At 46.5% G+C, this 282710-nt stretch overlaps 9 protein-coding genes, 2 non-coding genes and 3 pseudogenes across 52 annotated transcripts in view; 8 read left to right on the top strand and 6 right to left on the bottom strand.

Moving 5' to 3' along the window:
* PHF20 (PHD finger protein 20) overlaps positions 1 to 22680 on the bottom strand; it is a 191270-nt gene extending 168590 nt beyond the window's left edge. For all 3 annotated transcript variants that reach the window (XM_031656713.1, XM_031656714.1, XM_031656715.1), the window contains exon 1: positions 22564 to 22680. The gene's annotated coding sequence lies outside the window, so the exon portion shown is untranslated. The remainder of the gene's footprint in view (positions 1 to 22563) is intronic.
* Positions 22681 to 25114: 2434 nt separating this feature from the next.
* On the top strand, positions 25115 to 25203 carry LOC116270859 (annotated as a pseudogene).
* Positions 25204 to 49229: 24026 nt separating this feature from the next.
* Positions 49230 to 50626, bottom strand: LOC101009790 (annotated as a pseudogene).
* An 11171-nt stretch (positions 50627 to 61797) lies between these two features.
* Positions 61798 to 103139, top strand: RBM39 (RNA binding motif protein 39). Of its 11 annotated transcripts, XM_017944607.2 has the most exons (19): positions 61979 to 62095; positions 63041 to 63104; positions 63330 to 63402; positions 64875 to 64924; positions 71109 to 71180; positions 73251 to 73445; positions 75820 to 75885; positions 75982 to 76035; positions 80030 to 80147; positions 80774 to 80926; positions 83586 to 83723; positions 88479 to 88544; positions 92275 to 92479; positions 93821 to 93898; positions 97541 to 97591; positions 99556 to 99637; positions 101419 to 101524; positions 102003 to 102081; positions 102169 to 103139. In XM_017944607.2, the coding sequence occupies exons 9-19, from the start codon at positions 80085 to 80087 to the stop codon at positions 102267 to 102269; spliced, it is 1122 nt and encodes a 373-aa protein (XP_017800096.1). In that variant the 5' UTR covers positions 61979 to 62095; positions 63041 to 63104; positions 63330 to 63402; positions 64875 to 64924; positions 71109 to 71180; positions 73251 to 73445; positions 75820 to 75885; positions 75982 to 76035; positions 80030 to 80084; the 3' UTR covers positions 102270 to 103139. The 11 variants fall into 11 exon arrangements, with proteins under 11 accessions (XP_009214484.1, XP_009214485.1, XP_009214482.1 ...); XM_017944608.2 differs by lacking the exon at positions 63330 to 63402; XM_017944603.2 differs by lacking the exon at positions 71109 to 71180.
* Positions 88716 to 88815, bottom strand: LOC116270915. The gene has a single exon (XR_004179218.1). It is a non-coding gene; the product is annotated as a small nucleolar RNA U13 (small nucleolar RNA).
* Positions 103140 to 105687: 2548 nt separating the features above from the next.
* On the bottom strand, positions 105688 to 107327 carry ROMO1 (reactive oxygen species modulator 1). 2 transcript variants are annotated; one of them, XM_021921102.2, is made up of 3 exons: positions 107210 to 107327; positions 106904 to 107034; positions 105688 to 105870 (listed from the first exon to the last, which is right to left on the bottom strand). In XM_021921102.2, the coding sequence occupies exons 2-3, from the start codon at positions 107032 to 107034 to the stop codon at positions 105762 to 105764; spliced, it is 240 nt and encodes a 79-aa protein (XP_021776794.1). In that variant the 5' UTR covers positions 107210 to 107327; the 3' UTR covers positions 105688 to 105761. The 2 variants fall into 2 exon arrangements, with proteins under 2 accessions (XP_021776794.1, XP_021776793.1); XM_021921101.1 differs by having other exon boundaries at positions 107219 to 107327.
* Positions 107300 to 131511, top strand: NFS1 (NFS1 cysteine desulfurase). Of its 5 annotated transcripts, none has more exons than XM_009216217.3 (13): positions 107300 to 107356; positions 108078 to 108187; positions 108869 to 108985; positions 110209 to 110292; positions 116077 to 116229; positions 117244 to 117337; positions 118342 to 118476; positions 124145 to 124302; positions 124730 to 124835; positions 124916 to 124997; positions 125661 to 125744; positions 126806 to 126895; positions 130795 to 131511. In XM_009216217.3, exons 2-13 carry the CDS (start codon positions 108161 to 108163, stop codon positions 130856 to 130858), a joined length of 1194 nt encoding a protein of 397 aa, XP_009214481.1. In that variant the 5' UTR covers positions 107300 to 107356; positions 108078 to 108160; the 3' UTR covers positions 130859 to 131511. The 5 variants fall into 5 exon arrangements, with proteins under 5 accessions (XP_009214481.1, XP_009214480.1, XP_009214479.1 ...); XM_009216216.2 differs by having other exon boundaries at positions 107306 to 107474; XM_009216215.4 differs by having other exon boundaries at positions 107352 to 107501.
* Positions 131512 to 135231: 3720 nt separating this feature from the next.
* CPNE1 (copine 1) lies at positions 135232 to 173442 on the top strand. 17 transcript variants are annotated; one of them, XM_021944131.1, is made up of 18 exons: positions 135256 to 135381; positions 141163 to 141247; positions 145102 to 145244; positions 166939 to 167067; positions 167166 to 167345; positions 167476 to 167550; positions 167628 to 167699; positions 167837 to 167917; positions 168088 to 168177; positions 168287 to 168373; positions 168512 to 168598; positions 168693 to 168752; positions 168832 to 168965; positions 169071 to 169125; positions 169380 to 169431; positions 172094 to 172227; positions 172684 to 172920; positions 173103 to 173442. In XM_021944131.1, the coding sequence occupies exons 4-18, from the start codon at positions 166939 to 166941 to the stop codon at positions 173241 to 173243; spliced, it is 1614 nt and encodes a 537-aa protein (XP_021799823.1). In that variant the 5' UTR covers positions 135256 to 135381; positions 141163 to 141247; positions 145102 to 145244; the 3' UTR covers positions 173244 to 173442. The 17 variants fall into 17 exon arrangements, 16 of the variants coding, with proteins under 16 accessions (XP_009214475.1, XP_021799821.1, XP_021799820.1 ...); XM_021944130.1 differs by having other exon boundaries at positions 135276 to 135423; XM_021944132.2 differs by having other exon boundaries at positions 135282 to 135423; positions 141195 to 141247.
* LOC116270944 lies at positions 153033 to 153135 on the top strand. Its single transcript, XR_004179239.1, has one exon. It is a non-coding gene; the product is annotated as a U6 spliceosomal RNA (small nuclear RNA).
* Positions 173443 to 177240: 3798 nt separating the features above from the next.
* Positions 177241 to 184394, bottom strand: SPAG4 (sperm associated antigen 4). 5 transcript variants are annotated; one of them, XM_021944124.2, is made up of 12 exons: positions 183539 to 184391; positions 182290 to 182394; positions 181940 to 182006; positions 181686 to 181747; positions 181393 to 181436; positions 181051 to 181076; positions 180806 to 180914; positions 180528 to 180603; positions 180231 to 180346; positions 179718 to 179908; positions 178723 to 178812; positions 177241 to 178620 (listed from the first exon to the last, which is right to left on the bottom strand). In XM_021944124.2, exons 1-12 carry the CDS (start codon positions 184083 to 184085, stop codon positions 178590 to 178592), a joined length of 1464 nt encoding a protein of 487 aa, XP_021799816.1. In that variant the 5' UTR covers positions 184086 to 184391; the 3' UTR covers positions 177241 to 178589. The 5 variants fall into 5 exon arrangements, with proteins under 5 accessions (XP_021799816.1, XP_021799817.1, XP_009214470.1 ...); XM_021944125.2 differs by having other exon boundaries at positions 178448 to 178620; positions 179741 to 179908; positions 183671 to 184385; XM_009216206.2 differs by having other exon boundaries at positions 178448 to 178620; positions 179741 to 179908; positions 183558 to 183962.
* A 43261-nt stretch (positions 184395 to 227655) lies between these two features.
* BB_R333_JSM7053BR (Fer-1-like 4) lies at positions 227656 to 241149 on the top strand. The gene is given in 6 exon segments (NM_001169010.1): positions 227656 to 227677; positions 227767 to 227867; positions 227945 to 228082; positions 228180 to 228296; positions 240636 to 240763; positions 240945 to 241149. Coding segments are annotated over 6 exon segments (711 nt in total).
* Positions 241150 to 248487: 7338 nt separating this feature from the next.
* On the bottom strand, positions 248488 to 264479 carry ERGIC3 (ERGIC and golgi 3). Of its 4 annotated transcripts, none has more exons than XM_009216229.2 (14): positions 264314 to 264479; positions 264106 to 264176; positions 263899 to 263986; positions 263558 to 263677; positions 259025 to 259118; positions 257858 to 258023; positions 257667 to 257724; positions 251882 to 251896; positions 251203 to 251234; positions 249997 to 250093; positions 249855 to 249919; positions 249010 to 249164; positions 248870 to 248925; positions 248488 to 248694 (listed from the first exon to the last, which is right to left on the bottom strand). In XM_009216229.2, the coding sequence occupies exons 1-14, from the start codon at positions 264399 to 264401 to the stop codon at positions 248615 to 248617; spliced, it is 1185 nt and encodes a 394-aa protein (XP_009214493.1). In that variant the 5' UTR covers positions 264402 to 264479; the 3' UTR covers positions 248488 to 248614. The 4 variants fall into 4 exon arrangements, with proteins under 4 accessions (XP_009214493.1, XP_009214494.1, XP_009214495.1 ...); NM_001169094.1 differs by having other exon boundaries at positions 248615 to 248694; positions 249010 to 249146; positions 264314 to 264401; XM_009216230.2 differs by lacking the exon at positions 251882 to 251896.
* On the top strand, positions 261703 to 262141 carry LOC101014089 (annotated as a pseudogene).
* Positions 264480 to 276949: 12470 nt separating the features above from the next.
* Positions 276950 to 279595, top strand: LOC101013364 (uncharacterized protein C20orf173). Of its 2 annotated transcripts, none has more exons than XM_003904807.5 (6): positions 276950 to 277043; positions 277178 to 277537; positions 277723 to 277901; positions 278058 to 278151; positions 278321 to 278372; positions 279311 to 279595. In XM_003904807.5, exons 2-5 carry the CDS (start codon positions 277229 to 277231, stop codon positions 278345 to 278347), a joined length of 609 nt encoding a protein of 202 aa, XP_003904856.1. In that variant the 5' UTR covers positions 276950 to 277043; positions 277178 to 277228; the 3' UTR covers positions 278348 to 278372; positions 279311 to 279595. The 2 variants fall into 2 exon arrangements, with proteins under 2 accessions (XP_003904856.1, XP_009214496.1); XM_009216232.4 differs by having other exon boundaries at positions 276956 to 277043; positions 277178 to 277482; positions 277695 to 277901.
* Positions 279596 to 282710: the final 3115 nt, after the last annotated feature.

Below are 282710 nucleotides of genomic sequence, written 5' to 3'. Positions count from 1 at the left end.
AAAGGACTATTTTAGATACGGCTGTTAGAAAGGACTCTCCGAAGATGGGTGCAGTGGCTCACACCTGTAATTCCAGCACTTTGGGAGGCCGAGGCGGGCGGATCACCTGAGGTCAGGAGTTCGAGACCAGCCTAGCCAATATGGTGAAACCCCATCTCTACTAAAATTACAAAAATTAGCCAGGCACGGTGGCAGGCGCCTGTAGTCCCAGATACTCAGGAGGCTGAGGCAGGAGAATTACTTGAACCCAGGAGGTGGAGGTTACAGTGAGCCAAGATCGTGCCACCACACTCCAGTCTGGGTGACAAACCAAGACTCTGTCTAAAAAAAAAAGAAAGAAAGAAAAGAAGTAAAGAAAAAGAAAGAAAAGGACTCTGCGAGGAACTGAGGTCTAAGCAGAGACCTAGGTGACAAGAAGGAGACAGCCATGTGATGATCTAAGGAAAGTGACTTCTAAGCAAAGGGAACTACTAGAGGCAAAGAGCCTCCGGCAGAAACGAGCTTTTCCCACACACAGCCTGAGCCTAGAAGGTTGAGACTTCCCGCAGCCCCTGCTGCTGTCCCAGGAAAACATAAACAATTTTAGCCGGTCCAGTGATACCTGGGTCTCCCAGGAAGAAGCCTTCAAGAGGACTTTCTGCCAAAGTTCTGCCTTGGAGAAGGCCAGGGAGTGCCTAGGGATGGGTGCACAGACAGGTTTTAGACTCACATTTTGATCAATGGTGGCTCCAGTCATGGTTAGCTGAGAAACAACAAGAAAAATCACTGGGCATGTTTGCCCAGATATCAAATGGGATCAACGGCCCCAATTTCCTAGCGTTGTGAAGAATAAGTGAGCTAATGGATGTCAAGTGCTTAGCACAGCAAACTCTAAATGGTACTGGTGATGGCAATGGTGATATACTAGCAAAAAAGACATCAGACACAAAGAATTATAGTCAATATTATTAAAAATTAACACACAGTATCCAATATATTAAAGTGCATAAAGAGCACATCTTTAGTCCTAGGGAAGTGACAAATTGGTTCAAGTAGGACCTCTTCCCACGTCACACTAGAAGAAAGGGAATTAGTTCCTTTTACTTGACAAGGTAGGGAAGGAGGGAGGAAAGGCAGAAGAGGTAAGGAGGAAGAAAAATAAAGGAAGGAAGGAAGGAAGGAAGGTAAGGCAAGAATGAAAAGAGGGAAGACGCCAGGCACGATGGCTCACGCCTGTAATCCCAGCACTTTGGGAGGTCGAGGAGGGCAGATCACCAGAGTTCAGTAGTTTGAAACCAGTCTGGCCAACATGGTGAAACCCCATCTGTACTAAAAATACAAAAAATTAGCCAGGCATGGTGGCATGTGCCTGTAATCCCAGTTACTCAAGAGGCTGAGGCAGGAGAATTGCTTGAGCCCAGGAGATGGAGGTTGCAGTGAGCCAAGATCGAGCCACTGCACTCCAGCTCAGCGACAGAGCAAGACTCTGTCTCAAAATAAAAGAGTGAAGAAAGAAATAGGCCTCAAAACTTCCCCACTGTCTTCCCAGGTACTTGAAATGTTTTCTCCAAGAGTCAAGCATTTCCTTCCATAATTAAAATGCAAAGAGACAGCAAACATGAGTTGAGTTTACTCATTCCAAACTACTGAGAATGAGTTGATTAAATCAGTGGATTTTCCCAGTAGCAATGGAAAGGGCCTGGGCCAGGGTTGGCCCTAAAATGTATCTGTTGTATGACCTTTGGCATATTACTCAATTTCACTGAGCTAATCATCTTACCCTTACAAGTTCCTTCTCCTTTTGTCCCCATCAAAGTTTAAGGCCTTAAGATTGGCAAGTGTGCCAAACTAGAAACATGGGCACTTCCCTTACCTCCTTCTCCCTCTCACACTTGGACACCATTTTGTTGGACCTGCTTCTAAGTCTCGCCCATTGCCAAGTGGATGCCCAGTATCAGCCCTGCATCAGTTCTAATCTTGATTACTCCAACAGCTCTTGACAGAGCTCCAAGCCGCCAGCTACACCTTCCCCAGATCCAAATCAATACTGTCTCATGAGATGACATCTTCTCAGTGGTTATTTTATGACAAATACTATTCTAAGAGATATATACACACACACACACACACACACACACACATATACACATACTATTCTAAGATATATACTACTCTAAGATATGTATGTATATACTAAGATATATATACTACTCTGATATATATATATATATATATATATATATATATAAAACTATATCAGCCCATTTAGTGTCTACCTCTTAGGTTTGTAATGAGCATTATTCCCATTTTACGGATGAGAAAACTCAGGTTCACAAAGTAAGTTTCCCAAATACCAAAGCTAGCCAGGTATTGGGACAAGGAATTGAACCGAGGTAAGGCTGACTCCAGTTAACTACACTGCTGCTAATCTTCATCACTGCTACTACAGTGATATTTCTAAAATCTAAGTCTGATCTTAAGACTTCTATTTTAAAACAGTTCAGGCCGGGCACGGTGGCTCACGCCTGCAATCCCAGCACTTTGGGACGCCAAGGCAGGTGGATCTCAAGGTCAGGAGTTCAACACCAGCCTGGCCAACATGGTGAAACCTAACCTCTACTAAAAATACAAAAATTAGTTGGGCATGGTGGCTCAAGCCTGTAATCCCAGCACTTTGGGAGGCCGAGACGGGCGGATCACGAGGTCAGGAGATCGAGACCATCCTGGCTAACACGGTGAAACCCCATCTCTACTAAAAAATACAAAAAAAAAAAGCTAGCCGGGCGAGGTGGCGGGCGCCTGTAGTCCCAGCTACTCGGGAGGCTGAGGCAGGAGAATGGCGTAAACCAGGGAGGCTGAGCCTGCAGTGAGCTGAGATCCGGCTACTGCACTCCAGCCTGGGTGACAGAGCGAGACTCCATCTCAAAAAAAAAAAAAAATTACAAAAATTAGCCAGGCATGGTGGCCCATGCCTGTAATTCCAGCTACTCAGGAGACCGAGGCAGAAGAATCGCTCAAACCCAGGAGGCAGAGTTGCAGTGAGCCGAGATCACGCCACTGCAGTCCAGCCTGGGCAACAGAGCAAGGCTTCATCTCAAAAAAAAACAAAAACAAAAAACAAAAAAAACAGTTCAGTGGCTCCCCTACAGAACCATAATCAAGGTACTCAGTGCAGCATTCGGGCTGTTAGTGAGTTAGCCATTATAACCAAGCCAAAAGAAACTCTAAAGATGGGAGCTTAAAAGGACAGAAGCAGGCAAGCTTTAGCAGACAGGCTGTGGGACACACTGGTTATGAGCCAGAACGCTGAAATAAGAGTGCCTGAGTTTGGACCCCAGCCCCACCACTTTCCAGATAAACTTGCACAAGTCATGTCCTCTCTGAGCTTCCCCATCTGTAAAATGAGGATATCATTAGCACCCACTTCAAACCATCATACAGGTGTTGTGAAGATAAAAGTTACTTAGTACAGACCAGGCCTGGGGGCTCACACCTGTAATCCCAGCACTTTGGGAGGCCAAGGCAGGCTGATCACCTGAGGTCAAAAGTTTGAGATCAGCCTTGTCAACATGATGAAATCCCGCCTTTACTAAAAATACAAAAATTAGCCAGGCGTGGTGGCATGCACCTGTAATCCCACCTACAGGGGAGGCTGAGGAAGGAGAATCGCTTGAACCCGAAAGGCAGAGGTTGCAGTGAGCCGGGATTACACCATTGCAGTCCAGCCAGGATGACAGAGCAAGACTCCGTCAAAAAAAAAAAAAAAAAAAAAAGTTATTTAGCAGAGCCTGGCACACAATAAGCTGGCAAGGTTATTACTGTTCTTGCTGGGCATGGTGGCTTAAACCTGTAATTCTAGCATTTTGGGAGGCAGAGGCGGGCGGATCATCTGAGGTCAGGAATTTGAGACCAGCCTGGCCAATGTGATGAAAACCCATCTCTACTAAACAAACAAAAAATTAGCTAAGCATGGTGGCAGATGCCTGTAATCCCAGCTACTCAGGAGGCTGAGGCAGGAGAATTGCCTGAACCCAGGAGGCGGAGTTTGCAGTGAGCTGAGATCGATCCACTGCACTTCAGACTGGGCAACAAGAGCAAAACTGTGCATATATTAAAAAAAAAAAAAGAAAAAAAAAGTTGGGGGATGCTGGGCACCGTGGCTCATGCCTGTAATCTCACCACTTTGGGAGGCAGAGGTGGGTGGTTCATGAGGTCAGGAGTTCGAGACCAGCCTAGCCAACATGGTGAAACCCTGTCTCAACTAAAAACACAAAAAATTAGCCGGGCATGTTGGTGCATGCCTGTAGTTCTAGCTGCTCAGTTGGCTGCAGCAGAATTGCTTGAACCCGGCAGGTGGAGGTTGCAGTGAGCCGAGATCCCACCACTGCACTCCAGCCTGGGCGACAGAGTGAGACTGTGTCACCAAAAAAAAAAAAAAAAACACGAAAAAGAAAAAGAAAAAAAGGTTATTACTGTTCTTACTACCCATACTCCTGCCACATCCAAACTCCCTGCAGTTCTGACCTCCAGGGCCTTTGTATAAACAAGCTGCTTTTTTTTTTTTTTTTTTTTTTTTTACAGTCTTACACTGTCACCCAGGCTGCAGTGCAATGGCACGATCTTGGCTCACTGCAACTTCTGTCTCCCAGGTTCAAGCGATTCTCCTGCCTCAGCCTCCTGAGTAGCTTGGATTACAGGAGCGCACCACCATACCTGGCTAATTTTTATATTTTTACTAGTGACGGGGTTTCACCATGTTGGCCAGGGTGGTCTCGAACTCCTGACCTCAGGTGATCTACCCGCCTCCGCCTCCCAAAGTGCTGGGATTACAGGCATGAGCCACTGCACCCAGCCAAATAAGCTGCTTTCTCTTCCTGGTCCTTCATGACCAGGCTTAGCCATTGGCACCTCCCTGAAGGACTTCCCTCACACCTGCATTCTCTCATGGCAACCTAACTTACCCTATGGGTCACAGCATTCATCACTCTGCACTGAAACTGCCTATCTAAGTAGATTTCTCTCAGAAGGCAATGAACTCCTCATAGGCATCCCCAGCATCTAACAAGCAGTGCCCTTAATATGGTGGTCAAATGCTTATTAAATGATATAACCTGGCCAGGCGCGGCGGCTCACACTAGTAATCCCAGCACTTTGGGAGGCCGAGGTGGGTAGATCACCCGAGGTCAATTCAAGAACACCCTGGCCAAAATGGCAAAACCCCACCTCTAGTAAAAATACAAAAATTAGCCAGGCGTGGTGGTGTGCACTGGTAATCCCAGCTACTCAGGAGGCTGAGGCAGGAGAAAGGCTTCAACACGGGAGGTGGAGGTGGCAGTGAGCTGAGATTGTGCCATTGCACTCTAACCTGGGCAACAGAGAGAGACTACATCTCAAAAAAAAAAAAAAAAAAAAAAGAAAAGAGGCCGGGCGCGGTGGCTCAAGCCTGTAATCCCAGCACTTTGGGAGGCCGAGACGGGCGGATCACGAGGTCAGGAGATCGAGACCATCCTGGCTAACACGGCGAAACCCCGTCTCTACTAAAAAATACAAAAACCTAGCCGGGCGAGGTGGCGGGCGCCTGTAGTCCCAGCTACTCGGGAGGCTGAGGCAGGAGAATGGCGTAAACCCGGGAGGCGGAGCTTGCAGTGAGCTGAGATCCGGCCACTGCACTCCAGCCTGGGCGACAGAGCAAGACTCTGTCTCAAGAAAAAAAAAAAAAGAGATAACCTCAGCCTTCTCACTGGCAAAATGGAAATAAAAACAGAAAAGAGGCCAGGTGCAATGGCTCACACCTGTAATCCCAGTACTTTGGAAGGCCAAGGTGAGAGGATCATTTGAGTGAGGCCAGGAGTTTGAAGCCAGCCTGGCCAACATAGTGAGATCTCATCTCTACAAAAAATAAAAATATGGAGCTGCGCTAGGTAGCTCACACCTGTAATCCCAGCACTTTGGGAGGCCAAGGCAGGTGGATCACTTAAGGCCAGGAGTTCGAGACCAGCCTGGCCAAAATGATGAAACCCTGTCTCTACTAAAAATACAAAAATTAGCTGGGTATGATGGCAAGCACCTGTAATCCCAGCTACTAGGGAGGCTGAGGCAGGAGAATCACTTGAACCCAGGCAGAGGTTGCAGTGAGCAGAGATTGCACCACTGCACTCCAGCCAGGGAGACAGAGCAAAACTCTCTCTCAAAAAGTAAAAATAAAAATACAAAAATAGGCTGGGTGCGGTGGCTCACAGCTGTAATCCTAGCATTTTGACAGGCTGAGGCAGGCAGATCACCTGAGATCGGGAGTTAGAGACCAGCCTGACCAACATGGTGAAACCTCATCTAGACTAAAAATACAAAATTAACTGGGCATGGTGGTACATCCCTGTAATCCCAGCTGCTCCAGAGGCTGAGGCAAGAGAATCGCTTGAACCTGGGAGGCAGAAGTTGCAGTGAGCTGAGATCGCGTCATTGGACTCCAGCCTGGGCAACAAGAGTGAAACTCCGTCTCAAATAAATAAATAAATAAATACCCAGGCACGGTGATACACACCTGTGGTCCTAGCTACTCAGGACGCTGAGGCAGGAGAATCACTTGAGCCCAGGGGTTCAAGGCTGCAGTGAACTATGACTGCACCACTATACTCCAGCTTGGGCAACAGAGCAAGAGACCCTGTCTCAAAAAAAAAAAAAAAAAAAAAAAGAAACAGGAAAGAGATCAATATCATCCATCTCAAAGGGTGTAGAGATTCAAGGAGATAATCATATGGAGGTTCTTTGAAGAGTGTTATCCACAGGTAAACATAGAAACTATTACTACTCCTTTGCAGAGGTAGGCAAAGCACGTGGAATGAAGCAACTGAAGACAGACCACAATTTTATCCCTGGGGCTTAAGAAAAGCTGTATCCATTTCTTTAGGCACTGAGGGCTCCAATTTATCAATACTCTGTACTCTCTGAGTGATATAGTCTATAGCTCTGGAGTGAGTTTTGAGACGGAGTCTTGCTCTGTCGCCAAGCTAGAGGGCAGTGGCTCAATTTCGGCTCACTGCAACCTCCACCTCCCTGGTTCAAGCAATTATCCTGCCTCAGCCTCCCAAGTAGCTGAAACTACAGGCGTGCGGCACCACACTGGGCTAATTTTTTGTATTTTAGTAGAGACGGGGTTTCACCATGTTGGCCAGCATAGTCTCGATCTCCTGGCCTTGTGATCCACCCACCTCAGCCTCCCAAAGTGCTGGGATTACAGGCGTGAGCCACTGCGCACAGCTGAGGGGAAGTCTTATTTATTTATTGAGACGGAGTCGTGCGCTGTCACCAGGCTGGAATGCAGTGGCGCAATCTTGGCTCACTGGAACCTCTGACTCCCTAGTTCAAGCGATGATTCTCCTGCCTCAGCCTCCCGAGTAGCTGCAATTACAGGCATGCGCCACCATGCTCTGCTAATTTTTTTTTGTATTTTTAGTAGAGACAGGGTTCTACCATGTTGGCCAGGATGGTCTTGATCTCCTGACCTCATGATCCACCCACCTCGGCCTCCCAAAGTGCTGGGATTACAAGCTTGAGCCACTGTGACCGGCTGGGAAATCTTTCTTTAAACACACCTGAGTAGCTATCCTTACAAGATTTCTTTTTTTTTTTTTTTTTTTTGAGATGGAGTCACACTGTGTCGCCCAGGCTGGAGTGCAGTGGTGCAATCTCAGCTCACTGCAACGTCTACCTCCTGGGTTCAAGTAATTCTCCTGCCTCAGCCTCCTAAGTAGCTGGGACGAAAGGCACCTGCCACCATGCCCAGCTAATTTAGTAGAGACGGAATTTCACTGTGTTGGCCAGGCTGGTGGTCTCAGTCTCCCAAAGTGCTGGGATTACAAGTGTGAGCCACCATGCCCAGCCTATTCTTACAGACTTTCTTAATTGAAATATCACCATATTACGAAGGAAAACAACTTGGAGATGAAATCATTACTCAATAGGGCCTCGAGAGACATTTTCACGCCTATGGAGTTTTAAATACCTAAGTTATTTATGAGACAATTCGTTAGTTCCCTTATCCTGGCAGGGCATGGTGGCTAACGCCTGTAATCCCAGCACATTGGGAGGCTGAGGTGGGAGGATCACCTGAGGTCAGGAGTTCAAGACCAGCCTGGCCAACATGGTGAAACCCCATCTCTACTGAAAATACAAAAATTAACCAGGCATGGTCACAGGAGTCCGTAGTACCAGCTACTCAGGAGGCTAAGGCAGGACAATCGCTTGAACCCAGGAGGCAAAAGTTGCAGTGAGCCAAGATCGCACCACTGCACTCCAGCCTGGGTGACAAGAGCAAAACTCCGTCTCAAAAATAAATAAATAAATAAATAAATAAATAAATAAATAAATAAAATTCCCTTATCCTTTAAATATTAACTTTTATTCCTAGCCTTTATTATTAATACCAGGAAATACTTAATATTTACTGATTTATTACCACATGCTAAATCCTTGACAAACATCTCACTCCCAACAATGTAGAGAAGTCAGCAGTATTATTCCATTTTACGAAGGAGGATTAAGAGGCTTAAAGCAATAAACAACTTGCCCAAAGTCACCTGGCTAGATAGAAGAGCTGGGACTTCAGAAGCAAGACTTCCTTCCTCCAAAACCCACTACCCTGTTTTTTGTTTTTTGTTTTTTTTAAGAGTGTCTGGCTCTGCGGCCCAGGTTGGAGTGCAGTGGCATGATCCTGGCTCACCGCAACCTCTGCCTCCCAGGCTCAAACCATCCTCCCCACCTCAGCTCCCCCAGTGCTGGAACTACAGGAACGTGCCACCACACCTTGCTCATTTTTGTACTTTTTATAGAGGCGGGGTTTGCCATGTTGCCGAGGCTAGTCTCGAACTCCTCAGCTCAAGTGATCTGCCCACCTAAGCTTCCCAAAGTGCTGGAATTACAGGTGTGAGCCACCGCGCCCGGCCCCCACTAACCTTTATTACTTTTAAAAACAAGGGGCTGAGTGCAGTGGCTCATGCCTGTAATCCCAATACTTTGGGATGCTGAGGTGGGCAGACCACCTGAGGTCAGGAGTTCAAGACCAGCCTGGCCAACATGGTGAAACCCCGTCTCTGTTAAAAACATAAAAATTAGCTGGGCATAGTGGCACGCATCTGTATTCCCAGCTACTCGGCAGGCTGACGCAGGACAATCTCTTGAGCCCGGAAGGCGGAGGTTGCAGTGAGCAGAGATCATGCCACTACACTCCAGCCTGGTAGACATAGTGAGACTCCATTTCAAAAAAAAAACAAAAAACAAACAAACAAAAAAACCCCAAAGTCTTTGGGATATTTCAACATTAATAATATTAAGAGATTACTGTTAGTTTTGTGTGTGTGAAAATGAGGGGAAAAAAAAATGTGGCCAGGCGCAGTGGCTCACGCCTGTAATCCCAACACTTTGGGAGGCTGAGGCAGGCGGATCACAAGGTCAGGAGTTCAAGACCAGCCTGGCCAATATGGTGAAACCCCATCTCTACTAAAAATACAAAAATTAGCCAGGCGTGGTGGCAGGCACCTGTAGTCACAGCTACTCAGGAGGCTGAGGCAGAAGAATCAGGAGAATCGCTTGAACCCTGGAAGCAGAGATTGTAGTGAGCCGAGATCTTGCCACTGCACTCCAGCCTTGCAGACAGAGCGATACTTTGTCTCAAAAAAAAAAGTAAGGGTGGGACAGTGGCTCATGCCTATAATCCCAGTACTTTGGTTTGGTTTTGTTTTGAGACAGAGTTTCACTCTTGTTGCCCAGGCTAGAGTGCAATGGCAGGATCTCAGCTCACCGCAACCTCCACCTCCTGGGTTCAGGCGATTCTCCTGCCTCAGCCTCCCAAGAGTAGCTGAGATTACAGGCATGTGCCACCATGCCCAGCTAATTTTTTGTATTTTTAGTAGAGATGGGGTTTCTCCATGTTGGTCAGGCTGGTCTCGAAGTTCTGACCTCAAGTGATCCGCCTGCCTAGGCCTCACAAAATGCTGGGATTACAGGCATGAGCCACCATGACTGGCCAATCCCAGTACTTTGGAAGGCCGAGGCAGGAGAATCACTTGAGCCCAAGAGTTTGAGACCAGTCTGTCTCTACAAATAATAATAATTTTAAAAAAATTAGCCAAGCATGGTGGCATACACCTGTAGTCCCAACTACTCAGGAGGATGAGGCAGGAGGATCCCTTGAACCCAGGAGGTTGAAGCTGCAAGAGAGCTGTGATTGTGCCACCGCACTCCAGCCTGGGCAACAGAGTGAGACTCCACAAAGAAAAAAAAAATGCAAGAGTCTTTTTCTTTGGCATACACTATTGATAAAGTTATAGGTGAAATACAAACTAACAAGGCCCACTGAAGGGCCCATGGAGGAATTTTACACACATTTTCTGAGAGGAATAAAACAAAAGTAATAATGGTAACATACACTCAACTCTTCATAGATCATCCAGCCAGGAAAACTCTATAAACTATGCTTTCTTTTTCTTTTCTTTTCTTTCTTTTTTTTTTTTTTTTTTAAACATAGGCTCTCACTGTAACCCATGCTGGAGTACAGTGGCAGGATCATAGCTCACTGCAGCCTTGCACTCCTGGGTTCAAGCAATCCTTCCACCTCAGCTTCCCAAGGAGCTGGGACTACAAGGTGTGCACCACCATGTCAGACTAATATTTTTTTTAATCTTTTTTTTAGAGATGAGGTTTCACTCTGTGGCCAGGACTGGTCTCAAACTCCTGGCTTCAAGCAATCCTCCTGCCTTGGCCTCCCAAAGTGCTGGGATTACAGGCATGAACCACTGTGCCCAGTCAAACCAGGTTTCTTTAATTTCCTTTATAGATTAGGAAATGGAGAGAAAGGATAACATGTACTGATATTTCCCAATGACTGATGTCAGACAGTTATGATAACACTTAGGTGAGGAAACAGGCTCATATAGGTTAAGTAACTTGCTAGGCTGGAAAGTTCTGCCTCCAATGTGCATAACACAATGAAAGGTTCAAGAGGTTTAAGTCATATGCCCAAATTACATGTGGCCCCAAGAGAGTGGCAAATACAGGCACTCAAACTCAGACATTCCACCTCCAAATCCTGCAATCTCACCACCACATACCATGCAGCCTGGACATGAAAATCAGCCTCTTGGTCAGGCGCAGTGGCCTGTAATCCTAGCACTTTGGGAGGCCGAGGAGGGTGGATCACTTGAGGTCAGGAGTTCAAGACCAGCTTGGCCAATACAGTGAAAATCCATCTCTTCCAAAACTACAAAAATTAGCCGGGCATGGTAGCACGCGCCTGTAATGCTAGCTACTCGGGAGACTGAGGCAGGAGAATCGCATGAACCCAGGAGGCAGAGGTTGCAGTCAGCCCTGAGATCATGTCACTGCATTCCAGCCTGGACAACAGAGTGAGAATGCCTCAAAAAGAAAAGAAAAAAAAAAAAAAAAAAACAAGAAAAAGAAAAGTGGCCTCTTTAATTACCTTGCCTTTAAAAATTGCAGATGTCTAATTATCATATAGGTCACAGCATGACCAATTTTCTACTCATCAAAGCACATTAGACAGAATTCGATACTCCATGGAACCAAGGGACAGTCAAGCAACCCAAATCAGTCATGCCCAGGAACCTCAAAAAAGGCAGAAAAGTATTCAAAAACATGGAGACAGAAAGTAGAATGGTGGCTGCCGGGGCTGGGAGGAGGTTCATGAAAGAGGGAGTCAGTGTTTAATGGGTACAGAATTACAATTTTTATTTATTTATTTATTTATTTATTTGAGTTGGAGTCTTGCTCTGTCACCTAGGTTAGAGAGTAGTGCAGCAATCCTGACTCAGTGCAACCTCTACCTGCCCTCCGGGTTCAAACAATTCTCCTGCTTCAGGCTCCCTAGTGGCTGGGATTACAGGCATGTGCTACCATGCCCAGCTAATTTTTGTATTTTTAGTAGAGATGGGGTTTTGCCATGTTGGCCAGGCTGGCCTCGAACTCCTGACCTCAAGTGATCTACCCGTCTCAGCCTCCCAAAGTGCTGGGATTACAGGCATGAGCCATTGGACCTGGCCCAGAGTTTCAATTTTTAAGAGTTATGGAGATGGATAGTGGTGATGGTTGCACAACATTATATATATTACCAATAATCTATATATTTAAAAATGGTTAAGATGGCAAATTTTATATTATGTGTATCTGACCACAACAACAACAACAAAAATTGAAGAAGAAAGAAAAATGTAGAGAGGCAGCCTGAGCTGGGAGAACTGGGCTTCTACAATTAAAGGATGTTTTGCATTGTCAAGAATGAAGGCCAGGCATGGTGGCTCACGCCTGTAATCCCAGCACTTTGGGAGGCCAAAGCAGGCAGAGACCAACCTGGCCAATATGGTGAAACCCATCTTTATTAAAAACATGCGGCCGGGCGCGGTAGCTCACGCCTGTAATCCCAGCACTTTGGGAGGCCAAGGCGGGCGGATCACAAGGTCAGGAGATCGAGACCATGGTGAAACCCCGTCTCTACTAAAAATACAAAAAATGAGCCGGGCGCGGTGGCGGGCGCCTGTAGTTCCAGCTACTCGGGAGGCTGAGGCAGGAGAATGGCGTGAACCCAGGAGGCGGAGCTTGCAGTGAGCCAGGATCGCGCCACTGCACTCCAGCTTGGGCGACAGAGCGAGACTCCATCCCAAAAAAAAAAAAAAAACATGCAAATGAGCCAGACGTGGTGGCACACACCTATAATCCCAGCTACTCAGGAGGCTGAGGCATGAGAATTGCTTGAACCCCAGAGGAGGAGGTTGCAGTGAGCCGAGATCGCACCACTGCACTCCGGCCTGGGCGACAGAGCAAGACGTCTCAAAAAAAAAAAAAAAAGAAGAAGAAGGAGGAGGAAAAAAGGAGGAGGAGAGAAGGAGGATGGGGGGAGAAGGAGAAGGAGAGAAGAAGAAGGAGAAGGAGAGGAGGAGAAGGAGAGGAGGAGGAGGAGGAGGAAGAGGAGGAGGAGGAGAAGAAGGAGGAGGAGAAGGAGGAGGAGGAGAAGAAGGAGGAGGAGAAGAAGGAGGAGGAGAAGAAGAAGAAGGAGAAGAAGAAGAAGAAAATCTTGCTCACACCTGTAATCCCAGCACTTTAGGAGGCCGAGGTGGGTGGAGGAGCTGAGGTCAGGAGATCGAGATCAGACTGACCAACATGGTAAAACACCATCTCTACTAACAACAGAAAATAAGACAGGCGTGTTGGCACATGCCTGTAATCCCAGCTACTTGGGAGGCTGAGGCAGGAGAATCACTTGAACTTGGGAGGGGGAGGTTGCAGTGAGCCAATATCGAGCCATTGCACTCCACCGTGGGTTACAAAGCGAAACTCCATCTCAAAAAAAAAAAAAAAGGCCAGGCGCCAGTGACTCATGTCTGTAATCCCAACACTTTGGGAGGCCGAGGCTGGTGGATCACCTGAGGTCAGGAGTTCAAGACCAGCCTGGGCAACATGGTAAAATCCCGTCTCTACTAAAAATATGAAAGATTAGCCTGGTGTGGTAGTGCTTGCCTGTAATCCCAGCTACTCACGAGGCTGAAGCAGGAGAATCACTTGGAGGCAGGAGAATCACTTGAACCCAGGAGGCGGAGACTGCAGTGAGCCAAGATCATGTCACAGAATTCCAGCCTGGGAGACAGAGTTAGACTCTGTCTCAAAAAAAAAAAAAAAAAGTGCTGGGCATGGTGACTCATGCCTCTAATCCCAACACTTTGAGGGCAGAGGTGGGTGGACCACGAGGTCAGGAGATCGAGACCATCCTGGCTAACATGGTGAAATCCCATCTCTACTAAAACGACAAAAAATTAGCCAGGCGTCGTGGAGGGCACCTGTAGTCCCAGCTACTCGGGAGGCTGAGGCAGGAGAATGGTGTGAACCCGGGAGGAGGAGCTTGCAGTGAGCTGAGATTGCACCACTGCACTCCAGCCTGGGCGACAGTGCAAGACTCTGTCTCAAAAAAAAAAAAAAAAAAAAGAATGAAATCTCGGATGAGGGTGGCAAAGGGCAGACTGCCACCTGTTTGATTTGTAGTTAAAATGACTCATTCAAATTTCTAGGGGGAAAAGCACGATAGCTACAGAGAGAGGGATGTAAGAGCACTGGGACAGGAGGCAAAGAAACCCGGACTCCCGGCCGGGCGCGGTGGCTCACGCCTGTAATCCCAGCACTTTGGGAGGCTGAGGCGGGCGGATCATGAGGTCAGGAGACCGAGACCATCCTGGCGAACACGGTGAAACCCCATCTCTACTGAAAATATAAAAAAAACTAGCCGAGCGAGGTGGCAGGCGCCTGTAGTCCCAGCTACGTGGGAGGCTGAGGCAGGAGAATGGCGTTAACGCAGGAGGCAGAGCTTGCAGTGAGCTGAGATCCGGCCACTGCACTCCAGCCTGGGCGACAGAGCGAGACTCTGTCTCAAAAAAAAAAAAAAAGAAAGAAACCCGGACTCCAATCCAGGCCCTGCTTATCAGCCAAATGACCTTGGACAAATTACTCATCTCAGTTTCCTCCTCTGTTAGGAGAGGATGGCAGGTCAGATGTAAGGATTCAATGACATTTAAGAGAGTGTTCCAAAAATGCTAGCAATAGTTATCATTATTGTAAGATGCCCACATTTCCATACCAAGTTTCCACAACCTAGAAATCCCAACACCTGTGCGCCTGTAGAAACAAGAAAGGCATTGGCCAGGCATGGTGGCTTACGCCTGTAATCCCAGCACTTTGGGAGGCCGAGGCAAGTGCATCACTTGAGGTCAGGAGTTCAAGACTAGCCTGGCGAATGTGGTGAAACTCGATCTCTATTAAAAATACAAAAAATTAGTCAGGCATGGTGGTGGGCACCTGTAATCCCAGCTACTCAGGAGGCTGAGGCAGGAGAATTGCTTGAACCCAGGAGGCGGAGGTTGCAGTGAGCCGAGATTGCACCACTGCACTCCTGGGCAACAGAGCTAGACTTTGTCTCAACAACAAAAGAAAAGAAAGAAAGGAATGTCAATCAACCAGCCATGGACTTTTTTCATATGAGAAAGAGACCTCTTGAGAATCAGGTCTCTACTAGGACAGAGACCCCAAATACCCATCTAAGATTCCTGGAAGTCAGCCTTTAAAATCCTAGAATTATGCTCCTGACATGGAATAAACTGTCATTGAATAAAAAGCTTGGTTTAGGCCAGGCGCAGTGGCTCACACCTGTAATCCCAGCACTTTCGGAGTCCCTGGTGGGCAGATCACGAGGTCGGGAGTTCGAGACCAGCCTGGCCAATATGGTGAAAGCCCATCTCTACTAAAAATATAAAAAATTAGCCAGGTGAGGTGGCACACACCTGTAGTCCCAGCTACTCGGAAGGCTGAGGCAGGAGAATGACTTGTACCTGGGAGGCAGAGGTTGCAGTGAGCCGAGATTGTGCCATTATTGCACTCCAGCCTGGGCAACAAAGTGAGACTCCACTTCAAAAAAAAAAAAAACCCTTTGTTGAAATCCCAAGCCCCTCCTCTTGCTCCTTCCCCAAAGTGCACTGATTCAAGCTCCACCACTCTTTCCTAAAACCACCCTATTTACATTTAGTCACTCATATTAGGCTTCTAAAATTGTATAGGATTTCTGCCAGCTCATTAGTTCCATTGTTTGGCAAAAGAGAGCAAGGTCCAGGGAGGACCTAGCCCAAGATCTAGCAAAATTGTCAAAGCATTATTACAAATTATTACATTATAATAATAAATATTATAATAATTATACAATATTATATATAATATATAATATATATAATTATTACATTATAATGATAAATAATTATTATAATAATAAATAATAAGGCATTATTACAAAGGTTTCAATTTTTTTTTTTTTTCTTTTTGAGACACAGTTTCACTCGTTACCCAGGCTGGAGTGCAGTGGCGTGATCTTGGCTCACTGCAACCGCTGCCTCCCAGGTTCAAGTCATTCTCCTGCCTCAGCCTCCCGAGTAGCTGGGATGACAGGCACCTGCCACACGCCTGGCTAATTTTTTGTATTTTTAGTAGAGACAGAGTTTCATCATGTCTTGGCCAGGCTGGTCTTGAACTCCTGACCTCAGGTGATCCATCCAACTTAGCCACCCAAAGTGCTGGGATTACAGGCGTGAGCCACAGCGCCCGTCTCAATTTTCATTAGGTTACTCTACGGTCGATAGCCTGTAACGGGCAGTCACTGACAAAGACGGATAAGACAAAGACATCACCCTCCTTTTCTCTAAGCTCATAATCCAATCAAGGAGCTTGACTAAGCATACATTTTGGTTTAAAGAATGTTTATCAAGAAAAATGTCCCAGCTTGCCCAGCGCGGTGGCTCAAGCCTGTAATCCCAGCACTCTGGGAGGCCGAGACGGGCGGATCACGAGGTCAGAAGATCGAGACCATTCTGGCTAACCCAGTGAAACCCCGTCTCTACTAAAAAATACAAAAAACTAGCCAGGCGAGGTGGCGGGCGCCTGTAGTCCCAGCTACTTGGGAGGCTGAGGCAGGAGAATGGCGTAAACCCGGGAGGCGGAGCTTGCAGTGAGCTGAGATCCGGCCACTGCACTCCAGCCTGGACGACAGAACGAGACTCTGTCTCAAAAAAAAAAAAAAAAGAAAAAAAAAGAAAAATGTCCCAGCTTAACCAACATAGTGAAACCCTGTCTCTATTAAAACTACAAAAAATTAGTTGGGCATGGTGGTGCACACCTATAATCCCAGCTACTCAGGAGGCTAAGGCACAAGAATCGCTTGAATTCAGGATGCAGAGGTTACAGTGAGCTGAGACTGTGCCACTACACTCCAGCTTGGGCGACACAGCAAGACCCTGTCTCAAAATAAATAAATAAATAAAATTAATAAAAAGACTGTTTATCAAGAAAAATGTAAACATCCTCCCTATTATTTCTTAGGAAGATGATGAAGGAAGAAAACTCCAAAGGTTAAATATACCTTTAAATTCTGACTTCCAAGCCCCCTCAGCACCTGTCTTTGGCAATAATCAGGTGCACTCAAAGTACTGTTAGTTTTATTCATTTGTTAAGTTATTTGAAATACAGATTTCTTATCATTATCCTTAACAATTCTTTGTCTGGGTTTTGTGGCTGTGTGTTCCTAGAAGAGCACTTGGAAGCAACGGGGTCTCACGCTGTCACCCAACTGTAGTGCAGTGGTACAATCCTAGCTCACTGCAGCCTCTGAACTCCCAGGTCAGCCTCCCAAGGAGCTGGGACTACAAGCACGCAACACCATGCCTGACTACTTTTTTTTTTTTTTTTTTTTTTTGGTAGAGACAGGAATCTCACTTCGTTGCCCAGGCTGGTCTTGAACTCCTGGATTCAAGCAATCCTCCCACTTTGGCCTCCCAAAGTGTTGGGATTACAGGCGTAAGCCATTGCACCCACCCAACCACAAGTAATTGTCAAATGGTATTTGCACTTAGGATACACTTTCAAACTTCAGAAAGGGAGTTTAAGTACCTTTACAATCCAGGAAGATGTACCAGGCAACTGATTCCCACAGATACAGGAGATCTTGGGGACTAAAAACATTACATCTCACTTTCCCCAAATCCCAGCCAAAGGCAAACAACCTGCTTGCTTCCTCTTTAAATTTCATGCCACTTGCCCTGCTAATTCAAACCAAAAAACAAAGCTGTGGTATGGAGGAAATGAAGTCCCTTTTTAGGTATACATTAGATAAGAGAACTGACAAGTAAATACGGGGCATATAAGGTATAGACTCCATCTTGGTAAGGCAGGGAAGTCACTAACATGGAATGGAGAACTCAGGAAGATTTCTTTGAGGATTTCAGGTAATTCTGAATGAAATACAGCATGGAACTGGAAGAAGACATGGAGGCAAGAAGAATGCTGAAGTTGGGTTAAGAACAAGCTGGCTGCCTCAGCTAGAAAAAAGATAGTGGCAGAAGTGACTCGGACAAGGGACTAACTGGCAGGCTGCCCAAGGGAACACATGAAAGAAATCAGATCTGCTGCAACAAGCTTCCACAGGCAACTGGGTTTCTAAGCGAGGTAGCGACGAAGATTCAGCCAGATGGACATTGCAGATCATCATCCCCTCATTTTACAAATGGGAGAAGCAGGCCCATAGCATTAAGTGACTTGCCTGAGGTCTCACAGTGAGTGGAAGAGCTGGAACTTGAGCCAAATCCAGATCAAATCCGTTACTGAACAGGATCTGACATTCATGTGAGGAATAGGGGTTGGGAGAGGACAGGGACACAAAACAGTCGAGTCATTCAGGTTTGCCCTGATTAGGGCTGGCAACAGGATCATGTGGAAGAGGGCCAGACAGGTGACAGCCAGGGAAATAGGTACAGATGATCCAACACACTTAGAAACGAAAAACGCTTTCAGAGGTAGTCTTTGTCTCCAAAAAAAAATTTTTTTGAAAAAAGGAAAAATCCACTTGAGACTTAGAATAGATTAGACATGTGGGTACAAAAGGAGAAAGATCATCATAAAGCATGATCACCATCAAAGAATATCATCTTCTCCCCAGCATTTGCCTTTCTAGAGCACCCATTTAGAGAAAGCCAGAAGCTTCCACTCAAGATTGGGGCACCTACCTTTATCCCGGCTTTTCCTGGCCCATTTCCAGAACCCAGAAAACCAAGAAGGACTCCTTGGAAATTCCAACACCTGTGACCCTGCTGATCTAGGGTGTCACAGACTCTCTACTCATCATAGGATGAAAGGTAAGGAACCAGAGAGACAAGCTGGCTATGCAGCATTTATTAGAATGATTCTATATCAATAATAATGTTCACGTTCAAGTAAGAAATACGTAACCATTTAAATCTGGCAATAGCCAGGAATGGCAGCTCACACCTATAATCCCAACACATTGGGAGGCTAAGGTGGAGGACTGCTTGATCCCACAAGTTCAAGACCAACCTGGGCAAAATGGCAAGATCTCGTCTCTACAAAACATTTAAAATTAGCCAGGTGTGGTGGCACAGGCCTGTGGTCTCTGAAACTCAAGAGGCTGAGGGGAGGATCGCTTGAGCACAGAAGGTTGAGGCTGCAGTAAGCTGTGATCATACCACTGCACTCCAGTTTGGGTGACAGAATGAGACCCTGTCCCCCCCCCCCTTCCCCCCACCCAAAAAATATATATTTATATACAGAAACAAAACTCCCGGAGAAGTTTCAGCCTTTTTTTTTTTTTTTTGAGACAGAATCTCGCTCTGTGGCCCAGGATAGAGTGCAGTGGTATGATCCTGGCTCACTGCAACCTCCACCTCCCGGGTTCAAGCTAGTCTTCTGCCTCAGCCTCCCATGTAGCTGGGATTACAGGCACCTGCCACCACGCCCAGCTAATTTTTGTATTTTTTGTAGAGACGGGGTTTCACTGTGTTGGCCAGACTGGTCTCGAACTCCTGAACTCATGATCTGCCCGCCTCAGCTCCCAAAGTGCTGGAATTACAGGCATGAGCCACTGTACCCAGCCAGTTTTGGCCATTAGTTAAAAAGCTATGTGCTAGAATAACTAATTGAGTATAACTAATAGAGGGGACTATGGCCTTGTACAAACTTTTAAGGGATGTGTATCTGGATAAAGATAAAATAAAAATATATATATAAGGCTAACCACCACCTTCCTATTTTCACAGAGAAATCTTTGTCTTTGTGTATGAAACCTCACTACTAAAAGTGTAGTTCAGTAACATCAGCATCACCTGCAAATCAGAAATGCATCCAGGTCCCATCCTAGATCTACCAAATCAGAATCAGCATTTCAACAAGACCCCTGGGTGACTTATGTGCACATTCAAGTTTGAGAAGCACTGGTGTAGAATACTTTAAGGGTGCACTGTACAGCAGTACACAGATAAAGTATCAAACAGTCAAAGAAAGAGACAAAGTACCTGTTCACTTTCAATATACTATATTTTATTAGCTACTGCTCAGACAGACCTCCAGTGTTTTTTATAAATTTGGTACTTACTAATGGTCACATGATCTAACTGTGGGATCTATTTCATTTCTGGAAATAACACAACTTAGTTCTAGGGCTTTCATGCACATGAAATATAAAAGTTTAGTTGTTCTGTAAACATGATAATGGTTAATTTTATTCAAGTCCCAACACTGAGTTCAGAGCACTTCTCCATAGGCCCCATTAATCTCTCCAGGTTTCTGGGAATATGATTAAATCCCTCGGCATCCTTAAGAAGCAGGTGCTTAGCAAACATCCAGTTTCCAAATGAGAGTCAGAGGGGCTTGATCCTGAAAGTGTAGTATTTTCCTGCCTTGTCCTACTGGTATAGCTTCTTGGACCTAAAAATCTCTCTCCTGCTGAGGCCTCATGCAGTTGCACACTCAAGTACTTCCCAAAAGGAAGAAAGGTCAGAGGTATCATTATCCCCAAGCACTTGGAATTCCAGCTGTGGAGAAATTAATCTGGTTGGGGGTTCAGGCTGAGAAGCCCTGAATAAGATCTGTAAAGGCAGAGGGAAACACAAAAGAAAGAACTATTGAGGCTCTTAAGAGACAGGAGGTCCCAGATATTTGCAGATTTTAAAGTCAGGATTGGGGGTGAAGACTGACAAGAGGATGACTGGGAGAGAAAAATATCCATTTCCCCACCGACACCCTAGGGACAAGAACAAAAAGAGTATCCAAGGAATTCCTCCAAATGACATATTCTCTTCATAAAAGATAGTAATAAAGCCAATGTAGGGAAGAAGCTTATAGGCTAGAAGCAGTGCTGGAGAAATCTGAGAGTTTTGTTTGTTTTTGTTTTCCAGCACAAGGAGATAAAAGCAAAGGAGAAAACAGTATGCACCCAAACAGAATCTTAGGTGTTCTATGAAGTAAACCACCAGGAGGATTCAGAGTCCTGTGATTAACCAAAGAAATGGTTTCCACTTTGAATCCAGCCCTGGGGGCTGAGGCACTCCTAGACTTGAGGCCACCTCCAGCACAAGGAAAATCTGTATAGCCACTACATAAACAGAACAGTTCCGGAGAAAGACAGAAACCAGAAAAATGTTTGGGGATTGGGCAAGCCAAAAGAGAAGAGATCCTGTTAGCGGAAAGATAAAAGACAGGCCTATGAAAAACAATGTGCAGGTAGCCCTTTAGGAGAGGAATCCTTCCCTGGAGGGAGAGGAGAATTCAGGAGGCGTGACTCTGGGAAGTGTGCTCTGAAAAAAAGGCCGCAGGAGCAGAGAGAAAAGTGCCGTGCTGAACAAAGATACGCACTCGCCAGAGGAGGGAAGAGGAAATGGGTACGCTGACCAGACTGGGAGAGCACCTCAAGGGGAATGTGGCTCCAAAAATGGAAGGAAACTGAGGAATGAAAATGTCTTGGATGACAGAAAAGCTAAAAAGGGTAGGAAGCCATGCTCAAAACCACAGACCATTCGCCACCTGGAAATGAGAGGACTCAGAAAAAGGTGTGCCCCCCAAATTTAAGAAGCATCTGGAAAGTGGCTGCACTCTGAGAGTTGTAGAACTAAAAGGGGTTCACCTCGTACATTTGAGGGGCACAAGAAATAAATATACTCCCAGATATGAAAATGAGTCTCCCTCAGGAAATAAGGTAGTTTGATTTGGGGAACACGTGAAAAGTGTGTAACCCCAAGAATACAGTCTCGGGAGAAGGCAGTGGATTCCCTTATTTGTGAAACTGGAAATAAGTACTCATAAACTTCAGAATTTGGACATCGTTTTCGGCCCAACCTCAGATTTGAAGGGCTGAGGAAAGGAAGTGGCCCCTAAATGTAATAAATTCCTGAAGGCATGCTGTCAGATTTGGGACCTGGAAAAGGGGGATTCTTCTTTGGAGTGGTGGGGATACAAGAAAGTATCCCAAAACTTTGGCTAATGGACCCCAGATCTGAAGACCCGATAACAGGGTGAACCTCTAAATTGGAACGGAAATGCAGAATCAGATTGGAGGCCCGAAAAAAGGAGTGTGCTTCCACTTTGGGGGCTGAGGGAAGAGGGTACACCTTCAATTCGCGGGGGGCTTTAGAAATTTAGATAAAATTCCAGAGCTAGAGCTTAAGAAAGGGGGTGTGCCGCCCAGTTTTCAAAACTATAGAGAAAAGGGACACTCCCATATTTGGGGTCTTGAGAAAGGAATGTGCTCCCCGGAATAGCATAAAAAAGCCAATTTTAAAAAAACGTATCACAAAGCACAGGGCAACAGCAGAGGCTGCTGATGAGGCTCTAGGGGCCCACCCAGCTCAGGCTCGGTCCCTAGCGCTCACCCGCACCCCCAACACGGCCCGCTCCGCGCCCCGGGCCCGCACCCCACGGCCCAGCCCCCTCGGGCGGCGCTGATTGGCGGCAGCCGCCGTCACTCTTGAGGGTAGCCCCGGGGATTGGGCACCGCTCGCACGCCCGCCACGCTCTCAGCAGCAGTCCCAGGGCCTCCCTCCAGGCTGGGCGAGCGGGGCCAGGCGGGGAGCGGGGCCGGGCAGGGGACCGGAGCAGCAGTGGCGTCCGTCGCCGTCCCCGCCCGCACGGCGCGCGCGCAGCGCGGGCCCGGCCCGACCCGGCCCCGGCCAGCCGGCTTCGCCTCGCCGAGCCTCGCCGCGAGCTCACCTCACGGCCCCACTCCGGCTGCGCCGCTCCAGGACCAACCGACAGAAGGACTCTGCGTGCTCTACACCACGTGACCCCCGGGACGCGCCCAGCGTATCCCCCGCCCCCCACACAGACGCATCATCGCCACCACCGAGTGACGTAAGGTCCCAGCGGCCCCGCCCCCTGCCCTGTCCGCCCGATCACCGTGGTAACCGCCTGCGCAGGCCACGCCCACTGCCCTGACGCGCGGGAAACAGGCCCGCGCCCTATCAGAAACACGAAGCCCCTACTCACTCGTAATCACTGAGATCTCGGAAGCCGGGGAATGGACGCTATCCATCACCCGTTAATTTTGCCACCTAAATGTGTCTCAAAGCTTCCCACTTCTCCATCGAAGCGACCACCATCTCTCCAAGATGACGGTGGTCTCCACCCTATTACTCTTCGCCGTTCTAATCCATTCTTCCTACACAGGCAGAGAGGTCTTTTCAAAACGCCATCCCCTGCTCAAAGCCCGTTTCCCTTCCTACTCCTAATTAAGATCTAACTCTTCACCTAGAGTATCTACCAGGCTCTTCAAAGTCTGGACCTGACCTGCCGCTTTCTTGTCCTCACACATCCAGCTCCCCCACATTCTCAGCGTCCTTCAACTCCGCCAACAATCCAGGTTCTTCTCACCTCAGAGCCTTTGCACTCTTTTTCTCCCCCACTTTATCATTAACACCTAGAAAGGTTTCCAATTGCTGCTAAGGATAAGGAGCTATATTTTGCCTGAGGACGAAGGTCGGAGTTGAAGACATCCCGAAAGAATATGAGGCCAGGAGCAGTGGCTCAAGCCTGTAATTCCAACACTTTGAGAGGCTGAGATGGGTAGATCACTTGAGCTCACGAGTTCAAGTCCAGCCTGAGCAACATAGCCAGACCCCCCCCCCCCCACCTCTCTCCAAGAAATACAACAATTAGCCAGGCGTGAACGTGCGCACTTGTGGCCCCAGCTCAACCTTCTGAGTAGCTGGGACTGCAGGCCCATGCCACCATGCCTGGCTAATTTTTTTTTTTTTTTTTTAGACACGGTCTCAGTGTGTCACCCAAGCTGGAGTGCAGTGGCTCAGTCTCGGCTCATCATAACCTCCACCTCCTAGGCCCAAGCAATTCTCCCACCTCAGTCTCCCTAATAGCTGGGACCACAGGTGTGCACCACCAAGCCTGGCTAATTTTTGCATTTTTTTGTAGAGATGCAGTTTCACCATGTTGCCCAGGCTGGTCTTGAATTCCTGCGCTCAAGCAGTCCACCCACCTTAGCCTACTAGAGTGCTGGAATTAACATCGTGCTCAGCCAATTTTTTTTTTTTTTTTTGAGACGGAGTCTCACTCTGTAGCCCAGTCTGTGCAGTGGTGCAATCTTGGCTTACTGCAACCTCCGCCTCCCGGGTTCAAGCAATTCTCTGCCTCAGCCTCAGGAGTAGCTGGAATTACAGGTGCACGCCGCCACACCCAGCTAATTTTTTGTATTTTTTTTTTTTAGTAGAGACGGGGTTTCACCATCTTGATGAGGCTGGTCTTGAACTCCTGCCCTCATAATCTGCCCACCTCAGCCTCCTAAAGTGCTGGGATTACAGGCGTGAGCCACTGCGCCCGACCCAGCGGTTTTTTTTTTTTTTTTTTTTTTGAGGCGGAGTCCTGCTCTGTCACCCAGGCTGGAGTGCAGTGGCCGGATCTCAGCTCACTGCAAGCTCCGCCTCCCGGGTTTACGCCATTCTCCTGCCTCAGCCTCCCGAGTAGCTGGGACTACAGGCGCCCGCCACCTCGCCCGGCTAAGTTTTTGTATTTTTAGTAGAGACGGGGTTTCACTGTGTTAGCCAGGATGGTCTCGATCTCCTGACCTCGTGATCCGCCCGTCTCGGCCTCCCAAAGTGCTGGGATTACAGGCTTGAGCCACCGCGCCCGGCCCCGACCCAGTTTTTTGTTTTTGTTTTTGTTTTTGTTTTAGAGACAGGGTTTCACTTTGTTGCCCAGGCTGGTCTCAAACTCCTTGGCTCAAGTGATCCTCCTGCCTCAGCCTCCAGAAATGCTGGAATTACAGGCCTCAGCCAGCAAATCCAGCTTGAGAAGTGCTTTTTAAACCAGGGCTGGAGACTAAGGAGGGTATTGCCTCAGTGGAGGTAGTCAGGGCAAAGAGCAGCCCTTAGGTAGAGATACTGTGGAACCAGGGACAAAAGCTTCAGCTATACTTGCTTGGGCAGTACATGTCTTCTATTAAAATTGTAACATGGCTGGGCATGGTGGCTCACGCCTGCAATTCCAGCACTTTGGGAGGCCAAGATGGGCAGATTACCTGAGGTCAGGAGTTCGAGACCAGCCTGGCCAACATGGTGAAACCCTCTCTCTACTAAAAATACAAAAATTAGCCAGGCGTGGTGTTGCATGCCTGTAGTCCTGGCTACTTGAGAGGCTGAGGCAGGAGAATGACTTGAACCCTGGAGGCAGAGGTTGCAGTGAGCCGAGATAGCACCACTGCACTCTAGCCTGGGCAACAGAACAAGATTCCAGCTCAAAAAATAATAATAAAATAAAATAAAATTGCAACAATACAGAAAAGATTCACATGACCCCTGCACAAGGATAAGCATGCAAATTCATGATACATTTCATACTTTTTTAAAAATCAGCAATTTGAGAATCAGTGCCACTCAGTCAAGTAAGTGCTCACATACAGGAAGGGCCTTCCCAAGATCCTCTGGGTTTATGTTTATTAATATGAAATTGCTCAGATGTCAGTGGCTATGGTAGCACACAAAGAACTTTTTGCCCCACAACCACAATAATGCCAAGAACTCCAGACTCTGTAGCCCCGTATAAATATAGCATGTTTCTTTACTTATTCAACCAGCATTTACTTTAGAGTCAAATTCAAGATGGGCAGCAAACACTCAGAGCACAATAAGACTTAGGCCCTGCTCTCAAGGAGCTCACAGACTAGTGAAGTAATCATGGCAAGCAAAAGAGAAATACGTTACAAGGGCCCCTGAGCTACAACAGGAGTGCAGGCTTGGAAAACAGACAGGCACAAGGACAGCTCCACCAAGAAAGAGCGACAGCTGCTGCCCCCAGCAGCACTGCACACCACTGCTATGATTCAATCTTAGTATCCCTTTGTGTTTGAGTCACTCGCTCAAGAGGCAAAGTCTTGGCCAGCAGCCACTGTCGATTGGCCAATCTCAGGTCACATGGATGAGTCCAGCCTGCCAGGGAAAGAAGAGAGGAATGATCTGCTCCTAAGGGTACTCCCCAAGATGGGAAGTGGGGGTTGGAAGGAGACTGACACTGATCAGGGAAAAATAACTGAATACAGATATGAAAAAAGTACCTTGGGAGTTAAGCTCTTTCTGATGGAAAAACTTTCAGAAATTTGACTTACCAGCTTCTTCTGAACTGAATATTAATGGAATGCTAGCCAAAGAGCTCCAGTTTACAAGATTTTGGTCTAAAGTTCACTGACTCCTTAGTAGCATCTACCTTCTGCCTTAAGATCCTCCCCAGCATCTTACTAGTACTGTATTTCAAAACTGTAGTCCCAACCCATAAACTGAGAGCTCCACAATGAAACCCTGTGTGCATCCATACGAAGTATAGGGTAGCACCAAAAGCATCCATCTGTGTGGAAGAGTTGTCACTCTCCATAGGCATCACTTTTCTTCAATATTCACTTTTTTCACTCAATGGGATAATGTATATCTACCAACACAGAATTGTCACGTTTAAGTTCAATAATATGTGAGAAAATGTACTAAACTACAAAGTTCTATACAAATTCATTTCTACTTTCTTTCTTACTAGGTTCAGCATATTCAAAATGTTCCTAGAGAAAGAGAAGCAGAATTAAAGATCCAACATAAGATAAAATATTCAATTAGGAAACTGATCTTTCTCAACCTCTACCCAGCAAACCTCTATACTCTATCGTTATGCAACCCTCAAGCACTTACAGTGAGTCTGTTAAGGGAAAAGAGGGAAACTAAAACAGAAAAGTAAGCCCTCTAAATCTCACAGACCCCATGTACTGAGTTATCACCAAACTAGAGCATGTCAGTCCCCAAAAGCAGGAACTGGGGTGTCATCTCTGCAGCACCAAGCTGAGTGTGAGAACTCAGGAAGCCGGAAACCACAGTCACAGTAGCATCTAAAAGGTCCAAGACCTCAACAAGGCACCAGAGGCCCAAGGGAAGCAGGTTGTCTTGGCCCTGGCCTGAGGTCTCTCCAGTCTGGGCTCCATGGAAAGTTGCTGAACTCCCCAGGCCTTAACTGCTCTCCAGGTGAGGGGGAGAAGAATTAACTAGGAATTCCAAATTACTTCTGGCATTTTGCAAGATTACAAGGAGAGAGGGAGCAGTAGGAAGGAGAGGAAAGCATTTTGTATTCTTGTCCTAGTCACTAAAAAGGCCGATAAGGCCAGGCACAGAAGCTCACGCCTGTAATCCCAGCACTCTGAGAGGCCAAGGCAGGTGGATCACTTGAGGGCAGGAGTTCGAGACCAGCCTGGCCAAAACGGTGGAACCCCATCTCTACTTAAATACAAAAATTAGCTGGGCGTGGTGGTACATGCCTGTAATCCCAGCTACTAGGGAGGCTGAGGCAGGAGAATTGCTTGAACCCGGGAGGAAGCGGTTGCAGTGAACTGAGATCATCATGCCACTGCACTCTAGCTTGGGCGACAGAGCCAGGCTCTGTCTCAAAAAAAAAAAAAAAGGGTCAGGCTTGGTGGCTTACTCCTGTACTCTCAGCACTTTGGGAGGCCGAGGCCGGCAGATCACCTGAGGATAGGAGTTCGAGACCAGCCTGGGCAACATGGTGAAACCCTATCTCTACTAAAATACAAAAATTGCCAGGCGTGGTGGCACATCCTGTAATCCCAGCGACTCAGGAGGCTGAGGCAGGAGAATCGCTTGAACCCAGGAGGCAGAAGTTGCAATGAGCTGGGATCGCGCCATTGCACTCCAGTCACTGTTACCTGTAACTTAAACATACCTAATAAATATTTCTTGTGGGTTAAAATTCTTACAAGCCTAGAGATAAAGGGAAAGGGGGAGGAATTTAGCCTCCGGGACTAAAGGAATGGAGGTTATAAAGAGGTAAATTAAACAAACAGTCTTGGAATATCCAGGTAATCCACTTCAGTCTCCAAACTTCTTGTAATTTAATTTTAAACAGTTAATGCTGTCACGTGGTTCAAATACTGGAAATTACATAAACGTTGTACAATACAAAGTCTCCCTGAAATTCTTGTCCCTCATTGGTCCAGTTCCAATTGGTAAACATGACACTTACTTTTTTAATGAATCCTTTGTGTCAGGATCTTGCTCTGTTGCCCAGGCTGGAGTGCAGTGGGGCAATCTCGGCTCACTGCAAAGCTCCACCTCCCAGGTTCACGCCATTCTCCTGCCTCAGCCTCCCAAGTAGCTGGGACTACAGCTGCACACCATCAGTATTTCTTTACATATATATAAGCAAACTTCAATACAGTTCTTATATTGATCCTTTAACACAAAAGCAACATTTATTCATGTTGTTGTTCACCTTACTTTTTTCATTAAACAAAACTTTTCTTTTTTTTTTTAGAGACAAAGTCTCGCTGTGTCGCCCAGGCTGGAGTGCAGTGGGGTGATCCGCCTCCCGGGTTCACGCCATTCTTCTGGCTCAGCCTCCCAAGTAGCTGGGACTACAGGCGCCCACCACCACGCCCAGCTAATTTTTGTATTTTTAGTAGAGACGGGGTTTCACTGTATTAGCTGGGATGGTCTCGATCTCCTGACCTCGTGATCTGCCTGCCTCAGCCTCCCAAAGTGCTGGGATTACAGGCGTGCGCCACTGCGCCTGTCCTCATTGGACAAAACTTTTAAGGTACTCTAAGCTGGGCACGGTGGCTCACACCTGTAATCCCAGTGCTTTGGGAGGCCAAGGTGGGCAGATCAACTGAGGTTGGGAGTTCAAGACTAGCCTGACCAACATGGAAAAACCTCATCTCTACTAAAAATACAAAATTAGCTGGGCATGGTGGTGCATACCTGTAATCCCAGCTACTCCACAGGCTGAGGCAGAAGAATCGCTGGAATCGGAGAGGTGGAGGTTGCTGTGAGCCGAGGTCACGCCATTGAACTCCAGCCTGGGCAACAGGAAAGAAACTCTGTCTCAAAAGAAAAAAGAAAAAAAAGATACTCTACATTTTCTTATATTTATTTAGTTACTTACTTAGTTATTTTGAGACAGTCTGGCTCTGTCACCCAGTGGAGTGCAGTGGCACAATCATGGCTCACTGCAGCCTCAAACTCCTGGACTCAAGCAATTCTCCCACCTCAGCTTCCCAAGTAGTTGGGACTACAGGCACTTGCCATCACACCTGGCTACTTCATAAATTTTTGTTTGTTTGTTTGTTTTTTGAGGCAGAGTCTTGCTCTCTTGCTGAAACCAGAGTGTACTGGCATGATCTCAGCTCACTGCAAACTCTGGATCCTGGGTTCAGGTGATTCTCCTGCTTTAGCCTCCTGAGTAGCTGGGATTACAGGTGTGCGCCACCATGCCCAGCTAATATTTTTTTGTATTTTTTAAGTAGAGACGGGGTTTTACCATGTTGGCCAGGCTGGTCTCGAACCCCTGACCACCTGCCTCGGCCTCCCAAAGTGCTGGAATTACAGGCATGAGACATCATGCCCAGTGCAACAATATATTTTATACAATGGAATAAAGATAATGTCCTTTTTATTTTTATTTATGTTTTATTTATTTTACTGCTGCATAGTATTCCTTGTGTGGACATACTATAATTTGCTTAATCCGTCCCCTATTGATGGCCATGTGGGTGATTTTCAATTTTCTGCCTATGAGCTCAGCAGTTTGGGAAGCCGAGGCTGGAGGATCACTTGAGCCCAGGAGTTCAAGACCAGCATGGGCAACATGTTGAGACCCTGTCTCTACAAAAAAAATTTAAAAGGCCAGGTGTGGCGGCTCATGCCTATAATCCCAGCACTTTGGGAGGCTGAGGCAGGCAGATCACTAGAGCCCAGCAGTTCAAGATCAGCCTGGGCAACATGGTGAAACTCCCTGTCCACAAAAAAAATACAAAAATTAGCCAGATGTGGTGGCTTACACCTGTAGTCCCAGCTACTTGAGAGGCTTAGATGGGAGGATCTCTTGAACCCAGGAGATGGAGGTTGCAGTGAGCCAAGATCACACCACAGCACTCCAGTCTGAGCAACAAAGCAAGACTCCACCTCAAAAAAATATGTAAATAAATAAAAATTTTAAATAATAAAAATAATTTAAAAATTAAAGTTAGCCAGGCATATTGGTGTGCATCTGTAGTTCCAGTCACTCGGGAGGCTGAGGTGGGAGGATGGCTTGGGCAGGAAAGGTCGAGGCTGCAGTGAGTTATGATCGTGCCACTGCACTCCAGCCAGGGCTAAAAAGCCAGACTTTGTCTTTTAAATAAATACATAAAATAAAAAGAGAAGTCTTGGAAATTATCGTGATGATCTTGTGTGGAAAATATTCTGAACACATAAAAAGGACAAGACGTTAAAGAAAATATTATAAATTCAAGTACATGAAATATTTATATTTATTCATGGATATACATATACACATAGGTAGTCTCAGAAGTGATAGGGAAATGAGACAGAATGGAAGCTAAGGAAGAGTAACAGGCTGGGCATGGTGACTCACGCCTGTAATCCCAGCACTTTGGGAGGCCGAGGCAGGAGGATCACAAGGTCAACAGATCTAGGCCATCCTGGCCAATATGGTGAAACCCTGTGTCTATACAAAAATTAGCTGCGCATGGTGGCACTCGCCTGTACTTCCAGCTACTCAGGAGGCTGAGATAGGAGGGAGGCGGAGGTTGCAGTGAGCCAAGATTACGCCACTGCACTCCAGCCTGGTGAAACAGTGAGACTCTGTTTAAAAAATAAAAAAAAAATTAGCCTGGCATGGTGAAATGTGCCTGTAGTCCCAGCTACTAGGGAGGCTGAGGCAGGATGCCACTGCACTCCAGCCTGGGCAACAGAGAGAGGCTCCCTCTTAAAAAAAAAAGAAAGAGTAACAAAGAAGAGCCACTCGTTTACTTTGTTTCCAATGTTTATAAACAATGTTGCAATAAATAATTCCCCTACTGATGGTCAATCACAACCTTTTCATTGTTATAAACCATGCTTCAGTAAACATCTTTTTATATTCAAAAAACAAGACAAAAACCAAAAAGAAAGGAAAAAAGAAAAAGTGGGGCTGTTTCTGGCTTAGTGGGAATTGGGTGCCAAGAAACAAAAGCATGATTGAGTGTATCTGTGTAATTATGTGCATTTGAGGTTTTAAAAAGGGGACAGTAGAAATGTTGATAATTGCCGGGCGCAATGGCTCACGCCTGTAATCCCAGCACTTTGGGAAGCCGAGGCAGGTGGATCACCTGAGGTCGAAAGTTTGAGACCAGCCTGACCAACATGGAGAAGCCCTGTCTCTAGTAAAAATATAAAATTAGCTGGGCGTGGTGGCGCATGCTTGTAATTCCAGCTACTTGGGAGGCTGAGGCAGGACAATCGCTTAAAACTGGGAGGTGGAGGTTGCGGTGAGCTGAGATAGTGCCATTGCACTCCAGCCTAAAAAAAAAAAAAAAAAAAAAAAAGGAACTGTTGATAATTAATGCTCTGCCACCTGGACCTCTGCGAATCCCTTCTTGTCTGCTTACTGACTCACCAAGACCCTAAGGCTCTCTCTCCCTTCACTGTCACCCTACAGGTTTGAAATCTTCTTCTTTCATTTCACCCTCCCCAGCCTAGCCCATACTTTCCTTGGGCCTAAAAATGTATCTGAAGTCCAATCTGAATTCCAAATTCCATACTCTAAATAGCACCACTAAAGAAAGTCATTGGAGGAACAATTATGGAAAAACAGGCACTGACAGGTACTGTCATGCCTTATTCAATTTTCCCTGCTTTCCTTGACTATGTCGTTGTCCCGTCCCCTCACCCCAACCCACGACTACTTCACAAGCACCAAACACTTTTCAGCCTTCATTCTTTTTTTTTTTTTTGAGACAGAGTCTTGCACTGTCACCCAGGCTGGAGTGCAATGGCGACATCTCGGCTCACTGCAACCTCCACCTCCTGGGTTCAAGCAGAGGCTCCTGACTGTGCCTTCCGAGTAGCTGGAATTACAGGCATGCACCACCACCACCACGCCCGGCTAATTTTTTGTATCTTTAGTAGAGATGGGGTTTCACCACGTTGGCCAAGCTGGTCTCAAACTCCTGACCTCGTGATCCATTTGCCTTGTCCTCCCAAAGTGCTGGGATTAGAACCATGAGCCACTGCGTTCAGCCTTCATCCTTTATTCTTTTCAGAGTTATTTATCCTACAAGCTACATCATTGTCCCTCCTCCTCCTCCCTATCTCCTTTCATTTTCAGGGGAGCCTATTTATTAGAGGAAGTAAACCAGAGGCAGAAATCTTCAAATACCTGGCTAAAATAAAAATTAAAGGTACTGCCTGGTGCAGTGGCTCACACCTGTAATCCCAGCACTTTGGGACACCAAGGCAGGCAGATCACCTGAGATCAGGAGTCCAGACTAGCCTGGCCAACATGGTGAAACCCCACCTCTACTAAAAATACAAAAATTAGCCAGATGTGGTAGTGCATGCTTGTAATCCCAGCTACTCCAGAGGAGGAGGCAGGAGAATCACATGAACCCGGGAGACGGAGGTTGCAGTGAGCCAAGATCGCAGCACTGCACTCCAGCCTAGGCAACAGAGTGAGACTCCATCTCAAAAATAAATAAATAAATAAATAAAATGTTATTTAAAAAACACCAAAACCCTACTTTTTTTTTTTTTTTTTTTTGACAGAGTCTCACTCTATCCACCAAGAGATAAGGTGCAGTGGCATATTCAGCTCACTGCAACCTCCGCCTCAGGGACAAGTGATTCTCCTGCCTCAGCTCCCTGAAGTAGCTGGGACCTGGCAGCCACCACACCCAGCCAGTTTTGTGACTTTAGTAGAGCAGATTTCACCATGTTAGCCAGATCGTCTCCATCTCTTGACTTGTGATCCTCCTTACCGGCCTCCCCAAAGTGCTGGGATTATGAGCGAACCACCGTGCCCAGCCAACATTTCTTTAAAAAAAAAAAAAAAAAACACTGCGGTCGAGCAGTGGCTCATGCCTGTAATTCCAGCACTTTGGGAAGCTGAGGCAGGTGGATCACCTGAGGTGAGGAGTTCAAGACCAGCCTGACCAATGTGGAAAAACCACATCTCTACTAAAAATACAAAATTATCCGGGCGTGGTGGCACACGCCTGTAATCCCAGCTACTCCGGAGGCTGAGGCAGGGAAATTGCTTGAACCCAGGAGGCGGAGGTTGTGGTGAGCCAAGATCACACCATTGCACTCCAGCCTGGGCAACAAGAGAGAAACTGTGTCTCAAATAAAATAAAATAAAATAAAATAATTTAAAAATTAGCCAGGTGTTGTAGCAGGTGCCTATAATCCCAGCTACTTCGGAGGCTGAGTCAGGAGAATCACTTGAACCAGGCAGGCACAGGTTGCAGTGAGCCGAGGTCATGCCATTGCACTCCAGCTTGGGCAAAAAGAGCGAAACTTTGTGTCAAAAAAAAAAAAAAAAAAAATCCTTTCATCATGTCCTTTCACAGATTAGCTCTTATCTGCCATTTTTGTTTTCCTTTTTTTTTTCTTTTTTTGAGACAGAGTCCCGCTCTGTCCCACAGGCTGGGATGCAGTGACACGATCTCGGCTTGCCACAACCTCTGCCTCCAGGGTTCAAGCCATTCTCCTGCCTCAGTCTCCTGAGTACCTGGGATTACAGGCATCCACCACCACACCAGGCTAATATTTGTACTTTTAGTAGACATGGGGTTTCACCATGTTAGCCAGGCTAGTCTCAAACTCCTGACCTCATGATTCGTCCACGTCAGTCTCCCAAAGTGCTGGGATTACAGGCGTGAGCCACCATACCCGGCCACGCCCAACTAATTTTTGTATTTGAGTAAAGATGGGATTTCACCATGTTGGCCCGGCTGGTCTGGAGCTCCTGACCTCAATGATCCACCCACCTCAGCCTCCCAAAGTGCTGGGATTACAGGTGTCAGTCACCGTGCCCGGCCTCTTATCTGCCATGCTAATGGAATCTGCTCAACTCTCTACCCCACCCATGCAACCCACTTTCATACAGAATTCCTGTGTGCATGAAAACATGCCCAGCCGGGCGCGGTGGCTCATAAGACTGAGGCCAACAGGTCTCTTGAAACCAGTCTGGTCAAAATGGTGAAACCCTGACTCTACTAAAACTATGAAAATTAGCCAGGTGTGGTGGTGCACACCGGTAATCCCAGCTACTCAGGAGGCTGAGGCAGGAGAATTGCTTGACCTGGGAGGCAGAAGTTGCTGTGACCTGAGACCTCGCCACTGTACTCCAGCCTGGGCAATAGAGTGAGACTCCGTCTCAAAAATAAAATAAAATAAAAATAAACAAACAAAATGCCCTTGGTTGGGTATGGTGGTTCACACCTATAATCCCAGCACTTTGGGAGGCCGAGGCAGGAGAACTGCTTGAGCCCAGGAGTTTGAGATCAGTCTGGGCCACATAGCGAGACCCCGTCTCTATGTTAAAAAAAAAAAAAAAAAAGGAAAATAGAAAAAAAAAGCATGCTCCTGTCTATATTTTATTTTCACCGAGTAACGTGCTCTATTTCTGGAAATACTTTCATCCTTCCTTCCTCTGGCTCTCCACTGATGCATCTCCAGAGCAACTCCAATCAATTCAACAAATAGTTGTTAAACAACCAGCACATTCTAGGCAAAATGCTAGGAGCTGGGGGGATCGAGATAAACAAGAAGCAGTTCATGTTCCCAGAGAAGTTCACAATCTGATGGTAATAGCAAATACAGTTGTCTAAGAAAATAAATCAAATTAGGCAGTGGCTCACGCCTGTAACTGCAGCACTTTGGGAGGCCAAGGTGGGCGCATCACCAGGTCAGGAGCTCAAGACCATCCTGGCTAACATGGTGAAACCCCATCTCTACTAAAAATGCAAAAAGTTGGTTGGGCTTGGTGGCAGGCGCCTGTAGTCCCAGCTACTCAGGAGGCTGAGGCAGGAGAATGGCATGAACTCAGGAGGGGGAGCTTGCAGTGAGCTGAGATTGTGCCACTGCACTCCAGCCTGGATGACAGAGCGAGACTCCATCTCAAAAAAAAAAAAAAAGAAGTCAAATTATAGTCTAGCAAGAGCAATAATGAGAGACTGATTGAGTATAACAAGGTGAGCAGGATCAAGGTTGACTTCCCAGAGGAAGTAAAACATAAACATCTTTAAGGATAATATTCTTTAGACAGGAAGATCAGAGGCAGTTTGAGACGTCTGGAATGGAATACGAAATTTGGGTGGGAAGCCTGGCGCAGTGACTCACACCTGTAATCCCAGCAACTTTTGCGGGGCTGAGGTGGTAGAATCATTTGAGGCCCGAAGTTTTCTTGAAGCCAGGAGTTTGAGAACAGCCTGGGGCAACACGGCAAGACTGTCTCTTAAAAAAAAAAAAAAAAAAAAAAAAAAAAAACTTAGGCATGTTTCTGTGTTCCCAGCTACTTGGGAGGCTATGGCAGGAGGATCACTTGGGTCCAAGATTTTGAGGCTGCAGTTAGCTATGATTACACGACACCAGTGCACTCCAGCCTGGGTGACAAACTGAGACCTTGAGTGTAAAAAAAGAAATAGGAAGGAAGGGAGGGAGGGAGGGATGATAAAGCTTTCTGACTCCTGGAATGGAGATATTGTCTTCTCTGTGTTAGCAAAATCCACACTAGGAAACTCTATTGTATTCCATTATAGCAAAATCTTCAATGGGTAAGTGGTCAAATCTATGACTAGATAATGAACACGGTGGAAATACGTCAGTATCTTGAGAAATGTCTGGATAGGTACGGTGGCGGCTCACACCTGTAATTCTAGCACTTTGAGAAGATGTGGTTGGAAGATCACTTGAGCCCAGGAGTTTGAGCCCAGCCTTGGCAACATAGTGAGACCCCATTTCTATTAAAAATAAAAATATTAGCCAGGAATGGTGCTGTATACCTGTGGTCCTAGCTGCTTGGGAGGAAGAGGTAAAAGGATCACTTGAGCCCAGGAGGTTGAGGCTGCAGTGAGCTGTGAACACACCGCTGCACTTCAGCCTAAGTGACAAGACCAGACCCTGTCTCAAAAAGAGAAAAATGTTTGCCAAAATTTTATACCTCTTGATTATCAGAAAATCATGACCAACAAACTAAGTATTCTGTTGATTGATCAAACAATTCTGCAATGAACTTGATAGGCCTATTTCAATCAGTACAAACACTGGAATATGTAGCAAAAATAATTGGTAATAATATTTGTAGAATATGAAGAAAAGTACGAAGTATACACAATATATAAATACAATTAAAATACATATAATAAAACACTATCTGTCAGCCTTTGATTTATGTGCTTTTCTTGTATTAACTCGTTTGACTTCTGCCACAATTTTGTAAAATAGATTCTATTATTATTTATTTTCTTTATTGAGACAGAGTCTCACTCTGTCACCCAGATGGAGTGCAGTGGTACAAACATGGCTCACTGCAGCCTCAACTTCCCAGGCTCAAGCCATCCTCCCAAGTCAGCACCCCCGCCAAGTAGCTGGGACTGAAAGGTGTGTGCTTCCACACCCAGCAATTTTTTTTTTAAGTTTATTGTCGAGATGGGGCTCTCACTGTGTTACCCAAGCTGGTCTCGATCTCCTGTGCTCAAGTGATCTTGCTGCCTCTGCTTTCCAAAGTGTTGGGATTACAAACATGCGCCACTATCATGAATCATAAATGTTCTCAAAGGCATACAGAACGGTGAATTCTTTCCAGAAGGTTTTCAATTTACTTTGCCTAGATCCATCAGAGAGATCACTATCTAGGGCTTAGCGCAGCTAAAGCCTTTTGAAAACCCTCCCCTCCCCTCCCCTCCCTTCCCCTCTTCTCTTTTGAGACACAGTCTCTTATCACTGGGGCTGGAGTGCAGTGGAATGATCATGGCTCACTGCAGTATCTACCTCCAGGGCTCAAGAGATCCTCCCACCACAGCTTCCTGAGTAGCCGGGACTACAGGTGCATTCTGCCATACCTAAATAATTACAAAAATATATTTTGGCCAGGCATGGTGGCTCACGCATGTAATCCCAGCACTTTGGGAGGCCAAGGTGGGCAGATCACCTCAGGTCAGGAGTTCAAGACCAGCCTGGCCAACGTGGTGAAACCCCGTCTCTACTAAAAATACAAAAATTAGCCCGGCATAGTGGTGGACGCCTGTAATCCCAGCTACTTGGGAGGCTGCACAGGAGAATCGATAGAATCCAGGAGGCAGAGGTTATAGTGAGCCGAGATTGCTCCACTGCACTCCAGCCTGTACCACAAGAACAAAACTCCATCTCAAAAAAAAATTTAAAAAAATCGGCCAGGCGCGGTGGCTCATGCCTGTAATCCCAGCACTTTGGGAGGCCAAGGCAGGTGGATCACGAGGTCGGGAGTTCGGGACCAGCCTGGCCAACACAGTGAAACCTCGTCTCTACCAATAATACAAAAATTTACTGGGCGTGGCAGTGTGTGCCTGTAGTCCCAGCTACTTGGGAGACTGAGGCAGGAGAATTGCTTGAACCCAGGGGGCGGAGGTTGGAGTGAGCTGAGATTGCTCCCTTGCACTCCAGCCTGGGCAGCACAGCCAGACCCCTTCTCAAATAAATAAATAAATAAATACTCCTTGCCTCAAGTGATGCTCCCACTTTGGCCTCCTAAAGTGCTTGGATTACCAGTGTGAGCCTCTGGGCTCAGGCAGATTCCTCTCCTCTTCCCTCCCCTCCCCTCCCCTACCCTTCCCTCCCCTCCCTCCCCTCCCCTCCCCTCTCCTCTCTCTTTTCTTTTCTGAGTCTTGGCCAGGCACAGTGGCTCATGCTTGTAATTCCAGCGCTGCTGAGGCCAGGTTCCAGGCAGATCCGCGAGGTCAGGATACGAGACCATCCTGGTTAGCTGCAGTTGAAACCCGTCTCTACTAAAAAATACAAAAAGGCCGGTGATTGGCTCAAGCCTGTAATCCCAGCACTTTTGGGAGGCGAGGCAGGCTGAGGATCCACGAGGTCAGGAGGTCAGAGACCATCCTGGCTAACGGTGGGAAACGTCTCTACTAAAAACACAAAAACTTGGGAGTGGCGGGCCTGTAGTCCCAGCTACTCGGGAGGCTGAGGCAGGAGAATGGCGAGGGGAACCCGGGGCCGGAGCTTGCAGTGAGCTGAGATCCCGCCAGTGCACTCAGCCTGGGGACAGAGCCAGACTCCGTCTCAAAAAAAAAAAAAAAAAATACAAAAGAATTTGCCCAAGCGTGGTGGCGAGCGCCTAGTAGTCCCAGCTACTCGGGAGGCTGAGGCAGGAGAATGGCGTGAACCCGGGAGGCGGAGGTTGCAGTGAGCCGAGATTGCGCCACTGCACTCCAGCCTGGGCGACAGAATGAGATCTGTCACAAAAAAATAAAATAAAATAAAATAAAAGAGTCAGAGTCTCGCTCTTGTTGCCCATGCCCATGCTGCATTGCTGCATACTGGAGTGCAATAGGGTGATCTCGGCTCACTGCATCCTCCGCCTCCCGGGTTCAAGCAATTTTCCTGCCTCAGCATCCCTAGTAGGTGGGATTAACAGGTGTGTGTGACGACTCCCACCTAATTTTTTTTTTTTTTTTGAGTTGGAGTCTTGCTCTGTGGCCCAGGCTGGAGTGCAGTGGCGTGATCTTGGCTCACTGCAAGCTCTGCCTCCTGGGTTCACACCTTTCTCCTGCCTCAGCCTCCCGAGTAGCTGGGACTACAGGCGCTCGCCACCAGGACTGGCTAATTTTTTTTTATTCTTAGTAGACACGGGGTTTCACCATGTTGCACAGGCTGGTCTTGAACTCCTGACCTTGTGATCTGCCTGCCTCGGCCTCCCAAAGCACTGTGATTACAGGTGTGAGCCACTGCGCCCAGCCCCTATTTTTCTGTTTTTAGTAGAGAGGAGGTTTCACCATGTTGGCCAGGTTGATCTCAAACTCCTGACCTCAGGTGATCCACCCGCCTCAGAGTGCTGGGATTACAGCGCACCTGGCCAGATCTTTCTTTCTTTCGTCCTTCCTTTTTTTTTGGATGGAATTTTGCTCTTGTTGCCCAGGCTGGTGTGCAGTGGCATGATCTTGGCTCACTGCAACCTCCTTCTCCCAGGTTCAAACAATTCTTCTGCCTAGCCTACTGAGTAGCTGGGATTACAGGCGCCTGCCACCACACCCAGCTAATTTTTGTATTTTTACTAGAGACGTTTTACCATGTTGGCCAGCCTCGTCTTGAACTCCTGATCTCAGGTGATTCACCTGCCTCTGCCTCCCAAAGTGCTGGGATTACAGGCGTGATCCACCAGGCCTGGCCCCGGCCAGGTATTTCTTAAATAATAAGATTTGAAAGTCAGGCTGGGCATGGTGGCTCACATTTTGGGAGGCTAAAGCAGGAGAAACGCTTGAGCCCAGGTGTTCCAGACAAGCCTAAACAACATAGTGGGACCCGATCTCTATATAAAAATCTCTAAGGAATAAAACCTAAAGGCCGAGTATAGTGACTCACGCCTGTAATCCCAGCACTTTATTGAGGCTGAGGTAGTCGGATCACTTGAGGTCAGGAGTTCAAGACCAGCCTGACCAACATGGTGAATTTCCATCTCTACTAAAGAAATACAAAAATTAGCTGGGCGTGGTGGTGAGTGCCTGTAATCCCAGCTACTCAGGAGGCCAAGACAGGAGAATTGCTTGAACCCGGGAGGCAGAGATCAGTGAGCGAGATCGAGCCACTGCACTCTAGCCTGGGCAACAGAGTGAGATTATTTCTCAAAAATTAATAAATAAATAAATAGAAATAAAAACAAAAAATTTAAAATTTAAAAAATAAAAATAAAGACATGGAAGTCAAAATTATTCCTTCATTCATGGGCTGCAGAATGAATGTTGTTTCGGCATGTATATCTTGTGTATCTCCCCGAGAGCTTTTGGGTGACCAGGTGGATTGTCAGTGAGCCATAATATTTTGAAAGGAATGTTTTTTTTTTTTTTTTTTTCTGAGCAGTAGGTCTCAACAGTGGGCTTGAAATATTCAATAAACTATGTTGTAAACAGATGTGCTGTCATCCAGGCTTTGTTTTTCCATTTATAGAACATAGGCAGAGAAGACTCAGCATAATTCTTTTTCGTTTTGTTTTTTTTTTTTTTTTTTTTTGAGGGCGGAGTCTGGCTCTGTCGCCCGGGCTGGAGTGCAGTGGCGGATCTCAGCTCACTGCAAGCTCCGCCTCGGGTTCCATTCTCCTGCCTCAGCCTCCCGGTAGCTTCTGGGACTACAGCCGCCACCTCGCCCGGCTAATTTATTTTTATTTTTAGTAGAGACGGGGTTTCACCGTGTTAGCCAGGATGGTCTCGATCTCCTGACCTCGTGATCCGCCCGTCTCGGCCTCCCAAAGTGCTGGGATTACAGGCTTGAGCCACCGCGCCCGGCCTTTTGTTTTGTTTTGTTTTGAGATGCAGTCTTGCTTTGTCGCCCAGGCTGGAGTTCTGTGGCAATTATCTTGGCTCACTGCAACTTCCTCCTCCCAAGTTCAAACAATTCTCCTGCCTCAGCCTCCCGAGTAGCTGAGATTACATGTGCCTGCCTCCATGCCTGGCTAATTTTTGTATTTTTAGTAGAGACGGGTTTCACCATGTTGGCCAGGCTGGTCTCGAACTCCTGACCTCAAATGATCCACCCACCTTGGCCTCCCAAAGTGTTGAGATTACCGCACTTTTATATTATGAAAATGGCTTATTTCATTAAGCCTCATAAATCAACCTCTGCTAGCTTCAAACTTTTCTCCTCCATCTTCCTCTCCTCTCTCAGTCTTCATAGAATTACAGAGAGTTAGGGACATGCTCTGGTTTAGGCTTTGGTTTAGGAAATGCTCTGGCCGTTTCGATTTTCTATCTAGACCAGACTTTCTCCATATCAGCAATAAGTCTGTTTCACTTTCTTATAATTTGTGTGTTTACTGAAGTAGTACATTTAATTTCCTTCAGGAACTTCTCCTTTGTGTTCATAAAAAGAGGCCTACCTTTAGGCATATCTCGGCTTTCAACATGACTTCCTCACTAAGCTTAATCACTTACAGCTTTTGATTTAAAGTGAGAGAGATGTTAACACTTCCTTTCACTTGAACTCTTGGAGGCCATTGTAGGATTATTAATTGGCCTACTTTATTTTCTTTCTTTCTTTCTTTCTTTCTTTCTTTCTTTCTTTCTTTCTTTCTTTCGTTTGTTCGTTCGTTCTTTCTCTCTCTCTTTCTTTCTTTCTTTTCTTGCAGCAAGATTTATTATGAAGAGCGAAAGAACAAAGCTTCTACAGTGTGGAAGGGGGCCCGAGCGGGTTGCCCTATTTCTTTATTTTTTTGTTTGTTTGTTTTAAGAGATAGGGTCTTGGGCCGGGAGCGGTGGCTCTCGCTTGTAATCCCAGCACTTTGGGAGGCTGAGGCAGGTGGATCATGAGGTTAGGAGATCGAGATCATCCTGGCTAACATGGTGAAATCCCATCTCTACTAAAAATGCAAAAAATTAGCCAGTCATGGTGGCACGCACCTGTAATCCCAGCTATTCAGGAGGCTGAGTCAGGAGAATCGCTAAAACCCGTGAGGCAGAGGTTGCAGTAAGCGGAGATCACCCCACTGCACTCCAGCCTGGGCGATAGAGCCAGAGTCCATCTCAATAAATAAATAAATAAATAAAATAAAAATGCAAAAATGGGCCGGGCACGGTGGCTCAAGCCTGTAATCCCAGCACTTTGGGAGGCCGAGAGGGGTGGATCACGAGGTCAGGAGATCAAGACTATCCTGGCTAACACGGTGAAACCCCATCTCTACTAAAAAATACAAAAAAAACTAGCCGGGCATGGTGGCGGGCGCCTCTAGTCCCAGCTACTCGGGAGGCTGAGGCGGGAGAATGGCGTAAACCTGGGAGGCGGAGCTTGCAATGAACTGAGATCCGGCGACAGCACTCCAGCCTGTAATCCCAGCACTTTGGGAGGCCGAGGCGGGCGGATCACAAGGTCAGGAGATCGAGACCACGGTGAAACCCCGTCTCTACTAAAAATACAAAAAAATTAGCCGGGCGCGGTAGTGGGCGCCTGTAGTCCCAGCTACTCAGGAGGCTGAGGCAGGAGAATGGCGTGAACCCGGGAGGCGAAGCTCGCAGTGAGCCGAGATCGCGCCACTGCACTCCAGCGTCGGGGACACAGCGAGACTCCGTCTCAAAAAAAATAAATAAATAAAAAAAGCAAAAATTAGCTGGGCATGGTGGCATGAGCCTGGAATCTCAGCTACTCAGGAGGCTGAGGCAGGAGAATCACTTGAAACTGGGAGGTGGAGGTTGTGGTGAGCCAAGATCGTGCCACTGCACTCCAGCCTAGGCAACAGAGCAAGACTCCATCTCAATAAATAAGTAAATAAATAAATAAATAAAGGTATCCCTGCAACTTTATTTTATTTTATTTTTTTAAATTTTATTTATTTATTTATTTTGAGACAGAGTCTCACTCTGTCGCCAGGCTGGAGTGCAGTGGCATGATGCTAAGATTATGGGCCTGAAATTTATTTCATTATTACTCTTGCTCTGTTGCCCAGGCTAGAGTGCAGTGGAGCCATCATAGCTCACTGTAATCTGAAACACCTGGGCTTATGTAATTCCTCTTCCTTAGTCACCAGAGTAGCTGTGACTACAGGTGTGAACCACTATGCCTGGCTACGTTTTACTTTTAATTTATTTATTTATTTATTTTTTTTTTTTTGAGACAGAGTCTTGCTCTGTCGCCCAGGCTGGAGTGCAGTGGCACAATCCCGGCTCACTGCAAGCTCCGCCTCCCGGGTTCACGCCATTCTCCTGCCTCAGCCTCCCGAGTAGCTGGGACTACAGGCGCCCGCCACTGCGCCCGGCTAATTTTTTCTATTTTTAGTAGAGACGGGGTTTCACCATGGTCTCGATCTCCTGACCTTGTGATCCGCCCGCCTCGGCCTCCCAAAGTGCTGGGATTACAGGCGTGAGCCACCGCGCCCGGCCCCTACTTTTAATTTATTTTATTTTATTTTATTTTTTTGAGATGGAGTCTCACTCTGTTGCCCAGGCTGGAGTGCAGTGGCACAATCTCCACTCACTGCAACCTCTACCTCTGGTTTTAAGTGATTTCTCCTGCCTTAGCCTCCCGAGTAGATGGGATTACAGGGGTGTGCCACCACACCCGGCTAACTTTTGTATTTTTAGTAGAGATGGGGTTTCACTATGTTGTGCATAGTGGTCTCAAACTCCTGAGCTCAGGAAATTTGCCTGTCTCAGCCTCGCAAAGTGCTGGGATTACAGGCGTGAGCCACTGCACCCGGCCGGCACTTTCTTATTTTTAAAAAGTATGTTTGGCCGGGCGCGGTGGCTCACGCCTGTAATCCCAGCACTTTGGGAGGCCGAGACGGGCGGATCACGAGGTCAGGAGATCGAGACCAACCTGGCTAACGTTGAAACCCCGTCTCTACTAAAAAAAAATACAAAAAACTAGCCAGGCGAGGTGGTGGGCGCCTGGAGTCCCAGCTACTCGGGAGGCTGAGGCAGAAGAATGGCGTAGACCCGGGAGGCGGAGCTTGCAGTGAGCTGAGATCCGGCCACTGCACTCCAGTCTGGGCGACAGAGCGAGACTCCGTCTCAAAAAAAAAAAAAAAAAAAAAAAAAAGTATGTTATTGGCCAGGTGTGGTGGTTCACGCCCGTAATCCCAACACTTCAGGAGGCCAAGGCAGGTGGATCACCTGAGGTCAGGAATTTGAGACCAGGCTGGCCAACACAGTGAAACCCTGTCTCTACTAAAAATACAAATATTAGCCTGCATGGTGGCACTCACCTGTAGTCCCAGCTACTCAGGAGGAGAGGCAAGAGAATCGCTTGAATCAAGGAGGAGGAGGTTGCAGTGAGCGGAGATCGTGCAACTGCACTCCAACCTGGGTGACGGAGTGAGACTCCGTCTCAAAAAAAAAAAAAAAAAAAGGCTTTAGCTGCCCTAAAAAAAAAGAAAAAAAAATGCTTTCTTGGTACACATTACTGGATAAATTGTAAACTAATAGCAAAAATAATAGTTCGTTTATTTATTTATTTATTTTTGAGACAGAGTCTCGCTCTGTCATCCAGGCTGAAGTGCAGTGGCATGATCTCAGCTCACTGCAACCTCCGCCTCCAGGGTTCAAGTGATTCTCCTGCCTCAGCCTCCCTAGTAGCCGGGATTACAATGCCACCATGCTCAGCTAATTTTTATATTTTTAGTAGGGAAGGGGTTTCACCGTGTTGGCCAGGCTGGTCTGGAATGCCTGACTTTGTGATCTACCTGCCTCAGCCTCCCAAAGTGCTGGGATTACAGGCATGAGCCACCACGTCCGGCCAATAGTTTATATTTATTGAATACTTGGGGCAGTAGACAGGCACTGTGGTAAATGCTTCACATATATTATCTTACTTAATCCTTTCAATATTTATTCTACTTAATCCTCAGAGCGGTCTGTGAGGCTAGAAAAACAAATTTAACTGAGAGTTTAAGTAAATTGTGCAGAATTACAATATGTAATTGAATGGATTAGAACCCATGTTTGTTCCTTCTTGCTCTATACCTACTCTTCTCTATTATAATTTGTAGGCAATTTTTTTGGATCAGAGTTAATTTGAGTAAAGAAGTTTCAGTATAACTGTAAGACAACAAAGAGATGTGAGTAGGCATATGATTGTGACTGGGCATGTAATTATAAAAACAAACCCCTATTGGCTTTTCAAGAAAGACATTATGAATTAACTGGATGGATAATTTTAACTGAAGATAATAGAAAAGACACATTACAAGGTAGCATTTGAACTGGACCTTGAAGGGTAAATAACAATCCTTATATATTAGTCAAGGTCCTGTAAGGAGGTAGAAATCACATGGCATTTGGACAGAGACAGTGTAACATAGTGGGTTTTTAACTGAGTAACTGAAGAAGTAAAAGGTGAAATCTAAAGTACCATGGTGGTAGTAACTGTAGGAACAGCTACCATCCCTAGGGCTGAGGGAACAAAAGGAAGAGGTTGGAGTTATTAAAACATAGAAATTTAGAAGGGGAAGGGTCAAACACAGCACACACCCAGACCTCCATTGACAGGTGCTCGTGTCTCTGAACTCAGAGGAAGAACCCCAAGGGGTAGAAACCAGACTTGTGAGTATGGGGCATTGGGCAGCCAGGTGCTGGTATCTCTGAAGAAGAGGCCATGAGACTAGTTCTGTAAGTGTTGAAAAAACTGCTGGGCATGAAGGTTTGTATCTGTAATCTCAGCACTTTGGGAGGCCAAGGTGGGAGGATAGCTTGAGCCCAGGAGTCCATGACCAGGCTGGGCAACAAAGTGAGGCCCCAGCTCTATAAAAATAAAAATTAGGCCAGGCGCGGTGGCTCATGCCTGTAATCCCAACACTATGGGAGGCTGAGGCGGGGGGATCGCGAGGTCAGGAGTTCAAGACCAGCCTGACCAATATAGGAAAACCCCATTTCTACTAAAAATACAAAAATTAGCTGGGTGTGGTGGTGTGCCTGAAATCCCAGCTACTTGGGGGGCTGAGGCAGGAGAATCACTTGAACCCAGGGGGCAAATGTTGCAGTGAGCTGAGATCTAACCACTGCACTCCAACCAGGGCGACAGAGTGAGACTCCGTCTAAAAACAACAACAAACCAGACTCATCTTCCCTGGCTTAGAAGGTATTACATGGTTGGGCTGTTCCTAAACATCTTTGCTATAGCCACGTGGTCTTCCTGCAGTCCTTAAAGACACCATGCTTCATTCTGCTACAAGGCCATTGCACAGTCTATTATTTGTCAGGAATATTCTTTACCTGTTATACACTGCTCCTCAAATCTTACTCTTTTTTGTTTGTTTGTTTGTTTGTTTTTTGAGATCAGCCCATCTAAGCCTCCCGAAGTGCTGGGATTACCGGTGTGAGCCACCCAGCTTGGCCCAAATCTTCCTCTTATTTGCTCTTATGGCACCATAAATCTTTCTTATAGCAATTGTCACAGTTGTGCATCTTCATTTATTTATATGGCCTTTATTTGTTTATTTTTTTTTTTTTTAGTATCGCTCTGTCTACAAGGCTGGAGTGCAGTGGTGTGATCTCAGCTCACTGCAACCTCCACCACGTGGATTCAAGGGATTCTCCTTCCTCAGCTTCCTGAGTAGCTGGGAATATAGGCATGTGTCACCATGCTCAGCTAATTTTTTTGTATTTTTAGTGGAGACAGGTTTTTGCCATGTTGGCCAGGCTGGTCTTGAACTCCTGACCTCAGGTGATCCACCCAGCTCATCCTTCCAAAGTGTTGGGATTACAGGCCTGAGCCACTGCGCTTGGCCCTATTTATATAGTCTTTTGATCAACGTCTGCCTCTTCCAACAAGGTTTGTAAGCTCCAGGAGGGCAGGGGCCGTGACTGTTTTTTGCACTCCGTTGTTTGTTTTACCAGTGCCTAATTTAGTGACTGCCACATAGTAGACTGCCACATATATAAATATAGAATACATGGCTGGGCGCGGTGGCTCATGCCTGTGATCCCAGCACTTTGGGAGGCGGAGGCGGGTGGATCACGAGGTCAGGCATTGAAGATCAGGCTGGCCAAGATGGTGAAACCCTGTTTCTACCAAAAATACAAAAAAATCAGCTGGGCGTGGTGGCCATGGTTTGTAATCTCCGCTACTCAGGAGACTGAGGCAGAGAATTGCTTGAACCCAGGAGGTGGAGGCTGCAGTGAGCTGAGATCGCGCCACTGCACTTCAGCCTGGGCGACAGATTGAGACTCTGTCTCAATTAAAAAAATAAAAAAAACAAGGCCGGGCGCGGTGGCTCAAGCCTGTAATCCCAGCACTTTGGGAGGCCGAGACAGGCGGATCACGAGGTCAGGAGATCGAGACCATCCTGGCTAACCTGGTGAAACACCGTCTCTACTAAAAAATACAAAAAACTAGCCGGGCGAGGTGGCAGGCGCCTGTAGTGCCAGCTACTCGGGAGGCTGAGGCAGGAGAATGGCGCAAACCCGGGAGGCGGAGCTTGCAGTGAGCTGAGATCCGGCCACTGCACTCCAGCCTGGGCGACAGAGTGAGACTCCGTCTCAAAAAAAAAAATATATATATATATATACACACACACACACACACACACAAAATATATATGTAGTAAATATACATATATTCATTTTATGTATATGCATATATATATATGGAATTACTTCAATAGTCTGCAAGTGCAGAATGTAGCCTTGACATGAGAAGAGGTGGGTATTTGAAAGCAGAGATTTGGCCGGGCACAGTGGCTCATGCCTGTAATCCCAGCACTTTGGGAGGCCGAGGTGGGTGGATCACTTGAGGTCAGGAGTTCGAGACCAGCCTGGCCAACATGGTGAAACCTGTCTCTACTAAAAATAGAAAACAGGCCAGGCGCTGTGGCTCACGCCTGTAATCCCAGCACTTTGGGAGGCCAAGGCGGGCGGATCACGAGGTCAGGAAATCGAGACCATCCTGGCTAACACGGTGAAACCCCGTCTCTACTAAAAATACAAAAAATTAGCTGGGCGAGGTGGCGGGCGCCTGTAATCCCAGCTACTCAGGAGGCTGAGGCGGGACAATGGCGTGAACCTGGGAGGCAGAGCTTGCAGTGAGCGGAGATTGCACCACTGCACTCCAGCCTGGGCGACACAGCAAGACTCTGTCTCAAAAAATAAATAAATAAATAAAAATAGAAAGCAATTAGCTGAGCGTGGTGACATGTGCCTGTAATCCCAGCTACTCTGGATGCTAAGGCAGAAGAACAGCTTGAGCCCAGAATGCGGGGGTTGCAGTGAGCCGAGATCGCTCCACTGCACTCCAGCTTGGGTGACAAAGCAAGGCTCCATCTCAAAAAAAAAAAAGGAAGAAAGCAAGGATTTGAGTGTTTGAGATGGAGTCTTGCTCTGTCACCTAGGCTGGAGTGCAGTGGCATGATCTCGGCTCACTGTGACCTCTGCCTCTAGGGTTCAAGGGATTTCTTGTCTCAGCCTCCCGAGTAGCTGGGACTACAAGTACGAGCCACCACGCCTGGCTAATTTTTATTTTTAGTAAAGACGGGGTTTCACCATACCGGCCAGGCTGGTCTCAAACTCCTGACCTCATGATCTGCCCACCTCTGCCTCCCCAAGTGTTTGGATGACAGGTGTGAGCTACCGCGACTGGCCGAGAGTTTTCATTTCATTCATCATGCAGCATCTCGCTCTTGATTCTAGAGGTTCTGAGGAGGTCCCTTGTTTTTTTTCCTTTTTCTAAAATCTCTTTCTTTTTTTCATTAAGAGACAGGGTCTTAATCTGCTGCCCAGGATGGAGTGCAGCAGTGCCATCATAGCTCACCGATACCTCAAACTTTTGGGTTCAAGCAATCCTCCCACTTCACCCTCCTATGTAGCTGGGACTACAGGTGCATGCCCACCATGCCCTGCCAGTTTTTTTTTTTTGTTTTTTTTAGTAGAGACGGGGTTTCACCGTGTTAGCCAGGATGGTCTCGATCTCCTGACTTCGTGATCCGCCCATCTCGGCCTCCCAAAGTGCTGGGATTACAGGCGTGAGCCACCGCGCCCGGCCTTCTTTTTTTTTTTTAAGATAGGGTCAAGGCCAGGTGAGGTGGCTTACTCCTGTAATCCTAGCACTTCAGGAGGCCAAGGTAGGCAGGCTGTTTGAGCCCAGGAGTTTGAGACCAGCCTTGGCAACACAGAAAAACCCTATCTCTACCAAAAAAGATATGAAGATTAGCTGGGCATGATGGCATACACCTGTCATCCCAGCCACTCCTGGGAGGATCACTTGTACCCAGGAGGCAGAGTTGTAGTGAGATCAATCACACCACGCCACTACACTCTAGCCTGGGTGACAGAACAAGAAAACAACAACAACAGCAAGAAGATAGGGTTCCTCTCTGTTGCTCAGGCTGGTCTTGAGAACTCCTAATCTCAAGCAATCTTCCCGCCTTGGCCTCCCAAAGTACCGGGATTACAGGCATGAACTACTGCACCCAGTTTATTCTCTTTTTATTGAGATAAGATTCGCGTAAAATAAAATTAACCATTAATCATATTAAAGTGTTCAATTCTTGGCATTTACTTCCACAGTGTTGTGCAACCTTCTCCAATGTTTAGTTCTGGTAAATTCTTTTTTTTCCCCCCATCATTTCTTTTAAATTCTTTTTTTTTTTTTTTTTTTTTTTGAGACGGAGTCTCGCTCTGTTGCCCAGGCTGGAGTGCAGTGGCTGGATCTCAGCTCACTGCAAGCTCCGCCTCCCGGGTTCACGCCATTCTCCGGCCTCAGCCTCCCGAGTAGCTGGGACTACAGGTGCCCGCCACCTCGCCCGGCTATTTTTTGTATTTCTTAGTAGAGACGGGGTTTCACCGTGTTAGCCAGGATGGTCTCGATCTCCTGACCTCGTGATCCGCCCATCTCGGCCTCCCAAAGTGCTGGGATTACAGGCTTGAGCCACCGCGCCCGGCCTTAAATTCTTTTTTACTTTTTCTCCTGGTCTTCTGTTATCCTTTCTGCAGGTCGCTTCTTCAACCCCTTCATTTTCCTGGTTTGTAGTTTGCTTAGGTCTTGCTTCTACGTATGAATCCTTCCACAAGTTGTACCAAAAGTATCATTGGAGATAGTTTTCTTCTTCTTTGGTTTGGGAGGTTTTGGCATTTTCAAAGATAATTTATAAAAGTCATCTGATGCCAGGTGTGTCCTCCTCAGAACCAGATCTAATGAGGGTCCCATTTCTTCCAATTCAATCTGTGGTGTTCTGCAACCAGATTTCTTCAACAGCAACTTATAGCTTCAAAAGTAATCTTCCCATTCAGTGCAGTGAAGTGCAGAACATACTCTAATCCAGCCAGGCAGATATTTGATACCGTGGGGCCTCAAATCAACAAGAAGACTTTTTAGTCTTCTATAATCTTCTGTTACATTGAAATCATCACCAGTAAATATTAGCATGGGTTTTGTTCCCTCAGGACATTTACTGTTCTTAATGTATTTTAGAGAGACAAAATTCTCAATACCTAATTCAATCACATCCAGCACCTGGTAGTCATACATACGACCTATTACTAGATTATATGGCTGCTTCTCTTTTTTTTTGAGACAGAGTCTCACTCTGTCATCCCGGCTGGAGTGCAGTGGTGCTATCTGAGCTCACTGCCAGCTCTGCCTCCCGAGTTCATGCCATTATCCTGCCTCAGCCTCCTGAGTAACTGGGACTACAGGCACCTGCCATCACACCCGACTAATTTTTTTGTATTTTTAGTAGAGATCGGGTTTCACCACGTTAGCCAGGAGGGTCTCTATCTCCTGACCTTGTGATCCGCCTGTCTTAGCCTCCCAAAGTGCTGGGATTACAGGCATGAGCCACCACGTCCGGCCTGGCTGCTTCTTATTACAGGAGCCAAACATGAAAAAAGAACAATCTGACTTATTTGAAAAGAATTCCAGTGACGTCTGATCCTCAAAAGGTCTTCTAATATTTTTCTTTTTATACAGTACACCGTATGGTTTTTTCAGTGCACACACATCTTTAAGTACTTGTGTCACTGTTACATTTGCATTTCCCCCTTTAATCAGCATGGCATTTTAAATATTTTCATTGAGTTTTGGTTCTCTTTTCTCAAGGAATCTCTTGGCTGTTTTCCTTTTGGGCTTTACAACTCGATCCAGAGCGTCCATCGCTACCACTACCTGCAACTCTTAACTAGGTGGATCTAGTTCTGGTAAATTCTTGTTATCCCAACAGGAAACCTTATAGCCATTAAGTAGTCACCCCACATTCCTCCTTCCTCCCAGCTCCTGGCAAATACCAAACTGGTTCCTTTCTTTCTTTCTTTCTTTTTTTGAGACGGAGTCTCCCTCTGTCACCCAGACTGGAGTGCAGTTGCGCTACGTTGGCTCACTGTAACCTCCCCCTCCTGGGTTCAAGCGATTCTTCTGCCTCAGCCTCCTGAGTAGCTGGGATTACACGCACCTGCCACCACGCCCGACTAATTTTTTGTAATTTTAGAAGGGATGGGATTTCACCGTGTTAACCAGGATGGTCTCGATCTCCTGACCTCGTGATCTGCCCGCCTCAGCCCCCCAGAGTGCTGGGATTACAGGCATGAGCCACTGCACTCGGCCCACCAATCTGATTTCTGTCTCTATGGATTTATCTATTCTGGATGTTTCATATAAATGGTTTCATACAGTATGTGACCTTTTGTGTCTGGCTTCTTTCACTTAACACAGCGTTTTCAAGGTTCATCTACATTATAGCATGTATCAGTATTTCGTTTTTATGGCAGAATAATATTCCATTGTCTGAATATACTACATTTTGTTTATCCATTCATCAGTTGATAGGCATTTGGGTTGTTTTCATTTTTTGGCTATGGTGAGCAATGCGGCTATGAACATTTGTGTATGAGTAATTATTTGACTGTCTGTTTTTTTGTTTTGAGATGGAGTCTTGCTCTGTCTCCCAGACTGGAGTGCAGTGGTGTGATCTTGGCTCACTGCAACCTCCACCTCCTAGGTTCAAGTGATCCTCCCACCTCAGCCTCCGAAGTAGCTAGGATTATAGGTGCCACCATGCCTGGCTAATGTTTGTATTTTTGGTAGAGACAGGGTTTCACCATGTTGATCAGGCTGGTCTCGAACTCCTCTCAAGTGATCTGCCCGCCTCAGCCTCCCAAAGTGCTGGGATTACAGGTGTGAACCACTGCGCCCAGCCGAATGTCTGTTTTAAATTATTTTGTTATGCCTAGGAGTGTATTTGCTGGGTAATAGGGTAACTCTATGTTTAACTTTTTGAGTAACTGCCAAAACTGTTCTCTATAGCAGCTACATCATCCATCGATACCACTAAACTATAAGGGTTCCAATTTCTCCACGTTCTTACCAAAATCCCATGTTGGTTTTTGGTGTTTGTTGTTTTTTTTTTTTGTTTTTTTTTTTTTTTTTGAGACAGAGTCTCGCTCTGTGCCCAGGCTGAAGTGCAGTGGCCGGATCTCAGCTCACTGCAAGCTCCACCTCCCGGGTTCACGCCATTCTCCTGCCTCAGCCTCCCGAGTAGCTGGGACTACAGGCGCCCGCCGCCCCGCCCGGCTAGTTTTTTGTATTTTTTTTTTTTTAGTAGAGACGGGGTTTCACCGTGTTAGCCAGGATGGTCTCGATCTCCTGACCTCGTGATCCGCCCGTCTCGGCCTCCCAAAGTGCTGGGATTACAGGCTTGAGCCACCGCGCCCGGCCTGGTGTTTGTTTAGTCTAGAGTGGAGTGGCGCAATCTCCACCCACTGCAACCTCCACCTCTTGGGTTCAAGCAGTTCTCCTGCCTCAGCTTCCCGAGTAGCTGGGATTACGGGTGCGCAACACCTTGCCTGGCTAATTTTTGTATTTTTGGTAGAGACAGGGTTTCACCATGTTGGTCAGGCTGGTCTCGAACTCCTGACCTCATGATCCGCCACCTCAGCCTCCCAAAGCCTGGCATCCCTTGCTTCTTTTACAACAATAGCATATAATTAATGTCTATGATGCATATATTCCAACTCTGATGTTTCATTTATATATTGAGACGGGAACTGGTTATTTATTTCACTTATTTTAGAGATGGAGTCTCACTGTGTTTCCCAGGCTGTACATGAATTCCGGGGCTCAAGAAGTCCTCCCACCTCAGCCTCCTGAGTAGCTGAGATTACAGGTTTTACTGCCACCTAGATAGGCTAGGGAGCTGGTTATTTAGAGATGTTTGGGCAAGATGTATGTCTGTAGACCTCTCACAGAAAATGACTGTTAAGAAACTAATTTTTTCAGACCCCAAAAGAATGAGTCTATTAGCTACATCCTTTCAGAGATGCTGTGTCTTTCTGGGCTATTTATTGTACAAGGTCATTCACTCATATCATGAAATCACAGGCCTTTCATTCAAAACCGCTGTTGAGTTGATGCTTCTTTTGTTTGCCATCCTTCATTTTCAAGGTATATCTCCATCCTGTGATGCCTTGTCAGCAGAATCTTCCTCTCTATTGCTAGATTTGCTTAATTCCTAAATCTTTTGCAATGCTGTGCCCGATTGCATTATTTTTGCTTCTGTTAGCAGATGTTTTTAAACAATACTCTGCCTCCTAATTTGCAATGGTTTATCCATTTCTCAGGTTGTCAAATCAGGATATTTTGGGACAAAATATGCTGCTTTCTCTGACCCTCTGTGCCTGTGTCTGACATTTCTTTACTTAATAAAGTTAACAGAACATTACCCGATTTGTAAGCATTTGTCAGAACTAATCTATTGGTACATTTAAGATTTGTGCATTTTGCCATATGTAAATATTATGCCATTTGAAAACATTGTGAACACTATTAAACTGTAGTTAAGATTATGCAATGCTGAAGTGTTTAGAAATAAAGTATACTGATGTCTGCAATTTGCTTTGAAAAGCATACAAAAATTAAGTTGGATGAATGGATGGACAAAGGGATAGATGAATATGTGATATAGCAGACATTGAAAAATGTTAAATGTAAAATAGATGGTGGGCATTTGTACTATTTTCTCAACCTCTGTTTGAGAATATTCATAATAAAATGTTGGAAAAAAAATCTCCCTAACTGCTCTAATAAAATACATAAATCAGCTACTTTTGGAAGCAGATTCCGTGATCACTTCCATTATAGTCTGATCATTTCAATGTATTTCATTCAAGGAAATAAACAAGACTGGGAGCAGTGGCTCATGCCTGTAATCCCAGCACTTTGAGAGGCTGAGGCAGGCGGATCACCTGAGACCAGGAGTTCGAGACCAGCCTGACCAACATGGTGAAACCCAGTCTCTACTAAAAATACATAAATTAGCCAGGCGTGATGGCATGTGCCTGTAATCCCAACTATTTGGGAGGCTGAGGCAGAAGAATTGTTTGAACCCAGGAGGTTGCAGTGAGTGGAGATTGCACCACTGCACTCCAGCCTCGGGGGAAGAGCGAAACTCTGGCTCAAAAAAAAAAAAAAAAAAAAAAGGAAATAAACTGATTTAGAGGAATAAATGGGATTTTATATAGAAAAAACTTTATAATGTGTGAAGTGCTATGTAAATATTTTATTATTAATACTATTAGCCAGGTTAGGTGGCTCACACCTATAATCCTGGCATTTTAGGAGACTGAGGTGGGAGGATTGCTTCAGACCAGGAATTCAAAACCAGACTGGGCAACACAGAGAGATCCTGTCTCTATGACAAAAAAAAAAAAAAAAAGAAAAAAATAGCCAGGTGTAGTGGCATATGCCTGTAGTCCTAGCTACTTGGTAGGTTAAGGCGGGATAATCTCTTGAGCCCAGGTGTTTGAGGTTGCAATGAGCTATGATCATGCCACTAAACAATGCCTGCTGGGAGACACTGCCAGACTCCATCTTTTTTCTCAGACAGGGTCTTGCTATGATGACCACGGTGGTCTCAAACTCCTGGGTTCGAGTGATCCTCTGCCTTGGCCTCCCAAAGTGGTGGCATTATAGGTGTGAGCCACCATGACTGGCTGAGATCCTGACTTTTGATGTTTAAAGCATTGAGCTTATGCAAAATCTTATTAGTACAATGCAAAACAGTATATCTTGAATATGGTTTTATGTTCCTTCAGGTGCTCTCAATAAACTGGAAACTCTTGAAGGAAAAAGGATTATCCTTTTGATTAGTTTTGTGCTCACAAATTGTCTTTTTTTTTTTTTGAGTTGGAGTCTCACACCGTCACCTGGGCTGGAGTGCAGTGATGCAATGTTAGCTCACTGCAACCTCTGCCTCCGAGGTTCAAGCGATTCAGCCTCCTAAGCAGCTGGGATTACAGGTGCCTGCCACCATGCCAAGCTAATTTTTTGTATTTTTAGTAGAGATGGGTTTTCACTATGTTGGCCAGGCTGGTCTTGAACGCCTGACCTCGTGATCCACCTGCCTCGGTCTCCCAAAGTGCTGGGATTACAGGCATGAGCCACTGCGCCCAGCTGCAAATTGTCTTAATGAGTATTTCGCCTACCAAATGTACTAAACACTTATTGAATGAATCAGTAAACAGTATATTTCATTGATACGCTCTAAATGAGTGTTGTAAATTACATTTTATGTTACCATGTATTGAATCTTTTTGCTTTTATTTTCAATCTAAAGTAGCGTTTTGGGCAATCCTTTTGGCCATGGAATGGATACATCGGCTATTATAAGTGCCCCTTAACTTTCTTCATTGCCATAACTATGATGAGTTCAAAACATTTTACTTTTTTGACCAAAGATGAAACTCTGACAGAAAGCATCAGTTATTTCCCTATCTGGTTCACATAGGAGCTAACGAAATTATCTTGAGTTTGAGGACAGGATTCTTTGACAGTGATCCCAAGCAAAGTTAATGTGGTATCACCCTCAAGGAAGTAGCCAGGGATGTACCCTTGAAAGATTTCTTCTTGGCTGGGCGCGGGGGCTCAAGCCTGTAATCCCAGCACTTTGGGAGGCCGAGACGGGCGGATCATGAAGTCAGGAGATAGAGACCATCCTGGCTAACATGGTGAAACCCCGTCTCTACTAAAAAATACAAAAAATTAGCCGGGCGAGGTGGCGGGTGCCTGTAGTCCCAGCTACTCGGGAGGCTGAGGCAGGAGAATGGCGTGAACCCGGGAAGCAGAGCTTGCAGTGAGCTGAGATCCGGTGCACTCCAGCCTGGACGACAGAGCGAGACTCTGTCTCCCACTGTCGCCCAAGCTGGAGTGCAATGGCGTGATCTCAGCTCACTGCAGCCTCTGCCTCCCAGGTTCAAGTGATTCTCCTGCCTCAGCCTCCTGAGTAGCTGGGATTACAGTTGCCGGCCACCACACCTGGCTAATTTTTTGTATTTTTGGTAGAGACAGGATTTCACTATGTTGGTCAGGCTGGTCTCAAACTCCCTACCTCAGGTGATCTGCCTACCTTGGCTTCCCAAAGTGCTGGGATTGCAGGCTTGAGCCACCGCGCCCAGCCTATATTTCTTCTTCAAAACTAATCACTCTGCGAGGCATGGCGACTCACACCTGTAATCCCAGCACTTTAGGAGGCCAAGGAGGGCCGATCACTTGAGGCCAGGAGTTTGAGACCAGCTGGGTCGACATGACGAAACCCCCATATGTACTAACAATACAAAAATTAGCTGGGCCCACTTGGTTGAAATCCACTTGGTTGAAAGCTACTCAGGAGGCTGAGACATGAGAATTGCTTGAACCCAGGAGGTGGAGGTTGCAGTGAGCTGAGATCTTGCCACTGCACTGCAGCCTGGGCAACAGAGTGAGACTGTCTCAAAGACACAAACAAAAAAACCAGGCTGGGTGTAGTGGCTCACGCCTGTAATCCCAGCACTTTGGGAGGCCAACATGGGCCGATCACCTGCGGTCAGGAGTTCAAGATCAGCCTGGTCAACATGGTGAAATCCTGTCTCTACTAAAAATACAAATATTAGCCAGGCATGGTGGTGCATACCTATGGTCCCAGCTGCTTTGGAAGGCTGAGGCAGGAGAATCACTTGACCTAGGAGGAGGAGATTGAAATGAGCTGAGATCAAGCCACTGCACTCCAGCTTGGGTGACTACATCTAAAAAAAAACAAACGACAGGCTGGGCATGGTGGCTCATGCCCATAATCCCAGCACTTTGGGAGGCCAAGGCGGGCGGATCACCTGAGGTCAGGAGTTCGAAACCAGCCTGGCCAACATGGTGAAACCCCATCTCTACAAAAAAATCAGCCGGGCATGGTGGCAGGTGCCCGTAATCCCAGCTTTTTAGGAGGCTGAGGCAGGAGACTCGCTTGAACCCAGGAGGTGGAGGTTGCAGTGAGCCACGGTTGCACTACAGCCTGGGCAACAGAGCAAGACTCTGTCTCAAACAAAACAAAACAAACAAAAAAAGACCCTAATAATTCACTTTGGGAAGCTAAGCCCAAGAGTTTGAGCCTGCATGTAAACCATGTAAACCATAACTAAGTCTCTGCACTCCAAGCAGCCTGGGAGACAGTGCAAGACCGTTTCAAAAAACATGATCCACAAATTTAGGTTAAAACCTTGGCTATGTCACTAGAATACCCTTGACATTGTGGCCAATAGACAAGCATGTATTTAAAAGAATTCATTTAGTCAGGAGATTGATTAGATAATCAAGTGCAGAAGGAACCTGGGTGGAGAGATACAATTTCATCTGCCTAAATCAGGCAAAGGTCACATGAGTGTTAAAATTAATTACATCTGGGCTGGGCGCGGTGGCTCACGCCTGTAATCCCTGCACTTTGGGAGGCCAAGGCGGGCGGATCATGAGGTCAGGAGATCAAGACCATCCTGGCCAACACAGTGAAACCCCGTCTCTACTAAAAATACAAAAAACTAGCCGGGCGCGGTGGTGGGCACCTGTAGCCCCAGCTATTCGGGAGGCTGAGCCAGGAGAATGGCGTGAACCCGGGAGGCGAGGCGGAGCTTGCAGTGAGCCAAGATCGCACCACTGCACTCCAGCCTGGGCGACAGTGTGAGACTCCGCCTCAAAAAAAAAAATTAATTACATCTGTATGAAATGGGCTTAAGTTTCCCATTGTCCTAGTGATATGGGGGGAAAAAAAAGGGCCAGGCACGCTGGCTCACGCCTGTAATCCCAGCACTTAGGGAGGCATACAGGAGAGGATCCCTTGAGTCAGGAGTTGGGGACCAGCCTGGACAACATGGCAAAAACCCAACTCTACAAAAAATACTAAAATTAGCTGGGCCTGGTGGCATGTGCCTGTAGTCCTAGCTACTCAGGAGGCTGAGATGGGAGGATCTCTTGAGCTCAGAAGGTCAAGGCTGCAGTGAGCTGTGATTGTGCCACTGCACTCTAGCATGGGTGACAAAGTGAGACTGTTTCAAGAAAGAAATAGCCCGGGCAAGGTGGCTCATGCCTGTAATCCCAGCACTTTGGGAGGCCGAGGCAGGCAATTCACTTGCGGTCAGGAGTTCAAGACCAGCCTGGGCAACATGGTGAAATCCTATCTCTACCAAAAATATAAAAAATTAGCTGGGTGTGGTGGTGTCCTCCTGTAATCCCAGCTACTCGGGAGGCTGAGGCAGGAGAATTGCTTGAACCTGGGAGGCGGAGGTTGCAGCGAGCCTGATTGTGCCATTGCACTCCAACTTGGGCGACAGAGTGAGACTCCATCTCAAAAAAAAATACATATATATATATACACATACACACACACATGCACACACACATATACACATACATATATATAGAGAGAGAGAGTGCCGAGAACGCGCCATTGTACTCCAGCCTGGGCAACAAGAGTGAAACTCTGTCTCAAACAAACAAACAAAAAAATGGAAATGATAAATGCTTGAGGTGCTGGATTACCCCAATTACTCTGATTTGATTATTACAGATAACATGCCTTTATCAAAACATCACATTTGAAGCCCCAATCTCTACAAAAAAAAAAAATTTTTTTTTTTTTGAGATGGAGTTTTGCTCTTGCTGGAGTGCAATGGCGCCATCTCGGCTCACCACAACCTCCGCCTCCTGGGTTCAAGCGATTTTCCTGCCTCAGCCTCCCAAATAGATGGGATTACAGGCATGCGCCACCATGCCTAGCTAATTTTGTATTTTTAGTAGAGATGGGGTTTCTCTATGTTGGTCAGGCTGGTCACGAACTCCCAATCTCAGGTGATCCGTCCATCTTGGCCTCCCAAAGTGCTGGGATTATAGGCGTGAGTCACCACACCCAGCCCCCAATTTTTTTTTTTAAATTTAGCTGGGCATGGTGATGTGCACCTGTATTTCTAGCTACTTGGGAGGCTGAGCTGGGAAGATTGCTTGAGCCCAGGACTGCAAGGTTACAGTAAGCTATGATGATGCCACTGCACTTCAGCCTGTGGGACAGCATGAGATCCTGTCTCAATTAAAAAACCAAACAATTCTACTTGCTGTAGATTTTTGGGGACAAAAAACAAAACCAAACCACATGTATCTGATAAACATAGACATTTAAAATATATCCTTTTTTTTTTTTTTTTTTTTTGAGACGGAGTCTCGCTCTGTCGCCCAGGCTGGAGTGCAGTGGCGCGATCTCGGCTCACTGCAAGCTCCGCCTCCCGGGCTTACGCCATTCTCCTGCCTCAGCCTCCCGAGTAGCTGGGACCACAGGCGCCTGCCACCTCGCCCGGCTAGTTTTTTGTATTTTTTAGTAGAGACGGGGTTTCACCGTGTTAGCCAGGATGGTCTCGATCTCCTGACCTCGTGATCCGCCCGTCTCGGCCTCCCAAAGTGCTGGGATTACAGGCTTGAGCCACCGCGCCCGGCTAAAATATATCCTTAATAATTAAAAATCCACATTGGTAAAATGCATTCAGTTTTCAGTTTAATTTTCTAAGTATATTCATTACCTTTTTGGCTCTATTTCAGGCTCTATTCCTCTATCCTTTGAGAGCAAAATGATGAAAGGGGAATTCATTTACATAGAAAGTTCATGAACCAGAGTTAGTGAAGTTTTGTAAAGTGAATGAAAAGCATATTATGTTCGTGATATTTTCTTTTGTGTTAAGAGATAGGGTCTTGCTCTGTTGCCCAGGCTCGGGTGAAGTGGCACATGATTCTAGCTGACTGCAGTCTTGAACTCCTGGGCTCAAGCTATCCTCTCATCTCAGCCTCCTGAGTAGTTGGAACTACAGACATGCATCACCACGTCTGGCTAATTTTTAAATTTTTTTTTAGAGACAGGGTCTTGCTATATTGCCCAGGCTGGTCTCAAACTCCTGGACTCAAGCAATCCTCCTGCCTTGGCCTCCCAAAGTGCTGGGATTAGAGGTCATGAGCCACCATGCGTGGGGATATTTCCTTTTAAACATAAAAAATACTCATTTCAGGAACTTGATTTCTCCAAACGGTGTTTTTTGATGATCTGCTAAGTTGCCATATTGCCTCTGATGGTCCTTGAGCAGAAAACTATTTGAGGGATCTTAAATTATCAAGTGACTTAGAGCTTAAATTCTTTCTCTTTCCAAACAAGAAGTCTAGAGGTTAAGGTCAAATTCTGTCATGTCATGTTCCTAAACAAACGAGAAAAACCAAGTGTCACTTTCATGCTTTCATTTTGCACAACAAGAAGTCATAATACTGGAATTACCGGGGTGCAGGAAGAGACAGCAGAGGTTAGCTTGCTTTTTTTCTGACATATTATGCTTCAATTTTCTGTGATGATTTTTTCTGTTTTTGAGATGGAGTCTTGATCTGTCACCCAGGCTAGAGTGCAATGGCATGATCTCAGCTCACTACAATCTCCGCCTCCCGGGTTCAAGCGATTCTCCTGCCTCAGCCTCCCGAGTAGCTGGGATTGCAGGCGCCTGCCACCATGCCTGGCTAGTTTTTTAATTTTTAGTAGAGACAGGGTTTCGCCATGTTGGTTAGGCTGGTCTTGAACTCCTGACCTCAGGCAGTCCACTCCCGCCGGCCTCCCAAAGTGCTGGGATTAGAGGCATAAGCCACTCCGCCCGGCCTCCAGAGCGAGACTCCGTCTCAGAAATAAAATAAAATAAAAAGAGGATCTGAATTTTCAGGAAAAGGACTAAGAGAGTATTCTAACTACGAAATAACTGTTATTAATAATCCTCTAAGATAAACCCTAACCCGTCTGTAAAGTTAACCTGAGAGGCAAAACCACTTAACATCTATATTTTCTCTAAATAATTTTGTTTAGCAAGAAGTTAGCTCTTTTGAAGATTAAATATTTGCCAGGCGTTTTACAGACGTTATATCGTTTAATCTTCACTATAGCCCTACTGAGCCTTCATTCATCAATTTACTTAGGGTCCACTTGGGCAGACATGCCCTGCTAACCTCTAAAAATTCAGTAGTGAGCATTATCTGCCTTCCTCAGGCTCAAGTAGCTTAGACTAGCTACTAAGTATGTCCTCTTTTAAATCAGGAAATGAAAAATCTGCTCTGAGAGGTTAATTTGCTTGTTCAAGGTCACACAGTGTTGAAGCAGCTAGCTACACTAATCAAGGCGTCTCATTTCGAATCTTTTCTGCTCTCAATCATTAGACTGTTAAGATTAGACGGTAAGATTTTTTGCTTTGAAGAGTTCTTTCCAATTTTTTTCCACCATCTAGGAGAAAACCTCTCACAGTACTGACCAAAGAACAGTGACTAATTCATGCTCTAATTACCAGGCATCTGGAAGACTTCAGGGGAGAGGAGCCAGGTCCCTGGGGGAAGGGGGACTTTTTTTAGTGGGGTGTGTTTTTTTCCCCCAAATTCTTCAGTAATATTCAGGAAGGGGAACTTTTTTGAAGGAACGGTAGCAACCCTGACACAAGAGGTGATTAAATTCGGGGCACAAAGCTGGTCCCATGCCAAGGGAAGCAAAGTTTATCTTCTCCACCTTTTCTTTGCTTTCCTCCACTATTTCCAAGGTTGTTTCAAAGATCGACAGTGCAGACCGCGCCATTGGCTCCAAATGACTAGGAAACCTATTTTTATTATCTCCCCCTCTCCCCTACCCCTAAAGGTCTCTTCTGGCCTTCTGATACACTTTTCCACTTCGTCTCCACCCTTAGCGGATAATCTGAAGATCGCCGTTTTATCCTATCGCCATAACGACTAGGTTGCCTTATGGCGACCTTGACAGCCATCCGGGAGGCCGGAGGGGGCGGTCGGCTGTGCTGGGGGAATCTTCAGATGGCCGTGAAGAGGCGCCACGAGGGGGAGGCGACCGCGGAGCTCCACTCAGCGAGGAGTTCTCTGAAAGATTGACAGGTAGCCTACCAACTGTCTTTACCCTAGAAACCCACTCTGTCTCGCGAGATTTAGGTGCTTACGCGAAGTGGGAGTGAAAGGCGCCTCTCTGAATGGGGGATGGGACTGTCTATGGCGCAATCATTGCGCGAGATTGGGCTACAGTCGCTGGAGCTATACTTAGATCTCGCGATACTTCGGCCTCTCCGATTTGCTGCTTGGGGCAGCTTCTCGCGAGAGCCCGTGCTGAGGGCTCTGTGAGGCCCCGTGTGTTTGTGTGTGTGTATGTGTGCTGGTGAATGTGAGTACAGGGAAGCAGCGGCCGCCATTTCGGGGAGCTTGCCGTCACTGTCGCAGGGGTGGATCCTGAGCTGCCGAAGCCGCCGTCCTGCTCTCCCGCGTGGGCTTCTCTAATTCCATTGTTTTTTTTAGATTCGCTCGGGCCTAGCCGTCCTCGGAGCCCGATATTCGGGCTGGGCGGTTCCGCGGCCTGGGCCTAGGGGCTTAACAGTAGCAACAGAAGCGGCGGCGGCGGCGGCGGCGGCAGCAGCAGCAGAAGTCTCTTCCCGAAGACGAGCACCACAGGCGTCCGAAAGCCGGAGCAGGTACAGGGGCGTTGCGGACCCGCGTATTATCCCAGCTTTCTCGAGGTTTGGCTCCCTTTTGGGCTGAGGGGCGCTCTTGGCGGTCTTTAGCGACCGGGGTGAGGGGTGGTTTTCGAGAAATCGGCCCTGTTTCAGTGACCGCGCCCTTATTTTCCGGTCGGGTAGAGTCTGGATTCTTGGGGTGGCAGGGACCTCTGAGAGGCCTCTGTAGATAGGTGACCTGTCTCCTTCGAGGCCTGGGCAGGCCGCGACCTCCCAACATGGCGCCAGTTGAACGCTGCCTTGGCTCATAACCCCTCCCAATGGAGGGAGTTTCCCTTTGCCCCTAAAATGGCAGCGCGGGTTTTTGCGCGGAAAGAGGCGCTCTCGTTCGGGTCTCCCAGTTTCTGTTTTTGGAGTTGATCGCAGGGTGTTAAATATTGGACATTGAAGTCTTCATTTTCGTGTCTTTGGTGTAAGAGGCGTTTTGGATTTACTTACATAAGCCAAACCTGGTTAAAGTGCGTGTCAGTTTAGTCATTCATTGTAGGGCTTTTGGAGGTTTTTCTTAAGTTTTCCAGTGTGTCGGCTGAGAAAATTCAGTCGATTTGAAAAGCGTTTACCAGGCCGGCCGCGGTGGCTCACGCCTGTAATCGCAGCACTTTGGGAGGTAGAGGCAGGCGGATCACTTGAGGTCAGGAGTTCGAGACCAACCTCATCAAAATGGTGAAACCCCGTCTCTATTAAAAATACAAAAATTAGCCGGGTGTGGTGGCAGGCGCCTGTGATCCCAGCTATTCGGGAGGTGAGGTAGGAGGATCGCTTGAACCCGGGAGGCGGAGCTTGCAGTGAGCCGAGATCGCGCCACTGCACTTCAGCCTGGGCAAGTAGAGCGAAACTCCGTATCAAAAAAAAAAAAGACAAATAAAAATGTTTACTCACCGAATGGTCTTGTTCTTTTCCTAGGCGTTTAGAGAAAATGGCAGACGATATTGATATTGAAGCAATGCTTGAGGCTCCTTACAAGAAGGTGAGAAAAAACATGTCGGTGAGGTTTATAATTTCTTAATTTAGCATTATTCACGAAACTACTGCTGAAATGTAAACTAACCTCCCCGGAGCCCTCTTGATTTATCTTATCAGAGATGCATTACGTGTAACTTACAAAAGTAAATATATGCTATTGATGTAATAATATTGTGCAGTAGTTTCACTTCAGCGTGATGAATAAATGCCCATCTATCTCTCTTTGTAGACTTGCCTAACGATATCTCACCTCTACTCCCATGAATTCACCTTTGATTCCAGTGTGAACTGTCAATCATAAGGTAGTAATTGAGTGACTTATCGCTGTACCGTGGTCCCCTAGGTAAAATGACTCAACTAAGAATTACCAGCTCCAGTTTGGTATAGCAAAAAGGTGAATGTAGTGGTTTGGGAAAAAGCAGGGGTCCAAGAATAAGAAAGCATAACCAGTCTGTGGCAAGTTAAATCTTCTAATAGTCTTATAAGAAGAAATGGGTGAGATTTTAAAATTTATATATCTATGTAAGACTGGTGATAGTAAATCTTAAACAGTCCAGTGGCAATCTGCTACTCAGTTAATAATTACTAAAATTCTTGGATCCCTGAATAGAAATTAAAAAAAAAAAAAAATACAAGAGGCAGTATCACAGCTTAGAGTCACTTGATAACTGTTTTACTGTTCTCCATATTGTTTTATTTTTAATTAGGCCCTGCCATATAGTATTTCACACTAAAAACAAAGGAATTATTTTGGCTAATATAGTCTTTGACTCATTTCGGTATCGCAGTAAAAGTAAACTGTCTTTTCATTGTTTCACCAGTTGGTGGTGAAAATAGCAGTATGCATGCATTATCACTGGTGTCACAAACTGTAAGCTTTGTAAGTTAGCACTTTACTCCTATAGCTGATGTAATCAAACTTTAAAATAAACATTTTGCTAAACCTTTTAAAAATAATACATTTGTTTTGGATTGTATAGCACGACCATGTGGTACCAATTTGGATGAATTCTTGATAGATTTAAATAGTGTATGTAATTTTGTAATGCTTAGACTCTTGAAGAGCTACTTTCTGTTTTAATGTTAAGATTCTTGTGTCTTAGTTTTTTAACATGGATGTAATTCCATGTAAACAGGTATGGAAGTAGGAAATGTTTAGGCTGGACTTGGTGGATTATTAATTGACTTTCTTGGGTTCTTGGGAGTCAACATTACTAAAGCAGTGTGAATCCCTGTTTGCTTCAGGGCGAGATGTGTGACAGAGGTGGCATCAAGCTCTTACAGTCCCAACCCTCCAACGGAAATGGGCGAAGATCTCAGGAATGGCATCGGTCACAGGAAATCGATAGTGGCTGGCTGCTAGCATGGCCACTTGGGGCTTAGGCAGAAATAGAGCCATGGTACTGACCAAAGGGACCATAGCACATGGAATAAAACTCAAAACAGGACTTCATGTTTTATGGAAATTATATTTAACCACTTCAACATTGTAAATCTGGATAACTTAATATCTAAACTATATAAGAAAGTAAATTTTAACATGTTAATATGGAAAGATTTTTTTATTTTTGTATCTTGATGACTTAAATGTAAGCAACAAAGTGGTTAAACACATACCCATCTAAATTTTTTTATAGCCTTCCATGTTAAACTTTAAATAAATAATTAGTTTTAAAATTGTTTTGTATTTTCTTATTCCTGTTCCCTTTACCCTTTGACAACTTGAAATGTTACCACTTCGTCCTCATGATGTTCTTCTATCAACCCTGCTTAGGATGAGAACAAGTTGAGCAGTGCCAACGGCCATGAAGAACGTAGCAAAAAGTAAGTTTTAAGAGGGGGCCTGGGGGAGGGTGGTGAACTTTTTTGTGGTTTTAGACCTTAAGTTGTGTTCCTGTGGCTGAAATATACAAAGTTCTCTTCTGAAACTTTTTTTTGCTGCTTTTAGAGAATTGGTTCTTTGTCTTTTGGGATAAACTCTTGGAGGAACTGTGGATTTTTGCTTAGATTTCAGAATATAGTTTGAGATACCTTCCCCTCCAAGTCCATCATGACAATCTGGTGACAAGTTCTGTAGTAGAGGTTGTCTTGTGTTAAATTTGTTAACTTTGGTTTAATATTTGGTTATCTTACTGATAAAACTATTATATCCATTGATCTTAAAAGGGAGAGTTAAATTAGGTGATAACTAGGCCATGGAAAGTATTGTTTGCCCTAAATTGCCAAAGGAGTCAAAGCTGTGAATTATTTCTGCACCTTGCTGCTCAAAGGCCCTTTTGGAAGTGATGCAACAGAATACTTAAGTACTTCTTAAGGTGGCTTTCATTATCTTAGGCCTTTCAAACTCCAGACTTAACAGGGTGGGGTTTTTGGAAATTATGAATATATCTGTATACTTTATTTGGGTAAGATGAGTGACTGTAGAACTTACTATAGTACAGAAAACTGTACGAAAAGTCTTAAGTAACAGATATGACGAGATCCACTTTTTTTTTTTTTTTCTTTTGAGACGGAGTCTTGCTCTGTAGCCCAGGCTGGAGTACAGTGGCACAATTTGGGCTCACTGCAACCTCCGCCTCTTGGGTTCAAGTGATTCTTTGATTTTTTTTTTTTTTCTTTTGAGATGGAGTCTCTCAGTGTCACCCATGCTGGAGTGCAGTGGTGTGATCTCACACTGCGGCCACTGCCCTCCCTCGGATTCAAGCTGGCCCCTCTCACCAGCCTCCTCATTGGGACTACGGTGCACGCCATCACGCCTCCTGCCCTTTTTAGAGCTATTTTTAGAGCTGGGTTTGCACCATGTTAGCCAGGGTGGTCTCACCCTGACCTCATGATCCTCCTCCTCTGTAGCCTCCCAGTGCTGGGATTGATTTCAATCATGCTTAGCCATTCTTTTTTTTTTTTTTCCTCACGATCTCAGCCCACAAGTGCGCAAGCTTTGCCCGGTTCGGCCATTCCCACCTCACTGAAAGAAGGGACTATAGGGCCTGACCACGCCTGGCTACTTTTGTGACATTTTTGGCTTGAACCGCTTGGTTGGAGTGTAGTGGCTTGATCTTCACTGTAAGTTTGCTCTGGTTCTTATTCTCCGGCCTCAGTCAGCCTCGAGAAGGACTACAGGCGCCCGCCACTCGGCCTGCTGCTTTTTATTTCTATTGAGACGGGTTTCACTGCAGCACAGGGATGAGCCATCTCCTGACCTCGGATTGCCTGCCTCGCCTCCCAAAGTGCTGATTATGGCTTGACGCCACCATACCGCCATTTTTTTTTTTTTTTGTATTTTCTTTAGTAGAGACGTGAAGCTTCACTCATAGCTAGGATGGTTCCTCACATCTCCTGATTCTCTGTTGATCCCCACTTCCCTCGGGCCTCCCAGTGTTGGAATTAGACGTGAGCCTTTTTTTTTTTAAAAAAAAGACATAATCTCGCTCTATTGCCCGGCTGTGCAGATCGGACTCACAATCTCCGGCTTCCCACCAAGGTTTGGTGCTGTTTTTCTGCCTCAGCTTCCCAAGTGCTGGGACTGAGGGGCTGCAGTTACCATGCTCTGAAGGCTGAGTTTTCATTTTTAGTGAGACTGCTTCACTCTGTTGGCCAGGCTGGTCTCGAACTCTTGACCTCATGATCCGCCTGCTTCAACCTCCCAAAGTGCTGGGATTACAGGGGTGAGCCATCACACCTGATGCAAGGGATTCTTCTGCCTCAGCCTCCCAAGTAGCTGGGAATACAGGCACGCGCCACCATGCCTGGCTAGTTTTTGTATTTTCAGTAAGAACGGGGTTTCACCATATTGCCCAGGCTGGTCTTGAACTCCTGACTTGGTTACCTGCCTGCCTCGGCTTCCCAGCGTGCTGGGGTTACAGGTGTGAGCCACCCGTGCCCGGCCAAGAGATCCACTTTATAAGGTTGGGTTTTATCAGATTTTGAAGTTTCCTTTTAGCTCTGAGGTTAGTGATTCTAAATATGTGGTCATGTTGCAAACATTAAATTGTTTCATTAGTCTATGGTGCTATTTTAAAACATTTTATCCGCCAAGCTGTGGTGGCTCATGGCTGTAATCCCAGCATGTTGGGATGCCGAGGCAGGCAAGATCACTTGAGGCCAGGAGTTTGAGACCAGCCTGGCCAACGTGGTGAGACCCTGTCTCTACTGAAAATATAAAAAGTAGCTAAATTGTGGAGGCTCGTGCCTGTAGTCCTGGCTCCCCAGGAGGCTGTGGCAGGATAATTGCTTGAACCCAAGAGGCAGAGGTTGCAATGAGCCAAGGTTGCACCACTGCACTCCAGCCTAGGCCACAGAGTGAGACTCTTTTTTTTTTTGAGACAGAGTCTTGCTCTGTCTCCCAGGCTGGAGTGCAGTGGCGCAGTGTCAGCTCACTGCAAGCTCTGCCTCCCGGGTTCACGCCATTCTCCTGCCTCAGCCTCCCCAGTAACTGGGACTAGGGGGGCCTGCTACCATGCCCGGCTAATTTTTTTTGTATTTTTTTAGTAGAGACGGGATTTCACCGTGTTAGCCAGAATGGTCTTGATCTCCTGACCTCGTGATCCGCCCGCCTCAGCCTCCTGAGCCGCTGGGATTACAGGTGCCTGCTACCGTACCTGGCTAATTTTTGTAGTTTTAGTAGAGATGGGGTTTCACCATCCTGGCCAGGCTGGTCTTCAACTCCTGACCTCGTGATCTACCCTCCTCGGCCTGCCAAAGTGCTGGGATCACAGACATGAGCCACCATGCCCAGCCAAGTTTTGTATTTTTAGTAGAGACAGGGTTTCACCATGTTGGCTAGGCTGGTCTTGAACTCCTGACCTCAGTTGATCTACCCACCTCGGCCTCCCAAAGTGCTGGAATTACAGGCGTGAGCCATGGATCCAGCTGAGACTCCGTCTTAAAAAAAAAAATCTGGGCTGGGCGCAATGACTCACACATGTAATCCCAGCACTTTGGGAGGCCGAGGCGGGCGGATCACAACGTCAAGAGATCGAGACCATCCTGGCCAACATGGCAAAACCCCGTCTTTACTGCCTATGGGATCGTACTTGGCTGTCCTCCACGTAGAAGAAGCTAGACCCAGCACTTTGGAATGCTGAGGCAAGGAGATCACCTGAGGTCAGGAATTCGAGACCAGGCTGACCAAAATGGTGAAACCCTGTCTTACTAAAAATACAAAAATTAGCTGAGCATCGTGGTGCACACCTGTAGTCCCAGCTACTTGGGAGGCTGAGGCAGGAGAGTCACTTGAACCTGAGAGGCGGAGGTTGCAGTGAGCCGAGATCGTGCCATTGCACTCCAGCCTGGAGACAGAGCGAGACTTCGTCTCAAACATAAAAATCTGTTATATACTTATGACCTTACATAAATGAAAAATGAGAGAAAAATAGCCACTTGATTTCTTTTTGGCTCTTTTCCTCCTAAAATCCCTAAATGCTTCATAGTAAATGCCTCATTCGTTCTCACTACATTGTGTTAGGTAGGTTGATAAAATTTCATAAAATAGATGAGAAAATTTTATATAAGTTTATTCAGTGCTTGCTAAGCCAATATGTTTTTTTGTAGTTCCCCTAAAATAATGTGGTAATAGGTTAAAAATGATGTAATTTGTAGAAGACGTCGTCCTCTTTTCTGGTGTAAGCTTGGATGGGAGTCATTTATAGTTCTTCACCAAACACAAGAAATTGTGGGGATCAGATTGGGTTTAGTCTTCATGTGGTCTGAGGCAACCAACCAGAGGCATGGTTTATGTCGTCTGGTTTTAGACCTTCTGCCACAGTAATGGTTTCCTAATGTTTCTATTTTGCAATTCTCTAATCAAAAGAAAACCCAGGAAGATGTATCCATATAAATTGACATAAATTATCCAATCTAGGTGTCAGGCCTAGTGGCTGAAGATTTCACTTCAAATGCCAGAAGGATAAAAACATAGACTTTTGGGTACAGACCTTCGTTATTGTACCATTGTCTCGTGTCACCCTTTGCCACTAAGGTCACCTCTGGTTTCTACTTGTTTTTATTCTGTATATGAGTTGATTAAGGCTACAAGCTTTTATAAGGAAGCTGAGCATCAGGTTCTCCATGTGTGATATTCGGTGGCCTTTATCTAATGTGGAGTCCCACAGGACTAAATAGAAGAATGGACAATTTCTTTTTTTTTTTTTTGAGACGGAGTCTCACTGTGTCTCCCAGGCTGGAGTGCAGTGGCGCGATCTCGGCTCACTGCAAGCTCCGCCCCCCGGGTTCACGCCATTCTCCCGCCTCAGCCTCCCAAGTAGCTGGGACTACAGGCGCCCGCTACCGCGCCCGGCTAGTTTTTTGTATTTTTAGTAGAGACGGGGTTTCACCATGTTAGCCAGGATAGTCTCGATCTCCTGACCTTGTGATCCACCCGCCTCGGCCTCCCAAAGTGCTGGGATTACAGGCTTGAGCCACCGCGCCCGGCCGACAATTTCTTTAACCATGAGATTGTCTAAGGGAAGATCCTTTCAAAACACTTCGGTTATCTTAAAATACTTTCCAGTCAGACTTCTCGTCAGTTATAGTTGATAAGTAAATGGCTCCTTTGTTCAATCAGGACTCTTAATTTCTGAAGGAACTTTGTTTCAAATTAATTTTAAAGTTACCTGGAAGAAAATTTTTGTATTTAGATATAGATATAAAACATTCTGTCTTTGCTTTAACCTTTAACTAAATTAAATTTCTTAACCAAAGGAAAGTGCCACGTTGCATTTTTCATTCTAAAACTTCATTGTCTTAAGCCACATTGAGGTATAGTTTGTTAGGTAGTAGAAAAATGGCGTGTACTGAGAAACAGTTGACTGAGTATAAATTTTTTTTTAATTGTGTAATTTTGATTCTCAACATACACTTCATTGTATCCTAGAATAGGAACAAAGTTTATTGTGACACAAACTGGTTGTCAACCTATTTTTTGAAGAGCTATAAACCTGAGTTTTTGCATACGTCAAGGTATGCATCTTAAGTGCTTGAGCTTGCTCTCATGGGAATATTATTTGTTAGAGTAACCAGTTTTGCAAACTCTAAATCAGTGTCCATTCCGTTAAGCTCTTTAGAGAATTACTCAATAAAATTTAACATTGAAGTGAACACAGTTGAAATATATTGGCTACTGTGGTGTGGATTATCTATAAATTTTGGAATAAATGACTTCTATTTTTTTTTTTTTTCCAGAATACTTTGCATTTAAAATTTAGATCTTCTTACATGGAAGAGGTCAAATCCAGTTATAGCAAAACACCTTTACTGCAGAGGCCATATAACCAAAAAGTCCAAAGGCCCAGCCCAGTGGACCATTTACTTCAATGATGTTCAGTACAAAATTTCACTGCCATTAAAGACTTTGGAAAGTCCCTTTTAAGTTGTAACAGGATTTGACTATTAGTGTGGATTTCGATAACCCTTCTTTAGTTCATGTAATAAATGCCCTTTGAAACTGGAAGTATACTGGTTTCTTGCACCCATATAGCTTTCTCTGGGCTTTTATGCAAAAGATTGTATTTTCTGAATGTCTTAATATGTTGCTGTCTTCTTACCTGCCTGGGGTTGCCTTCAGATGTGGTTGAGGACTTGTTTATACAAAAAGTCCTAGAAGACCTTAAGTTAAAATTAGCTCTCCAATTTTCAAGTATTTTCTTTTGGCAGAATAAGTTTTGGGTCCTATGAGAGGTAAATAGGTTGGTTGCCTCTCTTGCTATAGCCCATCTATGAGCAGAACAAAAACTTTGTTTTTGAGGGGGATGGAGTTACTTTTTACCTTGTTCCCTAATGGATTATATTTAGGACTTCAGGTTTTAGAAATCTCACAGAATTCTGTAGTTAGAATAGTATCACAGAGATAGTGTTAGGTTTTTCAGGCAACAAAATTGGAGTGTTACCTGTTGCCCATCTGGGCGTGGCTTTGATGAGTTCTATATAAATGACGAGTGTAGCCTAATTTTCTGTCATGTGCTACCTAGCATATACATTTCTGACAGTCAGGTGGATTATCTTGAAATTTTAGACAAACTTTCTGCCTCCTTGGAAAGCTCTACATCTCCTTGTGATTGGAGTGTGGGTTTCAAGATTCCAGAAGGTGGGTGTCTTCATTTTCTATTTTCAATGCACTCTAAAGATGACCTGCTTACAGGTTCTCTGAGGCAGACCTCAGTTGCTCTTATGATATGTAACTTTGCTTTGAAAAGGAGTAAACAATTACATATCCAAATACAGAATTGTCAAAATGTTTAATCATTAAGCCACTACAAATTGACATTTTAGTGAAATAAATTGATTTTGAAATGTTTTTCAGTTTATATTGAAATATCTGAAGGCACCTCTAAAATTTGTGTGATGACACAGGTATAGATTAAAAGATTTAATTATGAATGGGTAGTATACTGTGAAGACTACAGAAGTGAACAGAAAGATATGACTGGTTGTTTTGGTTTTTAGTTTGAGATTTTAAAAAGATCTGTGAAGGTCAAGTTGATCATTAGTTTTGATTGCATCCCACAGGCTTCTATAAACTGGCTTAAAAATGGCATACTCCATTTTCTGGTATATTCATTGTAACTTCAGGAAGTATTGAAATGGTCATATTCAAGTCTGGGAATGTCAAAATGTATTTTAATGCATTAGTTCTTTTTCTTTTTGTTTTTGGAGACAGTTTTGCTCTGTTGCCCAGGCTGGAGTACAGTGGTGTGATACCGGTTCGCTCCAACCTCTGCCTCCCAGGTTCAGGCAATTCTCCTGCCTCAGCCTACGCAGTAGCTGGGACTACAGGCCTATGCCACCACGACCCGCTACTTTTTGCATTTTTTTAGTAGAGATGGGGTTTCACCATGTTGACCAGGCTGGTCTTGAACTCCTGACCTCAGGTGATCTCTACCTCAACCTCCCAAAGTGTTGAGATTACAGGTGTGAGCCACTGCACTTGGGTTTTTTTTGTTTTTTTTGTTTTTTCAAATGGAGTTTTGCTCTTTTTTGCCCAGGCTGGAGTGCAATGGCGTGGTCTCAGCTCACTGCAACTTCCATCTCCTGGGTTCAAGCGATTCTCCTGCCTCAGCCTCCCAAGTAGCTGTGATTACCAGCATGTACCACCAGGCCCGGCTAATTTTTATATTTTTGGTTGAGAGGGGATTTCACCATGTTGGCTGGGCTGGTCTCAAACTCCTGACCTCAAGTGATCTGTCTGCCTTGGCCTCCCAAAGGGTTGGGATTACAAGTGTGAGCCACTGCACCGGCCTGCATTAATTCTTACTGTCCTTTGTCATTACGATTTTGCCCATGAAAACCAAAATGTTGCTGTCTATGTGACCCTTTGAACGTATTAAATATTTCCATATGTAAATGGGGGCAAAATGGACTTAATGGTAAATTACTATACTTGATGAAAATTTTCATAAATGAACCAGTAGTAGTACTTAAATGTGAACATATTGTATTGTAAGTTTGTTTTATTAATGTATCTTGCGGATTACAGTAATGCTTTTGTTGGCCTTTTATATGACAAACTATATTTAAAGGTTCACATTTTGATTTGTATTGCCAACAAGCCCTTTTCCTTGTTAAAGCTGTAGCTAACTCAGGAGATCATTGCAGTTCCTAGTCGTAGAGGATGGTGTCTTTCAAGTAATGTCTTGTCTGCTGATTTTCAGTAATGTTAATATAAGGCAAAAGGGATATTGTTTACCATACATAGCAATTTTTTTTTTTTTTTGGACAGAGTCTTACTCTGTCGCCCAGGCTGGAGTGCAGTGGCAGAATCTTGGCTCATTGCAACCTCCGCCTCCCGGGTTCGAGCAGTTCTCCTGCCTTAGCCTCCCAGTTCTCCTGCCTTAGCCTCCTTAGTAGCTGGGACTCAGGCGCACGGTACCATGCCCGGCTAATTTTTATATTTTTGTTAGGGACAGAGTTTCACCACATTGGCCAGGCTGGTCTTCAGCTCCTGACCTTGTGATCCACCTGCCTTGGCCTACCAGGGTGCTGGGATTACAGATTTTTTTTTTTTTTTTTTTTTAGTGTAATTATGTAGCATTGTATCATAGTAAAACTAGCCAAAAAAATTTATGAAAGGATAAAAATATGATTCTGACCATAAAAGGTAGTATATTATGGTGGGTTCTTAAGCAAGCATGATAATGGCGAATTTGTTACTTCTCAGGAGGAAAAAAAGCAAGAGCAGAAGTCGTAGTCATGAACGAAAGAGAAGCAAAAGTAAGGAACGGAAGCGAAGTAGAGATAGAGAAAGGAAAAAGAGTAAAAGCCGTGAAAGAAAGCGAAGTAGAAGCAAAGAGAGGCGACGGAGCCGCTCAAGAAGTCGAGATCGAAGATTTAGAGGCCGCTACAGAAGTCCTTAGTATGTAACTATAGTTACGATTTTGGTTTGAGGGTTATTCTCTGGGTATTCATATAGCAATTAACTTCAGTGATTTGAATTGTGAAATTTTTTTTAATGATTGGTTAAAAAGTATTGAATTAAGGATATTGGCATTGAATGCTAGTAAAGTGAAAAATACAGTGCATAGACAAGTAAAAATTTGCTTTTACTAGTCATACCAATTATTTTCTGTTAAACTATCAAAGTTTCTAAATTGTATGCCAATCAGCGCAAACTGGATAAAAGCACTAGAGTGCTTGAAAAGGATGACATTGTAGTGCCCAAATACTTGAGAAAGCTTAACAGTGTCTGGGCTGTTACAGTATTTGCTAAATACATATTTACTTAAAATTGTAGAGTTCTGATGAATACAAAGTTACACATGTATAGTTAACAGTAAGTAAAAAATCTTGTCACTGTGGCTGTTTTTAGCTGAAATGTCAGGCCAGTTGTGAATTTGTTGTGTATGCTCCTTGATAAAGATTCTTTTTTGGGCTCATCTGTATTTAAGGTTTGTTAATAGTAAAAGGTATTCTAAATTAAAAATGTTTTGAAGATTAGGTCACTAGAAATTTGGATGTGGATATTTAAAGTTGGAAATAAATTTATTACGGTTATTAAATATATTAATCACCTACAATTCTAAGGATTGAATAGCAATCTTTAATGCTTTGTGAGGTTAATTCATCTTAATAAACACACTGCTGTAAACTCTGGGATATATTATAAATAACCCTTCTAACTTTAAGATTTGAATGGTTAAGGATGGAATTCAAAGACAGACAGACTTGAATCACTTGGGCAAGGTACTTAACCCCCTAAGCTAAGCATTTGTTTTCTAACGTTTTAAGGAGATAACAAGTTTCAGATAAGCTATTAATGAGTAATGAATGAGAAGAAAATGAAAGTGCTCAGAGGACTTAATGGATTCATGAAATGTTTTGGCATTACATGAATTCTGATTCTGGCTCTTTTATCTTTAAAATAAAAAGAATTAAACTGCATGATGCTGGATTCCTCTAAGCTGCTTATTTCATTAACTTTTTAATAGCCGAAAATGGGACCACAATGCATTTTAATTCTGAATGCTGTGCAGCATTAGGAAATTCTCTGCTTTTGTCCCGTTTATCAAGATTCTGAGCATTCTTAAAATGGGATTATGTTAAATCTTTTTACCTGGATGAACTAAATGAGGGAAAAGGAATTAGCTTAATTCCTTTTGAGGTATGAATACTTTGTTTACTGGGATCCTGGCCTAACTTTAATAGAAAATTACTTAGTTCTTATGTTGGGTTTGAGGCTGTAACTGAGAATATTTTATAATTAAAGGGAAAAGAAAATAGCTTATAACTAATTACTTGAGAACTTTAATACATCCAGTAAATGATTCTCAGTCATCACCATTAGTCTGAATTGCAAAGGACCAATTTAATATAAAGTGTTTTATTTGGAAATACTTGCATGTTGTAGGTAGGCATAGTGTTCATGAAAACTAATTCAAATGTGTGGATCACAGGCCACTACATACTTATTTATTTCGCTGTTCTTCTGGAATAAGATAGCAGGATGAGCACTAAGGGACAACTGGCTAGTCCCTTTAAGTTAGCCTGGTCTTTAAAGAGTCACAAAAACTGTTATTACAGAATAATTACCTTTGTGATCTTTTTGAAAACACTCTGTTAGTCATGACAAGTCCTCAAAATTTTTCAATAGAATTCGTAAATTACCTTCAGATCTTCACGATGGAATATTTTGCAACAAGCAACTGAAGTATAGTGTGTTAAATGGTGTCATGCTGTCTAAGAGTTACTGGTGAATGGGAGAATACCTAGGTTGCGTGACTAAAGAATTCACTTTAGTTTTTAAAAGCCTTTCAAAAAGAAGACTTGTATGAAAATTGTGTATATACATGTACACACATACATTCCCAGGAGAGGATACACACCAAATTGTTAACCATAGTTACTGCTGGTATGAGGAAAGTTCAGAGGGATTTATTTTTTATATGTGTGTGTGTTTTTTGTTTTTTTTAAATTCTCAAGACTGTATATATATATATATAGCTTACAAAGATATCTATAGTCTGAGAATGGGTGTGTTCATTTTCAGAATCTAAAAATTTTGAGGCTGTAACCTTTGGTCTTGGCACCTCTCAGTGGTCCAGGATGGATAAATACAAGGGCAGCTTGCCTGGGATAAAGTTAAGAGACATCTAAGTATTTTTGTTTCCTCTTCATAACTGAGGTGGAAAAGCAGCAGCCTAACCAATGTTAGTCTTGCTGGAGAGCGCATGAATGCGATCTTAGCAAGACCCTAAACCTGTAACTAGTGTAATTTTGTGTTTCCTTTTTAGCTCCGGACCAAAATTTAACAGTGCCATCCGAGGAAAGATTGGGTTGCCTCATAGCATCAAATTAAGGTTTTTAAACATACTTCTGAATTGTTTAAATTGTTTTTCAAGGAACTAATGTGCTGTACTTGTTTGGATAACTTCTGAAACTTTTTAACTTTGCAGTAGACGACGTTCCCGAAGCAAAAGTCCATTCAGAAAAGACAAGAGCCCTGTGAGGTAGTTTTCTTCTTTAAAGCCTTTAGCTCTTAAAAAGCTTTTGCAGCTTATGGTACTGTTAACTTTGATGATATTTAGTAATTTGGACCATATTAAATCTTGCTTTTGCTTCCTTTTACAGTTCTAGTACTTTAAAGTCAAGTGAATTTCTACTGAGTTTTCAGTAGTTTTCACTTTAATTTCATATAATTAAAAAGAAGCAAAAGTTATTTATTTATTTATTTATTTATTTATTTTGAGACAAGAGTCTCACTCAGTCACCCAGACTGGAGTGCAGTAGTGCAATCTTGGCTTACGGCAACCTCTGCCTCCTGGGTTCAAGTGATTCTCCTGCCTCAGCCTACCAAGTGTACCTGGGATTATACAGGCATGTGCCACCATGCCCGGCAAATTTTTGTGTTTTTAGTAGAGACAGGGTTTCACCATGTTGGTCAGGCTAGTGTTGAACGCCTGACCTCATGATCTGCCTGCCTCAGCCTCCCAAAGTGCTGGGATTACAAGTAGGAGCCACCACGTCCAACCTAAAGTTTTTTTTTTTTTTTTTTTTTTTTTGAGACGGAGTCTCACTCTGTTGCCCAGGCTGGAGTGCAGTGGCCGGATCTCAGCTCACTGCAAGCTCCGCCTCCCGGGTTCACGCCATTCTCCTGCCTCAGCCTCCCGAGTAGCTGGGACTACAGGCGCCCGCCACCTCGCCCGGCTAGTTTTTTGTATTTTTTAGTAGAGACGGGGGTTTCACCGTGTTAGCCAGGATGGTCTCGATCTCCTGACCTCGTGATCCGCCTGTCTCGGCCTCCCAAAGTGCTGGGATTACAGGCTTGAGCCACCGCGCCCGGCCAAGTTATTTTAATGTGATCTTATTTTCCTATTTTAATTAAAATAAGCTTTTTTTGCATTTCTTATTTTTAATGTGGATATTTATGGGATATTCATGGGATACAGTTATGTTTTGATTGGGATATTTATGGGATACAGTTATGTTTTGATACATGTATGCAGTGTAATGATCAAATCTGGGTAATTAGCATATTCGTGTCATACATTTCTTTGTGTTGGCAACGTAGCAGTTACAGAAAACTACACTTATTTATCTTTGGTATTAATAAATAATAAGTTATTTGAAATACCTCATGTGGAGAAGTAGTTGTAACACTAAGTTTTACTGTTTGGCTGTCCTGAGGAAAACTGTTTCATCTCTAAAGTCTTAGTGATTTGAATTGTTACTCCTAGGTTCTTAAATGTTTACATGGATTATTTTACTCTTTAAAAATAAGAATTGTAGGCTGAGCATGGTGGCTCACGCCTGTAATCCCAGCCCTTTGGGAGGCTGAGGTGGGTGGATCACACGGGGTCAGGAGATCGAGACCAGTCTGGCCAACATGGTGAAATCCTGTCTCTACTAAAAATACAAAATTTAGCTGGGCATGGTGGTGCACACCTGTAGTCCCAGCTACTTGGGATGCTGAAGCGAGAGAATCACTTGAACCTGGGAGGTGAAGGTGCAGTGAACTGAGATCGCGCCACTGCACTCTAGCCTGGTGACAGAGCGAGACTTGTATTTGTTCAGTCTACCATTTTGGTTCAAGGAATATTTTGTCAGGTGGTAGCATTGTGGTTATTTGTTTGTTCTTTTTTGAGACGCCCGGCCAAAAAGCTTTTGCTTTTTTTTTTTGAGGCGGGATTTCACTTTGTCACCCAGGCTAGAGTGCAGTGACGAAATCATGGCTCACTGCAGTTTCTAACGGCCGGTCATAAGCTATCCCACCCAACTTAGCCCTCCGAGTAGCTGGGACTATACAGGTGCAGCCACCATGCCCTGCTAATTTTCCTTTTTTTTTTTTTTTTTTGAAGAGACAAGGTTTTGCCATGTTGTTCAGTTTGGTCTGAAATCCAGGGCCAAGCAATCTGCACACTACTCCCGGCCTTAAAAGCTTTGTGCCTGGCGTGGTGGCTCATACCTATAGCAATAAGGTCAGGATATCGAAACCAGCCTGACGAACATGGTGAAACCCCATCTCTACTAAAAGTACAAAAATTAGCCAGATGTGGTGGTGCGTGCCTGTAATCCCAGTTACTCGGGAGGAGAGGCAGGAGAATTGCTTGAATCCAGGAGCTGGAGGTTGCAATGAGCCAAGATCACACCACTACACTCCAGCCTGGGTGACAGAGTGAGACTGCGTCTCAAAAAGCTTTTGTGACAAATCTTACAGGTGAAGTGACCACCCCTCATCCTCCATACATCCTGAGAGTGTCCAAAAAATGGAAAAGAGCATGTTGAGGCTTACATCTTAAAGGATTGACTTAAAATATTAATTGATATTTTGCAACAGAGATGATGTTAATAGACACTGTATCTGAATTTGTAAAGTAGAATTCTTAGAATCATTGAGGGTTTCACTTCGTTTGCCATTTGTGATTGTCAAACTTAATTTCACTTTACAGTTACATGGTTTTGTTGTAAATAATCATCCATTACACTGATTTTGGATCAGTCTGGCATTTGTGATTGGTCTGGTGATATGTTTTATGACTGTGGTTAAACTGTCAGGCTTCTGGTTGACCCTTGCTTTAGAAAAATTACCCCTTTTGGGCCAGGCGTGGTGGCTGCAGCCTGCAATCCCAGTACTTTGGGAGGCTGAGGTGGGCAGATCATCAAGGTCAGGAGATCGAGACCATCCTAGCTAACACATTGAAATCCTATCTCTACCAAAAATACAGAAGATTAGCCAGGCTTGGTGGCACATGCCTGTAGTGCCAGCTACTTGGGAGTCTGAGGCAGGAGAATTGCTCGAACCCTGGAGGTAGAGGTTGCAGTTAGCCGAGATTGCGCCACTGCACTCCAGCCTGGGCGACAGTGAGACTCCATTTCAAAAAGAAAAAAAGAAAAGAAAAATTTTACCCTTAGTGAGATTGTAAGGCCAGTAGACTTCTGTACTAATTCCATGTAAGATGTGATTACAAGAAACAGTAAACCTTATTCTTTAGAAGGATTTGAGTTACATTGAGTAGCTTTATGGACGTTTTTGGTCAATAGATCTTACTGCAAATGGGCTTGGGCTGACTGGGTGCGGTGCCTCACGCCTGTAATCCCAGTACTTTGGGAGGCTGAGGCGGGCAGATCACCTGAGGTCAGAAGTTTGAAACCAGCCTGGCCAACATGGTGTCTTCATCTGGAAAAAATAAAAGAAAAGAAAGGAAAATGTTCTTGGGTATATGACAAACTAGTTTCATAGCCTATTCTGTTTTTTTTTTTTTTTTTTTGAGACGGAGTCTCGCACTGTTGCCCAGGCTGGGGTGCAGTGGTTGGATCTCAGCTCACTGCAAGCTCCGCCTCCTGGGTTTACGCCATTCTCCTGCCTCAGCCTCCCGAGTAGCTGGGACTCCAGGCGCCCGCCACCTCACCCGGCTAGTTTTTTGTATTTTTTTAGTAGAGACGGGGTTTCACCCTGTTAGCCAGGATGATCTCGATCTCCTGACCTCGTGATCCGCCCGTCTCGGCCTCCCAAAGTGCTGGGATTACAGGCTTGAGCCGCTGCGCCCGGCCAGCTTATTCTGTTTGCTGAACATGTTTGAGAATTATTTTAGACCAGGCGTGGTGGCTCACACCTGTTATCCCACCACTTTGGGAGGCCAAGGCAGGTGGATAATCTGAGGTCAGGAGTTTGAGATCAGCCTAGCAAACGTGGTGAAACCCTGTCTCTATGGGGGTGTTTAGGACAACAGGATTGCTTGAGCTCAGTAGTTCAAGATCAACCTGTGCAACATAGTAAGACCTGATTTCTAAAGATGAAAATATTGGTGTGGGGTTGGGAAAGGAGTTGAGGGTACAGTGTATACTGCTCAGGTGACAGGTACACTCAGAATTTACCACTAAAGAACTCATCTATGTAACCAAAAACCACCTGAAAAACTGTTGAACTATGTGAAGAAATAAAAAAGACAAAAATTATTTTAAAATCTGTTACGAAGTTAATTTTATATTTTTTACTTCTATTAGGGAACCTATTGATAATTTAACTCCTGAGGAAAGAGATGCAAGGACAGTCTTCTGTATGCAGCTGGCGGCAAGAATTCGACCAAGGGATTTGGAAGAGTTTTTCTCTACAGTAGGAAAGGTAATCTTAACCTGTTTAGGGAGGTCAAGTAGGTAGAAATTGCAAGAGAAAACATCTAAACATCAAATATTTCATTTGATTTAGTACCAGTATTTGTTTGTGGTAATGTTTCCACAAACAAATTTTGCATCTTATAGTATTGGAGTTGATAAATGTTACTACAAATTGGTTCAAAGATAGGATATAGGAATTGTCCCACAGATTTACTTTTTCAATTAATTTTTTTTTTTTTTTGAGACAGAGTCTTGCTTTGTCGCCCAGGCTGGAGTGCAGTGGCACCATCTCGGCTCACTGCAAGCTCCGCCTCCTGGGTTCACACCATTCTCCTGCCTCAGCCTCCGAGTAGCTGGGACTACAGGCACGCACCACCACGCCCAGCTAATTTTTTGTATTTTTAGTAGAGACGGGGTTTCACTGTGTTAGCCAGGATGGTCTCGATCTCCTGACCTCGTGATCCGCCCGCCTCGGCCTCCCAAAGTGCTGGGATTACAGGCGTGAGCCACAGCGCCTGGCCTCAATTAAATTTTTAAAAATGCCTTCATCCTTCAACATTAATGTCTCCTTGAAATATATCTACATGGCTTACAGTGGATGGTTGCACAAACAGAAGTGTGTTTTCTTCGTAGGTTCGAGATGTGAGAATGATATCTGACAGAAATTCAAGACGTTCCAAAGGAATTGCTTATGTGGAGTTCGTTGATGTTAGCTCAGTGCCTCTAGCAATAGGATTAACTGGCCAACGAGTTTTAGGAGTGCCAATCATAGTACAGGCATCACAGGTAATTTTTTTCTTGGTTAAGAGTTTGATTATTGATGGTGTTTAAAGCCTCTTGTTGCATGGCATACTGCTGTTGTGTTCTGTGACTGCTACTCATTACGTTGAGTCAGATGTTCTCAGGACCTTTTTTTTAACTTTGCCTTCATTAACATTGATATAGTTTTCTCAAGACTGTCATCCTATCTTTTCTCCTTGTGCTTGAAATGTGATGATTTTGCCTTTTGTTTTGTTTTGTTTTTGAGATGGAGTCTCTGTCACCAGGCTGGAGTGCAATGGCATGATCTTGGCTCACTGCAGCCTCCACCTCTCAGGTTCAAGTGATTCTCCTGCCTCAGCCTCCTGAGTAGCTGGGATTACAGGAGCCTGCCACCACACTGAACTACTTTTTATATTTTTGGTAGAGATGGGGTTTCATCATGTCGGCCAGGCTAGTCTTGAACTCCTGACCTCAGGTGATCCTCCTACCTCAGCCTTCCAAAGTGCTGAGATTACAGTCATGAACCACCACACCCGGCCTTGTTTTTGAGATAAGGTCTCACTCTGTTGCCAGGGCTGGAGTGCAGTGAGATAATCACAGCTCACTGTAGCCTTGACCTGCTGTGCTCAAGCAGTCTTTTCTCCCCAGTTTCCTGAGTAGCTAGGACTACAGGTGCATGCCACCACTCCCAGCTAATTTTTAAATTTTTTGAAGAAACAGGGTCTTGCCATGTTGCTCAGGCTGGTTTCAAACTTTTGGGCTCAAGTGATCCTCTGGCCTGGGCCTCCTGAAGTGTTTGGATCATTTGAACCACACTGCACTTTGACAGCATTTCATATTTTACTTTTTTGGCCGGGCGCGATGGCTCACGCCTGTAATCCCAGCACTTTGGGAGGTTGAGGTCAGCGGATCACCTGAGGTCAGGAGTTCGAGACCAGCCTGGCCAACATGGTGAAACCTTGTCGCTACTAAAATAAAAAAATTAGCTGGGCATGGTGGCAGGCGCCTATAATCCCAGCTTCTTGGAACGCTGAGGCAGGAGAATTGCTTGAACCTAGGAGGCAGAGGTTGCAGTGAGCCGAGATCACGCCATTGCACCACAGCCTGGGCGACAAGAACAAGACTCTGTCTCAAAAAAAAGAAAAAAGAAAAAAAAATTACTCAAATTATTTCCTATGTTGGAAGACAAACTTAGTAGCTGGGTGTGGATTGGCCGGACCCAGGGCTGAGAAGTAGCATATTAAATGAAGTTTTTAATATGCTCTATAACAAGTTGTTACCTGTTGTAGAGCAGTACTACCCAATGTACTCTAGTTTGTTACAAGAGAAGCCTGTGTTAGAATGCAAATGGACAACTTTTTTTTTTTTTTTTTTTTTGAGATCTTGGTTATGGAGGGATGACAGCTGACTCAAAATGTTAGCTTGGTGATACAGTTTACGTTATGGCATATGCCCCTTATTTTATCACAAACAGCTGTACGCTTGGTTATACCAATCTCAAGAGTATTTTAACGAATATTGATTGTGTCTAACAATTCCAGGAAGCATTCTTCTCTGTGTTTGGTATGTGTGATATCAGAATGCATCTTAAGATTGTTGTCAGAATGTAGGTTCATGATTCATTTTAGGTGTTAAATGAATCATGAACTGGCATATGCCCTGAAAACATTCTAAAATAAGCAGGGTGTGATGGGGTGTACTGGTAGTCCCTGGCAGTCTCTAGTGGCTGAGAAGGAAGGATGATCACTTAAGTTTAGGAGTTCAAGACCAGCCTGGGAAACATAGTGTGAGACTCTTGTCTCAAAAAAAAAAAACTCTAAATAAAATTATTTTCATTGTGGTTTTATACACACACATTTGGCGTTTCAACCATTTTTTTTAACCATTTTTAAAGTGTACAGTTCAGTGCTATTAATTACATTTATAATGATGGAGTAATCGTCCCCACTAATCATTTCCAGAAGTATTCATTGTCTCATACAGAAACTGGGGGGGAGGGATTGCATTGGGAGTTATACCTGATGTAAATGACGAGTTGATGGGTGCTGACGAGTTGATGGGTGCAGCACGCCAACATGGCACAAGAATACATATGTAACAAACCTGCACGTTATGCACATGTACCCTAGAACTTAAAGTATAATAATAATTAAAAAAAAAGAAACTGTACTCTGAGATGGACTCTCGCTCAGTTGCCCAGGCTGGAGTGCAGTGGCGCAGTCTCGGCTCACTGCAAGCTCTGCCTCCTGGGTTCATGCCATTCTCCTGCCTCAGCCTACCAAGTAGCTGGGACTATAGGCGCCCGCTACCATGCCTGGCTAATTTTTTGTATGTTTAGTGGCGGGGTTTCACCATGTTAGCCAAGATGGTCTCAATCTCCTAACTTTGTGATCTGCCCACCTCGACCTCCCAAAGTGCTGGGATTACAGGCATGAGCCACTGCGCCCAGCCAGAAACTGTACTCTTGAAGGTGTAACCCCCTAATTTCCTGCAGGCCCTTGGTAAAATGTAATCTACTTCCTCTCTATGAATTTTGCATATCCTAGATGCCTCCTATTAAGTTGATCCTTGTGTAGGGTGGTATTTTTATCACTCTAAACTTTGACGTTAGTTATGCAAATGGAAGGCGTGTGTCTTTAAACTGCTGTGTATTAGCTCTGTGACATGCATGTTTGTCTTCTAGGCAGAGAAAAACAGAGCTGCAGCAATGGCAAACAATTTACAAAAGGGAAGTGCTGGACCTATGAGGCTTTATGTGGGCTCATTACACTTCAACATAACTGAAGATATGCTTCGTGGGATCTTTGAGCCTTTTGGAAGGGTAAGTCCACAGTCTTCAATGAATCTTCAGTAGGTTGTTGATCTGAGTATAACTACATACTTTCTGTATGTCCTTCTTGTGTCTGGTATTGTGGTCTTGAGCTCAGTTCAGAGCAGCTTGGATTTTGTTCTGGAGGACTTGTCTGTGCTATATACCTAAACCAAGAGTGTCTAACTAGTTTTGTGTTAAGGAGATACAGTTTCCAAGACTGTTCTGTCACTGTGAGCAATGAACCTTTTCCACTCAGTAATTTTAGCAAAAGGCATAAATTTAAAAGGAGCTAGATAGAACAAATAAAATTTAACTTTTAAAAATGGATTCGGCCGGGCGCGGTGGCTCAAGCCTGTAATCCCAGCACTTTGGGAGGCCGAGACGGGCGGATCACGAGGTCAGGAGATCGAGACCATCCTGGCTAACATGGTGAAAGCCCGTCTCTACTAAAAATTACAAAAAACTAGCCGGGCGAGGTGGCGGGCGCCTGTAGTCCCAGCTACTCGGGAGGCTGAGGCAGGAGAATGGCGTGAACCTGGGAGGCGGAGCTTGCAGTGAGCCGAGATCTGGCCACTGCACTCCAGCCTGGGTGACAGAGCGAGACTCCGCCTCAAAAAAAAAAAAAAAAAAAAATGGATTCACCGGCCGGGTGCAGTGGCTTACACCTGTAATCCCATCTATTTGGGAGGCCGAGGCAGGTGGATTGCTTGAGGTCAGGAGTTTGAGACCAGCTTGGCCAGTGTGGTGAAACCTTGTCTATACTAAAAATACAAAAAGAAAGAAAAGAAAAAGAATAATCATAGATATTTGAGAAATCTACGTACCATATAAAAATGAACATCAGGGCCTGGCGCGGTGGCTCACGTCTGTAATCCCAGCACTTTGGGAGACCGGGGCGGGTGGATCAAGAGGTCAGGAGATTGAGACCATCCTGGCGAACACAGTGAAACCCCATCTCTACTAAAAAAAATACAAAAAAATTAGCCAGGCGTGGTGGTGGGTGCCTGTAGTACCAGCTGCTCAGGAGGCTGAGGCAGGAGAATGGCGTGAGCCTGGGAGGCAGAGGTTGCAGTGAGTCGAGATCGCGCCACTGCACTCCAGCCTGGGTGACAGAGCGAGACTCCATCTCAAAAAAAAAATAAATAAATAACATCAGGGAACAGTTGATACTTAAATTAGTTACTTTAGAGTATGATTTGTCAAACTGTTGCTTAAATTTTGAGATGGGAGTTTCACTCCTTTCCCCTAGACTGGAGTGCAATGGCGCAATCTCGGCTCACTGCAACCTCTGCCTCCCGGGTTCAATTGATTCTCCTGCCTCAGCCTCCTGAGTAGCTGGGATTACAGGCTCTGACCACCACACCCAGCTAATTTTTGGTATTTTTAGTAGAGACTGGGTTTCTCCATGTTGGTCAGGTTGGTCTCGAACTCCTGACCTTAGGTGATCTACCCGCCTCGGTCTCCTGAAGTGTTGTGATTACAGGCGTGAGCCGCTGCGCCCAGACCCATTTTAGGTTGTCAGTGCCATATGGACTTGTTGCAAGTACTCAACTCTCCTCCAAACAGCTGTAAGCTGTTAAGAAAATGAGTATGGGCAGGGCACAGTGACTCATGCCTGTGATCCCAGCACTTTGGGGGGCTGAGTTGGGTGGATCACTTGAGGTCAGGAATTCGAGACCAGCCTGGGCAACATGGTGAAACCTGGTCTCTGCTAAAAATGCAAAAATTAGCCGGGCTTGGTGGCATATGCCTGTAGTTCCATGTTACTACTCTGGAGGCTCAGACAGGAGAAACATTTATAAAACAAGTCAAGCTGGAGTTGGTCCATAGGGTATATGTAGTTTGCTTACCTTTGCCCTAGAACAATTAGTCTGTATTAAGTGCCCAACTCCATTAAACATTAAACATTATGTAGAAACTTTAATAAGAAGCCCTTTTTAGGCCGGGCGCGGTGGCTCAAGCCTGTAATCCCAGCACTTTGGGAGGCCGAGACGGGCGGATCACGAGGTCAGGAGATCGAGACCATCCTGGCTAACACAGTGAAACCCCGTCTCTACTAAAAATACAAAAACTTAGCCGGGCGAGGTGGCGGGCGCCTGTAGTCTCAGCTTCTAGGGAGGCTGAGGCAGGAGAATGGCGTAAACCCGGGAGGCGGAGCTTGCAGTGAGCTGAGATCCGGCCACTGCACTCCAGCCTGGGTGACAGAGCGAGACTCCGTCTCAAAAAAAAAAAAAAAAAAAAAAAAAGAAGCCCTTTTTAAAGGTTTAATTTTTTGGAGTCTGAGTCTTCCGCTGTCGCCCAGGCTGGAGTGCAGTAGCACACTCTTGGTTCACTGCAGCCTCTGCCTCCCAGGTTCTAGTGATTCTTCTACAGCTTCCCTAGCAGCTGGAATTATAGGTGCATGCCGCCACACCTGGCTTTTTTTTTTTTTTTTTTTTTTTTGAGACGGCGTATCACTTTTGTTTCCCAGGCTGGAGTGCAATGGCGTGACCTCAGCTCTCCGCAACTCTCGTCTCCCGGGTTCAAGCGATTCTCCTGCCTCAGCCTCCCAAGTAGCTGGGATTACAGACATTCGCCTCCACGCCCTGCTCATTTTGTATTTTTAATAGAGACAGGGTTTCTCCATGTTCGTCAGGCTGGTCTCAACTCCTGGCCTCTGGTGATTTGCCCTCCTCAGCCTCCTGAAATGGTGGGATTACAGGCGTGAGCCACCGAGCCCGACCTTATTTTTTGTGTTTTAGTAGAGACGGGGTTTCACTGTGGTGCCCAGGCTGGTCTTGAACTCCTGAGCTCAGGCAGTCTGCCTACATCAGCCTCCCAAAGTGCTGGGATTACAGGTGTGAGCCACCAAGCCCAGTCTAAATGTTTATATTGTTTATTTTTTGCTGACTAATGCTCCTAGAATATCTTATCCGTATCATAGCCTCACTTCATACACGACTACCCCTTTTCTAGAGGCAACCCTTATCTGTTTTTTTTTTAAACATCCTTCCATAGACATTCTGTGGCTTAGCAAATACTAGCAAATAAACTTCTTTTTTTTTTATAATTTTGGTAAAATATACTTAACATTAAAAGGTCCTTCCTTATTTGAGACAGAGTCTCCGTCTGTGACTCTGACTGGAGTGCAACAGCATAATGCAAGCTCACTGTGTAGCGTCCACCTCCTCAACATGCGATCCTCCTGTCTCCCAGAGTGCTGGGATTATAGACCTGAGCCAACCCACCTGGCTGGATGCTCTGTTTTAATTTTTCACTCCTTTTTTTTTTAATGGACAGCTTAATTGGGAGATTGTGTTACAATTCACTGATTGAAAGTAAACTTAATGGTTTTTAGTTAGTACCGTTCACAGAATTGTGCAGTTAACGCCCAATTCATTGTATATCGCCAAATTCATTGGAATAACTTTTAGTTACTCCATTTTTACAATTCTGCCTGATATAATTGGAAATTACTACTTGGTGTTATTAGCATAGTGGGAAGGAAACATCGATTTTGTTTCTACCTTCTAATGGTAATTTACAATGGATTTCTGGTTTTCATGGTTTAGTATTGATGTAAAAGATAATCTTAGGCCGGGCGCGGTGGCTCAAGCCTGTAATCCCAGCACTTTGGGAGGCCAAGACGGGCGGATCACGAGGTCAGGAGATCGAGACCATCCTGGTTAATATGGTGAAACCCCGTCTCTACTAAAAAGTACAAAAAAAAAAAAAAAACTAGCCGGGCAAGGTGGCGGGCGCCTGTAGTCCCAGCTACTTGGGAGGCTGAGGCAGGAGAATGGCGTGAACCCGGGAGGCAGAGCTTGTAGTGAGCTGAGATCTGGCCACTGCACTCAGCCTGGGAAGTGATGGCTGAGAACTCAGTCTCAAAAAAAAAAAAAAAAGATGTCTTGGGTTAAAAATCATGCGGGTGCGGTGGCTCAAGCCTGTAATCCCAGCACTTTGGGAGCCGGGCAGGATCACGAGGTCAGGGAGATGAGACCATCCTGGCTAACACGGTGAAACCCGTCTCTCTACTAAAAATACAAAAACTAGCCGGGTGAGGTGGCCGAGCCTGTAGTCCCAGCTACCGGGGAGGCTGAGGCAGGAGAATGGCATAAACCCAGGAGGCAGAGCTTGCAGTGAGCTGAGATCCGGCCACTGCACTCCAGCCTGGGCCACAAAGCGAGACTCCGTCTCAAAAAAATAAATAAATAAAATAAAATAAAATCATGGTTTCTTTTCCTACTCCCTCTGCTCCCCAATGCATAATTTCTTGCTTGGGAAGTTTCTAGAGTTTGTTTTTTTTTTGAGACCAAGTCTCACTCTGTTGCCCAATCTGGAGTACAGTGGCATGCTCTGGGCTTGTTGCAGCCTCTGCCTCTCGGGTTCAAGCGATTCTCCTGCTTCAGCATTCTGAGTAGCTGGGCGTACAGGCATGCGCCACTAAGCCCAGACAATTTTTGTATTTTTGTTGGAGACCTGATTTCGCCATGTTGGTGGAGACATGTTTCACCTGGTCCCAAACTCCTGACCTCAGGTGATTCGCCTCCTTCAGCCTCCCAAAATGCTGGGATTACAGGTGCCAGCCACCATGCTCAGCCTAATTTTTTTCATTTTATAAATATAAAATTATAGTTTCTAGACTTCAAAAAGACTTCTTGGTGATGAGGTTTTGTGATGAGGATGAGGAGACTGGTAGATTTTTAAAACCATGTTTCAGGGAATAAAGTAGTTTTGTACTCTGCTTTTGAGTTAAATAGTAATTGTGCTTTTCAATTATAGATTGAAAGTATCCAGCTGATGATGGACAGTGAAACTGGTCGATCCAAGGGATATGGATTTATTACAGTAAGTATTTACCATAATTACATTACTTAGGTTTTTTTTTTCTTTTAACTGTATTTGCTGTGTTGCTCAGATCAGTCTCTAGTTCCTGGCCTTAAGTGATGTCCTACCTTAGCCTTCCAAATTGCTGGGATTTACAGGACTGAGCCTCTGTGTCTGATCAAAAAAATTTTTTTTCACAGCAAAGTTTAATATGCCCTTGTAACAAAAGGCAGGCACAGCTCACACATGAATGTGAAAACCAAATTATCACACTTAGGAACTCCTAAAATTTTTTGATCTAAGTTGCATAGTAAAAGTACAATAAAAGTACAATAATAGTTAATAATGGTGGGGAAGGCAGCATGTTTAATATTTTCAAGTGATTTAAATTAGTTTTTGTGGCTGGTCGCGGTGGCTCACACCTGTAATCCCAGCACTTTGGGAGGCCGAGGCGGGTGGATCACCTGAGGTTAGAAGTTCGAGACCAGCATGGCCAGCATGGCAAAACCCTATCTCTACTAAAAAGTACAAAAAGTAGCCAGACATGGTGATGGGTGCCTGTAATCCCAGCTACTTAGGAGGCTGAGGCAGGAGAGTCACTTGAATCTGGGAGGCGGAAGTTGCAGTGAGCCGAGATCGCACCACTGCACTCCAGCCTGGAGGACAAGAGTGAGACTCCGTCTCAAAAGAAATTTTCGCACAGTTGCTACTTTTTAGTAAGCAGCGGTTACCATTTATTATATAATGAAAGTTTTTTAAACGATGTGTTAGTCCATTGTGTGTTCCTATAAAGTAATACTCAAGACTGGATAATTTATAAAGAAAAATTATAAAGACAGGTCTCACTATGTTGGTTAGGTTGGTGTCAAAACTCCTGGGCTTAAGTGTTCTCCCACTTTAGCCTCTCAAAGTGCTGGAATTATATGCATGAAGCTCTGCTTCTGGCTTTAATTTTTAATTAATTAACTTGTTTTTTCATGAGCTAGAGTCTCGCTTTGTTGCCTAGGCTGTAGTGCAGTTGAGACCAGCCTGGCCAACATGGCGAAACCCCATCTCTACTAAAAATACAAAAATTAGCTGGGCATGGTGGTGCTTGACTGTAATCCCAGCTACTCGTGAGGCAAGGCAGGAGAATTGCTTAAACTCAGGATGTGGAGATTGCAGTGAGCCAAGATTGTGCTATTGTGCTCCAGCGCTCCAGCCTGGGCAACAGAGTAAGACTATGCCTCGAAAGAAAATAAAACTAAAAATAAATAAATATAAAATAATTTAAGAAAATAGGTTTATTACGTCCTGCAGGCCATATAAACATGACACTAAGAGCTGCTCAGATTCTGTGGTGGCCTCAGGAAGCTGTTAATCGTGCTTCACAAAGCCTTTACTTGTGGTTATAGCTTGGAGGAGCAGGTGTGTCACTTGGAGAAAGGGAGGAGGAGAGAGGAAGACGTCCTGTGAAAAGTAACAGAGCAAGAACCCTTGCCCATTAGCAGGGGGAGTGCACCAAGCCATTCATGAGGGATCTGCCTTTTCATACTTTTTGTCAAGTCACACCTTCCACAGTGGGCATCCCATTTCAACATGAGATTTAGAGGGGACAAGGATCCAAACTATATTACTGTGTTCCTATTATCCTTTACTATATCCTATATATACATATATATAGGATGTATATATATGGTCAGCCAGATAGTAATGTAGTTGAATGTTTTATACTTTCATCTTTGATAACCTTTTGAAACATTGTTAACAGTTAAATAAACGAAGGTCTGTTAACAATTCTTTTTTACTTAAGATCCTTTTTTTAATGTACATACCTCACAACCAAGACTAGAATTGTCTTATCAAAAATGATTTTGGGCTGTGTGTGGTGGCTCATGCCTGTAATCCCAGCACTTTGGGAGGCCAAGGGGGTGGATCACCTGAGGTCAGGAGATTGAGACCATCCTGGCCAACATGGTGCAACCCAGTCTCTACTAAAAATACAAAAAATTAGCTGGGCATGGTGGTGGGTGCCTGTAATCCTAGCAACTAGGGAGGGTGAGGAAGAATTGCCTAAATCCGGGAGGCAGAGGTTGCAGTGTGCTGAGATGGCGCCACTGCCCTCCAGCCTGGGTGACAGAGCAAGAATCTTGTCTCAAAAATTTTTTTTAAAAAAGTGTTTTTGGCTAGCCATGGCTGCCCTGTCTTAGTAGGGTTATGAGGTGACGGTTGAAGTAATTGTAAGAAGATTTAAGAAGATATGCCTTTTACTTTTAAAAGCGAAGTGTTTTTGTGTATTAACATCTCATTATGAAACTCATACATGATGGTACTTTTTTCAGATGTGTGAGCTCTGTAATCTTTTAAGGTCCTGGAAACAGTGTTTTTTGGTTTTTTTTTTTTTTTTTTGAGACGGAGTATCACTCAGTCGCCCAGGCTGGAGTGCAGTGGCGTGATCTCGGCTCACTGCAAGCTCCGCCTCCTGGGTTCATGCCATTCTCCTGCCTCAGCCTCCCAAGGAGCTGGGACTACAGGCGCCCGCCGCCTTGCCTGGCTAATTTTTTGCATTTTTAGTAGAGACGGGGTTTCACCATGTTAGCCAGGATGGTCTCGATCTCCTGACCTCGTGATCCACCCGCCTTGGCCTCCCGAAGTGCTGGTATTACAGGCGTGAGCCACCGCGTCCGGCCTGGAAACAGTATTTTTTAAAGTACATTATATATCTCTGTTAGGAAATTAAAAGTGTTGACTTATATCTACATTTCAATAAAATGTAAGCCTGTTCTGTGTTGATAGCAAATCTGTTTAACTTGTCATTGGGCTGTTACCTACCTCAGTGAACTGGTGAAAGGAGAAAATTATGAAACATAGCTCACCAATTTTATTTTTTTATTCTAGTAACTTTAGTGTGGATATTTTCCACCTTTTTTCCTCCAAATAAGCCATTGTGGGTATATGTGTAAATCAGAATTTTATATATATGTAATTTACATCAAGTTATGTATTTAATTGCTTATATAAAAGTAGTGTTTTATATGTGAGGATTATATTGACTTTCGTCAGTGGGCACATTTTTATTAGAAAAGTACTAAATTCTACCTCAGGTGTTCTGCCTGCCTCGGCCTCCCAAAGTGCTGAGATTACAGGTGGGAGCCACTGCACCCAGCCAGTTTTCACATTTTCTTTTTTTTTTTTTTTTTTTTTTTTTTTTGAGACTGAGTCTGGCTCTGTCCCCCAGGCTGGAGTGCAGTGGCCGGATCTCAGCTCACTGCAAGCTCCGCCTCCCGGGTTTACGCCATTCTCCTGCCTCAGCCTCCGGAGTAGCTAGGACCACAGGCGCCCGCCACCTCGCCCGGCTAGTTTTTTGTATTTTTTAGTAGAGACGGGGTTTCACCGTGTTAGCCAGGATGGTCTCGATCTCCTGACCTTGTGATCCGCCCGTCTCAGCCTCCCAAAGTGCTGGGATTACAGGCTTGAGCCACCGCGCCCGGCTCCAGTTTTCACATTTTCTAACCATGATCCCATGTTCTCAAATATAAAGCTGTCATTACTGGTAATATCTTCTATGTAAACTACCGCATCAACAAGCCTAATTTAATTTGCTTGTGTCGTCTTCATGTGTGTTATGTTTGCTACTTACCAGTTGAAAATTCTACCTTCGTATTCAGGAGTAATTATTGAATATACTAAAAATAAATTTGTATTTTAAAGTATAGTTTATATTTTAAAAACTAAAACACTGTCTCCTGTCCCCGCCTTCCCCATCGTATAGTTTTCTGATTCAGAATGTGCCAAAAAGGCTTTGGAACAACTTAATGGATTTGAACTAGCAGGAAGGCCAATGAAAGTTGGTCATGTTACTGAACGTACTGATGCTTCGAGTGCTAGTTCATTTTTGGACAGTGATGAACTGGAAAGGACTGGAATTGATTTGGGAACAACTGGTCGTCTTCAGTTAATGGCAAGACTTGCAGAGGGTAAGTGTTCCTTGCTACTACGAATGATTTACTGTAGGTATTGTAATGGAAAAGAAAGGTAGCCATGCAAACTAAGAAGTGGAAAAAGATTTTATCTTATTTTGTAGTTGGCATTATCCTTGGGCACACTGCATGTTATTTTATAGATGATGTGCCTTGTATTAATGTGTGGAAATCTATATTAACGTGTTTTGAACGCCACAGCATAATTTGCAAGACTTCCTTTATGTAGTGTTTACATGTCATACTTAGGATATTACAAGTTTTTCTTTTTGTAATTTCTTATTTTTTGATGCAAGGTCTAGCTCTGTTGCCCAATTTGGAGTGCAGTTGTGCGATTCTGGCTCACTGCAACCTCTGCCTCTTTGGCTGAAGTCCTCCCACCCTAACCTCTAAATAGCTGGGACTAACAGTAGTAAACCACCACCACCGTGCCTGGCTAATTTCTGTTTTGTTGTTGTTGTTGTTGTTGTTGTGGCTAATTTCTGTTTTTTGTTGTTGTTGTTGTTTTTTTTTTTTTTTTGAGACAGTCTCGCTGTGTCGCCCAGGCTGGAGTGCAGTGGCGCGATCACGGCTCACTGCAAGCTCCGCCTCCCGGATTCATGCCATTCTCCTGCCTCAGCCTCCTGAGTAGCTGGGACTACGGGCACCCGCCACCGCGCCCGGCTAATTTTTTGTATTTTTAGTAGAGACGGGGTTTCACCGTGGTCTCGATCTCCTGACCTTGTGATCCGCCCGCTTCGGCCTCCCAAAGTGCTGGGATTACAGGCGTGAGCCACTGCGCCCGGCCTCGTTGGTTGTTTTTAAGACATGGGGTTTCTGCCGGGTGCAGTGGCTCACAACTGTAATCCCAGCATTTTGCGAGGCCGTGGCAGGTGGATTGCCTGAGGTCAGGAGTTTGAGACCAGCCTGACCAGCATGGAGAAACCCTGTCTCTACTAAAAATACAAAATTAAGTGGGCATGGTGGCGCATGCCTGTAATCTCAGCTACTCAGGAGCCTGAGGCAGGAGAATCACTTGAACCTGGGAGGGGGAGGTTGCAGTGAGCTGGGACTGCGCCATTGCACTCCAGCCTGTGCAACAAGAGTGATAGTCCATCTCAAAAAATATATATATAGAGAGAGAGAGAGATGGAGTTTCACAGTTGTTGCCCAGGTTGATCTCTATCTCTGTCTAAGTGAACCACCTCCCTGAGTGCTAGCTAAGATAACAGGCATAAACCACCACACTCGGCCCTCCTTGCAGTTTGTTTTAGTGAAGTGATCATGATATTAACCACCCAGGAAACTTCGTTTCTCTGCTCTCAACATAGTAAGAACTTTAAGACTATTCTTTTACAGGTACAGGTTTGCAGATTCCACCAGCAGCACAGCAAGCGCTACAGATGAGTGGCTCTTTGGCATTTGGTGCTGTGGCAGGTAGGAATTGAATCTTTTCTAATTTTAAATCATTGTTTTTTCATCTAATTCGAAAATTTTCCAAATTTTTACATTCAAAAGGACTTACTGAGAATTCAATTCATCAAGTACTTATAACCTGTTAGTTTCTAGTCTTCTATTTAAGGAAGTGGAGATGTAGGCTAGAATTAACCATGCATCAAAATGAGCTGTCAGGACAATTTTAAACCCTGCACCCCAGTTTTTAGTTGAAACTCATTGACATAATATATTTTAAATTAGATTAAGTGATATATTTTAAAATATATCACTTTTGTTGAATACTACAAGGTCTATATTGTTTGATCGAAAAAATATTTGTTGTAATATTCGAATTCAGAAAATACCAGAGGCATTTAAAAAAGCTTTACTTAAAACTATTGTAGTAGTAAGATTGTAAAGACAGTTATTTTTCTTAATAGTACATACAAATTTAAGATCATGAATTGGGAGATGGAGGTTTTGGACACAACAGGAAAAGAAGGGTGAATTGACATTTTTATAATTGTGTAAAAAGAGATTTAGTTTATAAAACACTCATTCCCCCGCGCGCCTCTTCCCACCTTTTTAAATTTATTTTTTATTATTTTTTTTTATGACAGTTGACTTGCTCTGTTGCCCAGGCTGGAGTGCAGTGGTGCAGTCTCGGCTCACTGCAACCTCCACCTCTTGGGTTCAAGCAATTCTTGTGCCTCAGCCTCCCGAGTAGCAGGGATATTTTTAGTAGAGATGGGGTTTCACCACGTTGTCCAGGCTGGTCTTGAACGCCTTACCTCAAGTGATCTGCCCGCCTTGGCCTCCCAAAGTGCTGGGATTACAGATGTGAGCCACTGCGTTGGGCCCTCATGCCTTAATTACCTGTAACTTCTACATTGACCCAAATCTAGGAGATAGGATAGGATTTAAGTTTGAAATGTCAAAGACATGCCTTTAGAACATTATAAGAGGAACCTTGTAGTGTAGAGACCCGCCTGCCTCAGCCTCCAAAATCCTGGGCTACAGGCATGAGCAGCCTTACCTGGCTGGTCTTTTGACCTTATATACGAAGTGAGACTGTAACTCAGAAGATACATTTTAGACCCTGGTAGTACTGCATCTGAATGTATGGAGAGGTCCTGTGGTTGCTTCATGACTTTCTTCAAAATTGAAGGCTCAATATTCAATTAAAGTAGAAGATCATTTCTGTTTTTACATTTATTTTTTCACTGCTTTGCCTTCTTAGTGGATGTTCTTAAGTGTGTGAGTACCTTTAGAAAACCTGCCTTTGGTTTCATTTCCTTTCTATCAAATTGTATGACTTATCTTGAAATTTGACAAGCAGTTACTCCCTAGAATTTCTGACAACGATGCCAGTTTATACTTATAAGAAGAATCAACCAGTAAGGCATTTGTGTATTTAGCAGTCATTTGATCCCTCCTTAAGTTATTCCATTGGATTAATACATATTTTCAGTTTATAGTGTTAGCTATTTGATCCTTTATAGTGAATAATTGTCGATTGCTACTTGCTCTAATTGATACTAAATTCATTACTTAGAGAATTATACCCTATTATTGCAGTTTAAAAGTTTTTTTTTTTTTTTTTTAAACCAGAAAACTGTTTACCTATTTTGCTTCCCGTTGTTCATATTGTTCTTTGACAATTCAGAAAATTTTTAGTTCCTGTTCTAGGTATTCCACTAAAGGGTGGTGAAAGATTTGTTCCAGCCTTCAGGGAATTGATACAGTGACAAAAAGGGGTCATTTATAGACAATTACTGTTACACCCTGGATGCTGTATCAGATACCTTCATTTGCTCTGAATATCTTCAGTTAACTGAAGATTATCCTCTGTTAAATACCAGTTCTACCGTCAGCCATTATTTTATTATGTATGACTGTACCTCTCGGGTTCTTTCTTATCATGTAGTTTATATTAAGATTGTTTGAATGTAGGCAGCTAAAATCCTAAAACTCCATATGGATTCCTGATAATAGTCCCTACCCTTCGTCTATGTATCTTGTTATATTCTCTTTTTTAGTGCTGGTGGTAGAGATGATTTTAAACATCATTCTGTTTTATTAGACTTACTATAAATTTCTTCTGCATTAAATAACACTCATGTTTTAGGTGAATATCTGTGTAACTGGATGTTTTTCTCCAGATGGTGGTCATTAAAATACTACATATAACCTGTTGAAATAAAATTGTTGAGTGTTCACTGTGTTTGAGGCCCTTGTCCCCTAAGTCTTTTAAAGCTATTGGGTGAAACCAGGGGTGGATCATCACTATATCCACATTATTTTATTCTGCCAGTTTGATAGGCCCTTTCTAAGATAGGTTAGAGTCTTTATCTTTATGAAACCCATGCTTTATTTTTTACTTTGTCCAAATGATATGACAAATCATTTTTGAAATTAAGATTGGGTTGATAGACAAAATAGCATGGATTTCTGATATCTATACATTTTTTCCCATTTTAGGAAAAAAAAGACAAATTGTGTTATTATTTAAAGTTTACTGACACTGTTCACATGGTCATGTCTTCAAGTTCCTTCAGTATACACCAGTTACATTTCTTCAGCTCCCTGAGATGCCAATTTTGAGCACCTGGGACCCAGGTATTTTATCCTGATACAACTTGGGCTGCACATCCCGGTACTTTTTTGCCCATGTTTTATGATCGTTTTCTCTCCCCAGCAAGAAACCCGTATATGTGGTAATAAAGTGTTGAAATTGAATCAGATTTTATTGAAAATTAGGTTACTGAATCAAAATTTTAATGTTGTATATTTCTATCAAAAGAACTTCAGGAGAGCATTATAGCACTGTGGCAGACTTAATCTTCAGACTTGCCACTGTTGCACTCTGTAGCAGCTTTAAGATGGCGTCCACTGTAGAAATCTAACGATTATATGAGAAAATATATTGGTCACATCCCTCTTATTTTTAATACTGATTGATTTTCCTAAACTTCATAGCTTGTAAGAAAACTCCAGAAATTTTTATGCCTGCCTTGCTAAATTTTTACACTAGGCCAGGAAATCATTAATAAAGTTGACCCATTATGGGCTAGATTTGACAAGTTAAATCTTTGAAAAGTCCTTAAAAAATAATATATACATACTTTTGGAATGGTATGTTTCCCAATGGTGATGTTCTTCCTAAATTGGGAAATAATTGAAACTGTTACAGCTTTTTTATGTGCACTATTTACAATTTTACAATATCCTTTTAAAGTGTTAAGTACTATGGCCTCTAAAAATATAAATACTTGTATTTCCCAAGTACTTGGAATTGAATTCTCAAGATCAGGGTTTTTCAGTCATTTTCTGACCGGTGTGCTTCCCTTTCCCCATTTCCCATTATTCCCAGCTGTATAGTAGTGTAGTGGAATTCACTTGAGATATGGAAGAGTAGTTTAGTCTAGGAAGAGAGAGGGAAAAGTAAGTTTCCCAGGATAATAGGGGGAAAAAAAAAGGCCCCAAAGCCTTGTCAATGAGGAATGGGGAAGGAGGTTTTGCTGCCAGGTTTTACTAAGTACATTTCAATAAACCCTGCTGTTGTAGTCCTCTTTTATTAATGCTTTCCTGACATTTACCCTGTTAGTTGAGGCTCTTCATTGTTCCTGCACTGAGCTGTAGAATTCTCTTTTGTTATAGATTTGCAAACAAGACTTTCCCAGCAGACTGAAGGTGAGTTGAGGTGTTTCTATTTTTTATTTTTGTCTTTGAAATAGAATTAAATGTAGTAAGACAGTTTTCTGTATTTATTGTCATATTTTTATACCAGTAATTTGGACTGAATTTTGACACAATGGTACATAGTGGTATATTCATAGTAATCTGTCTATATTTCAGAAGACCTAACCCAAATTAATGGACTTTAAAAAAAATCAAAATAACAAATTTTTTTTTTTTTTGCTTTAGTTTGCTTAAAATTTTCAGCTTTGTTTTTGTTTTATTCCTGTGTGTTCTGAGTGTTGATAAGTTGCATATAGAAGTCAGGAAATAAAGTATTTTCTTGTTAACGAGTAGGCAAGTATTTTAGAACGTGGAATCTGGAAGTTGTCTCAGTATAAAATTACGAATCATGCTATAAAACTCACCTTTTTTTGCTTAAGACATAGTACTCAGTGATTTATTTAAGCCAGTACCAAGCAATAAGAGGTTTATCCAAACTTAAATTACAAGCATATTTCAGAGAAACCATTCATTAAGTAGGCTATGATTTCTTGTTTTTAGTTATCACTAAATCTCTGTTGCTTGACATGAGCATTTGGCTGTTAATGTAAGTTCTGTATCTTTTGTAGGAGTATGCTTAATGTTTAGGGAAATGATTATGAGAAAGATATGTCATGTTCCATCATAGACAATAATTAAATTTTTTCACAAACAAGATGCTTCTACTCAGTGCTGTTTTGTTAAGAGATTTTAAAAAGATTTTCCCAGATTTACTGTGTTCTGCATTGATCTAGGTTGAACGTGAATATTTGTATAGTACATTTTCTTAATATTTTTTAGTATTCATGGTATATAATCATACTAAACTTGAGAAACTGGAAGAATCAAGTCTTCCTCAGTTGTGTTTAGACTTTCTAGTTTTTTCAGGGATACTTCCATATCTTCTGTAAGCTATTCAGTGATTTTCATTTTTGCATAGTTATAATACACTCTTGAATCTAACTTTTCCAGTAGAATTTGATGTTACATTAAAATTTTGTTTAAAATAAAACTTTATAAAAGAAAAAAATACTTGTATATTACAGAGAAGCTAAAGTACTTGTAATGCTACCAGAAAGTCATCATTTTATGATATATTTTATGCACAGCCCTAATTTCTCGGTGTAATAGTTCTGATACTTTAAGTGATCGTTTATTTTAATTACCGTAATTTCTAATGCACTGTTTTATCCTTAGCTTTGTTGTTATTATGTTTTGGAATGAAATTTGGTCAGATAATATGATTACGGTGAGTTCTGTAACAGCTACTGGTAATATTTTTGTAAATCACGTGAAAGCATTGGAGCAACTGTCTTGGAAAATGCTCTTTAAACTTCAAACCCCAGTATGTTTTGGTAGTAGTGGATATTACACATATATGCTGCTCTTTTCAGTGTTCTTCTATTGTGCTAAAGCATCATTTTTAAAACATTTATTAATAGGATTTATTTTTCTTAATAGGATTGTTATAATAGGATTTATTTTTCTAGGACATTGTCTTTAAACACTTGGATGATTTTTATATGTCTTTTAATTCTTTTATAATTACAGTTTGTAGATTTAAAAAACTTCATGGGCAGAAAGCTGAGAGATAGGAAAGGATATAGATTTATTTGGCATTTCACAAGGATTTTGTTTTATCCCTTCTTATTCGGGTATTGAGATTTTGTCTAATCAAATTGATTTTGATAACACGTAAAGTTTAATTTCCCTGTTAAAAATAGGATTCTGAATGTCTGTTTCAAGTATTAGGTTACCTCAGTTTTCTGGCACCTAAAAGCTACTGATACATACTTTAGTAGCAGTATTAAATAAAGTAAAATACTCCAATGACATCCTAGTTACATGCTTGGGGTGGGTTTTTGGTTTCCTTTAAGTATTTGAGGGATACTTTCATGCATTTTCCATGAAACTAATTTTTCTCTCTCTTTTTTTAGCTTCAGCTTTAGCTGCAGCTGCCTCTGTTCAGCCACTTGCAACACAATGTTTTCAACTCTCTAACATGTTTAACCCTCAAACGTAAGTAATGGACTTTATTCTTGATATTTCCTATCAAAGTGTTAATAGAGTTGTTTTGAAAAGATATTTTCCATATATTTCTCTCTTTTTTTTTTTTTTTTAAGATGTAGTTTCGCTCTTGTTGCCCAGGCAGGAGTGCAGTGGCACGATCTTGGCTTACTGCAACCTCCGCCTCCCGGGTTCAAGCAGTTCTCCTGCCTCAGCCTCCCGAGTGGCTGGGATTACAGGCATGCGCCACGACACCCGGCTAATTTTGTAGTTTTAGTAGAGACGGGGTTTCACCATGTTGGTCAGACCAGTCTCAAACTCCCAACCTGATGTGATCCGCCCACCTCAGTCTCCCAAAGTGCTGGGATTACAGGCGTGAGTCACTGTGCCCGGCCTGGTATTTCCATATTTCATTTGAAACTGCATAGTTTTGATCCTTTTAAAATAATTTTTCAGACAGGCGTGGAAACTATGCCTAGCTAGTGATTAGGATACTAATAACTGTTAGCATTAGAATGCTAGTAACTATGCCCAGCTAGTGATTAGAATGCTATTTTTTAACTCTTCTCATTGGTTTTAAATATCGTATTTATATTATAGTACATCCAATCAAAATGTAGATTTGTTTCGATTTCGATAAGTTACATTTCCTATAATGACAGTTGTATGACTGTTTCATTCAAAGAGTCTTGAATTCTTTTGTTTTCCCAGTACCAAATTTATCTGTAAAATGGTGATAAACTTTTGTAGTAAGTATCGTTTAATAGATAGCATTGAAGTATTTAACTTTTTTTGTTGGAGCCATAGTCTCACTCCAGGTTGGAGTGCAGTGGCGCCACCGGCTTTATCTCAGCTCAGTGCAACCTCCATCTCCCAGGTTCAAACAATTCTCATGCCTTCCAAGTAGCTGGGATTACAGGTGCACACCACCACGCCCAACTACTTTTGTGTTTTCAGTAGAGACAGGGTTTTCCCATGTCGGCCAGGCTGGTCTCGAACTCCTGACCTTAAGTGATCTGCTCGCTTCAGCCTCTGAAAGTGCTGGGATTACAGGCATGTGTCATGATGCCTGACTGATTTTTATATCTTTATAGTAGAGATAGGGTTTTGCCATGTTGGCCAGGCTGGTCTTGAACTCCTGACCTCAAGTGATATGCCAGCCTCAGCCTCCCAAAGTGCTGGAATTACAGGCATGAGCTGCTGTGCCTGGCCCATTTAACTATTTAAAAGTCACTTGCAGGTTATGCGGAGTCATAAAATTAGGTTGGGATCAATGTTTTCTATCTTATTTGGCTTTGATTTTCCCCAGAGCCCTATACCTTTTAACTTTTTTTGTTTTTTGAGACGGAGTCACCTAGGCTGGAGTGCAGGGATTTGATACTGGCTCACTGCAACCTCTGCCTCCTGGGCTCAACCGATTATCCTGCCTCAGCCTCCAGAATAGCAGGGATTACAGGCACCTGCTACCACTCCTGGCTAATTTTTGTATTTTCAGTAGAGACTGGATTTCTCCATGATGGCCAGGCTGGTCTCAAACTCCTGACCTCTGGTGATCTGCCCACCTTGGCCTCCCAAAGTGCTGGGATTACAGGCACGAGTCACCATGCCCGGCCTCATTGAAAATTTATTTTTCAATACCAGACTGCAGTATTCTTTGGGAAAGAGACATTCTGTCAGTGTGCTTTTTTTCCAAAGTATTTTTTAAATTCATAGAATATTTAATTTTTTGGATACATTTGTAAATATATAGTTTGTTTCAATAGTATTTAAGAGTCCTTAATACTTTCTTACAGAGAAGAAGAAGTTGGATGGGATACAGAGATTAAGGATGATGTGATTGAAGAATGTAATAAACATGGAGGAGTTATTCATATTTATGTTGACAAAAATTCAGCTCAGGTATTTTCATCTTTATAAATGATGTTAGGTTGTTTGTCTCTACTTAGTCTTCACACATGTAGTGCATGCTATGGTCACTGTCTTCCATTATAGTTTTTGCGTATGTGTACCTGAAAGTAGCTTTAATATAGTGGCTAAATAAACCCTCCAAAATAAAAGAAAATCAGTAACAGTTTGATCAGGGTATGAGAGGAGTTTCTAGTAATGCTCAAAGCTTGCTGTGAAATCTTGGCATCTTGATTCATTCTTAGGCTGCATATAAATCATAGAGAAAAGATAAAACAGGGCAAGTTTGGGAGCATAAGTCATTTTTCAATAAAATTCTGCGTGTACTTACTAGCCAGTGGAACAATTATGGTAAACCATTTTGTGGTTATAGAGCACTAAGTTTCTACAGGCAACTTGAATAAACTTAACTTGGGTCTATTTTGTATACAGCAACATCTTTACCTTTTTTTCATTTTTTTCTGTGTTTTAGGGCAATGTGTATGTGAAGTGCCCATCAATTGCTGCAGCTATTGCTGCTGTCAATGCATTGCATGGCAGGTGGTTTGCTGGTGAGTGTGAATTTATTTTTTTTATTCATTGTTATTAGGACTCTAAAATGAAGACGTTAAACCCAACATGTCTGTTTCTTTCAATAGGTAAAATGATAACAGCAGCGTATGTACCTCTTCCAACTTACCACAACCTGTTTCCTGATTCTATGACAGCAACACAACTACTGGTTCCAAGTAGACGATGAAGGAAGATATAGTCCCTTATGTATATAGCTTTTTTTCTTTCTTGAGAATTCATCTTGAGTTATCTTTTATTTAGATAAAAATAAAGAGGCAAGGATCTACTGTCATTTGTATACAATTTCCTGTTACCTTGAAAAAATAAAAATGTTAACAGGAATGCAGTGTGCTCATTCTCCCTAAATAGTAAATCCCACTGTATACAAAACTGTTCTCTTGTTCTGCCTTTTAAAATGTTCATGTAGAAAATTAATGAACTATAGGAATAGCTCTAGGAGAACAAATGTGCTTTCTGTAAAAAGGCAGACCAGGGATGTAATGTTTTTACTGTTTCAGAAGCCTAACTTTTTACACAGCAGTTACATTTCACATTTCATTAATGTTGATATTTGGCTGATGGTTGAGCAGGTTTCTGAAATACACATCTAGTGTATGGAAATACAAGACAGCTAAAGGGCTGTTTGGTAGCATCTCATTTTGCATTCTGATTAATTGCCAAGAAAGGGAGATTTCAAAATTACAATATTTCTTGATGGTATCTTTTCAATTAATGTATCTGTAAAAGTTTCTTTGTAAATACTATGTGTTCTGGTGTGTCTTAAAATTCCAAACAAAATGATCCCTGCATTTCCTGAAGATGTTTAGTGAGAGTCTGGTAAGCAAAGCAGTCTGAGAAAGAAATAGGAAATGCAGAAATAGGTTTTGTCTGGTTGCATATAATCTTTGCTCTTTTTAAGCTCTGTGAGCTCTGAAATATATTTTTGGGTTACTTCAGTGTGTTTGACAAGACAGCTTGATATTTCTATCAAACAAATGACTTTCATATTGCAACAATCTTTGTAAGAACCACTCAAATAAAAGTCTCTTAAAAAGGCCACAAGAAATCTTCATTTTTCAAATGTTTTAAAGTTACAGAAATTTGAGAATAGAGTATTAGGTTCTTTTAGTTGCAATTCATTACTTGCCATTTGGGAAAATGTGCCAAGTCTGCGGAAACTTGCCCTCACGTTGCCCCCCATGAATTCCTTTATGCCATTATAGTCTAGCCCTGTGTATTTTAGAAGAATGTATCAAAACTGAGGGGTTTACAAAAAAGAAAAGCCAACAGCCGGGCCTTAAAACCTGGGCATTCTTGGTCTCCTGCATTGGGCATATTTGTGAAGAAAAGTTTCACTATTTACAATACATACTTAACAAAATGGCTTAACTTCAAACTGGTTTCCCAAATTGATATATCTGCATATATTACTGCATTAAGGGGTTTTCAGCTTTCATACTAGGTGGAAAGTAAGCCATCACCATTTATACTCAATTCTCTTCAACTGTTTGTATCCTGTTAAATCTTATGAGTAGGCAATGCTGCTCCTAATTTACCTTCAAATACTGATTTCCTTACCTCATTTGTTCAACTTTTTTTTTTTGTTGGCATTGAAGCACAAGTTTTACAGACTTAAGTTTATTTAAAGAGCTTGAGTTTGGGGGAGCATCATAATTTCATACGAGTCATTTTGTTTGACATTCCATTGTTTTGGTGATTTAATTTGAATGGAAACTCCCAAAGTTCAATTTCTTTTTGAGACGGAGTCTTCCTCTTTGGCCCAGGTTGGAGTGCAGTGATGTGATCTCGGCTCCATCTCCCAGGTTCAAGCAATTCTCCCGCCTCAGTCGCCTGAATAGCTGGGACAGGTGTGCACCATTGTGCCCAGCTAATTTTTGTATTTTTAGCAGAGACGGTTTTTGCCATGTTAGCCAGGCTGGTCTCAAACTGATCTCAAGTGATCCACCTGTCCTGGCCTCCCAAAGTGCTGGGATTACAGGCATGAGCCACCGTGCATGGCCTCATTGAAAATTTCTCAATACTAGACCGCAGTGTTCTTTGGGGCAGAGACATTCTGTCAGTGTGCTCTTTTTCCAAAGTATCCCCTGCTATCAATTTTTTCCTTGAACCAAGTCTTGACAGGAAACAAATCTGCTGTGTCATTGCTTTCTAGAGAACCGGACCAGCAAACATGGCCTTTAGTGGTTAATCTCATCTGTGCCAAAATTTAGTCACTACCACAGAATGAAATTTGGTGTTTAAATAACGTTCAGAGGAAATGTGGTTGGAGTGTAGTAACTTGAATAGTGTTGTGCATGGAAAACGGGTCATTTTGGGTGAAACTTGATGTCCAGTCAGTTCCTGAGTCAGCATCCCACTGGTTTGAAAATCTGTAGCTAATCTGGTAATGTCCTTAATTTCCTCCTGCCTGTCAGTATTCCAAAGTGTTCATTTAGTTTCTTTTATCTTTATAATAACAGTGACTACCATCTTTGAAAGTTCTGTTTAAGAAATGCTTAATGGGCAATGCAGGTTAGTAACTCCAAGGTCTGCGTGGCCTAGGCAGGTGAGATGGACAGTTGCCTCACTACAGAAGCTTTTTATCATCAAACTCTAGTAAGTTTTGTGGATGGCAAGCTATAGAGATGGTTGATGACTGGTTAGAAAATCATCTGGAATTTAGCCAGTTGAGAAGCTACAGAAGTGGCTGGTGTTTCTAATTTTTTTCACAGTGGAAAAATTGTTTTGCTTTTTCTGATAAAGCCACTAAGTATATCTAAAGAACAACCTCGAGCCGGACATGGTGTCTTAGGCCTGTAATCCCAACACTGGGAGACAGAGGCGGGTGGATCACAAGGTCAAGAGTTCGAGACCAGCCTGGCCAACACAGTGAAACCCCATCTTTACTAAGAATACAAATTTTTTTGTTTTGAGATGGACTCTCGCTCTGTCTCTCAGGCTGGAGTGCAGTGGCTCGATCACAGCTCCCTGCAACCTCTACCTCCTGGGTTCAAGCGATTTTCCTGCCTCAGCCTCCCGAGTAGCTGGGACTACAGACATGTGCCACCACACCTGGCTAAGTTTTTGTATTTTTAGTAGAGATGGAGTGTCACTGTGTTAGCCTGGATGGTCTCCATCTCCTGACCTTGTGATCCGCCCGCCTCGGCCCCCCAAAGTGCTGGGATTACAGGTGTGAGCCACCGCACCCGGCCCAAGAATACAAAATGTAGCTGGGCATGGTGGCGTGTGCCTGTTATCACAGCTACTCAGGAGGCTGAGGGAGGAGAATCGCTTGAATGCAGGAGGCAGAAGTTGCGGTGAGCTGAGATCATGGCACTGCACTCCAGCCTGGGCGACCAAGCAACCAACCAACCTCAGGATGAACAATGCTTTGGAAATAATGCAATGTGTGACCTTGAGGAAATTTTGGCTTATAAATCCGTTTTTTAAAGTAGTTTTTCTCCTTTAAAATGGTGATCGTGGTAAGAAGCACAGAGTTGTACTGAGTAATTAGTTGACTAGTGTCTATGGAAAGTACTAGACACTCCCAAGTTTTCCAATTCTGGATTAAGAGAGGCAGGCCTTATGAAAGAGAAAACACTGACTACTCAAAGACTTTCTTTTATTAGTACGTGGGCTGGGATGGATGGGAAGGGATAGATGTAGTGGGCAACCATGGTTAGCATCGGATGCCCATCCCAATGGCCATGAATGTGCCAAACGTGCCGCCACTCTGCATCATGGTTTTCCCAATGCCGCCCATCAGCTCTCGACCCCGCATTCCGATCCTGAGGAGGAAACCAAGATGGGGCTATTTGGTAACAAAAATACCAGAAAGAGTATTAACTGCTCCTTTCCAATTTTTTGCTAACACTAGTCTAGCAACCCCTACATCTCATTTTCCACTTACTGGATATTACCTCTTACTACCTGGGGTAGGTAATGAGAAGGAAAAAGATCCATCTGGGTCTCCAGGGAATTCTGGTGGATGTCGTATTAACTGCCTTCAGTTTGTGGAAGGCAGCAGATGCAATGTAAAATACATAGGCAGAGAAACCAGTTTTTTGGACTGGTGTTGCCTGCAGGTTAAATAAGACCCAATAAAGACATCTATCTTTTAGTTTCTTAATGATTTTGGAGTAAGGTTGGGGTTCAAGAGCCACCTCTGCAATTTACACGTAGTGTGAAGTGTAAAATGGGCATCTCATTATTTACAGGATTTTGAAAACTACAGGATTTAGCACAGTGCTTAACATAGAGTAAGTGCTCGGTAAATGGTAATTTACAATCTGGAGATAGAGCAATAACAGCTCCTAAATGTGAAAATGACTTTCAGAGTGTAAAGTTTGACTGCTTTATCTCTGTTGTATCCTGTATCCAGAATAGTAAAACCGCTGAACAAGTTTCTTTCCTCATGCGCAATTGGAAATAAAAATAAAAGCAACAGTAGTAACCAGTTACTGAGCACTTAATATGTGCCAGATTCTGTGCAAAGTGTGCTGATCGAATTTTTAGAACTCTATAAGGTAGACGCTGTCTTCATTCTACACTTAAGGAAACCCAGTCTCCAACTTGCCTAAAGTCACCGAACCAGTAAGAAAAGGGCCAGAAAGCAGTTTGACTCTAAAGCTCAAATTCTTAAGCATTGACCCTTCCAACCTGACCTTTCAAATTGAAGGTGGTTTGGAATGAGTCTGGCTCGCGATAGGACAGAGAGGGAAGTCTAAAGGATTAGGAGGCTGTGTTCAGGCTCCAGGCCGAATGGGGTAGGGCCGGAAGATCTGGTTGTCCTACCCAGAGATCACCGCCCGCGCCCCTCACCTGAGACAGGAAAAGGTGCCGAAGAGCGCCCCGGCCGCCATGCCCACGGCGCAACCCATCACGAAGCCCATCTTGACGCGGTCGAAGCAGCTTGGCTGGGACTGTCCGTAGGGACCCACGGCCACCGGCATCTGCGGGGGATAGGAAAGTGTGGGCCCAGGCGCTGGCCCAAGAGTCGGGCGGGGACGGAGGCGGCAGGCGGGAAGTGGGCCCAAGGGCTCGGGGGAAGTCAGGGAAGGAAAATCCATGGGTAGCCCGACTCCAACACCCTCTTCGCGTTCCGGCCCCGCGTCGCCCTGCGCCTACCTCACCTACCTCGCGGCCTCGGTCGCTCAGCTCTACGTCTCTCCCGGAAAACGACGGGGAGGGCGCTCGAGGCCCGATGAATCGCTTCCGGATCGCGGGGAAGCACTTCCGGGAGCCTGGGGCCCGGGACCGCAGCCGCTTTGGAAGGTGGGCTCTGCCAGCGGGACCATGCTGCTCCGAGCCGCTTGGAGGCGGGCGGCAGTGGCGGTGACAGCGGCTCCAGGGCCGAAGCCCGCGGCGCCCACTCGGGGGCTGCGCCTGCGCGGTACGCTCGGGTCCCGCTCTCCGGGAGGTGCGGACCTGTCCCCTCCGCGCGGCGACGCAACTGAATATTCCGGAGCCTTCCTGTCCACCCTGCTCCCCAGACTCTCTGACCCTTTCTCTCAAACGACACATCCCTCAGACTTTCTTAGGCGGGTCCCCGAACGGTTGACCCCGGCGCACCACCCCTAGCACCCTGCGCGACAGGCCCCCAGAGCCGTGGAGGCGCGTCATTCAGACCGCTCCTGGCCAAGTTACAGATGCTGCTCTGGGCTCCCGTGCAGACCGTTAGCTTCGGTCAGAAGGGGCTGCACCTACTCTGGCTCCACGTTCCTTCTAAATGGCTTGGCCCTTTACAGTCTTCCTCCCTAGAAGGCCATTTGAATATCACCTCAACAGCCCCTCCAGGAACCCTCTCTCACTTTCCTTTACCTCCTTTTTTCAGCGTGTCAGGTATCTTCTGCTGTTTTCTTTCCATTGAGATTCGACCCCAGCATCCCTTACACTTATCTCACCCCTAGCCAGATTTTTCCTTCTGCCCTTTGGATGCCATGCGTTCATAGTTGCCTTCGGTCTTACTTGGCCACTCCATTCCATTTTTTGTCAGTTGGAGATCATGCTTCTCAGTCTGCTGTTCCCGCAGATACAACCGCTGCCCCGGAGGCGGGGCCAGTGCTGCGACCTCTCTATATGGATGTACAAGCTACAACTCCTCTGGTAAGGATGGAGCTTTTCCCAAGGCTGTTTATTAGGAAGTAAATGATGGGCGTGACCACGCAAAGCAATGGCTGAATCCCTGGAGAAGTGAGAGCCATGAAGGTGTGCTGGAAAAAGCACTGAGCCAGGAGTCAGGAGGCTTAAATTTGAGGCCACTGGCAGTGGCTTTACTACTCACCAGCGATTGACCTTGGTCAAATCACTTCAGCGCAGGCTCTATCGTAGTAGTTGAAAGCATGGGCTCTGGAATGAGCAGAACCACCACTTAGTAACTGTGTGAACTTGGACAAGTTTTAAATGGGTTAAAAGACTAATGCAAGTTTTCACCAGTGTGTGACAAGGGGTATTTGCCTAGGCCCTGTCCTGTCCCAGCCCCTTGTAGATCACATTGCCTGGCGGGAATGGAAACACCAGCAGAAACAGATGTCGGAACAAGGCAGTGTTTGTAGACTACCTGAGGGGAGGCAGAACGATCTGAGTTGGGATGGGTTGTGAGTGGGAGTGTATTAGGTTGATAGTTGGTGGGTAGTTTTGTGGGAACAAAAGAATGTTTGAGGCCTCCTCTAGGCAGTGCCTGAGGGGTTCAGAGTGTCTTGAGGCAGGGTGGGCAGGTCTGAGGGGTGGAGTGGGACCTGAATTGACTATGGTCTCAAGGAAAATGATCTGTTCTGTTGTGCTCAGGACCCCCGAGTGCTTGATGCCATGCTCCCTTACCTAATCAACTACTATGGGAACCCACACTCCCGGACACATGCATATGGCTGGGAGAGTGAGGCAGCCATGGAACGTGCTCGCCAGGTTAGTACACAGGAGTCTGGGAAGTTCTAAGGTCAGACGGGGCAGTGGCCTGTGGGAGGCATTTCCTTCTTGGTAGGTGTGCATGGATGTAGAAGTGGTTTTGGATTCTTTCTGGAAGAGATTCAGAGAGCAGCCTTGGAGTTTGACTGCAGGCATTTGATTAGTTCCCATATTTCCTGGCTAAATGACTTGGGCAAGTTATCTAATTTCTCTAAGCCTTATTTTCCTCACATTTAAAATGGAGATTCTACTCTGTAGGGTTACTGGGTGGGTTAAATAAGACCATGTTGGTAAAGTGTTTATTAACACAACACTGATAAGTAAGAAGTACTATAAGTAGTAAGAGCTCAATAGTTCTTTTTTTTTTTTTCTTTTAAGAGGTGGAATTTTCACATGTGTTGCCCAGGTTGTAGTGCAGTGGTGCGCAATCTTGGCTCACTGCAACCTCTGCCTCCCAGGTTCAAGTGATTCTCCTGCCTCAGCCTCCCAAGTAATAGGTATTACAGGCACATGCCACCACGCCTAGCTAATATTTTTGTATTTTTATTTTTGTATTTTTTTTTATTATTATTTTTTGAGACAGAGTTTTGCTCTTGTTGCCCAGGCTGCAGTGCAGTGGCACAATCTTGGCTCACTGCAACCTCCGCCTCCCAGGTTCAAGCAGTTCTCCTACCTCAGCCTTCCAAGTAGCTGGGATTACAGGCGTGCGCCACTACACCTGGGGAATTTTGTATTTTTAGTAGAGATGGGGTTTCTCCATGTTGGTCAGGCTGGTCTTGAACTCCTGACCTCAGGTGATCCACCCATCTCGGCCTCCCAGAGTGCTGGGATTACAGGCGTGAGCCACCGTGCCCGGCCTAATATTTTTGTGTTCTTAGTAGAAATGGAGTTTCACCATGTTGACCAGGTTGGTCTCGAACTCCTGACCTCAGGTGATCTTTCCACCTTGGCTTCCCAAAGTGCTGGGGTTACAGGGGTGACCCACCACACCTGGCCAATAGTTAATTAAAAAAAAAAAAAATTATTAGTTTGCATTGGGCTGGAAAAGAGCCTGGGATCTGGGATATAACTAGAATTTGATTCTAGTAGGTGCAGAGCTTCATCCAGGGCAATTTGGTGAATGCAGTGGAGCTCTTCTTGCTCCAGGGCTGTCCCACCTGTGTCTGCAGCTCTATTTCTGCCTGGGGAACTGATGTTATATATCTCTGTTTCTTGACTTGCAGCAAGTAGCATCTCTGATTGGAGCGGATCCTCGTGAGATCATTTTTACTAGTGGTGCTACTGAATCCAACAACATAGCAATTAAGGTAAGAGAAGGGAACCAGAGGGCATATGTGGGCTTTCCTGACCTGGGAGATAGTGTCCGTCCACATCATTTGGACTCGAATATGTATTTCACAGCCACCCATCCCCACCCTATTGTGAAGAGATGGCTTACACTCTTTCTGATTTGTTGCTTCCTTTAACTCTTTGCAGTCTACTCTTAAGTCTTTCCTCCTGTTGGTCTGAGTTGAGTGAGGTAATTGGATGGCAAAGGAGGTGGCCCTCAGGCCATTAACCATTTGTCTGGCAGTTACTTCAGAGAGTGGATAATGGTGATTGAACCTTTTCTCCATTCTTTTTTTTTTTTTTTCTTTTTTTTTTTTGAGAGAGAGTCTCACTCTTGCCAGGCTGGAGTGCAGTGGCACAACCTCGGCTCACTGCAACCTCCGCCTCCCAGGTTCAAGTGATTCTCCTGCCTCAGCCTCCCGAGTAGCTGGCACTACAGGCGCCCGCCACCATGCCCAACTAATTTTTGTATTTTTAGTAGAGACGGGGTTTCGCCATGTTGGCCAGGATGGTCTCAATCTCTTGACCTCATGATCCGCCTGTCTTGGCCTCCCAAAGTGCTGGGATTACAGGTGTGAGCCTCCATGCCCAGCCTTTCTCCATTCTTTTTATCTAGTAACAACAAGTTATATGTGTGATTTCAAGGCTGCCCTCCTCTCAGCCTTACTTTTTCTTTCTAATCAGATCTATTTGCAAGAAGTTCCTCCTGTTTCTTTAGATATCTCCATTTTGAAGTGCTTGTCTTTGTGGTGCCCTCCGCAGGCATTCACATGGTCTCCCATTCTGGGATCAGTCATTTTGTCCTTGGTACATAAAAGATCTTTGGTGCTAATGCAAGGAAAATGATACTTTTAGTAGTCATGTTGGTGTTTCATAGAACATAATCACATTTCACTGGGCCTGGTTGCCAGGATTACTTGAGTAAATGCCAAGGCTCTGATAAATTGTGGCCTGCTGTAGTTTGAACTCTGGCTCCACTCAGTCTCATCTTTGTCTTTGAACTGTGCTTCCAGCATTGGTTTCTTTGACCTTGGCCTGAATGTAGGAGGCCTAGGACGGGCTTCAGGGTCATCAGCACTCTGCCTGATCACGTTAGCAGGAAGACGTCTTTCCTTGGGACTGCAGAGACCACAGAGTCAGGGTGAAGGTTCCTCCAAAGGTGGAGATGGTTTCTGATGGAGAGCATTTTCAAAACTTTGAAAATATTTTCTTTGGAAGTCTCCACAGATTCCAAACCTATAGGTCAAGGATCGCTAAGAGTACCTGTCATGGTGTTTCCTTTAATCTCCATATTTGATAGAGTAAAATAATCTGTAAGTTATTAAAGAAATCTACATCATGGATAACTGAGATAAAATAAGGTGTGTGGGTGGTGAAATGTCATCTAAATGAAATTTTTTAAACAACTGTAACATTTTGAACTACCATCACCATCCCACAACCTTTTTTTTTTTTTTTTTAGACAGAGTCTTGCTCTGTCGCCCAGGCTGGAGTGCAGGGGCATGATCTCAGCTCACTGCAAGCTCTGCCTCTTGGGTTCACGCCATTCTCCTGCCTTAGCCTCCTGAGTAGCTGGGACTACAGGCGCCTGCCACCACGCCCGGCTAATTTTTTGTATTTTTAGTAGAGATGGGGTTTCACCATGTTAACCAGGATGGTCTCGATCTCCTGACCTCATGATCCTCTCGCCTTGGCCTCCCAAAGTGCCCCGCAACCATTTTTACATTACTGATGTAAATACTTTTTGGGATAAAATAGAGTATAAATCAATTATACATGTTTCTCATTTATGTTCTTTGTCCTCATGCACAGACCATTTTTACAAAGTTATAATTTTGGCCTATATGTTTTAATATTCTGCTTTTATTTTATTTATTTTTTTTTAACAAGCCAGAGTCTCGGCCGGGCCCAGTGGCTCACACCTATGATCAGAGCACTTTGGGAGGCTGAGATGGGCAGATCACCTGAGGTCAGGAGTTCGAGACAGGCCTGACCAACATGGTAAAACCCCATCTCTACTAAAAATGCAAAAACTAGCCAGGCGTGATGGCACACGCCTGTAATTCCAGCTACTTGTGAGGCTGCGCAGGAAAATCCCTTGAACCCAGAAGGCGGAGGTTGCAGTGGGCTGAGATGGCGCCATTGTACTGTAGCCTGGGCAACAAGAGTGAAAAGAAAAAAAAGACACGGTCTTACTCTGTCACCTAGGCTGGGGTGCAGTGGCACAATCGCAGCTCACTGGAGCCTTGAAATCCTGGACTCAAGCGATCCTCTCATCTTAGCCTCACAAGTAGCTAGGCTTACAGGCATGTAGTTGCGTGCCTGGCTAATTTTGTTATTTTAATTTTTGTAGAGATGGAGGTCTCACTATGTTGCCCAGGCTGGTCTTGAACTCCTGGTCTCATATGATCCTCCTGCCTTTGCCTCCCAAAGTTCTGAGATTACTTCCTTGAGCCACTGCACCTGGCTTTGTGTTCTGCTGTTAAAGGTAATGTTCTTTTATAAGCTCTGGGGGGAGATGCACATTTTCTTTTAAGTTTTTAGTTTTTGAAAAATAACTCTGTCACGTGGTGTGTTTTTTTAAAACCAATGGAAAAATTTTAAATGAAGTGTAGGCATTCGGTCACACCTGTAATCCTAGCACTTTGGGAGGCCGAGGCAGGCAGGTTGTCTGAGCTCTGGAGTTCGAGACCACCCTGGGCAACATGGGAAAACCCCATCTCTACTAAAAAATACAAAAAATTAGCCAGGCATGGTGGCCATAATCCCAGCTACTTGGGAGGCTGAGACATGAGAATTGCTTGAACTCGAGAGGCAGAAGATGCAGTGAGCTGAGATCACACCACCGCACTCCAGCCTGGGTGACAGAATGAGACCGTCTCAAAAAAATAAATAAAAATAAAATAAAATAAAATGAAGTGTAAATCTTCCTCTCCTTCCCCGAGGACCCCGCTCCCTGATCCTGTTTTACAAAGTTGATACTATTAATTCTTTTTTTTTCTTTTTCTTTTTTTTTTGTTTTTTTTTTTTTCAAGGGAGAGTCTCACTGTGGCACCCAGGCTGGAGTGCAGTGACGTAATCTTGGCTCACTGCAACTTCTGCCTCCAGGGTTCAAGTGATTATCCTGCTTTATCCTCCCAAGTAGCTGGGATTACAGGAGCCTGCTACCACGCCCAGCTAATTTTTGCATTTTTAGTAGAGACAGGGTTTCACCATGTTGACCAGGCTGGTCTCGAACTTCTGACCTCAGGTGATCCACCTGCCTCAGTCTCCCAAAGTGCTGGGATTACAGGTGTGAACCACCGCTCCTAGCCCTTTTTTTTTTTCTTTCCTTTTTTCTGTTTTTTAAGACAGTCTTGATCTCACCCAGGCTGGAGTGCAGTAGCCAGGTCTCAGCTCATGGCAGCCTTGACCTCCTTGGCTCAGGTGATCCTCCTGAGTAGCTGGGACTACATGCCAGGCTTTTTTTTTTTTTTTTTTTTTTTAGTATAAATTAAGTCTCACTATGTTGCCCAGGCTGGTCTTGAACTCCTGAGCTCAAGTGATCCTCCTGCCTTAGCCTCCCAAAGTGGTGGGATTACAGGCATTGACTACCACTACATTCAGCCCCTTTTTTTTCTTCTTTTTTTTTTTTTTGAGACAGAATCTCGCTCTGTCGTCCAGGCTTGAGTGCAGTGGCTCGATCTCGGCTCACTGCAAGCTCCACCTCCCGGGTTCACGCCATTCTCTTGCCTCAGCCTCCCAAGTAGCTGGGACTACAGGCGCCCACCACCATGCCTGGCTAATTTTTTGTATTTTTAGTAGAGATGGGTTTCACTGTGTTAGCCAGGATGGTCTCGATCTCCTGACCTTGCGATCTGCCCGCCTCGGCCTCCCAAAGTGCTGGGATTACGGGCATGAGCCACCGCGCCCAGTCTCTATTTTCTTTTTTCTAAATTAATTAATTAATTTATTTTGAGACAGAGTCTCACTCTGTCGCCCAGGTTGGAGTGCAGGGGTGTGCTCTCGGCTCACTACAACCTCTGCCTCCCAGGTTCAAGCGATTCTCCTGCCTCAGCCTCCTGAGTAGCTGGGATTACAGGTGCGTGCCACCACACCTCGCTAATTTTTGTATTTTTATTTTTATTTATTTATTTATTTTTTGAGAAAGAGTTTTACTCTTGTTGCCCAGGCTGAAGTACAATGGCGCAACCTCGGCTCACTGCAGCCTCCGACTCCTGGGTACAAGCGATTCTCCTGCCTCAGACTCCAGAGTATCTGGGATTACAGGCATTTACTACCACACCTGGCTAATTTTTGTATTTTTTTTAAGTAGAGACAGGGTTTCTCCATGTTGATCAGGCTGGTTTCGAACTCCCAACCTCAGGTAATCTGCCCTTCTCAGCCTCCCAAAGTGCTGGGATTTACAGGTGTGAGCCACTGCACCCGGCCATTTTTGTATTTTTAGTAGAGACGGGGTTCCACCATGTTCATCAGGCTGGTCTCAAACTCCTGATCTCGTGATTGATTGCCTGCCTCAGCCTCCCAAAGTTGTGAGATTATAGGCATGAGCCACTGCACCTGGCGTCCTATTTTTTTTTTTTTCTTTTTGAGACGGAGTCTCACTCCGTTGCCCAGGCTGGAGTGCAATAGCACTCTTCACTCACTGCAACCTCCGCCTCCTGGTTTCAAGTGATTCCCCTCCCTCAGCCTCCTGAGGAGTTGGGATTATAGGTGCGTGCCACTGGGCCTGGCTTATTTTTTTATTTTTAGTAGAGATGGGGTTTCTACATGTTGGCCAGGCTGGTCTCAAACTGGTGATCTCCTGACCTTAGGTGATCCGCCCGTCTCGGCCTCCCAAAGTGCTGGGATTACAGGCGTGAGGCACTGCACCTGGCCACTGTTTTTTTTTCTTAAATTAGATAAATGGTTTTTTTAATTTCTTATAATAGTTGAAATTCCAGAAATTTTTTAATGTACCTTTATTGTTTCTTCTGATATTAACAGTAATACCTACTCATGACTTTGTTTACTGTTATATCACTGGCACCTAGAAAATTACTTGGGATACTGGAGGTGCTAAATATTGGTTGAATGAATGAATCATAAATTCCAATAATATAGAGAACTCTAAACACATTTTCACTGCTAATTTGCTGTATATTTCTCCAGATTTTTAAATACCTACATTAATCTGTATACTATTATCATTTTAATAATTTTATTTTTTATAGCAGTTTTAGGTTCACAGCAAAATTGAAGGTACAGAAATTTCCTATATATGCCCACCCCCAGGTATGCACAGCCTTCTGCCATTATTAGCATCTTCCATCAAGTGGTACATTTGTTCCAATTGACGACCTGGTATGGATACATCATTATCACCCAAAGTCCATAGCTTATATTAGGAATCACTGGTGTTGTACATTCTGTGGGTTTGGACAAATGTGATGTATTCTAGTGAATTACTGAACTTGAGCGGGCTTCGGGAAGCCCTGAATTTGTATTTGACTGGGCAGAAGTATGGGTAGCTTGAGACCCCTGGGACTTATGTCTGGTATCTGAACTAGGGGCAGTCTTATGTGATTGAGCCCTTAATCCATGGGGTTTTCACTAAGTCTGCAGAGTTAGCCTCAGAATTGAATTATAGGATACTCAGTTGGTATGAAAGAACTGGTGTTGGAGCATACTGTTCTTGCCCATTTTTCCTTTACAAATGATGTTGAAGTCATTGCTGTCTCTCTCAGTATGTTCTCCTTCCATCTATCACCACCAATTTCTAGGGGGTGGCCCGATTCTACAGGTCACGGAAAAAGCACTTGATCACCACCCAGACAGAACACAAATGTGTCTTGGACTCCTGCCGTTCACTGGAAGCTGAGGGCTTTCAGGTCACCTACCTCCCAGTGCAGAAGAGTGGGATCATTGACCTAAAGGTAGGAGTGGCTATTGGCAGGAAGAGCAAAAATGGAGGAACTTGGCTTCAGCTTGTAAATTTCTCTTTTGGGCCCTAGCTGGAGCTTGAAGGAATAGATCTAACAGGATGAAGTTTAGAGAAATGGGCCTGGCAGAGAATGAGATCATGTTCCCCTTGAGTGTGTACTGTCCTCCTTTTCTCTGGAGGACTTGTTTCTTTTTCTTTTTCTTTTTTTTTTTTTTTGAGATGGAGTCTCGCTCTTTTGCCCAGGCTAGAGTGCAGCTCACTACAAGCTCCACCTCCTGGGTTCACACCATTCTCCTGCCTCAGCCTCCCAAGTAGCTGGGATTGCAGGCGCCCACCGCCACGCCCAGCTAATTTTTTGTATTTTTAGTAGAGACGGGGTTTCACCGTGGTAGCCAGGATGGTCTCGATCTCCTGACCTGGTGATCCACCCGCCTCAGCCTCCCAAAGTGCTGGGATTACAGGCGTGAGCCATTGCGCCCAGCCTTGATTAGCTTTTTTCACTAATCATAAGTCTTTGGGAATTCATTCCTTGCTGCATGTGCCAGTAGTTTGTTCCTTTTGATTGATTAGTAGTCCATGTTATGGATGTACCAAAATCATCTGTTGAAGGACATCTGGGTAGTTTCTAGGTTTTTGCTATTATGAATAAAGTTACTGTGAACATTTGTGTAAGATGTTTTGTGAATTTAATTTTCATTTCTCTGGGATAAATGCCCATGCGTACAGTTACTGGGTTGTATGGTAATTTCATGTTTAGTTTGATGAGCAACAGAAACTGTCAAATTCTTTTCCAAAGTGGTTGTGACATTTACATTCCCACTAACAATGTATGAACCATTCAGAGTCTGTGCATCCTCACCAACATTTTGTGTTGTCACTGTTTTTAGTTAACTATTCAGATAGGTATGTAGTGTAAGACTCCTTTTCATGACTAAGCTTGCCTATATTCTGATTTAGGAGGACTTTGTTTGCACTATCTAGTCACCTTACTCCTGCATATCCCTAGGAACTAGAGGCTGCTATCCAGCCAGATACTAGCCTGGTCTCAGTCATGACTGTGAACAATGAGATTGGAGTGAAGCAGCCCATTGCAGAAATAGGTGAGTATCATGGCTTATCCCTGATCCCTGCCCACTATGGCGGTCTGTATGACGTAGTAGACTGAGAGCTGTAATACTCTGTGGAGTGTAGTTAGGAAATCAAGTGAAAGAGAGCCTAAGTGCTTTGTTCAAGGACATTGTAAGTATCACAGGCAGTATTTGAATCTAGGTCTATTACCATTTTTTTTTTTTTTTCATTGAGACAGAGTGTCACTCTGTTGCCTAGGCTGGAGTGCAGTGGTGTGATCTCAGCTCCCTGCAACCTCCACTCCTGGGTTCAAATGATCCTCCCGCCTCAGCCTCTCAAGTAGTGGGACTACAGGTGTGCACCACTATGCCTGGCTAATTTTTGTATTTTTAGTAGAGATGGGGTTTTGCCATGTTGGCCAGACTGGTCTCGAACTCCTAACCTCAGGTGATCTGCCCTCCTTGGTGTCCCAAAGTGCTGGGATTACAGGCATGAGCCACTGCGCCCCGCCAGGTCTAGTACCTTTTATGGTTTTTAATTTTATTGCAGTTGCTGCCAAAACCAACCACAAAACAAAAAAGCCTTCTACCCTTTTTCATTTTAGAACATCTTTTTATTATCCCCACGTAGAGCTCACCCTGTAATTTCTTTAGGCACGTTAGCACAAAGATCTCTTAATCTTTTTTTTTTTTTAATCAAAAGGGATCTAGAAACTAATCTGACATTTTGAAAGACTGGTGTTAATGAGGTGGTAAGAATCGTATGCATGAGAGTATCAGGAGTGTTTTGATCTGGTGCTTTGCCCTTCATCTTTTTTATTCTAAAGAAGGGAAGCTTCTGAGAGACAGAGGGAGGAAGGAAGAAGGGGGAGGAGAGAAGGAAAAGAAGAGGGAGAAGGGGTGGAAGGACGGAGGGGAGGAGTTTAATATTGACAGAGGTCATTTACTGTTGTTGGAGATAATTCATAGTGCATTGTGGGACAGTGACAGATGGCTTTCCAACATTGTGCTGTGGGTCTTCCCCTCTGTTTCCTCAGGGCAGATTTGCAGTTCCAGAAAGGTGTATTTCCATACTGATGCAGCCCAGGCTGTTGGAAAAATCCCACTTGATGTCAATGACATGAAAATTGATCTCATGAGCATCAGTGGTCACAAAATCTACGGTCCCAAAGGTACCAGCCCCTCTAGAGTTCTTTCTGTACCTTCCAGCAAGACCTTTGATAGGTGTTTGTCAGAGTCATTTGGGACTACTATTGCTCTCAGAGGAAGTTGTACATTCAGAGTCCCTTGTAGAATGCAAATGTCATTTAGCCATAGGCAGAAACACTTGCCTGTTTGTAGACCTTAGCAGTTACTATACATCAGGCCATTCTTTCTTGCTGACTTTAACAAATCCTTAGCAAGCATGTAGATCTTAATTTGGTTGAGGAAAAAGGGGTTTTGTCAAATCAAATTTATCTAGATAAGCCCAGCTATCTTGTTTTCCCCACTATGATGTGCAGAGCAACTATTTGAGTCCTTCATTTCCAGTGTCTTGCTATAGCTCAGGGGAAAATTGCATGGGATTTGACATCTCTTTGTGTTTATTATGATGATGATTATTATTATTTTTTTTGAGACGGAGTCTTGTTCAGTCGACCAGGCTGGAGTGCAGTGGTATGATCTGGGCTCACTGCAAGCTCCCTCCTGGGTTCACGCCATTCTCCTGCCTCAGCCTCCCGAGTAGCTGGGACGACAGGCGCCCACCACTACGCCTAGCTACTGTTTTTGTATTTTTAGTAGAGACGGGGTTTCACCGCATTAGCCAGGATGGTCTCGATCTCCTGACCTCGTGATCTGCCCGTCTTGGCCTCCCAAAGTGCTGGGATTATAGGCATGAGCCACCACACCCAGCTATCTTTGTGTTTATTCTTAGAATACTTCATAGTCTGTTGTCCTGTTAAGTCTCTCAAGGATACTTATTTGTTCCCTATGGTCCTGTTGGAATGTGTTCAAGCTTGAGTTATGCCTCTTTCCCTTAACCCTCGGGAATAGACTGTTGTCCTCTGTTTTGTGAAGGTAACCATAAAATATCAATATAAAATATAACTCCTCTTTCTCAAGTGAGGGCCTTTTTTGGGTTGATGTCTTTGCTGGTATCCTTTTTGTACCTGCAGGGTGTGTTATCTGGGTGTATACTTTGTGGAAGTAGGTATAATAGCTTCTGGAAGTATGGAAGATGGCTTCTGAGGGTTCCCAGAGGTTGTAAAGAGTGTTTTTTGTGAGCTATTATTTCAAAAAGCTCAGTAAGAATTCTATCTTTTAATGAAATGTTGCTTTTATTGGCTTTTATTGTAGATAAGTCTTTTTGATAAAAACCAATGAACTCAGGCTGGATACCCTATTCTTCATCATGTGCCTATTTCACATTGTATGCCTGTGTTAAAACATCTCGTGGGCTGGGCACGGTGGCTCACGCCTGTAATCCCAGCACTTTGGGAAGCCAAGGCAGGTGGATCACGAGGTCAGGAGTTCAAGACCAGCCTGATCAACATGGTGAAATCTCATCTCTACTAAAAATACAAAAATTAGCTGGGTGTGGTGGTGTGTGCCTTTAATCCCAGCTACTCAGGAGACTGAGGCAGGAGAATCGCTTGAACCCAGGAGCCGGAGGTTGCAGTGAGCCGAGATCGCGCCACTGCCTGGGTGACAGGCAAGACTCCCTCTCAAAAACAAAAAAAAATCTCATGTACTCCATAATATATATATCTCCTATGTAGTCACAAAAATTAAAAAAAAAATCTCATGTACTCCATAATATATATATCTCCTATGTACTCACAAAAATTTAAAAAAAAAACACCAATGAACTCATTGATTAGAAGCTCTGATCAACACTTACATGTGTACAGGTATCCCTCATTATCTGACCTCCTGCTTTCCAAGCCCAGAATCTAAATAGATTTAGATAATGTGGTATTCTTCACTGTCCAGACATGGTATTTGAGCACTTGCTGTTTGAATTCGGGAACTGTATAGACTCAGATAGTATAAGATTCTTGAATTTTTTAAAATGGAGAAATGAAATAATTCTTAATAAATACAGTTTAGTACATTATTTTATTCATTTGTTTTATAGGGACAAGGTCTCACTCTGTCGCTCAGGCTGGAGTGCAGTGGTGCTATCCTACCTTGCCGCAGCTTCAATCTCCTGGGCTAAAGCAACCCTCCTACCCCAGCCTCACCAGTAACTAGCACTACAGGTGTGCACCAACACCCTAGCTAATTTTTTTTTCTTTTTCCTTTTTTTTTTTTTGAGACAAAGTCTTACTCTGACGCCCAGGCTGAAGTGCAGTGGTGTGGTCTTGGCTCACTGCAACCTCTGCCTCCCAGGTTGAAGGGATTCTTCTCCCTCAGCTTCCTGAGTAGCTGGGATTACAGGCCCACCGTGCCCAGCCACACCTGGCTAATTTTTTTTTTTTTTTTTTGAGACGAAGTCTTGCTCTTGTCCCCCAGGCTGGAGTGCTATGGCGAGATCTCAGCTCACTGCAACCTCTGCCTCCCGGGTTCAAGCGATTCTCCTGCCTCAGCCTCCTGAGTAGCTAGGATTACAGGTGCCTGCCACCACACCTGGCTAATTTTTGTATTTTATTTTATTTTATTTTATTTTATTTATTTTATTTTATTTTATTTATTTTATTTTATTTTATTTTATTATTTTATTTTTGAGATGGAGTCTCGCTCTGTCACCCCGGCTGGAGTACAGTGGCGCCATCTTGGCTCACTGCAAGCTCTGCCTCCAGGGTTCTTGCCATTCTCTTGCCTCAGCGTCCCAAGTGGCTGGGACTACAGGTGCCTGCCACCATGCCCGGCTAATTTTTTTTTGTGTGTGTATGTGTTTTTAGTAGAGATAGGGTTTTACTGTGTTAGCCAGGATAGTTTCGATCTCCTGACCTCGTGATCCACCCGCCTCAGCCTCCCAAAGTGCTGGGATTACAGGCGTGAGCCACCGTGCCCAGCCTAAGTTTTGTATTTTTAGTAGACATGGGGTTTCACTATGTTGGCCAGGCTGGTCTTGAACTCCTGACCTCAGGTGATCTGCCCCCTTCGGCCTCCCAAAGTGCTAGGATTACAGGTGTAATCCCGCTCACGGCCTAATGCGTGGCTAATTTTTAAAACAGTTTTTGTAGAGATAGAGGTTTCACTATGTTACTCAGGCTTGAATTCCTGACCTCAAGCAACTCTCCTGCCTCAGTCTCCCAAAGTGCTGGGATTACAGGCATGACCCACTGCACCCAGTTTATTTAAAATCTGGTGTCCTTCATAATAAATTTGGAAACCACTGCCTTAATTTTTATGGTACCTCCATTCTCAGCATAAACAGTTTTTCTGTGTGGGAGAAGAACTGTCAAGTGCCAATTCTATTCAGAAGCCCTGATTACTTGGTGAATGACTCCGCACGTTCATGCTCATATTTTGGCACAAAATTTCTGTAATTAGGCTTGTTTAGTCACAGGTTATACACATTTTTAAGTTTTTTGTTTTTTGAGTCAAGGTCACTCTGTTGCCCAACCTGGAGTGCAGTGAATGTCACAATCATAGCTCACAGCAGCTTTGACCTCCTAGGCTCACGTGATCCTCCTGCCTTAGCCTCCAGGGTAGCTGGGACTATAAGTGCATGCCACCATGCCCAGCTAAATTTTAATTTTTTTTTTTTTTTTTGTAGACACGGTGTCTCACTATGTTTCTCAGGCTTGTCCCAAACTTCTGGTCTCAAGTGATTGTCCTTCCTTGGCCTCCCAGAGTGCTGGGATTATAGTCATGAGCCACCATGCCTCACCAATTTTTTTTTAATTTTGATTTTATTTTGAAAAAGTAATATTCATGTGGTTCAAAATTCAAAAACTATAAAAAGTGCACAGACAGCTGGGCGCAGTGGCTCATGCCTGTAATTGCAGCACTTTGGAAGGCCAAGGCGGGCGGATCACGAGGTCAGGAATTTGAGACCAGCTTGGCCGACATGGTGAAACCCCTCTCTACTAAAAATACCAGATTAGCTGTGTGTGGTGGCAGGTGCCTGTAATCCCAGCTAATCAGGAGGCTGATGCAGGAGAATCACTTGAACCCGGGAGGTGGAGGTTGTAGTGAGCCAAGATCACGCCATTGCACTCCAGCCTGGACAACAGAGCAAGACTCTGTCTCAAAAAAAAAAAAAAAAAAAAAGGCACAGACAAAAGTCTACCTCTCACCTCTGTCCTCCAGCTATGCAGTTCCCTTCTGGGGAGATCATTTCTTTCTTTTTTTTTTCTGATTTTCTCTGGTTACGGGAAGGCAATTTCTTGGGTTTTTCTACAATTACCTATGTGTTTACAAACAAGTATATGCTTCTCCACCCATCTTTTTTATCCAGATGATAGCATACTGTACTCACTGTTTTGATCTTGCGTTTTTCACCTAATAATATGTCTTTTTTTTTGTTTTTTTTTTTTTTAATTGCGACAGGGTCTTGCTGTGTCACCCAGGCTGGAGTGCAGTGGTGTAATCTTGGCTCACTGCAACCTCTGGCTCCCAAGTTCAAGCAATTCTCCTGCCTCAGCCTCCTGAGTAGCTGGGATTACAGACACGTGCCACTACACCCAGCTAATTTTTGTATTTTTAGTAATTACGGGGTTTCACCATGTTGGTCAGGCTGGTCTCAAACTCCTGTCTTCATGATCTGCCCGCCTCAACTGCCCAAAGTGCTGGGATTACAGGTGTGAGCCACCATATCCAGCCCATAATACATCTTTTTTTTTTTTTTTTTTTTTTTTTGATAATGGAGTTTCGCTCTTGTTGCCCAGGCTAGAGTGCAATGGCACCATCTCAGCTCACCACAACCTCCACCTCCCTAATAGCTGGGATTATAGGCATGTGCCACCATGCCCGGCTAATTTTGTATTTTTAGTAGAGACGGGGTTTCTCCGTGTTGATTAGGCTAGTCTCGAACTCCCAACCTCAGGTGATCCGCCCACCTCGGCCTCCCAAAGTGCTGGTATTACAGGCGTGAGCCACTGCACCTGGCCAATACATTTTTTTTTTAAAGCTAAAGCTAAAGTACAGACTTTATTTGAATTTCACCAGTTTTCTAACAATATATCTTGGAGATTTTATGGTATCAGTTCAGAACAAGCTTCCTCTTTTTTTTTTTTTTTTTTTTTTGGAGATGGAGTCTTGCTCCGTCACCCAGGCTGGAGTGCAGTGGCATGATCTCAGCCCACTACAACCTCTACCGCCTGGGTTCATCTCGTGTCTGAGCCTCCCAAGTAGCTGGGATTACAGACGCCTGCTACCGTGCTTGGCTAATCTTTGTATTTTTAGTAGAGACAGGGTTTCACCATGTTGACCAGACTGATTTCGAACTTCTGACCTCAGGTGATCTGTCTGCCTTGGCCTCCCAAAGTTGGGATTATAGGTGTGAACCACCACACCCGGCGTCCTCATTCTTTTATACACCTGCTTGGTATTTCATTGTATGGACATGTCATAATCTATTTGACCATTACCTGATGATGGACATCTAAGTTGTTTCCAGTCTTTTTGCTATTACGAATAATACTGTAATGTATGATGGCATTTCATATAGCATAGGGAGCTACTTTAAACCATTTTGATCATTACTGCTTCTGGCATTTATCTTCCAGATGTTAAATAATTTTCTAAATACTATGCTTTTATTGCTGTTTCTTCTTTTCCTTAAAATTTTTTATTTAGAAAAATTTCATGCTTACAGAAAAGTTGAAATAATATTTTGATCCCTTTGGAAAGATATATTTTGTTTTATCTACTTTTCTCTCTTTTTTTGTAACAAACTTTGTTTCCCAGGGGTTGGTGCCATCTACATCCGTCGCCGGCCCCGTGTGCGTGTGGAGGCCCTGCAGAGTGGAGGGGGGCAGGAGCGGGGTATGCGGTCTGGGACAGTGCCCACACCCTTAGTGGTGGGGCTGGGGGCTGCGTGTGAGGTGGCACAGCAAGAGATGGAGGTATGGGGAGAGCAGTTCCCTCCCACAACTTCTTCCCCTGCGCTGGGTCTCCTATTTAGAGGCTTCTCAGCATGACTGAGGCAGATTTCAGCAGGGAGAGAAGGCTTAAGAAAACTCTTCCTTGTCCTGGTGCTACCTACCTTGTTCTGAGGGAGGCATTATGAGCTCCAAAACCCATGGCCTTTTAGTAGTTATCAGCTCATTTATTTCTGGATAAGTAAATGAACCCTTTGTCCAGTTATCAAGTGCCTTTTGCATACCAGGCACTATGCTCAGTACTGGAGATACAGTGTTCTCCATGAGTACATAGGATGATAGGTGGGGCTGATACATAGTCACTTCCGGTTATAGGAGAAGGGTTTCTCAAACTATGTCTTTCTGAGCTGGTTGATGGTTTTTGCCTAATCCTTCCCTACCTGCTCCTTAGTATGACCACAAGCGGATCTCAAAGTTAGCAGAGCGGCTGATACAGAATATAATGAAGAGCCTTCCAGATGTGGTGATGAATGGGGACCCTGAGCACCATTATCCCGGTATGGACTTGCTCTTTCTATCCTCATTCTGGTAGTGGCTGAGACTCTGAGACTTCTCTCACAGTATTTCTTTCCTACAGGCTGTATCAACCTCTCCTTTGCATATGTGGAAGGGGAGAGTCTGCTGATGGCACTGAAGGACGTTGCCTTATCCTCAGGGAGGTGAGCTGGATGGCATAGACAGGGCCTGCGGCAGGGCCACTTAGAAGAGTCATATAGGCTATTAAGCTTCCCAGTGTGGAGATGATAGGCATAAGAGCTCTTGATTAAGGGTAAAGGTCATTTTGTAAGTGCCTCTTTTTTTTTGGTTGGCTGGGTAGCTGGGTACAGACTGAAGTTTACCACCCTAGGAAGGCTTCCTGGGGTAGAATTTTGTGCCTTTTATGGTCCCAGGGGATGTATGTATCTGTTCTGGGGTAACACTAGCAGTTCTGTTACAGACCTCCAGAATTGAAGATGCTCCAAAGGCCACTAAGTGTTTGGCTGCCCTTCAGGCTGGTGCAGATGGTGTCTTGTGTCCTGGGGAAGTGAGCACATGGTCCTCTGCTGCCTCTTCTTGTCAAACCCATGTGGTATCATGCTGTCACACTTTGCCAGCGTCCTTGCTCAAGGAAGTCATCCACCATGGGGGCCAGAGGAGCTAGGTTCACACATCTAGGATGTGCAGGGTAGCATCAGGTCCTTTAGTTCTGCCAGATTAAAAGGTCTCTTGTTTTTTCCAGGGTATGACTCCAGGGCCCTGGGGGATGGGAACAAGACTGAGGGTTTGTGACTAAAAGCAGGTATGGATGATGAAATTAACAAGGCTCGTGTCTCTCTCCTCAGTGCCTGCACCTCTGCATCCCTGGAGCCCTCTTATGTCCTCAGAGCAATTGGCACTGATGAGGATTTAGCGCACTCTTCTATCAGGTCAGTGAGTTGAGCTGCAAGGCATTCTCTTACATTTTTCTTTTTTTTTTTTTTTTTTTTTTTTGAGACGGAGTCTCGCTCTGTCGGCCAGGCTGGAATGCGGTGGCCGGATCTCAGCTCACTGCAAGCTCCGCCTCCCGGGTTTACGCCATTCTCCTGCCTCAGCCTCCCGAGTAGCTGGGACTACAGGCGTCCACCACCTCCCCCGGCTAGTTTTTTGTATTTTTAGTAGAGACGGGGTTTCACCGTATTAGCCAGGATGGTCTTGATCTCTTGACCTCGTGATCCGCCCGCCTCGGCCTCCCAAAGTGCTGGGATTACAGGCTTGAGCCACCGCGCCCGGCCTCTCTTACATTTTTCATCTCCTGTTACAATTTTTTTTCTTTTTCCACCCCGAAGTTTTTCTCAATCTAGTTCTCCTTATCACTTCTCATAACCTTGTGAAAGTTTATAGAGCAGTGGTTCTCAGACTTTATTGAGTATCACCTGGGAAGTTTGGGAAATATGATATCTGAGTCCCACATTCAGATACTCTGATTCACTAGGTCTGGGGGAGGAATAGAAAACATCTCAGGTGATTTTAATGTGGGTGATCTGTAGACCATGTTCTTTTTTTTTTTTGAGACAGAGTCTCACTCTGTTGCCCAGGCTGGAGTGCAGTGGCATGATCTCAGCTCACTGAAATCTCTGCCTTCCAGGTTCAAGCAATTCTCCTGCCTCAGCATCCTGAGTAGCTGGGACTACAGACATGTGCCACCAGACATAGCTAATTTTTATGTTTTTAGTAGAGACGGGGTTTCACCATGTTGGCCAGGCTGGTCTCAAACTCCCGACCTCATGTGATCTACCCGCCTTGGCCTCCCAAAGTGTTGGAATTACAGGCATGATCCACCATGCCTGGCCGATCTGTATACCATGTTCTGAGAAACTGCCCTAAAGGAAGGACCATGTTCTTCTCTCCATATCTTTTGTGTTGTAGATCTTTAGTGATTATTTGCGGAATGAATTTATCCCAGTGCCAGAGCTCTGATGGGGAGCCATTCTCCTGTGCCTTTTTTCAGGTTTGGAATTGGCCGCTTCACTACAGAGGAGGAAGTGGACTACACAGTGGAGAAATGCATTCAGCATGTGAAGCGTCTTCGAGAAATGAGGTATACATACTGTATCAGAGACCCTCTGGAAGAAACTATTGCTGTCTCCCCCTTGTCCTTAGGCTATGTGTTTACACTGTCAATACCAAAGTTCAAGAGTACTTGGATTTTAGGATTTAGAGATTCCACAAAGCAAGAAAGTGGATCTTCTTGGCTACTTGCCTTCACAATGAGAAAGCGTTTTTAAAAACTAAAGAACTAGGCTGGGCGCGGTGGCTCACGCCTGTAATCCCAACACTTTGGGAGGCTGGCCAAGGTGGGCAGATCACCTGAGGTCAGAAGTTCGAGACGAGCCTGACCAACATGGAGAAACCCCGTCTCTACTAAAATACAGAAAAATTAGCCGAGTGTGGTGGCGCATCCCTATAATCCTAGCTACTTGGGGGGCTGAGGCGGGAGAATCGCTTCGACCTGGGAGGGGGAGGTTGCGGTGAGCCAAGATTACGCCATTGCACTCCAGCCTGAGCAGCAAGAGCCAAACTCTATCTCAAAAAAAAAAATAATAATAATAAAATAAAGAACTAGATGAATACAGGTAATGCAGCTAGTATTTTTTTTTTTTTTTTCAAGACAAGTTCTTGCTCTGTCATCCAGGCTGGAGTGCAGTGGCACAATCACACCTCACTGCAACTTGCACCTCCCAAGTTCAAGTGATCTTCCCACCTCAGCCTCCCAAGTAGCTGGTACTACAGGCATGTGCCACCATGCCTGGCTAGTTTTTGTATTTTTTTGTAGGGACGGAGTTTTGCTATGTTGCCCAGGCTGGTCTCAAACTCCCGGGCTCAAGCAGTCCTCCTGCCTTGGCTTCCCAAAGTACTGGGATTATAGGCACAAGCCACTGCACCTGGCCCAGGTAGTGTTCTTCATTATGATTATTATTATCTTTAGAGAAAGTGTCTCATTCTGTCATCCTGGCTGGAGTGCAGTGGCACAGTTGTAGCTCACTGTAACTTTGGACACTTGGGCTCAAGTTATCCTCCTGCCTCAGACTCCCAAGTAGCTAGGACTACGGTTGTGTGCCCCCACACCTAGCTAATTTTAAAAATATATTTTTTGTGGCCGGGCACGGTGGCTCACGCCTGTAATCCCAGCACTTTGGGAGGCCGAGAAGGGCAGATTGTGAGGTCAGGAGATCGAGACCATCCTGGCTAACATGGTGAAACCCCGTCTCTACTAAAAATACAAAAAACTTAGCCAGGTGTGGTGGCAGGCGCCTGTAGTCCCAGCTACTTGGAAGACTGAGGCAGGAGAATGGCATGAACCCAGGAGGCGGAGCATGCAGTGAGCTGAGATCGTGCCACTGCACTCCAGCCTGGGCAACAGAGTGAGAATCCGTCTCAAAAAAAAAAAAAAATACATATATATATATTTTGTAGAGATGGGGGTCTCCCTATGTTTTCCAGGCTGGTCTTGAACTCCTGGGATCAAGCCATCCTCCTGCCTTGGCTCCCAAAGTGCTGGGATTACAGGCATAAGCCACTGTGCCCAGTCCCTCATTATTTTTACGGATAGTATTTCTTTTCTTTTTTTTTTTGAGACTGAGTCTCACACTGTCAGCCAGGCTGGAGTTCAATCGTGCGATCTCGTCTCACTGCAATCTCTGCCTCCTGGGTTCAAGCGATTCTCCTGCCTCAGCCTGGGAATATAGGCACACGCCCTGCTAATATTTTGTATTTTTAGTAGAGATGGGGTTTCACTATGTTGGCCAGGCTGGTCTCAAACTCCTGACTTCGTGATCTGTGTGCCTCGGTCTCCCAACGTGCTGGGATTACAGGTGTGAGCCACCACACCCAGCCTCTATTGATTGTATTAATAGTTGTCATTGCAGCACTATCAATACATAATTAATGGTTTATAGACTAAGTATAGGAAAACTCTCTTTTTTTTTTTTTTTTTTTTGAGATGGAGTCTCGCTCTGCTGCCCAGGCTGGAATGCAGTGGCGCGATCTCAGCTCACTGCAAGCTCCGCCTCCTGGGTTCACGCCGTTCTCCCTCCTCAGCCTCCTGAGTAGCTGGGACTACAGGCACCTGCCACCATGCCCGGCTAATTTTTGTATTTTTAGTAGAGACGGGGTTTCACCATGTTAGCCAGGATGGTCTCTGTCTCCTGACCTCGTGATCCGCCCATCTTGGCCTCCCAAAGTGCTGGGATAACAGGCGTGAGCCACCACACCTGGCCAGGAAAACTCTCTTTAGGATATGGATTCACAGGCCAAAAAAATATATATATATACATATATATATATATATTATATATACACACATATATATGTATATGTATATGTACCTGTGTGTGTGTGTATATATATAAATAAATTAGCTGGGCGTGGTGGCATGCACCTGTAATCCCAGCGACCCAGGACGCTGAGGGAGGAGAATCACTGGAACCCAGAAGGCAGAGGCTGCAGTGAGCCAAGATCGTGCCACTGCACTCCAGCCTGGGTAACAGAGCAAGACTGTCTCAATCAATCAATCAATCAGTCAATCAATAAACGTGTTTATAAAGGTAATGAGATTCTTGGCCAGTCAGCTGGCACCAGAGCTTCCGCTAGTAGCCACAGAACTCATCTTCCTCCTGGGAACCTTGACACCTCTAGATTTTTTCAGAGCCTGGCTCTGTCTTAGTTAACCTTGACTTTCAGAATTCTGTTGGTCCAGTTGGTAGAGAGAGGAGTTTCAGGTATATACCCTGCTTCCCTTTATGAGCTTTCCAGGCCTTTCTGTGCTCTGGATTTTTCTTTGTAGGGTCTAGCGGTATTGCTTAAGTGTCTACATTGCTCAACTGCAGGATCCTTCCTTTGGCCTCGCTTTCTGGTATTCTGTGGTACACTGAAAAGGCATTTCTACTGACTACACGGCCAGCAAAGACTTTTATTTCCTATCTGTGTGACTTCAGCATCTGCGCCCTATTCCTTCTGACCCTTTACAAACTGAATGCAGCCTGGTCCCATTAGCTCTCAGAGTCTTATTTTGTGAGCCTATAATAATAAGTGGCCTTCCCTAAAGAGGAAGGACAGAAGGAGATGGCTAACTTTAAGGGCCATGGAAACTCTCATGAATAGAAAGGCATTCTGGGAATGTTTAGTGTAAAGGAGAGGGACATGTCAAGAATATAATGAAATTTGATAAAATTACCTGGTGAAATCTAAATCATAAAATCCCATATTCATAGCACACTGAAGTAATATCTGGTCTGGAAACATTATCCAAGATATCCAAGCTTCTGCTTGGGGATTGATCAGAGCTTGGCAGAGATTTCTTAGCAGCAGCTTTTGTGTGAGATGGGTTGCTCAGGTCTAAGATCCAAGGAATTCTTTTGGATATTGGAAGCACAGGCCAACTCTGGGGAGATGAAGCTGTTAAGAACTGGGTAGGGGCACAGCATACCAAGATGATTTAGGGTTAAGCTCCACCCCTAACTGGGAACTAGAACAAAACCAAGAAACGAGTGCTGAAAAGTGGGTAATATGTGGTGGGCTGAAACTAGCTGCTTATACATGTCATTTGAAGCGAGGCTGAAACTAGATGCTTATACAAGTCTCAAGGGTCTTGGTTCCTCCAAGGGAAACCATGGCCATAAGCCTCTTACAAGTGGGATGAGAGCTTCAGGAATATGACCATGTTTGGTGTCCATTGGCTCAGGGCCCCACTGCAACTGAGCCTGAGGAACCTAGTTATTCTTGTTTGTTGGCAGTTGGGGAGAGCTCTCAGGAGAGCTGACAAGGACTTACAAGGAGCTGGGAAAGACTTGTTAACCACCTGTGTTAGGGTCTACCAGGGCAAGAGGCAGAGGACAGACAGGGACGGAAGGAAGTAAGCCATTGCTCAGGGCCTTGGTGCCAATGTTGTCCACTTCCTATCTAAGCCCTCACTCATTTAATGCCTCTTCTCTTTGGCAGCCCTCTCTGGGAGATGGTTCAGGATGGCATTGACCTCAAGAGCATCAAGTGGACCCAACACTAGAAGAATAGGGCCCTGACTGTGTGCTGGTCTGGTCCCTCCTGCCTCACCAACCCATACACAACCAGACACCTTGTTATGCCTAGTGAATGCTCCAGATTGGTATAGACCAGTTGACTTCAGCATCAGTCCACCTCTATGACAGAAACACAAGGAAACTGTCTTTCCCTAGCTTCAGCTTCTTGGGTGTGGCGCACTCCCCATTTCTTCTCAGGTCTTACAGTGTGTGGACATTTTCATCCTGAAGCCATAGAGACATTTGTTATCATATTGCTGCTTGACACATCTGTGCTCTTGGTGAGGAGAGCAAGAGGAACCAGAAGTCTCTGGTCAGGGACCATGATGCTCTACATGGACATTTGAGTCTTCGTCTTCTGCTGCTGCTCGGCTGGACCAGCTTCTTTAACAGCAAGCATAATCCACTTCAATTTAATATTTTCTGTAGCTCCAAAGGGTATCTCTTCATATTGACTGCAGTCAGACGGAACGGACAGTTTCTTAGAGGGCTTGTCTCCTTTCTACCCTTGTCCTCTTTCCTTTCCTTTGACCTAATGGAGCTGGAAATATGTCTATGAGTCCACCAGTTATTCTAATAGTTTGTTTCCTTGAAAATTGTTAATTTCAAGACTGGAAAAATAAACTCACCTTCTATTTCCTCTGTGGCTTTATGAGAGGTTGAGGGAGAAGTGGAATTGTGGAGAAGACCGCCACTCCATCTGATTTGCATAAATGACTCAGTGGGCTTTTGTATCTCTTCATTTAACAGTTTTTTGAATGCCTGCCAGGAGCCAGATTTGTTCTGGGTATTAGGAATACGCTGGTTAACAGGACCAAAAAAGACCCTGCCCTCACTGAGTTTTAAATTTTAGTGGAGAGATGGAAAATAAGAAGTAAACAAATAATGTTAAGATTGTGATAAGTGCTATGGAAGAATTAAGTGGTAAGAGGACATAACAGAGAAAACCTACCATGCTGGGTATTTGAGGAAAGCTTTTCTGAAGAGGTAGTGCTTAAAAATATGAAGAGCTCACTAATCTAGGAATGCGAGGTGAGAGGGCCTGAAGTGTGATAAAGCACAAAGTATTATACTTCAGAAACCAAGAGAAGACCATTGTAACTAGAGCTTTTCATTTGTGGGTCTGAACCCATAGGTTGATAGTTACCAGTACTTAAAGGAGAGAATATGGGGCCGGGCGCGGTGGCTCAAGCCTGTAATCCCAGCACTTTGGGAGGCTGAGGCGGGCGGATCACGAGGTCAGGAGCTCGAGACCATCCTGGCTAACATGGTGAAACCCCGTCTCTACTAAAAATACAAAAAAATTAGCTGGGCACGGTGGTGCATGCCTGTAGTCCCAGCTACTCGGGAGGCTGAGGCAGGAGAATGGCGGGAGCCTGGGAGGCGGAGCTTGCAGTGAGCCGAGATTGCGCTGTTGCACTCCAGCCTGGGTGACAAGAGCGAGACTCCATCTCAAAAAAAAAAAAAAAAGGGAGGCCGAGACGGGCGGATCACGAGGTCAGGAGATCCAGACCATCCTGGCTAACACGGTGAAACCCCGTTTCTACTAAAAAAATACAAAAAACTAGCCGGGCGAGGTGGTGGGCGCCTGGAGTCCCAGCTACTCGGGAGGCTGAGGCAGGAGAATGGTGTAAACCCGGGAGGCGGAGCTTGCAGTGAGCTGAGATCCGGCCACTGCACTCCAGCCTGGGCGAGAGCGCGAGACTCTGTTTAAAAAAAAAAAAAAAAAAAAAAGCGAGAATATGTTAAGAGTACATTTATACATATTTTAAGAATATATTTTGATGATACATTTGAATTTGTATACCAGGTTATAAATGTATTTCTTATTGTGGATAATGGTCAAAAAAGTTTAATTGCTCTTCATACTTGCCAGTAGCAGGGGGATAGGAAAGTTTGAAAGCCACTGGGCTAAAGTTTGGTAAATGTAGATGGACAGTGGAAGGAGGAGATGAAATTATATAATTTTTCTTGTTTAAAAATATCTTTTTTACTTAGAATAATTTTAGATTTACTGAAAAGTTGCAAAGATAGTAGAGTTGTAGATCTATTACCAGTTTTCCTCTAATTAAAAAGTCATATAAAACTATGTTAATTTGACTGGGTGTGGTGGGTCACACCTATAATCCCAGTACTTTGGGAGGCCAAAGTGGATGGATTGCTTGAGCTCAGGAATTCAAGACTAGCCTGGGCAACATGGCAAAACCCCATCTCTACAAAAAAATAAAAAAATTATCCAGGCTTGGTGGTGCCTACCTGTAGTTCAAGCTATTTGGGAGGCTGAGGTGGGACGATTGCTTCAGCCTGTGAGATCAAGGCTGCAGTGAGCCTTGATCACACCACTGTATTCAAGCCTGAGTGACAGAGTGAGACCCTGTCTCAAAAACAACAGGCCGGGTGCTGTGGCTCGAACTCCTGGGCTCAAGGGATCCTCTTGTCTCTAACTCCCAAGTAGCTAAGACTACAGACTTAAGCCACCACATCCAGCTTTTAATTAGCAGGGGCATGAAGTTCAGGGGCGGGGCTAGGACCAAAGCAGCTTGAGAATAGCTTTTTTTTTTTTTTTTGAGATGGAGTCTGGCTCTCCTGATGTTCTCGATCTCCTGACCTCATGATACGCCCACCTCAGCTTCCCGAAGTGCTGGGATTACAGGTGTGAGCCACCACCACGCCCAGCCAGAGAATAGCTTTTTCTTTTTTTTTTTTTTTTTTTTGAGACGGAGTCTCGCTCTGTAGCCCAGGCTGGAGTGCAGTGGCCGGATCTCAGCTCACTGCAAGCTCCGCCTCCCGGGTTCACGCCATTCTCCGGCCTCAGCCTCCCGAGTAGCTGGGACTACAGGCGCCCGCCACCTCGCCCGGCTATTTTTTGTATTTCTTAGTAGAGACGGGGTTTCACCGTGTTAGCCAGGATGGTCTCGATCTCCTGACCTCGTGATCCGCCCATCTCGGCCTCCCAAAGTGCTGGGATTACAGGCTTGAGCCACCGCGCCCGGCCAGCTTTTTCTATAATAAAATAATGCTATAGTGAAGCTGTGGAGGGATCACGATGGATTGAATTTTTTTTTTTTTTTTTTTTTTTTTGAGACGGAATCTCACTCTCTTGCCTAGGCTGAAGAGTGCAATGGCATTATCTTGGCTCACTGCAACCTCCACCTCCTGGATTCAGGCGATTCTCCTGCCTCAGCCACCCAGGTAGCTGGGACCACAGGCTCTAGCCACCACACCCAGCTAATGTTTGTATTTTTAGTAGAGACGACGTTTTGCCATGTTGGCCATGCTGGTCTTGAACTCCTGACCTCAGGTAATCCGCCCGCTTCGGCTTCCCAAAATGCTGGGATTACAGGCGTGAACCACCGCGCCCTGCCCTAGATTAAAACTCTTTTTTTTGTTTTTGTTTTTTTCTGAGACTAAGTATCACTTTTGTCATCCAGGGTGGAGTGCAATGGCGCCATCTGGGCTCACTGCAACCTCCGCCTCCGGGGTTCAAGCGATTCTCCTGCCTCAGCCTCCCGAGTAGCTGGGACCACAGGTGCCCGCCACCACGCCTGGCTAATTTTTATATTTACAGTAGAGACCGGGTTTTGCCTTTTTGGCCAGACTGGTCTCGAACTCCTGACCTCGTGATCTGCCCTTCTCGGACTCCCAAAGTGCTGAGATTACAGATGTGAGCCACCGCGCCCGTCCTGTCTAAATTCTTTTTTTTTTTTCGAGAAGGGGTCTTGCTCTGTTGCGCAGGCCGGAGTGCAGTGGCGCAATCTTGGCTCACTGCAAGCTCCGCCTGCCGGGTTCACGCCATTCTCCTGCCTCAGCCTCCGGAGTAGCTGGGACTACAGGCGCCCGCCACCTCGCTCGGCTAGTTTTTTTTTTTTTTGTATTTTTTAGTAGAGATGGGATTTCACCGTGTTAGCCGGGATGGTCTCGATCTCCTGACCTCGTGATCCGCCCGCCTCGGCCTCCCAAAGTGCTGGGATTACAGGCGTGAGCCACGCACCGGGCCCCCGGCCTGCATAAACTCTTAAAAGGGGCGAAAAAATCAGGTTTTGGCTGTTTTGTGAGGATATAATAACTAGCCACCACGTTGTGCTCCATTTAATCCTCAAAAAACTTAGACGTAAGCACAATTTGCTCCTTCCGCGGGAACTGGAAGACGTGAAGCAATTTGCACAAAGTCTTGCAGTGAAGGGCCAAGCCGGACATTCATACCCAGCCCACCAGGCAGGGCCACGAGCCCAGGGTCGGTCCCGTGCGCAAACAGTCGCAAGCAGGGACTGAACATCCCCCTCTTAGCACAAAACCCAGTAACTTCCGGGAGCTTGCCCGAGACCTTCAGCGCGCTTGCGCGGTCCCTTGACGTCAACCACGCTGTTCCGCCCCCTTCTGGAACGCGGAGCCGCTGAGCGCGTCGACGGCCATTTTGTGAAGCGGCGAAGGAGGTGGTGGCTGCGTTGGGCTCCGGGAAGCCGTTCGGGCTGGGGCTGTCGGCCGCGGGGCGGAGGCACTCGCGCGGGGGGTAATTCGGGGTCTGGGTTCTGGTGCCGCGCAGCTTTCCCCGGTAAGACTCCCGCAGCCCTTGAACGGGCGGGGCTGTGCGGGGCTCGTGGTGCCCCTTGGTGGCCCGGGGCGGGGCCTTCGGAGGCCTTCGAGCCCGCGGCAACTAGCACCCCACACAAAGGGTCGGGGCAGGACTGCAGGGGGAGTGGGGTGCCACTTACGCCTCTGAGATCTGAGAGGATGCAAGGAGGACGCAAGAGAGAATGAGCCTGCGTACTGAAGTGGGGACGAGGCGGTAGCGAGGACGCCCCCGTGGTCTGAGAGGGGGCAGGTCAGAGCTGGCTGGCTCAGCGGCCTGCGAGCTAACGGGGACTGCAGTGAAAACACGTCTACAACCCGAATACGGAGGATTTCTTGTCTCCCCCAGTGAAGCAGAGGTTATAACTACATCTGTGTTCCTGGAGGTGGGGAGATAATCGTAGTGAGGACACTCCCTCGACCCGAAATGGAAAGGAGGCCTTTGTGGCCTACCAGCAAAAGGGGACCCAGGTCACACCTGTGGGAGGAAGCTATAGTCTGTACACTCCCATGAGTTCAGAAAGGAAGTCTCACAACCGGCCGCCTTCGTGGCCTGAAGGTGGAGGGGGTTGCAGTGAAATGCCTCCGAGGTCCATTGCTGGGGAGGGGCTTTACTCGAGGGTGTAGCAGTTTTGAGAAGCCGGCGTCTGAAGCTAGGAAGTGAGGGGGTAGGGTGAGTACTCCTCCCGAGGCTCTGAGAACTGTAGTAAGATGCCAGGCTTTGGTCCCCCCAGTAGGGAAGGGGCTGCGGAGAGCAGCACTTTTAGGGCTCCCTCGGGAGAGGATCCTCTGGCATTTCAGGAGGACGAGATCCAGTGGGCTGCGGAGGGTGGATGCTTTTGATGGAGAGTTAATTGAGTTTCTCTGAAGCTTGGCTGCATTAGTTTGCAGCCACGTGAATTGGGTGGTAGGAGGGACTGTGAGGATCTACAGGTTAGTGAGGAGGATGGACGCCAGTGCAGGAGGTTTAGCCGCTAGGTTGTAAACGTGTGGGCTTTTTGTGTGCCTCCAACGTGTGCTTTATAGTGACAAATCTGGGGGGCTCCTGTGAGGGTTACTCAGTATTAAGTGCTAACCATTCTTTACTCATCTGCGTGGTGTCATGCTGAGAATTGCAGACTTTTAAGAGATTTCTGGGCCCTAAAACCCTCCTTGGCTCCAGGATTCTCAGAGATAACCTAATATAAATTGAGGAAGTTGGTAGGGACCGTTTAATATTCAAGAATAGAGTCAGTGTAACCCACTGGAAAGAAGTGATGGCAATTGAAGGTTTGTTGAAGGGAGAGGCTAGGCTTGTGACTGCAGTATTTCTTTTAGAGCTTCTTGCTTGAATGGTTTGAAATGGTGTAATTTTTGCAAAATGCAGTCTTAGCAACAAGAATTGTCTGGGACCTTGTTAACTAGTGATTTTGTTAATGCATCTCAGAGCATCTGCAGTTGAGAAAAATCCCTCAAGTCTGGACACATAGGGAAATCTTGTTTTTTAAATTATAGAACTACAATACAAGACTGGTTGTACTCGTTTTTGAAATTTGGTAGTTTTGAAAAGAATGGAGGATTTCTGGATTTAGTTGAAAGTGTGTGCAGACATTTTCCAAGAATATAAAAAGAAGTTGGGAAGAACTGTTAACAGGTGGTTCAAATAACGTTATGGTAATTTATGAAGAAAGTGAAATGTTTGGCGTGTTTATACAAAACATAATGAAGATGTGCTTAGTATATATTATTGGACAGATTTTTAATGAAACAGGGAATGCGTTTTTATATCACATATGCTCGATTAAATGTTGATTACTTTATGGATTGTAATGTATAATTTTCATTTTCCTTATGTTCGAATTTGTTAGATGAAAACTGTGAGCTTTAGAAATAATTGTGTAGTTACTTGCAACGTATTGTTACATGCTAATACCAGTACTCTTTGGGATTCTTTCACCTTCTTTGACACGTCAAATGTTTTGATGACTGAGTATTGAGAGCTTGGGAGTTGTTAGTACAATTTTTAGATGTGAAACTTGATTTTGTGGGCCAATGTGTTCCAGGTGCTGGAATTCAGTGACAGTGTTGATAGTTTTTACTCCATTTTGCAGAGAGCCACTCTGTCATTGTTGGAATGTATGTTTTCTTCTGTAGATGTTGTAGGAAGAACCAAGTGTCAGTAGTTGATTGCACAAAAGATGCTTTTAGATGTCCCTCCCTAAAATGCAGAGACTTCTATATCTTTTATATCTTTTGTCTGGCCCACAAGTGCTTAATAGTAAATGTTCATGGAGTAAAGGAATATTGTTAAATGTTTTCAACTAAACAGAAAAGATAATTTTGTCTAAACTACAGTTTTATCAGATTTTACTACCACACCCATATGCTTTTTGGTTTGCACAAAATTTAATTAAGTTTGAAGCCAGCTTTTAAGACTCAAAAACAGTGAAAGTGAATGTGGTTGTTTAGAAGTATAATTTTGCTCTGAAGTGAAAATGAAGGTAGTGAACATTTTTGTTGGCATTTGGGGGGATTGAAAAATAACTTAATATTTTTGACAGGAAGAATATCTTATTTAGAAATGTCTTCTGATTTGCTGCCTTTGAGTACGGAATGGAGGTTAATGGAAAAATTGAGCAATGCATTATAAAAAGTATACATCTCCATCAGTGTCAGAATAATTTTTTCATTAAGAATGATCCCAGACTTTGAAATATGGTCCATTTGGGAATGGGGAACAAAATCAAGTGGCTGAAACTGTGGTTGTTTCATAATGTTTACTATAATGTGATTATTACTGTTTTTAGCATTGTGCCCTTTGTGATTGGTTCTCTGTTGCTTATCTCTGAGGTGAACATTTGAGGGTTTGTTTCTTTTGGATCCGAAGAACCTAGCTGTGCTGTACCCTGGTTCTTGTTGATTAGAGTGATGAATGAACAAAGTTAAAGTTCACTTTTGGATGTTTACTACCAGATGAAGAGTGAAAATAGTCGTTTTAGTTTGTGCCTTGACTTCTTGATGAAGAGATTTGTTGTCAGACATGTTTTCCTGAAATTCCAAGTGATTAGAATGGCTATTAAATACAAAAGTCTGTCTTGTCATAATATGTTAAATTTTTGTAGCAGATACTTGTGATTTGTGCATGCATCTGGTATTTTGTCAAGTTGAAGCAAGCCTTTATGTTAGGACTAATTCCTATTACGAATGGAAAACATACTAAAGCCAGCTGCTTGTTTTAGATCTTCTGAAGTATGTCAGTGGCTTTAATGACAAATCAGGCCCATTTTCTCCTTTCCTATCATTACGCTATATGTATAGATATAATATGTATTTTAGATGTTTTACTGTGTAGTTGTTATTTTAGTCTTATCCTTCTAAAGTTCAGCAAAGCTTTAGGTGAATGGGGTGGATTTTTAAAATCCTGCATTCAGTCGCTAGCTGACATTTAGAATACAGGAATAGCAGTTTCCTGGAAAACAGTGACACTTATATTAAATTCTTGTGGTCTTTACAAAGTGAGGTGTCAAAACAGAAGTATTTCAGTTCTATTTCCATTTACCTTTCCCTTTTGAAGAGGCATAATACCAAGGGTTGTGAAGTTCTGACTTGTAGCATCAACTTTCTGCATTATTTTTCCTTGGTATGGGGTGGGATGGGTATTCCCCTTTGCTGAAATAGAAGAGAATCATAAATTTCTATCTAGATTGATTTTGTGCTTTAAGTTGTACACATAAAACTTGAACTAGGCATTTGCCAAATTCAGCTGGGCCTTTCAGCCTTAACTTGTGGAATGAGAATGAGAAATTTCTTCCTTTTAAAGGTAATTTCTGGTAACCTTTTAGGAATTTTTGAGAGTAGACCTGGGGAGTTCCCTTTGAGCTTAACTGGCTGACCCCACCTTTGTCTTTCCCAAGATGGACATATGGTATGTTTTGAGTTTGGAAGGGAAGAGGCTGAGAGGAACCTTCCTACCTTATAATCAGGCATATACCCTGGCCCCATACCTGACCTTTTGAATTGGAATCTCCAATAGGGATCAGATGTGTATTACAAGTTCTAGAAACTAGAAAGTTACCCTGTTGTGTGGCTGCTGGAGTCAAACCTGTACATAAATATTTGCAGTACTTCATGCTCTTGCTCATTCTCTGTTTCACATTTCTCTTTGTCACCTGTTAAACTACTAGATACGGCTTTTAAACGAAGAATTTTTAGACTCCTTAGACTTGGTTAGGCTAGGCCAGGCGCGGTGGCTCACACCTGTAATCTCATCACTTTGGGAGGCTGAGGCGTGCGGATCACATAAGGTCAGATCGAGACCAGCCTGGGTAACATAGTGAAACCCCTGTCTCTACTAAAAATACAAAAATAAGCCATGGGTGGTGGCACATGCCTGTAGTCCCAGCTACTCCAGAGGCTGAGGCATGAGAATAGCTTGAACCCAGGGAGGCGGAGGCTGCAATGAACCTAGATCGCACCACTGCGCTCTAGCCTGGGCCACAGAGTGACACCCTATCTCAAAAAAAAAAAAAAGAAAAAGACTTAATTAGGCTAGATTTCTACAACATGTGAAAGATTAATACAATGCTCTAGGTTTTTCAGTGTGTTGATTACATATTTGCATAGCTTTTTGTGGCAAAACAATCTCACTGTTCTTCAGCAACTTGAGTAGTTGACTAGAAGATGAATAGTTTGTCCTTTAGAAAATCACATAGAATTTTTGAAAAATATGTTTTCCTTTTTGGTGATGAATATTAAGGTCACTAGTTGTATTTTGGTCTTGGAAGATACTAATTTAAGATGAGCATCATTTGGATAAGTAGTCATTGGTAATCTTAGTACTGAACAGTGACGAATTTCTTCTCCGAATTAAAACATGACCTTTGAAAGAAATAAAAAGTAAAAAATTACCTTTGAATATAGTTGTCTAGGCATTTGGTCATATATGCTTGTGACTTGTTAATAACTTCACCAGTTTTGAAGAAATGACAGTGAAAGATGAGTGACCTGTTTTTATTTTGGGATATACTCTTATTATGTCAGGCATTTTTAGGGTGTTTTTAAATTTTATTTTATTTATTTAATTTTTTTTAATTTTACAAATTTTTGGGAACTGTTGTGGTGTCAGAGGAAAAAACACTTTCCCTTAATATTTTGTTAATATTTTGAGCTCCTGTGGAATTAGTCCTTATAGCAAGAACTCATACTTCATTTGGTTTGTGATGTTGGATGCTATTTTGTGCAAAATAAAATATATTGAAAGAATAATTGCAGTAATTTCCATGAGTACCCTTGAATTGCTATTTTAAGTTGTCCAAGAATTGTTACTGTGCGAACTTGTGCCTTTTCATCACAAATTTGGTGAGAACCTGGGGAAATAGACTTGTACGGAGTTTTCTGGATTGGTTTAATTATAAAGTGATCAAAGCAATTAGCAGCTGTGAAGCTGAGCTTTATGACTGTTTTAATTTTCAATGGATTCGTTACTGGGCTAAGTTATGACACTCTTGATGTATGTAAATATATAAATATTTTGAGATACTCCAATTTGAAAGCAATACCAACTATAAAAAGCATGTGCAGGATTTTGTTATGGTGTCTTTCCTTTTTTTTTTTTTTTTTGATATGCATTCTAATGAAGTACTCTGGTGGTTTCAGACTCGCCTTCGTAATGTACAGTGTGGCCTGTGCGTGTTGTTTTGTGTTTCCTGCATTGATTTTTGCCTCCGTTTATTCTCTATTGCAGTCTAAAAGTTGGTTTTAATTGGTTGCCCACAGGATTGACTTGGCCTCTACTTCTTGTTAAGAAAATACATCTCTTGTTTTATCAGGTAAGAGATTTTGAATAGAGAGTTCGTTTTTATACAAAATAAAATGAGATAGCTTATTAAGAAATATGAAAATATGTGTAGCAACTATATTGGGTGTGTGTGTTTTTGTTTGCTTGTTTTTTGTTTTGAGACGGAGTCTTGCTCTGTCGCCCAGGCTGGACTCCGTTGCCCAGGCTGGAGTGCATGGTGCTATCTCGGCTCACTGCAATCTCCACCTCCTGGGTTCAAGCACTTCTCAGCCTCAGTCTCCCAAGTAGCTGGGATTACAGGTGCCTACCACCACGCCCAGCTAATTTTTTGGTATTTTTAGTAGAGATGGGGTTTTACCATCTTGGCCAGGCTGGTCTTGAACTCCTGACCTTGTGATCCACCTGCCTCGGCTTCCCAGAGTTTTGGGATTACAGGCGTGAGCCACCGCCCCGGCCGGTGTGGTTTTTTACAAGTTTATCTGAGGGATGGGGGTGGGGTAGATGGGTGCTTCGAATAGTTGTTCTTTTGGGGGTCAATTTCATTTATATGGATGTTTTTCTCTTGCTATTTTCCTGATAGGCAGTAAGTAGCTGTTTTATTCCTTAGTAGCATTTTAGACTACAAATACAGATACTTGTTATTGGTATGTTTATTTATATTTCCTAAAAGTTTAAGTGTAGATATTGAGTCACATGTTTTAGAGTACAAATTTTAGACTTTAAATGAAACCTTAGCAAGTGGAGTCTAACCCTTCTGTTTAAGTAACTAAGATAGGCCCAAGTTAGGTTGAAATGACTTAGCTGTCAAACAGTTACCTAGTAACAGAATAACAGATACTTTTTTGTTGTTGTTGTTGTTTTATTTTTATTTTTTGAGGCAGAGTTTCGTTCTTGTTGCCCAGGCTGGAGTGCAATGGCGTGATCTCTGCCTCGCGGGTTCAGTTGATTCTCCTGCCTCAGCCTCCATAGTAGCTGGGATTACAGGCACCTGCCACCACACCCAGCTAATTTTCTTGTATTTTTAGTGGAGACAGGGTTTCACTATGTTGGCCAGGCTAGTCTTGAACTCCTGACCTCAGGTGATCCACCCACCTCAGCCTCCCAAAGTGCTGGGATTACAGGCGTGAGCCACCGCACCTGGCTGCAGATATTATTTCATATTTTTTGGAAGCTAGAAACAATTTTCCTCATCAGATGACTTTATAAATAAATCTTGTATTCCACTTTGGTTTAATATTCCACCCTTTCCAGCTGGTAATCTGAGGCAGATTTTCAATAGCATATTCTTGTGTACCTTGTACAAAGTTTCAGTAAATCCCTACTCTTAACAAAAAATGGCTTGAAGACTTAACTGTGTTTGTCACTTTAGCCCTGTGTTTAATTTTTGTGTTCTTGGGACTATATCAAGTTCCTGTTTTATTGTCCCAGTGCAAACTAATATCTCTGTCTCTCTCATATTGTTTTGAGTACCTTGATTGCCCATGATGTTTCCCCTATACAAAGTGATTAAGCGGTTTTTGAAGTTGAACAGTAAATACTATCGCATTTTGCATATAGCCACATAATTCTAGATTGAGCAAGGAATATGAATTTGATTTAATGACTTGGACACTGCTTGATGAACCTCCTTATAGGCTGCTAAATAGTAAATAAGAAAAGAGACTGTTGGTGTGATGTTTTTTAGCGTTAATTTTTCTTGTTGACTCTTGAAGTTTGTAAATGAAAAGCTTTCCCACCCTTCCCAAATTTCTGGTGCTTTATGATGGCCTCACAAAAAGCATTTTCTGTTTGCTAGTCCATTTTTCTGGATTAAATTTGAAGGTGGCTTTTATTTTTGTGTTATGTGTCTGTGAGAAAACTGTCAAAGCCAAACAGTTTGTTTCTTGTTTGTATATGGCAATTGTCATACTGAGATATACAGATTTTGTTGCATTGAATTAGTATTTATATAATATTTGACATTGAAGTTACAGAATTCTTAGAGCTTATAGCAGAAAAACTTGCCACTTCTAATGTTCTTGAGAAGTGATAAAACTGTATCTCTTCATTAATTTATAACCTTTCTGAGGGTCATAGAGCTGATTTTATAGGCTTATATTTAAAAGTTGACTTTTCAGGTGGGGCGCAATGGCTCGCGCCTGTAATCCCCACACTTTGGGAGGCTGAGGAGGATGGATCACCTGAGGTCAGTAGTTCGAGACCAGCCTGACCGACATGGTGAAACCCCATCTCTCCTAAATACAAACAATTAGCCAGGCGTGGTGGCACATGCCTGTAATCCCAGCGACTTGGGAGGCTGAGGCAGGAGAATTACTTGAACCTGGGAGGTGGAGGTTGTCGTGAGCCGAGATGGCACCATTGCACTCCAGTCTGGGCTATAAGAGTGAAACTCCATCTCAAAATAAATAAATAAATAAAAGTTGACTTTTCAGATGGGTTGGAAAACACCCTATGTTATTGACCACCTTAATTTCAAAGTAATATGTTTCCCAGTCTCAATAATTGGGTTTGTGTCATTTTCCAAAGGGCTGCCCTTGGATTTGCTCTTAGAAGCCTTTAGAACTGAAATTTGAGGGGAACATTTCTTTTTTGATTATGTCAAAACAGGCATGATCTAAGGAGATCACAGAGATCGTACAGGAGTGGCGTAGATCCAAGACTGTAACAACCACTGAGTAATTCACACTCTGGTTCTAAAACAAAAACAAAAAATATTTTTATTGTCAGCCGTCTCCTAGGGGAAAATAATACTTTAAAAAATTTTATTAAATAGAGGATTTGGTTATGAGTCATTGGACCTGAGTTTTAATTAAAATAGTCACAGTGAATGGGACTATAACCAGGTTCTACTTTTGGGGGTAATGAATAAAGGTAACTCAGATTTTGTCTATCCTATTCAGTAGTTCTTTTGGCTTCTTAGTATGTCTTAACCTTGTTTATAATAAATAATTCCATATGTAGTTTTTTGTAATCTATAAGGCAGATCGAAAAGTTTTAGGATGAATAAAATAATGGAACCAGTTCTCATTTAAGATTTGAATCTACTTTTAAGTATTATTTACAATTCATTAGTATTCTAGTTTTTTTTTTTTTTTTTTTTTGAGACGGAGTCTCGCGCTGTCGCCCAGGCTGGAGTGCAGTGGCGCGATCTCGGCTCACTGCAAGCTCCGCCTCCCGGGTTCACGCCATTCTCCTGCCTCAGCCTCCTGAGTAGCTGGGACTACAGGCGCCCACCACCGCGCCCGGCTAATTTTTTGTATTTTTAGTAGAGACGGGGTTTCATTGTGGTCTCGATCTCCTGACCTTGTGATCCGCCCGCCTCGGCCTCCCAAAGTGCTGGGATTACAGGCGTGAGCCACCGCGCCCGGCGTATTCTAGTTTTTTGCTTCTGTTGGATTTTGAGACTGAACTCTATAAAATCACACTCTTGATAATTCTATGAAATTGTCAAGAATATAGGGAAGATGCAAAATCAGTTTTTAATATTAACTTTGATATATTCTTTACATGCTTTTCCCCTATAGATTGTTAAACTTTGTTTCCTGATTTGACTTACACATTTCTTTTAAATCTTACTGAATGATTAGTGGTCTGAATGATGTATATGTATTTTACTGTCCTACAGTTGTTTTTTCTTGAACTTTTTGAGTCTTGGGACTGAACTGTTTCCAAAATTAATGCCTTCTGGAAGTTGAAATTGTCTACGTTTTACATTGTAAATGGCACGAAATGTTCAGTTTTTAGAATATCTAAATTAAAGACATTGCCTGTGATAGCTTCAGGGACTATTTGAGGGCCTAATATGGTAGCTGGTCATTCTTGTAGCTAAAAACTTGGTGTGATAAACAGGAGTCTGACCTGGCCGTTGCCTTTTCTCATCTGCAGGTGTGTGTGGTTTCAGCGCAGCATGGCTGTGGTCATCCGTTTGCAAGGTCTCCCAATTGTGGCGGGGACCATGGACATTCGCCACTTCTTCTCTGGATTGACCATTCCTGATGGGGGCGTGCATATTGTAGGGGGTGAACTGGGTGAGGCTTTCATCGTTTTTGCCACTGATGAAGATGCAAGGCTTGGTATGATGCGCACAGGTGGTACAATTAAAGGGTCGAAAGTAACACTGTTGTTGAGTAGTAAAACGGAAATGCAGAATATGATTGAACTGAGTCGTAGGCGTTTTGAAACTGCCAACTTAGATATACCACCAGCAAATGCCAGTAGATCAGGACCACCACCTAGCTCAGGAATGAGTGGCAGGGTAAACTTGCCCACAACAGTATCCAACTTTAATAATCCTTCACCCAGTGTAGTTACTGCCACCACTTCTGTTCATGAAAGCAACAAAAACATACAGACATTTTCCACAGCCAGCATAGGAACAGCTCCTCCAAATATGGGAGCTTCCTTTGGGAGCCCAACGTTTAGCTCAACCGTTCCAAGCACAGCCTCTCCAATGAACACAGTCCCGCCGCCACCAATTCCTCCAATTCCAGCAATGCCATCTCTGCCACCAATGCCATCCATTCCCCCAATTCCAGTTCCTCCTCCAGTACCTACATTACCTCCTGTGCCTCCTGTGCCCCCGATTCCCCCAGTTCCTTCTGTGCCACCCATGACCCCACTGCCACCCATGTCGGGCATGCCGCCCTTGAATCCGCCACCTGTGGCACCTCTACCTGCTGGAATGAATGGCTCTGGAGCACCTATGAATTTGAACAATAACCTGAATCCTATGTTTCTTGGTCCATTGAATCCTGTTAACCCTATCCAGATGAACTCTCAGAGCAGTGTGAAGCCACTCCCCATCAACCCTGATGATCTATATGTCAGTGTGCATGGAATGCCCTTTTCTGCAATGGAAAATGATGTCAGAGATTTTTTCCATGGGCTCCGTGTTGATGCAGTACATTTGTTGAAAGATCATGTAGGTCGAAATAATGGGAATGGATTGGTTAAGTTTCTCTCCCCTCAAGATACGTTTGAAGCTTTGAAACGAAACAGAATGCTGATGATTCAACGCTATGTGGAAGTTAGCCCTGCCACAGAAAGACAGTGGGTAGCTGCTGGAGGCCATATCACTTTTAAGCAAAATATGGGACCTTCTGGACAAAGTCATCCCCCTCCTCAGACACTTCCCAGATCAAAATCGCCCAGTGGGCAGAAAAGATCAAGGTCAAGATCACCACATGAGGCTGGTTTTTGTGTTTACTTGAAAGGGCTACCATTTGAAGCAGAAAACAAACATGTCATTGATTTTTTTAAAAAGCTGGATATTGTGGAAGATAGTATTTATATAGCTTATGGACCCAATGGGAAAGCAACTGGTGAAGGCTTTGTAGAGTTCAGAAATGAGGCCGACTATAAGGCTGCTCTGTGTCGTCATAAACAGTACATGGGCAATCGCTTTATTCAAGTTCATCCAATTACTAAGAAAGGTATGCTAGAAAAGATAGATATGATTCGAAAAAGACTGCAGAACTTCAGCTATGACCAGAGGGAAATGATGCTAAATCCAGAGGGGGATGTCAACTCTGCCAAAGTCTGTGCCCACATAACAAATATTCCATTCAGCATTACGAAGATGGATGTTCTTCAGTTCCTAGAAGGAATCCCAGTGGATGAAAATGCTGTACATGTTCTTGTTGATAACAATGGGCAAGGTCTAGGACAGGCATTGGTTCAGTTTAAAAATGAAGATGATGCACGTAAGTCTGAACGCTTACACCGTAAAAAACTTAATGGGAGAGAAGCTTTTGTTCATGTAGTTACCCTAGAAGATATGAGAGAGATTGAGAAAAATCCCCCTGCCCAAGGAAAAAAGGGATTAAAGATGCCTGTGCCAGGTAATCCTGCAGTTCCAGGAATGCCCAATGCGGGACTGCCAGGTGTGGGACTGCCCAGTGCAGGACTTCCCGGTGCGGGCCTGCCCAGCACAGGACTGCCTGGTTCAGCAATAACCAGTGCAGGACTGCCTGGTGCGGGAATGCCCAGTGCAGGAATACCTAGTGCAGGAGGTGAAGAGCATGCCTTTCTGACCGTAGGATCAAAGGAAGCCAACAATGGGCCTCCATTTAACTTTCCTGGTAATTTTGGTGGATCAAATGCCTTTGGGCCACCAATCCCTCCTCCAGGATTAGGAGGAGGGGCCTTTGGTGATGCTAGGCCTGGTATGCCTTCAGTTGGAAACAGTGGTTTGCCTGGTCTAGGACTGGATGTTCCGGGTTTTGGAGGTGGACCAAACAATTTAAGTGGGCCATCGGGATTTGGAGGGGGCCCTCAGAATTTTGGAAATGGCCCTGGTAGCTTAGGCGGTCCTCCTGGTTTTGGAAGTGGCCCTCCTGGTCTTGGAAGTGCCCCTGGGCATTTGGGTGGGCCACCAGCTTTTGGGCCTGGCCCTGGCCCTGGCCCTGGCCCTGGCCCAATCCATATTGGTGGTCCCCCTGGCTTTGCATCTAGTTCTGGAAAACCAGGACCGACAGTAATTAAAGTGCAGAACATGCCCTTTACTGTGTCTATTGATGAGATTTTAGATTTCTTTTATGGCTATCAAGTAATCCCAGGCTCAGTGTGTTTAAAATACAATGAAAAAGGTATGCCCACAGGTGAAGCCATGGTGGCCTTTGAGTCTCGGGATGAAGCCACAGCTGCTGTCATTGACTTAAATGACAGGCCTATAGGTTCAAGAAAAGTAAAACTTGTGTTAGGGTAGCCATTCACATCATTCTTTATAGGGTAGATCTTCATATTGCTGTGATTAATGCATCCAGATTGTTTTCCTAGTATTTCCAGGTTAGAACCTGTGGATTGTTTCAATTGCATATAGCTTGGTTTCCATAACATAGAGCATTGGTTGACTGTTTACAGAAGACTCACCAGGATAAACATTGCTGTATGTTACAGTAAAGCTATCTGGAGAGAACACATAAATGATTTTGGCATACCATTAGAGAAACCATTTGTAAAACTCAAATGACCACATAAAGCTTATCAAGGAGTCTAGATTGGTTTTGTTTTATACCATATGGGATGAAGAAAATAGAAATGTCAGTAAAACTCATTGAGGGTGCTCTTGCCAGCTGCTGAAAATAGGAGTTGGCTACTCTCAGAATTTGGTTTAAAGCTGGACAGATTTGCTTTGTTATAGGGTAAAGCTTTGTCTAAAGTCCTCATTTTCTTTTAAAATTGAATAAAATTTCTGTATACAGATTCATTGTATGTACCTTTATTGCTTCTTAAGGGTCCTTGCTGTATAGACAGTCCTGCTTCAGAAGTTGCTGCTTTGTTTGTCTAATTGACTCATTTGTAAATGAGCAGAACTGTTTTGTTGGGTTTTTTCCCTAAATATAAAAGTCCACACTTGGTTTGTGCTATAACCTCGAACTTTGATTTCTAATGTCACACTTAAAACTGTGTGGAATAAGACTTTTGCTACAAAAATAAACTATGGAGTCCTTTACCTACCAGAGCCTTTTTGGTTTGACCGCCACGATTTAGGTTAGTCAGTTTAAAAATTGTTCATGTTGTTCGGATGGTATCAAAAACCAGAAACCACTTTTAATAATGTGTTTAAGATACTTGATTTGAAGTCCTGTTCATGATGGACTAACTGTAGTATCAGTTTCCTCCTGTCCCAATTTATGTGAAATTTTGGCCTTTAAACAAAGAGGGGCCTATTCATAAGAAAGTGTTATGTCTAGGTTTTTAAAACTGAAGTTGAAATTATCTTTGATAGCAGTAGTATTATAGAATAAAAGATCCATATGCTGGTTCATAGATTGATATGTGTTAATCCTGTTATTTGGAGGCTTTTTGGCATAGTTGTTCGATCAGGAGCCTGTTGACTAAAAGTCTTCATACAAGAGTACAAGTGCAGCCGCCAGAGGGGAGAAAATTGAGATTCTTGACCCTTTCATAATCTTTTCTTTGGTATTCAGGACACTAAGGCAGGAGGACCACATGAGTTCTGGTTGGTAAGTGTCCTTGTCATGAAAACACTTGCCTTACAAGGCTCTAATTATGATTACTTTCCCTAGTCAGTGCTCTGAAGATGTGTCACATTACATTATAAACAATACGGAAGGGGAGATAGGTGAGATGATAAGAAAAACAAATTTTCTCACTGTCATAAAAGGCTCTAATTATGGTTACTTGTCATGAGAACACTTGCCTTACAAGGCTCTAATTATGGTTACTTTCCCTAGTCAGTGCTCTGAAAATGTATCACATTATATTATAAACAATACAGAAGGGGAGGTAGATGAGAGATCATGAAAAACAAATTTTGTCTTTTACATGGCCCCTTTGTCTTCGGTTGAAACATCCCCAACATTTCCTACAAATCAGTGTACTTAAAAAAGGGGTCAGTCTTTTAAAATAAGTATTTCCTATTAAAATAATATACAGTGCCTTTTTGGTGTTGTGAGTCAGTGGAACACTGAAATATAGCGGTTGTGTAATTTAGATTTAAGAGTGGCAACAGTTTCATTTGATAAGATTTGAAAAGGCTTTTTATCACTACAATCTTAGAGGATTGTCAGTACAGGATTTTTGTTTAAGGGAAGGATTGTTTAGACTCAAAGAAGAGGTGACTGTGTTGTGGGTCTTTTGACAATTCATGAATACAAATTCGCTTTGACAGGTCACTAGATACTGCCTCCTCAATTTAAAAAGCAATATAACGTTTGTATATGCTGTTTAAGTTAATGTTAAGTAATCATTTCTCATTCCAAAGACAATGCAAAAAACTTCAGCACTGCTTGAGAGTTGTATTTCAACCACAGATATTTTCCCCATTGGAAAACTATTTTCATTTTAGAAAAATGGGTTGTTTGAAGATGAAAGTCTTTTATCTTATTTCACAGTTTATTTTGGTTATATGTTCGTACATTCTTATTAAATATTTCATACACTTTATTGCAACTACTTTGTTATTTCTACATCTTAGATAAATGCTGAAAAGGAAAACTTGATTCCATTGTTCATCTAATTAAATAAATTAAGAAAAGAGCGGTTTGTGTAGAAATTGGAGAGAACTATGTTTTATATGAATCACAACAGTGCTCGTTGTGGAATGTAATTAAATGCTTTGCCCTCTGGAACTTGATTTTTGTGTATCTCAGACTTATTAACAGTGCTAACTGCTAAGGATACTGTTTATCTTGTTCTGGGCATTGGAGTTTCAGTTTTTAAAAAATTCTTGAAAATGTATTCTGTGAAACTACTCATACCTCTCTTCCTGCGAATTTTCTCCTAAGAACTAGGTTTGGGGTAGAAATGAATTGACATTATTTTCTCATTTGCTTTGTATGGTATGAAGGATTTGTAAAGCTTTGCTCAAAGTTGTGTGCATTTGTAAACACTATCTTGATATTTTCAATTTTATGTGTAAATTTTATTGTCTGCTTTTGGTGATTCTGACATTAATGGAAGAGAATATTTTCCATTAGATTTAATTTTTTTTCCTCTCCCTTCTGATTTTTTTTTATTGGTGTTCATTTTTCTTTTGATTTAAAGGATTAGAGAAATCTACAAATGTATGTCATAAATAAGCAAATTTGTAAACTTTTCTGAACTTTAGTGAAACATTTAGTTTACAAGCATAATTTGGAGGTGTGTTTTGTGTTTACACTGTAGTTTGGATGTACAATTATTATTAGTGGCTTTTTAAAGAATGAAACAGTGTTAAGTGAAATGTAGTTCCTAGCTTTGTACTCCAAGTTGTCAAAGCATCAACAATGAAAATTTGATTAGGAAACTTTATTTAAAATTTCAGATAGTAATATTCTATGTAGTTAAGGCCAGTCTTAACCCACTGGATGAAAATCTAGGGCTGTATGAAAGTAAGCAAACATACACATTTTTAGGTGGAAATAGTCAACCTCGCATAAAAATAAGGATGCATGAAAGCCTTAAACTCCAGCTCCCTTTTACTGGAGTCTGTGGTTGTGTACAGGTATGGGCCAAGTGTGTAAAAATAAAATCTCATCAATTTTAAGAACACTCGGGAAATGAGTAAAGAAAATGTAAGATTGCTGCTAGTCATATCTCTTGGAAAGAATTTCTGGAAGTGGTCACTTTAAAAATTATTTTCCATCCTTGCAAAATTGCCACATTTAAATTGTTTTACTGGCAGTTCTATAGTAGTCCAGACTTTAGAAACCAAACACAATAAAATGGCTTGTTGCCAATATGGCCACATCATTGCCAGCAAGTATTGCCTTGGCATCATTCAGCAGAGGTTTTTGTTTATAAAGATGAAGTCTTGAATACTGTTCAATAAACTTGTCAAAAAATAAAACAGGCTGATGCTTTTAATGCTTTAACTGCACAAAAGTACTGAGCTATAATATTATTTTGTAAGGGTTTGTTTTTTTTTTTTTAAACCTGAAAATATTTTGTGCCTTTGGAAAGGTAGATTTGGTAATCTTGGAGAGGTAAAATTGTTGCTTATCCTTGCCTGCTAATGCTGAAGTGTCAAGAGAAGATACTTGGAACAACAGGGAGGAAACTTGATTCTAGTTTAAGTCCATAGTATCCACCTTTTCAGAATTTTATGTGTGTGATGTGTTGGCAAACAAAGCTCTTAAAAAATGTTGAAAACTTTTTATCTTGAAGGAGTTTAGCTTGTATTAGAATTTGGATACCCAGCGTGTTTTAGAGGGGGCTAGACATCCATAATTCCAGGTAGTAGCCGAGCCATTATTAAATAATCAGGGTTTGACTAAACGATGAACAAATCTCTGAGTGAAATCAGCTGCCTACAGATATCCAGAATGGCTTTTACCATCTGAAAGGGGTGGACTGTGTGATAATATGTCTCCTTTTCTTGTTCAGGAGAGATAGTTATGTAATTCATTGTTACCTGCTTTCCAGTGTTTTACAGCAAGAAATAGTTTATCAATTATGTGCATCATCACCAATCTCCCAAAAGTAGAGCTTTTATGGGATATGGTAGAATCTAAACTTAACGGCTTTCTTTTTTTTTTTTTTTTAAATTAAAAATAGCTTTATTTCAGTCTCATCTTTTTAGTATAAAATTGGTCATTTTGACTTGTAAAATGTTCTGGGAAGAGTGGTAGTAGCACAATTCTCTGATGTCATAGTGACTTTTCTGGGAAAACCCGTCTCTATTCAACAACATAAGTAAGTTCATCTCCTGCTCAGGTAAATGGTAATTTTTTTATTTTATTTTTTTTTGAGATGGAGTCTCGATCTGTCGCCCAGGCTGGTGTGCAGTGGCGCGATCTCGGCTCACTGCAACCTCCACCTCCCTGGTTCAAGCGATTCTCCTGCCTCAGCCTCTCAGTAGCTGAGACTACAGGTGCATGCCAGCACGCCCAGCTAATTTTTTTTTCTATATTTCTAGTAGAGATGGGGTTTCACCTTGTTGGCCCGGATGGTCCCGATCTGATCTCGTGATCTGCCCACCTGGGCCTCACAAAGTGCTGAGATTACAGGCGTGAGCCACCGTGCCCAGCTGGTAAATGGTAATTCTTTGCCATGCTGTTCTTGAGTTTATTCTTGTTGCTTTGGCTGCTTTGTGTTAGAGTCTCAAAAGCATCCTAGAGTATGACTCCTTTTCTGGATCGACATAACTAGCAGTGAGCAACCATGGTGGTATGCTCTTCTACATACTGCTCTATCACTGGAGTCCAGAAGGAGAAAAAAGCTACCTGACATAAACATTTCAGATCCAGGGACAGAAGGGCAGCACTCTAAAAGTCTAGGGCCAGGAAAGAGTGCTGGGAAAAGTCAACCACATCCCTTGAATTCTGTCAATAGCCCCACGGACCTCTTTCCAGTGAAAATGTTTAAGGTGTGCTTCCTTCAGCAGCACATACTAAAACCTGGAATGAAACAGAGAAGATTAGCATGGCCCCTGCGCAAGGATGACATGCAATTTGTGAAGCGCTCTGTATTTTTTTTAATTAAAAGAAAATGTTGAAGGTTAGGGCATAGAGACTCGGCAAATATCATAGAGAAGTGGTAAATGGCACAGCTGAACATTGGAATTGGCTCCCCATTTGTTCCAGGCATCTGAATTTTGATCTTAGTAACTACTAGTTTCAAGTCATTTTTCTTAATTGATGATTTGCCATTTCATAATAGGAGAAGATGACTATTTGGTTATGGAGCAATGACCAGCAAGAGAACATAATTCAGTATGAACAGTCAAAGGTGTTGAGTGAATTTAACTCTTTTTAGGAATGAGCTGTACTGTATTCAAATGGGCTACTTGATGGTTCATTCCCTCCATTCTGCTGCTGTTCATTTCCTCCCTTTGCTTGCTTATATAGTAAATCTGCTCGTAACCAGGACTGAAAACTCTTAGACTGAAGCCCCTTCACTGCTGTCTCTAGCCCCAGCCTCCTAATGGGTGGGAATAGTTCACTCATAGCTTTTGATTAGTGGAAAAGACTTGTCAGGCTGGACGTGGTGGGTCACACCTGTAATCCCAGCACTTTGGAAGGCTGAGGTGGGAGGATTGCTTGAGCCCAGGAATTGAGGCTAGCCCAAGTAACATAGTGAGACCCTGTCTCAAAAAAAAAAAGCCTTGTCACTTAGAGTTTGTGCTTCATATCAAATGATAACCACATTGTGCTACCACAAGTCACACAGTGGAAATGATTTAAGGAGTTTAGTTTCTTTTTGTTGTTGTTTTTTGTTTTGTTTTGTTTTGTTTTGTTTTGAGATGGTCTTACTCTGCCGCCCAGGCTGGAGTGCAGTGGTACAATCAGCTCCCTGCAACCTTGACTTCCTGGTTTCAAGCAATCCTGCTTCAGCCTCCTAAGTAGCTAATTTTTTTTTTTTTTTTTTAATTTTTTTTGTAGAGACAAGTAAATGCGGGGGGAGGGGTGGTAGTGGAGTGGAGGGGTAGTTTCACTATGTGGCTTAGGCTGGTCTTGAGCTCCAGGGCTCAAGCGATGGATGCTTCCGCCTTGGCCTCTTAAAGTGCTGGGATTACAGGTGTGAGCCACTATGCCTGGCCTCAGTTTCTTAAAAGGTTTTAAATCACACCAACTGGTACCAGTGCTGTTGCCTCTGATTGCCTTGATTTTTCTTTGATCCCACTTGGAAGTTGTTAATGCTATACTCCACTATACTCCACACATTAGATTGCAGTGGGGGCTGGAGAGTAGCACAGCCTTTATACATAACTCCCTTCTATGGTTTGGCCTGTGGGACCAGTAGGGTCCCTGTTCTGTAACTGACTGAAGCGATGGACGTTAATGCAACTACTGATTACTGATGTAGATATGCTGCTTTACTTCTATGACCATTGAATTGACAGATTGGAATTGGAAACACCTGTCACCTTCAAGCTTTTAAGACAACTTCACATGAATGTACAACTTAGCCATAGCTGTATCTCATACTAACAGATTTTTGCAGTGTTGTGCACCCAGCACTTACACTTTGGTGGAAAAGCAAAATAAGATTCCTGTTCTTCAACAGTTGAGGGTTTTAAGTCACAACTAAGTGCTCGGTTGTGCTTAAACTAGGTACATTCCTATACCACGGGAATCAGGTAGAGGCTTTTCTGGCCATTTGCTAAGTCATGGTTAGACAGGAACAAGTGTAAACTAGTCTTTGTTGTAGCTTAGTTTCCTGTTGAAATATTCCTTTGCTTTCTCGCCTTCTCTAACATGTAAATTCTGAAGACCCATCATAAACTCTTCCCCAATGTCCCAAATGAATTTATTCCAGTGAGAAGTAAGGGGCTTGCATTATGAAAAATAGGTTTCTTTTCCAAGAGCTCTGGTCTGCTGTTGTTCATTTGCTCATCTCCTTTTGTGCTGTAGGAGATACACACTTCTTCTGTGCACACGTAGATGCACAGGTATTTGGTGATGCCTCAGTCCTGGAGATCATCAGGAAGGCGATATAATACTGTTGTCGCAGGCACCCCACCGGTGATAGGCATTAAAAGAATGTAGATTTCAGCCGGGAGGGATGGGGGCAGAATTGACTACCCTATAGATGTCCTTTGAAAATTTTGATACAGATCACATTTTTTAGAGGTGAGTTCTACTTTGTTTGCACTATGCATGCTTGCTACTTAAAATTTATTCCTTTGATCAAGTCCTGTAAATGTGGAGTCCAGGATTTCCTACCTTCCTGCCCCAGCAGTCAGACAAGTAGGGAGAATTATATTCCATCTTTGTGCAAGGCTAATGTTAGCATAGATCATGAGGGGAGACCATATGAGTCTCACTGCTCTTTTAGTGGCAGGGTAGATTTCAGATTGGGGTGAATTACAAAATGTGAACTGTTGCTAAAATGGTTGGATATAGAAATAACATTCTCAGAATTGATTCGTGGTTCCATCAGTTATGTGACTTAGGACATTATTTCCCTCTGGCCTCAATGTTTCTTTTACAATATGGGATTAAATTAGATAAGCTTGTGTCTGGTTTTAAGCTTCTGTGATTGTATGAACCTAGCCATTCGATTTCTGGAAATCTGTACTGAGTTTGGACCTTAAACTAAAGTGACCAGGAATGGAGCTCCAAATTTTGATCTGGGTACTGCTCTCCTGGTTTCCCTAGTGTGGCAGTGATTCCACACTGTGGCTTGAGAAATTCAAAGGGGAAGAGTCATCATCTCTCCTTTGGGGGCTGTCCCTGTCCTGCTAGTTATATCCTGGAGCAGGTGGACCAGTGGCATTCCTCCTGGATCCACTCCTCCTTGGTCCCATGAACCGAGAAGGAGTTAATGATACTGCAGAAGGACCCAAAGGTGTACTTCCCTGTTTGTGAGCACCGAAAGGGACAGTTGACACTGGGTACTTACTCTGTGCCAGCCAGGGGATACTTTCCATGACTATCCTCATGTAATCCTCACAACCTTGTAAAGTTAACATTATTATCCCTACTTTATAGGTGGGGTAATCCAGACAAAGAAAAATAATAGGGGAAAACAAAGATGTTTTAATCATGGATGCCTGTATGACTCCACAGGCATCCCCATCCCCTCCCTGACTTTTAGGGAAAGTGGGAGGCCACTGGCAGCAGTCTTTTGTCATGGATTCTGAGCTGCTAGGGAAGGAGCTCTGCCCTGATCCAGTGCCTTTTCAGTTTGCCAACTCCTACTATAGTGTGGAGGGCCCTTGCCTATTGGTGAGGCGTCTTGGCCTCCACAGTCAGGCTTATGATTGCAGAGGCAGACCTGAACTTACTTTGTTGTTTTTTTGTTTGTATTTTGTTTTCGTGACAGAGTCTCACTTTGTTGCTTAGGCGGCAATGCAGTGGTGTGATTTCAGCTCCGCCTCCCGAGTTCAAGCAATTCTCCTGCCTCAGCCTGCCAAGTAACTGGGATTACAGGTGTGCACCACCACACCTGGCTAATTTTTGTATTTTTAGTAGAGACAGGGTTTCACGATGTTGGCCGGGCTGGTCTTGAACTCCTGACCTCAGGTGATCCTGCCTCCCAAAGTGCTGGGATTACAGGTGTGAGCCAGTGCACCCAGCCTGAACTTATTTTGAAGTACTCATATGAAGACTTTGTGTTAGTGTGTTCAGAGTCTCTGGGCAGAGAAAAACACCCACTCCACTACAGTCCTATCCTACTCTTGAGAGCCTGTTTGCAGGTTCTAGCAGGGGAGCACAGCTACTCGTATATCCTTGACCGAGGACCAGTCCTCCTGTCTCAGGGATGGTTGTCCTTTTTGATGGAGCATGCAGCTTCAGGAGGGATGCATGTGAAGCAGTGAGAGAGGCAGGGGACACCCACCTAGCCAGGCAGCTCAGCCACATCAACTGGGGTGATTAATGGGGTGACAGGTGGCGCAGCCAGATTGTCCTCACCTCCCCCATCCTGCTTTTGAAGACTATGTATTCCTCCTCAGTTTGCTTCGTTCTCCATATCCAGTTTTGTCCTCAAGTTATTTTTTAAGAGTTAATTGTACAGTGGTTAGATTTGTTCAACTTTGGATAAGCCTTTGGGGATGTTGGAGTCAGATTAGTGGCTTCCGGTTTTTTGTTTTTGACCATCACCCAGTAGAGCAAAGTGGGAAGCCTTGTGGCCATTTTCTTTTTCATATTTTCCCACCTTTTAGTTTTTGTGTGCACATCTTAAGCTTTGTAGTGTTGCCAAATACTGTGTCAGCCTGACTCCTTAGTACTACATGGATCTAAACCAAATTTATTGTTGAAAATTTCACTTTATAAGCACCATTCAGTAGCCCTTAGTCATATGTATGAATAAGGAACGTGTAGTTTTATAGAAAGGATTTTCATATTTTGGTTCAGTTTGTGACCTATGAGGAATATCCTTAGAGCTGCTGTTGTAAATTTGGAGAATCCCCAAGTTAGAGAAGTGGGGATAAGAAAATTTGTCTACCTTCTCCGTGTCCTTTGATGAGGCCAGAAAGGAAAAGAAGAGTGGTGGTGGTCGGTATAGTTTGTCTTTTCAATCTTATGGGAAAACATGTTCAATGGGTGGTCCTTTGTAAGCCTATGGAGGATTTTCTGATTGGCTTTCAAGACTTGATCCTGCATCTGTGAGCTGATTGATCCAGCATGCCAAGGTAGGCAACAGGAGTGTGAGCATGACACTGGTTTATTAAAGGAGTGACCCTGCCACCCAGACCTTCAGCCCTCTATACCATGTTCTTGCAGCCTCTGTGCAACTTCTGGTCATTACCTGGGGTGGATAAGGAATTGGGAATTGCAGGCTGGTGCCTTTCCTGGTTAGGGCTTTGGAAGTGGAAGAGGGAAGTGTTAGGGACTGATGAATGAATTTCAGCTCATTTGGCACTGAATTAGATCCCACTGGACCCAGGAAAAATCTTCTAGGTTATGAATAGGAAAATTAGAACCTCCCAAGGCAGGGGAAGGGCAGCCATAGAAAATGAAGTGCAAGTTACTCCCTTGTAGCAGAGAATGGGATTCCCTATCGACAGTAGTATGCTGGTAAACTGGCTGGCAGGGGAAAGGAAGCTGTTACTTTTTCTGTTGCCCAATTTCTGTAGTTTTAAACTTACCAAAGCCACCTACTTACACAATTTCCTAACATATAACAGGTGGCTCTTGCAAGCCATACAAGCTTGCGCCAGCACATTGCCACAAACTTCCCTCAAATATTTGAATTCCCATTATGTGCTCAGGTATGTGCTGTGTGGCAGGAGAAGCTGCAACAGTATTTATTCTGAAGAGTTTCATCATTTAGTTGACAGGCAAGAAGCTGGAGAAACATCGACAGAATACAGTCATGTGGCATGAATTGAATATAGTAGCCCAGAGTGAGAAGTTGAGTATGGAAAGATCATGAAAAGGGAAGCATATGTAAGCTAGGCTTGAAGGATAATGATAATAGCTAACACGTGGTCACAGCAGTTCCAGACTCTGTACTAAGCACCATGCATACATTATTTATATTAATCTAAAGAAATAGATACTATCCCCCACTTTACACCTGAGGAACCTGAAGTTTAGTGAGATTAAGTATTTTGCCCAAGTTATATAGATATGACATCAATTTAGTGTTGTAGTATGTCATTATTGTGGCTAGGAAGGAGTAAGGCCAGTATTTGGAGCCTGGTCATTTCACTGCAGAACCCACACTCTTGCCCACTGCATCAGATTGCAATTGAATATAGAAAGGGGGCTTTTCAAAGAGAAAAAAGTCTTAACAACAGTCCAAGGTTAGAGATTAGGTAGGAATCAGAATATTTGAGTTCCAGTCTTCATTTCACTTAACCATATACGTGGCCTTAGCCAAACCACATCTTCCCTCTATGCCTTGGATCGAGGGACTTGAATTAGATGGTCACTCAGTTCCTTTTTATTTCTCACATACTGTGAATTTTAAGTTATAAAAATGGGAATGAGTATGCCTTTCTTAAGGGACAGAGAATGTGCCCTGCTAGGGCACATCGAGGTTGGCAGAAGGAGTAAACAGAAGAAAACAAACTATAAAGGGTGACTCCCAAGTGGTAGAAAGCAGAGGCAGAAAAATGTTGGAGCTGTGGACTCAGCTGTTCCATTCTCAGCACCCAACTAGCCCCAAATGGAATGGTGGCGGGGTGGGGACATAATAGAGATGATAAACTGGTGTTTTGTGTTCGATGTTCCTAGAAAGCCTACTTCTCTCTTGGTGTCTCAGCAGCAGGTCAGAGCTAGATTTGGGTCATTTCTGAGGATCCTTGAGTTATTACTCTTTTCCTAGCATTCATAAATTTAACAGATATCAATAGACACATGCTATTTTCCAGGCATTGGCACAGAAGCAAGGCTAATCTGGTCCCTCTGCTTGTTGAAGTTACAGTCCAAGAGGAGAAATACATAATAAGCAAGTTATACATTTTGATAGGATTATAAGAATTGGGATTTTGTTGGATTAGAGTCAGAGAATGTCTATGACTTCAACATAACAGATAGGGGACTGAGAGTGGAAATGGTAAAACTAGTTAAGACTATTACAGACATCCAGCCAAGATGTGCTTGGTGATGAAAGAGTGCACAAATATCAAAAAAATAAATGATAAAATTTTAAACTTTTTTTATTGACTCGAATGTGATATTTAATATGGTTCTGGAAGATTTTGGTCCTAAAAAGGAGGTTGAAAGTCCCATGGGGCTAATTATAATGGCAGTATATGAAAAATAAATGAATCTGGTTTAAAGTAGGTAGTTGTTCAAGAGATGTAGGACAGAAGAGTGACACGAACAGTTTTAATCACAGATTTCTAAGCAGATGTAGGCTTAGAGGTAGATTTCAAAGGAGATGAAACATGTTTTGGAAGAGATTAATAATCCCATGGTTTATAGATCATTTCAAGGAAATATTGCTCAAAGGATAGAAAACTACAGGTGGAAAAGATTTGTTTCTAAAGAGTTGTGATTTCCAATGAGAAAGAAAAGGAGACAAATCTGTGAAGAACAAAAATGCTTGCACAGAAAGCTCTGACTTCAGAATGGAAGCCAGGCCACCTTAGGGGGCATCACATCAGTGAGAGTTCAGTCCCTTATGCTGCTGAGGCACACATGAGCCCACAATGGTATGTTGGGGTTTGATTCTGGGTTCAAAAAACTGAAAAAGGATGTAGTCCAGGAAAAGTGGTATAATGGTAATGATTAGGAAGGAATAGTACACCAGGAATTGAGTCCTACACAGGAAGATAATCGTAGCCCACTCACTACATGTGTTTGGCCCAGACCAAGGGCATCTCTTTTGGGTACATTTGAGAAGTCATGGAGTGAGAAGACAGCAGCTCCAGTTGTTGCTTGTAATCTTACCACCCCAAATAATCACTGCTAATGCTTTTGTCATTCACAACAACCTCTTACCGGGAGGACCTGTAGTTCTCCAATTAAAAATTTCCCTAGCTGGGTGCGGTGGCTCATCCCAGCACTTTGGGAACCCAAGGCAGGTGGATCACCTCAGGTCAGGAGTTCAATACCAGCCTGGCCAACATGGTGAAACCCTGTCTCTACAAAAATACGAAAATTAGCCGGGTATGATGGCAGGTGCCTGTAATCCCAGCTACTCTGGAGGCTGTGGTGGGAGAATCGCTGGAACCCGGGAGGCAGAGGTTACAGTGAGCCGAGATGGCACCATTGCACTCCAGCCTGGGCAACAGAGCGAGACTGTGTCTCAAAAATAATAATAATAATTTCCCCCACATTTTATTATGAAAATTTTCAACATGTAGCAAAGTTGAAAAAAAATTACACCCATATATCCACCGTTTCAGATCCTACAATTTAAAATCTTGTTTTATCACATTTCTTCAACAACTCCTTTTATTTTTTGGTGCATTTCAAAAAAGTTGCATGCATCAGTACACTTCGAAACATTTCAGCATGCCTTAACTTTAGTGCAACATTTGTTTATGGGTTGTTGGGTTTTTGTGGGGGTTTTTTTGGTAAAATTTTACAATCAGATGCGTACACTCAGTGTTCCTTTAGATGGAAGTGGCAAATGCACACACTCCTGTGACCCACATTCTTAGAATGCTAAGAACGTTTCCCTTCCCACTGAGAGCTCTCTGCCTCTGCTCAGTTAATACCTGCCCTTCCCCTGGGGGAGAAGGGAGGACAACCAGTATTCTGAATATTTACATCACAGATTTGTTTTGCCTGTTCTGAAACTTCATAAATGGAATCTGTTTACTTTATTCTTCATTTTTATTCATGTTACAGATATTAATAGTTTTTTTGTTGCTGAATATTTTCTATAAACATCACAATTTGTTCTCATATTGATGAATACCTGGGCTGTTTCAAGTTTTTGGCTATTGTGAATAAAGCTGCTGTGAACATTCGTATACAAATCTTTGTGGACATAATGTTTCCATTTCTTTTGGCTAAAAACCTAGGAGTGGAATTGCTCCTGGGCTAGGTGTATGTTAGGTTTTTTGATAAGCTGCCAGACTGTTTTCCAAAGTGGTACATTTAATGTTTTCACTAACAATATATGAGAGTTTCATATCCTTGCCAGCATTTGGTGGTGGTGGTCTTTTTTATTATACTTTTAGCCATTGTGGTGGGTATGTAACAGTATCTCATTGTGGTTTTATTTTTCATTACCCTGATAACTAACGCTGTGGATCGCTTTGCTTATTTCTGATTCACATATTTTCCTTTATGAAGTGCCTGATCAAATCTTTTGTCCATTTTAATTGACTTAATATTGAATTGTAGGAGTCCTGCATTTAAATTTTAAAGTTGAACTGTATAAGATCAGGATAAGGGAGATTTACTGTTACACATTAGTTCAAGGCCTGAAGTGTGACTTGAGCAAAAGCACATTCACCATTTGTTCAGCAAATGGTTGTTAGTACCCTATATACTAAGCACTAATACTAGTGATACAGAGATAATATCCAACCCCAGTTCAAGGAGCCCACAGTTTACAGGGCAGACAGACAAAAGTAAAAATTATGGTGTGGCTTCAATGTTAAGTGAGTCACTGAATACTTACTATCTACTGTAGGATACGTAGATACTGTTGTGGGTCCTGGAGCTAGCCAGAGTTACTAATCTTGTATAGCTTATTTTCTGGAGTGTATAAGGAGGGAGACAGAGTGCAAAAGTCCTGAGGTGGTAAATAAGGTTGGTGTTAGGTGTATGTGGATCAGAAAGGCCAACCTGGCTGGAGGATAGTTGGGTGGCTAGATGATTAGTTAGGCAAGGGTCAGGTCTTCCAGGGCCTTGTTGAAGACCATGGTAAGAACTTTAGGTTTTATCTTAAGTGTTTTGGAAAGGCATTCCAGAGTTTTCAGTGGAGAAATGACATGATCAGGTTTCTGTTTGACGAATAAACCCAGAAATGTCTGTGTGATTGCAGAAACACTGATGAGGAAACCATTGCAGTCATCCAGAGTAGAGATAAAAAAATCCTTCTTGGGGAAAATGGGCAAGGGTTCATAAAGGAATAATGTCATATTAGAACCATGGATGACAGGACATTTGCTAGGCAGGAAAGTCAGGCATGTGTGTTAGATGAACCAGAAATAACTTTGGATGACTAGTTGGGTGGGCGAGTGAGCGGCAGGACGTAGAGCTGATGGCAAACAGGGAAGGGCTTTAAAGGTTGATCTAGGGATGCAGGGTTATCAGATTGCGCGACTACCAAGTTCTATGTAGGTATGTCCTTTGGAGTTGTGCAGCAAGGTAGCCTTGGTAGGGAGTTTGACTCTGAACCTAAAGGCAGCTATACAGGGCTTTTACTTAGTATAGAGACTGAAAGCTGGCATCTGGGATGACCGGGTGGGGCAGTGCTAGGACAGAAACCAAGCAGGACGCAAGAGACTCTAATAAGGCCTGAAGTTAGGTAGGGGCTGTTGAACTGGAAATGGAGGGTTTGGGCTTGGAATGAACAGTAAAGAGGATTTGAGGTGTGGATTGGGGGGAGAAGCTAATGAGGCCTTTTTATTTATTTTGCTTGTTTTGTTTTGTTTTTGTTTTTATATGAGGCCTTTTAAAAAATACAAAACAATATAAAATATTGAAACAATACAGAAGTATGGAGTTCACAAAATTCTCATCCTCCACTCCTTTGAGCTACCTAAAACATTTGGTGTATCTTCCATTTTTCTGTGTGTGTATTTATTTATTTTATGTTTGTATTCAAATCTATTATAAAGATACACCTACAATTGAAGTTTAAAATGGAGGTTTACAATTGAAGTAAAAAATGGTCATATACTTCTTGTTGTTATTATTATTATTTGAGATGGAGTCTTGTGTACAGTGCCGTGATCTCAGCTCACTGCAACCTCCAACTCCCAGGTTCAAGTGATTCTCCTGGCTCAGCCTCCCGAGTATCTGGGACTACAGGTGTGCACCACCACACCCAGCTGATTTTTGTATTTTTGGTAGAGACTGGGTTTCACCATGTTGGCCATGCTGGTATTGAACTGACCTCAAGTGATCCGCCCACCTCGGCCTCCCATAGTGCTGGGATTACAGAAGTGAGTCACTGTGCCCAGCCTATTTTTTATTTTTTCATATGATACCAATATAATATAGTTCTGTCTTGTTGTGTAGCCACTATGCAGCATTCCGTTGTTCAGATGTATCATATTTAGTCGACAGACCTTTAGGCTGGCTTAGGTTTTTCACTATTCCCAGCATTAGTGAAATGAGCATTCTTTTTTATTTGTCTCCGTACTGTGTAAACACTGCCTTGGAGAGCATGTGAGGTGACATGCATGGAATTCAGGTTGTGACTTGGGGGAAGCTGTGATCCTGATCCCTTGAGGGAACATGTATTCTGCTCTGGGTCTGTCCTTGGGGAACCTCCAAGGGAGTGATCAGAATGGTCAGGAGTCTGCAGGCCACATTCTAGGGGCAACAGTCAAAAGAACTGGGGCTGTTTCTCCAGATTTCAGCTGGGACTGTTCACAGCTTCCACGTATCAGATGAGTTCTCATAGGGAGATAGGGTAAGGCCTTCCCATGGAGCTGGGGAAGAACACCTACCAGGTAGAAGTAAGAATTCCACAGAGTTAGGTCAGTTTGGGTAGGATTTGTATGGACCTCGACTTTCTGATGATTGGATTGTAAGACTGGGTTTTCTGTCACTGGGAGCGTTCACGCAGGGGCCAGGGTGCTGTGGAGGGGCAGTATGTGAAGCAAGTTGAACTCTTCACATTCCAACTTTGATAACAGCATTCCAGATGGAGACTATGAGAGACCAAGATGGGGTACTGTGGGCTGTGAGGGAGGAGCGATTGACTGAGGATTCGTATAGGGGAGGGCTGAGGCTGGAGGCATCTCAGGGTATAGCTCTGGGAAACCTGGAATGCTGGGTGAAGCTCAGTGAAAGATTTAACCTCATGTGCACTGCTGGTGGAGTGGTCTTCAGGTGTATGGGCCAAGGGGGACACAGGGATAACAAGAGGTCTGAGGGTGATTGTTACGGTGACTGCAGGAGGATGGAATACCCGGGTGTTGTCATGGTGCTCCATGCAAGAAAATGTTTCCAGCAGAGGGAGGGGGTGAATCAGAGAAGCATGGTGCTGCCTGGTTAGAGGGGCAAGACATGAGTTAGTTTGGAACTGGCTGGGTAGGGAACTGGGACTGGAGATGAACTTTCAGATTTCATTCTGCAAATACATATTGTCTGGGTGCTTGGGATAGAGCAATGAACAGAACAGCTAAATATTCCTTTCTCACAGAGTTTATATTTTAGTAGGGGAAACAGTAAATAAATGTATATAATGTTAGACATTGAGAAAAAGCAGAAAAGGGGTATGCAATGTCAGGGGCAGTGTGGTTGAAATTTTAGAGGGGCTAAAAGGGAGAGCCTATATATGTATATATATAAAACAGGGAAGATTATTTTGAGTAAAGACTTGTGGGGAAAGGGAGCAGTGAGCCATGTGGATATAATGCAGAGAAAGAATACATTCCAGGTACTGCAAAGTGTTTGGGGTAGAAACAAACTTGGCTGGCTGGGTGCGGTGGCACACACTATCATGCCAGGACTTTGTGAGGCTGAGGTGGGTGGATTGCTTGATCCGAGGAGTTCGAGAGCAGCCTGGACAACATAGTGAGACCCTGTCTCAACAAAGAAAAAAAAAATTAGCTGGGTATGGTGGTGCACACCTGTAGTCCGAGCTACTTGGGAGGCTGAGGTGGGAGGGATCGCTTGAACCCAAGAGGCAGAGGTTGTGGTGAGCTGAGATCTCACCACTGCGCTCCAGCCTGGGTGACAGAATGAGACTCTGTCTCACAAAAGAAGGAGCAAACAAACTTGGCTTATTTGAGGAGTGACAAGCAAGGTGGCTGAAATGGAGTGAGCAAGAGAGATGATATTAGGAGATCAGGTTAAAGAAATCTAGACTTTCCAGGACATTATAGGCCATGGTATAGTTTGGATTTTTTCTTTTCTTTCTTTGTTGCCCAGGCTGGAGTACAGTGGCGCGATCTTGGCTTACTACAACCTCCACCTCCCAGATTCAAGCGATTCTCCTACCTCAGCCTCCCAAAGTGCTAGAATTACAGGCTCCCACCACCACACCAGCTAATTTTTTTATTTTTAGTAGAAATGGGGTTTCACCATGTTGGTCAGGCTGGTCTTGAACTCCTGACCTCAAGTGATCCAGCCACCTTGGCCTCCCAAAGTGCTGGGATTACAGGCGTGAACCACCACATCTGGCCAAGTTTGGATTTTTTCTAAGTGCAGTGGTAAATGGGAAGTATTAGAGGATTCAGGCAGAGGTGTGATAAGACCTCACTTTTTTTTTTTTCTTTTTTTTTTTTCTTGAGATGGAGTCTTGTTCTTGTTGCCCAGGCTGGAGTACAGTGGCATGATCTTGGCTCACTGCAACCTCCACCTCCTGGGTTCAAGCAATTCTCCTGCCTCAGCCTCCTGAGTAGCCAAGATTACAGGCACGCGCCACCATGCCCGGCTAATTTTTGTATTTTTTTTAGTAGAGACGGGCTTTCACCATGTTGGCCAGGCTGGTCTCAAACTCCTGACCTCAAGTGATCTACCCACCTTGGCCTCCCAAAGTGCCAGGATTACAGGCATGAGCCACCGTGTCCAGCCTCACTTATGTTTTAATAGGATCAGCTTGACTGCTGTATTTAGAATAGCCTGCTGGGGTGGAGATGGGGGAATGGAGGTGGAGACGGCATAGAATAAGGGAGACCAGTTGAAGGGGCTAATGCTGTAAGCCAGGTGAGAAACAGTGATGGCTTAGATTGGGCAGCAGCAGTGGAAATAGTGAGGAGTTGGACATTAGCACTCATTAGAGGTGAGGAGAATTAGTAGGGGGATCATAACTCCACCCCAAGAGTTAGGTCCCCAGGGTTAGTGAGAAGTCACTGGAAGAAGATACTTTGTGGATCATAGTTATATTTGGGGTTATTTTAGGATCAGAACTTGGATTAGGGTCTGACCTGGAACCAGTAAGGGGGTCAGAAAGATTTATTGGTCTTTGCAAAGACCAAGATTGGAGTCTGGGTTTGGACAGCCCTATTGGGATTAAGACAAATTTTAGGGTGAGGATAGTTTGGGGTTACAGTTGTAGATGGAGGCTAGTACCCCTTTTCAATATCTTCAGACCAGGGTTGGTTGTAACCGCCATCTTCTGTGCCAGTGAGCTCACCTGGGGGTGGAGGAGTTTGGAGGCTATAAGGCCTTTTCTTCCTTGGGTGTCATGGGGGTAGACGTATGCTCAGTCCTGCCTGGGTCCCAAGCTGGGACCTGCAGTCAGGGAACGGGAGAGAAGGTGACTCCCTGGTGCTTGACCCAGCTTCTTTTCCCTCAGATGGCCCACTGCGTGACCTTGGTTCAGCTGTCCATTTCCTGTGACCATCTCATTGACAAGGACATCGGCTCCAAGTCTGACCCACTCTGCGTCCTTTTACAGGATGTGGGAGGGGGTAGCTGGGCTGAGGTGAGGCAGATTATGGAGGTTAAGGTTGTGGAGGGAGTCTAATATTGTGTTTTGGGGTGGAGGCTGTGACTGTGATGCTTACTGGCCTCTGCCCACAGCTTGGCCGGACTGAACGAGTGCGGAACTGCTCAAGCCCTGAGTTCTCCAAGACCCTACAGCTTGAGTACCACTTTGAGACAGTTCAGAAGCTACGCTTTGGAATCTATGACATAGACAACAAGACACCAGAGCTGGGGGATGATGACTTCCTAGGGGGTGCTGAGTGTTCCCTAGGACAGGTATGTAGGGCTGGGGATTAGGATCCTTCAGACACAGGTCGTGAGACAACCTAGCCTGCCTGGAGGTAGGCGGCAAGCAGGACCTAACCCTGCCTGTTATCCTGAAACTCCCTTCCCCGCTTTGCCCCAGATTGTGTCCAGCCAGGTACTGACTCTCCCCTTGATGCTGAAGCCTGGAAAACCCGCTGGGCAGGGGACCATCACGGTAAGGAACCCAGCAAGGGTTGGGGAGGGACTTAACATCAGTGAATTCATGAGGTGATGTAGTCTTCCCCTACCTAGGTCTCAGCTCAGGAGTTGAAGGACAATCGTGTAGTGACCATGGAGGTAGAGGCCAGAAACCTAGATAAGAAGGTGTGTCTGGAAGTAGGCACTGGTAATCCAAGAGTTAAGGGGCCAAGGATGGTGTATGGGGGATGGGGGTGTGGACAGAGGGATGGCATAGTTGTGGTTTGTTCCTGAGTTTTGTAACTGGGGTCTCGCATTGGCAGGACTTCCTGGGAAAATCGGATCCATTTCTGGAGTTCTTCCGCCAGCGTGATGGGAAATGGCACCTGGTGTACAGATCTGAGGTATGAGTCCCCTGGGATTGGGTGGGTTGGGGTAGGAGAGAATCTCATGGGGCCTGTGACTAGCAAGGTTTGGAACTTGGGGAGAAAGAAACTGCAGGTGGGTAGAGAAGTGTGGCAGCTCCTCACGGGCCATGCCAGAACTCACTGGAGGCCTTGGCCTCCACCTTCAGGTCATCAAGAACAACCTGAACCCTACATGGAAGCGTTTCTCAGTCCCTGTTCAGCATTTCTGTGGTGGGGACCCCAGCACACCCATCGAGGTGAGGAGCTTGTCTCCTGCGTGGACTGCGCTGGGGAAGAGAACCTGGGGAGGGACTTACTCTCATCTGCCACCTGACTCGTTTATGTCCACACACACCTTCCCCTCAGGTGCGATGCTCCGATTATGACAGTGACGGGTCACATGATCTCATCGGTACCTTCCACACCAGCTTGGCCCAGCTGCAAGCAGTCCCGGTGAGTGCTGGTCTTGCCATGGGTGTGGAAATGGGCCTAGATAGCTGAAGCTCGGGGTTAGAGAGGGAGGAGAAGGCAGCTCGAGTCCTTGGCTGATGCTCTGAGAATTTCCTACCCTAATTTTTCTGTCCTCACCAGGCTGAGTTTGAATGCATCCACCCTGAGAAGCAGCAGAAAAAGAAAAGCTACAAGAACTCTGGAACTATTTGTGTCAAGATTTGCCGGGTGAGACAAAAGCCCATATAACCAAGGCTTTGATTCCTGAGCTCCATGACATCAACTGCTGTCACCCCAGGCATGACCCTGGTTTCATTTGCAGGTAGAAACAGAGTATTCCTTTCTGGACTATGTGATGGGAGGCTGTCAGATCAACTTCACTGTAAGTTGCCTTACCAAGGGCAAGAGAATAGGTCTGGGGCTCAAGGTGGTCTTTAGCTCCCTTCCTCACCTCCTCCCAGGTGGGCGTGGACTTCACTGGCTCCAATGGAGACCCCTCCTCACCTGACTCCCTACACTACCTGAGTCCAACAGGGGTCAATGAGTACCTGATGGCACTGTGGAGTGTGGGCAGCGTGGTTCAGGACTACGACTCGTGAGTACCTGCTTCTCTTGGCTATACCCGCTCCCTGCAGATGCTTCAGCCTCTGGGCTCACAGTCCCCTCACTGCCTCTTGCCCAATACACTGTCCTCCCACAGAGACAAGCTGTTCCCTGCATTTGGATTTGGGGCCCAGGTTCCCCCTGACTGGCAGGTGAGCTCCCTCTCTTTCTGCCACTCCTGTTTTCAGTTTCAGGGTGCTGATTTTGGGGGATATGGTAAATTTACTTACTACCTGGCACTCAGCTTTAAGAGGAGATGCAGGGATGAATTCCTGCAGGCATGTAGACAGCAAGTGCTCAGGACTCCATAGCTCCTGTAGGAATCTTGGCACACGCCATAGTGTCCTTTTTCATTCTCAGCACAGAGGTCATGGGGAAAGAACCTCGTTTTCATTCTTGTCTCCAGGTCTCGCATGAATTTGCCTTGAATTTCAACCCTGGTAACCCCTACTGTGCAGGTAAGTTTCCCCATCCACCCTGCGGCAGGTCAGTCCACACACATAGGGGCAAGCCTGCATGAGTAAAAGGGAGAGTGAGGGCAGATACCTGCCTTCATTGTCCAGAGGGTGGATTTTATTTAATTTTTATTTTTTGAGAAGGAGTCTTGCTCTGTCACCCAGGCTGGAGTGCAGTGGTGCAATCTTGGCTTACTTGCCTACTGGCTTCAAGCAATTCTTCTGCCTCAGCCTCCCAAGTAGCTGGGACTACAGGCGCATGCCACCATGCCTGGCTAATTTTTGTATGTTTAATAGAGACGGGGTTTCACCATGTTGGCCAGGCTGGTCTCGAACTCCTGACCTCAGGTGATTCACCTGCCTTGGCCTCCCAAAGTGCTGGGATTACAGGCGTGAGCCACTGCGCCCAGCCCAGAGGGTGGATTTTAGAGCTAGGCCTGTGGAATCAAATCATCATGTCAGGCTAGGAGTGGTGGCTCACACCCGTAATCCTAGCACTCAGTCGGGAGGCCAAGGTGGCTGGATCACTTGAGCCCAGGAGTTCCAGACCAGCCAAAGCCCTGTCTCTACTAAAACAAAACTTAGCCAAGCATGTTGGCAGGTGCCTGCAGTTCTAGCTACTCAGGAGGCTGAGGTGGGAGATCTCCTGAGCCCAGGAGGTTGAGGCTGTGGTGAGCCATGATCATGATCATGCCACTATACTCCAGCCTGGGTGACACAGTGAGACCCTGTCTCAAAAAAAAAAAAAGAAAAAATCATGCCACATGACTTGGGGCAGATTGTTTAATTTCTGTGTGCTTTGGTTTCATAAGAAGACTAAATATTATATGAAATTGACTACTCAAGGAGAGGCTCCAAGTAAAGCAGTAAGCCTGGTGCTTATTAAGTGTTCTCTGAAAAATGGTATCTGTTACATTATCATTATTATCTTTGCCTGGAACCTAACGGGTACTTATTTGAGCATCAGTGGAAGCCTTGTTTACCTCCTTGCAGGGTGTGTTTGGCGAGTCCACCAAGCCCTTTTGTTTCGGGCCAAACCTTTTTACTCCCCAGCACCCCAAGGTGGGCACAAGCTGAAGTGGAAAATGTGACCTGACCTGATCTGATCTGGGTTTTAAAATTTTAATTTTGTATTTCAACTAAGTTCAGACTTAGAGAAAAGTTGCAAGAATAGTCATAGGAGCTCAGTTCCTTGGAACTCAGGGGTCAGGGCCTGAGTTCACAGGGGCTCTTCACCTTTATCCCAGTTACCGTAACATAACAATTTACCACATTTACTTTCTCTTTTCTCATACATGTATACAGTGTGTGTGTGTGTGTGTATATATATGTGAGTGTGTGTGTATGTACATGTATACATATATACATACATTCACATTTCAAGGGAAATAAATGTATGTGTTTATGTATGTATACGCATGTATACATATGTTGGAGAATGCTGTAATAAATAGCCCTGCCTCAGGTTTGCCTCTATGGTCCTACCAACTTTGTACCCATCATTATCCACCTGGCTCTTTACCTCTGAGTACTTCAGTATCTCCTAAAATCAAAGACTCTTTCTTACATATCACAGACCAATCCTCAAAATCAGGAAATTAACATCTATACTATTATCCAACCTATAGCATTTATTCAGATTTTGCCAGTTGTCCTAATATCTTTTACAGCAAAAGAAAATCTCAGATCACACATTGCATTCAGTTAGTATATATTTTTTATATGGACGACTTCTTGCCTTTCATGATATTAACATTTCATGATATAAACAATATAGGCCAGATATTTTCTAGAATGTCCCTCAGTTTGAGTTTACCCAATAAATCCTCAGGATTAGATTCAGGTTGTACATTTTTGGCAGGAATACCACCAAAGTGATGCTGTGTATTCTCAGTGCATCTTATTCAGAGGCACATGATGTTGATTTGTCCTGTTACCAGTCATGTTAACTTTGGTCACTTAGTTAAGGTCAGATCTACCAGGTTTCTCCATTATACAAGTACTATTTTCCCCTTTCTAATTAGTATATTTCGAAAAAAGACTATATAAATATCCATCACATACACATCAACATTCCCCTCTAGTTTTTTATTTTTTAAGTGATGGGGGTCTCACTATGTTGCCTAAGCTGGCCTTGAACCCCTGGGCTCAAGCAGTCCTCCCACCTCAGCCTCGTGAGTAGCTGGGACTACAGGCATATGCCACTGTGCCTGGCTATACTTTCTAGTTTTAACATCCATTGATGATCCTTGCCTGAATCAGTCATTTCTGTGATTGTCAAATGATTGTGTAATTCTTCCTTCTACATTTATTAGGAGCTTTCCTTTCTCCCACAGTAATTAATCCATAGTAGGGATCCTTATTGTATCAAATGGATCATTATTAAATAGGTTATAATCTGATGCTCACACTCTCCTGGATTTGTCCAGGAGAATCCCTCTCATCTGGGTGTTAATTCAAGCTGTGATTTAGGGCAAGTCCCCTCCTGTCTTTGAACCTTAGTTTCCTCATGTGTAGGAGAGAGTCAAGTACCCTGGTTTACAAGGGTGAATGAATGAAATGCACCCAGGTTCCCAGATCTCCTGGGCTGGGATGGGGCGATTTCAGGACTGGTGTAGTCCTGAGAGGTCCAGGACTTCACGGTATTTCTTGCTCTCCTCTGCAGGCATCCAGGGCATTGTGGATGCCTACCGCCAAGCCCTGCCCCAAGTTCGCCTCTATGGCCCCACCAACTTTGCACCCATCATCAACCACGTGGCCAGGTTTGCAGCCCAGGCTGCACATCAGGGGACTGCCTCGGTGAGAGTCGTAGGCGGCAGTGGCAGTGGTGGCAGTCAAGGGCTTCCTTGAGGGTTATGGAACAAAGGACTTTTTTTTTTTTTTTTTTGAGATAGACTCTTGCTCTGTCACCCAGGCTGGAGTGCAGTGATGCGATCTCAGCTCACTGCAACCTCCACCTCGTGGGTTCAAGTGATTCTCCTGCCTCAGCCTTCCTAGTAGCTTGGATTACAGGCATGTGCCACCATGCCCAGCTAATTTTTATATTTTTAATAGAGACGGGTTTCACCATGTTGGCTGGGGTGGTTGCAAACTCCTGATCTCAAATGATCTACCTGTCTTGGCCTCCCAAAGTGCTGGGATTACAGGCGTGAGCCATTGCGCCTGGTCTGTATCAGTGTGGGGATATGTGGCTGGGGTGTTTGCAGGGGTTTGGGAGGAGGATCTGCTTCAGGACATGAATGGGCTTGTCCCTAGCAATACTTCGTGCTGTTGCTGCTGACTGATGGTGCTGTGACCGATGTGGAAGCCACACGTGAGGCTGTGGTGCGCGCCTCAAACCTGCCCATGTCAGTGATCATTGTGGGTGTGGGTGGTGCTGACTTTGAGGCCATGGAGCAGCTGGATGCTGATGGTGGACCCCTGCATACACGTTCTGGGCAGGCCGCCGCCCGCGACATTGTGCAGTTTGTACCCTACCACCGGTTCCAGAATGTAAGTGGGTACAAATTTGATCTGAGAGTTTACCCTTTCACCTTTCCCTGATGTGAGTAGGATTTAGGCCCAAGGGATGCTCACCTTTTCCTCTAAGTCTGGGGTATGGTTGGGTTCTTGGGTATGAAATGCAGACTTTGGGCAGCTGTTCTGGGCCACTGACCTTTCCCTTTTCTTGGCAGGCCCCTCGGGAGGCATTGGCACAGACTGTACTCGCAGAAGTGCCCACACAACTGGTCTCGTACTTCAGGGCCCAGGGTTGGGCCCCACTCAAGCCACTTCCACCCTCAGCCAAGGGTCCTGCACAGGCCCCCCAGGCCTAGGTCCCCTTGGAGGCTGTGGCAAGTCCTGAATCCTGTGTCCCAGAGGTCCCTCGGGGCCACAACCCAACCCTTCACACTCTCCTCAGTGCTAGCACTTTGTATTTTTTGATACTTTTATACTCATTTCTGCTTTTGCTGCTCTTGATCCCACCTGCTTGCTCCTGACAACCTTCATTCAATAAAGACCAGTGAAGACCAATGCTTTGCCACCACTCTGTGTGTGTAAATTTTAGGTGGGAGGCTGCTATTAGCAATGTTTATATCCCTTCTCTGCACCTCAGTTTGTTGACTTAGGGGTTGTTAAGTGAAGGATGCCTGTGGTGTAAAGCCCCACTCAAACTTGAGTATTTCTGGGCAGATACCTATTCATTCTAGAGACACTGACTCACTGTTTTTGAAAATACAGCCAGGTGCGGTGTGATGTGCCTGTAGTCCTCAGCTTGGGAGGCTGAGGTGGGAGGACTGCTTGAGCCCAGGAGTTCCAGACCAGGTCTGGGCAACATCGCAAGACCCCTTTTCACGCACAAGAAAAGGAAATACAAAGTTTGAATGTAAGCTAAACACCCAGCCTTCACCTTCCCTCCCTCAGGGCAGAGCTGGTCTGGGAACACAAAGATGGAAAGTGTCAGACTTCATAAAAAGCAGCAAAAGGAGAAGAAAGGATGAGTTTTAAGGTGGAGCAAAGGCTATGTAGACTTCCTGGAGGGGAGAGAGTAGTGATAATTTTCATCCTAAAAGACAGGTGAAAATCCTGAATTTTTTTAAGAGCTAATTTTTTCTTTTTTTTTTTTTTTTTTTGAGACGGAGTCTCGCTCTGTCACCCAGGCTGGAGTGCAGTGGCCAGATCTCAGCTCACTGCAAGCTCCTCCTCTCGGGTTCACGCCATTCTCCTGCCTCAGCCTCCCGAGTAGCTGGGACTACAGGCAACCGCCACTTCGCCCGGCTAGTTTTTTGTATTTTTTAGTAGAGACGGGGTTTCACCGTGTTAGCCAGGATGGTCTCGATCTCCTAACCTCGTGATCCGCCCGTCTCGGCCTCCCAAAGTGCTGGGATTACAGGCTTGAGCCACCGCGCCCGGCCAGAGCTAATTTTTTCTTAATAGAGAATACATGTATTCATTGTAGAAAAATTCTGGCTGGGCGTGGTGGCTCATGCCTGTAATCCCAGCACTTTGGGAGGCTGAGGAGGGCAGATCATTTGAGGTCAGGAGTTCAAGACCAGCCTGGCCAACATGATGAAACCCCATCTCTGCTAAAAGTACAGAAATTAGCTGGGTGTGGTGGCAGGTGCCTATAATTCCAACTACTCAGGAGGCTGAGGCAGGAGAATCGCTTGAACTCAGGAGGTGGAGGTTGCAGAGAGCCAGTATTGCACCACTGCACCCCAGCCTGAGCTACAGAGTGAGATTCTGTCTCAGAAAAGAAAAGAAAAATTTTAAGTACAGAAAAAATACCACTCAAACTACCATGTCCTGATAAAACATATTGGGCATATAACTTTTTGTCTACACATATTGTTTTAGCATTTGTTAAAATTCGTTTTTCTAATTTTAAAATGTGTGCTTGTTAGTCTGAAGTTATTTCAAATATAAATATTGTACAAATAGTGGAGCAGGTAAGGGCCCCCGTTTTTCCTAGATCTGGAAAATAGATTTTTATAAATGGGATATTTATACATACTACTTGCACCTTTTTATTTAACACATTTTGGGTGTCTTACCTATCAGAACCTATTGCTTCATTCCTTTTTTTGTTGAGACGTAGTCTCTCTATTGCCTAGGCTGGAGTGCAATATCGCAATCTCGGCTCACTGCAACTTCTGCCTTCTGGGTTCAAGCGATTCTCCTGCCTCTGCCTCCCAAGTAGCTGGGACTACAGGCATGTACCACCACACCTGGCTAATTCTTGTATTTTTAGTAGAGATGTGGTTTTACCATGTTGGCTGGTCTTGAACTTGAGACCTCAGGTGATCTGCCCACCTTGGCCTCCCAAAGTGCTGGGATTACCAGCATAAGCCACTGCACTTGGCCATCTTTTTTTTTTTTTTTTTTTTTTTTTGTAGGAGTATACCTTAGTTTATTTAGCTAATCTCTTATTTATGGAGATTTGAGTCCTAGTTTATTTCAGTGCTATAATGAACATCCTTGCACATATATGTCTGTGCACTTAACCAGAATGTTTCTGAAGAATTTGTTCCTAAAAGTGGAAATGCTATATCAAAGATTATACTTAAAATTTTAATAGATATTGCAAATTATCCTTCATAACAAAAATTATGGTCAAACCTACCCCTTTTGTTAATCTGACAGGTAAAAAAGAAGCAAAAAATAATTTTTAGTTTGAATTTATTTATTTCATTTTTCACTTTTTTTTTTTGTGACCGAGTCTCACTCTTTTGCCCAGGCTGGAGTGCAGTGGCACAATCTCAGCTCACTGCAACCTCCGCCTCCCAGGTTCAAGTGATTCTTCTGCCTCAGTCTCCTGAGTAGCTGGGATTACAGGCATGCGCCATGTTTCACCATGTTGGTCAGGCTGGTCTCAAACTCCTGACCTCGTGATCCGCCCACCTCAGCCTCCCAAAGTGCTGGAATTACAGGCGTGAGCCACCACGCCCAGCTTGAATTTATTTAAATATGAAGGATAGGTAACATCTTATATGGTTATTTGTAAATTATAGTTATTCTCAATAGCCTATTCATAGTCTGCATGTATGTGTTATAGCTTTTATTTTAAGGTTATTGGCCTTTAATCTCATACATGTTGAAAACATTTCTTCCCAGGTTGTTGTCTTTTTATTTATAGTATCCTTTGGCATATAGAACTGTTTTAATATGGAAATATTATCTTTTTATTTATGCCAGTTTAACTTTTTAAAAAGTTATCCATATATCATTTATTATTATTACTATTTAGACAGAGTCTTGCTGTGTTGCCCAGGCTGGAGTGCAGTGGTGCGATCTCAGCTCACTGCAACCTCTGCCTCTCAGGTTCAAGCGATTCTCCTGCCTCAGCCTCCCTAGTAGCTGGGATTATAGGCACGCACCAGCATGTCCAACTAATTTTTGTATTTTTAGTAGAGATGGGGTTTCACAATTTTGGCCAGACTGGTCTCGAACTCTCAACCTCAGGTGATCCTCCCACTTCAGCCTCCCAAAGTGCTGGGATTACAGGTATGAGCCACCATGCCCGGCCTGTATATCATTAATTACTTTCAATGACTTCAGACATTCTCTTATATTACCATTTCTATTGGCTGCTTAGTTTTTATAACAATTTATCGGCCGGGCACGGTGGCTCACGCCTGTAACCCCAGCACTTTGGGAGGCCGAGACGGGCGGATCACGAGGTCAGGAGATCGAGACCATCCTGGCTAACATGGTGAAACCCCGTCTCTACTAAAAAATACAAAAAACTAGCCGGGCGAGGTGGCGGGCGCCTATAGTCCCAGCTACTCGGGAGGCTGAGGCAGGAGAATGGCGTGAACCTGGGAGGCAGAGCTTGCAGTGAGCTGAGATCCGGCCACTGCACTCCAGCCTGGGTGACAGAGCGAGACTCCATCTCAAAAAAAAAACAAAAACAAAAAACAAAACAATTTATCTACTTGGTTACTAAGTTTCCAATTTTCTTTATAAACAACACTGTGTTAAATTTCCTTATAAATATTACCTTTGAATACATCTATGTATTTTTTGGATACATTCTTAGAAATGGAATTGCTGTGAGTAAAGAGTACAAAAATTTGTAAGGCTTTTGGTTCCTGTTGTGAAACTACCCTCCAGAAAAGCTGCATTCATTCATAATTCTAAAAATTCCCCAGATTATTTATTTATTTGAGATGGAGTCTCACTCTGTCGCCAGGCTGGAGTGAAGTGGCACGATCTTGGCCCACTGCAACCTCTGCCTCCCGGTTCAAGTGATTTCCTGCCTCAGTCTCCCAAGTAGCTGGGACTGTAGGCACGTGCCACCATGCCCAGCTAATTTTTGTATTTTTAGTAGAGATGGGGTTTCACCATATTGGCCAGGATGGTCTGGATCTCCTGACCTCATGATCTACCTGCCTCAGCCTCCCAAAGTGCTGGGACTACAGGCATGAGATACCGCACCAGGCTGAATTTCACCTCTTAAAGGTATAAACGCTATTAATAGTCTGCATATTCTTCTAAAGCTGGGAAGGTGTTAATGCCTACATCTTTATTTTTTTGTAGGAGTGTACCAGTCTCTTATTCCTGGAGATTTGAATCCTAGTTTTTTTTCAAACAATGCGATAATGAACATCTTTGTACATGTATCTTTGTGCACTTAACAGGAATGTTTCTGAATAATTTGTTCCTAAAAGTGGAAGTGCTAGATCAAAGTGTATATTTAAAATTTTAATAGATATTGCAAATTGCCCTCCAAGATGGTGCATGTTTTTTTGCTCATGCTGGTCCTCCTTTCCTACCCCTAGGTAGAACTCATTAATCCTTTGTTGCCTTCTCCTTCGTCTTTTTTCCCTGCAATTCCACTTTTGACTCTTAGAGTGAAGAATTCTTGGATCTGTAAATGCATTGTCCTGTTTCCTGGAGCCTCTTCGTTCCCCTGTCAGGCTCCTTGAGGGCAGGGCCTGGTGAACACTAAATCATCTATCCTGTGCCTCACACAGTGTTGGGAACTCAGGTCTCAGTAAGGACAACCTACATTGGGGCTACCAGGCCTGCATCAGCTCTGTGACTCAGAAGCTTCCTAGAGATTCTCAAGTCTCCTTAGCTTTTGAGTGTGTGCCTGCAGAAAGGGGGTATACCCCTCCACCTGTACCTAGCAGGAGTTGGGGACTTTCCCACTGGGGCTTGAGCACAAAGGTGGGTTCAGGCTGCCTGCAGTTCTGTGGTTAGAGGAATGCCTCTGGAGGAAGGTGGGCCTGGGTACTGCTCTGGCGCTGCCTTTCACTAGCTGTGTAACATTGAACAAGTTTCCTGACCTGAGCAGCTTCCCTCTCTGGTTGTGAGAATTAAGTTAGGTAATGTGTGTAATGTCCACAGCACTGTTTCTTGTACATGGTAGGCACTCCATAAACAGAAGCTGCTATTACGACCTTGGTCTAGACTTCTCTAAGAAAAGAGGATGCATAGGGAAGTCAACCCCACCATACTTAGATGCAACAGCAGCCAGAGCTCTCCCAACAAGAGCCCCCCAAAGCACTGATCAGCATCCTTCAGCAGAACTCAATTCTACTCCAACAATCAGCATGTTTAATGGGGCCCCCCTGTGGCACTGCCCTCTGCCCCCTCTGAGGTTCGCACACCATGGGCACGGACTCGATACAAGCATGTGAAACGGGGGTGGCCCCAGTTGCTTAGAATCTGGATCTTCACCTTGGGAAAGGCAGCTGGGGGGTCATTCTGGGGAGACAAATGGATCATGCCAAGGGCTGCCCTCCTCCTGGGTAATTCATCCCTCACTGCCCCACTCCCTTGGCACCTTCACCCTGGAGACAAACACACCTGCAGGTGGAAAGTCTGAATCTCCGATTTCTCAACATCAAAGGTGAATTTCCCCAAGAAAACTTCAGTTTCATCATCAACCTGGAGGCCCTGGTGGGTGAAGAGTGAAAGGAGGAACCATGAGGGGGACAGGTGGAGGGGGGAGAAGAAAACTTTGCTGAGGATCTTCTATGTATTCAATAGCTATATGCATGTTCTTATGTATTTTTTGATGGTTGTATACTATAATTCAGAATGTGGGCTCTAAGAAACCAGGTTTTATTTTTTTGAGACAGAGTCTTACTCTATCGCCCAGGCTGGAGTGCAGTGGCGCGATCTCTGCTCAGTGCAAGCTCCGCCTCCTGGGAAGAAACCAGGTTTTAAATTTTAGTCCTGCCAACAGTTAGTTGTGTTACCTTGTACAAATAACGTCCCCTCTCTGAGCATTACTTTCTTCATCTTTAAAGGGAGAGATAATAACAGTACATCATAGGTTGTTATATGGGTGCAAAGCAGGTGTGGTGGCTCATGCCTGTAATCCTAGCATTTCAGAAGGCCGAGGCGGGCGGATCACTTGAGGTCAGGAGTTTAAGACCATCCTGGCCAACATGGTGAAACCCCATCTCCACTAAAAATACAAAAATTAGCCGGGCGCGGTGGCGCACGCCTGTAATTCCAGCTACTTGGGAGGATGAGGCACAAGAATCGCTTGAACCCCAGAGGCTGAGGTTGCAGTGAGTTGAGATCGCTCCACTGCACTCCAGCAGCCTGGGTAACAAGAGCGAGACTCTGTCTCAAAAACAACAACAAAATAAGAATGCATGTAAACTGCTTGGCAGGGAGTAAGTGCTGTGCAAGCAATAACTAATATCTGGATATGGTTATGACTATAAAGAGCTCCAGCAGCTCTGAGAGGCAAACAGTAGTATCTCCATTTTATAGATGAGCAAGCGAAGACTCAGATAATGGCACCAGTTCTCAAGATTGCTTGGGGCTGTCTAGGCAAAATTCCCCACCTCCTATCCTCGTCCGCACTCACAAAGACCGCGAAATCGCGGGGGGCGCTGTTGGCTCCTCCGGTGTGCTCCACGCTGGGCGGTGGATGCTGCAGAGTGATGTCGCTCAGCTGCACTCGGCCCGGCAGTTGGATCACCACCTGGCCTTGGTCGCCTTCAAAAGCCCAGCAATTCCCGGGGAACACGTGAGGCTGCAGGTGGGCGGAGGGACCATCAGAATCGTCGGACAGAGCGACTGTTGCCACTCCCCAGTCCGGGCCTCAGCTGGACCGCATCCTTTGGCCCGCCCAGAGCTCCACCTCCAGCCCGCCCAGGGTCCAGTCCCCAGCATTGCCAGGTCTCTCCTTGAGTTAAAGGCGGTCCTCGGGCTCGTCCAGAGCCCCACCCAGGCCAAGCCAGGCCCCGCCTAGCGCCACGCCCTCGACTCAGCCAGGCTTCGCCTGCAGGGCGAGGTTTTGGTGCTTTCCACAGCGTCCCGCCCCGGGTCACATCCCGGGATGTTTCCAGACCCACCTCCAGGATAACCGTGGGCGGCCGTGCGTAGTTCCAGAAGCTGAAGCGATTCCAGAAGTAGGCAGTGTTCCTGTCTGCGTAGTCGTGGGATGTCTTCTGCAGGTCGATGGAGGCTCCTGGAAAAGGGAGAAGTACCCTCAGAGGCTCCCAGGCCTTGCCAGGAGTCGGGGCGCGGGGACAGAGTGGGGGCTGTCCGAGGCTCTGTCTTCGGCCGGTCAGGTGCATGGGAATGTCTGTGTCAGGGTCTTGGCCTCTTTCCTGTCTGCGTCTCTGTCTTCCAGTGTCTCCGGGTCTTACCCACAGAGCTCAGCGCATAGTCGGGCTTCCGCACAAAGTCCTCATTCAGCCTCTGGAACACGAGCTTGGCCACTCTCTGCAAGGAGGGAGAGCGAGGCCTGGAGGGGCGAGGCTTGCTGGCCGCTTTTACAGGTGGGCGGGACCTCTGGGAGCTGGTTGCTTTGGGGCGGACTTCGTGGGCCCTGGGAGAAATCCTGCAGGGCTCTGGGCGGAGCTTAAGTCGCAGGACCCTGGGAGCATGGATCCATCAGGGGTTTCCCAGGTGGGCCCGGGCTCACCTCACTGTTGGCTGCCCGAACAGTGGACACCTCCTTGTGGAGTTTATCCAGCTCGGCCTGGAGCTGTTGCAGCTGCTGCCCCTGGGAGCGCACGCGCTCGTGGTACTCACTGGAGGTGGGAGGTGGGCGCCGTGGGGTTGGCTCCCTGTCCCCCTGGACACCTCCCAAAGGCCCCCACGCCTTCAAGGTTCTCAAAGAAGCAACTTTGAGCCCACCAATTTCCCACCCTAGGTGCCCCCTTTCACCTTAGAGTCAGCATCTCCTTAGGTTCCTGTTGGATGAAGGGACAAAACACGGAGCCGCTCAGCTCCCGTCGTCCTTGCTCCTACCTCAGCCTGGAAACGGCCAGGGCTTCCTTTTTGAAGACTGTCCCCTTTCCTCAACTCCTCCTTGACCTCCCAGTATCAGAACCCCCAAGAGCCCCTCAAGCACAATCCCTCATAAATCTGTTTATATCCAGCCCTTCTTAAGGATTGTAGCCTCTGGCACTACCCCCACCCCAGCAGACCAACAGTCCAGGGGACCCCCACAATCTCCAGATCCACAACCTGCCAGCCCCCTACCCCAGGACAGTCTCCCCAACTCACATTCTCCAAAGGAGAGACCAGGTACAGAAGCCCCAGCCAGATTGCTGGAGAAAGAGGGGGAGGGGTCTCAGGGGAAGGAAAAGGAAGAGAATGGGTTTCCCCGGCATAAGGGGACAGTGGAAAGAGGCTTGAGGGGGTTAAGCCTGGGGAGGACAGTGGGAGTCTGAGGGGGAACTAGAGGGCTCTGCAGGGGAATGCCAGGAGCTGCAGGAGCGAGGATGTAGGAGAAAATGTGCTGGGTTTGCCTCCAAAGCACCCAGGGCAGGGGCTCCAGGGAATTCACTGCCCCTCACCTGCCAGAAAGAGGCTCAGCAGCGACACAGCCGTGAACAGGAAGCGGATGGAACAGACCTCCCTGGGGAACCGGAGGGAGGCTGAGGCCCCGACCTGCTCAGCCCTCCAGTCCCCACCCCATGGTCCTAGACCCAGCTCCTGCCAACTCGACTCAATCAGATCTGAATCGGCTCAAGCGCCAGCAAGGTCCCGGCCCTGCTCCCCATCTCCTCCAAAGAGCGGCCCCTGGGGCGCCAGCGTCCCTCCCTCTGACCTGTACATGCTGACCAGCACGTCTCCTGCCAGGGATAACAACACGCTCAGCACCTGGAAGAGCAGGCCTGAGGCCAGGACAGGGGGTCAGAGAGGGGCCCACGGCAGGGACAGGCGGGGGCTCAACGGGCGTGGTGTCCGGGTTCAGAAGGGGCTCGGGAGGGGCTGGGAGTGGGCCTGGGGTTCAGGAAGAGTAGGGTGGGCTAGGAGAATTAGATGGGGGCCAGGAGGATGAGTTGAGGCTCGGAGAGGGGCTTGATACTCAAACCGGGGCCGGGGGCTCAGAGAGAACTAGAGTTCGGAGAGGCGAACCCGAGGGTCAGAGGGGATCGCAGCTGGCCTGGCCCGTACTCAGAAAGCTCTTGAACACCCGCGAGGGAGGCATCTCCTGCCTCAGATCCAGGGTCGGCAGAAGGTCGAGCGGCTCCTCAGAGACTGCTGGAGACCCAGTGGGTTCTGCGGGAAACCAAGGGCTCCATTGGGGCCTTGCGCACCACAGACCTATTTTCCCCTCGAGACCCGGCCGCAGATTGCTGAGTCCAGAAGCCAGAAAGCTGGGAAGCCTCTCAAAGGCTTTGGTCCCACCGCAGCCCTATCCCGGCTCCCGCTCCGCCCTCTGAAGCCCCGCCCCTCAGGGAGGCTCCGTCAAGACTTGGTCTCCTGGGCGGGGCGCGGTGGCTCACGCCTGTAATCCCAGCACTTTGGGAGGCCGAGGCGGGCAGATCACGAGGTCAGGAGATCGAGACCATCCTGGTTAACACGGTGAAACCCCGTCTCTACTAAAAATACGAAAAAACTAGCTAGGCGAGGTGGCGGGCGCCTGCAGTCCCAGCTACTCGGAAGGCTGAGGCAGAATGGCGTGAACCCGGGAGGCGGAGCTTGCAGTGAGCAGAGATCACGTCACTGCACTCCAGCCTGGGAGACAGAGCAAGACTCCATCTCAAAAAAAAAAAAAAAGAAAAGAAAAGAGTTGGTCTCCTGGCCACGCGCGGTGGCTCACGCCTGTAATCCCAGCGCTTTGGGAGGCCGAGGCGGGCGGATCACCTGAGGTTGGGAGTTCGAGGCCAGCCTGACTAACACGGAGAAATACCGTCTTTACTAAAAACACAAAAATTAGCCGGGCGTGGAGGCGCATGCCTGTAATCCCAGCTACTCGGGAGGCTGAGGCGGGAGAATCGTTTGAACCCGGGAGGCGGAGGTTGCGGTGAGCTGAGATCGTGCCATTGCACTCCAGCCTGGGCAACAAGAGGGAAACTCCGTTTCAAAAAAAAACGGAGTTGGTCCCACCCCCAAAAGGATGACCCGTCCCCAGCCTTAGGTCTTGGTGGAGCCCGATTGTCCTGGGAGCCACTCACGCTAACACTGAGGCCGCACCTTCTCAGTGGCGCCCAACCACAAGATTTTACCCGCCCCTTCCAATAACCATTGAGGACACCGAGGCTCCGCCCCTTAAGGGATCTCATTTAGCACCTCCCCTTTACCCTACAGAACCCACCTTGTAGGAGGTGCCCAGATATCATCTTAGTCCCATTCCCCCCCGGCACCACCCTTTAGGCCCCGCCCCCTCCATCGGCTCACCCGGGGTCGACCCCGCCCGCACCCGAGGCCCCGCCCCTCACGGTTGCCGCGCCACGGGCTGTCTGCCAGTTGTGGCTCCGAGGCGCCGGCTTCTGCCGAGAGCTTCCTGCCCATGTGGTTCCTCCGGGCACTCCCGCGCTCAAGGCGGGCTCACCGCAGCTCGGGCCCCGGGCTCCTCTGCCCTCGGGGTCCCCAGGCCCCGGCCCCGCTGACCGGAGCCCGTTGCTGTCCTCCGAGGTGATGCTCACTGAGCTGTTCTCGCTGAAAAAGTTGGGCGTGTGCTTGCGCGAGGACGAGGCCGAGCCCGGGCGGGAGCTTCGCCGCATCCTGACCCCCTGCTGCCCAGTCACGGACGCTAAAGCCGCCGCGGCGGTCGCCAAGGCCCTGGGGCCTCCTTCAGCCGCTGCGCGCCGCGGGGACCACACGGACCCTGCTTGAAGTCGGCAGGCACCTGCCCTCCCGCTGTGTCCCGGCCGGCTGCTGACGTCACAGAGGAGCCTAGGTCTCCACGGGCCGCCCTGGCCGCGCGTCACGGAGCTGGCCGTGACGTCACCGGGAGCCGTAGCCATGGCAGCCTCTCCTTCTGACTTTGTTGTTGTTGTTAAGAGACAGGGTCTTTCTCATTGCCCAGGCTGGAGTGCAGTGGCTTGATATAGCTCATTGTAACTTCGAACTCCCAAGCTCAAGCGATCCTCCTGCCTCGGCCTCCCAAAGCGCTGGGAGTACAGGCGTCAGCCACCGCGCCCGGCCTCTTTTAAAGCAATGATGTCACAGCACTTCCCAGAAAACCCCATCTAAAATGGCACTCAGTGTATAACAGATTCTTTCTTTCTTTCTTTCTTTCTTTCTTTCTTTCTTTTTCTTTCTTTCTTTGTTTCTTTCTTTTCTTTCTTTCTTTGTTTCTTTCTTTTCTTTCTTTCTTTCCTTCTTTCTTTTCTTTCTTTCTTTCTTTTTCTTTCTTTCTTTTCTTTCTTTCTCTTCCTTTCTTTCCTTTCTTTCTTTCTTTCTCTTTCTTTTCTTTTTCTTTTTTTTTGAGATGGAGTCTCACTCTGTTTCTTTCTTTCCTTCCTTCCTTCCTTCCTCTTTTCTTTCTTTTTTTTTTTTTGAGATGGAGTCTCACTCTGTTGCCCAGGCTGGAGTGCAATGGCACGATCTTGGTCCACTGCAACCTCCACCTCCCGGGTTCAAGCGATCTCCTACCTCAGCCTCCTGAGTAGCTGGGATTACAGGCATGCACCACCACTCCTGGCTAATTTTGTATTTTTAGTAGAAACGGGGTTTCTCCATGTTAGTCAAGCTGGTCTTGAACTCCCGATCTCAGGTGATCCGCCCGCCTCGCCTCTCTCGGCTCCTGGGATTACAGGCGTGAGCCACCGCGCCCAGGCTTATTTTTTATTTTATTTTATTTTATTTTTTGAGACAGAGTCCTGGTCTGTCACCCAGGCTGGAGTGCAGTAGTGCAGTCTCATCTCACTGCAACCTCCGCCTCACAGGTTCAAGTGATTCTCCTGCCTCAGCCTCCTGAGTAGCTGGGATTACAGACACCCGCCATCATGCCCAGCTAATTTTTGTATTTTTGTAGAGACAGCGTTTTACCATGTTGGCCAGGCTGGTTTCGAACTCCTGACCTCAGGTGATCTGCCTGCCTGGGGCTCCCAAAGTGCTGGGATTACAGGAGTCAGCCACCGTGCCTGGCTGCTTTTAAAGCAAGCGATGACGTCACAGCACTTCCTAGAAAACCCCATCTAAAATTGCATTTAACGAATAACAGTTTCTATCCCCCATCTCTGTTTTGTTTTTCTCCTCAGCACGTATCACTAACATGCTATATATTTCATTTCTATCTTTCTTTTTTGAGATGAGGTCTCACTCTGTTGCCCAGGCTGGAGTGCGGTGGCAGGATCTCAGCTCACTGCAACCTCCATCTCCTGGGCTCAAGCAATCCTCCCGAGTAGCTGGGACTACAGGTGCCTGCCACCACACCCAGCTAATTTTTGTATTTTTTGTAGAGACGGGGTCTCACTGTGTTGCCTAGGCTGGTCTTTAACTCCTGAGCTCAAGTGATCCACTCACTTCTGCCTCCCAAAGTGCTGGGATTATAGATGTGAGCCACCTTGCCCGGCCCATTTATTTATTTCCTTATTGCCTACCATGTCCACTAGAACATAAACTTAACGCGGGCACAGATTTTCATTCACTACTGTATCCTCCAACACCTAGATAAGCCTAGCATGTAGTAGGTGCTCAAATATTCACAAATAATGAATGTTAAGAAGGAGCAGGGCATCACTTAGGGCACTTCTAAATGCTTAGTCCCCTTTGCTCTGCAAGCCCTTCAGTCCCCTCCTCTCATCCTAGACATCAGGTCAGAGAGCTTATTCAGGATCTGTGGGTCCCTCCCCCAGACCCATATTTCCCAGGGGTCTGTGGGTTGAGAATTCAGCACCCACCAATCATCATACCCACACTCAGGCTGCACACCTGAGCCATGGAGGAAAGAATGAGGAATCAGATGGTCACAGCCAGAAGACTAGAGGTCCCCAAACTCTTGCTATGTAACAGAGTATCAGTGCAGCTTATAGAAATTGAGCTTCCCAGGCAAACCTTGTGATTCTACTGCAGATACTGCAGAATTTCTGAGTTGACCCAGGAATGCTTTTTTGTTTTGTTTTTGTTTATTTTTTAGACAGAGTCTTGCTCTGTGGCCAGGTTGGAGTACAATGGTACGACCTCAGCTCACTGCAAGCTCTGCCTCCTGGGTTCAAGCAATTCTCCTGCCTTAGCCTCCCAAATAGTTGGGATTACAGTCATGTGCCACCACGCCTGGCTTTTTTTTTTTTTTTTTTTGTATTTTTAGTAGACACGGGGTTGCACTATGTTGGCTAGGGTGGTCTCGAACTCCTGACCTCAGGTGATCCGCCCACCTCAGCCTCCCAAAGTGCTGGGATTACAGATATGAGCCACTGTGCCTGGCCAGAGTGTGCATTTTTAACAACCACATTTGTGATCCTAATGAAAGACCACATTTTGGGGCCAGGCTTGGTGGCTCACACCTGTAATCCCAGCACTTTGAGAGGTTGAGGTGGGCGAATCACCTGATGTGAGGAGTTTGAGACCAACCTGACCAACATGGTGAAACCCCGTCTCTACTAAAAATACAAAAAATTAGCCGGCTGTGGTAGTGGACACCTGTGGTGGCCCGTGCCTGTAGTCCCAGCTACTTGGGAGGCTGAGGCGGGAGAATCGCTTGATCCCAGAAGGCAGAGGTTGCAGTGAGCCGAGACCGTGCCACTGCACTCCAGCCTGGGCCAGAGAGTGAGACCAAAAAAAGAAAAGAAAAAAAAAAACAATGCATTTTGAAACACAATGCAGTGCATCGTGCACAAGTTGCACAGCTAGGTAAACAGGTCCAGGTAGGGGAATAACACACCGCATCACATTAGCAAATCCTGCCCTCCAGTGCAGTCCTCTTACTGCCATCTCATACCTTCCTTAGAATGTTAGGAACTGGGGCTGGGCGTGATGGCTATGGCTCAGGCCTGTACTCCCAGCACTTTGTGAGATCCAGGCAGTGGATCACTTGAGGTCAAGAGTTCGAGATCAGCCTGGCCAATATGGTGAAACCCCGTGTCTACTAAAAATACAAAAATTAGCTGGGCTGGTGGCGTCCAGCTACTTGGGAGGCTGAGGCAGAAGAATTGCTTGAACCCAGAAGGCGGAGGTCACCGTGAGCTGGCATCGCACCACTGCACTCCAGCCTGGGTGACAGAGCCAGACTTCGTCTCAAAACAAAACAAGAATATGTGGCAGTGGAACTGGAAGTGGCAGCTTTTGAGGGGTTGAGGCACAGGGACAATCTGTTAAGCTATGTTCCAGCCCAGAGGAGAGATGCCCATGCCAGGCTCCAGAGGGAAGACATCAATACCTTGCTTCATTAAGTGCCACAGAACCCACATGGAAGAAGGGAGAGGAAGGCGAAGGCACTGCAAACTACAAATTCTGGTTCATACCACCCCATCTCTCCCTCTGCCGTGTTTTCTGTCTGTTAACTCCTTTGGGTCCCAGTGTCACTATCTGTTAAAAGGGGGAGGTGAGCTGGGCACAGTGGCTCATACCTGTAATCCCAGCACTTTGGGAGGCTGAGGTGGTCTCACAAGGTCAGGAGTTCAAGACCAGCCTGGCCAACATGGTGAAACCCCGTCTCTCTACTAAAAATACAAAAATTAGCCAGGCGTGGTGGCGCTCGCCTGTAATCCCAGCTACTGGGGAAGGTGAGTTAGGGAATTAGTTGAACCCGGGAAGTGGATATTGCAGTGAGCTGAGATCGCACCACTATACTCCAGCCTGGGCAACAGAATAAGACACTGTCTTTTTTTTTTTTTTTTTTTTGAGAAGGAGCCTTGCTCTGTCACCCAGGCTGGAGTGCAGTGGCACGATGTCGGCTCACTGCAAGCTCCATCTCCTAGGTTCACGCCATTCTCCTGCCTCAGCCTCCCGAGTAACTGGGACCACAGGCGCCCGCCACCACGCCCAGCTAATTTTTTGTATTTTTAGTAGAGAAGAGATTTCACCATCGAGACCAGATCCCCTGACCTCTTGATCTGCCTTTCTCAGCCTCCCAAAGTGTTGGGATTACAGGCGTGAGCCACTGTGCCTGGCTGACACTGTCTTAAAAAACAAAACCAAGAAACAAACACAAAAAAGACTGGGGGGAGGTGAAGCCTTCCCCCAGCATCTGAGGGTTCAGGTCTAATCTGGGCCTTTCTTAAAAACAGAACAGCCTGTCCCTCTTCTGATATGTTTTAGACCCTCAAACTCATTTGAATACATAACAATTGGCCAGGTGCAGTGACTCACTTCTGTAATCCCAGCACTTTGGAGCCCTAGAAGGGCTGATCAACTGAGGTCAGGAGTTCAAGATCAGCCTGGCCAACATGGTGAAACCCCATCTCTACTAAAAATAAAAAAATTAGCCGGGCGTGGTGGTGTACGCCTGTTAATCCCAGCTACTCAGGAGGCTGAGGCAGGAGAATCACTTGAACCCGGGAGGTGGAGGATGCAGTGAGCCAAGATCACACCATTGCACTCCAGCCTGGGTGACAGAATGAGACTCTGTCTCAAAACAACAACAGTGGAGAAATAGGCAGAACAGGGCTTTCCAACCCAGTACTGAGATGGAAAAGCTGAAGCACAAGAAGAGACCATGACTGGCTCAAGCTCACACGGTAAGAACCAGCTCCTCTGACTGTCTAATCTTATCTGCTGCCTCTGCCGCCGCCCAATACATTCCTTGTATTCAGGCCAAACTGAACACATTACATGGGCCCAGAAAACATGCAGCATTTCTTCTCACTGCCTAGGTTTCTGTCTTTGCTCCCAGCTCCTGTCCTTTGAGCCACGGGTCCCCAACCCCCAGGCCATGGACTGGTACCAGTCCGTGACCTGTTAAGAACCAGGATGCACAGCAGGAGGTGAGTGGTGGGTAATGGAGCATCACCACCTGAGCTCCGCCTCCTGTCAGATCAGCAGCAGCATTAGATTCTCATAGGAGCGCGAGCCCTATTGGTAACTGTGCATGTGAGAGATTTAGGTTGTGTGCTCCTTATGAGAATCTAACACCTAATGATCTGAGGTGGAACAGTTTCATCTCCTTTCCGCCCCCTGCCCCTACCCCTGACTCTGTCCATGGGAAAATTGCCTTCCATGAAACCGGTCCATGGTCACTGGTGCCAAAAAAGATTGGGGACTACTGCTCTAAGCCAATTTTCTCTTCTTTTGGGGTGGAGTCTCACTCTGTTGGCCCTGGCTGGAGTACAATGGCCCGATCTTGGCTCACTGCAACCGCCGCCTCCCGGGTTCAAGTGATTCTCCTGCCTCAGCCTCCTGAGTAGTTGAGATTACAAGTGCACGCCACCATACCTGGCTGATTTTTGTATTTTTAGCACAGACGGGGTTTCACCATGTTGGCCAGGATGTCTTGAACTCTTGGCCTCGTGATCCACCTGCCTTGGCCTCCCAAAGTGCAGGGATTACAGCAGTGAGCCACCACGCCCGGCCACTTTCTTTCCTTTTAAATTTTTTTTTTAAATTGAGACAGTGTTTTGCTGTTAATAGCCTAGGCTGGAGTGGAGTGGCATGATTACAGTTTACTGCAGCCTTGACCTCCTGGGCTCAAGAAATCCTCCTGTCTTGAGCTCCCAACAGGCATGAGCCACCGTGCTGAGCCTAAACCAATTTTTTTTTTTTGAGACAGTGTCTCGCTCTGTCGCCCAGGTTGGAGTGCAGTGGCGTGATCTTGGCTCACTGCAAGCTCCACTTTCCAGGAGCCTAAACCCATTTTAAACATTCCTTTTTTAGGGAAGCGCCTCTGGTCTCCCTCCTCTGAGTTCCTGGGCCCTGACCCTTTTCTGCTCTGTGGGTAATTCCAGTCTTTCTAGGCTGTGTTGCTATTGGAGTCATGAAGTTACTGGAAGACAGACACATGTGATTCTCCTCTCTCTGGCTGCACACCCTGCAGGGTGCCATAGCACAAGTCCTGCAAATAGAAGGTGCAGGACATGGTAGATCATGTCTGTAATCCCAGCACTTGGGGAGGCCAAGGAAGGAGGATTGCTAGAGCCCAGGAGACCAGCCTGGGCAACACAGTGAGACCCCACCTCTTAATAAAACCAGGTGGTGTGATTGCATGAGCCTGTAGACCCAGCTACTAGGGAGGCTGAGTCAGGAATATCACTTAAGCCTGGGAAGTTGAGGCTGTAGTGAGCTGTAATTGTGCCACTGCACTCCAGCCTGGGTGACAGAGCAAGACCCTGTCTGAAAAAAAAAATTTATATATATGCATATATATATATAAATTTATATATATTTACATATATATATATATAATTAAAAGGCCTGGCTGTGAACTCCCGTGAGTACATACTTTCACATATTATGGGTTCAGATTTCAGGATACATTCATGACTTCACTCAGCAAAAGTATTGTATATCTGTTTTAGGGTTATTAACCTAAGCGATGAGCTCTTTGTCCACAAAAGTGTACACATGCCCAATATTTTGCAGAAAATTTCAAAGATTTGCAGCCTCCATGGAGCCATTCTATGGTCCCACTAGGATCCTAGGACCCCAAGTTAAGGACACCTGGCTTCCAGCTGAATGACTATTTTGTTGCAAGCTAGGAACACACATTTAATCACTTTTTAATTCAATAAATGTGTTGAATGCCTACAGCACTACTTCTGAGGGCTAAGGGATTAATTTATTAATTCATCCATTTGTTCAGTGTTTTAAGGGCCTACCATGTGCCAAACCCTGATCTGGGCACTGAGAACAGGAAGATGAACAAGAAACAACATGAGGCCAGGTGTGGTGGCTCACGTCTGTAATCCCAGCATTTTGGGAGTCCAAGATGGGAGGATCACTTGAGGCCAGGAATTTGAGACCAGCTTGAGCAACATGGCAAAACCCCATCACTACAAAAAATACAAAAATTAGCCAAGCATGGTGGCACATGCCTGTAGTTCCAGCTACTTGGGAGGCTAAGCCTGGGAGATTGAGGCTGCAGTGAGCCTTGATTGCACCACTGCACTTCAGTCTGGGTAACTGAGTGAGACCCTGCCTTAAAAAAGGAAAAAGAAAGAAAGGAAGGGGCTGGGCGCGGTGGCTCACTCCTGTAATCCCAGCACTTTGGGAGGCTGAGACGGGCAGATCACTGAAGGTCAGGAATTCGAGAACAGCCAGGCCAACATGGTGACACCCCGTCTCTACTTAAAAATACAAAAATTAGCCCAGGTGCAGTGACTCATGCCTGTAATCCCAGTACTTTGGGAGGCCGAGGCAGGTGGATCACAAAGTCAGGAGTTTGAGACCAGTCTGGCCAATATGGTGAAACCCCGTCTCTACTAAAAAAATAAAAAAATTAGCCAGGTGTGGTGGCATGCGCCTGTAGTCCCACCTACTTGGGAGGCTGAGGCAGGAGAATCACTTGAACCCGGGATGCAGAGGTGGCAGTGAGCCGAGATCACACCACTGCACTCTAGTCTAGGCAACAGAGCGAGACTCTGTCTGAAAAAATATTAGCTGGGCATGGTAGCGGGCACCTGTAATCTCAGCTACGTGGGAGGCTGAGGCAGGACTATTGCTTGAATCTGGGAGGCAGAGGTTGCAGTGAACCAAGATCATGTCACTGCACTCCAGCCTGGGCGACAGAGCAAGACTTCATCTCAGGATAAAAAAAAAAAAAAAAAGAAAGAAAAAAGGAAGAAGAAAGTAAAAAAGAGAGAGAGAGAGAAAGAAAAGAGGAGGTGGCTCATGCCCGTAATCCCAGCACTTTGAGGGGCTGAGACGGGCAGATTACCTGAGGTCAGGAGTTCGAGACCAGCCTGGCCAACATGGTAAAACCCCGTCTGTACTAAAAATACAAAAAATTAGCAGGCTGTGGTGGTGGACACCTGTAATTCCAGCTACCCCGGAGTCTGAGACAGGAGAATTGCTTGAACCCAGGAGTCAGAGGTCACAGTGAGCTGAGATGGCGCCATTGCACTCCAGCCTGGATGATAGAGCAAGACCCCATCTCAAAACAAACAAACAAACAAAACGAAACAAAAAAAACAATTGAGGCCTCATTGGCTGGCAGGGAACAGACTGGGGTCCTGTTCACTCCCCTTGCCTCCCTCCCACCCTATCACAGCTCTCACTCCCCGAGGATGCAGGATGGAGGCTGAGGCAGTCCTGCCAGCTTGCAGCTGGTGGAGGCAGGGAGGGCTGAACTGACCTCCAGGACCTTACCCCTATCTCTCGCTCCTCTCCTCCCTCTCCACCCATGGCCCCCAGGCCTGCTCCCTGTGTGTTTGACTAAAGGGCAGGGATTGCTAAACCTGCTGGGTGAGTCCAGTGAGTCAGAGGTGATTCAGGTGGGCGGGCTGGTGGGCAGAAGGGCAGACGGGCAGTGGAAGTGCCAGTGCCACTGGGACCATGGCTCTGACGGTATGCGTGCAACGACTAACAGGGCTGTCCGGCACCCACGACCGACAAGTGAAGCTCACCTTTCGAGGTGAGGCTTGCAGGGGCGCTCTAAGGATATTTGAAACCGGGGGCTATGGATCCTCCATTCCCTGGGCCCTTGACCAAATGCCATCCCATCTCTATAGTCCGTATCTTTTCTCCACCCACCCTGGTATCTCCAACCTGCTGCCTCTTTCCTTCCTATTGTCTACCTTTCTTTAAGGGTGAATCCGGGAGGGACTTGACACTGGGCCAAGGGTGGGGAATACAAATTATTTTTGTGTGTGGGGGGGGAGGGCCTAATAAATGACTAGTTTCAGTTCTGAGCAGGTTTTACCCAGAAAACAAGAAAAATTCGCTGTGGTCAAGAAGCAGATATTGGTGAGGTCAGTACAGTTGGTTCCTGATCTGTCTCCCATCCAAGTCCAACCTGGGGTTCAGGGGCTCATTCCTGGGTTTGGGGAAGTATAGTCTTGGGAGATGGGGTCAGTCTGAGGCCTGAGAGGTCAGACCCAGATTGGAACAAATTAGTTGCAAGACTGAGGGAATTCATTCTTGTTCACTAGTTAGCCCCAGATCAGCCCTCACTCAGATTCAAACCCATGTGCAGGGATCCCTTCCAGGTTTGGGGATATTAGTCCTAAAGTTAGCTCTAAGTCTGGAGGATTGGCTCCTGTCTGAGGGTTAGGAATAGGTTTTTTTGGTTTTGTTTGTTTGTTTGTTTGTTTTTTGAGACAGGGCCTCACTCTGTCGTGCAATGGCACAATCTCAGAGCATTGGAACCTTCACCTCCCAAGTTGAAGCGAGTCTCCTGCCTCAGCCTCCTGAGTAACTGGGATTACAGACATGTACCACCACACCTGGCTAATTTTTGTATTTTTAGTAGAGACGGGGTTTCACCATGTTGGCCAGACTGGTCTTGAACTCCTGATCTCAAGTGATCTGCCTGTCTTGGCCTCCCAAGGTGCTGGGATTACAGGCGTGAGCCACCACACTCAGCCAAGAATAGGCTTTGGATTGGAGTATGGGGTCAGCACAGCATGGGTGTCACAAGCTTCCTCCTGTCCCCAGCTGTTCCGATGGCCCCACTATGGGGCTCCACTGGCTGGGGAGTGTCTGTCTGTGCAGGTGGTCAACTGCAGCCGTGTATTCAGCCCTAGGTGAGTCGGCCTGGGGAGACAGGGATGCAGGTTGGGCTGGGGGTGACTTAGAGCCATTCCCTTGGGTCACTCTTTTGCTCTATGCCACTCCCCTAGGCCTCTAGGGACCCTGGTGATCTCCCTGCAGCAGCTACAGAATACTGGGCATTTGGTGCTACAGGAAGCCCTAGTGGATGAGAATCTTCGAGTGTCCCCGGTGAGCCCCTCCGGCCCCCAGGCTGCCACCCTGAAGTACCTCTAGATAAAGTGTTCCATTTCTCATAGGGGAAAACCTAAGACCCAGAGAGGAGTGGTAACAAGGCCTCCAGCCAGGATTCCTTTCGGCAATTAATTCTTGTGGGAGACAAAGATGAATCTGGCTGGATTTTCCTGGTGTTTCATGGAGGGGCTCATAGCCTAGTAGACATGGACTTAGCTTCCAATCTCAGATCTGCAATTTCCCGTCTGGAAACTTGAACAAGTTCTTTAGCATTTGGAAACTGTTTTCTTTTTTTTTTGTTTTGAGACGGAATCTCGCTCTGTCACCCAGACTGGAATGCAGCGGTATAATCTCGGCTCACTGCAACCTCCACCTCCCATGTTTAAGCGATTCTCCTGCCTCAGCCTCCAAAGTGGCTGGGACTACACGCGCCCACCACCACGCCCAGCTAATTTTTTTATTTTTAGTAGAGAATGGGTTTCACCATCTTGACCAGGTTGGTCTCGAACTCCTGACCTTGTGATCCACCCTCCTTGGCCTCCCAAAGTGCTGGGATTACAGGCATGAGCCACCACGTCTGGCCTGGAAGCTGTTTCTCATTTATATAATGTTGAGTGTTTTGTTTAGTCCGTCATCATTTGTTGGGCTCTTATGATAAGCCAAATGCTGAGCTGAGCAATGAGGATTCCGTGGTGAGCAAAACCAGATAAAGATTCACACCCTTGGAAGGGAGGCAAACATTAAACAAATATTCACACAAGTAAATGTGAAACTGGAACTAGCAGGTGTTAGAAGCAAGCTGGTAGGGGCTGGGAGAGGGTACAACAGGGGAGTATGATCTACTTGGGGGCCAGAGAAGGTTCCCTGAGGAAACAGTACCTGAACTTAGACTTGAAGGATAATAGACGTTAACTGGGAGGACAGAATGTCCCAGGCAGAGGAAAAGGCATATGCGAAAGCCCAGCGCCTTGAAGGAGCACAGCTGGGGTGCCTGGAGTGAGAAGGAGCTGGAAAGGATGGTGGGGCCAGACCAGGCAGAGTAGTGAAGGTCACCATAAGGGATTCCCAACAAAAATGAGAGAATTTTGGAATCCTGTTGGGCCTCAAGAGGTAACTTGCAGCTGGGCACAGTGGCTCATTCCTGTAATCCCAGCACTTTGGGAAGCTAAAGCAGAAGGATCATTTGAGCTCAGGAGCTCAAGACCAACCTGGGCAACATAATAAGACCTCATCAATACTAAAAATGAAAAAAACAAACAAGCAAAAAAACAGAAGAAAGAAAATTAAAAAAAAAAAAAGAGGAAACTTGCCTACTTAGTTCTTAGTAGGTTGTAAGTAGTCTACATTATTAATGATCAGAGAGGAACCACAAGGCACCACAGATGCTGGTCAGAAGGATCTCTGCCACCTGGAGTAAAAAGCATTGGCATTGTCCTTGGGCCTCTCTTAGACCCAGGGCAGTTGGAGGGGGGCCCTAGGGGATACTGTATCTGGTTTTAGATCCAGGTGGAGCTTGACCTGAAGTACCAGCCCCCAGAGGGTGCTACTGGAGCCTGGTCAGAAGAGGACTTTGGGGTACCCATCCAGGACAGGTAATCCCCCCCAGCAACTGAAGCAAGACCTGGTGGTCTCGGCCCACGCAGACCCTGGAAAGGGAGAAGTAGTGCCTAGTTCCACTCTGGATCTGCCAATTCAGTGGCCCTTGGACGTGTGCTGACCAGGTGTTGCTCTGTAGTCAGGCATGTTCCTCTTAGTCCTTTCATTTCTCTTCCCCCAGCTTGGAGTTAATTATCCCCAATGTGGGCTTCCAGGAACTGGAGTAAGTATGTGGGGATGACCTGGAGTCACCGAGGTCAGTCTTGGAGTTAGGAGCCAGTGATATGGAGGCAGCCCCAGGGTCTTGGGTCAGAACTGAATCAGTTCCAGGGTCAGAGGTCAGTCCTATAATCAGAGGTCAGTTCTGGAATTAGAAAGGTCCCCAGGGTTAAGAGTCTGTCCTGGGATCAGTGAAGTCAGCCACAAGGTCAAGAACTGGTCCCAGGATCAGTGGGATCAGTTCAAGGGTCAGGGGTCGGTCCAAAGCTCCGGAAGTCAAGGGATTGCTCGGAGATGGGTGATGGGTTCCAGGCATATCCCTTGAGGGCCTTTCCTATCAGGCCTGGGGAGGCCCAGCTGGAGCGGCGGGCAGTGGCTCTAGGCCGCAGGCTAGCTCGAAGCCTAGGCCAGCAGAACGATGAGGAGAATGAGCTGGAGCTTGAGCTGGAGCAGGACCTGGATGATGAGCCTGACGTCGAACTTTCTGGTGTTGTGTTCAGCCCCCTCAAGAGGTAACTTGTACCCATGGCATATCTGCTCCCACACCCATCCGCCCTCACAAACACACAGTCCCAGGGTGTGTGGGAAGGGTGGATTCTCTGGTCACTTGCTCATAGACAGACACTGCCATGTTCATACACACAGTTACAGTGGCTCACATACATACAGGGGATGAAAGCTTGATGAGGGCAAGGTTTGTCTCTTCACTACAGCGTCCCAGTGCTTGGGACAGTTTAGCACATAGTAGGTACTCAATAAACCTCTGTTGCACAAATGAATGGTTTCAGGGCTCCAGGAATGAGTCAAATTCTGGGTGTAGGGTTGAGATGGAGGCAGCAAGACATGACCTGAAGGACTTGGAATCCAAAACTTCAGAGGGAGAGAAAACATCATTCCCAGCACCAAGCAAGTGTGTGCGTGGGCGTGCAGGGGAGGGACCAAGAGAGAGCTAACCTTAAGCTTCTCCCCAGCCGCGCCAGGGCCCTGGCCCATGGGGATCCCTTCCAGGTGTCCAGAGCTCAAGACTTCCAGGTACTGCTCTTTTTCCAGGGCCTAACCCTTGGGAATACTACCTCTTCTGGGACACACGTTCTTTCCCCCCACCCAGGCAGGTCTGGCTTCCTTTCCTCATCCTTCTGTACCTCTCAGGTGGGAGTCACCGTGCTAGAGGCCCAGAAACTGGTCGGAGTCAACATTAACCCCTATGTGGCTGTGCAAGTGGGGGGGCAGCGCCGCGTGACCGCCACACAGCGTGGGACCAATTGCCCCTTCTACAATGAGGTGGGCGCCACCACAGAAGAGGGCGAGCCTGAGAGAATGGGAGGGGTCCATGTGAGAACTATTCCCGGAGGGGGCGCGGCCTAGTTGGAAATGGAGCCAGATGCTCGGCCCATGGGTGGGCGTTAGAGGGGTGCCGATCTAGGAAAAGGTTGCAGTGAGAGGGTTGGGGGTGGGGGAAGGAGGGTCTTCTGAGCAAGAGACCTGGGTAAGCTGCCGGTTCACATCTAACCTCACATCTAACCTTCACATTTAACCTCTCATCCCCACTTCAATTCAGTACTTCTTGTTCGAATTTCATGACACACGGCTTCGCCTCCAAGACTTGCTGCTGGAGATCACGGTGAGCGGGGTAGGGGGGACCAGTGTCCTTCAGAGAAGGGGGGATGGGAAAGCTCAGGACTAACCCCACCTTCCCCCCAGGCTTTCCATTCGCAGACCCTCCCGTTTATGGCCACCCGGATAGGCACCTTCAGGATGGACCTGGGCATCGTCTTGGACCAGCCAGGTATGGAATCGTTCCCTTATTGAGACTCTGCACGGACAAGGACCCCAGAGATTGACCCCGCGGTGGCTCCGCATGGACCCCTATACACTCACTTCGGAGAGGGCCATCTCTGGCGGAGGCTGAACTCTTGGCACTTCCGCTCCTCCCTGCTGAGCCAGAGGAGCTCCGGCCATTGTCCGTCACTCCGATGACAGCCTCACGGCCACCCTGTGCGTCCCGCCGGTCGCCCCTTACCCCTGGCTCACCCCTTCTCCCTTAGATGGCCAATTCTACCAAAGATGGGCTCCGTTGCATGATCCCCGGGACACCCGCGCCGGGACCAAGGGCTTCGTTAAGGTCACCTTGTCCGTGAGGGCGCGCGGGGACCTGCCCCCTCCAGTGCTACCCCCGGCCCCAGAGCACTGTTCGGACATTGAGAAGTGAGCCGGGGTGAGGTGGGGAGGGGGACATGGATCCGGGGGTGGCCGTGGGGCGCGGATAAGGGGAGGGGCCGAGATCCCAGTTTCTCCCCACTGTTCGGTGCCCCCTCCCCCAGGAACCTGCTCCTGCCGCGCGGAGTGCCAGCCGAGAGGCCGTGGGCGCGGCTCCGCGTGCGCCTGTACCGCGCCGAGGGGCTTTCCGCGCTGCGCCAGGGGCTGCTGGGCAGCCTGGCCCGCGCCCTGCACGACCAGCGCGTCCTGGTGGACCCCTATGTGCGGGTGTCTTTCCTGGGGCAGGAGGTAAGTCCCTCCGGGGCCCACAGCGCCGCGGCTCCCGCCCCGACTGCGCGCTGACCTCCCTCCGCCCGTCTTTAACGCCACCTTCAGGGCGAGACGTCAGTGCGCGCCCAGGCGGCGGCGCCTGAGTGGAACGAGCAGCTGAGCTTCGTGGAGCTCTTCCCACCGCTGACGCGCAGCCTCCGCCTGCAGCTGCGGGACAACGCGCCCCTGGTCGACGCGGCCCTCGCTACGCACGTGCTGGACCTGAGGCGGATCTCCCATCCGGGCCGAGCAGGTGAGTGCTTCTGGCCGCCGCAAACCCGGCCTCACTCGCCTCGGTCCCATCGCGCCGTAGGGCCCATTCCCAACAGCATGCCCAATCCTCGCGACCCCGCTGCGCCTAGGAAGGCTGGTCCGCCCGCAAAACAACGGCTTCAAGCCGCCCCCAGACTGTGAACCCCACCATAGGTTTGGCTCTGTTGGCAAAATTCTGACCACAGCCGCCTGTCCAGTAACTAGCCAGCCCAGTCCCACTCTTCTACAGCTGTGCACGCACTGACACTGCTGGTCCACTCCTTTCCCCGACCCCTAGGCCTGGCGGATCGCCCGTAGCTCCGCCCCAATCCCGACCCCGCCCCCAGGGTTCAGGCTGCGTCCCCCGAGCCCCGGCTCCTGCGGTTTCCAGCTCCTTGGGGCGCTGAGCTGGTTTGGAGGCGCCCCAGGTCGTGTTCCACAGCGGCGCATCCGCAGCTGCTGGCCAACTTCTTCCCTTTCAGAGCGGCTTAGCCCCCCTCCCCTGTCCTCACCCCCTAATATTTATTTGGAGGAGATCAGGGTGAGGTGCACAGACTTACCAGCACTCGCCCTCCCCGCGCTCCCCTCCAACACGCTGCTTTTGTTCCCCACAGCGGGGTTTAACCCTACTTTCGGCCCGGCCTGGGTGCCCCTCTATGGCTCGCCCCCCGGCGCGGGGCTCCGGGATGGTCTTCAAGGTCTCAACGAAGGCGTTGGCCAAGGCATTTGGTTCCGCGGCCGCCTTCTGCTGGCTGTGTCCATGCAGGTGTTGGAAGGGAGAGCTGAACCTGAGCCTCCCCAGGCCCAGCAGGGGTCCAGGTTGTCCCGGCTCACCCGAAAGAAGAAAAAGAAAGCCAGGCGGGATCAGACCCCAAAGGGGGTTCCGCAGCACGTGGACGCCAGCCCCGGTGCCGAGGTGCCTGAGATTCCCAATGCCATGGAGGTGGAGGTGGAGGAGCTACTGCCGCTGCCAGAGGTGGGGGCTGGGGGGTAGCAAAGGGGGCGGGGTCACCTCAGCTTTGGAAGGTGGAATCCACTCTCAGGCGTTAAACATCACGACAGGGGTCTCAATCTGGGTGCCTGGGCGAAGAGTGAGGTGTGTGCCCACATGGGCTCTGGTTATATGCGCACATGTTGGGGGAAAGAGGACGCATACCCAGGGCCAATGCTGGGTCGGCGAGAACAGAGAGGGAGTAGGATACTTGCAGTGACTTCCAAGCCTTGGTCACACTTCTTTCTGTGGGCATTGCGGCCAAGCATAGTCCAGTCTGCTCCCTGGGAGGATGGGCGCTGACTCCAGCCTGACGGCCTCCCGCAGAATGTCCTGGCGCCCTGTGAAGATTTCCTGCTTTTCGGTGTGCTCTTCGAGGCCACCATGATCGACCCTGCCGTCGCCTCCCAGCCCATCAGCTTCGAGATCTCCATTGGTGTGTGGCCTAGCCGAACCCCTGAGTGCCATGGGTTTGAGGGTGGACACTCTCATTTCAGACCTTAGGACCCTGAAAGGGGCTGTTGCCTTTCAGTAAGGGGCGGATTCTGACTTCTATTGAGGCAGAGGTGGTTGGGCGGAGGTGGGGGGTTCCAGCCGTCAGCCTGGCGCGCACTGACCCTTGCTGCTCTGGGGCAGGTCGCGCAGGCCGCCTGGAGGAGCAATTGGGCCGAGGGTCCAGGGCCGGGGAGGGAACTGAGGGTGCGTCAGCAGAGGCTCAGCCTCTGCTGGGAGCCAGGCCAGAGGAGGAGAAAGAGGAGGAGGAACTGGGGACCCCTGCTCAGTGGCCTGAGCCCATGGACGGCAGCGGGTGAGTGCTCCCAGTGGCTGGAAGGGGGGTTTGGGAGGTCCCCAGGAGCCCAGAATGCCCGCGAAGCCTCCTCTCCACCTGCCAGGCCATACTTCTGCTTGCCCCTCCGTCACCGCAAGCCATGCGTGCATGTGTGGAGTCGCTGGGAGGACCACACCTGGCGCCTGCAGAGCAGCAACTGCGTGCACAAAGTGGCCGAGAGGCTGGTAAGGGCAAGGCCGGTGCCCACAGGGAGAGACCAGGCCATAGGGATGGCTGGGACACCACAGCCTTTGAAGGGAGCTCTGCAGTGGGGCTAATGGGCAGGCACTAGAGAGCCAGCACCTTGCTGGTGCAAGGCCAGGGGCGGCAAGGGCCAAAAAGCACAGCTTCTGGGCAAACTGAGGATGCCAGGAGTTGTGGGAGGACAGAAATTCAGAATTGCTGGACCCAGGAAGGGGCTGGATGAAGGAGATGGAGAGAGATACTGCCGGTGGGGTCCCACATTTGGCGGAGCCAGTAGGGGGCTAGAAAGATGGAGCCATCAACCTGATGGAGCCAAAGAAGGGCAGGCCAAGAGGTGTGGTCATGAGTGGGTGGGGCCTCGGGTTGGGTGTGGTCTACAAGAGGTCGGAGTCAGGGACTCTCAAGACTCTGACCCTCTTGCATGTTGTGCAGGACCAGGGGCTGCAGGAGGTTGAGAGACTGCACCGCAGGCCGGGGCCTGGCGCCTATGCACAGCTCAAGCAGGCACTGGAAGAGCTGGTGGCTGGGAGCAGGTAAGCTGAGAGCCACCCCTATTGCTGCCTGTACGTGGGCCAACTCCAGGGCAAGGGAGACTCTTGGTGACTGTCTGGACTGCAGCTGCATTTGCTCTGCACCTTACAGAAGAATGAGAAGACAATTATTCCTATCCAGGGAGCTGATGAGATTATTGGGGGTTAGGCTTCCCCCGATCCTCTGGCACCTCAGCTGTTTTCAATTTCCATGAGTTCCCTTTCCCACACTTCTAGAGGCTTATCCCGTGTCTCTTTTCAAATCTCCTCGCCTTCTTTCTTCCACACTTGTTCCTGCTAATCACCTTCCCACACCCAGTCGACCTCCTTGCTGGCTTCTGCATCCATCTGTTCTCCTCCTTGCCTGCTCCAGTGACCGCAGCTGTGATCTGAATTTCATCACTGGAGGAATTAGCTTTGTAATTGTCAATTTTCTCCCCGTCATCATTGATTGGTCCCTAGTTACCAGGTCATTGCTGTAACCACATAAACATGTTTGTCGGGTGTGGTGGCTCACATCCATAATCCCAGCACTTTTGGAGGTTGAGGTGGGCAGATCATTTGAGGTCAGGAGTTCAAGACCAGCCTGGCCAACATGGTGAAACCCCATCTCTACGAGAAAAATACCAAAATTAGCCAGGCATAATGGTGGGTTCCTCTCAGCTACTTGAGAGGCTGAGGCAGGAGAATCACTTGAATCCGGGAGGTGGAGGTTGCAGTGAGCTAAGATCGTGCCACTGCACTCCAGCCTGGGCGACAGAGCAAGACTCCGTCTCAAAACAAACCAAAAAAAAACCCAAAAAACCATATTCTAGTTACTTCCATCTTTGACCTTCACTACTGCCCAGAATTCCATAACCTGCTCCAGGTACTTAAGTGATTTTCAGATCCTCTTCTCAAAAGGGTACTTTATTTGATAACTATTTATGGCACGTATTATGCCAGACACTGTTTTAGGCATAGGAATGTCAGTGAAAAAGCATTCCTGCCCACAAAAATCCCTGAAGTTGGCAAGGCACAATGGCTCACTGCTGTAGTCCCAGCTACTTGGGGGAGGCTGAAGTGGGAAGATCTTGAGCCCAGGAGTTCAAGGCTGCAGTGAACCATGATTATGCCACTGCACTCTAGCCTGGGTGACAGAATGGGACCCTGACTCTAAAAAAACAACACCCTGAAGCTTATGTTTGGGTGTAGAGGTTGGGGATGGGTGGAGACATGTAAAATAAGCATGTAAACAGAAAAATACTAAGAAGGATAAGTGTTAAGGAAGAACAAAGCAAGGAAGCATTAGAAAGGTATTGCAATTTCAGAAAGGGTGTGGAGGGGAGGCCACTGTGAAGGTGACATGAAGACGGAGGAGCAAGCCGTGCCTGTAATGGTGTTCCAGGTGGAGGGGACAGCATGCCTGGAGTGTTTGAAGAGGAGCACAGAACCAGTGTGACTGCGGCAGTGTGACATAGTAGAAGAGGCTGGAGGAGGCTGGGGGAAGGAGGATGATGGTGGGGAGGGACAGATCCTGTGGGAGCCTCACAAGCCATTTTAATGACTTTGGCTGCGTCTCTGAGTGAGATGAGGGGGCAGTGAATGTTTTGAAAAGGAAAAAGATACACTCTAACACATAGATCCTTAAAAGGGATCAGTAGGGGAGGAAGCAGAGATTACTAAAGGGGCTGTTATAATCCAGGTGACAGGTGATGATGAACTGATCTAGGGGATGGTTGCAGTGGAGATGGAGTGCTATGAATGGATTCAAGAGAAAATTTGCAATTGGGGGTGATACTTCAGGACTTACTAAGATTTTGGCTTGTGGGCTGGGCGTGGTGGCTCACACCTGGAATTCCAGCACTTTGGAAGGCCAAGATGGGAGGATGAATTGAGCCCAGGAGTTTGAGACCAACCTGAACAATATGAGTAGACGTTGTCCCTGTGAAAAATACAAAAGTTAGCTGGGTGTGGTGGTGCACACCTGTAGTCCCAGCTACTCAGGGGGCTGAGATGGGAGGATGGTTTGAGTCCAGGAGGCTAAGGCTGCACCAACCACATAGTTATGCAAGCCAAAATCTTTTTTTGGATAAAAGAAAAAAAATATGTTTTCAATGGAAAACAAAAGGAGAAGGTCTGATGGAAGCAGGGATGAGGTGGGATCTGAGGGAAGGCAGATAGTAGGAGCTCAGTTTGAGACGTGTTAACTGTGAGATTCTTATTGAATTGTAAGTGGACATGTGTGGTAGGCAGTTAGCTATATGAGTTGAGTTCTGGGGAGAATTCTAAACTGAAAATGTCAATTTGGGAGCTGTCATTATGTAGATGGAGCTGGATAACAGCACTAAGGGAGCATAGAAAAAAGAAATCTGAGAACCTGGAGCGCTCCAGCATTTAGAGGTAAGGAGGAAGCAGGGACTCAGCCAAGGACCCTGATCAGGAGAGGCAGTGAGGTAGGAGGCTGTAGGTGGTTACTTTACTGTGCTCACCATGCTCAACCTTTCAGTGTCAGTAGACACAGTTGTTTCACCATGTTGGTCAGGCTGGTCTCGAACTCCTGACCTCAAGTGATTCACCACCTGTCTCGGCCTCCCTAAGTGCTGGGATTACAGGCTTGAGCCACTGCACGTGGCCAGATTCTGGATATTTTTTGAAGGTAGAGCATAAAGAATTTGCTGATGAATTGATGTGGAATGTGAGAGAAAGAGCAGTGAAGGATGACTTGAAAGTTCTGAGGTGAAACAGGGTTTTTTGTTTTGTTTTTTGTTTGTTTTTTGCTGCGGTGGGGGGGAGTTATTGGAAATTATGCATTTGGCTTGGGAATATAATGTTCAAGCTATACATTAGCCAACCTGGTGGAGACTAAACCATACCGTCGTCATCACATTGTAAGCTTCAGTGTGTTTAGGAATCTCCTAGGGCATAAATGCAGCTTTTGATTCAGCAGGGCCTGGGGTGGGGCTGAGGTCCTACAGTTTTAAATAGCCTGCAGGTGTTACCAATGCTGTTGGTCCATGGGCCACACCTGGGGTAGCCAGGATAGTAGACGGTTAAATATTAGTGAGCTCTGGAGCTCAAGAGCAAGGCCGGCCTTGATGAATTTGGGAGTGGTCCAAATAGAGATAGGCCATCTTTGCAGGAGAAAGGGTGCCTCTTCAGAGCACAAGACTGAGAGGACTATGAGGGAGGCTGGGGGTGGGAGGTCAGCGTCCTCTCCTTTGACTCCTGTCTGCTGTGCACATCCCTGCTCACTGCAGACAGTTTTGCCGCGGTGCCGAGCGCAGGACGATGACCCGGCCCAATGCCCTGGATCGATGCCGAGGGAAACTCCTGGTGCACAGCCTGGTACGGCCTTGGGAAGGGACTCAGGGGCGCCTAGCTGGGGCCTTCCACTCATGCTGTCTTTTTGCCCTCCCAGAACCTTTTGGCTAAACAAGGACTGCGACTTCTACGCGGCCTGAGACGGGGCAACGTGCAAAAGAAGATGGCATTGGCCAAGAAGCTCCTGGCCAAACTGCGCTTTCTGGCTGAGGAGGTAATGCCTTGCCCACCCCACTTTCCTACTGTGTACACACTTTTCCCTGAGTTTTATGGACCATTGCAGAGGCCTTGGGCCAGTGTGACATAACATTTTTCCTTTGGAATGATGCCAGGGCTGGGACTCATTGCTGTGGGCATAGGACCAAGATCCATTTGCAGTAGCTAAGGATGAGGACGAGAGTTCTAGAATCCAGCAGAGACCCAGGGAACATTCAGAATCTCTTTAGATGAAGATTTGAGAGTAGGCTGCCTTGAGCATGACCTCCCTTGTCTGAAGCACTAAATATGACATGTGTGAAGGGTGAAGGGAGTTGACAGGAGCAGAAACTGAGGGTTAGAAATGGAAAGTGACTGGTCCACCATGCTGCAGCTGCTTAAGACAGAAGCTCAGTCCTTCCCAAAGGCACATGACGTTTAGACCACTCGGGCCAGTAGGTTCTCAAACAGTGAGGAAGTGTAGTCTCAGACCTTACAGGATAAATTGGAGTTGGGCAAGTGAGAAACAAAAAAATAGCATGTACAAAGGCCTAGAACTGAGAAGCCTGGGCAGCTGGAAGACAGAGCGTTGGACGAAGAGATGGGATACTTTTTTGTTTTTAAGAAGGAGTCTCACTCTGTCACGCAGCCTGGAATGCAATGGCGCGGTCTTGGCTCACTGTAACCTCTGCCTCCCGAGTTCAAGCAATTCTCCTGCGTCAGCCTCCTGAGTAGCTGGGATTACAGGCACCTGCCACCATGCCCGACTCATTGATTTTATTCTTAGTAGAGATGCGGTTTCACCATGTTGGTCAGGCTGGTCTTGAACTGACCTCATAATCCGCCCACCTCGGCCTCCCAAAGTGCTGGGATTACAGGTGTGAGCCACTGAACATTTAACATTATCTTAAATGTTGGTGCAAAATTGCTTTTAAAATTATGGGTGGTGGCTCATCCTATAATTGTAGCACTTTGGGAGGCTGAGGCAGGAGGATCACTTGAGCGCAGGAGTTTGAGACCAGCTTGGGCAGCAAGGTGAGACCCTGTCTCTACAAAAATTAGCTGGCTGTGGTGGTGCACACCTAGAGTGCCAGCTACTCCGGAGGCTGAGGTGGGAGGGTTGCTTGAGCTCAGGCAGTCGAGGTTACAGTGAGCTAAGTTGGCACCCCTGCATTCCAGCCTGGGCAATAGAGTGAGACTCTGTCTCAAAGAAAAAATTGTATTGAAAGCCTTCTTTTGTCATCTGACATTTAAAATTTTTTTATGAGTCCAGGTGCAGTGGCTCATGCCTATAATCCCAGCACTTTGGGAGGCCAAGGCGGGCGGATCACCTGATCCGAGGTCAGGAGTTCAAACCAGCCTGGCCAATGTGGCAAAACCCTGTCTCTAAAAAAAAAAAAGAAAGAAAGAAAAATTAGCCGGGCGTGGTGGCATGCACCTGTAATTCCAGCTGCTTGGGAGGCTGAGGCAGGAGAGTTGCTTGAACCTGGGAGGTAGAGGTTGCAGTGAACCAAGATCATGCCACTGCACCCCAGCCTGGGCGACAGAGTGAGACTCCGTCTTAAAAAAATAAAAAAAAAAATTTTGGCCGGGCGCGGTGGCTCAAGCCTGTAATCCCAGCACTTTGGGAGGCCGAGACGGGTGGATCACGAGGTCAGGAGATCGAGACCATCCTAGCTAACACGGTGAAACCCCGTCTCCACTAAAAAATACAAAAAACTAGCCGGGCGAAGTGGCGGGCGCCTGTAGTCCCAGCTACTCGGGAGGCTGAGGCGGGAGAATGGCGTGAACCTGGGAGGCGGAGCTTGCAGTGAGCTGAGATCCGGCCACGGCACTCCAGCCTGGGCGACAGAGCAAGACTCCGTCTCAAAAAATAAATAAATAAAATAAAATAAATAAAAAAATTTTATTTTGAACACTCTCCTGGGTTCAAGCAATTCTCCTACCTCAGCTTTCTGAGTAGCTGGGATTACAGGAACATGCCACCACCCCCGGCTAATTTTTTTTTCTGTTTTTAGTAGAGATGGGGTTTTGCCATGTTGGCCAGGCTGGTCTTGAACTCCTGACCTCAACTGATCCACCTCAGCCTCCCAAAGTAGGCATGAGCCACTGCGCCTGGCAAACAAAATTTTTTATGGCCAGACACAGTGGCTGATGCCTGTAATCCCAACACTGTGGGATCCTCCAAAGTGAGAGGATCACCTGAACCCAGGAGTTCAACACCAAGCTGGGCAAAACAGTGAGGCCTCGTCTCCTCAAAAAACAAAAAAAAATTAGCCGGGCGTGGTGGCACATGGCTGTAGTCCCAAACTACTCAGGAGGCTGAGGTAGGAGGATTGCTTGAGCCTGGGAGGTTTAAGCTACAATGAACTGTGATGGTGCCACTGCAATCCAGCCTGGGTGACAGAGTGAGACCCTGTCTCAAAAATAAATACAAATAAAAAATGTTCATGGTATAAACGTGCATTCTGAAATAATGTAGTTTTGTGTTGCTGTTTTCATATTTTATGTTATTTTGCTTTTTAAATATTATGTGCATGAGATTTATCCGTATCATTGCATGTAACTGTAATTTTTCAATTTTCATTGCCATATGACATATTGTATAAGTATACTACAATGTGGCCAGGCGCGGTGGCTCATGCCTATATCCCAGCACTTTGGGAGGCTGAGGCGGGAGGATCACGAGGTCAAGAGATGGAGACCAACCTGGCCAACATGGCGAAACGCCATCTTTACTAAAAATACAAAAATTAGCCAGGCATGGTACCTGTAATCCTAGCTACTTAGGAGGCTGAGGCAGGGAGAATTGCTTGATCCTGAGAGGTGGAGGCTGCAGAGAGCTGAGATTGGGCCACTGCACTCCAGCCTGGGTGGTGGAGCAAAACTCTGTCTCAAAATAAAAATAGGCTGGGTGCAGTGGCTCACACCTGTAATCCCAGCACTTTGGGAGGCTGAGGTGGGCAGATCACAAGGTCAGGAGATCGAGACCATCCTGGCTAAGAGGGTGAAACCCTATCTCTACTAAAAATACAAAACATTAGCCGGGCACGTAGTCCCAGCTACTCAGGAGGCTGAGGCAGGAGAATGGCGTGAACCTGGGAGGTGGAGCTTGCAGTGAGCCGAGATGGCACCACTGCACTCCAGCCTGGGCGAGAGTGGGAGACTGTCTCAAAAAAAAAAATAATAATAATAAATAAAAATAAAATAAATATACTCTAATGTACTGATCCATTGTGCTGTTGATGGGTATGTGAGATGTTTCCAATGGGTGGTGATTAGAAACAGTGCTTCCAAGACCATATTTGTACACGTCCTGGTGCTTTTCTATGGCAGTGGTTCTCAAACTTTTTGGTCTCAGGACAGGTCTCAGATTACACCACTGCACTCCAGCCTGGGTGACAGAGAGAGACTCTATCTTTAAAAAAAAAAAAAAAAAAAATTGGAGGTGGGGTCTTGCTGCAAGCTGTCAAGCTCACAATGGCAGATACAAGATATATAGTTTCTCTGAAATTATAATTTTATTCTGCCTCCTGGGTTCAAGTGATTCTCCTGCCTCAGCATCCCAAAGTGCTGGGATTACAGGTGTGAGCCACCACGCCTAGCCAAAGTTGTAATTTTCACTTGCTTTGTTTCTGATTCTAAGGGGAAAGCTTTCGTTCTTTAACTATTAAGTTTGATGTTAGCAGTGTTTTTCATAAATGCCCTTTATCAGGTTGAGGAAGTTCTCTTCCATTCCTAGTTTTGTGAGTGTTTTTATTGTGAAAGAGTGTTACATTTTATCAAACGTTTTTTTCTGCATCTCTTAAGATGAGCATGTGTTTGTTTGTTCTTTTTTGTTCTGTTACTGTGGTGTATTACACTGATTTTCCTTAGGTTGAACTATCCTTGCATTCATGAGATGAATTCTAACTTTTAACAATGGTGTATATCCATTTTTTTTTTAATATGTCATGGGATTTGGTTCAAGACTTTTGCATCTGTGTATTTATAAGGGATATTGTTTTGTAATTTTTCTTTTTGATTAAAAAAATACTTAAAAAGTAGAGATGGGCCGGGCGCGGTGGCTCAAGCCTGTAATCCCAGCACTTTGGGAGGCCGAGGCGGGTGGATCACGAGGTCAGGAGATCGAGACCATCCTGGCTAACATGGTGAAACCCCGTCTCTACTAAAAATACAAAAAACTAGCCGGGCGTGGTGGTGGGCGCCTGTAGTCCCAGCTACTCAGAGGCTGAGGCGGGAGAATGGCGTGAACCCGGGAGGTGGAGCTTGCAGTGAGCCGAGATCGCGCCACTGCACTCCAGCCTGGGTGACAGAGCGAGACTCCGTCTCAAAAAAAAAAAAAAAAAAAGTAGAGATGGGGTCTTCCTATGTTGCCCAGGCTGGTTGCAAACTCCCGGGGCTCAAGGGATCCTCCCTGCCTCTGCCTCCCAAAGTGCTGGGATTACAGGCGTGAGTCACCACACCCAGCATGTAATGATTTGATGTCTTTTCTTGTGATTTTTAAATCTATGATATCAAGGTAAAGCTGGCTTCATAGAAGGAGTCAGGAAGTGTTCCTCACTCTTCTATTTTTTGGAAGAGTTTGAAAAGGATTGGCATTAATCTTCAAATGTTTGGTAGAATTCACCAGTGAAGGCATCCGGTCTTGGATTTTTTTTGGGAAGTTTTTGACTGCTGAGTCAAATTTTATAACTTCATTTTAGATAATCTAATTTGCTATTTTATACTTGTTCATGGTATTATCTTATAATCCTTTTTATTTCTGTAAGGTTGCTAGTAATGTCCTTCCTTTCATCTCTGATTTTAGATATTTGTGTTTGTGTGTGTGTGTGTGTGTGTGTGTGTGTATGTGTATGTGTGTATGTGATGCAGTCTCTCTCTGTCACCAGGCTGGAGTGCAGTGGCACAATCTCAGCTCACCACACCTCTGCCTGATTATAGGTGTGAGCCACCACACCCGGCCAGCCTGGTCTTTTTAAATTTACTGTTTTGTGATCTAACATATGATCTATCCTGAAGAATGTTCCATGGGTGCTTGAGAAGAATGTGTATTCTGCTCTTATGATGGAGTATTTTGTATGTGTCTTCTAGGTATAGTTGGTTAGTGTTGTTTTAAGTTTATTTCCTTAATAATATTCTGTGTAGATGTTCCATCTGCTATTGTAAGTGGTATATACTGAAGACTCCAACTATTGTAGAACTGTTTGCCTGATATATTTAAAATTTCTATTTCCATTTGGTTCCAGTTTTCAACTGTTTGCTGAAATCACCCATCTTTTAATTCTTGTGTACTTTCCTCACTAGATCATTTAGATTTCTATCAGTTATTTTAATAATTGTTGTCTAATTATTCCAACATCTGGGTTATCTATGTGTCTGCTTCTATTGATTATTTCCTCTTGACTATGAGTTTTTTTTTTGAGATGGTGTCTCTCTCTGTCGCCCAGGCTGGAGTGCTGTGGTGCGATCTCTGCTCACTGCAAGCTCCACCTCCAGGGTTCGAGCCATTCTCCTGCCTCAGCCTCCCAAGTAGCTGGGACTACAGGCACCTGGCTAATGTTTTTGTATTTTTAGTAGAGACAGGGTTTCACCGTGTTAGCCAGGATGGTCTCGATCTCCTGACCTAGTGATCCACCCGCCTCAGCCTCCCAAAGTACTGGGATTACAGGTGTGAGCCACCACGCCCGGCTTTTTGCTTTAACTCTGTCCTGTAATTTTTTTTATCATATGCCTGGATTTTTGTATAAAAGAACATTAGTGACTAAAATAATATATGTGTCCAGGAAATGGCATTTCTTTTCTTACACTAGGCCTCACTCTATAGAGTGAGGACCGAGTCATTATGCTTTGTATTTGAAATGGGCTGAGTTGTGAATTTGGTTTGGTTCAGTTCACTTTGGGCTTCAAATGTTTTTTGAAGGATCAGGATTGTCCTTTCATCCAGGTTTAGGATTGAGAACTGGCAAGATTCCAGAAATCTGTTTCTCTTTCACACCCAAACTGCCAGTTCTCCAACCCTGGGTAAGCTCTCCCTGCTTTACAAACCACCAACCAGGTTTTTGTGTTGCTGGGGCATTCTCTATGCTTTCTGAGTCTGCTTCCTTTCCTCTGCACCTTGTTAGTCCTGCTTTCCCTCCCCTGACCTTTGGAGGGTCCCCACCTTACATTGTAAAAGTCTAGAATGCATCAGAGGGGTCCTCTTGGCTCTCCAGCTGAGCCTGTAGCATCTGATAGCTGAAGGCCTAGTGGAAGAGGTTTCTCTCAGCCCTTCTACCTCACCCTCAGCCTTCAAAAGATGAAATCCCAGAGGGCCACTTCTGGGTTTTTAAATTCTCTTCCCTACCACCTCCTTCTTAGGGTGGTTACTTTGCACTCGTTTTTGAGACGGAGTTTTGCTCTTGTTGCCCAGGCTAGAGTGGAATGTCATGATCTCAGCTCACTGCAACCTCCACTTCCTGGGTTCAAGCAATTCTTCTGCCTCAGCCTCCCAAGCAGCTGGGATTACAGGCATGTGCCACTATGCCTGGTGTTTTTTTTTTTTTTTTACTAGTGATGGAGTTTCACCATGTTGGTCAGGCTGGTCTCGAACTCCTGATCTCAAGAGATCCACCTGCCTCAGCCTCCCAAAGTGCTGGGATTAGAGGCATAAGCCACCATGCCTGGCCTACTCTGCACTTTCAGGAAACCTTACATGCCTCAGAAAGATCTCAGCTCTCCTTCCCTGTTCCCAGCTTTCTGCATACTGCTCCTTAGCTCTAGGTGAAGATCCATAGAAAAGAGTTGGGAGGTATAGAAAGACATACTTTGTGGCTGTGGTCCCTGGGATTCTCATCTGGCATGCTACCTCACACATAGTCATTAAAGTCTCTTAAAAGTGGGGAGTTTCTCCTTGTCCCCGTTTCTGATGTTCCTTTTTACTACTGCTGTTCTGCCAGAAGTGGGAGTAGCAGCTGGAGGTCTCTCCTTGACTATGAAGAAGTCGTCATTTTCTGGAGTTTAGTTGGTACAGGTTTCTTTGAATCCCCACTTCTCTGATGTGTTTTTTAAAATATGATTTTTAGTCTGGGCAACACAGAGAGACCCCCATCTCTACAAAAAATAAAACTAACGAGGCGTGGTGGCAAGCACCTGTAGTCCCAGCTACTTGGGAGGCTGAGGTGGGAGGATTGCTTGGGCCTCAGGGTTTGAGGCTGCAGTAAGCCATAATCGTGCCAATGCACTCCAGCCTGGGTGAAAGAGAAATCCTGTATCCAAAAAATTATATATGTGTGTGTGTGTGTGTGTGTATATGTGTATAAATGTGTGTATACATAAGTGTGGGCCGAGCGCGGTGGCTCAAGCCTGTAATCCCAGCACTTTGGGAGGCCGAGACGGGCGGATCACGAGGTCAGGAGATCGAGACCATCCTGGCTGACACGGTGAAACCTCGTCTCTACTAAAAAATACAAAAACTTAGCCGGGCGAGGTGGCGGGCGCCTGTAGTCCCAGCTACTCGGGAGGCTGAGGCAGGAGAATGGCGTAAACCCAGGAGGTGGAGCTTGCAGTGAGCTGAGATCCGGCCACTGCACTCCAGCCTGGGCGACAGAGCGAGACTCCGTCTCAAAAAAAAAAAAAAAAAAAGTGTGTGTGTATATATATGTATGTGTATATATACCCCCACGTGTGTGTGTGCATAATTTTATAATTTATTTAGATTATTTTTGTCGTTAGGGTGTAAGTCTTTTTGTTGTTGTTGAGACACAGTCTGGCTCTGTCGCCCAGGTTGGAGTGTGGTGGTACAATCTTGGCTCACTGCAACCTCTGCCTCCCAGGTTCAAGTGATTCTCCTGCCTCAGTTTCATGAGTACCTGGGATTACAGTCACGTGCCACCACATCTGGCTAATTTTTGTATTTTTAGTAGTGATGGGGTTTCACCATGTTGGTCAGGTTGGTCTCAAACTCCTGACCTTAGGTGATCCACCCGCCCTGGCCTCCCAAAGTACTCGGATTACAGATGTGAGCCACTGTGCCAGGCCGGGAGTGAGTGTTTCTACATCCAACTAATAGTGCACCCCTCCACTAATTTTTTTTTTTTTTTTTTTTTTTGAGAAGGAGTCTCGCTCTGTCACCCAGGCTGGAGTGCAGTGGTGCAATCTCGGCTCACTGCAACCTCTGCCTCCTGGGTTCAAGAGATTCTCCTGCCTCAGCTTCCCGAGTAGCTGGGATTATAGGTGCCTGCCGCCATGCCCAGCTAATTTTAGTATTTTAGTAGAGACAGGGTTTCACTGTGTTGGCCAGGCTTGTCTCGAACTCCTGACCTCGTGATCCACCTGCCTCAGCCTCCCAAAGTGCTGGGATTATAAGCGAGAGCCACCACGCCCGGCCCTCTACTGATTTAAAAAAAAAAAAATTACAGTATTTTCCTCTGATGTACAATTTACATACAATGAAGTGTACAAATACATATATATTTTTAAGACAGAGTCTCACTCTGTCACTTAGGCTAGAGTGCGGTGGCAAGACCTTAGCTCACTGCAACTTCTGCCCCCAAGCTCAAGTGATTCTTCTGCCTCAGCCTCCTGAGTAGCTGGGAGTACAGGCATGGGCCACCATGCCTGCTAATTTTTGTATTTTTAGTAGAGATGTAGTTTTGCCATGTTGGCCTGGCTGGTCTTGAACTCCTAGACTCAAGCGATCCGGCCACCTTGGCCTCCCAAATTGCTGGGATTACAGGCATGAGTCACCATGTCTGACCAAGTGTACAAATCTTAGCTACACATTTGCTGAATTTTGGCAAATATATGTATCTGTGTAACCCAAATCCCTATCAAGATCTAGAATACTACTTTCACCCCGAGTTGTTCCTTTGTTCCTTCCCAGTCTCCATTCACACCCCTAGAGATAACTACTGTTTTTTTCAATATTTTTTATTATGATTTTGCCTGTTCTAGATTTTAATACAATGCAATCATGCCATATATATAGTCAATTCTTGTTATTGGTGGTCTTCATAGTCTATAAAGTTGCTGCAAATACTGAATTAGCAAATATTGAATCACTGCCCCCAGAGAAATACAGGGTTAAGTTCCCAGTGGGCGATGGTCACAATTTTTTGTCAACTGATCAGTACAAAACCTTGTTTTATGTGTGTTCATTTAAAGATACTTTCTTTAATATAATATATTGTTGGCCGGCACAGTGGCTCACGCCTGTAATCCCAGCACTTTGGGAGGCCGAGGTGGGTGGAATCACCTGAGGTCAGGAGTTCGAGACCAGGCTGGCCAGCATGGTGAAACCCCATCTCTACTAAAATATAAAAAAATAGCCAGACGTGGTGGCCAGCACCTGCAGTTCCAGCTACTCTGGAAGCTGAGGCAGGAGAATCGCTTGAACCCAGAAGGCGGAGGTTGCAGTGAGCCTGAGATCATGCCACTGCACTTCAGCCTGGGTGACAGAAGGAGACTGTCTCAAAAAACAAACAAACAAACAAAAAAGCAAAACAGAAAAACAATGCTTACAGTATCAGAACTCACAAAGGCAAAGTATTGCTTTATTCCAACTCAGGGCCCTTCAAACTTTAAAAAAATGTCTTAGTGTGGTGGCTCACACCTGTAATCCCAGCACTTTGGGAGGCCGAGGCAGGCAGGTCACTTGAGGTCAGGAATTGAAGACCAGCCTGGCCAACAAGGTGAAACCCCCAGTCTATTAAAAACACAAAAAACTGGGTGTGGTGGTATACGTCTGTAATCCCAGCTATTCAGGAAGCCGAGGCCAGAGAATTGCTTGAACATGGGAAGTAGAGGTTTCAGTGAGCTAAGATTGTGCAACTGCATTCCTCCAGCCTGGGTGACAGTAATATTCCATCTAAAAAAAAAGAAAAAAAAAAAAACCATTTCCCGTTTAGAGAAAAAAAATGCAGCTCACTGCCAGCACTTGTTTAATTTTACATAAACCTGCTCTTTGAGGCAAAAGCAAATATGACTGATTTTCAATATGAAAATAAAATATAAAAACCTTACTTGGAGTTATTTCTAAACAGAGCTTGTCTCTAATCCTAATGTAACAGAAGTATATATGATGTTACATTAGGATTACAGACAAGAGTATTCTCAAGTCCAACAGGAAATGGGTTTAAAAATTTATTTTTGTATTTTTAATAAACCAGAACATTTTTTGCATGACTCATTGTTGAAATTCTTTTTTTTTTTTTTTCTGACAGAGTCTTGCTCTTTTGCCCAGGCTGGAGTGTAGTGGTGCGATCTCGGCTCACTCTAACGTCCGCCTCCCAGGTTCAAGTGATTCTCCTGCCTCAGCCTCCTGAGTAGCTGGGATTTATAGGCATGTACCACCATGCCCAGCTAATTTTTGTATTTTTAGTAGAGACAGGGTTTCACCATGCTGGCCAGGCTGTTCTTGAACTCCTGACCTCAGGTGATCCGCCTGCCTCAGCCTCCCAAAGCGCTGGGATTACAGGCGAGCACCACCAAGCCCAGCTTATTTTTGTATTTTTAGTAGAAATGGGATTTCGCCATGTTGGTCAATCTGTTCTCGAACTCCTGACCTCATGATCCACTCACCTCGGGCTCCCAAAGTGCTGCGATTACAGGCGTGAGCCACCGCACCCAGCCAATTGTTGAAAATCTTAAGATGAACTGGATGCTGCGACAGGCACCCTCTTGGGTGTTGTCCCAAGAGGACAACCCTCTCGGTGTTGTTCCTTCATGGAACCCATGCCTGAATCTGCAGTATACAAATTTCAGGTGCCTCATTCGATGAGTCACAGTGGTTTTTTTTTTGTTTTTTTTTTTTGGAGACGGAGTCTCGCTCTGTTGCCCAGGCTGGAGTGCAGTGACATGATCTGCCACCATGCCCAGCTAATCTTTTGTATTTTTAATAGAGACAGGGTTTCACCGTGTTAGCCAGGATGGTCTCGATCTCCTGACCTTGTGATCTGCCTGCCTCAGCCTCTCAAAGTGCTGGGATTACAGGCGTGAGCCACCGCGCCCGGCCTCGTCCCAGTGATATTTTGTCTTTTAGCCAGTTATACTTCCTCTAGTGCTTGGCAGGGTAGCCACATTTGCCACAGGTCGACTTCTGAAGTTGGCAGGCCTTAGAGCCACAGTGGCGGCACAAAGTATCTTATTGCGATGTTTTCCAAACGATGTTTCCTTGTCATCTTGCTTCTGCAGCTTCGACCAAAGAAGGGTTAAAAATTTTTAGTAGAGGCTAGGTGCGGTGGCTCAGGCCTGTAGTCCCAGCACTTTGGGAGGCTGAGGCAGAAGGATCACCTGAGGTCAGGAGTTTGAAACCAGCCTGGACAGCATGGTGAAACCCCATCTCTACTAAAAATACAAAAGTTCGGGCCTGGCACGGTGGCTCAAGCCTGTAATCCCAGCACTTTGGGAGGCCGAGACGGGCGGATCACGAGGTCAGGAGATCGAGACCATCCTGGCTAACACGGTGAAACCCCGTCTCTACTAAAAATACAAAAAACTAGCCGGGCGTGGTGGCGGGCGCCTGTAGTCCCAGCTACTTGGGAGGCTGAGGCAGGAGAATGGCGTAAACCTGGGAGGCAGAGCTTGCAGTGAGCCGAGATTGCGCCACTGCACTCCAGCCTGGGTGACAGAGCGAGACTCCGTCTCAAAAAAAACAAAAAACAAAAAACAAAAGTTCGTTGGGCATGTTGGCACATGCCTGTAGTCCCAGCTACTCAGGAGGCTGAGGCAGTACGATTGCTTGAACCCGAGAGGCAGAGGTTGCAGTGAGCTGAGATTGTACCATTGCACTCCAGCCTGAGTGACAGAGCAAGATTCAGTCTCAAAAAAAAAAAAAAAAAAAAAAAAAAAAATTTTTTTTTTTTTTTTGGTAGAGAAGAGGTCTCACTTTGTTGCCCAGGCTGCTCTTGGACCCTAAGCTCAAGTGATCCTTCCACCTTGGCCTCCCTAAGTACTGGGATTACAGGTATGAGCCACCTTGCCTAACCTGTTCAAACTTTTTGACTCTTTGCCCATACTCATGTGATTATAAAAGCACCAGGGGTATTGATTTGGGGGTTAAAAATTTTAGCTAGTAATCAAATTTGCAAATACAGAGCTCACAAATAATGAGGAAGGACTGTATTCTCTTGTGAGAGGCCTCCTTTACTCAGTGTACTGTTTTGAGATGCATCTAGGTTGTTGCAGATATCTAGTTTCTTTTTATTGAGCAATTTCCCATTGTATAAATATATCAGTTTGTTTATTCACTCTCATATTGATGGACAGCTGTGCTGTTTCATGTTTTTGGCTAGTATGAATAAAGCTGCTATGAATATTCTTATTTTTTTTCTTTTTTCTTTTTTTTTTTTTTTTGAAATGGAGTTTTGCCCTTGTTGCTTGGGCTGGAGTGCAACGGTGTGATCTTACCTCGCTACAACTTTCGCCTCCTGGGTTCAAGCAATTCTCCTGCCTCAGCCTCCCAAGTAGCTGGGATTACAGGCACGTACCACCTCGCCTGCCTACTCTTCTGTATTTTTACTAGAGTTCACCATGTTGGCCAGGTTGGTCTCAAACTCCTGATCTCAGGTGATCCATGCGCCTCAGCCTCCCAAAGTGCTGAGACTACCGGCATGAGCCACTATGCCCGTCCTCAGCCACCACGCCTGGCCTCTCAATGATGTCTTAAGTCCTCCTGTGTGCCAGGCTCTGTATTAGGCCCTGGGGGTCAGCCCCGCCATATTCCTTGCCCTTTTGAGTCTTATGTTCTAGGGAGACAGACTCTACATCTGTAAATGAATATGAAAAATAATTATGATCTACAGGAATTGGTAAGAAAGAGGTTACAGAGGCTGACGGGGTGGAGGAGAACCTGCTTGGGTAAGGTGGGCAGGCAAGTCTTCTCTGCAAAGACAACATTGCAGCTGATACCCAGAGGATGGTGAGCAGTCAGCCAGCCAGCCACAGCAGAGTGGGTAGGAAGGGAGGACTCAAGGCAGGAAGACTGCTTAGGAGCCTGTCACAATTGTCTAGCCAATAGTGGATGGTCTCTCGGGTGGGCTTGGTGGCTCGCACCTATAATCTCACCACTTTGGGAGGCTGAGGTGGGAGGATTGCTTAAGTCCAGGAGTTTGAGACCAGCCTGGACAACATAGTGTGACCCTATCTCTACAAAAAAATTTAAAAATGAAAACATCTCCAGGCATGGTGGTGTGTGCCTGTAGTCCCAGCGATTTGGGAGGCTGAGGTGGGAGGATCGCCTGGGCCCAGGATGTTGAGCCTGCAGTAAGCCATGACTGTGCCACTGCACTCCAGCCTGGGCTACAGGAAAAAAAAAAAAAAAAAAAAAAGCAGATGGTCTTGAAGTGGGGCAGGGAGGAAGAGAGAGAAGGGGGAAACTGCCAGGACTGGGTGATTGGATGTTGGAGGAGAAGAGTGTCACCAGCCCAGGTATTTGGCTGATGTGATGGGCACTACATGTGCACACTGTGCACATCCGGGAAGATTAGACTGAGGAGGAGGGAAAGGTGAAGAGACAAGTTTGGCACCAGCTACCATGTGCATGAGCCTTGAGGACATTATGCCTAGTGAACTGGGCCAGGCACAGGGGCACGCACTATATGATTCCACTCATATGAGGACTTGTTATAGTCAAATCCAAACACAGAAGAATGGCGGCTGCCAGGGGCTGGGATGGAGAGCAGGGAACGGAGAAGTATGGTTTAATGGGCAGAGTTTCTGTTCTGCAAGATGAAAAACGTTGTGGGGATGAATGATGGGGATGGTTCCATAATAATGTGAATATATTTCATGCCCCTGAATGGTACATTTAAAAATGTTTAGGATGATGGTCAATTTTATAAGTATTTTTCCACAATTAAAAAAAAAAAAAAAAAGCTAAGTGTGGTAGCTCATACCTGTAATCTCAGCACTTTGGGAAGCCAAGGCAGGAGGATCTCTTAAGCCCAGGAGTTTGAGACGAGCCTGGGCAACATGGCCAAACCCCATCTCTACAAAAAATAAAAAAATTAGCCAGGCATGGTGGCATGTGCCTGTAGTCCCAGCTGCTTGAGAGGCTGAGGTGGGAGGGATGCTTGAGCCTGGGTGGTCAAGCTGCTGTGAGCTGTGATCGTGTCACTGCACTCATGCCTGGGCAACAGAGTGAGACCCTGTCTTGGGGAGATCAGAGCTGGAGTGGCCATTTGGTCCATTCAGTACAAGCTGTGAGAGCAGGAGGGGTCGGCTCCCGATCCACCTCCGTGACCAGTTCTCCACCCGCAGCCCCAGCCACCCCTCCCCGACGTGCTGGTCTGGATGCTCAGTGGGCGGCGCCGTGTGGCCTGGGCCCGAATCCGTGCCCAGGATGTGCTGTTCTCTGTGGTCGAGGAGGAACGGGGCCGGGACTGTGGGAAGATCCAGAGTCTAATGCTCACGGTGAGGGGGCTTGCAGGTGAGGGGCCGGGAGAAGTGGAGTGGAGCTTACAGGGCAGGGGTAGGATAGGCCTTGGGTAGAGGCCTGTGCTTCCCAACTAGGGGCCCCTGAACGCTTTCCAATTGTCCAAAACACCAGAAAGGGATTGTGCCTTTGCCTGGGGCAGCTTTGAAATCAGATAAACCCCAAATCTTCCCAACTCTGGGACTGCACAGCCATTTTGCTGACTAGGCCCTGAGAGATAGGCAGCATACTAAAAACCGGAGAGTGCGTCTCACACCTTACAAGTGTGGCTGGTCTGGCCGGGGGTAGTGGCTCATGCCTGTAGTCCCAGCCCTTTGGGAGGCTGAGGCAAGCGGATCACCTGAGGTCAGGAGTTAGAGACCAGCCTGGCCAACATAGTGAAACCCCATCTCTAGTAAAAATACTAAAATTAGCTGGGCATGGTGGTGTATACCTGTCATTCCAGCTACTAGGGAGGCTGAGGCAGGAGAATCGCTTGAACACAGGAGGTAGAGGTTGCAGTGAGCAGAGATCATGCCATTGCACTCCAGCCTGACAACAGAGTGAGACTCCATCTAAAAAAAAAAAAAAAAAAAAAAGGCCGGGCGCGGTGGCTCAAGCCTGTAATCCCAGCACTTTGGGAGGCCGAGACGGGTGGATCACGAGGTCAGGAGATCGAGACCATCCTGGCTAACACGGTGAAACCCCGTCTCTACTAAAAAAATACAAAAAACTAGCCGGGCGAGGTGGCGGGCGCCTGTAGTCCCAGCTACTCGGGAGGCTGAGGCAGGAGAATGGCGTGAACCCGGGAGGCGGAGCTTGCAGTGAGCTGAGATCTGGCCACTGCACTCCAGCCTGGGCGACAGAGCGAGACTCTGTCTCAAAAAAAAAAAAAAAAAAAAAAAAAAAGGGGAGCTGGTTTGTAGGCTAAAGATTTCTAAATGAGGTGTCTCTGGAAGAGATATCGAAAAGGGTCCCTAGCAGGGAGAAGCCGTGACCCTTGGGGTTGGGGATGGGGAATGTAAACGTGTGGAGGGTAGAGGGGACAAAGGTGGGAGAGCAGAGCTCAGAGTGTAGTTAGGGGGTGTGGGGTACAGGAAGTGGCAGTGTTAGGGCAAGACGTGTAGGGAGTGAGAGCGCGAGGGTCATGGCGTAGGGTGGGGGGCAGAAAGAGGGTAAGGCTGGGCAGGTAGGGAGTGGACTGGGAGTTTGGCATTGTGTGGTGATGTGCAGTGGAGGTGTGCCCTGGGGAAGCAGGATTGCTAGGTCTAGCTGGGGTCATGAGAGGAGGCACTGGGGCCCTGACATGCCTTCTTCACATGCAGGCACCCGGGGCAGCCCCTGGTGAGGTCTGTGCCAAGCTGGAGCTCTTCCTGTGGCTCGGCCTGGGCAAGCAAGCCAAGGCCTGCACCTCTGAGTTGCCCCCGGATTTGCTGCCCGAGCCCTTGGTCGGACTGCCCTCCAGCCTACACCGGGACGGTGAGTGCAGAGGGTGGGCAGGGCAGGTATAAGGCCCACCTCGATCTCTGCCCAAGGTGGGGGGCTCAGTCAGGGGACTTCAGTGGTTCCCCTGAGCAAACATGATACCTTCCTTGCCCCTTACCCCAGACTTTAGCTACTTCCAACTCCGGGCTCACTTGTACCAGGCCCGAGGTGTGCTGGCAGCAGACGACAGTGGCCTCTCGGACCCCTTTGCTCGAGTCCTCATCTCTACCCAGTGCCAGACCACACGGGTGAGGGCTGGGATGACATGTGGGTGGAAGGGACCCAGGAGACAAGTTAGGGTGGGTCTGAGCTTTCCCCCAAGGCCCCTCTCCTCCCAGCCTGGGTTTGCAGAGCAGTGTATCAGGATGGGGTACTAGATGGCCCTAATTTAGCAGGTGATGTAGAACTGGAGGTCTCAGGAGTCGTTTTCTGGGGTTGACTTTAGGCCTGGACTCTGAGGGCAGCCAATTGCAATGGGTAGGCAGGGCTGGGAGGGGCCGGCTGCAACACCATCTGAAGATGCTTTCATCTTCTCACATCTCACTCTTCTTGTGACTAGCATTTACTTGAAGTATTCTTTCAGAGCAGAGGTGCTCACATGGCATGTGTGTTGGGAGCCTTCTCCTGATATCTGCTGCTACCCGCTTGTCTGGCCCCCAAGGTCCTGGAGCAGACGCTGAGCCCTCTGTGGGATGAACTCCTGGTATTTGAGCAGTTGATTGTGGACGGGAGGAGGGAGCATCTGCAGGAGGAGCCTCCATTAGTGATCATCAATGTCTTTGACCACAATAAGTTTGTGAGTGTGGCCTGGGCCCTCCCTGGGTTCCCGGCCAGGAGTTTCCCCCTTGATGCCTACCTTCCCTGGCTCCTGAGCCTCTTCCCCTTTGTCTTCACTGCGCTGATCCCCCTAGGGCCCCCCTGTGTTCCTGGGCAGGGCACTGGCTGCCCCGAGGGTAAAGCTGATGGAGGACCCATACCAACGCCCAGAGCTTCAGTTCTTCCCCCTGAGGAAGGGACCACGGGCAGCCGGAGAGCTCATTGCTGTCTTTGAACTCATTGAACTGGACTACAGTGGCCGACTTGAGGTCAGCATGCCCTGGCATGGCTAGCACAGGCTGTCAGCCCAACTTGTTAGTCCATCAGGCCATCTAGCCCCAGGGAATATAAAACATAAGGGTGTCCCAGGACCAGCCTCCAGGTCTCTTATCCCCAGAGAACACAGACTATAGGTTTGTCCTGAGGTCACCTCATTGGACCACTTGACCCCAAGGAACATTGCAAGTATTCATGTGCTAGGTTCACCTTGTTGGGCCATCCTGCATGCCTCAGACACCCTGCTCCCTTCCTGCATGAAGCTGCTTCCCGAGACCCCCTCCCTTCAACCAATTCAACCTTGGTTGGTTCCCGAGCATTTATACTTCACCAGCACCTCTCCATATCCCCTCCCCACACCTAGGCTTTTCCTCCTTTGGCCTGATTCCTCTTTGCCATCTGACTGTTTCTCTCCTACAGCCCTCAGTGCCCAGTGATGTGGAGCCCCAGGATCTGGCACCCCTGGTCGAGCCCCACTCTGGACGCCTGTCCCTTCCACCCAATGTGTGCCCAGTGCTCAGGGAGTTCCGTATTGAGGTAGCATCAGGCACTCAAAGCCCCCTTGTTCCCCCACATCTGGGTTCCCATTTGTCTGGTGCAGGCCCCTGAATCTACACATCCTGACCCCAGGTGCTGTTCTGGGGTCTTAGGGGCCTTGGTCGTGTGCATCTGTTCGAGGTGGAGCAGCCCCAGGTTGTACTGGAGGTGGCTGGGCAACGTGTGGAGTCTGAGGTCCTGGCCAGCTACCGTGAGAGCCCCAATTTCACTGAGCTTGTCAGGCATCTGACAGTGGTGAGGCCATGGGCTAGGGGACAAGGGGGGCAGAATAATGAAAGAGGGCAGTGGATGGTGACTTTCTGGCTGGTTATCTTAGATGATCCAAGGGTCAGCCAACTCTCTATAATGGGCCAAATAGTAAATATTTTCGGCTTTGAGGGCCATCCAGTCTGCTGCAACTACTCAACTCTGCCATCAGAGCATGAAAACAGCCATAGATAATTGTAAATGAATATTTACAAAAACTGACAGCAGGTCAGACTCTGTCTATGGGCTGCAGTTTGCTGATTCCTGGATTAATTCATGGACTTGTGGTGCTCTCTAGGCGTTACTGTTATTCAGACCTCTTGAACAAGCCTCCTTGATTAGTTTCTGTCTATCTATTATTGAGAATAGGGTATTGAAATCTCCAACTATTACTAATGAATTGTGTATTTCTCTCTTCAATTCTATTACTTTTTTGTTTTTGTACTTTGAGGCTCTGTTGTTAGGTGCATATATGTTTATAATTGTTATATCTTCTAGATGAATCGACTTTTTACCATTATAAAATATCTCTTTGTCTCTGGTAATATTTTTTGTATTAAAGTCTGTTTTCTCTGGTGGTAAACTACTCCAGCTCTCTGATTACTATTTGCATGATACATTTTTTCCTATGCTTCGTCCTTTATGTGTCTTTGAATCTAAAAAGTATCTCTTAGACAGCTTGGAGTTGCATCTCTTTTTTTAATCCAATTGACAATCTCTGTCTTTTGATTGGTATTTAATATGATCACATTTGATGCTATGATTGATATTATTGGTTGAATTTACATCTGCCATTTTGCTCTTTGTTTTCTATGTCTTGTGTATTTATTGTTTCTCTTTTACTGCTTTCTTTTGTGTTAAATAGATGTTTATTATATTTTTATATTAGTGTACTATTTTAATTTGTTGATTTTTACTTAGTAGTTGCTCTAGGGATTACAATATGCATACTACTATTTCACAATCTACTTCAGATTAATACTAATTTAATTCCAGTAAAATATACAAACTTTTCTGTGATATAGCTCTATTCTTCCTCTCTCTTTTGTGCTAAAATTGTCACATATATGTGTATATATGTATATATCTACAAATACATAAAATAAACCCATCAATACAATAGTAAAATTGTTTCTCTTAGGATCCATTGATAGATACGGAATTCCATATATATATGGCCTTTAACCATAAAATGGCCTTTAACCATAAAATAAAATAAACCATAATACATATTTTAAGACAGAGTCTCACTCTGCCGCGTAGGCTGGAGTGGTGCGATCTCAGCTCACTGCAACCTGTGCCTCCCAGGTTCAAGCTATTCTCCTGCCTCAGCCTCCCAAGTAGCTGGGATTACAGGCGCCCACCACCACACACAGCTAATTTTTTTTTGTATTTTTAGTAGAGACAGGGTTTCATCATCTTGGCCAGGCTGGTCTCGAACCCCTGACCTCAAGTGATCTGCCTGCCTTGACCTCCCAAAGTGCTGGGATTACAGGCGTCAGCCACCATGCCCAGCCAAAAAATATATATGTGCGTGTGTGTGTATGTGTGTGTGTGTATGTGTGTGTGTGTATGTGTGTGTGTGTGTGTGTATATATATAGGTCTTTTGCTCTGTCACCAAGGCTGGAGTGCAGTGGCACAATCTTGGCTCACTGCAACCTCCACCCCCTGGGCTCAAGTGATCCTCTCACCTCAACCTCCTGAGTAGCTGGGACCACAGCTGTGCACCACCATGCCCCACTATTTTTTTGTATTTTTGGTACAGATGGTATCTTGCCATGTTGCCCAGACTGGTCTCGAACTCCTGAGCTCAAGCAGTCTGCCTTCCTCAGCCTCCCAAAGTGCTGGGGTTACAGGCGTGAGCCACCACGCCCAGCTTCTGACAGTACTTTGTAGGCTCGAAAGTACTTATGTTTCTATTATGTCATTTGATACTTACAACAGTCTTTTGCATCCAGTATTGTGTCCCTTTTTTTTTTTTTTTGCTCTTGTTGCCCAGACTGCAGTGCAGTGGCGTGATCTTGGCTCACTGCAACCTCCGCCTTCTGGTTTCAAACAATTCTCCTGCCTCAGTCTCCCAAGTAGCTGGGATTACAGGTGCCTGCCACCATGCCTGGCTAATTTTTGTATTTTTAGTAGAGACGGGGTTCCACCGCGTTGGCCAGGCTGGTCTCGAACTCCTGAACTCATGATCCACCCGCCTTGGCCTCCCCAAGTGCTGGGATTATAGGCATGAGCCACTGCGCCCGGCCTGTGTCCCTTTCTTAGCCGGGAAACAGGATGAGAAGGCAGTGGTTTACCAGAGATTACGTAGTGAGGCTATGGCAGAGCTGGGCTTAGAATGCAGGTTTAGATGTATTTTTTCCCTACCTGTGTCTGTGGCTGCCTTTCCCTCTTCCCCAGGTCTTCAAAGACACAGTTCCTCTCTTCCACCCCCAGGACTTGCCGGAGCAGCCTTACCTGCAGCCCCCACTCAGCATCCTGGTGATTGAGCGCCGGGCCTTTGGCCGTACAGTCCTTGTGGGTTCCCACATTGTCCCCCACATGCTGCGATTTATATTTCGGGGTCATGAGGATCCTCCTGAGGAGGAAGGAGAGATGGAGGAGACAAGGGATATGATGCCCAAGGGACCTCAAGGTTAGGAACCTTCTCCTTCAGGACCACCAGACAAAAGCGCCTCTGATTCCTGGTGGACATGGCTCCAGAGGGCCCTCCAATGGGGTGTGGAATCTGACTTCTATTTGCCCAGTCTCCTCATGCTGCCATTTTCCCCCTCCCAGGACAGAAGTCCCTGGATCCCTTCTTGGCTGAAGCGGGTATATCCAGACAGCTCCTGAAGGTGATGGGGTAGAGGAGATAGATGGGGAAGGGGCTGGCAGTACTTAGGATGGTGCTGGGTTAGAGAGACAAAGTCTGTTCTTCCTCAGCCTCCTCTGAAGAAGCTCCCACTAGGAGGCCTCCTGAATCAAGGCCCTGGACTGGAGGAGGACATCCCAGATCCGGAAGAGCTGGACTGGTGGTCCAAGTACTACACGTCACTGCAGGAGCTCCAGGGGCAGGTGGGGGCAGAGAAGGGTCCCAGAGAGGGGCTGGGGTGTAAATGATAAAAAGAATGATATCTTAGCTGGGCATGGCAGTGCGCACCTGTAGTCCCAGCTACTCAGGAGGCTGAGGCAGGAGAATCGCTTGAACCTGGAGGCAGAGGCTCCAGTGAGCTGAGATCATGCCACTGCACAACAGCCTGGGTGACAGACTCCGTCTCAAAAAAACAAACAAAAAACAAGAATGATCTCATTGAAGGTGGAGCTCTACAGTTTTTCAGAGCTCTTCATTGCAGTCCTCTTTTCTTCACAATTCCAGAAGCTGGGGATTATTAACTCCATTATCTAGAGCTGTGTTGTCCAACAGAGATAATACGAGCCACATACGTAGTTTTAACTTCTGTAGTAGCCACATTAAAAAAAAGTAAAAGGGGCCGGGCGCAGTGGCTCACGCCTGTAATCCCAGCACTTTGGGAGGCCGAGGCAGGTGGATCACAAGATCAGGAGATTGAGACCATCCTGGCCAACATGGTGAAGCCCCATCTCTACTAAACATACAAACAATATTAGCCAGGCATGGTGGCGGGCGCCTATAGTCCCAGCTACTCAGGAGGCTGAGGCAAGAGCATGGCGTGGACCCAGGAGGCGGAGCTTGCAGTGAGCCAAGATTGGGCCACCGCACTCCAGCCTGGGTGACGGAGCGAGACTCGGTCTAAAACAAAAAAGTAAAACGAAACAGGTGAAATTAATTTTAGTAATATATTCAAAATATTTCAAAGCTGGGCACAGTGGCCCACACCTGTAATCCCAGCACTTTGGGAGGCTGAGGCAGGCAGATCACTTGAGGTCAGGAGTTCGAGACCAGCCTGGCCAACATGGTGAAACCCCGTCTCTACTAAAAATACAAAAATTAGCTGGGCGTCGTGGTGGGCACCTGTTAATCCCAGCTACTCTGAAAGCTGAGGCAGGAGAATCGCTTGAACGTGGGAGGTGGAGGTTACAGTGAGCCAAGATTGTGCTCCAGCCTGGGTGACAGAGTAAGATTCTGTCTCAAAGAAAAAAAAATCATTTCAACAAGTAATCATAAAATTTCTGAGATATTTTACATTCTTGTTTTTTGTACTAAGTATTTAAAAATTCAGTGTTTATTTTATACTTATAGCACATCTTTTTCTTTTTTCTTTTTATTATTATTATTTTTTGAGACAGAGTCTCACTCTGTCGCCCAGGCTGGAGTGTAGTGGTGCAATCTCAGTTCACTGCAAGCTCCGTCTCCTGGGTTCATGCTATTCTCCTGCCTCAACCTCCTGAGTAACTGGGACTACAGGCGCCCGCCACCATGCTCGGCTACTTTTTTGTATTTTTAGTAGAGACGAGGTTTCACCATGTTGACCAGGCTGGTCTTGAACTCCTGACCTCAGGTAATCTGCCCGCCTCAGCCTCCCAAAGTACTGGGATTACAGGCGTGAGCCACTGCGCCTGGCCCCTTCGTTTCATTTTTAGAGATGGGGTCTTTATCTGTTGTCCAGACTGGTCTCAAACTCCTTGGTTCAAGTCATCTTCCCACCTCAGCCTCCCCAGTAGCTAGGACCATAAATACATACCATCACACTCAGCTAATTAAAAACTTTTTTTTTTTCCTGGGTGTGGTGTTTCATGCCCGTAATCCCAGTACTTTGGGAGGCTGAGGTAGGAGGATCACTTGAACCAAGGAGTTTGAGAACAGTCTTGGGAACACGGTGAGACACCATCTCTACTAAAAATGAAAAGAAGTAGCTGTGCATGCTGGTGGTCCCAGTGACTCAAGAGGCTGAGGTGGGAGGATCGCTTGAGCCTAGGAGGTTGAGGCTGCTGTGAGCCATGTTCACACCAACACACTCCAACCTGAGCTACAGAGCAAGAGCCTGTCTCAAAAATAAATAAAAATTAAAAGGCATTTATCTCATAGAGACAGGTTCTCACTGTGTTGTTCAGCCTGATCTCGAACTCCTGGCCTCAAGCAGTCACCTCAGTCTCCCAAAGTGTTGTGATTCCAGGCATGAGCCACCAAGCCTGTCCACTTACAGAACATCGCAATTCAGACTAGCCACATTTTGAGTGCTCGGTAACCACGTGTGGTTGATGGTGACCACCCTGGACAGGGCAGGACTGGATGATAAATTGAAACTTTAAAAATGCAAGTGGCATACACAGTGGGAACTTGAATGAAGGCTTCCCAACTCTCTTGGAAAAGGGGGTAGGCTAAGGAGTTGAAGGGGATGGGGAAGAATCTCTGGATCTGCTCTTTAATTTCAGCACAACCTTGATGAAGACGAAATGGATGATCCTGGAGATTCAGGTAAGAGATTGGGCTTTTTGCTCTGGTTCCATCTGCCCATCTCCTGCCTACCCAGATATTTCTGACTGGGGCATTTTTGTTGTTTCCAGATGGGGTCAACCTCATTTCTATGGTTGGGGAGGCCCAAGACCAGGGTGAGGCTGAAGTCAAAGGCACTGTGTCCCAAAAAAAAGCAGTTGCCACCCTGAAGGTGACTGGGTACTGGGAAAAGGAAAGTCTCCTTTGGATTCTGGACATCGGGCTGTCACTGAAGTCCTTGCCTTTTAGATCTACAACAGGTCCCTGGAAGAAGAATTTAACCACTTTGAAGACTGGCTGTATGTATTTCCTCTGTACCGAGGGCAAGGGGGCCAGGATGCAGGTGGAGAAGAGGAAGGATCTGGACACCTTGTGGGCAAGTTCAAGGTGCATTTGGGGAAGGAAAGCAGAACCAGGGAGCCCAGGTGGGGATTCAGAAGGACAATTCTCTTATCAGAGCCCTTTCTGTCTCCCCCCAACTCAGGGCTCCTTCCTCATTTACCCTGAATCAGAGGCAGTGTCATTCTCTGAGCCCCAGATCTCCCGGGGCATCCCACAGAACCGGCCCATCAAGCTCCTGGTCAGAGTGTATGTTGTAAAGGTGAGTCTCCATAGCCCTGGCATGCCTCCAACTATAGCTAAGGTAATGTACACGAAACCTACAGAAGGAAGGCTTTGGGAGGAACCTCGGGATCACAGAGTTCAAGTTCTTCATTTTTTAGGTGAGAAATCTTAGCCACAAAGTTAGGAGATCCCCTAGGGTTATAAAGCATGCTCATGGCAGAACCAGAATTGGGAGTTGGTCTCCTGACCCCTGTTTGTAGTTCTAGTCCTGTAGAATGGGGAGTATAATTCTAGGATGAGAGCAGGGCTGAATCTCAGGCTTCAGAAGGCTTGTTACCAAATACCTTTGTCTAACTTTGTCCATTGATGCAGTTTTCATACTGAGTTCAGTAGGGCCTTGAAGTATTCTTAAAGATATCTCAGGGCCGGTCACTGTGGCTCATGCGTGTAATCTCAGCACTTTGGGAGGCCAAGGCGGGTGGATCACGAGGTCAAGAGATCGAGACCATCCTGGCCAACCAACTTGGTGAAACCCATCTCTACTAAAAATACAAAAATTAGCTGGGCATAGTGGCACATGCTTGTAGTCTCAGCTACTTGGGAGGCTGAGGCAGGAGAATCACTTGAACCCGGGAGGCGGAGGTTGCAGTGAGCTGAGATCATGCCACTGCACTCCAGTCCAGGGGGCGACAGAGCGAGACTCAACTCCAAAAAAAAAAAAAACAAACAAACAAGAGGGTGAGTGGCAAAGAGATGGAACGAAAGGGGGAAAGGGGTCAGGGTTGTGAGAATGAGGACAAAAATGGCACTTCTCAGAGTAGATCTTTTTGTATACCCCTGACTCTTAGAACTATAGCAATGTTTCACATGCCCCCACAATAGACAAAAAATTAAAACCAATCATAGTGCTGAGGCAACCTAACATGGAATATGAACACTAACTGTACTACAAATATGTATACAAATATACATATGGAATATGACCCTTGCTGTACTACAAATGAACAATATAACCACACTGAAGGAAGTGAAGAACAAAACCAAGTAACTCTGGAAAACAGTAATTTGACAGGGTTCTATAAAACTAAACATGGACCTGGTGCAGTGGCTCACGCCTGTAATCCCAGCACTTTGGGAGGCCAAGACACGAGGATCACCTGAGCCCAGGAGGTCAAGACCAGCCTAGGCAACAAAGTGAGACTCAGTCTCTACAAAAAATTTAAAAACTAGCTGGATGTGGCTGGATGTGGTGACTCATGCCTGTAATGCCAGCACTTTGGGAGGCTGAGGCAGGTGGATTGCCTAAGTTGGGTAGATCGCCTGAGGTCAGGAGTTTGAGACCAGCCTGGCCAACAGGGTGAACCCTGTCTCTACTAAAAATACAAAAATTTGCTGGGCATGATGGCATGTACCTGTAGTCCCAGCTGTTTTGGAAGCTGAGGCAGGAGCATTGCTTAAAGCTGGGAGGAGAAGGTTGCAGTGAGCCAAGATATTGCCACTGCACTCCAGCCTGGGTAACTGAGAGAGACATCATCTCAAAAAAAAAAAAAAAAAAAAAAAAAGGAAAAAAGTGTGATGTGGTGGCATGTACCTTTGGACCCAGCTACATGGGAGACTGAGGCAGGAGGATCACTTGAGCCTAGGAGGTTGAGGCTGCAATGAGCCATGACTGTGCCACTGCACTCCAGCCTGGATGACAGGGAGAGAGCTTGTCTTACAAACAAAAACAAAACAAAAAAACAACTAAACTAAAGACAGCTGAACATAAATGCTGTAATCTAGTTAGAAGTATGTGTTAGCAATTCTGAAACTACATTATGTGTATACTGGTATACATGAATAAGTAAACTATATTGTAGATAATGAGAACCAGGTTTCTTACTGTTGGAGAAAGAAGTTACAAATAAGGAAAGGGGATTAAGTGAATGCTGTGATATTAGATCAGAATCAGAAGTATCTGTATAAACTCATGTTTTAAAATATACACAGATGGAAAGATACAGAAATATAGACCTATGTATGTATATGTGGATTATGTTATTAATGTTCACTATCTCTGTCTGCTGAGAAGGCCTAGAAGCAACAACATCATAGTAGCAGTGAGCACACCGGGTGCCCAGATTTTGGTTTCTAAACACCATTATTTAATAAAGGGATTGAGGACTCCTTGGAGAAGTGTTTGATTCTAGGACTAGGGCTGGGAAAATGTAAGTCAAATCTGGAGCATCTTGTGGGGCAGGAGTAAGGAAGTGCTCAAAAAAGGATGGGGGCTTAATGAAAGAATGAACACAGCCAACCTGAAGGAGCTCCTAATGGTTAAGACTTGAAAAACTGGGGAAACAAAGTAAGTAATGAGGCTGGGCGCAGTGGCTCTTACATGTAATCCCAGCACTTTGGGAGGCTGAGGCAGGCAGATCACCTGAGGTCAGGAGTTCAAGACCAGCCTGGTCAACATGGTGAAATCCTGTCTCTATTAAAAATACAAAAATTAGCTCGGTGTGGTAGCACATGCCTGTAATCCCAGCTACTCAGGAGGCTGAGGCAGGAGAATCATCTGAGCCTGGGAGGTGGAAGCTGCAGTGAGCTGAGATTGTGCCACTGCACTCCAGTGTGGGTGACAGCAAGACTCTGTCTCAAAAAAAAAAAAAGGTGGCCAGGCACAGTGGCTCATGCTCATGCCTATAATCCCAGCACTTTGGGAGGCTGAGGTGGGTGGCAGATGGCCTGAGGCCAGGAGTTTGAGACCAGCCTGGCCAACATGGTGAAACCCTGTCTCTACTAAAAATACAAAAATTAGCTGGGCGTGGTGGTGGGCACCTGTAATCCTAACTACTTGGGAGGCTAAGGCAGGAGAATCACTTGAACCTGAGAGGTGGAAGTCACAATGAGCCAGGATCATGCCATTGCACTCCAGCCTGGGTGACAAAAGCAAGACTTAATAAATAATAATAATAATAATAATAATGATAGTATGGGATATTCAGCCATTTTTTCTTCTTCTTTTCTCTCTCTTGCCTTCTGTTTTTTTTTGAGACAGAGTTTCGCTCTTGTTGCCCCAGGCTGGAGTACAATGGCACCATCTCGGCTCATTGCAACCTCCACCTCCCAGGTTCAAACAATTCTCCTGCCTCTGCCCCCAGAACAGCTGAGACTGCAGGCATGTGCCACCATGCCCTGCTAATTTTGTATTTTTAGTAGAGACAGGGTTTCTCCATGTTGGTCAGGCTGGTCTTGAACTCCTGACCTGAGGTGATCCATCTGCCTCGGCCTCCCAAAGTGCTGGGATTACAGGCATGATGAGCTACCGCGCCCAGCCTGCCTTCTTTTTTTGTTTTTGTTTTGAGATGGAGTCTTGCTCTTGTCGCCCAGGCTGAAGTGCTATGGCACAATCTTGGCTCACTGCACAATCTTGGCTCATTGCAACCTCTGCCTCCTGGGTTCAAGTGATTCTCCCACCTTAGCCTCTGGAGTAGCTGGGACTTAGGCACACATCATCATGCCCGGCTAATTTTAGAGATGGGGTTTCACCATGTTGGCCAGGCTGGTCTTGAAGTTTTGACCTCAGATGATCCACCTACCTCAGTCTCCCTGAAGTGTTGGGATTACAGGCGTGAGCCACTGCACCCAACTCTCTGTCTCCTCCTAATGCTCCCATTATATGTATGTTGGTGACTTAATGGTGTTCCACATTTGTTTGAGGCTCTATTTCATTTTTTTTTTCTCTTTTCTCTCTGTTCTTCAGCTTGCATAATCGCTTTTGATCTAGTTTCAAGTTTGCCAATTCTTACTATTGAGCCTCTCTAGTGACTTTTAAATTTTAGTTATTGTACTTTTCAACTGCAGAATTTTCATTTGGTTCTTTTAAAAAAATTGTATGTCTTGGCCAGGCACGGTGGCTCATGCCGGTAATCCCAGCACTTTGGGAGGCCGAGGCGGGTGAATCATGAGGCCAGGAGATTGAGACCATCCTGGCTAACATGGTGAAACCCCGTCTCTACTTAAAAAATACAGAAAGTTAGCTGGGTGTGGTGGCACGTGCCTGTAGTCCCAGCTACTTGGGAGGCTGAGGCAGGACAATTGCTTCAACCTGGGAGGCAGGGGTTACAGTGAGCTGAGATTGCACCACTGCACTCCAGCCTGGGTGACAGTGAAACACTGTCTCAAAAAAAAAAAAAATGTATATCTTTATTGATATTCTCTATTTGATGCAACATTATCATCATACCTTCCTTTACTTCTCTAATCAAGCTTTCCTTCAGTTCTGTGAACATATTTACACTGGCTACTTTGAAATACTTTCCTGTCTGCTGGGTGCGGTGGCTCACGCCTGTAATCCCAGCACTTTGGGAGGCTGAAGCGGGCGGATCACAAGGTCAGGAGATCGAGACCATCCTGGCTAACATGGTGAAACCCCATCTCTATTAAAAATACAAAAAAGGCCGGGCGCGGTGGCTCAAGCCTGTAATCCCAGCACTTTGGGAGGCCGAGACGGGCGGATCACGAGGTCAGGAGATCGAGACCATCCTGGCGAACACGGTGAAACCCCGTCTCTACTAAAAAAAAAATACAAAAAACTAGCCGGGCGAGGCGGCGGGCGCCTGTAGTCCCAGCTACTCGGGAGGCTGAGGCAGGAGAATGGCGGGAACCCGGGAGGCGGAGCTTGCAGTGAGCTGAGATCTGGCCACTGCACTCCAGCCCGGGTGACAGAGCCAGACTCCGTCTCAAAAAAAAAAAAAAAAAATACAAAAAATTAGCCAGGCGTGGTGGCGGGTACTGTAGTCCCAGCTACTCGGGAGGCTGAGGCAGGAGAATGGCGTGAACCCAGGAGGCAGACCTTGCAGTGAGCCGAGATTGTGCCATTGCACTCCAGCCTGGGCAACACAGCAAGACTCCATCTCAAAAAACACACACACACACATACACATACACACACACTTTCCTGTTAAGTTCATTGTGTTGCTCTCATGGGCATTTTTTGGGGGGTAGATGGAAAAATAATTTTTCTATCGCTTTGCAGGCCTCATAATTTTTTGTTGGAAACGGCATTTTAGATAATACATGGTAACAACTCTGGGTACTGGGGTTTCTTGTTATTTCCTTGTTTATTTGTTTAGTGACTGGCTGGATTATTTTAGCAAAGTCTATTTCCCATCCCCTGTGTTAGATCACTGATGTTGCTACTCTGGGAGGTGCAGCTTTGGATATGCCACTGTCACCCTAGGATGACAGTGGTACTGGCAGGGCCCTCTTGCATTCTTTTCCCTGACCACACCCAGGTAAGCTCTACTGATTGCTCTATGGTTTGCAGTAGTATCCTGGGAGCATAAAATCCTCTACAAATGAATCTAATCAAATGGTGGCTCTTTCCAATGAATACTTTCTGAGGTTAGTGTTTGATATTTGTTTTAACCCCAGGAGAGCTCCTCCCAGCTGTCTTATCCCTTGGCTCTCCCCTGTAAAATAGATACAGCCTATAGTCTATGCTGTATCTTCATTATATCCATGAATCTCCTCCCAATCCCTCCACTACAACATCCACTTTTTTTTTTTTTTCTTTTTTTAGACGCAGTCTTGCTCTGTCGCCCAGGCTGGAGTGCTGTGGCACAGTCTCGGCTCACTGCAACCTCGGCCTCCCAGATTCAAGAAATTCTCCTGCCTCAGCCTCCCGAGTAGCTGGGATTACAGGCGTGAGCCACCACACCTGACCAGAAAACCTTAATAGTCCTATCAGTATTAAAATAAATTGTGTCAGAAACTCCAGACAAAATGGTCTCAGCAGCAGTTTCTACCAAACAGTTATGGATGAAACAATTTTAATCTTACACAAGGCCGGGTGAGGTGGCTCAAGCCTGTAATCCCAGCACTTTAGGAGGCCGAGATGGGCGGATCACGAGGTCAGGAGATCGAGACCATCCTGGCTAACACGGTGAAACCCGCTCTCTACTAAAAATACAAAAACTAGGCCTGGCAAGGTGTGGCTTCGTAGTCCCAGCTACTCGGGAGGCTGGGAGGCAGGAGAATGGCGAACCCGAGGCAGGCGGAGCTTGGCAGTGAGCTGGAGATCCGCCACTGCACTCCAGCCTGGTGACAGAGCGAGACTCTGTCTCAAAAAAAAAAAAAAAAAAAAAAAATCGATGGCTCACGCCTGTAATCCCAGCACTTTGGGAGGCCGAGGCGGCGGATCACGAGGTCAGGAGATCGGTGACCATCCCCTGGCTAACACGATGAAACCTCGGTTCACTAAAATACAAAAATCCTAGGCCGGGCGCTGCATGGTGCCTGTGGTCCCAGCTACTCGGGAGGCTGAGGCAGGAGAGCATGAACCCGAGGCTGGAGCTTGCAGTGAGCCGGAGATCAAGCCACTGCACTCCAGCCTGGGCTGACAGAGCCAGACTCGGGCCCCCAAAAAAAAAAAAAAAAAAACTTACACAAACCATTTCAGACAATATAAAAAGAAACACCCCAGTTAATCCCATGAGGGTGGCATAATCTTGGTGCAAAACCTGAGAATGACATGAGAAAGTAAAATTATAGGCCAGTTTCACTCACAAACATTTATTCCACAGGTATGTTTTGCAATTTTTTTTTTTTTTTTTGAGACGGAGTTTTGCTCTTGTTGCCCAGGCTGGAGTGCAGTGGCGCGATCTCGGCTCACCGCAACCTCCACCTCCCGGGCTCAAGCGATTCTCCTGCCTCAGCCTCCTGAGTAGCTGGGTTTACATGCATACGCCACCACGCCCAGCTAATTTTGTATTTTTAGTAGAGACGTGGTTTCTCCATGTTGGTCAGGCTGGTCTCAAAGTCCCGACCTCAGGTGATCTGCCCACCTTGGCCTCCCAAAGTGCTGGGATTAGCGGTGTGAGCCGCCGCGCCCGGCCTTTCTTGCATTTTTTTATGAGGTACTAGGCAGTGTTCTGGGTACTGCTGACAAAAAGCAGTGAGTAAAACATGAAAACGGTGCCCTCATGAACTTTACATTCTAGTGAAAAGAGATTAACAACAACCACAATCAATAAGTAAATTATATCGCTTAGGGGCTGGGCGTGGTAGCTCATACCTATAATCCCAGCACTTTGGCAGTGGGGGCGGGGGGCGGATCACCTGAGGTCAGGAGTTCAAGATCAGTCTGGTCAACATGGCAAAACCCCGTCTCTACTAAAAATACAAAAATTAGCCATGTCTGGTGGCACACGCCTGTAATCACAGCTACTCAAGAGGCTGAGGAAGGAGGATTGCTTTAACCAGGGAGGCGGAGGTTGCAGTGAGCTGAGACCTCACCATTGTACTCTACCCTGGTCGATAAGAGCGAAACTCCGTCTCAAAACAAAAAAATTATGTATCTTATTTATATGTTAGAAAATTATAAGTGCTGTGGAGAAAAGTGGGAAGTGCTGGGGGTGGGTTGCAAATGGATGGTCAGGGTTGATAGACCTCAATAAGACTTTTTTTTTTTTTTTTGTAGAGATGGGGTCTTGCTATATTGCCCAGGTTGTATCGAACTACAAAGTGCTGGATTACAGGCACAAGCCACCATGTCCGGCTGAGAAAGTGTTAAACAAATACTAGAAAGCTGGGCACAGTGGCTTGCACCTGTAGTCCCAGCTACTAGGAAGGCTGAGATGGGAGGATTGTTTGAGCTTGGGAGGCTGAGCTGTAGGGAGCTGTGATGCCACCACTGCAATTCAGCCTGGGTGACAGAGTGAGACACTGTCTCTCAAACACACACTAGGAGAGGGCCAAGGAGTTATCCACGTGGCTACCTGAGGAAGAAAGCATTCCAGCAGAACAGCTGGTACAGAGGCCATCAGGTGGAACCACCACTCATGTGTGAGGAACAACAAGGAGCCCCTTGTGGCCGTAGAAGGCAGGCAGGATAAATGAGGAACAGGTTTTAGGAATGAAGGCTTCAGAGGAAATGGAGCAGCGATGGGCAGAGGAAGGAGATCATATTGGGTTTTGTTATTCACTTTATTCTGAATTACATGGGAAGCCATAGGAAGGTTCTGAGCAAAGGAGTGCCAGAATATAACTTAAATTTTCTTTCTTTTTTCTTTCTTTTTTTTTTTTTTGAGACAGAGTCTTGCTGTGTCACCCAGGCTGGAGTGCAGTGCTGCGATCTTGGCTCACTGCAACCTCTGCCTTCCTGGTTCAAGCAATTCTCCTGCCTCACCCTCCCAAGTAGCTGGGATTACAGGCGCTCACCACCACGCCTGATTAATTTTTGTATTTTTAGTAGAGATGGGGTTTCACCATGTTGGCCAGGCTGGTCTCAAACTCTTGACCTCAGATGATCCACCTGCCTAGGCCTCTTAAAGTTCAGGGATTACAGGCGTGAGCCACTGCTCCTAGCCTTTATTGTCCTTTTTAAAAAATGAAGGTCAGGTTAGGCATAGCGGCTCATTCCTGTAATCCCAGCACTTTGGGAAGCCAAGGTGGGCGGATCACGAGGTCAGGAGTTTGAGACCAGCCTGGCGAAAGTGGTGAAACCCGGTCTCTACTAAAAATGCAAAAAATTTAGCCGGGCGTGGTGGCAGGTGCCTGTTTCCCACCTACTCAAGAGGCTGAGGCAGGAGAATCGCTTGAACCCAGGAGGTGGGGGTTGCTGTGAGCCAAGACCACGCCAGTGCACTCCAGCCTGGGCGACAGAGTGGGACTCAGTCTCAAAAAAAAAAAAAAAAAAAAATTAAAGTCACCTTAGTGGGTATGAAGTGGTATCTAATTGTGGTTTTGATTTGTTTCCTAAGGACAATGAACAGTCTTCATGTGCTTTTTAGACCATTGCATATCTTGGAGACATGTCTAATGTCCTTTGTCCATTTTTAAATTAGATTGTGGTTTTGTTGAGTTGTAGGAGTTCTTCGAATATTCTGGCTACTAGATTCTTACATGGCTTGCAGATATTTTCTCTCACTTTCTAGGTTGTCTTTTCACTCTATTGATAGTGTCCTTTAACGCATAAGAGATGTTAATTTTGATGAAGTCCAATTTATTTTTATTTCTTTCACTGACTGTGCTTTTTGGTCATAACTAAGAAACCTTTGCAGAATCCAAGGTCGTGAAGACTTTTGCCTGTTTTCTTTTTTTTTTTTTTTTTTTTTTTTTTTTGAGACGGAGTCTCTCTCTGTCGCCCGGGCTGGAGTGCAGTGGCCGGATCTCGCCGTCACTAGCCAGGATGCTCTCGACCTCCCGGGTTTACGCCATTCTCCTGCCTCAGCCTCCCAAAGTGCTGGGATTACAGGCTTGAGCCACCGCGCCCGGCCGACTTTTGCCTGTTTTCTGCTGTGAGTTTGAGTTTTGGCTCTCATGTTTAAGTCGGATCCATTCTGGGTTAGTTTTTGTATCTAGTGTGAGGTGAGGGTCTGACCTCATACTTTTGCACGTGACTGTCCCGTTGTCTCAGCTCCATCTGTTGGAGAAATGGTTCTTTTCCCATTGAATGGCCTAGGTAGCCTTGTTGAAAATCGATTGAACCATAGATATGTGGATTTCTTTCTGGACTCTCAATTCTATTCCACTGATCTATGTTTATGCCACTACTTTACTCCTTTATTACTGTCGCTTTGTACTAAATTTGTGGGTTTTTTTTTTTTTTTGACACGGTCTCACTCTGTTGCCCAGGGTGGGATGCAGTGGCATGATCATGGCTCACTGCGGCCCTGACCTCCTGGGCTCAAGCAATCCTTCCACCTCAGCCCCCACAAGTAGCTGGGACTACAGGCGCATGCTACCATGCCCAGCTAATTTTTTCTATTTTTTAGTAGAGACAGGATTTCGCCATGTTGCCCAAGCTGGTCTTGAACTCCTGAGCTCCTGCCTGTCTTAGCATCCCAGAGTACTAGGATTACAGGTGTGAACCACTGAGCCAAGCCGGCACAGGAAATTAAGGCTTGACTGAATATCTCTAAGTAGGATTTGGAGAGGACAAGAGAGGAAAGAGATTTCAAATAATAAAATTAACATGTAATCACAAGGAGAAAAAAAAGCTTTGCCTTTATGAAGCTTGCATTCTAGTAGGAGAAACAAACATTTACAATAAGTAAATGTTAGTGCCTTAGAAAGGCGTTAAGTGTGGCCATGTGTGATGGTTCAAGCCTGTAATCCCAGCACTTTGGGAGGCTGAGGCAGGCGGATCACCTGAGGTCAGCAGTTCGAGACCAGCCTGGCCAGCATGGTGAAGCCCCCGTCTCTAATAATACAAAAATTAGCCAGATGTGGTGGCACATGCCTGTAATCCCAGCTACTAGGCAGGCTGAGGCAGGAGAATTGCTTGAACCTGGGAGGTAGAGGTTGTTGCAGTGAGCGGAGATCACGCCATTGCATTCCAACCTGGGCAACAGAGCGAGACTCTCTCAGGGAAAAAAAAGCATAAGTGCTATGGAAAATATAAATACCAAAAATATAATCAAATTGGCACGGTGGCTCATGCCTGTAACCCCAGCTACTCAGAAGGCTGAGGTGGGAGGACTGCTTGATGCCAGGAGTTCTCAAGACCAGCCTGGGCAACAGAACGAGACCCAATCTCTAAAAAGATGAAAATATCATCAGAGAGAAAGTATAGATTACTACAACGGAATGACAGTCAGCCCATCAACTTATCTACAGCAACCAAAAGTGCTAGAAGAAAAATAGAAAAATATCTTTAAAGCACTGAGAGAAAAATAACTATCACCCTTGAATTGTATGTCCTAGGAAACATTCATTCAAGAAAGAAAAAAATGAAAGACCTCTTTAGGCAAACAACAATTGAAAAAATTACCCAACAACTTTCAGTCAAGAAACTACACAGGGCTGAAGGTGTAGTGGCTCACTCTGTGTAATCCCAGAACTTTGGGAGGCCAAGGTGGGAAAATCATTTGAGGCCAGGAGTTCAACACCAACCTTGGCAACGTAGTGAGAGCCCTATCTCTACAAACTTCCTTCCTCCCTCCTTCCTTCCTCCTCCCTCCCTCCTCCTTCCTCCCTCCCTTCCTCCACTCCTCCTCCTTCCTCCTCCTCCTTCCTCCCTCCTTCCTTCCTCCCTCCTTCCTCCTCCTCCTCCTTCCTCCCTTCCTCCCTCCTCCCTCCTTCCTCCTCCTCCTTCCTCCTCCCTCCTTCCTTCCTCCTCCTTCCTCCTCCCTCCTTCCTCCCTCCTCCTTCCTCCCTCCCTCCTCCCTCCTTCCTTCCTCCCTCCCTCCTTCCTTCCTCCTCCTTCCTTCCTCCCTCCTCCTCCTCCCTCCTCCCTCCTTCCTTCCTCCTCCTCCTCTTCTCCCTCCCTCCTTCCTTCCTTCCTTTCTTCCCTCCCTCCCTCTTTCTCTCTTTCTTTCTTTTCGAGACAGTTTGCTTCTGTTGCCCAGGCTGGTGTGCAGTGGCACGATCTCAGCTCACTGCAATTTCTGCCCCCCAGGTTCAAGTGATTCTCTTGCCTCAGCCTCCCGGGTAGCTGAGATAATAGGCATGTGCCACCACGCCTGGCTAAGTTTTGTATTTTTAGTAAGATGGGTTTTCTCCATGATGGCTAGGTTGGTCTCCAACTCCTGCTAGTGATCCACCTGCCTTGGCCTCCCAAAGTGCTGGGATTACAGGTATGAGCCACTGCGCCCGGCCCTACACAGGATATAATTTCAAAAGGAGAAACATGACTATTGAACAGTGAAGGAAGCCAGATTTGGTGGCTTATGCCTGTAATTCCAGCACTTTGGGAGACCACGATAGGAGGATTGCTTGAGGTCAGGAGTTTGAGACCAGCCTGGGCAACACAGTGAGACCTCCATGTCTATTAAAAAACATTCATAAATTGGTGGCTCACGCCTGTAATCCCAGCACTTTGGGAGGCCGAGGAGGGCGGATCACGAAGTCAGGAGATCGAGACGCTCCTGGCTAACACGGTGAAACCCCGTCTCTACTGAAAATACAAAAAATTAGCGGGACGTGGTGGTGGGCGCCTGCAGTCCCAGCTACTCGGGAGGCTGAGGCGGGAGAATGGCGTGAACCCGGGAGGCGGAGCTTGCAGTGAGCTGAGATCATACCACTGCACTCCAGCCTGGGTGACAGAGTGAGACTCTGTCAAAAAAAAAAAAAAAAAAAAAAAAAATCATAAATTAAAAAATAAGTCAAACCATATAGAAAGTTATGAGTTGAATAGTAAGTCCCTTATACATCTTTCAAAATATTTTGTTTCATTATACTTTTCGTTATACCTATTTGTATGACTTAACTATTTCATAACTAATTGAAAATAAAAGTCATCTTGTCCAACCTCTCCATTAGCTCCTCACAGTGGGAGACCTCTCCTTGATAACTACTTGCTTTCACATAATGGGAAATTAGGTCTGACAAGGGTAACCTTAGGTTATCATAATGACGTTTCTCTCAGTTCCACTCCATGCTGTTCCCCTAGGCTACCAACCTGGCTCCTGCAGACCCCAATGGCAAAGCAGACCCTTATGTGGTGGTGAGCGCTGGCCGGGAGCGGCAGGACACCAAGGAACGCTACATCCCCAAGCAGCTCAACCCCATCTTTGGAGAGTGAGGCTGGGCCTTGTGGGGTGGAAACGGGGTAGCTGGAGGAGCATCCAGCCCTGTGGCCTTGTGGCAGCTGGCCTAGGGATGGCAAGGGAATGGACAGGGGCTGCTGACAACGCCACCCCCTCCCCAGACCACCTCCTGGAGCATGAAAATGACCTCAGCCCCTCTCCCTCCTTGCCAGGATCCTGGAGCTAAGCATCTCTCTCCCAGCTGAGACGGAGCTGACGGTGGCCATATTTGATCATGACCTCGTGGGTTCTGACGACCTCATCGGGGAGACCCACATTGATCTGGAAAACCGATTCTATAGCCACCACAGAGCAAACTGTGGGCTGGCCTCCCAGTATGACGTGTGGGTCTGGCAGGGCCCACAGGAGCCATTCTAACTTTCTGGCCAAACACATTCAAGCTCACATTCCCTTTTGTGTCTCCAGATCCTATGATTTCATGGAAGGGGACCCTCCCACCCAACGCCACTGCCAACCAAGACAGCTCAGTGGTCAAGACTTGGGCTTGGGAGTGGGATCCTGTAACGAATGCCACTTGACCTGTTTTTTTTTTCTTTTTCTTTTTTGAAATGGAGTCTCGTTCTGTCTCCCGGGCTGGAGTGCAGTGGCACTATCTCGGCTGATTGCAATCTCTGCCTCCTGGGTTCAAGCGATTCTCCTGCCTCAGCCTCCCCAGTAGCTGGGATTACAGGCGTGGGCCACCATGCCCAGCTAATTTTTGTATTTTTAGTAGAGACAGGGTTTCACCATGTTGGCCAGGCTGGTCTCGAACCCCTGACCTCAAGTGATCCGCCCACATCTGCCTCCCAAAGTGCTGATATTACAGGTGTGAACCACCACACCAGGCCCACTTAACCTCTTCGAGCCTCAGTTTTCTCATCTGCAAAACAGAGGTGATAAGATCAGTATCTTCTTAATGGAAGCACCTGGACTACATTTTTGATTTTCGATTTTCATTGTTATTGTAAATGAGGACTAACCTGTCTCCCTTTGGGAGTTTTGAACCTAGACCTCATGTCTTCGTGATGTCACCCCTGCCCCAGGCCCAGGTGTGTCCCCACACCAGCCCCAGCTGATGCATCTTCCTTTTCTGCCTGCAGGGATGGTTACAATGCCTGGCGTGATGCGTTCCGGCCTTCGCAGATCCTGGCGGGGCTGTGCCAACGCTGTGGCCTCCCTGCCCCTGAATACCGAGCCGGTGCTGTCAAGGTGGGCAGCAAAGTCTTTCTGACACCGCCGGAGACCCTGCCCCCAGGTACCAGCCCCTTTCTGTTAAAGCAAGATGTTGGTAGAACAAGGTACAGGAGGCCCAGGTGCCCAGTCTTGTGTGCTCCCCAAAATAACCCATTGTTTCAGCAGTTAGAGGTGAATTTGGTTGAGTAAGGATGAGGTTCTTGGGTGTTAGGGAGCAAACAGTCTTTACTGGTGAGCGTGAGATCCCCCAAAGAGCCAAAGTGGACCCGTAACTAATCAAGTTCCCAGAACGCAGAGGTCCCATAGAGCGTCCCATGTAACAGAATGTGGCTGCAGAATTAAATGGCTGGAGGCTTATTCTTTTTATTTTTATTTTTATTTTTGAGACAGGATATTGCTCTGTCACCCAGGCTGGAGTGCAGCCATCTCAGCTCACTGCAGCCTGGACCTCCCAGGCTCAAGTGATCCTCCCACCTCAGCTCCCCGAGTAGCTGGGATTACAGGTGTGCACCATCATGCCCGCCTGTTTCTTTTTCTTTTGGTAGAGATGAGGTTTCGCCATGTTACTCAGGCTGGTCTCAAACTCCTGGACTCAAGCGATCCTCCCACCTTGGCCTCCAAAAGTCCTGGGATTACAGGCATGAGCCACTGCGCCTGCTCTGGTGGCTTATTCTCTAAATAGGGTCTAGGCAAAGGTGGCAGTACCTCCAATCCCACTGTCCCCTGACTGCTGGCTTTTCACTGGGCAAAAAGTTATAGCAGCTTCCCCCACTTTTTGTGCATTTCAGAGCTGCTCTCCTAGCCCACAGCGCTTTATCCGACAGTGGCTTCCCCAGCTTAGAGCTTCTGTGGCGGAGGAGGGAGGGAGGAGACGTGGAAACTGTGTGGAACCCTAAGCTCACACACCTCTTGTTTCAGGCAGCAGTGGCCCCAAGGTGAGTGGGGACCCTGAAGAGGCCCAGGCATTGCTTGTGTTGAGGCGCTGGCAGGAAATGCCGGGTTTTGGGATCCAGCTGGTACCCGAGCATGTAGAAACACGGCCTCTCTACCATCCCCGTAGCCCCGGGCTGCTGCAGGTAAGGAGGGCTCAGCACCCAGGCCCAGAATCACAAGACTCTCGGAATCCCAGGATACCCACCCAATCCTGGGCCCTGGGCCCCCAGGACAGCCTTTCCCCAAGGTGTCCACCTAGGTGCCACCTGCAGCTCCTGACTATGGCCCCTGTTGCTGGTCCCTGTGTCCCTGCTTGTCCTGGACCTCCATCCTGGACCACACCCTCACCCCTGACCCTAGTCCTACAGGATCCCCACCTCTGGGCACCAAGACTCAGGATGTGGGGTTCCTAACCTGACCCCCTGCAGATCCCTAATATCTGGACCTTGGAACACCAGATATTACTTTTAATCTCAACTTCCCCTTCTGGAACCTCATTTTTTTTTCTTTTTTGAAATGGGGTCTCACTCTGTTGCCCAGGCTGGAGTGCAGTTCCGTGATCTCGGTTCACTGCAGCCTCCGTCTCTCAGGCTCAAGTGATCCTCCCACCTCAGCCTCAGGGGTAGCTGGGATTACAGGCATCTGCTACCAAACCTGGCTAATTCTTGTATTTTTTGTAGAGACAGGGTTGCGTCATGTTGCCCAGGCTGGCCTCAAACTCCTGAGCTCAAGCCATCTACCCTCCACGGACTCCCAAAGTGCTGGGATTATAGGCGTGAGCCACTGCACCCAGCCTGGACCTCATCCTTGAACCCCTAATCTAACCTTGATCCTGGAACCCACACTTCAGACTCCACCTTTATCCTCATCCCCCAGGATCTGCCTGACCCTGTCATTTTGACCCTAGCTCTTTTCTCCACCTGGGGACAAGGCACAGCCTGTGGCCACAGGGCTGTCAGGGAAGGTTGGGAGCCTGACAAGACCCTCCAGCCTGGTCCTGTCCCCCCAGGGATCTCTCCACATGTGGATTGACATCTTTCCTCGAGATGTGCCTGCCCCACCCCCAGTTGACATCAAGCCTCGGCAGCCGGTCAGGTGAGAGTTCTGTCGCCTCCTCCCAAGGCGGATACACGTCTTGGTCTACCTGTACAAGGGTCCTCTGAAAACCTGGGTCCCCAGTGAAGCAGGCAGAGGCTGCTAATCACAGGCTGTCCAGTAGGTGCCATTAAATTCCCTTTTATTCATAAGCCATTGCAAGTTGAGTGTCTCTTGTAAACTGACTCCAAGTACCTTTTGGTAAGCCCCCTTCCCACCTGAGCTCATCTGAGTGGAGTTCTGTGTGGGGCACAGCCACGTCACACAGGCTGAATGCAGATGCTCGGATACCAGCAGCCTGTCACTTTCTGCCTCTGGGCTCTGCTTTCCTTGGTGTCACTCTCAGGGAGCCCTCTGCAGTCTGGGGGCAAGGTGGCATCTAACAGTGTGAGGCTTACATCTTTTTTTTTTTTTTTTTTTTTTTTTGAGACGGAGTCTCGCTCAGTCGCCCAGGCTGGAGTGCAGTGGCCGGATCTCAGCTCACTGCAAGCTCCGCCTCCCGGGTTCACGCCATTCTCCTGCCTCAGCCTCCCGAGTAGCTGGGACTACAGGCGCCCGCCACCTCGCCTGGCTAGTTTTTTGTATTTTTTAGTAGAGACGGGGTTTCACCGTGTCAACCAGGATGGTCTCGATCTCCTGACCTCGTGATCCGCCCGTCTCGGCCTCCCAAAGGAGGCTTACATCTTAGCCAGGCCACCTGAGCGGAAACAAACACCTCTTTCCCAGTTACAGCAAAAGCCTCAGGGCTGACTCAGTAGACCAGCTTGGGTCAAATGCTGTGCCCTGAACCAATCATTGTGGCCAGGGGGCTGTAATACTGGAATCGGCCAGTCCAGGGATGTCTCCCCCACCCTGCCCAGCCAGGGAGGGAGGGGCCTGCCCCACCAGAATCCCATAGATTGACCGTGGTGGTGGGGAGGGGTGGTTGGGGCGGGGGCGGGTCACCAGCAGAAAATCACGGTGCTGTCAACAAATGAGGGGAAGTTGATGCTGGGCTGGAGAAAACAGCTACCCAGGCAACCCCATGGCAGCCAAGGACAGGGCTACATGAGGGTAGGGTCCAGAGTGTCACAGCCCTCCTGTCCCTCAGGCACTGTACGCTCACTCTCGTCCCCCGTCTCTCATCCTCCCTCTTCTCCCTGCAGACTGGCTTTCTCTGTTCACTCACTTTTCTACATCCCCAAACTCTGGCTTGTAGTGCCTCCAGCTCTGCATCTGATGCCACACCATGCAGTGGTACAGGGTCCTGATTCCAAATTCACAGGAAGGAGAACCTTGCTGGCCCAGCAGACCATTCCTGATGTCATCTGCTGTGGCCAGGGTGGTCAGTGACACCTGGGGCTGTCCCTTCATGGGACCACAGGCATTGGATTCCCCTGCTGGGCACACAGGTGCCCAGTGACTGTCAGTGGGCCAGGCCCAGGTCCCTCCTGTTTCCTGCAGCCTCTTTCAGGGCCCCGCTCGAGAGTCTGAAGCCACCCCCTAATGTGCCCCGCAGCTATGAGCTCAGAGTTGTCATCTGGAACACGGAAGATGTGGTTCTGGATGACGTGAATCCACTCACCGGAGAGATGTCGAGTGACATCTATGTGAAGAGGTAGACTGCAGGCCAGGTGGGGCAATGGCAGTGCACTAAGGGGGGACTGTAAATGGGTGTGGGCCCTCGGGCTGAGTCCAGAGCCCGGTCCCCAGGCCCTCCGTGGTGCTGAGAGCTGGGTGAGGAGTGGGTTCTCCGTGTAGCTCCAGCCCTGACACTCACCCAACCCGGCCCCAGCTGGGTGAAGGGGCTGGAGCATGACAAGCAGGAGACAGATGTTCACTTCAACTCCCTGACTGGGGAGGGGAACTTCAATTGGCGCTTTGTGTTCCGCTTCGACTACCTGCCCACGGAGCGGGAGGTAAGCGTCCGGCGCCGCCCTGGACCCTTCGCCTTGGAGGAGGCCGAGTTTCGGCAGCCCGCAGTGCTGGTCCTGCAGGTCTGGGACTATGACCGCATCTCCGCCAACGACTTCCTTGGTATTGCACTGCTTAGCCTTCCCCACCCTCAGCCCCTGCCTCCAGCCCTCACCTCTGTCCCCTGGTTCCCTACTCTGACCCAATCTTGAATCAGGATTTTGGACCCGAGGTCTGAAACCTTTGCTTTCTGGCCTAATTACTGAGTTAATTGAGCCCAGACCACAGTAACCTCCATTCCCACCAAGTCTCTGATTCAACTCTGATTTGACCCTAGCTTGTCACCCTGACACTGACTCCACAGCCTCTGCTCCTTGACACTCTGCTCCCAACCCTTGGCCCTCTTCCACTGGGGAGTGGCAATGGGTAGACCGCTGGGCTGTGGTTTGGGTGGTCCATAACTGTGGCCTGACCACACACTGCAACTTTCAGATGCCCCAACTTACAACCTTGGTGTGTTGCCTCCTCACCCCTGGCACAATGAGACTCTGATCCCATGCCTAACCCGGTGTGCTCTGGACTTGCAGGATCCCTGGAGTTGCAGCTACCGGACATGGTGCGTGGGGCCCGGGGCCCCGAGCTCTGCTCTGTGCGGCTGGCCCGTGATGGGGCCGGGCCGAGATGCAATCTGTTTCGCTGCCGCCGCCTGCGAGGCTGGTGGCCGGTAGTGAAGCTGAAGGAGGCAGAGGACGTGGAGCGGGAGGCTCAGGAGGCTCAGGCTAGCAAGAAGAAGCGAAAGCAGAAGAGGAGGAGGGGCCGGCCAGAAGACCTGGAGTTCACAGACACGGGTGGCAACGTGTACATCCTCACGGTGGGTGCCCATGGCGGAGGCCAGGCTGAGCTGGGGCCTGAGCCGGCCCTGTGCTCCCAGTGATGCAGGAGTGTCTTTTTTAGGGCAAGGTAGAGGCAGAGTTTGAGCTGCTGACCGTGGAGGAGGCTGAGAAACGGCCGGTGGGGAAGGGGCGGAAGGAGCCAGAGCCTCTGGAGAAACCCAGGTGAGTCAGGCACGGGGGCCGGGGCCACAGCCTGGGCCGATGGGGGAGGCGGGGGTGCCCAAGGGGCCACCTTCTCATCCTGACACCACCCTTCTCCTCAACAGCCGCCCCAAAACTTCCTTCAACTGGTTTGTGAACCCGCTGAAGACCTTTGTCTTCTTCATCTGGCGCCGGTACTGGCGCATCCTGGTGCTGCTGCTGCTACTGGCGCTGCTCACCGTCTTCCTCCTCCTGGTCTTCTACACCATCCCTGGCCAGATCAGCCAGGTCATCTTCCGTCCCCTCCACAAGTGACTCTCACTGACCTTGGACACTCACCCAGGGTGCCACCCCTTCAACACCTGCTCCTGGAAGTCTTTCTTGCCAACGTGAGCTACCCGAGAGTCCAGCGCTTCCTCTGAATAAACCTATCACAGCCACTGACCCGTGGTCACGTGCTGTCCAAGGCTGGCGCTCCAGGTGGCAGAGAACAGATGTTCTTGGGTGGCTCAGGTGCTGGGGGCTTACTTGGAGAATGCACAGGGATAGAAGGCTGCCCCCATCCCCACTGCAGGGAAGAAAAGGGCCCCGGCAGCTAAGTTATGACCCTCTCTGAGCAGCTCCACCACGGCTCCTGTTCCTGCTGGCGGCCAGGTCCCTCTCACCTCACCTGTTTCTGGCTTCCACTGCTCCAGGACAGCTAAGGACCTGACAGACTCCATTAACCTGTCCATTCCTCACCATCCCTGAGAGAGGCTTCCATCAGAGCTGGATCTCGGGTCTGACTCCAGAGGTTCTGCTGTCACTACCTGACTTCGCTTCCTTTCCCCTTTCTCTTGCTTTTCCCCTGCCACAGTCTTAGATCAACATTCGAGATATGATCTGATAAACTGGTTGTTTAGGTACCCCTACCTCCCTGGGCCATAGACTGGTGAGGTCGCTGGGCCCTGCTTCTCCACATGTAGCCAGAGTTCTAACGAGAAACCCTGATTAGGCCCCAAGCCAGGGGTCTGGTGCTGGCCCTGCTCCAGAATGGCCACTGCTACCTTCCCACCTTCCCACCTTCCCACCTTGATGTTCAGTTTTGCTTCCACCTAGGAGACTGCAAAGGACCTGGAGGGACTCCTCACTGCAGTGAGAGCCAGCGTGGGCGGGGTTTGGCACAGAGTGGGATCAGTGAGTGTGACAGGATCAGGTGGACTGAGCCCAGGGTGGTGGAGAGCGACCCCAGCTTTACCCATCAATGAAGTGGCAAGCCCCAATCTGCACCCAGGACCCTGAATTAGTGGCCTGGGGGCCATGGTGGCTCCAGGAAGCTCACGCTAAAAAGGTCCAAGTGAGCCCTGGGGCTGAACCCAAGAGGTCTGAGGACCACAGTGGAGGGAGGGACCCAGGGCTGTGGGCTGGACATGAGTCTGGTTTGAATAAACCCCAGTCAGTCAACTAGGAGATGCCCATGTGGGGGCTCCTGAGGGCTCTGGGCCCCGATCCATCAGTCACGATTGCCTTCAATGAGTGGCCAGGATGAGGCTCTAGCCATGGCAAGGATCACACGGAGACCAGTGAGTACTATCACAATCAATAGATTTATCAACCTGGGGCTGGGGCTGACTGAGGAGGTGGAGGGTGGCAGAGGCTGGGGGACAACCACAAGCCAGGGAGAGACAGGAGACAGAGGAAGCGCTGAGGGGTGACTACGTTGTCTTCCCTAGATCAATTTTCTTCTGAATGGCTCGTGCTGAGTGGTAGATGAGTGAATCGATGAGTCCAGCCACTGGGAGAGAGACAAGGGCTGGCACTGGCCCAGTGAGGGCCTTGGCTTTTGACGCTGAGAGCCTTGTCACTTAACTGGCCAGGCCAGCATCTGCCCCTTCACCCCCAACCAAACCTGGGGCACCCAGGCTTTACTCTCCCCACCCTACAGCTCACAGACACCCTGGGCCTCTTACCTGTGAACATGCCCCCAATGATGGCGCACACGCCTGTCAGGAAGTGGGTGAAGGACCTGGTGGAGGGAGCGGGTGGGCTCAGCAGGCACACTCCTCCCTCAGGCTCAGGCCCCCAGAGGCCACTCTGCCCCTGCCCTCACCTGTGCTTCTCTGTCAGCTTCACCATCATCGGCGAGAGCTCATAGAGGACGAAGACTCCGGGAAGGCCCTGGTCGCCCAACAGCCCATTGGCGACCTTCTCATGTCTGGTCACAGAGAACTGATTTGTCCTCAGCACCTGGGGTGGGAGGGGAGCCTAGACCAGGGCTAGGGCTAGGACCTGGCTTCAGCCACCATCAGCCCTACCCCTGCTCCTTCCCCTTTCCTGCTGAGCCTTGACCGTGCGGGGAGAAAACATGGCACTGTGCTGGTGGCCTGCACTGCAAGGCCTGGCCTGCCAGACCCCCTCTCCTAGCCTTGGCCTCAGCCTTCCCCTCCAGATGCCAGCTCTTTACAGTTTACCTATCCTGGCAGCATTTAGTGGGTGTTCTCACAGGGGTCCAGGCTGAGAAGCAACTCTCCAAAGACGCACCACCAAGGCTGAACTGACTTCCTCTGCCCTCAGTCCCTTGCATCCTGCCACTCTGCTGAGATGCTGCTCCACAGGCCACGGCAGCCTCAGGAGCGGGTACACAGAGGCTTGCCCTGACTAACCCCCAGCCCAGGTAGACCACAGGGGACAGTGAGGCAGGCAGACGATGGGCACCAGAGGAACAGATGGAGGCGGTGAGGACAGCGCAAAGAGCAGACGCTTTGAATCGGACAGCCCCAGGCCTGCAATCTGGCTGGGAGGGCAAATCCCCCACCCTCTCTGGGCCTCAGTCTTTCATCCACCATGTGAGGACGAGGCAGTTTTCACTCCCCAGGCTGACGGAATAAAATGCAGGAACTCCAGTGCTTGGCAGCACGCAGGAGACTCTAGAGGGGAGGGAGCTCCCTGACTCACCTCTCCATCCACCTTCATGTACACAGTGGGCACCACCTTCACAAAGTACTGGAACATCATGGAGGCTGAGGGGAAAACAAAGCACTGGGTACGGGTGCCCGGCAGGCCTTCTGTGGCTGGGGGCTGCCTCCCGGGCTGGTACCTTGGGGTGCAGTGACATTGGTGTGGTCCAGGGGGTTCACAATGCCTGGATAGTCCTCCCCAAATGACAGGTGCTGGATGTAGTGGGTCATGTTGATCTGCAAACAACACCATCCAGAGCTCATCCAAAGCTCTGATGACAGTAGCAGACAGGGACACCTGGGTCTGTCTGTGGAGATGTGGGAGAAAGGGGAGGCTATGGCCCTAAGGGGACAACATCCCTGGGACAGGTATCCCCCACTCCTCACCTAGAAACTCTTCTTTCCACAGCCTGCAAACTCCTGGGGTTCCAGAATTTTTTTTTTTTTTTTTTTTTTTTGAGACAAAGTCTTACTCTGTTGCCCAGGCTGGAGAGCAGTGGCGTGATCTGGGCTCACTGCCTCTGCCTCCTGGGTTCAAGCAATTCTCTTGCCTCAGCCTCCTGAGTAGCTGTTACAGGTGTGTGCTGCCATACCCAACTAATCTTTGTATTTTTAGTAGAGATGGGGGTTTCACCAAGTTGACCAGGCTGGTCTCGAACTCCTGACCTCAGGTGATCCGCCTGCCTCAGACTCCCAAAGTGCTGGGATTATAGGCATGAGCCACCATGGCTGGCCAGGTTTCAGATTTCTTAAAATACCAGCTTCACTCATACGTTAGGCACACACAGAGTGGCAGGTGCTGGTTTTGCCTGGAGGTCCAGGCTATGGAGGCTGAGTCTGGAGGCTGTGAGCCCCCAGAGGCACTCCCTTCTTGCTCCCCTGTGTATCCAACTCAGTCACTGGAAGGATCTTTCAGAAAATACAAGTCTGATGATGTCATGACTCTGCTTAAAGAAGGCCAACAGCTTTCCACTGTTCTCAGGAGAAAGATGTGACTCCTCAGCGTGGCCTCTGAGTCCTGTGTGGTCTAGTCCCTGCTGACTTCTCCAGCCTCACGCATCCACACCTGCCCTGCAGTTCCTTAGAAGGGCCACGATCCCACCTGACCTTGTGCTGAGGTCTGTCTGTCTAGCATGCTCTTATCCAACCCCAACCTTGCCCCTAGCCTGCTCAGAGCTCAGTTCAAAAGTCACTCTCACTTAACCCTCAGGCTGGATCCCCATTCAGAACATGGTGTATTTTTCTATAAGCACTCCCTGATCCCAGGATGTTCCTACAAGGAAATGAAGGCAGCAACCAAGCCTCCCACCCCCACCTGCCCTCCATGGTTTCCATCTGGTACGTACGTTGTCAAGGCCAAAGCTCTGCAAGTCATGGACTAGGAAAGAAGGGAGAAGGTGTCATTAGTAGGAGCAGCATTGGCCTCCTCACTCCTCCCTCTAGACTGCAAACCACCTGTCTTCTCTGACCCCTCACTCCCTCTCCAGCCTGGCCTCTCCTGGTCCTGCTTAAGGACGGCCGGAAAGGGCAAGCCTTGGGCCTGTGTGAGAGTTCATGCCCTCCTCAGGAGTCATAAGAACAGACCCTGGTTCCTCCCTGACATCCACAGGGAACTCTAGGCCTTCACTCCCAGCATGGCCCTGCCTGCATCTCCAAAAACAAAACCCACTGACTATGGGCTCTCACTAACTGGAGCTGATGGCAAATCACTGAACCTCAAAGTGAGGTAGGACCCGAGAATGCCATCCACTCGTTCCCTGCCTCCACCCTCAAAGGTCCCCAGAGGAAATCCCATGGGGACCCTGTACCAACTGTTCCAGAACAAGTTACTCCTGCCCTCTAGCCTCAATCCCTCCTGCTGCAAGGAACCATACTTCAAAGATACATCCCAGTCCTTTTTATAGTCACCCAGCAACCAGGTCAGAGAAGACCCAATCACAGACCCATCCAACCTCCCCGCATCCCGGTAGGGCAGGCTGCCCCAGAAGTGGGGGCTTGGCCTCCCTGGGGGGCGGGGCCACTTACTCTCCACAGCATGTACTGCAGCATGGGGGAGGGAGGAGAGAGAAGACAGATTCAGAGCTTCACAATAAGAACTATGGAGCAAGACATGTGGCAGGAAGGAAGACAGGAACATTCTGCCTCAGCAACACAGTCTGGCCCCAGCTAACAAGCCTCCACCTGGGCCCCTCCTCGAGAGTGAACTAATCTGGCCAGAGAGGAGCAGGAGACAGAGTGGCCTAGGAAAGACAAGAGGCCTAGAGCCCAAGGAGCCAAGTTCCTGACTGTATGGCCTTGGGCAAATCACTTGCCCTTTCTGGGCCTCAGTGTTCTCCTTTGCAAAGGGCTGTCCTAAGGATCAGGTGGGATCTAAGATGGAAAAATACTTGTAAAATTTACACTGTAAGAGATTATTACCCACCCCGGCCCCAATCAACAAGGATATTAGAAACTCACTCCCAGGCCTCAATTCAGCCAGATCTCTGGCCTTAGGCAAGTGTAGCTTTGTGTTTATACATCCTTCCAGGTACAGAGCACCCCTGGCCCTGGGATCCACAAGTCTAACAGTCCCAGGCCGAGAGGCTGCCATTCTGGCTCTGTGTCCTACTGAGTGCCTGCCAGGCCTTGTGCCAACAGCTTGACACTGATCATCTTCCTATCATCCCAGCAAGACCCTTTTCTCCCAGCTTCCTCCAAAGTGAAGAGGGGGTTCCAGAGCTCTAGAGGGTCCTCCAGCACCCACCCCCACAGGCTGCCCTGAAGACCAGCAGAGCTACCCTCCTGTTCACCTCAACCACTTTGAGAGGCCATCTTCACAGCCTGGGCTCTGTCACCACGCGGCTCTGTCCAAGCTTTACTGTGACCCCAACTCCCACCTTCCCCAGCCCTGCCTTCAACCCCTGGGTTCCTCTTCACTTTCTTGCTTCAGCCTGGCTCTTCCTTCCAGGCACTAACTCCCTGGCATCCCCTCAACGTGTGACTGTCTTCTCTCCATACACAACCTCCTCCCTGGCCTAAAGAGAAGTCTGTCTTCCTCCTTACTGCCACTTCCAGATCACTTTCCCTTTATCTGCCTTAAAAATGCAAAATGGCTCACATCTCTAATCCCACCACTTTGGGAGGCCAAGCAGGAAGATCACTTGAGCCCAGGAGCCTGTTAACATGGCAAGACCTTGTCTCTGCGAAAAAAAAAAGGAAAAATGAGCCAAGCATGGTGGCATGTGCCTGTGGTCTCAGCTCCTTGGGAGGCTGAGGTGGGAGGATCTCTTGAGTCCAGGAGGTCAAGGCTACAGTGAGCCAAGATCACACCATGGCATTCCAGTCTAAAAAAAAAAATCCCCAGCTTTGAAGCTCATGACAAAGCAGCCCTGCTTGTTTCAGTCACCTAGATATCTACATGGAGCCTCCAGGACTGTTCTCCCCTGCCATTTTTCAACAGCTTGGGCAACTGCCTGCCACTCTCTCCTGTACTACCTCTGTCAGTTTCTAGTGATTTCCATATCCACGTAGATGATCCTTCTAGTACCCTGGCCTCCCAGTTCCTGGACATCCTTTCCTTCCTGATCTTGTGCTCTGCCTACCTGAGCCACTTGATCTGTTGGCCATTCCCTAAGCTTTGTCATTAACAAAGCCCCTTCCGTGACTTCACTTTCAAGCAACTCATGTTCCACTAGCTTTCTAATTTCCTCCAGTCCACCAATTCTGATAACTTGTTGACACCACACTCAGGACTTGCAGTCCCTTGTTCCTCCTGCCCCTCACTGGCTTCCCCACATCCTGTCTTTCCTCCTTTCCTAACTTATAGGCTGTGGTCCAGAATCAGGATGACTTCTTTACATATTTGACTCCCTCACCATTGCAGGCACCTGGCAACACCAAACCCAAGGCGATTCCAACGTTCTGTCTACTGAGTCCATTCCCACACAGATGACCACGCTGACTGCTCTCTTTCCATTCACAGCCGCAGACTCCAGGGAGACCCTAGTGCTGCATCAATCTTATCCGTCTCCCCAGTCCACGCATTCTCCCATCCCCAAATGACCAGTCACACCTTTTCTTTCAAATTTCCAATACCTCCTTCCCTCTCTTCTCATTCTCAACTGAGGACCTTCCTTCCTACAACACAGAGAAGACAGGAGGACTCAGAAGAGACTCTCCATGTACTTTTGCCACCCCAGCTACCACCCTACCTGGACCTACAGAGCCTGCCTTTCCTCCTGTTGCTAAGTTTGGCCTTTCCACATGTGTAAGGCACCAGATTCTGTCTTCTTTCTCCAGGACTTCACTCCGGTCATTGTTTGTCTCGTCTCTAGAGCATCACTTATGGTCTCTTTAGTCAGTAATTTCCAACGGCATATTAACATTTTGCTACATCACTGTCCTTAGAAAAGCCTCCGTCGACTCTACATTTCCCTCCAGCTTCAGTTCATGCTCTCTCCTCCCCTAAGCAGATTCCACTATAGAACTGTCAGTACTCACTGGCTCCAACTCCTCTCCCATTCCCTCCTGGACCCACTCGAGGGTGGTCCTATCACACCCCTCCAATGACTCAGGCAAGGCTATAATAAATGACTGTTACATTGTATATCCCATGGCCAATTCCTGCTAGACATCCAGAAGCATCTGATGCGGTATCTGAAACACCTGTCAGAGTGTGGCATCCTGCCACATCCTGCCTGGCTTACACTCCTCCTCCACCAAGGTTTCTTACTGGTCTCCCCTGTCAGTTCCCCCGACACCTTTAGCCTCTAATGTGGGAGGCCTGGCACCCAGCCCTTTGAGCTCCCCTCTTTTCCATCTACCCTCCCCTCCAGGGTGATTTCATCCAGTCCCGTGGCTGGATGATGCCAACATTTGCATCTCCAGGCAAGTCCTCTCCCTGAACTCCAGGCTTGAATGGAAAACTACTTACTTGACACCTTGTGTGTCTAGAAGGACACCTAGACGCTAGTGGTCTGAACGCGTCAAAAGCCGAATACCAGCTGTAAGATCCCATTTCCGAACATCTAAACCTGCCTTGAATCTTCCTCATCTTGTTAAATGGCAACTCCATCCTTTTCTTTTCTTTTTTTTTTTTTTAATGGAGATGGAATCTTGCTCTGTCACCCAAGCTGGAGTGAAATGGCATCATCTCAGCTTACTGCAACATCCGCCTCCCAGGTTCAAGCAATTCTCCTACCTCAGCCTCCTGAGTAGCTGGGACTACAGGCGCACACTACCACACCCGGCTGATTTTTTGTATTTTTAGTAGAGACAGGGTTTCACCATGTTGGTCAGGCTGGTCTCTAACTCCTGAGCTCAGGCAATCCACCTGCCTCGGCTTCCCAAAGTGCTAGGATTATAGGCAACTCCATCCTTCTTACTACTCAGGTACAAAACTTTGAAGGTATCCCTGACTCCTTTTTCCTTTGTCCCTAATGCCCATCAGAAACTCTTCTCAGCTCTACCTTCAAAATACATCCAGAAGCCAGTCACTTCCCACCACTTCCACTGCCACTCTGGGCTGAGCCCCACCATCTTTTGCCTGGATTGATCACTGCAAGAGCCTCCTAAAGGGACTCTCTGCTTCTGTCCTTTCCCCTGTCCAGTCTTGTCCACAGAGCAGCTGGAGAGCCGCTTACCTTTTAAGTTAAGTTGGATCATCCCTCACCTTCTTCAAAGCCCTACAACGGCTTCTCATCTCATGCAGAGTAAAGGCCTGAGTCCCTACAATGCCCCCGCAAGCCCTGCATGATATGGCCCTGTGACCTCTCTCACTTTTTTTTTTTTTTTGAGACGGAGTCTTGCTCTGTTACCCAGGCTGGAGTGCAATGGCACGATCTCAGCTCACTGTAACTTCCACCTCCCAGGTTCAAGAAATTCTCATGCCTCAGCCTCCCGAGTAGCTGGGTTTATAGGTGTGCGCCACCACACCCAGCTAATTTTTGTATTTTTAGTAGAGACAGGGTTTCACCATGTTGGCCAGGGTGGTCTTGCACTCCTGACCTCAGGTGACCCACACGCCTCGGCCTCCCAAAGTGCTGGGATTACAGGTGTGGGTGACTGCACCCGGCCTCTCTCACTTCATTTCTAAGCATGCTCCTCTGCTCCAGCCACCCTGACCTTCTTACTATATCTTGAACTTGCCAAGCACATTCTAGCCTCAGGAATTTGCATTTACTGTTATCTCTGCTTGTAACACTTCCTCCCCAGACATCCATATGGCTGGCTCCCTCACTGTCTTCAGGTCTTTGCTCAAATATTACCTCATCAAGGAGTCTTTCCCTGACCTCCATATTTAAAATAGGACCCTCCCTGCCCTACCCTAGCCCCTCCCCACTACCATCTTTATCCTGCCTTGTTTTGGTCCACATGACTTAACAGCATCTGATAATACCATACACAGATGCTTCCTGACCTACACTGGGGTTAGGTCCCAATAAACTCATTGTAAGTTGGCCAGGTACAGTGGCTCATGCCTGTAATCCCAGCACTTTGGGAGGCCGAGGTGGGCGGATCACTTGAGGTCAGGAGTTGGGCTCAGCCTGGCCAGCATGAAACCCCATCTCTAGTAAAATACAAAAGGGTTGTGGCGAGCAGTTAGCTCAGCCTGTAATCCCAGCACTTTGGGAGGCGGCGGGTGGATCCGGGTCAGAATCCGAGACCATCCTGGCTAACATAGTGAAACCCGTCTCTACTAAAATACAAAAACTAGCCGGGCATGGTGGTGGCAGGCTGTAGTCTCCAGCTACTTGGGAGGCTGAGGCGGGAGAATAAGTGAACCAGGAGGCCGGGCTTTACAGTGAGCCCGAGATCATGCCACTGCACTCCAGCCTGGGAGCACAGCGAGACTCCATCTCAAAAAAAAAAAAACAAAAGTTAGCTGGGCGTGGTGGCACGCACCTGTAGACCCAGCTACTCAGGAGGCTGAGGCAGGAGAATCATTTGAACCCGGGAGATGGAGGTTGCAGTGAGTCAAGATCATGCCACTGCACTCCAGCCTGGGCGACAGAGTGAGACTCAAAAAAAAAAAAAAAAAGAAAAAGAAAATATCGTTAAGTGAAAAATGCATGTAATACCCATCATAAAGTAAAAAATTACAAGATGAATCATTTTTAATTGGGGACTATTTATATTTTATATACTTATTGTCTATTTCTTTACTAGAATGTTCTGAGGGCACAGACTCTGTTCACTACTATACCCTTAGCAACTAGACTAGTAGGTGATTACTAAATATTTTGTGAATGCCTGAATGAACAAATGAATGAGAATAAATCTCATTTGTTCACCCCAGCAGCCCTATGAGTGGGTACTATTATCATCATCCCCATTTTGCAGAAGAAGCACCTGAATAGGGCTCAGTATTTCCCAAATATGACATAGCTCAGGAGTGGCAGAACCTGTGCTCCAACCTAGCTCTGCTTCTCCCAAAGCCTCATGCACAGGTCATCGTCGGACACTGGCGGCTACCATCTCAACAAGCACCTACCACAAGCCAGGCTCCGTGCTATCATCTTTAACCTGCACACACACCCTGTGAGATTAAGTGCCCTCATCACCATTTTATAAAGTAGAAAACAGGAATCAAAAAGATGAAGAAATCTTCTCAAAGTCACACAGCCAATAAGGTCTGAAACTGGTATCTGAATGCAGGCAGTCTGGCTCCTCGGCCTGTGCTCTTAGCCACTGTGCCAAACTGCTGCCGAGATGGCCTGCTCTGGCCAAATGGTTGCCAAAGGCAAATGAGCAGCAGGCAGGAGAGGACCACTCAAACTCACCAAGAAGGTAGCCAGCATCTAAATCTCTCCAGCAGGGGCAGATCACTCACCGTGCACATGGGACTGCTGGAAGCTCTTCCCAGGGGCAAAGTGGAAGTTTCCGGCCACCTGTAAGGAACATTCTCTCTCATTCTCTGGCTGTGTCCTCCTTTTGCCTACTCAGAGCCTGAGTGGGCCCTCGGTTCCCAGTGGAGCTTGCCCAGCCCAGCTGGACCTATCTTGCCTTGATCCCTCCTGATACCTTATTGACCTCCAAGAAGCCGTACACCTGGCAGCCTTCATTCTTCTGCTCCTGCATCTTCTGGCTGAAGCCCTCTCGCCGGCACTGCTCAATAGTATCTGGGTTCTTGAAGGCCCAGCCTCGACGGCGATATGCCTCCCGCACATCTTCACAGGTGTTACAGCACCTGTAGGGCAGGGAGTGACGGTGAGAGTGTCAAAGAGGCACAAGTCCAGTGCTGGCATCTGGGGAAATAGAGCCCGAGCAGCTCTGCCTGCTAATGAAGGCTCTGCTAGACTCATCCCTGACCACCAAACATTCTCCAAATGTGTTTCCTCAGTGGCAGAAGGACTGTTTTCTTTTTTTAATTTTTAAAATTTTCTGTAGAGATAGGGTCTTGCTGTGTTGCCCAGGCTGGTCTCAAACTCCTGAGCTCAAGTGATTCACCTACCTCGGCCTCCCAAAGTGCTAGGGGTTACAGGTGTGAGCCATTGTGCCCAGAGTAGGACTGTGAAAAATATATATTCCCATTGTTTGGGGTGATGACAAGTTTTAGGACAGACAGTGGTGACTGGATGACACTATGAAGATACCTAATGCCACTGAGTTGCACACTTAAAAATCGTTAAAATGGTATATTTTGTGTCACATATTTTTCCACAACCAAAAAAGATGGAAGTACATATTCCCAGGCCCCACTCCAGACCTGCTGAATCAGTCTTGTGGAAGTCAGGGCCTGGGAAACACAGCAGTAGTTACCAGATACTGAGGGTCTGATAATCTGGGCCGGACCTTCCACCTCAGTGATTTACACACAGTATACAGCTAATCCATATGTGACTCTTACAAGAAGATGTTATTATCATCCCTCTTCACATAGAGAGGTTACATGGCTTGGCCCAACGAAACAGGGGAAGAACCCAGGCAGCCGGACTCCAGAGACCACCTGTGAACCGTTTCTCTAGGCAGAAGAGCAGAGACCACTTCAGCTTCATCTCTAGGTCTGCAGCTCCCAGGTGGGGCCTGGTCACAAAGCCTCAGTCACCTGCACCAGGATCAATGACAGAGGCACATACCCGCCCACTCTAGATTCTTGGTCTGACCTCCCCAGCTGCCAGTCTGACTGAGGCTAAGGCTGACTGACACACGGCACCTGATGGAAACCCTGCTCCCACTCCCCCGGCTCACTTGATATCTTCTGCCTCAGCACCATAGCAGCTCTCACAGCGATCAGGGTCCAGGGAGTCAGGGTCAAACACCGTCACCTCGACTTTCCCAAGCTCTAAGGGGAGGGGAGAAGCAGAGGCATCAGCTGGGGCCAGACACAGTGAAATTGGTGGCCCCAGTCCCTGCACAAGCTCTTTGGCCAGCGGCCTGGGGATAAATAAAAGTTATAATAATAACTAATATTCATGTAGTACATGCTACGGGTCAGGCACTAAGTACTTCTACATACTTATCAATTCTTTTAATAAAAGAAACAGTAAGAAAACAGTTAACAGTAAATACTGAACATTAGCTGGGTACAGATCACTGTACTTCACAACCATCGTCTCATTTCATCCCCACAATGACTCTTTGAAGGTGGGGGTAATTATCCCTGTTTTATTGAGAAGATGCTGAGGCTCACTGATGAGAAGTGACTTTGCCCAATGCAACTGAGGAAACGGATTTCAGCTAATTCCAACATGTATGCCACTAACCTCCTTGCCATGATGCTTCTCCTCAGACCTCTCCCTCTGCACCGGCTCCTTGCCTCACTCTAGTCACCCCATCATAACTGGTGATTTCAATACTGAATACTGACCTCCCAACTCATGAGAATCTTGATTTTGCCATCTCACCTTGGCTACCCATTTCCATAATCATACCTAGATCCTGTCATTGCCAATAACTGCAAACCTTCCCAAATTCAACTTCAAGTGTCTGAGTCTTCAACTACTTACCCTTATTTTCCCAGTTCACTATTTAGTACCTGAAATCCACCAATTCTTTGACACTACTGACACTATCATGTCCTCACTTCCCTCCTTAAATCCCATGGTCCACTGTAATTATTCTCTTGCACATAACCGCAACTCCCTGTTCCTCTCATCTTTCGTTTTACAAATCCAGCAAAACCCAAACCCTGGTTCCATTCTGTACCTACTTCTGTACCACTTCTGTTCCACTCTGTACCTACTCCTTGCCTGAAACTCCCTTAGGACTGCCTGGCAATTCCACTTCATTCCTCTAATCGGTTCACTCTCCCATTCTCTAAGGTGACTTAGACCTTCTCCTCTCTCCTTAGGCTCCCAAAACCTTCCTTTCTTCACTTAGCTAATGTCCTTGCTTTCAATTTCCACTACGAAAAGAGAAGCAACAGAACTTCACTTGCTCTCACCACCAAACCCACCATCTTACCACTTTCTCCTTTAAAACCCCGCCCCATTTCTCAGCTCTCCCTTACAGTGAAACTCCAAAAGTCATCTATAGGTAATGTCTCCACTTCCTTTATTGCTCTTTGATCAGATTCTCATCCTCAACAGTATCAAAATTGTTCCTTTCAAAGTCTCCAGGAATCTCTGTGTTGTCAATTTCAATGGTCAATTCTCACTCCTCGTTTTACTGGACTATCAGTAGCTTCTGATACAACTGCTCACTCTCTTCTTGAAACTCTCTCCACTTGGCTTTTGGGACACCTCTTGGTTCTTCTATGTCAATGGCTAATCTGTCTCAATCTTCCTTCCTGTCCTGACTTTAAATAATTAGAGATGCCCAGGGTACAGGCCCTAGACCTCTCCTCTACCTACATTTACTCCCTAGTTTCCTCACTTAGTCCAATTGTTTAAACTACCCTCTACCTACTGATAACTCCTCTAAATTCTAGACTGGTACATCTAATTGCCTCTTAATATCACCAGAGTATAAAATAGGAACCCCAAATTTACCCAAACCTAAGATTCCTCTTTCCCCCAAATCCTGACCTTACTCTGTGGAAACTAGTTTCCAAGATGACTTCAATGATCCCCACTTCCTAGTATTCACACCCTTATGTAGTCCTCTCCCACAACAGGCTGACCTGTGTAACCACTAGTTTATTGCAGAAATGATGGTATACAACTTCTGAGGTTAGGTCATAAAAAAGGTTACAGTTTTTTTTGTTGTTGTTGAGATGGAGTTTCACTCTTGTTGCCCAGGCTTGAGTGCAGTGGCGCAATCTCGGCTCACTGCAACCTCCACCTCTCAGGTTCAAGCAATTCTCCTGCCTCAGCCTCCCGAGTAGCTGGAATTACAGTTGCCTGCCACCATGCCCGGCTAATTCTTTTTTTTTTTTTTTTTTTTTTTTGTATTTTTAGTAGCGATGGGATTTTACCATGGTGGCCAGACTGGTCTCGAACTCCTGACTTCAGGTGATCCAACTGCCTCAGCCTCCAAAAGTGTTGGAACTACAAGGAGTGAGCCACCATGCCTGGCCGAAGGTTATGGTTTCTACTTTGTTCTCTCTCAGCTCACTTACAAGATCCAAGTGGGGGAAGCCAGTTGCCATGATGTAAGGACACACAAGCAGCCCTACTGAGAGGTCCATGTGGTGAGGCACTGCGGCATCCGGCCAACAGCCCTATGAGTGAGCCCTTTAAAAGTAGATCCCTGGCTGGGCATGGTGGCTCATGCCTGTAATCCCAGCACTCTGGGAGGCCGAGGCGGGTGGATCACCTGAGGTCAGGAGTTTGAGACCAGCCTGGCCACCATGGCGAAACCCTGTTTCTACTAAAAATACAAAAATTGGCTGAGTGTGTTGGCTGGCGCCTGTAATCCCAGCTACTCGGAAGGCTGAGGCAGGAGAATCACCTGAAGCCGGGAGGCAGAGGTTGCGGTGAGCTGAGATCGCACCATGGCACTCCAGCCTGGGTGACAAAGTGAGACTCTCAAAAAAAAAAAAAAAAAAGTAGATCCCTGCATGCCACCCGCCCTTCTGCCACAGCTGTCATTGGAGAGCAGCAGCCATGGCTCTGTGCTACCCGCTATGGCTATGTGCCTCGACAAGGGCCACAAGATGACCAAGAATATGAGCAAGCCAAGGCACAGCCGCCGCCGTGGGCACCTGACCAAATACACCAAATTCATGTGGGACATGATCCAAGAGGTGTGTGGTTTTGCCCCGTATGAGCAGCACGCCATGGAGTTACTGAAGGTCTCCAACGACAAACGGGCCCTCAAGTTCATCAAGAAAAGAGCGGGGCACACATACGCGCCAAGAGGAGGGAGGAGGAGCTGAGCAACATCCCGGCCATCATGAGGAAAGCTGCTGCCAAGAGAGACTGAGCCCCCTGCCCCGCCCTCTCTCTGAAATAAAGAACAGCTTGACAGAAAAAAAATAAATTTAAACAACAAATAAGTAGGCCAGGCGCAATGGCTCACGCCTGTAATCCCAACACTTTGGGAAGCTGAGGCGGACAGATCACGAGGTCAAGAGATCAAGACCATCCTGCCTAACAAGGTGCAACCCCATCTCTACTGAAAATACAAAAAATTAGCTGGGCGTGGTGGCACACGCCGGTTATCCCAAATACTCAGGAGGCTGAGGCAGGAGAATCACTGGAACCTGGGAGGCAGAAGTTGCAGTGAGCCAAGATCGTGCCACTGCACTCCAGCCTGGGTGACAGAGTGAGACTCTGTCTCGAGATAGATAGATAAAGTAGATCCTGCAGTTCCCCATCAATCCTTAGAAGACTGCAACCTCAGGAGATACCCTAAACCCAAATCACCCAAACAAGCCACTCCTAAATTCCTCACCCAGGGAAACCGAAAAAACAAATTTTTATTGTATCAAACTACTAACTTTTGGAGTACTTTGTTACACAGTAGTGGATATCTAATAGCCCACCAAAAAAACCTTCTCCTCCAGTCATCTCCATCTCAAGTCATTCATTTGCTCAGGCTGAAAGCGTTGGAATCCACAACCATGACTTTGCTCTCTTACACTCCATATCCAATCCTATAGCAAATTATGTTGGTTCCACTGGTGTCCTGTATTTATCTGCTGAAACAACAAATGATAAAACTCCCCACCAGAGTAATCTCTAAGGTGTTAGAAATCCCAGCTTTGAGGACGGTTTTGCTGTGGTGGGAAACTGAGTTAACGGAGGCAAGAAAGGAAGGTAAAAGTGGGTCCCCACTCTGTAACCAGGCATTTTACACATATTACTTCATTGGTCTTACAATTCCATGTGGTTGGTACTACTGTTTTATCACCACTTTCTAGCTGAAGCTCACAGACTGCAGGAGACAAAGTTAGATGTGAACCCAGGCAATGTGACTTGAGAACCTCAATTCTAATCTTAAACCGCCTGCATTCCAAAGGGGAAGGACATTAAGGGCTGAATTCAGCCGATGGGCTGGGAAAGCAAACACTCAGAGAAGCCTGGGTCCATCTAGACAGTTCTACCAAGGTAAGAGCACATAAGACCTATCTTCAAACCTCTCATATTCAAACTACCATGTGCAGGTATTGAGGACCTCTGAGAATAGCAGCCAGGTAGATTACCCGACTCAATATGTATAGAGGATTTTAGCTCACTCTGACTCTTACTAAGCTGGGGGACCCTAGGCAAGTCACTTGACTTCTCTAGGTCTTAGTTGTTTAATATATCACTATGCCTGCCACAGTCCACTTGCCAGCATGTAGGCTTGGGAACGTCCAGCTTTGGGATCTGAGACCCAGCCCCTTCCCCTGGTTACCATGCCGCTCAGCCTCTGAGCTCACGGGGATGCCATCTTTGTCTAGTCGTTGCTTGAACAGGTTGTGTTCCACATCCAGCTGCTGTTCCCCAGCCACATCCATGGCATCAATACTCAGATCTGGAAGCAGTAAAGTCAGGCTAAGGTACTGGGACCCTAGGGACAAGGGGATGTGGGTTTTGGAGGGGAAGGGGATACTGGGCCTGTCCTGGGGCAGAACGGGATTAGGAGAAGGAGGTTGTCCTGGGGTCCAGTCCAGAACCTAAGGGTGGAGGTGTGAATCTGGCAGCCCACATGAGAACCCTGGGTCTCTCCACTTCCATCCATGGTGAGGTACTCACAGGCACAAGGCATGTGTGGAAAAAGTACATCAATGTTGATCTTCAGTTTATCTCCCCGCGACTTGTCCACGTAGAGCTCAGGATGCACCTGGCGCAGCGATGCCTCAGTAAGACTTGGCCCCAAACCTCTCCTTCCCCACTCCCACCCCTAAAGGTCCTACCCTTAGAACGCCAAGCCCCGCCCACGCACTAAGCCCCGCCCCTTACCTCCGTGGTGAGGTAATACTGCAGCTCGGACAGGAACAGTAGCAGCATGAGAAGGCCACTGACAATGGTCACTGCAGGACAAGGGGCGAGGTTCAGAATGGCCTCGAATCCGCTCCCTTAGACACCGGCAGGCCAGTCAGAGTCCAGGAGCCCGGGTCAAGCTCTAGGACGCCCCCCTCCCCGCGACCCCGGCCTCGCCGCGGCCTACCCGTGGCGCCCCCGCAGGTCTTGACCCGGAAGTCCTCCAAAGTCTTGGGGTAGGCATCGAACTGCTTCAGCTTCCCCAGCGCCTCCATGGGGACCGGCCGGAAAGGGGACGCCAGCCGGCCCGCCCCTACAGATTCCCTCTTCCGGCCTGGAGCCACGCCCCCCTCTTTTTCCTCACGCAGGCGCAGCAAGCCGCACCCTTGGCCCCACCTTTAGCCGCGTTCTCTTACCGGCGGCCCCGCCCACCAATGCTGTCACGCCCCCTTGCGCGGGCAATTGGGTCTGGACGCTACTGCCCGGGCCTCTGCTGTCCGGGGTGGATCTTCTGAGGACCGGGGTGCGAGGAGTTCTCTGCGGGGTTAGAAACGCCAATAGCACCGTTCGTGTGCCTTGTGCTCGGAACTGCGCCAAGTGTTTCAGACTCTTGGAACATCTTGAAATATACTGGAACAGTAGTTTTTCGAGTGTACCGGTCCGGCCGCATCATTATCAACTGATTACCTATTAGAAATATAAATAATTGATTCCCACCTACTGAAGCCGAAACGCTGGGAATGGCACCCGGGTGATTCTGATGTAAAGTAAGGATGTCCGCTCTGAAAGCAGGTGTGACTTATCTCCGTTTTCCAAAGAGCAAACTGTGACCTGGAGAAGTTAAAAAACTTGCCCAAGATCACAGCCAATTAATAGCAGGACCTGCTTCCAGCCCAGTTCTTCTGGACCTCAGAGTACTCTGGGAACCAGGGTCTTCTGGGGTGATTTTACCTAAACAGCGTCCCAGTGCTTCTCCTGAGCGCTGCTTTCTGAATATTACCCTAAATTGCTCTCCAGGCCCTGGGATCCTCACGGACACACTCTGCCACTCCAGGTTTAGACTCAAGTGATGTGGAGCTTAAGCTGTCCCTAACAATTCCCATTGCAGCGCAGTGTCTCTAGAGGGACAGCTCCCACAGTAATGCAGCTGCAATGAGTAAGATATAAAAGCTCATAGGCTTTCATACAGGAATTCCACTTTAGGAAGTAAAAGCACCATGTCAAGGTTAATAGAAAAAATTTAAAAAAGAAAACATAAGCAGCTATCCAAGATTAATAGAAAAAAAATTTTAATAAAAATAAGGATAAAAGTACCATGATCTGGGTGGTTGTTACACCTTAGGATACTGAATCTGTCTCTTAACGATTTTAAGTGCACCACGTCATGAAGATGTATGCATCAGATTGTTCAATAGCAAAAATCTGGAACCAGCCAGAATGCCCATTGATACATTAAATAAACTGAATAAATCATGGCACACCCATTCTGTGGACTATTAGGCCACTTTTCAAAATAATGAAGATTTACTTCTTTAGGTATACTAAGAATATTTTTAAGGGGGAAAAGATGTAAAGTAATGTGCATTCTATCATTCCATTTTTTAATTTAAAAATTAGGCTGGGCACAATGGATCACACCTGTAATCACAGCACGTTGGGAGGCCGAGGAGGATCACATGAGGTCAGGAGTTCGAGACCAGCCTGGCCAACATGGTGAAACCCCCTCTCTACTAAAAATACAAAAATTAGTCGGGCGTGGTGGTGTGCTCCTGTAAACCCAGCTACTCGAGAGTCTGAGGCAGGAGAATCGCTTGAACCTGGGAGGCGGAGGTTGCAGTGAGCCGAGATCCTGCCACGGCATTCCAGCCTGGGCAACAGAGTGAGATCTGTCTCCAAAAATAAAAATAAAAAAATTAGCCCAGGATAGAGTTGTCCAGGTTCTTGGCGTGTTGAACAAAACGCATAAAGTAACAGAAGGGCAACGAAAGACAAACAGCAACAGAAGAACGGAATAACAAAAGCATAGACTTACTGAAGACAATTCAGAACCGCAGCTGGTTAGAGCAAGCGGCTCAACAGCCTCCTCAATCAGAGTTTGCATTAAGCTAAAGGGACCCGGCAACACCCCAGGTGCCCTTTAGAGGCCTCCAATTGGCTACACTCTATGAAGGATTGGGCTGCGACCAAATCAGAGGCTGAAATGGAGACTTGACCCACAGCCAATCAGAGGCTGAAGTGGAGATTTGGCCCCACGGTCAGAGGCTGAAGTGGAAACTTCTGTCTTGTTATCATAGGCGTGAAGATGTGGCCTGTATGCTGCCTAGAACTGGCTGCACCCATTCATTTGCTTATCTCTTAACCCCCGGTTACCCTGATTCCCTATTCTCCTGCCTCATAGTGAGCTATGATCACACCACTGCACTCCAGCCTGGGCAACAGAGCGAGACCTTCTCTCTCTGTGTGTATGTGTGTGTGTATATATAAACTGTTATATATATTATATATAACAATCTTAATCTTGTATGGGGAAATATGTATTTATATAATCATGAGAAAAGATTTGGAAGGACTCATGCTACACCTTTTGGGACAACTGGAGGAGGACTTTTCATGGAAGCCAAAATTTTTGGGTCTCCCTAAGCTAACAGGGCGGCAGAGGACACCTGGGATCCCCCTCTATTATCTGGGTTTCAGATTCCTGAGAAGACCAAGAATTCTATTAGAAATAGGTAATAAGGAATCTACTGATGGAATTAAGTCTAAAGCTCTGCTACCCTAAGTGTGATCCCTGGACCACAAACATTGGCCTTATCTGGGAATCTGTCAGAAATGCAGAATCTCAGGCCTCACCCCAAACCTGTAGAATCAGAATCTGCATTCTAACAAGACTCTCCAGATAATTAGCATGCACATTAAAGTGTGAGAAGTACTTTCCTGAAAGGTTCCTTGTTTTATTGCCCACATGGGACCAAAACCAGAAGCACAGGAAAAAAAAAAATGACTGCCTCAAATGTTGCAGTAAGGCCAGGCACGGTGGCCCATGCCTGCAATCCCAGGACTTTGGGAGGCCAAGGCAGGTGGATCACTTGAGGTCAGGAGTTTCAGACCAGCCTGGCCAACATAGTAAAACCCCATCTCTACCAAAAAATACAAAAACTTAGCTGGGTGTGGTGGCTGATGCCTTTAATCCCAGCTATTCGGGAGGCTGAGGTGGGAGGCAGAGGTTGCAGTGACCCGAGATCATGCCACTGCATTCCAGCCTGGGTGACAGAGTAAGACCCTGTCTCAAAAATAATTTTTAAAAAAGGCCAGGGGTGGTGGCTCACGCCTGTAATCCCAGCACTAGGGGAGGCCAAGGAGGCCAGATTACCTGAGGCCAGGAGTTCAAGACCAGCCAGGCCAGAAGACCAGCCTGGCCAATATGGTGAAACCCCATCTCTACTAAAAATACAAAAATTAGCTGGGCATGGTGGCGGGCACCTGTAATCCCAGCTACTCAGGAGGCTGAGGCAGGAGAATTGCTTGAACCTGGGAGGCAGAGGTTGCAGTGAGCCGAAGATCGCGCCATTACATTCCAGCCTGGGTAACAGAGCGAGACTCTGATTCAAAAAAAAAAAAAAAAGAAAGAAAGAAAGTTACAGTCCTAATAATGGATATTAACATATACCTTAATAAAATAATAAAAATAAAAATAATGGCTAATAATACTAATTTTTAAAAATAGCTAGCATTGGCTGGGTGCAGTGGCTCACACCTGTAATTCTAGTACTTTGGGTGTCAGAGGTGGGAGGATCACAAGGTCAGGAGTTCAAGACCAGACTGGCCAGCATGGTGAAACCTTGTCTACACTAAAAATACAAAAAATTAGCCAGGCATGGTGGTGCACGCTTGCAGTCCCAGCTACTTGGGAGGCTGAGGCAGGAGAATGGCTTGAACCCGGCAGGCAGAGGTTGCAGTTAGCCAAGATCGCGTCACTGCACTCCAGCCTGGGTGACAGAGTGAGACTCCATCTCAAAAAAAAAAAAAAAAGGCTAGCATTTATCAAGCCCCTACTATGTGGCAGATATGGTGGTAAACTTTTTTTTTTTTTTGAGACGGAATCTCATTCTGTCACCCAGGCTGGAGTGCAGTGGTGAAATCTCAGCTCACTGCAACCTCCGCCTCCCCGGTTCAAGCGATTCTCATGCCTCAGCCTCCCGAGTAGTGGGATTACAAGGGTCCGCCACTACACCTGGCTAATTTTTTATATTTTTGGTAGAAATGGGGTTTCACCATGTTGGCCAGGTTGGTCTCGAACTCTGACCTCAAGTGATCTGCCTGCCTTGGCCTCCCAAAGTGCTGGGATTACAGGCATGAGCCACCGCACCTGCCCTGTTGTGAACTCTTTTATCTTCACCTATATCATGTCAGTTCATCTTCACAACAACCTTAGGCCATGCACAGTGGTACACACCTGTAGTTCCAGCTACTTGGGAGACTGAGGCAGGAGAGGGAGGATCACTTGAGCCCAGGAGTTTGAGACCAGCCTGGGCAATATAGCAAGACCCTGTCTCTAAAAACAAAACAACAACAAAAACAACCTTAGACACTAACTGCTATTATCATCCCTGATTAAAAGCTTTGAGTGACTAATAAGATAATATCTAAACTCCAATCTGTTTTATTTCAAAGTTCATAGCTCAAATCATTCAATGACTTAAGATCAAAACTTTGATAAGAGGTGGCACAGGGGACCATGGGAGTCTGTAAGAGAAAGTGACCAACATGCTGGGTTAGGGAATGCTTCCACAGAAAGGAAGAGGAGGGACACTGGAGTTGGGTGACTTGTGGCAGCCTGACTCAGCCCTCAGGCTGCAGCTCACCAAGGAAGGAGCAAAGGCAAGGAGAAACTAATACTAACTGAACATGGACAATATGCCCATTGCCGTAATCCATTTCACCCTCAAAACAACGTGGGAGTTAGGTGCTATTTTTTTTTTTTTTGAGACAGAGTTTTGCTCTGTCACCCAGGCTAGAGTGCAGTGGCGTGATCTCAGCTCACTGTAACCTCCACCTCCCAGGTTCAAGCAATTCTTGTGCCTCAGCCTCCTGCGTAGCTGGGATTACAGGTGCACGCCACCATGCCCAGCTAATTTTTATATTTGTAGTAGAGATGGGGTTTTGCCATGTTGGCCAGGCTGGTTTCTAACTCCTGGCCTCAGGCAATCCACCTGTCTCAGCCTCCCAAAGTGCTGGGATTACAGATGTGAGCCACTGCACGTGCAGCCTAGGTGCTACTTCAAGTCTCATTTTATAGATGAGGAAGCCAAGAGGTGAATTGACTTTCCCAAGATGGCAGGCGCACGCCTGTAATCCCAGCTACTCAGGAGGCTGAGGCAGGAGAATCACTTGAACCTGGGAAGTGGAGGTTGCAGTGAGCCGAGATTGCACCACTGCACACCCGCCTTGGTGACAGAGCGAGACCCCATGGGGGGGGAAAAAAAAGACTGAAAGTACATTGCAAAGAATTTCTAGAAATGAAAAATAGTCATTTAAGTTTTAAAACCAGTAGAAGGCCTAAACAACCAATTAGGAACAGTTAAAGGGAGAAATATTGGCCGGGTGCAGTGGCTCACACCTGTAATCCCAGCACTTTGGGAGTCCAAGGCGGGTGGATCACCTGAAGTTAAGAGTTTGAGACCAGCCTGGCCAACATGGTGAAACCCCATCTCTACTAAAAATACAAAAATTAGCCAGGTGTGGTGATGAACGTCTGTAATACCAGCTACTTGGGAGGCTGAGGCAGGAGAATTGCTTGAACCTGGAAGGTGGAGGTTGCAGTGAGCTGAGATCAGGCCACTTTACTCCAGCCTGGGCAACAAAGTGAGAACTCTGTCTCAAAAAAAAAAAATAGAGAGAGAGAGAGAGAGAGAGAAATATTGAACAGAAAGATGGAGCTGAAAAAGATTACCCATAATGTAATATAGAGAAATAAAATCATAGATGTAAAAGAGAGATTCAGATACTTGAAGGATAGAAAGAAAAAAAATCCAACATTTGCCTAATAGGAATTTTCTAATAGGAGGAAATACTGAGAATAAGGGAGAGGCAATATTTGAAAGAAATGACTGAGAATTATCCAGAATTGATGAAAGGCAAGAGTTCTCATACAAAATTAGCTGGGCGTGGTGGTGCATGCCTGTAATCCCAGCTACTCTGGAGGCTGAGGCAGGAGAATTGCTTGAACCTGGGAGGTGGAGGTTGCGGTGAGCCGAGATCGCGCCATTGCACTCCAGCCTGGGCAACAAGAGTGAAACTCTGTCTCAAGAAAAAAAAAAAAAAAAAAAAAGAGTTCTCATATTTAGGAAGCCTGAATGTACTCTTAACAGGATAAATGAACATATATTCATACCTAAATACCAGAACAGCAAAAGCAAAGAAATGTTAAGATCTGGAAAAAATGGGTAGTGGGGATATGAATGTCATATTATTGACTCTAGTCTTATTCAATGTATTATTCACTAGAATATGCTTGGAGTGATGAATGTGTTCTGAGACTAGGTAGTGATGATGGTTGCACATTAAAAAAATGGATAAAATGCAATGAGAGCACGTGGACACAGGGAGGGGAACAATACACACTGGGGCCTGCCTGGTGGGCAGGCCAGTGAGGGGGAGCGCATCAGAACAGCTAATACAGGCGGGGCTTAATGCCTACGTGATGGGTTGATAGGTGCAGCAAACCACCATGGCACACATTTACCTATGTAACAAACCTGCACATGTATCCCGGAACTTTCTTCTTTTTTTTTTTTTTCTTGAGACGGAGTCTGTGGCCAGGCTGGAGTGCAGTGGCTCGATCTCAGCTCACTGCAACTTCGCCTCCCGGGTTTAAATGATTCTCCTGCCTCAGCCTCCTGAGTAGTTGGGATTACAGGCACGCGCCACTATACCCAACTCATTTTTGTATTTTTAGTGGAGATGGGGTTTCACCATGTTGGCCAGGATGGTTTCAATCCCTTGACCTTGTAATCCTCCTGCCCTGGCCTCCCAAAGTATTGGGATTATAGGCGTATAGGCATGAGCCACCGCTCCTGGCCTGTATCTCGGAACTTTTTTTTTTTTAAGACAGTCTCGTTCTGTCTCCTAGGCTGGAGTACAGTGGCATGATCTTGGCTCACTGCAACCTCTGCCTCCCCGGTTCAAGCAATTCTCCTGCCTCAGCCTCCCAAGTAGCTGGGATTACAGGTGCACGCCACCACGCCTGGCTAATTTTTGTATTTCAGTAGAGATGGGGTTTCACCGTGTTGCCCAGGCTGGTCTTGAACTCCTGAGCTCAGGCAATCCGCCTGCCTCAGCCTCCCAAAGTGCTAGGATTACAGGCATGAGCCACCACACCAGGCCAAAATATTTTTTTAAATGGTTAAATGGGAAATTTTATGAGTTTACAAAAATTAAAAAAATTATACCAGCTGGCCAGGCACAGTGGCTCATGCCTGTAATCCCAGCACTTTGGGAGGCAGAGGCAGGCAGATCACAAGGTCAAGAGATCGAGATCATCTTGGTCAACACGGTGAAACCCCATCTCTACTAAAAATACAAAAATTAGCTGGAGTCTAAACCTGTACTCCCAGCTGCTCCGGAGGCTGAGCATCTCTTGAACCGAGGAGGCAGAGGTTGCAGTGAGCTGAGATCAGGCCACTGCACTCTAGCCTGGCAACAGAGCAAGGCTCCATTTCAAAGAAGAAAAAAAAAAATTATAGCAGTTGATGTAAATGAAATAGCAATAAAACTTGCTATGCATCTTTTCCTAGATGATTTGTTTTTTCTTTGAGACAAGGTCTCACTCTGTCACTCAGGCTGGAGTGCAGTGGCACGATCACAGATCACCAAAGCCTCGACCTCCTGGGCTCAAGCGATCCCTACCTCAGCCTCCTCCTAAGTAGCTGGGACCACAATGGCCAAGTTTTGTATTTTTTGTAGAGATAGGGTCTCCCCATGTTGCCCAGGCTGGTAGATAATTTTTTAAACTTTTTTATTTTGAAATAACCATAGGCACACAAGAAATCGTAAAAAATAGTACGGAAAAGTCCCATGTACCCATCATTCATTTTCCCATTTTATTCTTTATTTTTGCTTTATTTTTTCAGAGACAGAGTCTTGCTCTGTCACCCAGGCTGGAGTGCAGTGCTGCTATCACAACTCACTGCAGCCTTTAACTTCTGGACTCAAGTGATCCTCCCACCTGAACCTCCCAAGTAGCTAGGAATAAAGACGCACACCACCATGCCCGGCTAATTGTGTGTGTGTGTGTGTGTATGTGTGTAGAGAAGGGGTCTTGCTGTGTTGCCCGGGCGGGTCTCAAACTCCTAGCTTCAAGCTTCAAACCCCACCTTGGCCTCCCAAAGTGCTGGGATTACAGGCATGAGCCACTGTGCCTGGCCTTCATTTTCTCTTAATGGTAGTGTCTTACCATATAGTACATATAGTACTTTTTCTTTTTCTGAGACAGAGTTTCACTCTTTTTGCCCAGGTAAAATCATGTTCAGTGGCCCAATCTCGGCTCACCGCAACCTCCACCTCCCAGGTTCAAGTGATTTTCCTGCCTAAGCCTCCGGAGTAGCTGGAATTACAGGCATGCGCCGCCACGCCCCGCTAATTTTGTATTTTTAATAGAGACATGGCTTCTCCATGTTGGTCAGGCTAGTCTTGAACTCCTGACCTCAGGTGATCCGCCCACCTTGCCTCCCAAAATGCTAGGATTACAGGTGTGGGCTACCGTGCCCGGCCCATATGGTACTTTTTCAAAACCTGGAACTTGACATTGGTATGATATAATTAACTAGCCTACAGACCTTACTCAGATTTTTGGGTGAATTGATTTAAAAGCTATGCAATATCCAGCGCAGCTTTCCTCTAGCTAAGATGAACAATTTTACTTGTTCTTATCCCATTGAATAAAACGTTTTGATTTTTTTTTTTTTTTTTTTTTTTGAGAGGGAGTCTTGCTCTGTCAACCGGGCTGGAGTGCAGTAGCTGGATCTCAGCTCACTGCAAGCTCCACCTCCCGGGTTTACGCCATTCTCCTGCGTCAGCCTCCCGTGTGGCTAGGACTACAGGCGCCCGCCACCTCGCCCAGCTAGTTTTTTGTATTTTTTAGTAGAGATGGGGTTTCACCGTATTACCCAGAATGGTCTCGATCTCCTGACCTCATGATCCGCCCGTCTCGGCCTCCCAAAGTGCTGGGATTACAGGCTTGAGCCACCGCGCCCGGCCTGTTTTGATTTTTAAAAAACCAAAATGTTCTGTTTTTTTTCTTGAACCTTAAAAACAACTTAAAATTTTTCATTATTTTACTACCTTTACAAGACTACAATTGAATTAAGGGGATGGCAGTGGAGATGAAGAAGATGACTTAGAAACAGAAACAAATGAATTAAAAAACGGATTTGAGGCTGGGCGCAGTGGTTCATGCCTGTAATCCCAGCATTTTGACAGGTCAAGGAGGGTGGATCACTTGAGCTCAGGAGTTCCAGACAGGGCTGGCACAGTAAACTCCATCTCCACCTAAAAAAAAAAAAAAAAAAAAAAAAAAAAAAATCAGAAAGGCTCAGGGGCTCATGCCTGTAATTCCAGCACTTTGGGAGACTGAGGTAGGCGGATTGCTTGAGGCCAGATGGAGACCAGCCTAGCCAATACAGTGAAACCCCGTCTTTACTAAAAAATACAAAAATGAGCCAGGTGCGGTGTTGTACGCCTGTAGTCCCAGCTACCTGGGAGGCTGAGGCATGAGAATCACTTGAACCTGGGAGGCAGAGGTTGCAGTGAGTCACTCCAGCCTGGGCGACAGAGTGAGACTCTGTCTCAGAAATAAATTAAATAAATAAATAAGCCTAATGTGGTGGCACACTTCTGTAGTCCCAGCATCTTGGCAGGCTGAGGTGAGAGTGAGAGGAGACAACATGCTAGCAGCCCTCGCTTGCTCTCGGCGCCTACTCGGCCTCTGCGTCCATTCTGGCCGCGCTTGATGAGCCCTTCAGCCCGCCGCTGCACTGTGGGAGCCCCTCTCTGGGCTGGCCAGGCCTGAGCAGGCTCCTTCTGCTTGTGAAGAGGTGCGGAGGGAGAGGGGTTGGCGGGAACCCGGGATGCGGCCCAGAGCGAGTTCTGGGTGGGCGTGGGCTCGGCGGGCCCCGACTCTGAGCGGCCGGCCAGCACCATGGGCCCGGGCAGTGAGGGGCTTAGCACCCGGGCCAGCAGCTGCTGAGGGTGCACTGGGTCCCCCAGCACTGCCAGAAGCCCACGCCGACCTCGGTTCTTGCCAGGCCTCAGCCGCCTCCCCACAGGGCAGGGCTGGGGACCTGCAGCCTACCATGCCCAAGCCCCACACCCCTGCACCAGTGGTCTCCCACGTGGCCTGAGGCTCCCTGATGGGCACTGCCCCCTGCTCCTCGGCACAGGGTCTCATCCACCACCCAAGGTCTGAGGAGTGCAGGCTCGCCGCACAGAACTGGCGGGCAGCTCTGCCCGTGGCCCTGGCATGAGATCCACCAGGTGAAGTCAGCTAGGCTACTGAGTCTGGTGGGGACTTAGAGAAGTTTTATGTCTAGCTAGAGGATTGTAAATGCACCAATCAGCACTCTGGGTCTAGCTCAAGGTTTGTAAATGCACCAATCAGTGCTCTGTGTCCAGCTAATCTAGTGGGGACTTGGAGAACTTTTCGTCTAGCTCGCTGTGTCTAGCTAAAGGATTGTAAATGCACCAATCAGCACTTTGTGTCTAGCTCAAGGTTTATAAATGCACCAATCAGCACTCTGTGTCTACTAAAGGTTTGTAAACCTGCCAATCAGCGCCCTGTCAAAATGGACCAATCAGCTCTCTGTAAAATGGACCAATCAGCAGGATGTGGGTGGGGTCAGATAAGGGAATAAAAGCAGACTGCCCCAGCTAGCAGCTGCAACCTGGTATCTTTACACAATGTGGAAGATTTGTTCATTCGCTCTTTGCGATAAATCTTGCTGCTGCTCACTCTTTGGGTCCGCACTGGGTTTATGAGCTATAACACCCCAAAGGCGTGCAGCTTGACTCCTGAAACCAACCAGACCACGCACGAACCCACCAGATGGAAGAAACTCCGAACATGTCCGAACATCAGAGGGAACAAACTCTGGACACACCATCTTTAAGAACTGTAACACCGCGAGCATCCGCAGCTTCATTCTTGAAGTCAGTGAGACTAAGAACCCACCAATTCCAGACACAAAAGGATTGCTTGAACCTTGGAGGCACAGGCTACAGTGAGCTAAGATTGTGCCACTGCACTCCTGCCTGGGTGATAGAGACTTTGTCCTTAAAAAAAAAAAAAAAAAAAAGAAAGAATTTGGGTATCATAGGAGTAGGAGGAATCAAGAATACATGAGTTCTGGTTTCAATAACTGGGTACATGGTGGAATCATTTATTGAGATAGAGAAGTTTTGAGGCTGAGTGCAGTGGCTCACGCCTGTAATCCCAGTACTTTGGGAGGCCGAGGTGAGCAGATCACCTGAGGTCAGGCGTTCGAGATCAGCCTGGCCAACATGGTGAAATCCTGTCTTTACTAAAAATATGAAAAATTAGCCGGGTGTGGTGGCACGCTTCTGTAATCCCAGCTACTCGGGAGGCAAAGGCAGGAGAATTGCTTGAACCCTGGAGGCAGAAGTTGCAGTGAGCTGAGATTGCGCCACTGTACTCCAGCCTGGGTGACGGCGCAAGACTCCGTCTCAAAACAAGAGATAGAAGTTTTGGGAAGGGTTGGTTTACAGGGAAAATGCTGGGTTCAGTCAGGCTTATTCAGGTGAGATGTCGCTGAGCCATCTAAGTGGCAATCTAGTAGGCTGTTGGATATGGGGTATAGAGACTACAAGAGAGGATTGAGTTGATGTCACACAACTCCAGAGAGGGCATCACACATAAGTGTATTTAAAGTTCCCAGCTGGGGCAGGGCGCGGTGGCTCACGCCTGTAATCCCAGCGCTTTGGGAGGCCAAGGCGGGTAGATCACCTGAGGTCAGGAGTTAGAGAACAGACTGACCAACATGGTGAAACCCCATCTCTACTAAAAATACAAAAAAAATTAGCCACGCATGGTGGTGGGCGCCTGTAATCCCAGCTACTTGGGAAGCCGAGGCAAGAGAATCACTTAAACCCAGGAGGCAGAAGTTGCAGTGCACCGAGATCATGCCTCTGCACTCCAGCCGGGGCGACAAGAGTGAAACTCCGTCTCAAAATAATAATAATAATTAAAAAAAAATAAATTTCCCAGCTGGGCATGGTGGCTCACGCCTATAATTCCAGCACTTTGGGAGGCTGAGGTGGGCGGATCACTTGAGGTCAGGAATTTGAGTCCACCCTGGCCAATACGGCGAAACCCCGTCTCTACTAAAAATACAAAAATTAGCCAGGCATGGTGGCACGTGCCTGTAGTCCCAGCTACTTGGGAGGGTAAGACATGAGAATCGCTTGAACCCGGCAGGCAGAAGTTGCAGTGAGCCAAGATCACGTCACTGCACTCCAGCCTGGACGACAGAGCAAAAACTCCGTCTCAAAAAAAAAAAAAAAAAAAAATTTCCCTCTCAACACCTGTTTATTTATCCATAAATATTTATTAAATAATTCTAAGTCTTAGAGCTGCAGAGGTGAAGAAGAGAGACTAGCTCAGCCCCTGTCCTCATGTAGCTTACATCCAGTGGAGGTTGTTTGGGTGTCAGAGAAAGGTGGTGGCTTTTTCCAGGCAGGCTAAAGGAGGGAGGTCACAATGTGTACTTTGTGATGAGATCTATGATATAACTGGGATAACACCAAGGGCCCCACTGAGGTATTCCTTCCCCTCGCAGGACTAGCCACATGCTATCTCTCTGCCCTGGCCTCTTCCACCCCATGCCTAGTCAGAGTCCTTTTTTGGGGTGAGCAAATGGATAGTGAGGCAGGAGAGGAGGGGTTGGAAGGAGGTGGAGGTCGGAGGGATGGGGAGCTGTGGAGGCCGACAGGACAGAGGGAAGCTGGTGCTGCCTGTGGCCTCAGCCCCTCATCCTTCCAGGTAGAGAAGCCAGTCTGCGGCCCACCACGGGAGCCACCACCTGGGTCAGACATGAAGCGCTGGCAGATTTTTGTCCTGTGGGTTTTTTGGATGCTCATCCTCTGGCTGATGACCCCCTATCTGGATCTGACACCTGAATCAGCACCCCAGGAAAAACGAATGTACTTGGTACTACGACATTGCAACTGCCCTTGGTTCAGTTCAGGGAAGTGTGGCTGCCCTTCTGAGACCCTCAACTGCTCCTCCTGCGGCTACACAGCCCACAAATGGAACTGGCTTGATGCATGCTCCAGGAAGACCACGGGGTACCTGTTGAGGACAAGAGAGTCTATGACCTCTGACACTGTGCCCTGGTGGTTGGTCAGTGGTCAATACTGGGCCCGGCCCTATCTGCCATGCTTCCTGGGCCTCACCCATCTCCCACCTTCCGCCCAAATCCCTGCCCTTGGCCCTGTCTTCACAGCCTCTGGGTGGAGATCTCACCCACCCAGCTCTGTTTTCTCTCCCCTGGGCCCAGCCCCCAATCTCCCTCTTTCTGTTTCCAGGGCATGAACTCAGGAAGCCAGCTTGAGAAATTGTGGAGGAAGCTGTCTAAAGTGATTCCCAGGCTCTCGGGGAGCCATTTTGATTTCTATTGTGGGACTTGTGTGCTGTTGGGGTGCCCACATACCTTGCAGGGCTTCACCCTTGGTAACGACATCGACCAATACCCTGTGGTTTTCAGGTGGGTGCTGGGGAGAGGGCGGGAACAGGAGGGCCAGGCCTGCCCCACAGTTCCATCAGTGTCTGCTCCCCTTCCCAAGATGAAGCGGGCCCCAAGTCTAGGGCTTTGAGATGAAGGTGAAGAACCAAACCACCCACAATGCTTCATCTATCCCAGGAATGCCAGTGACCAGGGCTCCTGGATGCAGCTGGAGATGCTGCTGCAGAAGCTCTCTGACCTGGTGTGGACTTCAGATGATCTAAGTGATGAGGTGATGGAGGAGGTGTCCCCAAACACTCTCTGTGTGGGGGTGAGGGGAGGTCACTGCAGGGAATAACAGCAGGGGCTCTGGGAAGACCTTCTATTGGCTTAGTGGAGACACTTGCAGGACTTTCCTAGGTCTTGTGGCCCAAACTCCTCCACCTTCAATTCTTTCTCAGATTTTGGAAGACGGTCTGGTTCCCTAGTGGAGTGGAAGATAGCAAAGACATGGTGAGGGGGAATAGGAAAAGGGGTAGGATGTGGCTGTGGGTTGCTGTGGGAAGGGCCCCAGGTCAGTTCCCTCCCCCTTCCTCTCCAGGTGCAAGCAGGACAACTGGCTGCCTTACCAGGGTCAGTGTCATCCCTGGGGCCCAAGGCTGTGTTCTGTGTCTTGCACAACTGTGCCCAGGCAGGAAAGATACTTGTATCTTCTCTTAAAATTCCTGCTCCTCAATGCCTTCAGCATGGAGTCTAAAGTTTTCTGCCTGGCTTTCAAGACTCTACATGTAGGCCAAGCATAGTGGTTCATGCCTGTATCCCAACACTTTGGGAGGCTGAGGCGGGTAGATCATGAGGTCAGGAGTTCACCACCAGCCTGGCCAATATGGTGAAACTCCATCTCTACTAACAATAGAAAAAATACCCAGGCGTGGTGGCACATGCCTGTAGTCCCAGCTACTCGGGAGGCTGAGGCAGAAGAATTGCTTGAACCCGGGAGGCGGAGGTTGCAGTTAGTCAAGATTGTGCCACTGCACTCCAGCCTGGTGACAGAGTGAGACTCCATCTCAAAAAAAAAAAAAAAAAGACTCTACATGTTCTGACTCCTCCTCTTGCCTCCTGTCTCCCAGGCTCTCATTATGGGCTCGTAGAAATCCCCAGACACATGAGCTGCCTCATGCACCATTCCATTTGCCTGGAATGCCCTTCTCTTATGTCCTGGGGGTTCCCCTCTCTTCCTCCAATATTATGAGAAGAAGCGAGTTGACATTCTCTTTTTTGGGCTCCTCAGTGACTCTAGGAGAGTGTCCAGAGTCTGTTTCCTGGTGGTGAGCTCCAGTCTCCTCCCAGCTCCCAGGGGCAACCTGTCATCCCAGATGCTGAGTGAAGGGAGGCAGGGGTGAGGACAGGAGTCCGCCTGCTGACACATATGTCCCTCTCTCATCCACTAGGTCACCGTCTTTGGATTTGGATCAGAATAGCAAGGAAAGTGTTTCTATCACTGGGAGGAGGATAATCAGACCAAGGGCTCCAAGGAAATACTGCCCACGTCTAGTGCAGAAGCAGAAATCGAAGTCATCCATCAGCTAGCATGTGGACAAGCTCTCTGTTCACACAAGCTCAGCCTAGCTGAGTCCATACATGTCCTATTTCTCTGGGGGTAAAGGGCAAGAGGAAATTGTATGGAGATCAGTCTGGTATGGAATAAAATCCTGGCCTGATTGTCTTACCTGCAACCACAGTGTCTGGGAGGGAAGGGCCAGACGTGCCTTCCAGATCTCGGGGGCAATATTTGAGTTAATTTCTTTGCCTGGTCCCCTGGATCCTGTAGGAGGTATAAGTTTAGATTCAATTTCATGCCAAGTGCAAACCCAGACTTTGAGTTGTTGGGGGAGGCTCTTTACCCATTTCGATAAAAGAAGTAAACCTCCTTGTTTCACCCATGCTGGAGGGTGAGGGTTTTTTTTTGGTTTGTTTGTTTGTTTTGTTTTGGGCCCAACTTTTCACAGAAGGTTTAGCATTTTGAGGTTCCCAGTTTTTTTAGATGCCTCAGTTCCAATTCGCTTTTTTGTTATTTTTTTATTTTTTAAGACAGGAGCTTGCTCTGTTGCCCAGGCTGGAATGGAGTGGTACAATCATGGCTTATTGCAGCCTCAACCTCTTGGGCTCAAGGGGTCCTCCCACCTCAGCCTCCTGAGTAGCTGGAACTACAAATGCATGTCACCACACCCAGTTAAGTTTAATTTTTGTTTTTGTAGAAAGGGGGTCTCGCTATGTTGGCCAGGATGGCCTTGAACTCCTAGGCTCAAGCAATCCCCTGCCTTGGCCTCCCAAAGTGCTGGGATTACGGGTGTGAGTCACTGTGCCTAGCCCTCACAGTGTCACTTCTGCAGCATTCTGTTGGTCAGATCAAGTCATAAAGTGAGATCAAGATCCAAGAAGTGGGGAAATGAACTGCTCTTCCTAGTGGGAAGAGCTGAAAAGAATCTGCCATATTGAAACTACCAGTGTCAAGGGCCCAGTTGAGTTGGCAGCAGTAGTGGCATTCCAGGTGGGCCATTCTTGGGGTAGTCTTTGGCCATGTTTTGCGTCTCATAATAGACTGAGCCTGGTTCTCTAGCTTTTGCATCATCCTGTAAACTACTAAATATTTAGCCAGCAAATTGTTTTTCTCTGAAGTTTACCAGTCTGTTGACCAAGACCAAGAATTCAACCACTACAGTTAACAAAGAATAAAAAATCAGACTTTCGGCTGGGCACAGTGGCTCACACCCAGCATGTTGCGAGGCTGAGGCAGGAGGACTGCTTGTTCCTGGAAAATTTCTGCACAATTCATCCCTTAATTTGCATGTAATTAAAAGTGGGTATAAATAGGATTGCAGAGCTGCTGCTGAGCTGCTAACTCTGGGCACACTGCCTATGGGGTAGCCCTCCTCCACAAGGAGCAGTGTACCTCTGCTGCTGCTGTGCAATGCCGCTTCAATACAAGTTGCTAACACCACTGGATCGCATCAGGGCAAAGCCAAGAACCCTCTCAGACTAAGCCCAATTCTGGGGATTGCCTGCCCTGCATGAGAGCATCACTCCAGTCTCTACCTCGATCATCACATGGCATACATACTCCCCTGTGTCTTCTGTTTCCAAATTTCCCTCGTCTTTTTTTTTTTGAGATGGAGTTTTGCTCTGTCACCCAGGCTGGAGTGCAGTGGCACAATCTCAGCTCACTGCAACCTCTGTCTCCCAGGTTCAAGCAATTCTTCTGCCTCAGCCTCCCAAGCAGCTGGGAATACAGGTGCTCACCACCACGCCTGGCTAATTTTTTGTATTTTAGTAGAGACTGGGTTTCGCCATGTTGGCCAACTGGTCTCAAACTCCTAGCCTCAAGTCACCTGCCCGCCTCGGCCTCCCAAAGTGCTAGGATCACAGGCATGAGTCACCATTCCTGGCCAATTTCCCTCATCTTATAAAAACACTAGTCATTGGATTAGGGCCCATTCTCATCCAGCATGATCTCATTTTAATTTCATTGTATCTGCAAAGGTCCTACTTCCAAATACATTTCTAAGTATCAGGGGTTAGAACTTAAAGATTTTTTTTTTTAGTAACACAATTCTACCTCTTGCAAGCAGAATAATGACTTTTCTAGACATGCAAACTTAGAAGTTTTATCTCCTACATATCCCCGCCTTTTTTTTTTTTTTTTTTGTGACAGAATCTTGCTCTGTTGCCCAGGCTGGAGTGCAGTGGCGTGATCGCTGCTCACTGCAAGTTCCGCCTCCCAGGTTCACACCATTCTCCTGCCTCAGCCTCCCGAGTAGCTGGGACTACAGGCGCCCGCCACCTCGCCCGGCTAGTTTTTTGTATTTTTAGTAGAGACGGGGTTTCACCGTGTTAGCCAGGATGGTCTCGATCTCCTGACCTCGTGATCCGCCTGCCTCGGCCTCCCAAAGTGCTGCGATTACAGGCGTGAGCCACACCCTTTCTTAGAAAGTTACCATGAACAAAAGGCTGGGCCTGACTGATATGATGAAACTCCATCTCAACTAAAAATACAAAAATTAGCCGGGTGTGGTGGTGCACACCTGTAATCCCAGCTACTTGGGAGGCTGAGACAGGAGAATTGCTTGAACCCAGGAGGCAGAGGCTGCAGTGAGCCAAGATCGTGTCATTGCACTCCAGCCTGGGCAACAAGAGCGAAACTGTCTCAAAAAATAAAATAAAAAAGGTATCATGAACTCATGAACAAAAAAAGTAGTCTTAGTTCATTTACAAACTCTATAGGAAATATTTATCCAGTTACAATAATGTAAACACTGATAGTAGACTGCTGACTTTTAGAATTAAATTAGCCTGTAGTTCTGTGCCATCCAATATGATGGATGAACCCTTGAAATGTAGCAAGTGCAAGTGAGCAAGGAAATTTTAAATTTATTTTCATTAATCTAAATTTAAAAACAATTCAGTTCTTAGAAAACTTTTCAGTATGCTTGTTATAACTTGGGTATGTAAATCTTTTTTGACTGTGTGATTTTATCAAATTTATAAATCATGCGTTTCTGACAAAACGGTTTGAATTTAGGTATACTATAAGTGTAAGATATACACTGGATTGGCTGGGTGTGGTGGCTCAAGCCTGTAATCCCAGCACTTTGGGAGGACAAGGCAGGCAGATCACTTGAGCTCAGGAGTTTGAGACCAGCCTGGCCGACATGGTGAAACCCTGTCTTTGTTAAAAATAAAAAATAAATTAGCTGGGCGCAGTGGCGCGCACCTGTAGTCCCAGCTACGCGGTAGACTGAGGCAAGAGAATCATTTGAACCCAGGAGGCGGAGGTTGCAGTGAGCCAAGATC

The sequence above is a fragment of the Papio anubis genome, chromosome 16 (genome assembly GCF_008728515.1).
Source record: "Papio anubis isolate 15944 chromosome 16, Panubis1.0, whole genome shotgun sequence".
Lineage (NCBI taxonomy): Eukaryota > Metazoa > Chordata > Mammalia > Primates > Cercopithecidae > Papio > Papio anubis.
The sequence above is the reverse complement of the archived record's forward strand: the minus strand, read 5'-3'. Positions and strand labels throughout refer to the sequence as shown.

Coding starts and splice junctions, on each gene's coding strand:
- SPAG4 (XM_021944123.2), bottom strand. CDS start 184,085: ATGGCTACGGCTCCCGGTGACGTCACGGCCAGCTCCGTGACGCGCGGC. Junction 181,437..181,685: donor GCTGAGCCTCTTTCTGGCAG/GTGAGGGGCAGT, acceptor CTCTTTCTCCAG/CAATCTGGCTGGGGCTTCTG. Junction 180,604..180,805: donor TTCGGGCAGCCAACAGTGAG/GTGAGCCCGGGC, acceptor CCCTCCTTGCAG/AGAGTGGCCAAGCTCGTGTT.
- ROMO1 (XM_021921102.2), bottom strand. CDS start 107,034: ATGCCGGTGGCCGTGGGTCCCTACGGACAGTCCCAGCCAAGCTGCTTC. Junction 105,871..106,903: donor GGCACCTTTTCCTGTCTCAG/GTGAGGGGCGCG, acceptor TTTCCTCCTCAG/GATCGGAATGCGGGGTCGAG.
- ERGIC3 (XM_009216229.2), bottom strand. CDS start 264,401: ATGGAGGCGCTGGGGAAGCTGAAGCAGTTCGATGCCTACCCCAAGACT. Junction 263,678..263,898: donor TCCACACATGCCTTGTGCCT/GTGAGTACCTCA, acceptor TACTGCTTCCAG/ATCTGAGTATTGATGCCATG. Junction 259,119..263,557: donor CTCAGAGGCTGAGCGGCATG/GTAACCAGGGGA, acceptor CCCTCCCCTTAG/AGCTTGGGAAAGTCGAGGTG.
- CPNE1 (XM_031655953.1), top strand. CDS start 145,124: ATGGCTGTGGTCATCCGTTTGCAAGGTCTCCCAATTGTGGCGGGGACC. Junction 167,346..167,475: donor CTGAGTGTTCCCTAGGACAG/GTATGTAGGGCT, acceptor GCTTTGCCCCAG/ATTGTGTCCAGCCAGGTACT. Junction 172,921..173,102: donor CCTACCACCGGTTCCAGAAT/GTAAGTGGGTAC, acceptor TTTTCTTGGCAG/GCCCCTCGGGAGGCATTGGC.
- RBM39 (XM_009216218.3), top strand. CDS start 63,054: ATGGCAGACGATATTGATATTGAAGCAATGCTTGAGGCTCCTTACAAG. Junction 80,148..80,773: donor TTTTCTCTACAGTAGGAAAG/GTAATCTTAACC, acceptor TTTTCTTCGTAG/GTTCGAGATGTGAGAATGAT. Junction 97,592..99,555: donor ACTTTCCCAGCAGACTGAAG/GTGAGTTGAGGT, acceptor CTCTTTTTTTAG/CTTCAGCTTTAGCTGCAGCT.
- LOC101013364 (XM_003904807.5), top strand. CDS start 277,229: ATGAAGCGCTGGCAGATTTTTGTCCTGTGGGTTTTTTGGATGCTCATC. Junction 277,538..277,722: donor ACACTGTGCCCTGGTGGTTG/GTCAGTGGTCAA, acceptor TTCTGTTTCCAG/GGCATGAACTCAGGAAGCCA. Junction 277,902..278,057: donor CAATACCCTGTGGTTTTCAG/GTGGGTGCTGGG, acceptor CATCTATCCCAG/GAATGCCAGTGACCAGGGCT.
- NFS1 (XM_009216214.1), top strand. CDS start 107,731: ATGCTGCTCTGGGCTCCCGTGCAGACCGTTAGCTTCGGTCAGAAGGGG. Junction 116,230..117,243: donor GTGGGATCATTGACCTAAAG/GTAGGAGTGGCT, acceptor GCATATCCCTAG/GAACTAGAGGCTGCTATCCA. Junction 124,836..124,915: donor CCCTGAGCACCATTATCCCG/GTATGGACTTGC, acceptor TCTTTCCTACAG/GCTGTATCAACCTCTCCTTT.